The sequence below is a fragment of the Aquarana catesbeiana genome, linkage group LG08, assembly GCF_042186555.1.
Source record: "Aquarana catesbeiana isolate 2022-GZ linkage group LG08, ASM4218655v1, whole genome shotgun sequence".
In the NCBI taxonomy this organism is placed as follows: Eukaryota; Metazoa; Chordata; class Amphibia; order Anura; family Ranidae; genus Aquarana; species Aquarana catesbeiana.
In genome coordinates this window covers 254,964,016-255,209,346 of record NC_133331.1, presented here as the reverse complement: position 1 = coordinate 255,209,346, position 245,331 = coordinate 254,964,016, and the positions used below count along the sequence as shown (strand labels likewise).

At 44.5% G+C, this 245,331-nt stretch overlaps 1 protein-coding gene and 3 non-coding genes across 4 annotated transcripts; 3 read left to right on the top strand and 1 right to left on the bottom strand.

Annotated features, from left to right (window-relative positions):
- Positions 1-46,540: 46,540 nt before the first annotated feature.
- Positions 46,541-165,983, bottom strand: PATL1 (PAT1 homolog 1, processing body mRNA decay factor). The gene is made up of 19 exons (XM_073597032.1): positions 165,779-165,983; positions 150,852-150,942; positions 136,303-136,496; positions 128,413-128,484; positions 127,379-127,579; positions 120,603-120,662; positions 111,992-112,075; positions 106,448-106,638; positions 106,254-106,361; positions 103,310-103,490; positions 102,168-102,291; positions 92,835-92,932; positions 92,693-92,752; positions 91,488-91,636; positions 84,508-84,667; positions 84,275-84,415; positions 58,823-58,911; positions 57,399-57,548; positions 46,541-46,940 (listed from the first exon to the last, which is right to left on the bottom strand). Exons 1-19 carry the CDS (start codon positions 165,791-165,793, stop codon positions 46,922-46,924), a joined length of 2,187 nt encoding a protein of 728 aa, XP_073453133.1. The 5' UTR covers positions 165,794-165,983; the 3' UTR covers positions 46,541-46,921.
- Positions 165,984-185,148: 19,165 nt separating this feature from the next.
- TRNAT-UGU (transfer RNA threonine (anticodon UGU)) lies at positions 185,149-185,221 on the top strand. The gene has a single exon. It is a non-coding gene; the product is annotated as a tRNA-Thr (tRNA).
- Positions 185,222-185,643: 422 nt separating this feature from the next.
- Positions 185,644-185,714, top strand: TRNAG-CCC (transfer RNA glycine (anticodon CCC)). Its single transcript has one exon. It is a non-coding gene; the product is annotated as a tRNA-Gly (tRNA).
- Positions 185,715-187,173: 1,459 nt separating this feature from the next.
- Positions 187,174-187,244, top strand: TRNAG-CCC (transfer RNA glycine (anticodon CCC)). Its single transcript has one exon. It is a non-coding gene; the product is annotated as a tRNA-Gly (tRNA).
- The last annotated feature ends 58,087 nt before the right edge of the window (positions 187,245-245,331 follow it).

Sequence of the window (245,331 nt, the reverse complement as noted above, 5' to 3'; positions counted from 1 at the left end):
GGCTTAGAACTCCCAAACATAATTTTTTTTTTCGATTATTATAAAATGATGGGTGTTGCAGCTTTTATGTCACGTGGAATTTGTGCAGCGGTTTCTCAAATGCAATTTTTTTGAAAAAATACACTTTCATGAATTTTATTGCACATAAACACAATATAATACCCACTTTTTGGTAAGATATAAAAGCTGATGTTACTTCAAGTAAATAGATACCCAACATGTCACGTTTTTATATTGCATCCACCCAATGGAATGGCACCAAACTACAGTACTTAAAATTCTCCATAGATGGCGCTTTAAAAGCCTTTACAGGTCAGAGGGAAAGGGAAAAAAGCGCCAAGCAGGCATCATGTAGCACAATTTATTTAAAAATCAATATAAACCGCAATGGCACTCACAAGCGGGTGTGGTGGGGGATGAAAGTTCGCAGTGGATAGGAAGTCCAAGTATGAACCGGGAGCTATGGTCTCTATCCATAAAGGAAGAAGGCAAGACGTATAGAGAGAGTGAGATCAGCCTGAAATATGTCCAGAGGCTCGAGGCTGATGAAGGAACCGTGGCTTGGTACCGAAACGCATTCCCATTAGCTCTCACAGTGGGTGGACTGACAGCTCCTCTCTACACTCCTGCTGGAGATACATAATTTGGACGTACAGAGAAGGGAGGTATCACCACTCCAGGAGGATCGACCAAAAGTAAATCTCTTCACCAGTTGAGAAGCCACAGGTGCTGGCAATGCATATAGCAAATAGATAAGAAGTAGACCTGGACAGCCGCACTCCGAATATGCCTTTTATTCAAAAACTGCAAACAAAAATACATGCCACATCAGAACAAAAGAGCTAACACGTTTCACACTATATATAGTGCTTAATCATAGCTAACAATCACAAAAATAAGAATTGTATGAATACTCTTTGTTGTGGCCCATATGACCATGCCCAGATACCATATAATTAATTTGTTGATTAATTAATAAATTAACATGTGAATAGAATCCAATTTCATTGGCCATCAAGGCTTTCAACATGTGCTGTGAATATAAATAATCTTTACCTCTAAATGTGATTGAAATAAAAATAGGATATAAAATAAAATAAAATACCAAAATAAATTTGTGTGCAAAATATTTGTGAAATGGAAGTGGAAACCATGTGAAAAATGAATAATGTAAAAATGTGAAGAATTTGTGAAGAACACCTAAATAAGCGTGAAAATGATGAATAAATATGTGTATATATATATAAAATAAGTTAAATTAAATAATTATGTTGTTGTGTGGATACGTAAATCAGTAGTAGATCAATAATATATAAATGGCTAATGACTAACAAACCAGTGTAGATAAACATAATCATATGTGTATTCCTACATATTGAATAAAAATTAATATATAAACATTAATTTTTACCTGTAGACTTCACTAAATTATTCCGATAGAGTTTATTTATCATCCATTAGATTTACGTGTGTATACTAATGAAAGTATAAATACAAGTGTCAATAGATGTGTATATGTATGAAAGCAGGAAAATAATATATATATATATATATATATATAAAAAAAAAATATATATATATATATATATATATATATATATATATATATATATATATATATATATATATATATATATGCATATATATAGACCAATGTAAATCATTGTAAATGAAAACATGAACAAACACGTGTGTGTATATTATAGAGTGCCAATGAATGTCGGCATAAAGAAATAAATGTTTATTCATGCTCCCTTAGTGGGCTCATGTAATACCTCTTTCTGCTTATGCAGGAACATACCAAATTTTGTAGGCTTTATAATAATAATCTAAAATAGGTAAATAGAAAATATACATATAAAACAACCATTATATATTAAAATAAAAGCCACTTATACTAGGTATCTTAATTCAATAACATAAATCATATAGACAAATATGAACACTTAAAATCTGCACCAAAAACGATAATGTACACGAATGGATATCTAACCCCGCTTTGTTCTGTGTGCACCAAGCTTGTTTAAAGCGAGTCAATAAACTATTTTATATATGGTACACATATCAAGTATCATTAATGTAGCTCTCAGAATGCTTCAAAAAAGAGTGGAGAAGATGTACTTATAAAATTATACCTAAATCTAGATGCAAATCTAGATCTAGGTATAGACAAAACTCTTACTTTTTTTAAAGTTTTATTACTATATAAAACTAGAACCTAAACCTCAATGTATATATCTTTCTATAACCAACAATTGTGGAAAATAGGAGGTTAAGGTGATGGTGGGTGGCGATGTTGATGATAGACCGCTGTGCCAATGCTATACTGTAGGAAACAGATCAATAAACAAAACCACTCTTTTTTACTTTAAAACTGCAGACAATGGTCAAAGACCTAAAGGTTGAAATGTGTATGGACTAGAGGCCATCCTCATGTAGTAAAAACATGGCCGTATTTCTAGGCAAACATGCCTGATCTCCATTGGCCAATTGTGTCCAAAAGACCGCCTCAATCCCCACATACCATGCAATCATCTAACATGCGATAATGGCAAATAAATCTTCAGAGGTATTTAATAGTGAAAACCCCCTCATTAATTAAAGGGATGAAGCCGTATCTACTGAAAATGAAAAGTTAAATTAACAATGGAACGATGATGATGGACATAAACGTAAAAATAACCCAAAAGCAACCCAAAAATTGGCCAGAAAAGAGGGGGGCCTTACATAACTGGAAACATGAATAATGAAAAATGAAAAACTGTAAAATAAGATAAAATAAAATAAATTGAATTGAATTGAGTAGATCGCATGCAACCAAGATTACCCGATGGACCCACACATTGGACGTACATCCGAACACCGGAATGACCATCACGACCACACGGGACAGATCGACACCGGTTCCCTCTGGACGGATTCCAGGCTGATCTTGCTCCCTCTACACGGCTTGCCTTCTTCCTTTACAGATAGAGGCCATAGCTCCTGGTTCATACTTGGACTTCCTATCCACTGCGAACTTTCATCCCCCACCACACCCGCTTGTGAGTGCCATTGCTGTTTATATCGATTTTTATCATTTAATAAATTGTGCTACACAATGCCTGCTTGGCGTTTTTTTCCCCTTCCCTCTTGCATTTCAGATTGTGGATTCCCTGCCCACTTTTAAAGGCAGCCTTGCAAGCATTTATGGTGTCAGCCAATCTCTTTAGTATTGACATTTATTCCTGTACTGCCAGGAATAAGACTTTTTTGGCTATTTATTTTAATCAGTTTCTCAATTACATTCTTGACCACAGGATTGGCACAGAGATAGCACTGTCGTGTATTGTGTTTTTTTTTGCCTTTCCAGGTTACCAGTTTAAAGCTACACAGAAAGTCTGGGACTAGAATTATTGATCTTGCTCTGACGTTCATGTGGATACGTCAAGTGTGGGGTGATCACCGCTTACATATGCGTGCGGGACTTCCGTATGAGTTTACATTTGCACAGGGGGGTGGGGGCACTTAAAAAATTATTTTTTAGTATTATTTATTTTGTCCCCCAACATTTTTTTACACTGTCTCTAATTTTTTTTTTTTTTTATTAATTTGATTGCTATCAGAAGGGATGAACAACATCCCTTGTGAGAGCATGGGCCATGACACATCCTCTTTACGGAGAGAGTTCTCAGCATTCCCCCTTAAATCATGGTTCTCGAAGTCCCCCTTTCCTTAGTGTACTCACTCACACAGAGGCAGGAGAGAGAAGGGAGGAATGGGGGAGACTTCAATCACAGACAGTGGATGGTGAGCTCATTCACTTGAGGATGGAGGATCAGGCATTGGCACCTTTCATCCACAATGTATCTGCCAGCTGCTGGCCTTCAAATTTCCCACCCACACATCCCTTCTCTGAGATACAGCATGCCAAGGATTGGAGTGTGGGTGGACACAGGGGTGTAGAGGCGGGGAGTAGGAGCAGATCGAGCCCTCTCTCCTCTCACAGTGGGGGAGAGGGGATGACTGTGCTAGCACTAAGCAGTGTGAGGGAGAGTGTCGGAGACACTCTGCTTAGACAATTGCAGCCAGCCCTCCAGATGGTTGGCAACCCTGGTGATTAAGGTGTGCCCAGGCACTCTGCAGTTGTGGTACTCAGTTACTTGGGGAGCCACAGTCCAGCCTGCATAATGTTTCTGTGTTTCAGTAGGTCGGACACTCAGACACATGATTCAAAACATGGACTGTCTGGGTGAATTTTGAACGGGTGGCAGTTATTTTTAAATCTATTTTAAAGTGATACTAAAGGCTTACATTTAAAAAAAAAACCTGTTAGGCCTCATGCACACGGACGTTTTTACAGCCGCTTTTTTGAGCGTCTTTTGCAGCTTAAAAACGCTCTATGTTAGTCTATGGCTTCATGCCCACCTAGGCGTTTTTGAGCTGCAAATGGCATAGGCGTTTTTAAGCTGTAAAAAAAACCCAAAACTAGTGGGTTCTGAGAAACCTTTTTCAGCTGTAAAAACGCTCTAACGCTGATAAACGCTGATAAACGTCGATAAACGCTCAAAAACGTCGCTCACCAGCGTTTTTTAAAGTTTTTGATCCATTGAAAAAAAATAATAAATAATTTTGAAAAAAAAAAATGCTAAAAAACACTAAAGCAGAAAAACGCTAAAAACGCTAATAAACCCTAAAAAAACGCTATTGCAAAAACTTTGAAAAAAGCTGAAATAGTTGAAAACAGTTGAAAAAAGTTAAAAAAAACTCACTGCAAAGCTTACACTTACCTGCTCTGTGCAAGAGTTTTTCACAGAGCAGCACCGATTCTCCTCTTGTTGGGTCCCCTGCTGGTGTTCTGGGTTCCTTCCCCTGCCGAGTGCCCCTATAGCAAGCCGTTCGCTATGGGGGCACTTGTGCGTGTGCTCTCCTGAGCCCTGGTCAGTGTGTTCATAAGACACACAGAACTGGGCTCGGCCACACCCCTAAACCCTCCTCACTAGCTTTGATAGACAACAGCAGGGGCCAATGGCTCTCGCTGCTGTCTTGGAGCCAATGAGGAGGCAGAGAGCCGGGAAAGCAGCCGCTGGATCAGGATCAAGCTCGGGTATGCCTTAAATCAAGCATGCCTATAGACATAGAATTGCAAACTACTGTATTTTAGAAACTGCACTAAAGTGTCACTGCTCATCATCAGTAAAGAATTTTTTTATATGGTAAATCACACCAAACCAAGTATAATGAAATCACTGTGTTCTAACTTTCCAAGCCACCACCATCACTTCTTTGGGCAGAAACGGGTGCTGGTCTTACAAGCCTCTGAGCTCCAGGCAACCACATTAATAAGACATGCAAATTTAGACCTTGATGAAAGTCAGGTCTGAAAGTGCGGTGAACGATTTAGCACTCTTGCATAAGCTCCTGGGTGCAAATGCCACAAAGGTTAATCCCTTCAGGAAGATTGTATGTTCTTTCTCTGTTTGGGTGGGTTTCAAAATTTAGCTGGTTCAGCAGGGAGCATCCGAATTTTGATCAGTGCGAGGCAACTTCTGTCAAACAAGCTGGAAAATCTTTGTTGATCAGCAGCCTCAGCTAATCGGCTGCAGCTGCTGATCAGTGTGTTCTGACAAGACCGGGTTCAGCTGTCACAAAACAATGCCCTAGTGAAGGGGGGATTACTCCATCTACCTTGTTTGTGTTGTTAGAGGTTTTTTGTTTTTTTTGTTCAGCCCACTGGCTGAATGAAAAGAAAACTACTCATCTATGACCGGCTTTAGTCTGGAAGGTAAATTAGATTGGGATCTCCATAGGGAAACAGGGATTCAAATAATTGTCTAAACATGTGCGGTTTTTCTCATTCTTAATCAAAATTTGGATACATCTGAATTTCCAAATTACAATAGTAAAGAATTTAAACAAATCCAAAATACTGAAACAAACATTTTGGATGAAATTCAAATTTGAATAGTTTTCAAATCGAATTTGAATTTATGAAGAGAATAAAATAGAAGAGAAAATAAAGGGATGGAATAGAAAAGAAAAGAATAAAATAGAAAAGAATAGAAAATAAAGGAATAGAATAGAGAATAAAAGAAAAGAATAGAATAGAAAAGAATAAATGAAAACAGAACAAAATAAAATAGAGAATAGCTCAACCCTGCGAAATGTCGCTTCAGGGTCTCAGAGGTGCTATATGTTGGACACCTTCTCACAGATAAAGGTTTCAAGCCTGACCCAGAAAAAACCAAAGCCATCCATCAAATGCCTGCTCCAAAGGACAAACATGGATTGCAAAGGTTTCTTGGCATGACCAATTATCTCTCGAAGTTCATTCATCACTACAGTGAGATAACATCTCCACTCCGTCAGCTTCTGCACCAAGATGCTGACTAGTGTTGGACTGAACAACATGCTGTTGATGTGTATACATTGAAAGCACAATTAACTAGTCCATCTGTCCTACAGTATTTTGATGTGCATAAGCCAGAAGTATTGTCTGCTGGTGCTTCCCAGCATGGTCTTGGCACAGTCTTTCTTCAAGAGAGAGGGCCTGTGGCCCTTACTGAGACTGAAGCACGCTATGCACAAATTGAGAAGGAACTATTGGGACTAGTATTTGCCTGTGTAAAATTCCATATCTATGGCCGTCCTGTGACTGTGGAGCCGGATCATCAGCCACTCATAACCATACTGAAAAAAACCCTGCACACAGCATCTGTGCGCATCCAGCGAATGATGTTGAACAGTGGTGCTGCCCCCCCCTCCTGTAGTCAGGAAAAAAAAAATTTGAAAAAAAAAAAATGAAAAAAAAAAACATTTTTTTTTTTAAAACTGGCCCTTTAAAAAAAAAAAATCGAAAAAAAGGTCCTTAAGTGCACTGTGTCCAAGCGCCGGACGCAGTGCACTATGGGAAGCGCCACGTCAATGCAATCACCAGATTGCAGACGTGGCGCTTCATTTGCGGGCCTTTAACCCGCCTTGTGGCGCAAACCAAAGCGCCGATTAGCTTCCGCCCCTAGAATCACTACGGGCAGGAGCATTGTTGTCTAAATTGGAGGTTACTTCTGGGTTTTTGTGTGATAGACGAGAACCGGAAGTGATGTCAGCAGCTGCCTTCTTTGCAATGCATGGCCCGAGCGGAGCTGAAAGCAAGGTAAGAGAGAGCACGCCTTGCAGCCCTGAGGATTTTTTTCAGTAATGAAGAACATCTACCAGCTGCCTAACTGATATATTGAGAGAATCTGTAATTGCAGTTGTGTCTAAGGCTGGGTTCACACTGCTGCGGTGCGGGAACACAGCGAATTTACTGCGGGTTCCCGCATCGCACCAACTCGCACGGCAGTTCACACTGCCATATGCGAACTGCTGGGGAGTGTCATACAATGTTAATGACACCCCCAGTTCAGCCCGCATATCGCAATGCGAACTGACAATTCGGACATTTTCGGATTGCATAGGTGTGAACACCCATGCGATCCGATTTTGGTCCGAACAAAAAAAAGGGTCCTGTGCGAGTTTGGACCGAATGCGGTGCGATATCAGCCATACTATCTGTATGGCTGATATCGCACAGCACAGACATCGCATGTGATGTGAACAGCAGTGCACTGCGAATCACATGCGATGTCTGCCACCGCAGCAGTGTGAACCCAGCCTTAGGAGCAGTCCTGCTTTTGCACATAACCAGTCAGCATTCACAATTCTTAATCTCCCCGACCTGCTTCATAAAGCAGTGACAATGCTTTGTCCTGGCTATACATCCCTCAATTACTTTCCAGACTGTCTTATCTCTGTGTAGTTTTCTGGACATCTTACTGCAGTCATTCCTAATCCATCCAACAGATAAAATCTTCCTTTTGTTTGTTTTTGACTGAGTTACTGCCATTAATTTACTGCTTTTGCATTCTCGTCTGATCCTGCTAATTATGCCTTAAATTCCTATACCTCTATGCATTTTCATTTGAGTTTAATAATGAGGATTTTAATTATAATTTTAATTCTTTGGTTCTGCTGTTCTGTTTTATATTAACCACTTGCCACCCGCCCTATTACAAAAAGACGGTGGCAAAGTGGTTTGATATTCCTGACCGGACGTCATATGACGTGATCAGGATATCGAGCCGCTGCGCGCCCCCGTTGTTGCGGGGTGTCAGTCTGACACCCCGCAACACCGATCTAGGTAAAGAGTCTCTGACGGAGACTCTTTACCACGTGATCAGCCGTGTCCAATCATGGCTGATCACGATGTAAATAGGAAGAGACGGTGATCAGCTTTTCCTCACTCGCGTCTGACAGACGCAAGTAGAGGAGAGCCGATTGGCTGCTCTCCTGACATCCTGACAGGGGGGGGGTCTGTGCTGATTGTTTATCAGCACAGCCCCCCCTTAGATCCTACCCAGGATCACCAGGGAAGCCGCCCAGGACCACCAGGATGGCCACCACACTGGACCACCAGGTATGCCCCCTAGACCCCCAGGGAAATACCAATATGTGCCCAGGCAGCTGCCAATCTGTGCCCAGGCAGCTGCCAATCAGTGCCCACTCCACTGCCTACCACTGCCAGTGCCACCAGGGATGCCTATCAGTGCCGCGTATCAGTGCCCATCAGTACCACGTATCAGTGCCCAGCAGTGCCGCCTATCAGTGCCCATTAGTGGCGCCTATCAGTGCCACCCTATCAGTGCCCAGCAGTGTGCCTTTCAGTGCCCATCAGTGTCGCCTATCAGTGCCCATCAGTGCCAACCAGTGCCACCCATGAGTGCCCATCAGTGCCGCCTATCAATGCCCATCAGTGCTGCATATCAGTGCCACCCATCAGTGCCCATCAGTGCCGCATATCAGTGCCCATCATCAGTGCCCGCTCATTGGTGCCACCTCATCGGTGCCGCCGTATCAGTACCTGTCAGTGCCGCCTTATCAGTGCCCATCAGTGAAAGAGAATACTTACTTATTTACAATTTTTTTAAACAGAAACAAAAGCAAAAATTTAATTTTTTTCAAAATTTTCTGTCTTTTTTTATTTGTTTAGCAAAAAAATAAAAACCGCAGAGGTGATCAAATGCCACCAAAAGAAAGCTCTATATGTGGGAACAAAATGATAAAAATTTAGTTTGGGTACAGTGTTGCATGACCGCTGAATTGTCATTCAAACTGCAACAGCACTGAAAGCTGAAAATTGGTCTGGGCAGGAGGGTGTCTAAGTGCCCTGTATTGAAGTGGTTAAATTGCAGATTCTTTTATTACTCATTAACTCTTCCAATGCTTGACTTATTGCACAACTATTAGTCATAAGGTTAGATTTATTACTGTGCACTGAGCTGTTTGTGCTGCTGAGGGACTGAGGAACTATTGTCATAGGCATGGACAGGACATCCTGAAACTTGTAGTTCCACAGAGATCAGAACACCATAGGTCTGTTATTTGTGAACATGCACTTTAAGTGATAATACCTTGTGTAGACCTGCTCTGAGTTATGGATCCAAGATATATTGAACCCAAAGGCAAACATGTAAGATATTGCATTATTCCAGTCCCTAAATGTGATGACTATATTCATTTTATTTTTTTAGTCTTTCTTAGAGCCTGGTATATGATGTGCAGAGCCCTGTGTATAATGTATAGCCTGGTATATGATGTACTACAGGAGACGGAGTGGGTGGACTCTATAAGGGATGGGGCTTGTGAAAAGTGGGAGGGGTCAAAAAGGAAGGGCGGGGTCTGGCGCCCCCCCCCCATCTTAAAATTTCACCAGCCGCCACTGATGTTGAAGCTTCAACGCTACCACCTGAATGTAATCTATAAACGAGGCCATGAACTGTTTGTTGCGAATGCTCTTTCATGTGCACACCTCCTCATTTCTGATAACGGTGGAGCTATTGAGGATTATGATGTGTTGGATGGGGTGTTGTCATCCAGAAGGGTTCAGGAACTAAAGCAAGAAACACAGGCAGATGCCACCTGTCATGGACATCATTCTCAATGGGTGGCCTGGCTCCTTTAAGGAAACCCCACATGATATCTTACTCTATTGCCGCGTACACACGGAATTCTCGTCGGAAAAAGATATGATGGCTTTTCCGACGGGATTCACTCAAGCTTGCCTTGCATACACACGGTCACACAAAAGTTCGCTGAACTTCCGACCGTCAAGAACGCGGTGACGTACAACACTACGACTAGCTGAGAAAATGAAGTTCAATGCTTCCGAGCATGCGTCGAATTGTTTCCGAGCATGCGTAGGAATTTTGCGCGTCGGAATTGCTATAGATGATCGCATTTTCGGATACAAACTTTTCCGACCGAAAAATTGAGAGCATGCTCTCAATCTTTTGCTGGCTGGAATTTGGCCAAGAAAAGTCCGATGGAGCATACACACTGTCGCATTTTCCGATGAAAAGTTCTCATTGGTCTTTTGCTGGCCGAAATTCCGATCATGTGTACGCGGCATTTGAGGGATGAATTGACAGTGGATGATGGATTAATCCTGCATGGTCAGAGATATGTAATCCCTTACTCTCTTCAAAAATACTACTTGACACAGCACCATCGAGGTCATCCTGGCATTCATTCCACTAAGTGAGCCCTGTTTCACACTTGTGCGGTGCGAATTGAAGCTCAGGTTTCACTGGTGAGATAAAAATCTCCTGTTCAAAGGATTCATTGCGTTTTTGCTCAGGATTAGAGAGCAGGGAGAGGGGGAGGGGGAGGTGTAGTGAGGAGAAGTAGAAATTCCTTGTTCAGAACGCAATGCATCTGCGAATCAGATGCGTTCCCATAGGAGATAATAGGCTTGTAGTTCGCACCGCAATGCCCAAAAAACGCACACGTTTTTTGTGCAATGCGCAGTGCGAATGCAACGCACATATGTGAACCAGATGCATTCATATGAATGTATTTTAAAATGTCCTGCGAATTAGATGCGGTGTAATCCGCATCTAATTCGCATAGGTGTGAACCGGGCTGAAGGGCACGTGAAACTATGTTTTGGCCCACTATATACACTGACATTGAAAGAGAAGTTTCCAGATGTACCCCATACAATGCTCTACGACAGCACCAGATAAGAGAACCTTTAACTCGTCACCAAATACCTAACAGACCATGGTCTATCACAGCAGCTGACTTATTTGAGTGGGCAAACAAGGATTACCTGGTCTTGGAAGATTTGTACTCTTGCTGGTGGGAATTTGATGTCCTCCCAAACACTTCCAGTAACACAGTGATCAGGACATTAAAGCGGATATTCTCCACACACAGAATTCCCTGTCAATTGATCACTGACAATGCAATGTCATTTTCAAGTAGAGAGTTCAATAACTTTGCTCACCAATGGGATTTTCAGCACGTCACTAGAAGTCCCAATTACTCCAGATCCAATGGTCTTGCAGAGCATAGTGTAAGATTGGGGAGGAGCGGCGTGCTGACGTCACCACATACTGCGCTGGACCCGGAAGTTACGGGCAGCTTACGAGAGCCGGCCGGCTCGTGTTTTTGATTCTGATTTTATCCATCGCTGAAAACCATCTGCATAATTGTAAGTGCAATATATTCTTTTAATTTAATAAACCTTTTAAAACGTAATACACTATGGAAGTTTTATATCTTTTTACGGCTTATGAACGATTGCTTGCCACACGAGATGACATCTCATACTGAGACCGTGGGGAATCCTCTTAGCGCTGACAGCCACCGTAACACCCGAGGCTGGGTTAGAAGCCTAAGGCACGTTAGATCTCCGTAAAAAGAGATCTAGGGAGCTGGTAAGCGGCAGCATTTCTCGTGGTGGAGGCACTTTTTTGTACTGTACCCCTACACTTACCACCTCCAGTGTTGGAAATGCATGTCACTGTTCATAGAAGAACATTGAGTCACCCCCCGGAAGACTATCTATAATAGTGGACTTTTCATTTTGTCTATTTGAGTGGACTTTACCATTTATAATAATTTTCATTATATTTTATATATAATTTTTTCCTTCAATTTTTGGCATTTATTTTTTCACTGTTTGTTTTTTGTGCACTTATCACTGGTGATAGTGAATGTCTATGTGATACTATATATATGCACAATTGTATATCCACATAACTTACATAGGTTTTTGTACAGGATTTCAAATTAATTTATAGCGCAGCTTAGTATTTGGTATGTTATTTTGAATGCGTGTGTCTTGCATTTATTAGTTGCAGCTAGCTCACAGTATTTAAGTTGAATCTTATATATTATTACTTTTGGGATAGCGCAGTAAAAACATTTTTTGAGTAGTGTAAGATTGGCCAAGCATTTCCTAGAGAAATGTGCACTTGTTGGTTCTGACGTTTATGCAGCCCTACTCAACCTCTGCAGCACACCTAGGGATGACATGCCTTCTCCAGCACAACGTTTACTATCACAACGAACCAGGACTCTGATTCCCATGGTCCCATCCTAGCTACTGCCAAGAGTTGAGACTGATGTTCAGGCTGTTTTATTTACACTCAGGCAAAAAGGAAAGATAAGCTATGACAAATCGGCACCTGGGCAGGTGGTAAGGATGGAGACAACCCATGGGTTTGACAAAATGGCCATGGTTCATGGAAAGGCCTGCCAACCAAACAGCTATGCTGTCCATTCTGATGGTAGGACCTTTGTCAGGAACCACCGTTACCTCCTACAGGTACCTGAATCATACTGTACTACTGCTGCCCATGTGCCTATGATCACTTCAGGAGCCCAAGCACAACTATCTGCTGCTGTGCCAAATTACACTTCCACAAACGGATGTAACACACAACCACAACAAAAGATATGACGGCAACAGGCAAGAGGTTTCAGACTCGCAAGCCCCACAAGTTGTTACTCAATCTGGAAGAGTGTGTAAACCCAATCCAAAGTTCCAAGACTTTATCACACACTGACTTTTACTCACCATCTTTGATTTTATATTGTAGTTTGTTTTTGTTCCAAGAAGCTTTGCTGGGGAGTGCGGGGGGGGCGGTCTGCACCCGGGTGACACCCGCCAGAGGGGTGACACCCGTGGGTAGCGGCACCGCTAACACTGCCCGCTGCCCTACACTAATCTGCTCCTCTCAGAACTCTCGTGTCCCTCAGCCGCCCCCTCCTCCTCCTCCCACATCCACACAGGAGGAAGAGACCGAGGGACACCGTTGTGTGTATCCGTCCGAACTGAGGTTTGTACACTTGACTATGTGTAGTCTAGATGGACATGGGGGGGCGCTATGGGAGGGCAGAGGGGGTGTCTATACTGATGGGGGGTCTGCACTGAGAGGGAGGGGGTGTCTATACTGATGGGGGGGTCTGCATTGAGGGGGATGTTTATACTGAGGGGGTCTGTATTGAGGGGGGTGTTTATACTGAGGGGGGTCTGCATTGAGGGGGATGTTTATACTGGGGGGGCTGCATTGAGGGGGGATGTTTATATGAGGGGGGTCTGCATTGAGGGGGGTGTCTATACTGATGGGGGGGTCTGCATTAAGGGGGATGTTTATACTGAGGGGGGTCTGTATTGAGGGGGGTGTTTATACTGAGGGGGGTCTGCATTGAGGGGGGATGTTTATACTGAGGGGGTCTGCATTGAGGGGGGATGTTTATACTGAGGGGGGTCTGCATTGAGGGGGGATGTTTATACTGAGGGGGGACTGCATTGAGGGGGGTGTGTATACTGAGGGGGTCTGCATTGAGAGGGGATGTTTATACTGAGGGGGGTCTGCATTGAGGGGGGATGTTTATACTGAGGGGGTCTGCATTGAGGGGGGATGTTTATACTGAGGGGGGTCTGCATTGAGGGGGGTGTCTATACTGATGGGGGGGTCTGCATTAAGGGGGATGTTTATACAGAGGGGGGTCTGTATTGAGGGGGGTGTTTATACTGAGGGGGGTCTGCATTGAGGGGGGATGTTTATACTGAGGGGGGTCTACATTGAGGGGGGATGTTTATAGTGAGGGGAGTCTGCATTGAGGGGGGATGTTTATACTGAGGGGGGTCTGCATTGAGGGGGTGTTTATACCGAGGGGGGTCTGCATTGAGGGGATGTTTATACTGAGGGGGGTCTGCATTGAGGGGGATGTTTATACTGAGGGGGGTCTGCATTGAGGGGGGATGTTTATACTGAGGGGGTCTGCATTGAGGGAGGTGTTTATACTAATTGGGGGGTCTGCACTAAGGGGGTCTATACTGATGGGGGAGTCTGCACTGAGGGGGGGTGTCTATACTAATGGAGGGGGTCTGAACTGAAACGGAGGTGTATACTGATGGGGGGAGGTCTGCACTAAGATGGGGAGTGTATATACTGATGGGGGGAGGTCTGCACTGAGATGGGGAGTGTATATACTAATGGTGGGAGGTCTGCACTGAGATGGGGGTGTATATACTGATGGGGGGAGGTCTGCACTAAGGGGGGTGTCTATATGATGGGGGGTCTGTACTTAGTGATGGGTGGGTCTATACTTATGGAGGGGGGGTCTGTACTGAGGGGGAGGTCTATACTCATGGAGGGGGGTCTGTACTTAGTGGGGGTCTGTACTGAGGGAGGGGGATCTATACTGCGGGAGGAAGATCTGTGCTTAGTCGGGGGGGTCTATACTGAGAAAGGGGGGTCTGTACTGAGGGGGGACTATAGTTGGTGGAGGGGGGGTGACACCAATTTTTTCTGCACCGGGTGACACCAACCCTAGTGACGCCACTGATTGTTCCTTGCTATGCTGCACTCCTTGTTGGTTCTATATTACACTTTATTTATATATGCATATCCTTTCTTTAAAAGGGGAAAGAGGTAGAATATGTACATGTTGTATTTACATAGCTGTATTAGGACCTGGGGGTGAGAACAGGAAGTTATGAAGTGAAACTAGAAGAAATATTTTTTACATGTGGCTCTCTGCTGGCTGGAATAAACACAGTTACATAGTTACATAATAGGTGAGGTTGAAAAAAGACACAAGTCCATCAAGTCCAACCTATGTGTGTGATTATATGTCAGTATTACATTGCATATCCCTGTATGCTGCGGTCATTCAGGTGCTTATCTAATAGTTTCTTAAAACTATGAATGCCCCCCGCTGAGACCACCGCCTGTGGAAGGTAATTTCACATCCTCGCCGCTCTTACAATAAAGAACCCTCTACGTAGTTTAAGGTTAAGAAGAAAACCTCTTTTTGTAAGGAGATTCCATAATACATTGCATTATGATTGATTATTGATTTTACCCTGAGGATATATGTTCAGGTTTTGCTTATTTGCTTTATAATAATCAGAAAAATATCTTGGTATATTTTAGTGAATATGACAGACTGAATCTTATGACAAGTATTACTTAATGACTGAATTATCTCACCCTGTCTGTCTATCCCTGTCTGATGCTTTCATCTTAGGAAACATCTGTCTGTGGTTTTTATCTCTGTACATTGTTGTTGGGCATAACAGCTAGAATTAAATTTTTTAGGGAAGCTGTGGTTGAATACCTCATAGCCCCGCAGACAGTGACAGAGAATAAGGAATGTTTTGACCTATTAACTTGAACTAAAGGGGTCAACATTTTAATATTTAAGATCACAAGATGAAGACATTACCAAAATCACAAGATTAAGAAATTACCGAATAATATGCTAATGAACATTTATGTGTATCATTTTGATTGGCCCCCAAATTGGGGCAGAGTCTTGTAAAGACAGTATAAAACAGCGAATCCTAAAATAAAGAATTGTAATCATTTCAGCATACCTAGTGTGTGTATGTGTTATTGATTAACCGCCGGCGAGGACCTCCACTGAGCCATCTCCAAGAGCCTAGGCCACAAGGAGAAGACGAAGCACCTAACACTTTTCTTCTAATTTTAAAGAGTCCCTACGAGTCTTGTTAAACTCTCTTCTGCAAAAAAGTTTTATCCCTATTGTGGGGTCACCAGTATGGTATTTGTATATTGAAATCATATCCCCTCTCAAGCGTCTCTTCTCCAGAGAGAATAAGTTCAGTGCTTGCAACCTTTCCTCATAACTAATATCCTCCAGACCCTTTATTAGCTTTGTTGCCCTTCTTTGTACTCGCTCCATTTCCAGTATATCCTTCCTGAGGACTGGTGCCCAGAACTGGACAGCATACTCTAGGTGCGGCCAGGCCAAAGTCTTGTAGAGCGGGAGAATTATCGTTTTATCTCTGGAGTTGATCCCCTTTTTAATGCATGCCAATATTCTGTTTGCTTTTGTTAGCAGCAGTGTGGCATTGCATGCCATTTCTGAGCCTATCATCTACTAAGACCCCCAGGTCCTTTTCCATCCTAGATTCCCCCAGAGGTTCTCCCCCCAGTGTATAGATTGCATTCATATTTTTGTCACCCAAATGCATTATTTTACATTTTTCTACATTGAACCTCATTTGCCATGTAGTTGCCCACCCCATTAATATGTTCAGATCTTTTTGCAAGGTTTCCACATCCTGCAGAGAAGTTATTGCCCTGCTTAGCTTAGTATCGTCCGCAAATACAGGGATTGAACTGTTTACCCCATCCTCCAGGTCGTTTATGATCAAATTAAATAGGATTGGTCCCAGCACAGAACCCTGGGGGACCCCACTACCCACCCCTGACCATTCCGAGTACTCCCCATTTATCACCACCCTCTGAACTCGCCCTTGTAGCCAGTTTTCAATCCATGTACTCACCCTATGGTCCATGCCAATGGACCTTATTTTGTACAGTAAACGTTTATGGGGAGCTGTGTCAAATGCTTGGGGAACAAGCTCTTCACAAGATTCATCTGACTATTCATCATTGCTTCCACAAAATCTACACGTTAAAGGAGAAGTACAGCCAAAGCTCATTTGGCTGGGCTTCTCCTATGGATCACAGGAGTGCAATTCGTTTTGCACTCCTGTGTTCGCTTTCTGCTGACGTCAAAGAATTCAGTCCAGGCACCACGTCATCCCGTCAATGGAAGTCTGGATCCGCCAGGTGCCTGGACTGACACCCATGTCAGCCTCTCAGTGATCTGCTGAGAGCCTGAGATGGCCGCTCTGCTCCCTCCACAGCTCAGCGCTACAATGAGTGAGGAGGGACAACAGCAGAGAGCTGTGACTGAGAGTTAACAGCTCTCTGCTTACAGAGCTCTGAAAACCAAGTGATCGGTGGTGTTGGATCGCTCGGCTTTCAGTGCAGAGGCGCTGGGGGACAGATGCAGCACCAGACCCATGCTGCATCCACCTAGGTACAGTGGGGCAAAAAAGTATTTAGTCAGCCACCAATTGTGCAAGTTCTCCCATTTAAAAAGATGAGAGAGGCCTGTAATTGTCATCATAGGTATACCTCAACTATGAGAGACAAAATGTGGAAACAAATCCAGACAATCACATTGTCTGATTTTTTTAAAGAATTTATTTGCAAATTATGGTGGAAAATAAGTATTTGGTCAATATCAAAAGTTCATCTCAATACTTTGTTATGTATCCTTTGTTGGCAATGACAGAGGTTAAACGTTTTCTGTAAGTCTTCACAAGGTTGTCACACACTGTTGCTGGTATGTTGGCCCATTCCTCCATGCAGATCTCCTCTAGAGCAGTGATGTTTTGGGGCTGTCGCTGGGCAACACAGACTTTCAACTCCCTCCAAAGGTTTTCTATGGGGGTTGAGATCTGGAGACTGGCTAGGCCACTCCAGGACCTTGAAATGCTTCTTACGAAGCCACTCCTTCCTTGCCCAGGCGGTGTGTTTGGGATCATTGTCATGCTGAAAGACCCAGCCACGTTTCATCTTCAATGCCCTTGCTGATGGGAGGAAGTTTGCACTCAAAATCTCACGATACATGGCCCCATTCATTCTTTCATGTACACGGATCAGTCATCCTGTTCCCTTTGCAGAGAAACAGCCCCAAAGCATGATGTTGCCACCCCCATGCTTCACAGTAGGTATGGTGTTCTTTGGTTGCAACTCAGCATTCTCTCTCCTCCAAACATGACGAGTTGTGTTTCTACCAAACAGTTCTACTTTGTTTTCATCTGACCATATGAAATTCTCCCAATCCTTTTCTGGATCATCCAAATGCTCTCTAGCAAACCTCAAATGGGCCCGGACATGTACTGGCTTAAGCAGGGGGACACATCTGGCACTGCAGGATCTGTGTCCCTGGTGGCGTAGTGTGTTACTGATGGTAGCCTTTGTTACGTTGGTCCCAGCTCTCTGCGGGTCATTCACTAGGTCCCCTCGTGTGGTTCTGGGATTTTTGCTCACCGTTCTTGTGATCATTTTGACCCCACGGGGTGAGATCTTGCTTGGAGCCCCAGATCAAGGGAAATTATCAGTGGTCTTCTATGTCTTCCATTTTCTAATATTTTCTCCCACAGTTGATTTCTTCACACCAAGCTGCTTGCCTATTGCAGATTCAGTCTTCCCAGCCTGGTGCAGGTCTACAATTTTGTTTCTGGTGTCCTTCGACAGCTCTTTGGTCTTCACCACAGTGGAGTTTGGAGTGTGACTGTTTGAGGTTGTGGACAGGTGTCTTTTATACTGATAACAAGTTCAAACAGGTGCCATTAATACAGGTAATGAGTGGAGAACAGAGGAGCCTCTTAAAGAAGAAGATACAGGTCTGGGAGAGCCAGAAATCTTGCTTGTTTGTAGGTGACCAAATACTTATTTTCCACCATAATTTGCAAATAAATTCTTTCAAAAATCAGACAATGTGATTGTCTGGATTTGTTTCCACGTTTTGTCTCTCATAGTTGAGGTATACCTATGATGACAATTACAGGCCTCTCTCAGCTTTTTAAGTGGGAGAACTTGCACAATTTGTGGCTGCCTAAATACTTTTTTGCCCCACTGTAAGTATGAATAGGGGAAAAAAAAGAAACCCATACTTCTCTTTTAAAATCAATTTTTCATTTAACACGCACATATTAAAATCAGTATTTATAGCCATAAAATTACAGAAAATATTAGAAATGTATTAATATTAAATATTTTCTGAATGCAGAGGCCCTGTAGAAATAAAGGGATGCTAATTGCAATTTTTTATGCCACATAATAATTGTGCAAATGATTATCAAATCTATATTTTCAAAAAAAAACACACTAAATTAATTTCAGTACACACAAACTGAGTTTACTCCACAATGTTTTTTGTACAAAATAAAAGATGAGCTAGTGTCGAGTAAGTAAATACCAAATATGTCAAGCCAATGAAATTGGAAAAATTATCAAGAGGTGACTTTTTAAATGCTTTTACAGATCATCAGTTTAAAGTTAACCATTAATGAGGGACCTAGAATTATTGCTCTCACTCTGGCATGCACAGTGATATATAGCATGTGTGGCGCAATCCTTTACATTCACATGTCTTTGTGTTCATGTGAGATGGTGATGGGGTACTTTTAATCTTTTTATTTTTTTTTCTGTTTTATTATATTTAACCTTTTTTTTTAACCACCTAAGAACCAGGTCTATTTTTCAAACTTGTTGTTCATATGTTAAAATCATTTTTTTTTTTTGCTTGAAAATTACTTAGAACCCCAAACATTATATATATATATATATATATATATATATATATATATATATATATATATATATATAAATATAAATATATATATATATATATATATATATATATATATATATATATATATATTTTTTTTTTTCTAAAACCCTAGAGCAGGGATATGCAATTAGCGGACCTCCAGCTGCTGCAGAACTACAAGTCCCATGAGGCATAGCAAGACTCTAACAGCCACAAGCATGACACCCAGAGGCAGAGGCATGATGGGACTTGTAGTTTTGCAACAGCTGGAGGTCCGCTAATTGCATATCCCTGCCCTAGAGAATAAAATGGCAGTCATTGCAATACTTTCTGTCACACCGTATTTGCGCAGCGGTCCTACAAGCGCACTTTTTTTGGAAAGAATACACTTTTTTGAATTAAAAAATAAGACAACAGTAAAGTTAGCCCAATTTTTTTCATATTATGAAAGATGCTGTTACGCCGAGTAAATTGATACCCAACATGTCACGCTTCAAAATAGTGCCTGCTCGTGGAATGGCGACAAACTTTTATTATTAAAAATCTCCATAGGTGACGTTTAAAAAATTCTACAGGTTGCATGTTTTGAGTTACAGAGAAAGTTAGGGCTAGAATTATTGCTCTCGCTCTAACAATTGCGGTGATACCTCACATGTGTGGTTTGAACACTATTTTCATATGCGGGCGCTACTCACCTAGGCGTTCGCTTCTTCGCACGATCATGTTAAAAGGGCATGTTAAAACATTTTTTTTTCTTATTTATTTTACTTATTATTTTTTATTTTTAAACTGTTCTTTTAAAAAAAATTGTTTGACTTTTATTCCTATTACAAGGAATATAAACATCCCTTGTAATAGAAAAAAAGCATGACAGGACCTCTTAAATAGGGATGAACCCGATGTTCAACTCGAACATCAGGTGTTCGCCGAATAGCGAACAATTTGGGGTGTTCGCAGCAAATTCGAAAGCCGCGGAACACCCTTTAAAAGTCTATGGGAGGAATCAAAAGTGCTAATTTTAAAGGCTTATATGCATGGTATTGTCATAAAAAGTGTTTGGGGACCTGGGTCCTGCCTCAGGCGACAGGTATCAATGCAAAAAAAAGTTTTAAAAACGTCCGTTTTTTTTAGGAGCAGTGAATTTAATAATGCTTAAAGTGAAACAATAAAAGTGTAGTTTTCCTTTAAATTTCGTACCTGGGGGGTGTCTATAGTATGCCTGTAAAGTGGCGCATGTTTCCCGTGTTTAGAGCAGTCTGAGAGCAAAATGACATTTCTAAACGAAAAAAAGTCATTTAAAAATACTTGTATATATATATATATATATATATATGTATATATATATATATATATGTATATATATATATATATATATATATATATATATATATATATATATATATATATATATATGTATATATTTATATATGTACACACAGGTATATACAGTATAATATATGGTCATGGCCCTATGATCGAGACAGATATGTATCACATAAACATGCGACAAGACAACATAAATATACCTGAAGTGTGCCTTGGTCATCTGGTTGGTATGCCAAGAAAGGGGGGCATACCCAAGATAAATAAAGGGTGATTATGGAGAAGGATGTGCTGAGAAGTGCCCTGAAAAAGGGAAAGGGAGGGTATCGCTCACTGGAACCGACAAGGAGCATGGGCGAGTGGGCCGAGACAGACCATATGACCGAGACAGATATGGATCACATAAACACGCGACAAGACAAAATAAATAGACCTGAAGTGTGCCTTGGTTGTCTGGTCGGTATGCCAAGAAAATGGGGCAAAAATACTTAGATGGGGAGTGTGACAGACTCACCCAGGATAGAGGCTTTTGGAGGGGACTGAATGTGAGCCTCTTGCCTACAGATTATGGGCCCTGGCATTTGGGGTACCCTTGAGGTGTTGTTACTTTGGCTTCGGGTCCTTGTCCCCCAGGACACACAGACTCTGGGGACCCTGTATTTGCCATAGTAGCAACAGTGACTGAGTCATACTGTTGGAGCTCATACTGTGAGAAGATGCTAATGTCATCAACTCCACTCACCTGTCTGATGTCAGCTATAATGTGTTTAATGTAAATGAGTTTAGTCTGGCTTACCACAGGTTCTAAGGGTATTCAACTCATTGTTGTTTGTTCTAATTAACCCTATGTTGATGTTTATGGTAATGTGTGTTGAATAGTCAATGAGCTAGGAGACGTAGTCACTTAGGCTCGATTCACACCTATGCATGTTGCTTTTGGGCGTTTTTGGAGGTTTTTTTTTCATGCTTGCCACGTTTTTGAGCAGCGTTTTTGCGGCGTTTTTGCCGCGATTTTGCCGCGATTTGCGTTTTGCGGTTTTTTTTTTTGTTTGTTTTTTTACAGTTTTTTTTTACAGTCTTAAAAAAAATAAAAAAAAAAAAAACAAAAAAAAACCCGGCAAAAACGCATCAAAAACGCACCAAAAACGCATCAAAAACGCTGCAAAAACGGTGCACTTGCGTTTTTGATGCTTGTCCATTGAATTCTATTACATGCAAAACGCTGCATTTTGCATGAAAAAAAGTCCCTGACCCTTTCCAAAAATGCAGAGAAACAAAAAAGCATTGATGTGAACATGTTCCATAGGAACCCATGTTAAAAAATTCCCGTGCATTTCTGCAAAATGCAAAATGCATCAAAAAACGCGCTAGTGTGAATGGAGCCTTAGTCTGGGAAAAAGGATTAGTTAATTAGCTCATGTTAATTAGGTTAATTGGGTTACATTTGTATTGTTAGAGTAATATGAGCAGGAGGGGGGAACCTCATCTTCTCCTGTATATAAGTCTGTATTTTGATTCTAAATAAAGTCAGTCCATTTTAGCAACAAGCAAGTGTCGCCTTGTTTTGTGCTCAGAGAGGTTGGAATATCTGATATCTGTATACAGACTGGGAGGAAGTGGTATATGACGGAAGCACTCAAGTGGGGTGTGGGACGTTCCGTGACAGGGAGTAACTCTTTATTGGTTCTGTCAATATTTCCCAAGCATGGTGAAGGCCTGGGCCCCTTCCACCAGAGGATTTGGGATGTATGTGGCGAAGCAAGCGGGCTTCCATCTGTCTAATTTCTTGATTACATGGTCTGGTACTCCATGCTGGGATGCCGCTAAGGCTGCTCCAATCTGGAAGGAATGTCCAGAGAACTGACCAGGGTCAAAGCCCAAGTTGACTAGAAGGATCCTGACGTGCCTGATAAACTGGCTGCCACTCAGGGGGCAGGTCAGAAAAGGCAACAACGGACTACAGTCTAATTGGCTGGGTAGATGGGACAGTAGTAGGTCAAGTACCGTTACTGGGCACCAGTCGTTATTAGTCTAAAAGAGGCTGATGTCAACCCCGGGAGTGGTTTGTTGAGTTTTGGAAGAGCAAGATGAAGGGTATAAATGGTTTTAAAAGCCAGTCAGGTGACGTCTGAGATGACCACTTGGATGACTAGACTGGGTAAAAAAGAACAAACGGGGAATGTGTGAGGATTTTAGACATGTCCCTAAAGATGGCACTTGTGATAGGTAGGTGTTTGCCGCTGGCTAAGGGCTGGTGCTTCTGGATGCCACGTAGAAGGGATCTGACTGAATGGGCCGTGAACATGATGGCTTTCCAGGGTCCTGTAAGGAAAAAATTGTCGCAAAGCCCATGGAGGCTGTAGCATCCGTGACTACCTGAGTTGAGGGGATGAACATCGATATGCAATTCCAGTTTGTGAGGAACTCGTCCCATATAGCTAAGTCTGCTATAGAGGCTGGGTCGAGTTTGAGAACTTGATCTGGGTCTTGAAAAAATCAAGACTGCCCCTGAGAAATAATCCTCATGGAAAAAATGAGCATCCCTAACAAGGGCCGCAGTTGCCTTTTAGTACACCCCTGTGAAAGGGTAAAGTCATGGATGACTGTCCTGATACGGGCTAGCTTGTCGGGAGGTAGGCTGGTCTGCATGGCACGCGTTTCCAGAGTGATGCCTAGGAAGGTGATGGACTGTGACCGGGCCTTCCACTTTATGTTCAGCTATGGGCACGTTAGCTATGGGCCAGAGTGGAGGATTCCTATACAGCAGCTTTGAGAGCTAATATCACTACAGAAAATAGCTCCATTTTACGCAAAAAGAGAAAATGGTGGGGCACTACATCATATCCCTCACAAGTCTCTGTGAATACGTGAAGCTGGAATCGTGGAGACTCTGGGCATGCACAAGATAAAGAAATCAGAAGTCAATCAGCAGTGGGGGATATGGTGACACAAATGTATGTGTGTGTTGTTTTTTAGCATAGTAAAAACAGATGAGGATTGCTCAGAGCTGGATAAACTCTTCGTTGCAAGACTGGGCACAGATGACTTGACATCCTCTACTCTACCAGGTAGATGTGGAGGGAAGGCTCATTAATGGAGGTGGGGAGGAAAGGCTCATTGATGGAGGTGGGGAGGGAAGGCTCATTGATGGAGGTGGGGAGGAAAAGCTCATTGATGGAGGAGGGAAGGGAAGGCTCATTGATAGAAGTGATAGAAGTGGGAGAGGGAAGGCTCATTGATGGAGGTGGGAGAGGGAAGGCTCATTGATGGAGGTGGGAGAGGGAAGGCTCATTGATGGAGGTGGGAGAGGGAAGGCTCATTGATGGAGGTGGGGAGAGAAGGCTTATTGATGAAGGTGGGGGAGGGGAGGCTCATTGACAGAGGTGGAGAGGGAAGGCTGGCCCATGTAGTCCAATCCTATAGAAGAGCTACTGGAGCTCAAATTGCTGAAAAAGTGAATGCTGTTCTGGTGGAAAGATGTCAGAACACACAGAGCATCACAGTTTGCTGTGTAGCCACATACCGGTCAGGGTGCCAATGCTGACTTGTGTCCACAGCCAAAAGTGCCTACAATGGGCACGTGAGTGTCAGAACTGGACTCCGGAGCAATGGAAGGTGGCCTGGTCTGATGAATTCAAGAATGGTTTTAGGAAAACAAAAAGTTTGAGGTATTGACTTGGCCTTGACATTTCCCAGATCTCAATCCAATCAAGCATCTGTGGGATGTGCTGGAGAAACAAGTCTGATCTGTAGAGGCCCCACTCACAACTTACAGGACTTAAAGGGGTCTGCCACTGACGGTTTGGTTCCAGATACCACAGCATACCTTCAGAGGTCTAGTGGTGTCCATGCTTTGAGGGGTTATGGTGGGTGGTCATAATGTTATGGCTGATCGATTGGGTTATTATATGTGTATTAGTATGGTAAATGGTGTGAAGAGTATTCCCTACATACCTTCAGAGGTCTAGGGGAGCAGTGGTGTATTTAGGTTTTGTGCTGCCCTAGGCCTGACTAAACTCGTGCACCCCCTAATTTAAATATGCCCCGCCCCTTCCTGTCAAAGCCACACCCTTTCTGTTTAAGACCCACTCGGTCATCTGTAAACCACACCCCTTCCTATTTAGGGACCACCTCTTCCTCTCTGTACATTAAAAGTGGGTACCAAGTGCCTACTTGTAAGCTCCTTGAGGGCAGGGACCAATGTGAATGTACAATGCAGGCCTCAAAATTTCAAGTCATGAGCCATTAGCCAGGCCTTAAGACCCTATTCACAATGAAGCGTTTTTCAGGCACTTTTGGGCTAAAAATAGTGCCTGTAAAGCGCCTGAAAAACGGCTCCCCTGCAGTCTCAGTGTGAAATCCTGAGTGCTTTCACACTGAGGCGATGCGCTGGCAGGACATTTAAAAAACTCCTGCAAGCAGCATCTTTGGAGCGGTGAAGGAGCGGTGTATACACCGCTCCTAAAACGCCCCTGCCCATTGAAATGAATGGGCAGCGCCGCTGAACCGCTGGCAAAGCGCCGCTGCAGTGGCGCTTTGCGGGTCATTTTAACCCTTTTTCGGCCGCTAGCGGGGGTTAAAAGTGCCCCGCTAGCCGTCAAATACCTCTGCATAAATGACAACACTTTACCGCCGACGCCCCAGTGTGAAAGCAGCCTAAGAGTTACTCACCACCACTTTCCCCACCTAACCCCTCCCCTGCCCCTAAACACGCTCCCATGTATTATTTCATGAGGTGACACTGTAAGGCCCCTTTCACATGGGGTCGATCCATTTTGACGGACACCGCTAGCTCAGCAGGGATCGCTCCATTCATCGCCGCTGAGCAGGCGGATGAAAGGTCCGTCTCCACTCACTGTGCTGAGACAGACCTGTCAGACCCCCGCTCTCCTCTATGGGGAGATCGAATATCACCTGGTGCGGTAAAACATGGTGCCACCCCCCCTCAGTCCTCCCCCCCTCAGACAGGCCATCTTACCAGACCCAGCAAAACAGCAGCAGTGATCCCTCTGGCTGGATGTTCCCTCACCCTGTGTTGTGTAGTGCTCTCTCTGGTGGCGCTGGGCAGTGTGGTGCTCTCTCTGGTAGCGCTGGACAGCGTGGCGCTCTCTCTGGTGGCGCTGGGCAGTGTGGCGCTCTCTCTGGTGGTGCTGGGCAGTGTGGCGCTCTCTCTGGTGGCGCTGGACAGCGTGGCGCTCTCTCTGGTGGCGCTGGACAGCGTGGCGCTCTCGCTGGTGGCCCTGGGCAGCGCGGCGCTCCCTGGTGGCGCTGGGCAGCGTGGTGCTCTCTCTGGTGGCGCTGGGCAGCGTGGCGCTCTCTCTGGTGGCGCTGGGCAGCGTGGCGCTCTCTCTGGTGGCGCTGGGCAGCATGGCGCTCTCTCTGGTGGTGCTGGACAGCGTGGCGCTCTCTCTGGTGGCGCTGGGCAGCATGGTGCTCACGCTGGTGGTGCTTTTTCTGGTGGCGCTGGGCAGCATGGCGCTCTCCCTTGAATAGTTTATTCAATAGTAAGCATATACACCAACCCTGTTTTTAATGCAAGGAGATGGGGTGAAATGAAAGGGAAAGTAAATGGCTTAAGGGACTACATTTCCCATGATGCTCCCCTAGTGTTTTGATTGGTTTCTGCTGTGGACATGGGGAGGGGGAAAAAACGGGCAGGAAGCTGGGTGGCAAATCTGAAAAGAGCCCCCTCCTCTCTTATCCTGCATGGCTAACAGAAAAAGAGGAGGGGGTGAGCGGGGGGAAATGGTCCGACAGCCCGCCTCTTCCCTGTCACAGTGCCAGTACCTGCAGCCTCAGTCACCGCTTCACAGCTGGGGGGGGGCTCGACATCACCCGCTTCATGGAGGGTGTCACTGTATGCTTTCCGCCTCCTCCTGCCTGGGGGTTCAGAATCCCCACGTCCTCCTCGCTCTCCTCCCCTGGACACAAACCCGCCCCACAACATGTAAGGATGCCAGTGGAGCAGAGTGGGCGGAGCATTACTCCGCCAGTTGTATGGCCAGTCACCGGCCGCTCTATGGGGTACTAGTCCCTCCCCCCTCACCTGGCCAAGTACGCTCCATACACTTGTACTGCACATAACAAGTGCCGCAGTACATCAAGTCACCGGCTGCCGGGGATTGTATATGTGCGGAAGGCGGCCGTGCGAGACTCGGGAGGACGGGTAGGGGGGTTTTGTGTGGGGGGGGCGGCTATTTTGCTGCCCCCCCGCAAAGTGCCGCCCTAGGCCTGGGCCTTGTTGGCCTAGGCCAAGAGACAGCACTGTAGGGGAGTCCATGGCGGGTGGTCATTATGGCTGAGCAGTATATATATTTATAGGAAGATGATATTGATATATTATACAGATGATAAATGGTAGACATATGCAATTCGTTTTGTTCTGAATTTGAAAAATGTGTTAATTTGGAAATATTTGAATTAACGAAAACCCGTTTACACATTTTTCCGAAATTCGAAAAATCGGAAATTCAAAAAGCCGAAAATCTAAAATTCGGAAATTCAAAAATCCAAAAACTTTAAAGAACGAAAATCCGAAAAAATAATTAACTAATAATAATTATTACTAACTATTCAATTATAGGAATTGGAATTTCCTTTCAGATTTTCAAGTTTTCAGATCTTTGGATTTTCGTTCTTATTTTCGGATTTTCTTTCTTTAGAGTTTTCAGATTTTTTTTTTTCTTATTTTTGGGTCTTCTAATTTTCGGATTTGCAATTTTCGGATAGTGCCTGCTCGTGGAATGGCGACAAACCTTTTTTATTAAAAATCTCCATAGGCGACGTTTAAAAAATTCTACAGGTTGCATGTTTTGAGTTACAGAGAAGGTTAGGGCTAGAATTATTGCTCTCGCTCTAACAATCGCGGTGATACCTCACATGTGTGGTTTGAACACTGTTTTCATATGCGGGCGCTACTCACCTAGGCGTTCGCTTCTTCGCACGATCATGTTAAAAGGGCATGTTAAAACATTTTTTTTTCTTATTTATTTTACTTATTATTTTTTAACTGTTCTTTTAAAAAAAATTGTTTGACTTTTATTCCTATTACAAGGAATATAAACATCCCTTGTAATAGAAAAAAAGCATGACAGGACCTCTTAAATAGGGATGAACCCGATGTTCAACTCGAACATCAGGTGTTCGCCGAATAGCGAACAATTTGGGGTGTTCGCAGCAAATTCGAAAGCCGCGGAACACCCTTTAAAAGTCTATGGGAGGAATCAAAAGTGCTAATTTTAAAGGCTTATATGCATGGTATTGTCATAAAAAGTGTTTGGGGACCTGGGTCCTGCCTCAGGCGACAGGTATCAATGCAAAAAAAAGTTTTAAAAACGTCCGTTTTTTTAGGAGCAGTGATTTTAATAATGCTTAAAGTGAAACAATAAAAGTGTAATATTCCTTTAAATTTCGTACCTGGGGGGTGTCTATAGTATGCCTGTAAAGTGGCGCATGTTTCCCGTGTTGTATATATATATATATATATATATATATATATATATATATATATATATATATATATATATATATATATTTATATATATATATATATGTACACACAGGTATATACAGTATAATATATGGTCATGGCCCTATGATCGAGACAGATATGTATCACATAAACATGCGACAAGACAACATAAATATACCTGAAGTGTGCCTTGGTCATCTGGTTGGTATGCCAAGAAAGGGGGGCATACCCAAGATAAGTAATGGGTGATTATGGAGAAGGATGTGCTGAGAAGTGCCCTGAAAAAGGGAAAGGGAAGCACTGATGTGAACATGTTCCATAGGAACCCATGTTAAAAAATTCCCGTGCATTTCTGCAAAATGCAAAATGCATCAAAAAACGCGCTAGTGTGAATGGAGCCTTAGTCTGGGAAAAAGGATTAGTTAATTAGCTCATGTTAATTAGGTTAATTGGGTTACATTTGTATTGTTAGAGTAATATGAGCAGGAGGGGGGAACCTCATCTTCTCCTGTATATAAGACTGTATTTTGATTCTAAATAAAGTCAGTCCATTTTAGCAACAAGCAAGTGTCGCCTTGTTTTGTGCTCAGAGAGGTTGGAATATCTAATATCTGTATACAGACTGGGAGGAAGTGGTATATGACGGAAGCACTCAAGTGGGGTGTGGGACGTTCCGTGACAGGGAGTAACTCTTTATTGGTTCTGTCAATATTTCCCAAGCATGGTGAAGGCCTGGGCCCCTTCCACCAGAGGATTTGGGATGTATGTGGCGAAGCAAGCAGGCTTCCATCTGTCTAATTTCTTGATTACATGGTCTGGTACTCCATGCTGGGATGCCGCTAAGGCTGCTCCAATCTGGAAGGAATGTCCAGAGAACTGACCAGGGTCAAAGCCCAAGTTGACTAGAAGGATCCTGACGTGCCTGATAAACTGGCTGCCACTCAGGGGGCAGGTCAGAAAAGGCAACAACGGACTACAGTCTAATTGGCTGGGTAGATGGGACAGTAGTAGGTCAAGTACCGTTACTGGGCACCAGTCGTTATTAGTCCAAAAGAGGCTGATGTCAACCCCGGGAGTGGTTTGTTGAGTTTTGGAAGAGCAAGATGAAGGGTATAAATGGTTTTAAAAGCCAGTCAGGTGACGTCTGAGATGGCCACTTGGATGACTAGACTGGGTAAAAAAGAACAAACGGGGAATGTGTGAGGATTTTAGACATGTCCCTAAAGATGGCACTTGTGATAGGTAGGTGTTTGCCGCTGGCTAAGGGCTGGTGCTTCTGGATGCCACGTAGAAGGGATCTGACTGAATGGGCCGTGAACACGATGGCTTTCCAGGGTCCTGTAAGGAAAAAATTGTCGCAAAGCCCATGCAGGCTGTAGCATCCGTGACTACCTGAGTTGAGGGGATGAACATCGATATGCAATTCCAGTTTGTGAGGAACTCGTCCCATATAGCTAAGTCTGCTATAGAGGCTGGGTCGAGTTTGAGAACTTGATCTGGGTCTTGAAAAAATCAAGACTGCCCCTGAGAAATAATCCTCATGGAAAAAATGAGCATCCCTAACAAGGGCCGCAGTTGCCTTTTAGTACACCCCTGTGAAAGGGTAAAGTCATGGATGACTGTCCTGATACGGGCTAGCTTGTCGGGAGGTAGGCTGGTCTGCATGGCACGCGTTTCCAGAGTGATGCCTAGGAAGGTGATGGACTGTGACCGGGCCTTCCACTTTATGTTCAGCTATGGGCACGTTAGCTATGGGCCAGAGTGGAGGATTCCTATACAGCAGCTTTGAGAGCTAATATCACTACAGAAAATAGCTCCATTTTACGCAAAAAGAGAAAATGGTGGGGCACTACATCATATCCCTCACAAGTCTCTGTGAATACGTGAAGCTGGAATCGTGGAGACTCTGGGCATGCACAAGATAAAGAAATCAGAAGTCAATCAGCAGTGGGGGATATGGTGACACAAATGTATGTGTGTGTTGTTTTTTAGCATAGTAAAAACAGATGAGGATTGCTCAGAGCTGGATAAACTCTTCGTTGCAAGACTGGGCACAGATGACTTGACATCCTCTACTCTACCAGGTAGATGTGGAGGAAAGGCTCATTGATGGAGGTGGGGAGGGAAGGCTCATTGATGGAGGTGGGGAGGAAAAGCTCATTGATGGAGGAGGGGAGGGAAGGCTCATTGATAGAAGTGATAGAAGTGGGAGAGGGAAGGCTCATTGATGGAGGTGGGAGAGGGAAGGCTCATTGATGGAGGTGGGAGAGGGAAGGCTCATTGATGGAGGTGGGAGAGGGAAGGCTCATTGATGGAGGTGGGGAGAGAAGGCTTATTGATGAAGGTTGGGGAGGGGAGGCTCATTGACAGAGGTGGAGAGGGAAGGCTGGCCCATGTAGTCCAATCCTATAGAAGAGCTACTGGAGCTCAAATTGCTGAAAAAGTGAATGCTGTTCTGGTGGAAAGATGTCAGAACACACAGAGCATCACAGTTTGCTGTGTAGCCACATACCGGTCAGGGTGCCAATGCTGACTTGTGTCCACAGCCAAAAGTGCCTACAATGGGCACGTGAGTGTCAGAACTGGACTCCGGAGCAATGGAAGGTGGCCTGGTCTGATGAATTCAAGAATGGTTTTAGGAAAACAAAAAGTTTGAGGTATTGACTTGGCCTTGACATTTCCCAGATCTCAATCCAATCAAGCATCTGTGGGATGTGCTGGAGAAACAAGTCTGATCTGTAGAGGCCCCACTCACAACTTACAGGACTTAAAGGGGTCTGCCACTGACGGTTTGGTTCCAGATACCACAGCATACCTTCAGAGGTCTAGTGGTGTCCATGCTTTGAGGGGTTATGGTGGGTGGTCATAATGTTATGGCTGATCGATTGGGTTATTATATGTGTATTAGTATGGTAAATGGTGTGAAGAGTATTCCCTACATACCTTCAGAGGTCTAGGGGAGTCCATGGCGGGTGGTCATTATGGCTGAGCAGTATATATATTTATAGAAAGATGATATTGATATATTATACAGATGATAAATGGTAGACATATGCAATTCGTTTTGTTCTGAATTTGAAAAATTTGTTAATTTGGAAATATTTGAATTAACGAAAACCCGTTTACACATTTTTCCGAAATTCGAAAAATCGGAAATTCAAAAAGCCGAAAATCTAAAATTCGGAAATTCAAAAATCCAAAAACTTTAAAGAACGAAAATCCGAAAAAATAATTAACTAATAATAATTATTACTAACTATTCAATTATAGGAATTGGAATTTCCTTTCAGATTTTCAAGTTTTCAGATCTTTGGATTTTCGTTCTTATTTTCGGATTTTCTTTCTTTAGAGTTTTCAGATTTTTTTTTTTCTTATTTTTGGGTCTTCTAATTTTCGGATTTGCAAATTTCCGAATATTTGGATTTTTGAAATTCAAATTTTTCAGAAGTTACAAATTTATTTGAAGTAATGAATTTCGATCATAACGAATGGCCCGAAAAATGAACCAAAAAACCCCCAAATGAAACGAAAATGAAAGCAAATTTTTTCGGCAGTGCACATGTCTAGATAATGATACATTATAAAGATGATTTTAACCACTTCCAGACCGCCCACCGTCCTTATACTTCGGTACTTTGAAGAGGAATTTCGTTGTTATGGCAGCAGCTAGCTACCATAACCCCGGTATACTCTTCTTCAGTGGGCGGTCCACTTCAAGATAAAAGTGGTTTCTGTGGCGGATTCGCCGTGAGATCACTTTTATCGGCGGTGCTCCGGTGCCCTCCGCCACTTACCGGAGCCGTTAGTAGCGGCTTCTCCTTCCTGGGTATGGAATTGATTGAATGGAAGATGGCCTTCACCCGTCTCCATATCATTGCAGAGCGGAAGCGACATCAAAACATCACTTGCGCCCATAGCTCGTAATAGGGCCATTTTTTTTTTTTTATTCAAATACATTTTTTTTTTATTGCATTTTAGTGTAAATATGAGATTGAGATCGGAGGTCTCCATCGCCTTGGCCAAACAGAAAATTTCCTGGATAATGGTGCAAGAAAAAAACGGTAGCACCCCCAACACCAGGAAAAAAATTGACTCGATTTGGGCACCTTGGGCTTGCTATATAAAGGTCCCCCTCATTAACTAATGGTCTTTCTTAACCAGTTGCCGACCTCCAAACGCGGATATACTGCGGCAGAATGACACGGGCAGGCAAAATCACGTACCTGGTACGTGATCTGCCTCCCGCGGGCTGGGGGCGCATCGCCCCCCCCCGGTGCCCGAGGCGGTCAGCTTCGTTGGGGAAGCGATACAGGCTGAGGGGGAGGCCACACATTCGGGGCCACCCCCGCGCAATCCCTCCCCACGAATGAAAATCTTCCTCTGCTGCTGTAATGTAAACAGCGGCAGAGGAAGTGATGTCATCTCTCCTCGAGCCGGTCTTTTCTTTCCGGCGCCGAGGAGAGAAGACATCAATGTGAGTTGCACCAACACTACACTTTCAGTAGAACATACTAGGCATACTTTTCACCCCCCATCACCCCCCTGTAACCCCTGTCACAGTGACATCAATAGCAGTTTTTTTTTTTTTTTTTTGCATTGGTGTCAGTTTGTGACAGTTATAAGTGGTAGGGCAGTTAGGGTTAGCCCCCTTTAGGTCTAGGGTACCCCCCTAATAAAGTTTTAACCCCTTGATCCCCCCTCGTTGCCAGTGTCACTAAGCAATCGTTTTTCTGATCGCTGTATTAGTGACACAGGTGACGCTAGTTAGGGAGGTAAGTATATAGGTTCGCCGTCAGCGTTTTATAGCGACAGGGACCCCCATATACTACCTAATAAAGGTTTTAACCCCCTGATTGCCCCCTAGTTAACCCTTTCACCAGTGATCACTGTATAACTGTTATGGGTGATGCTGGTTAGTTAGTTTGTTTTTTATAGTTTATTATAGTTTCAGGGCACCCGCCGTTTATTACCTTATAAAGGTTTAACCCCCTAATCGCCCAGCGGTGATATAAGTTAAGTTTTTAGGGTCAGATAAGGTCTGCGTCGCCCCAGGCAGCATCAGGTTAGTGCCAGTACCGCTAACACCCACGCACGCAGCATACACCTCCCTTAGTGGTATAGTATCTGAACGGATCGATATCTGATCTGATCAGATCTATACTAGCGTCCCCAGCAGTTTAGGGTTCCCAAAAACGCAGTGTTAGCAGGATCAGCCCAGATACCTGCTAATACCTGCGTTTTGCCCCTTGGCCCAGCCCTGCCCAGCCCACCCAAGTGCAGTATCGATCGATCACTGACACTTACAAAACACTAAGCACACATAACTGCAGCGTTCGCAGAGTCAGGCCTGATCCCTGCGATCGCTAACAGTTTTTTGGTAGCATTTTGATACAGTCGCTGACAGTCAGGAGCTTTTTTGCCTGTGAGTCTCACTAGTGTACCACTAAATTTAGAGCCCAAAATGGCAAATCGAAGGTACACTAGTGAAGAGGCCTACACGTTTCTGAGCATGACAGTGAAGAGGAAGTCACTCATCTGTCAGATTCAGGCTCAGAATACGATCCTGTAGACGACAGCGGCTCCATGACAGATAGCTCTGACGACGGAGTTGTGGTCCCTGCCAAGGTCAGGCGTACCAGACCCCAATCTTCTTCTTCTGTCCTTGAAGTGCAAGAACCGCAGGTCCCTCGTATGGAGCAGAGAAGTACTAGCGTCGCTATTCCTTCTGGTGAACTGGCAAGCACCAGCGGCCTAGTACACCCTGGTGGTATATCCAGCACTGCAGTAACACTTGGTGACGTGGCGAGTCCCATAAGTGCAGTTCAAGCTGGCGAGGTGGCAAGCACAAGTAGTGTCCTGCTGCCACCAAGAAGACGAACACAGGCCTGTCGTGCCCATAGTGGCCTTACTGCTGCATTCGCCAATCCGAATTGGGAACCCACCACTTCTGCAGCACCCGTACTTCCCCCATTCACTGGCCAACCCGGCATTCAGGTGGAAACAGTTGATTTTACGTCACTGGATTTTTATTCGCTGTTTTTCCACCGATCTCTATAGATCTATTGTGGACCAAAGCAATTTGTACGCTGGTCAACACATCGCCACTATTCCCCAGTCCTCCCTTGCCAGAGATTGGAAACCAATTACGGTTTCCGAATTTAAGATCTTTCTGGGCCTTTCCCTCAACATGGGCATAAATAACAAGAGTGAGTTGCGGTCATATTGGTCCACTGACCCAATTTACCATATACCCGTGTTCTCTGCCTCCATGGCCAGGGCACGATACGAGCAGATTTTGCGGTTTATGCACTTCAACAACAATGAACTCTGTCGTCCTCGTGGAGACCCTGAATACGATCGGCTCTACAAAATTCAGCCCCTCGTAAACCACTTCAACCAAAGTTTTGCAGACTCGTTCACTCCCCAAACTAAATAAAGGGGACAGGGGAAGTGGAAACAAGTAACACCAGTATATGGTCAAATGATTAGATGACCAATAATTGTGTAGATATATACATTGTAGCTGTAACTGGGAACTACATAAAGGAAAAAGAAGGAAAGCACCCGGATTATAGATCCGGGTAAGGAGTTACTTAAGCTACTAGATTGAAAAGTGTATCAGGAATTCAGCTATCTGTATTTACCAAAAAATATAAATGTCTTTTTTGAATAATTTAAACAAATAACAATTGAGTATATCGTGCAACAACTTGATTAAAAATCGGAATGGTATGAATGCAATTGGGTCCGCCAGGGCCCAATTGCTTCATGTATGATTGTTAGCTGGCCAGACAGAAAGAAATGCCCATACAACACAGTGAACAAAAAACATATAACACTCAACGCTGATCAGCGTCCGGACGCAATAGGATCTTGCTAGTTGTCGCCTGGTTGTGGTACAATTAGTAAATTAATTTGGTGGTTAGTGGGATATTACATCCCGTATAAATCGAATAAACCAGTTAACAAGTAGAAAGATCCTTGAAGATTGGGGAAGTGAATGCGGGGAGAGGGGAACAGTTGTATAATTAGCTAAATAATTGGTGCTGGATGCTGCTGATTGTCCGGACTGTTGGGTAACAGTGTTTTACTTGGTGCCAAAAAAGCAGTTGAAGTCCAGATGATGAGCTGTCCCGTTGATTAATATCAGGTAAGAGAACATTTCATTAATACAGTGTAACTAATGGTAACAATCCATATAGATGATCCAAGCAACAGTCACTGGTAACATTACTGATTCAGTGTGTGTGAATGCGCTACCCCTATAGTAACCACCACTTGTTCTCTTCCTACTAATCCGAAAGAATCACTTACATAAAATAGAATACAAAATCATATGCATAATCTTATAACAAACAAAAAAATATAACCATATATTGTCCAGTACATAAAAAATCCTTCAAGCGTGCTGCCAAAAAAAGTCCTTTAGTAATTAATTGTGACTGGCGTGCTCCTATGTTCCTTCAGTGATCATATGTGACTGAGTGAAAAACCTCCACCATTCAGATTGGCCACTCACCAGATGTTTAATAAAGATGAGCCTTTGGTTCATTCAAGGGATAACCACTCCACCTATGTAACTCTCCTCACCGGCTAAACTCGGACTCCAATGTTCCTCATTGGAGAGCATAAGGGATAAAAAACGATCATAGCGCAATATGCTTGAACTATTTATTTAAAATTACAGGAAAAATATCAACTCACATTTAAAAGTGCCCTCGAGCTGGCACAAAGCTTATCCAGCAGTTATGGACGGGTACTGGGCTGTTTGCATGGTCCGCCTGGTGTTGTATTGCGGCCTCCACGCTCGGCTTGCGCTCCAAGCCTCGTTCCCGTTCACGTCCGGTCACCTGATGTGAAAAAACTCCCAGCAGCCTCTACGCGTTTCGCATCATAGAATGCGTCATCAGGAAGCTGCCGTATGATTGGTTCACGTTCTATTTATATTGCGTGCGGCCGGAAGTAGATGTTCCGCCATTTTAACTAAGGTAACATTCCCATCTGTGACTTCCTTCCTTATATCGCCATTTTAACTAAGGGTTTAGCCCATTCTATATATCCTAAATATACATAACAATTATCCCTTTACTATCTTTACTTAAATTAAATATTTGGATATCTTTGTGGTCTAAATTATGACCCATCTATACCTGCTGGAGAGGCTTTTTACAAATCCTTAAACACATCACACCTATATAAAACATTTTGTATATTTTACCCATTCCGCTCTAAATATTGATCCATCAGCAATATGGGACAGCAAAAAACTTTTTTTGTTGTTATTTAAAAATTAACTTAAAATATACATACAACCCCTATTTTCCTTTATTTCATCACGTTTATAGTGGTTCTAACCATACAGAAATCAAAAAATCAAAAAATACTATGAAAGTAAAATTAAAAATATATAAATAATAATAAAATAAAATAACAAAATAATACAAATAAAATCATAATGAAATAGAAATAGAAATAAAAAATAAATTATAAAAAATAAAAAATAAAAAATAAATAAAAATAAATAAAATAATAAATAAAAATTAAAAATAAAAATAAATATAAATAAAAATTAGAAAAAGGAGAACCCCAATACCAATTAAATGAAACAGAATACATACATAGTCAGTTGAGGAACAGATCCACGTTCAACCCCAGGACCAACACTAACCAACACATAGAAGTATTTAAAAGATTAGTAGAGAAGGAAATGAGAAACATTAAACCGGAGAAGTGCAATAAAGATAGAATATGGCAAGGCCTAAAAAAACTGGAAAAAAGAAAAAACATAGTAATTCGGCCAGCGGATAAGGGGGGAGGGGTAGTGGTCCTAACTAAACAGGATTACTATACAGAGTTGGAAAGACTAGTTAAAGATATTAGCACATATCAACCCCTGAAAAAGAATCCCAATAGAGAACTGAAAAAGAAATTGAAAGAATATCTGAACAAGGGCATAGCTGATAATATCATCAACAAAAAAGAAGGCAGGTATTTGTCAACGGAGGCACCAAGGATACCAGTAATATATCAGGTCCCTAAAATTCACAAAAACAAAACTAGACCACCAGGGAGGCCCATAATTCCCGGTGGCAGATCCCGGTGGCCTGTGTAGTGCGTACACTGCCGGTGAATGGTGAGGCGATCTGTCTTTCCAGGTGCCGGGTCAATCAGATGGAGCAGGCTGATAGGGCTTGACGAGCTTGACGAACGACTGCAACTGTCACCGCATCACTCCTCACACTCAGAGCGTCCGTGACGTGTCGGCGTTGATGACGTCAACGCGTTTCGCTATTGCTTTTAGCGTAGCTTCATCTCGGACGGTGCCAGGGCCTGTGAGAGCGCTCCTTTTGTATCTCAGTGGCTGCGTTCAATCACTGCCCTGATGTGTTAAAGTTTAACTATATGAGTGTCTTTGATGGACTGATCGTATGCTTGTACTTCTGTCTCAAGTTAAACTTTTTTTGTAACAGCTTTACGGATGCACATGGAAATGGATCATTTGAGATCCGTGATTTAATTAACTGCTCAACATCTCGGTTAATTTATATGATAACATGCCCATGTCCCAAAATTTACATTGGAAAAACGAAAAGACAGCTAAGAATCCGAATAGGCGAACACCTGCGTGAAATCAATGACAAGACTAAAATTCCTGAAAAACCCTTAGCAAAACACTTTGCCCAATTCCACGGGGGCAGTTCCCGGGGTATGAGGGCAAAAGGTATCTACGCTTTAAAGTTACCCTCCAGACGCGGCGACTTTGATCGCATACTGCTACAAAAAGAAAAATGGTGGGTGTATCGCCTAAAGTCGCTTATTCCCGTAGGGTTAAATACTGAATTAAATTTGCAGCCCCTTTTTGCCAACTTAGACTCCGTTTGGAGGTACTCATTGTCAGCTTGTTGTCTAGCTTTTTCTGTTTCGTGTCCTTGTTTTTAAAGTGCGACCATGTCTATGTTCGTGTTCCATTCCCCCCCCCTTTTTTTTTTTTTTTTCTCCCCCCTCCCTTTTTCGCCCCCTCTTGTTCTCCTCCTGTCTCTTAATTATACTATGTATCATTTCAGTTTTGGTAGTTGCCTTTTTGCATTATTGACTTTGGATGCACAATGGCAATACTGAGCAACTCTGGAACCAAAATTAAAAAAGTCCTCAGTTCTTCCCTTTCATGGTATTCCACCATCACTAAAATAATTTGTAAGAATGGCCAATCTTTAACTTGAGACAGAAGTACAAGCATACGATCAGTCCATCAAAGACACTCATATAGTTAAACTTTAACACATCAGGGCAGTGATTGAACGCAGCCACTGAGATACAAAAGGAGCGCTCTCACAGGCCCTGGCACCGTCCGAGATGAAGCTACGCTAAAAGCAATAGCGAAACGCGTTGACGTCATCAACGCCGACACGTCACGGACGCTCTGAGTGTGAGGAGTGATGCGGTGACAGTTGCAGTCGTTTGTCAAGCCCTATCAGCCTGCTCCATCTGATTGACCCGGCACCCGGAAAGACAGATCGCCTCACCATTCACCGGCAGTGTACGCACTACACAGGCCACCGGGAATCCCATGACAGTGAGCGGCGGATGGTTTCCACAACACCGGACCAAGAAGGAGGTAGATTATGCGGCTAATTATTAAGAAATTCCCGCTATCCCTCCCGTCCTAAACGCTGAACTACCAGCAGCACTTACCAACAAACCTTCAAAAGGACAACTTGACAAACGATCCACCCTTAACAGGTACCCAGAGGAGACAGTGTTAACCAAGCAGAATCATGAACGGTAAAGCTTTATTACCTTTATTTTCACTTATTTAAGTGCTCATCTTGCCTTTCAAGCTAATGTTACCAGTGACTGTTGCTTGGATCATCTATATGGATTGTTACCATTAGTTACACTGTATTAATGAAATGTTCTCTTACCTGATATTAATCAACGGGACAGCTCATCATCTGGACTTCAACTGCTTTTTTGGCACCAAGTAAAACACTGTTACCCAACAGTCCAGACAATCAGCAGCATCCAGCACCAATTATTTAGCTAATTATACAACTGTTCCCCTCTCCCCGCATTCACTTCCCCAATCTTCAAGGATCTTTCTACTTGTTAACTGGTTTATTCGATTTATACGGGATGTAATATCCCACTAACCACCAAATTAATTTACTAATTGTACCACAACCAGGCGACAACTAGCAAGATCCTATTGCGTCTGGACGCTGATCAGCGTTGAGTGTTATATGTTTTTTGTTCACTGTGTTGTATGGGCATTTCTTTCTGTCTGGCCAGCTAACAATCATACATGAAGCAATTGGGCCCTGGCGGACCCAATTGCATTCATACCATTCCGATTTTTAATCAAGTTGTTGCACGATATACTCAATTGTTATTTGTTTAAATTATTCAAAAAAGACATTTATATTTTTTGGTAAATACAGATAGCTGAATTCCTGATACACTTTTCAATCTAGTAGCTTAAGTAACTCCTTACCCGGATCTATAATCCGGGTGCTTTCCTTCTTTTTCCTTTATCGTTTACTCCCCATCAAGTTGTCTGCGTTGATGAGTCCCTGATTAAGTTTTCTGGCCGCTTGTCATTCAAACAGTACCTTCCCAGCAAGCGTGCCAGATACGGGGTCAAGATGTATAAGCTCTGTGACAGGGCCACAGGCTATACATGTAGTTTTATGGTTTACGAGGGCAAAGATAGTCACGTAGAGCCGACAAACTGCCCTGACTACATAGGAAGCGCTGGCAAAATTGTGTGGGACTTGGTGTCGCCCTTATTCGGAAAGGGGTACCACTTGTACGTGGACAATTATTACACGAGCGTGCCACTTTTTCATCAGATTGGAGCACGTGGCACCGTGCGACCTAATCGCCGGGGATTTCCCCAGCGGCTTGTAGATTCCAGTCTTAGGCTGGGGGAGAGAGCCTGTTTGCAGTGTAATAATTTGCTCGCTATGAAGTGGAGGGATAATAAGAATGTTTTCGTTCTTACCTCCCTTCATGCAGACACAATGGTCCAAATTACTACGGCGACTGGTGTTGTGGAGAGACCCCTCTGTGTCCACGAATATAACCAAAATATGGGAGGGGTGGACCTCAACGACCAGTTGTTGGCGCCGTACCTAGTTGCCCGTAAGGCCAGACGCTGTTACAAAAAAAGTGTCTGTTTATTTAAATTGGCTTTGCTGAACGCTTATGTGCTATACAGAGCTTCTGGATGGACTGGATCCTTCCTTAAATTCCAGGAAGAGATCGTCAGAGCCCATCTGTTTCCAGACGGTGCTCCACCTCACCTTTCCCAACCAAATGCAATAAGTTGGCTGCATGAGAGGCATTTTCTTTATGTCCTCCCGAGTACCCCTACCCAACGAGCCCCCCAAAAAAGATGTTGTGTTTGCAGCAAGCGCGGATTTAGGCGCGACACCCGGTATTATTGTCCCTCCTGTCCTGACAATCCTGGTCTATGCATTGGTGACTGTTTTGAACGCTACCATACACTAGTTGAGTATTAGCGTAGGATACAGCACTGCACAGACTAGAACACACTTTCACAGGGTCTCCCAAGATGCCATCGCATTTTGAGAGACCCAAACCTGGTACCAGTTACAAAAGTTAAAGTTACAAAAAAAAGTAAAAAAACACACAAAAAAAATAAAAAAAACAAAAATAGTTGTTTTATTGTTCTCTCTCTATTGTTCTGCTCTTTTTTACTGTATTCTATTCTGCAATGTTTTATTGTTGTTATGTTTTTATCATGTTTGGTAACCATTTTTTTGTTTTCAGGTACACCATTCAGCTGCAAAGCGGATTTATTTATCTTGACAACAGCTTTTGCTCCCACGATACATAAAGCCGTGACTCACCACCACAGTTACATACTTCAGCATATATGCCGAAGCATGGGGGCAGCAGTGGGTGGAGCAATTTGCTCCTGCCTTTTGCGGGAGGATGCCCCCTGGCTTCGGCATATATATATTTTAGGCACAGGTTGCGTTTAAATGTTTTATTTTTTACTATGTTTTTTTTGTATTTGCTTTGCAGGTATGGTAAGTCTTACTGTTATACTGTAATGTTACTTTGTTTTATTGTTAACCATCATTTGCTTAGCAGGTACGCCATTCAGTTGCAGCGTGGATTTATTTATCTTGACAGCAACAGAGTTTGCTCCCACGATACATAAAGCCGTGACTCCAGCGCTGTCGGAGGTGATTTCACCACCACAGTTACATACTTCAGCATATATGCCGAAGCGTGGGGGCATCAGTGGGTGGAGGAGCGATTTGCTCCTACCTTTTGCGGGAGGATGCCCCCATGCTTCGGCATATATAAACGGTGCATGTATGCCCATCATTAGAAGTGGGTGGATGAAGAGAGGTATTCTAATGGTGGGCATACCCACCGATCAATATCTTTTTTTCGTTCAGCCCACAGGCTGCATGAAAAAAAAGTTTACAATATATGCCCAACAAGGACAGCAACGTACTGGTATGTTGCTGGACTGAGTGGTTATACCAGAATGATGCCTGCAGGTTTGGGTATCATCTTGGTATCATTCTTTTCAGCCAGCGGTCAGCTTTCATGTAAAAGCAATCCTAGTGGCTAATTAGCCTCTAGACTGCTTTTACAAGCCCCCCCCCGTCTTCCATGTTTTTCTCTGGCTCTCCTGTCCCAACAGGGAACCCGAGAATGCAGCTGGTGATTCAGCCAGCTGACCATAGAGCTGATCAGAGACCAGAATGGCTCCAATCATCTCTATGGCCTAAGAAACCGGAAGCTACGAGCATTTCATGACTTAGATTTCGTCGGATGTAAACAGCGCCATTGGGAAATTGGGAAAGCATTTTATCACACCGCTCTTGGTGTGGTCAGATGCTTTAAGGGCAGAGGAGAGATCTAGGTTCTAATAGACCACAATTTTTTTCAAAAAAAAAAAAAAAAGTACCTGTCACTACCTATTGCTATCAGGGGATATTTACATTCCCTGAGATAACAATAAAAATGATTTAAAAAAAAAAAAAAAAAAAAATGAAAAGGAACAGTTTAAAAATAAGATAAAAAAAGCAAAAAAATAAGAAAAAAATAAGAAAAAAAAAAAAAAAGCACCCCTGTCCCCCCCTGCTCTCACGCAAAAGCGAACGCAAGCGTCGGTCTGGCGTCATATGTAAACAGCAATTGCACCATGCATGTGAGGTATCACCGTGAAGGTCAGATTGAGGGCAGTAATTTTAGCAGTAGACCTCCTCTGTAAATCTAAAGTGGTAACCTGTAAAGGCTTTTAAAAATGTATTTAGTTTGTCACCACTGCACGTTTGTGCGCACTTTTAAAGCATGTCAAAATGCATTTGAAAAATCGCTGCGCAAATACTGTGTGAAAAAAAAAATGAAACACCCACTATTTTAATCTGTAGGGCATTTGCTTTAAAAAAAATATATAATGTTTGTGGGTTCAAAGTAATTTTGTTGCAAAAAAAAAAAAATAATTTTTTCATATAAACAAAAAGTGTCAGAAAGGGCTTTGTCTTCAAGTGGTTAGAAGAGTGGGTGATGTGTGACACAAGCTTCTAAATGTTGTGCATAAAATGCCAGGACAGTTCAAACCCCCCCCCCCCCCCAAATGACCCCATTTTGGAAAGTAGACACCCCAAGCTATTTACTGAGAGGCATGTCGAGTCCATGGAATATTTTATATTGTGACACAAGTTGCGGGAAAAAGACACTTTTCTTTTTTTTTTGCACAAAGTTGTCACAAAATGATATATTGCTCAAACATGCCATGAGAATATGTGAAATTACACCCCAAAATACATTCTGTTGCTTCTCCTGAGTACGGGAATACCACATGGGATACTTTTTGGAAGCCTAGCCGCGTACGGGACCCCGAAAACCAAGCACCGCCTTCAGGCTTTCTAAGGGCGTAAATTTTTGATTTCACTCTTCACTGCCTATCACAGTTTCGGAGGCCATGGAATGCCCAGGTGGCACAACCCCCCCCCCCCCCCCCCAAATGACCCTATTTTGGAAAGTAGACACCCCAAGCTATTTGCTGAGAGGAATAGTGAGTATTTTGCAGACCTCACTTTTTTTCACAAAGTTTTGAAAATTGAAAAAAAAAAATTTTTTTTCTTGTCTTTCTACATTTTCAAAAACAAATGAGCTGCAAAATACTCACCATGCCTCTAAGCAAATAGCTTGGGGTGTCTACTTTCCAAAATGGGGTCATTTGGGGGGGGTTGTGCTATCTTGGCATTTTATGGCCTTCGAAACTGTGATAGGTAGTGAGGAGTGAATCAAAAATTTGCGCCCTTAGAAATCCTGAAAGCGGTGATTGGTTTTCAGGGCCCCGTATGAAGCTAGGCTCCCAAAAAGTCCCACACATGTGGTATCCCCGTACTCAGAAGCAGCAGAATGTATTTTGGGGTGTAATTCCACATATGCCCATGGCATGTTTGAGCAATATATCATTTAGTGACAACTGTGCAAAAAAAAAAAAAAAAGAAATTGGTCACTTTCCCACAACTTGTGTCAAAATATAAAATATTCCATGAACTCAACATGCCTCTCAGCAAATAGCTTGGGGTGTCTACTTTCCAAAATGGGGTAATTGGGGGGTGCCATCTTGGCATTTTATGGCCTTCAAAACTGTGATAGGTAGGAGTGAAATTAAAATTTACGCCCTTAGGAATCCTGAAGGCAGTGCTTGGTTTTCGGGGCCCCGTACGCGGCTAGGCTCCCAAAAAGTCCCACACATGTGGTATCCCCATACTCAGGAGAAGCAGCTAAATGTATTTTGGGGTGCAATTCCACATATGACCTGTGTGAGCAATATATCATTTAGTGACAACTTTTTGTAAAATTTTTTTTGTCATTATTCAATCACTTGGGGCAAAAAAAATGAATATTCAATGGACTCAACATGCCTCTCAGCAATTTCCTTGGGGTGTCTACTTTCCAAAATTGGGTCATTTGGGGGGGGGTTTGTACTGCCCTGCCATTTTAGCACCTCAAGAAATGACATAGGCAGTCATAAACTAAAAGCTGTGTAAATTCCAGAAAATGTACTCTAGTTTGTAGACGCTATAACTTTTGCACAAACCAATAAATATACGCTTATTGACATTTTTTTTACCAAAGACATGTGGCCGAATACATTTTGGCCTAAATGTATGACTAAATTTGAGTTTATTGGATTTTTTTTTATAACAAAAAGTAGAAAATATCATTTTGTTTTCAAAATTTTCGGTCTTTTTCCGTTTATAGCGCAAAAAATAAAAACAGCAGAGGTGATCAAATACCATCAAAAGAAAGCTCTATTTGTGGGAAGAAAAGGATGCAAATTTTGTTTGGGTACAGCATTGCATGACAGCGCAATTAGCAGTTAAAGCGCTCTGGTCAGGAAGGGGGTAAATCCTTCCGGGGCTGAAGTGGTTAAAGTATTTGCCAACATTTTTGCCTTCTGCACCGGTATTCTCTCTCTTCTCCCTACTCTCACTCTGGCCTCTTCTGTTCCTTCCCCAGTGATCTCTCTATATTCCTCCTTTCGCTCAGATGACTCCTAGGTTGAGCGATAGTTACACACGAGATACAATATTGATGCAGGGAATAGAAACGATAAAACAAGGAGGGGGAGAGATGGATATGCCCCCTCCTCCTGATCTCAGCTTGTTCTCAATAGGAGAGGTCAGGTATGCGGTAGCCATGTCCATCATCTCTCCGTCTGTTACAGAACCCCCCATACACATGGTTCTTCCTAGTGTTCAGCCTTATTTGTTCTTTAATTATCTCAAAATATCTGTTTAGCCACGCACCTTTGTTCTTTCTATTGCTGTAAAAGACAAAAGATTTTGACTCATCTGAATGTTTGCACATTTTTTTTACTCTGAAAAACCTTAATAAAAACCATTGAAACATAAATGTACAACTTAACTGGTGGCTTCCTTGGGTGGAATAGGAAAGAGGTAATTTACACTCCGTCCCTGCCAATTCAGGCAACGGAAGGTCTTTTGAATGATGTCCTGCATGCAGCACTGCAATGGATGGCTAGTGTGAATAGGCCGCAGCAATGATTGGGCTGCAGGGCCTATGTCTCTTGGGGACAGTCTGTGTTGTGAAGATCCTGACCTAAAATGACAGCCAGTAATAAGTGAGCTTGTAGCATCAAGCGGTGTGGAATGGGTTAAGAACCCTCTCAGTCCTTTATGGTAGCAACGGCCTTGCTGCTGGGGGCCCCCTCTCTCAATGTCATGCTGCCGATAACCAATCTGACTGGATGCAGGATCGACTACCTGGCCTTTCCGTGCAATCAGCGAACTGGCAATCCTCTCCTCTGATCTCTGGCTGAATCCATCCTGGCCTGTGGGCTTCTGGATCAGCCTCCACTCTCCCACATGTCCTTTATCCTTTCCAGACCTCCTCTCCAGCCCTTTTGCTCACATATGGGATTTGTAGTTCTACAGCTGATAAGAATAGAAGAGTCCTGCCTGAAGCATACAAGCTCTAGCATGGCTGTATTAGTTTGAGTCCACTAAATTGCAAAGCACTGCCATCTTGTGGCCATTTTGTTAATTGTGATTAGTAACAACGCAGTGTGTTAAATATACAGTATATACCTTATGCTGCGCCAAATGTTTTACTCATGTAATTTGTGTTTTCTTATTTAATCTTGGCACACAAAAAAAATATCAAATTGAAAAACTTAAAAGTGGAACTTCACTCTCTCAATCAACATTGACCATTTTAATCCTTATGCCGCTAGCATTAGTATATAGGTAAGTATATATTTGTTTAAAAAATTTTTTTTCCATTTCTTCAGTTAATTTCTAAGCAAATGTCATACATCCCAGGAGTCTTCAGTAGGGGAGGATGGTCTTTTTCTCGGCTAAGCACACACTCTCCTGCTTGCATGCCTGTGCTAAGTGCAGGTGGATTCCAGGAAGTAAATGCTGCATGAATCATCAGCCCTTACTCACGATAGCATGGTCAGAAATGATAACGATGATTTTTTCATAGTAAATTTACAAAATAAAGCATGGATGAATGGGTGAGTTTGCTTTGAATATCTAAAATAAATTAAATGGCATTTTTGGTGCTCAGATGAAGTGTTGTTCCACTTTAACAGAAATTACCCAACTCTTTTGCAAAACTAAACAAAAAAGTTTAAGCTGGGGATAGGCTGTAAACGGCTTGCTGGAGTTTCCCTTTGATACGAGATGTCCAATGTATTTTACAGCAAGTCAGCAGAACACCGCAGGTACAAACACACAGTAATTTAGAAGTCCGATTTAATAATACTTTATATTTATTTACACGGAGCTATATATAAAAAGAGAAAAAAAAATAAACACAATCCATCTGTGATCCTCGTTGGTTGATGTATGCAGTGAGAAATCCCCACAGAGTAATTGTTTTAAAATTTCTACACAAGAAAATGACACGGGTGTTCTGATTTACACAGAGCAGTTTTTGCAGCAGCTGTGATGCCCTGTAGGTGGCAATGCAGGGTAAGCTGACCCCTCTTGGGGTGTGCACTCCCCTTTAAGACTTCAGTGCTTCAAACTCTGCAGATACTTCATAAAATTCCACATAATATCTTTGAAGCAGGGGAAGGAACGCTCTGATTGTGGCCAAGTCCAGCGCTTCCATGCATCAGGGACTGGGAGCAGACCTAAATATAAAGAGAAATATATGATAGATACTTGACAAGTGGAGGCATTAAAGTGCAATTCCACTTTTGCATCCAAATTGGGATAGCACCTACCTTATAGTTGTTACATTTACATAGCATAACTAAAAAAAAAAAAAAAAAAAAAAAAAAGGAAAAATGTAAATATTTTTTACATTTCGCTCGTTCCTTTTTGAAAACTCCAATGATGAAACTTCCCCTGTAAAGAAAATGGGGCTAGGGAGTTCATATGTATTATAATTAACCCGGTTTGTACTGTGCTGACAGATCCAATCATCAAAAAAAAAAACAAAAACAAAAAAAACACCTTTATACAACTGCCATGCTAAGGTTTCGAATTTTATATTGGATTTCAGGACATGCACATGTTGTAATACAATAGGTATTTTTCCTAAACAAAAACCACATTCAGTTAGAATTCATTTCCACCTTCCTTTGATTTACGTTGTCATGGAAAATGATTAATTTGACATCATTAACTACTGGAAAAATGAACGCACATGCTAAAAAATGAATAGAAATTCTAGTGGTGTATGGCCAGCTTAAAGTTATACTAAATTGTCTTTTTTTGTCTCAGCCAATGAGGAGGGAGAGTCCGGACAGCAGAGTCTCTTGTGCAACATCGCTGGCCGGAGAGGGGGCTCAGTTAAGTATTAGGAGGGCGGTGGGGGGAGGGGCAGCTGCACACAGAAAGCTTTTAATCTTAATGCATTGAATGAAAGATAAAAAACCTTCTGCCTTTAAAGCCACTTTAGGTTTCCTCATTTGAAATCGTTCATAGAATAAAAAATTAATAGCTCATTTTAAAAGCATAATATAACAAAACCATGTTTTGCTACAATAATTTACCTTCAAGATCAGAGATTTTTTTCTGTAGCTAGATATTCTCAGTTTGATCCCTAGCATCATTCAACACGTTTCTTCTGAGCCCAGGTCAACGTGGACCTACCCGAGCCAGTGACTGGACAGTGAAAGTAGCAGCAGCACATTGATAAGCTCATCTCTAGGTCACCCCGTTTTCTCCTATCAGCATGCATCTTGTCAGCACATGAAGTGACTGACTGGCTGGCTTCTTGTGTTGTTTCTGCCTCGCGAACGCCAGCCCTGCAATACAGGGACTGCAGAAGGCTGATGCAAGTTAATTATAGTTAATGGTGCAGTATTGAATACAGAGCTGCAATGCTTTGTGCCTTTTACTTTTGCCTAGAGTGAAAGAAAAAGTCCATGCAGATGAAAAAAATTGTGTTTTTGGTTTACCTGAAAAATCTTTTGACTTTTCTGTGAATTTTTGATCTTTGAGTACAGTACAGGATAAAGTCTGGATATTCATTAACCTAGGGATATAGGCTGCTACCTTCAGGTGACTGGAATTTGAAAAAGCCTTTGGACAGGATGATTACCCAAGGGACATTTTATATTGGGCTTCTGCATGCCAGAGAGACCCAAATTAAGGTCCCAAAGAAGCACAGGGTGTTGCAATGGGGGACAGATAAGAGAGATGCCTTGAATGAAGGTTTTAAAGGGGTTGTAAAACCCTCATTTTTTTAAAATAACAAACATGTCATACTTGCCTCCACTGTGCAGTTCGTTTTGCACAGAGTTGCCCCAGATCTACCTCTTCTGGGGTCCCTCAGCAACACCGGTGGCTCCTCTCCGCATCGAGTGTCCACACTGGAGAAGCGCTCTCCTTGGTGAACACCCGTGCGGGCGCGCTCGCAAGTCCTGTATCTGTGGTCATTCACACAGAATAAAGGATTCAGCCCCCCCCCCCGACGCCACATAATTGGATTTGATTGACAGCAGCGCGAGTCAATGGCACAAGACACCAGCTACAGATGGTGTGCTCGTTCCCGGACGGAGGATGACCATGTCCAGGTAAGTAAAATGGGGAGGGCTGCAGCACCACACAAGGTTTTTCACCTTGGTCAAATCCTAACTGCAGAAAAGCCAGAATATACCCCTGCCCGTCAAGACCTGGGCTTCAACAGTCATGCCATTAAAGCCAGTGATTAAAGAAGCAGGATGGAACAGGTCCTTGATACAAAGTCTGGCCTGTTTGTAAAAGGTCAGGGGTCGACTCCTAGAAGTTTGAGTATGTCTGTATACCAGGTTTTTCTGTGCCAGATTAGCACAATGAGGATCACCGATTTCTTCTCTCTCAATTTGGTGGAGCAGTCAAGAATAGCTGTGGAAATCAACTTTCCAATTGTTCACTCCTAGGATGAGAACAGCAGACATGGCTGGACAGTGTTTTTCCACCCAATAAATCATAGACTTAATACAGTCAAGGGTCATCATGGTACTCCCCTGATTATAGGCCACTGCTTTTCTGATTACACCCCAACTGGATGTTCCAGAAGAAGGGGGGTCCAGAGCCAATTTTATTGCTTTAAGCTCATAGATCTTGACGGGGAGCATTGCTTTCCGGGGTGCCCAGTTCTCTGAACTGTGAGAAATTGAAACACCACTCAGCCTGCGAAGCTGGCATCATCTTAGTGTGGGAAAAATGTATTTCCCATTTTCAAGGATTGGCAATCAAGCTAGGGAGCCGCTTGACTGGAGAGAAGCGTAGGGAAGTTAAGAGATGGTGTGTGTTCATTCCAGGCCAAAAGAATGTTGTGTTGGGAAGGCCTTGATTGGAACAGAGTGAAGGAAACCGCCTCAAATGAGGCCACCATGAGGCCCAAAACTCAGCGAATTTTATTGTTTTTTTTTTTTTTTTTAATAAAACATATCATACTTACCTCCACTGTGCAGCTCATTTTGCAGCTCAACCTCCCAGGGGGGTTACCTTGCGGGCACGCTCCCGAGTTCAGCATTTGCGTCCATAGACACGAATGCCGGACTCGCCCCCCCCACCCGTGTCATTGGATTTGATTGACAGCAGCGGGAGCCAATGGCTGCGCTGCTATCAATCTATCCAATTAAGAGCTGGGACCCCCTGGAGAGAGGGAGGGCGCATCTCGGCCAACGGAAATAAGAGGCTAAGGCAAGTAAAACAGGGGGGCTAGTCACTGCCAGGTATTTTTTTACCTTAATGCATAGGATGCATTAAGGTGAAAAAACACGAGGGTTTATAACCCCTTTAAGGTCTGAGCATGATGCTCTTAAGGTACACTTATTTATGGGCTGTAGGGCACCCTACCAGTTGACTGCTTCAATGCCTAATACTATTCGAGCTTGGGAGGCTGGGCTCAGATGCGAGTACAATCCAAAGGGTACAATCTCTCCAAATGCCCCTTTATGGTTATGGTTTAAACCTACTCTACCTCAATTCTTTAAAGTACCAGAGCCTATTGCATGGACTAAATATAATATTAAAATACTCTCTCAAGTGGTCAATGATCAGAAATGATCTACTTTTTCTACACCTACCTCAAACTTAACTTACCTAGTTCTTACTTATTTAGATATTTCCAGCTCCATATTTTTCATGCAGAGGACAGTAAGGATTTTACAATCCTCTTTAGAATTGGTACTCAGGATCGAGTGCCTGGATACATCCACCTCAAGACTGTACTCTCACCTTACAATAATTTCTATTTTGCCATTAGAAGATCTTAGAACTAGGTGGATGCGAGATATACCAGAGTTGGATATGAAGGACTGGAGGAGTGTGTGGGATTTTCCTCTGCGATCTCTGGTATCATTGAGAGACCTCATGATTTAATTTAAAATTGGTACATAGAGCATATATTACGCCTCATAGACTTAAAAAAATAAATCCTGTTTGCTCTGCCAAGCGGAGCATCTTGGGGGGATTTCTCACATTTTTTGGACCTCCACAGATTAGTTTTTTTTTTTTTTTTGGGGGGGGGGGGGGGGGGGGGGGAGTGGTAAATATATTGAACACTATTACCTCTGCTCCTTTACCAGTCACAATGTCGGTTTGCCTACTGGGTTTGGGGGGGAGGAGTGGTAAATATATTGAACACTATTACCTCTGCTCCTTTACCAGTCACAATGTCGGTTTGCCTACTGGGTTTGGTAGAGGCTACTGTTCCTACAGTGTCTGAGCAAGAAAAGCCATTGTAATGCACTGGAAGAAACCTTGCACTTCTATACTGGAAACAAATGATAAATAACCACCTTGTATAGAGACGCCTATATTAATAGGGGTTGTCCTAGTAAATACGATAAAGTCTGGGCAAAGTGGCTGGACAAACCATACAAGACATCTATTGCCGATGGGGGTCATTAATTATAGTATGGGTGTTTCTGTATAAGGGATGCTTGGGGCCACTGGTGAGAGAAGGGATAATTATTCACCTTTTTTCTCCCCCCCCCCCTTTTTTTTTATTTAGGCGAGGCTTGACATTTGAGTGGACAAATGGGAAGGCCTAGACTTAGGCCCAGGGTCTAATCAAGTGACACTTTTTTTTTTTTAATATCCCTTCAAGATGTTGCTAAATTGCTCTGTTATTTTGAATTTTTATTTTTGAATCGATAGCTGCTATGCAGGGTGATTGGATTTTTGATTTTGTATTAACCCTTTCATGACTAAGCCTATTTTTGGTGTTTACAAGTTAAAATCCGTATTTTTTGCTAGAAAATTACTTAGAGCCCCCAAACATTATATATATATTTTTAGCAGAGAATCTAGAGAATAAAATGGAGATTGTTGCAATATTTTTTATCACACGGTATTTGTGCAGCGGTGTTTTAAACGCGAATTTTTGGGAAAAGGGACACTCATGAATTAAAAAAAAAAAAACAAACAGTAAAGTTAGCCTAATTTTTTTGTATAATGTGGAAGATGATGTTACGCCGAGTAAATAGATACCAAACATATCACGCTTTATAATTGCACGCACTAGTGGAATGGCGACAAACTACGGTACCTAAAAATCTCCATAGGCGACGCTTTAAATTTTTTTTTTACGGTTAGCAGGTTAGAGTTACAGAGGAGGTCTAGTGCTAGAATTATTGCTCTCCCTCTGACGATCGCGGCGATACCTCATATGTGTCATTTGAACACCGTTTACATATGCGGGCGCGACTTCCGTATGCGTTTTCTTTGCTGCGTGAGCTCGCGGGGACGCTTTAAAAAAAAAAAAAAAATTCTTATTTTTATTTTTAGAAATTGTTGGCTGTGTCTAGGATGAGGCCCAAGTATTCCAGACAAAGGGAAGACTGGAAGTGCAAACTTTTGGAAGTTTATTACCCATATTTAAAGCCTGAACAAATTAAATAGTCCTTTAGGAATATGGAAATAGGCGTTTTGAAGTATCCCCCTGGTCTCAGAGAGGTAATAACTGACCTTGCAGATTTCATAAGAAACTTGTGAAAGTAAAAAGGAACTTGTTTAGGGATTTTAGGTTCAGAACAGGATGAATACCCCTGCTGGGTTTCGGTGCCATGAACAGGTTTGAATAGAATGGTATGAACCTGTCCTCCAGAGGAACCAAACCACTTCCTGGGACAAGAGATCATCCAGAGCAGTCTTTAAATCTGACTGTCCTTGGGTAGATTTTGGTTGGTTTAAGGGAACATAGCAATAAGGGAGAAAGGTTTGAAATTATATTTTGTACTCATTTGAGACTACTGACTCAACCCACTGGGGGTTATGAGACATCTGAGGACCAGAGGAATGCAAACTGTAAAAGACATCTCTTACAAGGCAGTGTTTGTAACTGTTCCTCCAGAAAGACAGGATCCTGCTTATTGTTTATCACCCTAGTTCAGTTAGCTGCGGTTTGACAAAGAGAAATTGCAGCAATAGCTGGTTGCGGGGCTGGACCTTCAAGGGCAAGGAGAACCTTTAAAAGGAGTTGTAAAGGCAGAAGGTTTTTTTATCTTAATGCATTCTATGCATTAGGATAAAAAACCTTTTGTATGGAGCAGCCTCCCGGGCACCCCCCTAATTACTTACCTCAGCCCCATCTCTCTCCAGTGATGTCCACAAATGTCTAGGCCGTCCAGGACACTCCTCCTCCAATCAGCTGAGACACAACAGCGGCGCCATTGGCAATCAAAGTCAGTCAATCAGATGAGAGAGGGGGCATGGCCGGGTCAGGGCTACGTGTCTGAATAGACACACGGAGCTGTGACTTGGCTCCAGTGCCCCCATAAGATGCTTCTGACTGTGGGGGCATGTGATAGGAGGGAGGGGCCAGGAGCAGCAAAGATGGACCCGAGAAGAGGATCCAGGCTGGTCTGTGCAAAACCAACGGAACAGAGAAGGCAAGTATAACATTGTTTAGACTTTACAATTACTTTAAGAGTATCTCAAATTTTCTGTCTGCAGAATCCTTAAATGAAGCTACATCTATAGACACAGTAAGAAATTTAAGATTGGGACTGCAGGTTCAACTACCAGAACAGTCTACTTTTCAGTAAATTCCTCTATTGGATACAGCTCAGCAATGATTCTCGTAGGGGTGAAAAATATTTCAGGGAAAACTCAATTGTCATACATTTTCTAATCTATTTGTTAATGAATGGTAATGTCTTTGCCTAATGACTCTGCATTCTTAGTCTCTAGAGGGGCAAAGTGAGACAAAGGAGAATCAAATGTGACTATACTGAGGCGTTTGTGCACAGAAGGGAGTGTATCTACATTAGCAAGCATATTTCATGAAGCCATAGCATCAGGCACCCAGGAGTCTGGGGGTGAGAAAACTTCTGTGGCCTCCTCTAAAATCGCATTCCAGTCTTCAATGTTTTCCATGTCTATCTTTTCTAAAGGAGGAAGGTACACTTCCAACTATGACAGAAAAGGTGGATGTGGAAAAGGAGTTTCGATTGACTTTAAGGAGAAATTCTACCATAGCTGCACAGAAATTTGCTTTGGGCACATAGTCACCTGGTTACATGGCTGAGATAGAGCTAGAATCACATCCAGATACCAGTGTTAAAATAGGGCACTGCTCCAGAACAAGGGAAGCAACGCCACTCTCAGCAGTTTGAGTACTTTGCAGCCCGTCGGCAGAACAAATGTTTGCCTGAGCTTTTGCTGTGGTTCCCTTGCGCCTGGTTTTCACCACTGCATCAGCGTGGGTTTCTCCTTGTGGGGTATGCATGGCGTAAGATGCCAAAATGGGGTAGGTGTGTCTGGAGAAGGATACACAGCAACCCGAGTGTCGACAGTCATGTGGCAAAGTCCTCATGTCAAAAGGGCAGGAGCAGTGCCTGAGTACCTGATAAGGGCTCTGGGCAGAAGTGGTGGTAATAGTGCAACCTGTGGTGTGATGCAACACCTAATCATCTACCAAAGACTAAACTCCGCATGCAGGAAATTTTACTGCCAAGTTAGAAAGTTTAAACAATCTACAGTGAATAAAGGCAAACAATTCCCGGTTTCCTGTTAATTTGAATGTAAAATGGAATACTATTCAGGACACACTAAGAAGTGTACTGTAAGTAATGGAGATATTAAGTCTCACACTTGCTATGAAGATGAATCTGTCTCACCTTTCCATGTTGCTGGTCCCTGTACAGGTTCAGGCATTGCCTATCACATACACCTGGAGGGGTCGTCCGGGTCTGGGATAACCAGAACAGACCAGGCCCTGGATGTATAGCTCCCAGCAGCTAATTATGGGTTGCATAGTTGCCAATAAAGCCAATCTCTGTCTCATCATGGGTGTTCAGAACAAGCTAAGGGGTATGGTAACCACAAAATAGATCTTCACAGCGTTTTATTAGCTAGTATTCTTAGGTCATTGATGTGCCTCCCTATGTCTGAGGCTTAGATGAGCTGGGAGTGGTTATGTCTGCTTTTTTTGGCCAGTGTCCATTCACCTGAAGGTGGCAGCATAACCCTAGACATTATGAATGTTAACTCCTCTATGTACTGTGATGTATGATTAGGAAAGATTGTTTCCACTTAGAAATACCTATTTGAGGAAGTCAATCACATTCAATAATCATAATTATTAAGCTTCTTGTGACTTCATCGAGTTCACCTTCTATCCAATCCTCTGACTGGACATAAGCTATGTTACCAAAAGTATTGGGACGCCTGCCCTTACAGACACATGAACTGCGGCAAGGTGGCTCGACTGCGCAAACTGATGCACCTGTACGTCGCTCCATGCATGTGGTAGTGTGGGCGCGCGCGTGCCAGTCCGGCAACCCGTGATGTTGGTCCAGAGAGGCGGAACGGGGATCTGCCTATGTAAAACAAGGAGGATCCCCGTTCTGACAGGGGACAACATGAAGATCTGCTGTTCCTAGTGATCAGCGATCTCTGTGTTGTCCCAGTGAGCCCAGCCCCCACACAGTTAGAACACACCCAGGGAACACAGTTAATCCCTTGATTGCCCGTAGTGTTAAACCCCTTCCCTGCCATTTATACATTGATCAGTGCATTTTTTTTTTTTTTTTTTTTTTTTTTTAGCACTGATCACTGTATTGGTGTCACTGGTCCCCAAAAAATGTCACTTGGGGTCAGATTTGTCCGCCGCAATGTCACAGTCCCGCTAAATATCACAGATCACCATCACCAGTAAAAAAAAAAAAATTAAAAGTCCCTAAATCTGTCCCCTACTTTGTAGACACTATAAACTTTTGTGCAAAGCGACCAATATACGCTTATTGGAATTTTAACCAAAAATATGTAGCAGAATAAATATTGGCCTAAACTGATGAAGAAATTTGTTTTAATTTTTTTTTTTTGGATATGTATTATAGCAGAAAGTAAAAAATTTGGGATTTTTTTTCAAAATTGTCGCTCTTTTTTTTGTTTATAGTGCAAAAAATAAAAACTGCAGAGGTGATCAAATTTTGTTTGGGTACAACGTTGCATGACCGCACAATTGTCAGTTAAAGTGACGCAGTGCCGTATCGCAAAAAAATGACCTGGTCATTAAGGGGGTAAATCCGTTTCGGGGCTGAAGTGGTTAATGGCATCCCAGTCTTCGTCCGTAGGTTCAATATTGAGTTGGCCCACTCTTTGCAGCTATAACAGCTTCAACTCTTCTGGGAAGGCTGTCCACAAGGTTTAGGAGTGTGTCTATGGGAATGTTTGACCATTCTTCCAGAAGCACATTTGTGAGGTCAGGCACCAATGTGGACGAGAAGGCCTGGCTCACAGTCTCCGCTCTAATTCATTCCAAAGGTGTTCTCTATTGGGTTGAGGTCAGGACATGGATGAGCAAGTTTGGGGTGGAGGAATTTGACTGGCCTGCACAGAGTCCTGACCTCAACCCGATAGAACACCTTTGGGATAAATTATAGCGGATACTGCGAGCCAGGCTTTTTCGTCCACATTAGTGCCTGACCTCACAAATGCGCTTCTGGAAGAATGGTCAAACATTCCCATAGACACACTCCTAAACCTTGTGGACAGCCTTCCCAGAAGAGTTGAAGCAGTTATAGCTGCAAAGGGTGGGCCACCTCAATATTGAACCCTACGGAGTAAGGCTGGGATGCCATTAAAGTTCATGTGCATGTAAAGGCAGGCGTCCCAATAATTTTGGTAATCTAGTGTATTTCTTCATACTCCTTATGCTGGCCTTTAAATTACCTTTGTGTCAGTGATCTACTAATGCACTTCAGGGCCCTTACATGATATCTGCACCATACTACATTATTCCTCACTAGATTCTTCGATTAAACTGTTTCCCAAAACAGTCACATTCAAGGCATGCCTCAAATGATAACTGTCACAGTTGCTTGTGTTCTCAACTAAGCTGTCAAGTCATCATATAGCTGGTGTCATAACTGGTGTGCAGCACCATGGCAACTGCAGATTAAACAGAGGCTAGGATGGCTGCTTTTTTGCCTATTAAAGCACAGAAGGGTTGAGTTTTGATTTAGCTAGTAGTAAATCTGCAAAGCCCTTGTGCTTTTTTCCCTTCCTTGTTAAAGCTGGACCCCAGGCATATCACTAAACATGAAACTGACATATTTTTATTTTATTGTTTAGAGTGTTAGAGAAACACTGATGCTTCTGCTGCTGCATTAGCCAAATCATTCACTTAGAGATTCAGTCCATCAACCCCGCTATTCAAGTTAAACGTAGCTTAAAGTGGAATTTCAGTCTCTCTCAGGAAAGTATATCCTATTTGTTTTAAATTTATTTTTTTACATTTCTTCAGGTACTTCCTGGTTTAAATGCCTAGGCAAATTATGTCATAAATCCCAGGAGTCTTCAAGAGGGAAGGTGGGGTTTGCTGAGCTAAGCACACCCTGCTGTCTGTATGCTTGAGCTAAGGGCAGATGGAATCCAGGAAGTAAATACTACGTGAATCATCTGCCCCTACTCAAGATAGCCACAGCCAAAAAAGCTAGGGGGTGATTTTCAAAGTGATTTCTCAGCATGGAGACATGGATGGATGGGTGAGTTTGCTTTGAATACCAAAAATAATAGCATTTTTTGTTTGTGGTGCTCAGATGCAGTGTAGTTCCACTTTAAGGTTGAATCTTGCCTTGGTTTCCAATATCTCCAAGTGACTTCAGTAGTTATATTTTCCTGCTGGTTTATCTGGCTCTCACCTAAGCTTAGACTGAAGCTGCTCGAAAGTCTGATCGTCAAGGTACCGTGAGAAGTGAAGCAGAGCAGTTACTGGAGAGCAGAGAGGCTGGACCAGAGAGGCAGCTTGGATCTGCAGTAGGAAGTGAGCGACTTGTGCAACCAAAGGCGTCCTGAAAGACATGGAACAGCAGGTATGAAAACCGTGCTAAGATAACATTGCATAGGCTAGAAATCCGCTATTAACAGGTTTAGAGAACCTAAAACTAAAACTAATTAAAAGCATGTACGGCTATTGAGAAACTGCTGTAACTATACAAAAGACAAACACTAAGGCTCCGTTCACATATATGCAAATAGGATGCATTTTGAGCCGCATCTGACCCTGCATGACATGTGAATTAAACCGTATTTCTATGGAGCCGGTTCACATATGTCTGGTGCAGCGGCAGGAATGTATCCGAGCATGCAGGAGAGGGGGGGGGGGGGCTCCTGAATCTTACCTGGCCACATGCCCTCAACATCTTCGGGCAGGGAGCTAATCAGAATCTGGAAGCCCCGTTTACACCCCATGTGAATAAAAATGCACCGGTCAGTGGCATCACAGGTGCCACAAGGTGACGTTGCCAGGTGGCCACACCCCTTACCTATTTAAGAACGGTCATGTGGCGGAGCAGGCAGACGGCGATAGCCTTCATCGCGAATGGAGCTTTTTTTTTTTCTCTTTCTTTTTTCGGGTCTGGCGGTGGCCATGATTGATGATGGATCTACACCGGGGGGACAGTATCTTTTTATTTTTAATAAAGGAACTGTCAAAAACTGTGTGTGTGTTTTTATTTCTTTTTTGGTAAATGAGTGGGGTACAATGTACCTCATTACTCATTCACATGGGGGGGGGGGTTCTCGCACACACAGTTGGGCTTTAGACCTGGTTCACATATACGCAATCTGGATGCATATTGACCTGTACCTGCAGCCTTTTCAATGGAGCTGGTTCACATATGTCATGGGCCTGCTGCTGCACATTTTTAAAGAGTCCAGTATGATTTTGAGCATGGTTCAGGTGGGATTTCCATTGTCGTACACTTTGACAATTCACACCTGAATCGCTGCACAAAGTTGCACCAGAGGGGGCTGAAATCCCGCTGTCAAAACTGGACCACACATATGCGAACCCTGTCCTAAAAATTGCAGTGACATCTATGGGCACTATGATAAAATGTAATGGTGCTGTAAAGAAAAGACAGAATTTTTTTTTTGATAGCAGACTTCAGCCTGCCAAGCACTTTAGCAGTAGAATGAGGATCACATCTTTACCTAGAGGCTATGGGAAGATGGGGAAACCCCTGTTTTACACAAATAAAAACCCTCAAATGTAGGTTTTGTCTGGAAATTCCAGATAGTCCCAACCCAAATTCAGTGCTCACACCACTGCTTTAACACATACCAGAGTGACTGACTCAGTGTCGTGGAATTTTCAGAACTCATCAGCTCTTCAGCTCTTCCCAGAATCTGGCACACTAACGTCAGTCCAAACTACAGCAAGAATAAAGGAAGCAAATCAGTTATATGTAAAATTGAGATGGTCAATTTTCACTTGGATATTCAAATAAGCTGCACACTCAAAAGGTCATTTGAACAAATTACATTTTTTTTTAACCACTTAAAGGATAATGTTAAGTATATTGTTGTTTTTGTATGATGAATGACATTACTATAAAATAAAGAATTAAAAAAAAATAACCCCTCCCACACAGGAAGTACTTCAGTTTTGTAGCAAGCATTGAATCCTCAAAAAAGATGGGGAGGGACCTGTGTCCCATGATGTACTCAAAGAAAAGGATCTTATAGGCAAGTATGACAAAAAAATCCTATTTTCTTTTTCATACATCATGGGACACAGAGTTAGGCTGATATTCATTACCTGCTGGGATGTCCCTGAGCAATAGCCTTGAGGGGAGGGGGAAACCCTGCCAAACAATAGCCATCAGACCTTATGTGGAAGCCCGCAGTACACTGCGGCTGAAAGCCGAACCCTCGGCTGCTCGAACATCCACTTGATAACATTTTGTGAGCGTATGCACTGAAGACTAGGTAGCAGCCTTACAAATCGGAGCCACAGATACCCGATGGCGAAAATCCCAGGAGGTTCCTACACCCCTGGTAGAATGAGCTTACCCTAAAGAGAGGAGCTTTAAGTTTCAGACCGTAGGCCTGAATGACCAATTTACAGATCCGATTGGCAATGGAAGCTTTGGAAGCTGCCTGCCCTTTCTTGGGTCCTTTTGGTAAAACAAAATAGGAGTCTGATCCTCGGATCTCTGCAGATCTAGACAAATAAACCTTGACTGCACGGACAATGTCCAAGGAGTGCAGTCATCTCTCTTCCACTGAACGAGGCTGAGAGAAAAAAGGCAAAATAATGTCCTGTTTTAAATGAAAGGCCAACACCACTTTTGGCAAAAAAGGATGGAACGGGTCGTAACACGACCCTGTCTTTGTGAAGGATCAAGCATGGTTCAATGCATGAAAGGGCCGCCAGCTCTGACACCCTTCTAGCCGAGGTGATAGCCAACAGGAAGGCTAGCTTGTGTGACAGCAAGTCTAATGGAATTTCCTTGATAGGTTCAAATGGTTGTTTCTGAAACACAGATAGCACCAAGTTCAAGTCCCAAGGACACATAGGTGACCTAATGGGGGCAAGCAAGCGAGTTGCCCTCTGCATAAAGGTTCAGACCAGTGAATGGGAGACTAAAGGCCTTTGGAAGAATACTGATAGGGCCAAAACTTGACCTTTGATTGTACTCAAAGCCAATTTGATTTTCACAGCTGACTATAGAAAAGAGAGAAATTCTATCAATCATGTATTTCCGAGGATGCCATTTTTTGGCTTCACACCAAGCAATATAGTCTTCCAGACCTTATGATGGATCTTCCTAGTGAGAGCTTTTCTAGTATTCACTAGGGTAGACACCAATGGTCCCGAGATGCCACGGTCCTTTAACACCCTGGCTTCATTAGCCATGCCGTCAGATTTAGAGACTGTAAATTGGGGTGGAATATAGGAACTCGAAACAGTAGATTGGGGTGCCGTGGAAGCGTCCATGGCCCGTCTATTGTCAGTCTCACAATCCCTGGGAACCAGGGGCTTCTGGGCCAGGCTGGTGCCACCAGAATGACTGGAACTCCCGCTCTCCGAATCCTGAGCAACAAATGTGGAAGGAGAGGGATCAGAGGGAAAGCATAAACCAGGGAGTACTGGCTCCATGGAACTACCAGAGCATCTGCTCCAATTGCCAGAGGATCTCTTGTTCGAGACACAAACTGCTGTAGCTTGTTGTTGAACCTGGATGCCAGTAGGTCGACCTCTGGCCATTCCCAATGTTGCCAAATTTCCTGGAACACCCCCGGGTGAAGGGACCACTCCCCCGGGCAGATTTGCTGGTCGGCTGAGATAATCTGCCTTCCAGTTCTTCACTCCCAGGATATGGACTGCCGATAGAATCAGCACATGTCCCTCTGCCCAGGCAAGTATGTGGTTCACCTCCTTCAGAGCTGAACAACTCCTGGTACCGCCTTGGTGGTTTAAATAGACCACTGCAGTGGCATTGTCAGACTGAACCCCGATAGGGTAGTCCTGAAGCTGCACAGTCCAGGACCGTAGGGCCAGACTTACCGTCCGTAATACTAGGACGTTGATGGGCAGGATCTGTTCTGTCCTTGACCATTTCCCCTGAGCTGTGAGCCCTTCTAGGTTCGCTCCCCAGCTTGAGAGACTGGCATCAGTAATCAGTACGCTCAAGTTACCGGGAGGAAGGATCTTCCCTTTTGCTGGTTCCGATCCTGGAAGCACCAATTTAGGCTTAAGCTGCCTTACATTGGATAATCCAGGGCTTGTCCTCTCCTATTCCAAGCCAACAAGATGTCTTGATGTAGAGGCCTGGAATGGAACTGGGCATAGGGCACCGCCTTAAAGGAGGATACCATCCTCCCTAGAAGACTCATACAGAGCCGAATGGAGGGTTGTCTGGTGCTCCCTATCTGGCGCACCTTATCCTTCAGGGCACAGATCCTTGCGGGTGGCAAGAATACTCTTGCTTGGACTGTATCTAGGATCAGACCTAAATACTTAAGACCTTGAGCTGGTTTCAAGGCTGACTTTTCAGTATTTATGATCCAGCCTAAGCTTTTCAAATACCGCACTGTGCATGTTATCCTCTGTTCTAGAGCCTGTAATGAGTGATCTCTGAGCAGGAGGTCGTCCAGATACCCGAGCACCAGGATCCCTTGGTCCCTTAAAAGACCCAGTACTGGTGCTAGGACCTTTGTGAACACCCAGGGAACTGTAGCAAGCCCGAAGGGTAGGACCACAAACAGAAAATGATGTTCCTCTACTGCAAATCACAGGAACTTCTGATGAGGCTGAAAGATAGGTACGTGTAAATACACGTCCTTTATATCGATGGAGGCTAAAAAGTCTATCTGGAGCGCGGCTACAACTGAGCGGACAGACTCCATCTGAAAGGACTGGATTCGATACTGGTTCAGGGAACCTTAGTTCCAAAAATGGGCTGTGTGACCCATTTTGGTTTTTAAACTGTAAAACAGGTTCGCTCCTTCGGATGCAGGAACCTGTACAATTACTCCTTTATGCACTGCCTGAAGCAATAAGTCTCTTTGGAGGATCCAGGGAATGCTGGATCTTAAAAACCTCTGAGGCGGAACCCCCCACAACTCCAGCTTGTAACCGCGGGATATAATTGAGGTGACCCACTCGTCCTGAATTATTGTTCTCCAAATGTCTGCAAAGTGCAGCAGCCTTCCCCCCACCCGATAGAGTGGGGCGTCTCCTCAAAAGAAGGGCTTGGTGCTGGGTTTGGAAGAATTTTGGACCCAGGGCTTTTTCTGGCCCTGGCCTTGCGGCTTGCCCCTGGCCCTAGCGCCCTGGTGGTGGCGGAACTGCCTTGGCGCTGAGACTTTTGAGGAAGCAGTCCCTGACATTTTAAACGAGGGATGCCTGGTGCTTTTTTTCACAGGAAGTAGAGAACTCTTCCCTCCGGAAGTCTTTTGGGTAGATTTGTCCAAATGATCACCAAATAAACGTTCCGCATGAAAGGGGAAACCTGCCAATAACTTTTTACAAGAAAGCCCGGCTGACCAGTTCTTAAGCTACAAAAGTCTGCGCATATGTACAGACAAGAGAGCCAAATGAGAAACCTGTTGTATTGAATCCTTTTAAGGCCTCAACAGCAAAACAAAGCGCTCAAGAAATATTTGTCTTATTTTCAGGAAGGACATCCTTCTGGTTAGGCCTATCAGGCAGTTTGACCTGATCCTTTGCGGACTGACAGATACCAATTGCTGCAACAGCTGGAAAATCCTAGGATGTTGATGAGCAGGGTCTGCTTTGTCCCTGACCATTTCCCCTGAGCTGACTGTAGTCAGTGCTCTCCAAGTTACCGGGTTAAAGGATTTTCCCTTTTGCAGGTTCTGATCCTGCAACCACCAGTTTAGGCTTATGCATGCCTGAGGCGATAAGAACATTGGATAATCCAGGGCTTTTCTTATTCTGTTGCAAACCAACAAGAGGTCTTGTTGTAAAGGCCTGGAATTGAACTGGGCATACTGCACTGCCTCGAAGGAGGAGGATACCATCCTCCCTAAAAGACTCATACAGAGCCGAATGGAGAGTTGTCTGGTGCCCCTTAGCTGATGCACCTGATCCTTCAGGGCACAGATCCGTATGGGTGGTAAGAATACTCTTGCTTGGACCGTGTTTAGAATCAGACCTAAATATCTTAAGGCTTTGAGCTGGTCTCAAGGCTGACTTTTCGGTATTTATGATCCAGCCTAAGCTTTTCAAATACCTCACTGTGTATATTATTCTCTGTTCTAGAGCCTGTACTGAGTGATCTCTGAGCAGGAGGTCGTCCAGATACCCGAGCAACAGGATCCCTTGGGCCATAAAGTGACCCAGTACTGGTGCTAGGACCTTTGTGAACACCCAGGGAGCTGTAGCACGCCCGAAAGGTAGAGCCACAAACTGAAAAGGACTTTCCTCTACTACAAAATGTAGGAACCTCTGATGAGGCTGAAAGACAGGTACATGTCCTTTATATGGATGGAGGCTAAAAAGTCTCCCCTCTGGAGTGAGGTTACTACTGAGCGGACAGACTCCATCCGAAAAGACTATCAAAAGATACTTGTTCAGGGATCTTAAGTCCAAAATGGGCCTCGAGTCCCTGTTTGGTTTCTGAACCGTAAATAGGTTTGAGTAAAACCCTGTGCCCCTTTCGGATATCAGAACCTCTACAAATCACTCCTTGATGCACTAGATGATGTAGTGCCTGAAGCAATAAGTTTCTTTTTGAGGATCCGAGGGAACGCTGGATCGTAACTCCAGCTTGTAACCGCGAGATATAATTGAGGTGGCCCACTCGTCCTGAATTGTTGTTTTCCAAATGTCCACAGAGTGCAGCAGCCTTCCCCCACATCCGATGGAGTGGGGACGTCCTCTCAAAAGGAGGGCTTGGTGCTGGTTTTAGAAGAATTTTGGACCAAGGGCCTTTTCCGGCCCTGGCCTTGCAGCTTGCCCTAGTGCCCTGTTGGCGGCAGAACCACCATGACGTTGAGACATTTGAGGAAGCAGTCCCAGGGTTTTTAAACGAGGGACGTTTGGTGCTTTTCTTCACAGGAAATAGAGAAAACTCTTCCCCTCCGTAAATCCTTTGGATATCTTTGTCCAAGTGATCACCAAATAAACGTTCCCCATGAAACGGGAAACCAGCCAATAACTTAACAAGGAAGCTCAGCTGACCAGTTCTTAAGCCATAAAAGTCTGCGCATATGTACAGACAAGAGAGCCAGACGAGAAACCTGCTGTATTGAATCCTTTAACCACTTCAGCCCCAGAAGATTTTACCCCCGGAAGATTTTACCCCCTTCCTGACCAGAGCACATTTTGCGATTTGGCACTGCGTCGCTTTAACTGACAATTGCGCGGTCGTGCGACGTTGCACCCAAACAAAATTGACGTCCTTTATTTCTCACAAATAGAGCTTTGTTTTGGTGGTATTTGATCGCCTCTACAGTTTTTATTTTTATTTTTATAAAGTATAATAAATATCCCCCAAAAATATATAAAACACATTTTTTTCCCTCAGTTTAGGCCAATACGTATTCTACATATTTTTGGAAAAAAAAAAAAAAAAAAAAAAAAAAAATCGCAAGCAGCATATATTGATTGGTTTGAGCAAAAGTTATAGCATCTACAAAATAGGGGATAGTTTTATGGCTTTTTTATTAGTAATGGCGGCGATCTGCGATTTTTATCGGGACTGCGACATTATGGCGGACACGGACAATTTTGACACATTTTTGGGACTAATGCTGTAAAATTGCATTGAATACTGTAAAAAAGGTCACTGACAGTGAAGGGGTTAAGTGTGTCCTAGTACTGAAGGGGGGAGGGGACTGTGCAGGGGAGATGACAGATCGTCTGTTCATACTCTATGAACAGACAATCTATTCTCCCCTCAGAGAACCAGAAACTGTGTGTTTACACACACAGATCCAAGTTCTTGGTGTGCCCCGAGCGAATGTGGGAGCCTGGCGGTGATCGCGACTGCCGGGCACTCGCATTGGCTCCGTGGGCGAGTGGCAGGGGTGGCCGTGTATGTTACCGACATAACATGGCGGTGATTTGCACAGACGAGTCATGTTGCCGCAGTACAACGGATGGTCGGCATGCGGTTAAAGCATCAACAGCAAAACACAGTGCTCGAGGAATATCTGTCTTACTTTCATGCAGATCGTCCTCCTGGTTAGGCCTATCAGGCCATTTGACCTGATCCTTTACGGACTGGCAGATACCAATTGCTGCAACAGCTGGCTGAATAGCTGAACTGGCCAAAGAAAAGGAAGCCTTTAATAATGACTCCAATTTCTTGTCAACGGGATCTTTCAAGCCCTGTGCGTTATCTACCGGACAAGTGAAGTTCTAGCTTAAGGAAGAGACTGCTGAATCTACGGCTGGCATGCTCCCTTTGACTAACTTTTCATCCACGGGATCTAAAAACGGAAAACCTCTCAAGAGGAACAAAATCCTGTCAGGACGTTCCCAATCAGCATACACCGCCTGTTCCAGCAGTGGGTGTAAGGGGAAAGCCTGTGCAGCCTGAAGAGGCCTTAGGGATCCCAAGAGGACCAGGGGGTTCAGTCATCTCTGCAGAGACAACTTAAAGGTAGAACGATCCATTTCGGTCAGAGTCAGGATGAAAAGCCTCTGAGACTGAGAGGCAGACATCAATTGGATAGCTTCTTGTTAGATTGCTCGGAAGCAGACTCATCCGCCAGGCCCTTCACAGAATCCTGAGCTTTTAGCTCTTCCCCATCCTCAACCCATTCCTGCTCCAAACTAGGAGGCTCCAAGGAGGGGGATCTGTCACGCTTCTTGACACCCTGCAGGATGGAGGCAATCCTGCCAGCAATCCTGTGCTCTAACCCAGCTAGAGCCGAGGACAGTTCATCCTTTCGATAAAGGGTGAAGCAGCAGTGTTGACTGTAGGCACAATACCAGATAGGCGCAGCGGCTCAGATTGCCTGGAAGCATCTGGTCCTTCAGGGGATACAACACTAGGGATACAACTAGGTTCATCAGGAACTACTGACGACATAGGTGTGCCCTTCCCTGTAGTGTTAGTCTCACTCCTCTTTTTTGAAGACATTCACTAGCCCCAAAAAGAGTACTTGGGTGTAGTATTAAAACACCTCAGAAGGGACATGACTGGTTATGTGGTTATGACTAAGGCCTTATAAGCTGAAACGCGTCAACTGTTCTTATTTGCGTTTGGTCACTGTGGCTTGTCAATAAATATTATACTTCTTAAGAGCAATCACTGGAGTGCGGATCATCTTTTCCTCATTTACCTACTCAGCCAGCGACTGTGGATCGAGCACCTGGGATCTCTGCTTTCTATTTGATGTATGGGTAGTAGCACTGACTTTTTGGTTTATATACCTCAGAAGGGACACCCTTTAATAGGGCTCACCAAGCCCCTATGCAACAATCCTGCTAAGCACCTTTACCCTGCCAAGCAACACTTGGTGACTCATGTGACCCGGGTAAGGAGAAATTAATCGCTGCAAGTGCCTGTTCAAAGTCTGCTCTGTGTCCCACAGCTGTCTTCTGGAAGCACCGCATGCTTGGCCTATACAGCTTGAATAAGCTGGCTGTGCGCCGGAACTTTCTGTGCATGTGAACGCATGAGGTCCCGGTGAACAGGCGTGGCTGTATTTGCGCAAGACGCAAATCTTCGTACGCCCAAATAAAGGCTACTGCGCATGTGTGGCTAACCCGCATGCGCCATGGCTGCCAAACAAACTGCTAAGTCCAGCGGCACTCTTGCGAATACAGGTGTGCCATGGTCAAACAAACTGCTGAGCACAGCGGCACTCTTGCGAATGCACGTGCGCCATAGTGAGCAAAAGCGAAATGGCACACCGTCGTGCGCCATCATACAGGTAAAAAACAGACAGACACACAAGCAAAAAAGGAACACTTTGCAAACACCCACAGCTAGCCCAAAACGCACCCGTATGGTCATCGCACACAGGTGTCCAGCCTCTAGCTAGCTTGACTGATTGTTACAATCACTGGGACACTCCAAAATAATAAAAAAGGGTTTCACTTACCCGTCCAGGCACAGGGCTGCTTAGAAACTAAAAGCCCAATTTTCACCCTTCACGGCGAGTTCCTGTCACTTGAGGACCTTCAAGGACTGGGTACCCATTTTATGCTTAGGGTCCACTCCCTTGGACCTGTAGAGCACCCTGCAGGAATGCCTTAGCGCTGTAGTGTCCAGGATTCCACTTCGCAGGGTCCAGCACCCAGAAGCCGCATTACAGGCCAAACCTCGCAGTATCTTGAGTCTTCTTTGTGAGGTTTAGGTACCATTTATCCAAGCATATAAAGCCTGTGTCAAATGGATCCGATCGGTCAATCCCTTGATTCATTTAAGAATCGTTTGTTGGACTAGAGACCTGGAGATCAGAGTGCTCAAACAACCATGCCATCCACCTTGCAGACACTGGTAAAAAAACTGAAGTATTTCCTGCATGGGAGGGGTTATATAGGGGATCACTTCCTGTCTAAAGACCATTGGTCTACCAGTGTCCATTCACCTGGAGATGGAGAAAAACCCAGCAGGTAATGAATGAATATTAGCCCAACTCTGTGTCCCATGATGTATGAAAAAGAAAATACACTTTTTTGAATTTTAATGCATAAAAACAATACATAACCCAATTTTGGTTAAAATATAAAAGCTGTTACGCCGAGTAAACAGATACCAAACATGTCACGCTTTAAAAGTGTGCACGCTCATGCAAATGCGAAAAATGATGTACATTTTACTATCCATAGGCAACGTTTTTAAAGCCTTTACAGGTTACCCCTTTAGATTTATACAGCAGGGCTGGTGCTGGAATTACTGCCTATGATCTAACACTTGTGGTGATACCTCACGTGAGTGGGATGATCACCGTTTGCATGCGGCAAGCACAGGGGGAATTGGACACTTACATTTTTTTTTTTTCATTATTTTTACACAGCCGCTCTTTTTTTATTTTGTTCACTTTTATTGCTGTCACAAGGAATGTAAACACCCTTATGACATCAATAGTCATATGACCGGTACTCTTTATGGAGAGATCTGGGGTAGGAAAGTAGTTAAACAGAAGGCTGTATATGTTTAACAAAGCAGTCCCCAAAAAGCCAATATGTTGCTTTGAGGTAGATTCTGATGGCTCTGACTAAAACAGTGAAGAGCAATCTTCTTTGGAAAGACAAAGGGCTCAAAGAGGGAAGAATTGTCTATATTGAGGTGCCTGCCTCAATAAGAAAAAGAGGGTCTTAGGCACAAGAAGATTGAGGTGGGTGGGCGCTTTTGAGCTCTAGACAGTGATGGCTTTATTAAGGATGCTGATTGTCAGATAAATTGTGATATAGTTACAGAAAAGTTTGCCTGCTTAAGATAGAGCTAGAACCTGATGTAGAGACCAGTGACTAGCTTCTAACACTGAACCACTACCTTATGGGTGGGAGTGAAAAATCATTCAAATAGAGGTTTTTGAAGCACTAAGAGGACCAAATTCAGATCCCCAGAGTCAAACTGGTAAGAATAAGTGGAGCCACCCAGAACAAAAAAAGTTTTAAGGGGCGTGGCATGGTAATGGCGCTGTGAGGTTGTGTGACAGGGAGCTCTGTACAGTGTTCGAGGAGAGAGCCTTTTCCAGTGTACAGACCTCGAGACCTCGCAAATCTCTCATGTCCGTGGCAGACAGAGCTCCAGGGACACCTGCCGCACACAGAGGACCAGACATCTGTTTATTTCCTCAGGAATTCTGCAACTCCGGTCCTGGATTCCAAGATGGCGATGCCGCAAAATAACACCGCCAGCTCCAAAACAGTAGAAAGCAGGCAAGGTGATACCAGTCCCTGCTCTTGAGGCACAGCAGCCTTCAGATCGCCCAGGCTCCCCGATCTTATCCCCAGATTTTCCTAGGGCAGACTCTCCCTCAGCCCTGCAGGATGTTAGTTCACAGGGACAGATCTGCAGCTGCATGAAGATCATCATCTCCCTTCCTACCAGCATTTTAGAGATGGCAGCCTCAATAGTGAGCACACTCTTGAGAAATTCATGACCTTAAGCAACAGATTGACACTGTGGACTCGCGGGTTTCCGAGGTTGAAACATCCTCAAATGCAATTGAATCTAGAGTGGCGGCACTGGAGGAGTCGCATACAAAACTACCAACGTCGCTTAACCATGTTACAGCTGTCAATTGATGATGGCGAGAACCGCAATCGCAGAAACAATATTAGGCTGCGGGGTTTACCGGAGGTTACTTCTGGGGGAGACCTCAGAACCACAGTCCCTGCCATCTTTAATCGCCTGCTGGATAAGTCACCCACAGAGGAATTGGATCGGGTGCAAAGAGTACAGGGACCCCGTGGGGGGATGCCCCCTTTCCCAGGGATGTTCTTGCCAGGGTCCATTTTTATATCGTCAAAGAGGAAATAATGCGGCAAGCATGGGCCAATGGCCCTGTGGACTTTGGATGGTGTAACTGTAGGACTTTTTTCAGATCTCTCACGACTTGTGTTATTTCCATTGCTGGAGGTCATTAGGAACGCGGGGGGCCATGTACCGATGGGGACACTCATTTCATTTCACAGTCCTAAAGGGAAATAACTCCTTCATTTTGTGCTGGCCTGATCAGCTAATAGATCTCTTCGCCTTCTTGGGGCCCCCGGAGGTCCCCATCCCAGACTATTTGGATTTCCCTAGAATTGGCAGCACTCGTTCTGCAGCTCCAAGGCCCCAAAGATCCGGGAGATGAAGACAGCAATCCAGAACAAGGGAGGAATCCAGGGACACCCCAACTTCACCTGGGTCTTAACTGGAACCAGCTTTCCGGGTTGTGACAACTGCGGGCACTGAGATCCCAAGAACTGGACAGGTCCTATACAACATTTGTCCTCATAAGACTGAACAGTAGGTTGCTGCCCAAACGGGTGGCCTGCTCTGCTCTGAGCCTCTAGAACACATCTCACGGAGATATCAAACATGTTATGTCTTGACCAGTTTTGCCCCGCAGCTGGACGAGGGTTGATTTGCTGCAAACCCCCCCCCCCCCATCACTACATCCTGGGTGTGTTTTTTGCTTTTGTTGTGTTTTTGCTGGCGTGTGACTGGGATTTGATGCGAATTTCCCCAGAAGGTTATGGAACATTATATTTTGAGGTATTGTAGACCAGGTAGAGTTTACGGTGTTATGTTTTATTGGGTCCATACCCAGGTTTATGGTGCCTTTGCGAGATATACCCCAGTTGGATTCATAGCCACTCAGTTATCCTATAGGGCCAATACCCTTAGCTGTTAGGGGGTTCCCTGAGACACTTGCTCTCCACAATTGAGGTCCCAGTCTAGCATTTTTGTCATTGGTCCTCACCCTGACAGCACATCTTCCACTGCTTTACAGAGCCAGTCTTCCACTCCCCACACATAGGCCGTGCTTACTTGCGCTAGGCTTTGTACAGCCAACATCTTATACATCTTTTCTCTTTCTTTTTCAGCCTTTGGTGCTTATTTCTAATATTACCTGCTCCCCCCCTCCTCTCTATTCCCTTTCTTCACAGAGAGGTTGGTCTCCCTTTCCTCTCTTCTACCCCCCCCCCCTTTTATGGGTCATAGTCCCAGGTAAGTGCAGGCAGCATGGCGACTCCTGCGAATTCTAACCCCCGTCAGAGTGCAGGTTCAAATTTACCTCCCTAAATGTTCATGGCCTGGCCACTCCAGAGAAGAGGTCCAGACTTCTCTCTAAACTTAAAAAGCTCCGTACACAGGTGGCGTTCTTGCAGGAAACACACTTCAAACAGGTAGTCCCTAGGCTTTATAATCGTGACTTTCTTAGTGCATACCACGCACCCTCACCTTTGACGAAGTCCAAGGGTGACATTATTTTGGTAGCAAAGTCGGTCCCCTGGACCTTTTTGGAGGAGTGTGCGGATCCCCAGGGCCGATACTTGCTCCTAAAGGGGAAAATTGGATCTACCAAAGGCGAACGTCTATTTTCCAAACTCGGATCACCTTATCTTTTTGGAGATCCCTAGACCCAATTTTATTGGAGTTCCGTGAAGGCACCTTTCTGTTGGGTGGGGATTTTAATTTCTCCCAAGTGCCATTACTTGATGTCTCGAGAGGGGCATCTCACCTCTCCTACTCCTATCTTAAAAAACTAAAAGCAGAATTGTTTAACCTAAATCTGGTTGATCCATGGAGAATTATGCACCCGAAAGATGGGGACGATTTTTCTTCGGTACACCGCACATATTCGAGAATCGACTTCTTCCCGATTCAGCAAAAAGATTTACCTCTTGTAGCCTCCTCCCAAATCGACTTCATATCCTTTTCTGACTATGCATCGATTCACGTGACCTTGCAATGGGAAGCTATCCCCCTCAGTCCCCCGACTTGAAGCTCAATGAGTCTTTGGTACAAATCCCGGAGGTGCGTTGTGAAATAGACAAGGTAATGTCCGATAACTTTTCAGAAAACGTTGACCCGTCCTTGAAACCATTTGGGAAGCGCATAAATGCGTGGTGCGGTGTGCGTTGATTTGAATAGGGGCCCAAAAGAAGTGGGAATGGTCTTGTCAGATTGATTCATTAATTTCTCAGGTGCGCTCTCTCGAGCTACTACACAAGCGATCATTGGCAGAAGCCCATCTCATGGCCCTCTTGAAGGCCAGGGAAGGACTGAAAGATCTGCTTTACCAGAAGATCGCTCAAAAGCTTGGCCTGGGCTAGGGATTCCTTTTTTGAATTTTTGAACAAATCGGGGTCAATGCTGGCTAGAGCCCTTCGTTGCCCACAGAGCTCACCTTCATTCCATATATCACATACAGACAGGGAACCAAGTTATATACCTCTAAGGATATGGCACGGGAATTTTGTGATTTTTACCAGAAATTGTATAACTTACACCCCACTGAGATCACAGACAGTTGCGGCCAGGACAGAGTCAGCTAATGAATACATCAGAGCTTCTGGCATGCCCACATTACCAGATGGAATTAGAGACTCCACGGAATCAGAGATTACAGCTGAGGAATTCAACGTAGCCTTAGCTCAAACCAAACCTCGGAAGGCGCCGGGGCCTGATGGTTTCACATTGACTTATCGCACCTTCTCGACAGCCTATAATACTCTGAAGGGGGAAGGTTCCATACCAGCGGACACACAGAGCGTATACCGAAAGAATGGAAGGACCCATCCCAATGTGGAAATTGCCGTCCAAATGGGCTTCTCAACGTAGATTTAAAGCTCTTCTCAAAAATTGATACACTTCGATCAGGTGGGTTTTGTGCCATTGAGGGAAGCAAGGGACAACACTGCCAGGGTTTTCAACCTTATCCATACGGCCCGCTCCACCAGAAGCCCCTTTCTCTTGCTTTCAAAAAATGCGTAGAAGGCCTTCGACAGGGTGGCCTGGCATTTCATGCGGGTCACCCTGGATCACATTGGACTAGGTCCCAATATGCTTCGATGGATCCCATCTCTCTATTACACCCCCTCTGCGGCAGTACAGGTAAATGAATGGCGCTCTGACTTTTTCAATTTAAAGAACAGGACGAGACAAGGCTGCCCCCTCTCCTCGATTATTTTTGTTTTGACCCTAGAGCCTTTCCTGTGTTCCATAAGAGATGATAACAATATCATGGGCATACAGAAGCCCTCAGGGCATCATAAAAGACACGGCCGACAGACTTAATCCTATTTGTCTCCAACCCGCGTATTTAGTTTCCAAATATTCTAGCGGCCTTACGGGCGTATGGGGAACTGTCAAACTTTAAGGTTCATTTTGCCAAATCCGCGGTGCTGAACATAACAGTCCCCGATTCTGAAGTCCACAGTATGCGCTCGTCTTTTGTGTTTCATTGGGCTGACAAATCAATATGGTATTTACATCACCCCTGACTTGTTGCACCTGTATTCTTCCAATTTACTACCTTGCTGCACGGATTGAAAACTGAACTCCAACAATGGAATACCCTGACCTTGACGTGGTTTGGGCGGTGCAACGCCTTAAAAACGACCGTTCTCCCGAGGATATTGTACATATTCCAAGCTATGCCAATCTGCGTCCCTTTGGTATTTTTCAAACAGCTTTGCGTGATAATTAGGGACTTTATTTGGTCCCATAAGTCACCGAGGATAAGAATGCAATTATCTGCCAAAGGGGGCTTCAAGTATTACAGGGCGGTGCACCTTTCGAGGGCCACGGATTGGCATTGTAATGCAGACTCCAAGCAGTGGGTGGTGATGGAGATTGAGGATGACTCTATTGACGTCACCATGGCTCACTTCCCCACCTCCAGAGGATATGAGGGGTCACCCCCTGATCGACGCCGATCTTGCAGAGGTAAGGTCAACCTTCTGCAATACGCATCTTTCACCGTTGCCTTCCCCAATGATTCCCGTTATAGGAAATCCTGACTTCGTCCCCGGACTTACCAGTAGAAGGGTAAGGAGGCTGTCTCTTCTAGGGAAATATTGTTTAGTGGATATGTGGCCACAGGGTGGGCTCCCTTCTCTGACAGAAATCTCCAGGCTTTCAGATCCACCACTAAATAGTTTGAGCACTTACCATCTTAGACACTTCCTGCAAAAGGCGCACAATATCCCATGTGATCTCACTCCCTTTGAATCATTGTGCAGTTTGGGGGAACCTTCTAGGCAAATGTTGTCTCTGCTATATGGTTACCTGACAACCCAGACTGATGAACCGACGCTGACATTTGATCGCCATTGAGAAGTGGACTTCAATATCCAGTTTACACCACGACAAATGGAAAAAATTCTGCTTTTGGCACATAAATACTCCATGGCGAACCAGTACCAGGAAGTCGGGTACAAAATTTTATCCCGATGGTATAAAGTTCCTTATATACTTCACAAGATGGATAGGGCTTCCCCTGATAAGTGCTGGTGGTGCAATGAGGAAGGTGGTACGATTTTCCATATCTTTTGGTCCTGGCCCACCTTGAGACCTTTTTAGGAGGAGGTAACAACAACTAATAACCGCTTCAGCCCTGGACCATTTGGATGGCCAAAGACCAGAGCACTTTTTGCGATTTGGCACTGCGTCGCTTTGACTGACAATTGCGTGTGACTTGGCTCCCAAACAAAATCGACGTCCTTTTTTCCCCACAAATAGAGCTTTCTTTTGGTGGTATTTGATCACCTCTGCGGTTTTTATTTTTTGCGCTATAAACAAAAAAGAGCGACAATTTTGAAAAAAAAAAAAAAAAAAAAAAAAACATTATTTATTACTTTTTGCTATAATAAATATCCCCAAAAAACATTTTTTCCTCAGTTTAGGCCGATACGTAATCTACATATTTTTTGTAAAAAACAAAACAAAAACGCAATAAGCGTATATTGATTTGTTTGTGCAAAAGTTATAGCGTCTACAAAATAGGGGAGAGTTTTATGGCATTTTTATTCATTTTTTTTTTTTTTTTAATAGTAATGGTGGCGATCAGCGATTTTTATCATGACTGACATTATGGCGGACACGTCTGACAATTTTGACACATTTTTGGGACCATTGGCATTAATACAGCGATCAGTGCGATTAAAAATGCATTGGTTACTGTAAAAATGTCACTGGCAGCGAAGGGGTTAACACTAGGGGGCAGGGAAGGGGTTAATGTGTGTCTTAGGGAGTGTTCTAACTGAAGGGGGATGTGGGCTGTGTAGGGAAACTAACAGATCGCCTGTTCATACTCTGCTAACATACTGCATTGCACTGTGTTGTGGACACACATCTGTGACACTTTGGTTTTTGGGGTGTTTTTTTCAGTTTTCATGAACTTGATGCAGGACTTTCTAATACACTCATAATACCAAAAAAGTGTTGTAAATGCTTTAATGAAACAAGAAAAACAGCTCCAGGGACGGTCTCCCAGGAATGTGCCGTTTAGGTGCTCTTCACTTATGCTGACCGGCTATCTTGAAAGGAAGTTAAAGGGATCCCAACAGTGTTCCTGTGTCTCCTGATTGATCTACTAAGCCTGTATTGACCCCCCTGAATAAGGGCGGTCTCAGGCTTTCTGGTAAGCCTCCACTGTTTATTCTAAGGTGACTGGCAGCACTGGTGGTGAAAGTTCAGACCTAGGGTCTCCCATTGAATATTTCCCATCTGGATATCTTCATTCACAAACTATTTTTTCACAATTTTTTGTGGTTTTGTGTTTCAGCTATGTACTGTCTATTTGATTCATTTTTTATGGACTTTTAGATTATTAGTTTCATTTGCACTTGATTCTCATCTTTATTGATTTTCAATTGGCACAATTGCACTTGTTGCTATTATATACAATTGTACAATTCTATAATTGTTATTATACACAATTTTATTATTCGTTGTACTTATCTAGCGCTGCACTCATTTTTATATTTCTATTTTTGTGCCCTCATATCAGGCTTATAGTGTTCAGCTGCAGGATATTCTTCAAAGTTTTTTTAGTCTTATTAATACATTTTTATATATATATATTCATATTTACGCACCTAGCGCAATTCTCTTTTTTTTTTTCTTTTTACACGGTATGTGGTTAAACACTTGACCTCAGTAGACCTCAGTAGAGTTGAAAGGAAACCCGGCCACATGTCTTCTACACCTGACAGAAAGACCTCTCCAGAAATACAAGATGACGCTTAAGATGCAGCTCCTCAATGCAGCAAGGGCATGTGTCCCTGCGTTGTGGAGGCAGTCTCAACCACCAACCAGGGTCCTGTGGTACTCTAAAAATCACGTATATTCTCCGTATGGAGGAACTGACAGCTACTCTCCATATTACGGAAGAACAATTTCGAGATAAGTGGAGGCCCTGGAGACATTTCACTTGCACGAATGCTTACATGCAGGAAGTGGCCTGCTCCAAGTCCTAATTGGACTAAACTTGTTAGCAGCACAGAGCAGCTTGCCGGGGCTTCCGTTCAAAACATCTGCTGTGTTTTGCTTTTCCCCTCCAGCTTCCGCTTTTCTCTTCCTTTGTTTCTGCTAAATTCCTGCTACTTAGCCGTTACATAGTTAGAGTAGGTGAGGTCGAAAAAAGACACAGGTCCATCAAGTCCAACCTGTGTGTGATTATATGTCAGTATTACATTGTATATCCCTGTATGTTGAGGTCGTTCAGGTGCTTATCTAATAGTTTCTTGAGACTATCGATGCCCCCCGCTAAGACCACCGCCTGTGGAAGGGAATTCCACATCCTTGCAGTAAAGAATCCTCTAAGTAGTTTAGAGTTAAACCTCTTTTCTTCTCATTTTAATCAGTGGCCATGAGTCTTGTTAAACTCCCTTCCGCAAAAAAAGTTTTATCCCTATTGTGGGGTCACCAGTACGGTATTTGTATATTGAAATCATATCCCCTCTCAAGCATCTCTTCTCCAGAGAAAATAAGTTTAGAGCTCGCAACCTTTCCTCATAACTAATATCCTCCAGACCCTTTATTAGCTTTGTTGCCCATCTTTGTACTCGCTTCATTTTCAGTACATCCTTCCCGAGGACTAGTGCCCAGAACTGGACAGCATACTCTAGGTACGAACCAGAGTCATTTAGAGCTGGAGAATTATTGTTTTATCACTGGAATTAATCCCCTTTTTAATGCATGCCAATATTCTGTTTTCTTTGTTAGCAGCAGCTTGGCATTGCATGCCATTGCTGAGCCTATCTACTAGGACCCCCAGAGGTTCTCCCCCCCAGTGTATATAGGATTGCATTTATATTTTTGCCACCCAAATGCATTATTTTACATTTTTCTACATTTGCCATGTAGTTGCCCACCCCATTAATTTGTTCAGATATTTTTGCAAGGTTTCCACATCCTGCGGAGAAGTTATTGCCCTGCTTAGCTTAGTATCTTCCGCAAATACAGAGATTGAACCGTTTACCCCCATCCTCCAGGTCGTTTATGAACAAATTAAACAGGATTGGTCCCAGCACAGAACCCTGGGGGACCTCACTACCCACCCCTGACCATTCCGAGTACTCCCCATTTATCCTCTTCCTCTGAACTCGCCCTTGTAGTCAGTTTTCAATCCATGTACTCACCCTGTGGTCCATGCCAACGGACCTTATTTTGTACAGTAAATGTTTATGGAGAACTGTGTCAAATGCTTTTGCAAAATCCAGATACACCACGCCTATGGGCCTTCCTTTATCTAGATGGCAACTCACCTCCTCATAGAAGGGTAATAGATTGGTTTGGCAAGAATGCTTCTTCATGAATCCATGCTGATTACTGCTAATGATACTGTTCTCATTACTAAAATCTTGTATATAGTCCCTTATCCCCTCCAAGAGTTTACATACTATTGATGTCAGGCTAACTGGTCTAATTCCCAGGGATGTATTTTGGGCCCTTTTTAATTATTGGTGCTACATTGGCTTTTTTCCAATCAGCTGGTACCATTCCAGTCAGCAGACTGTCAATAAAAATCAGGAACAATGGTCTGGCAAATACTTGACTGAGTTCCCCAAGTACCCTTTGGGTGCAAGCCATCTGGCCCCTGTGATTAATGTTAAGTTTCCCAAGTCTAATTTTAATTCTGTCCTCTGTTAACCATGGAGATGCTTCTGATTTGTCATGAGGATAAACACAGGTTTGGTTACTGAAGCCCCTCGATTCCATCGTGAAGACTGAGGAGAAGAATAAATTCAATACCTTCGCCATCTCCCCATCCATTGTAACCAGATGTCCTCCCTTTTTACGGTTTACATACTTAAAGAATTTCTTGGGATTTTTTCTGCTCTCCTCCGCTATGTCTTTTATGTTCTATCTTAGCTGTCCTTATTGCACCCTTACATTTCTTGTTGCATTCTTTATAAAGTCTGAATGCTGATCATGATCCCTCAACCTTGTATTTTTTTAAGGCCTTCTCCTTTGCTTTTATATGCATTTTTACATTGGAGTTAAGCCATCCAGGACTTTTGTTTGCTCTTTTAAAAATTACCCAATGGGATGCATTGGCTAACGCCCTTATTTAATATGCTCTTAAAGCAAGCCCATTTCTCCTCCGTGTTCTTTGTTGCTAAGATTTTATCCCAATTTATGCCTTCTAGCAAGGTTTGTAGTTTAAGGAAGTTGGCTCTTTTGAAATTCAGTGTCTTTGTATTCCCCTTATGTTTCCTATTTGTGTGATTTATACTGAAGCCAATTGACCTGTGATCGATGTTACCTAAATTGCCCCGTATTTCCACATCCGTGATCAGATCTGTATTGTTGGTAATCAGTAGATCTAGTAACGCTTTATTTCTAGTTGGTGCGTCTACCATGTGACCCATAAAATTGTCCTGCAAGACATTTAGGAACTGGCAAGCCTTAGATGAATGCGTGGTTCCCTCCGCCCACTCTATGTCTGGATAATTAAAATCCCCCATTATGAGAACACTTCCCATCCTTGCTGCTAATCCCAATTGTGATAAGAGATTTGTCTTTCCTTCCTCCCTCAGGTTAGGGGGCCTATAGCATACTCCCAGTATTATTTTCCCCTTAGCTTCATCCCTTTGGAGCTCTACCCAAAAGGATTCCACCTCCTCCCTAACTCCCTTAGTGATGTCATCTCTCACATTCACTTGTACATTATTCTTGATATATAGGCATACCCCTCCCCCTTTTTTACCCTCTCTATTCTTGCGATAAATGGTATACCCTCGAATGGTTTCCAGCTAATCAAGAGTGCTGTTGAACCAGGTCTCTGAAATTCCCACAAAATCCAAATCCTCCTCGTACAACAGTATCTCTAGTTCATCCATCTTGTCCGCCAGGCTCCTGGCATTGGTGAACCTGGCACTTAGTTTAGACCGGTTGCAAATTATCCTCTTATTGGGTGTTCCGAGATTGCAACTAGGACTTGCTACTATACTTAACTTGGGTCTATGTGCTTTGGTCAACCTACCACTAATGCACCCAAATACTACCCTATGGAATATGTTCCGCGCTGACTATCTCTACCTCTGAACTCTACCCCCCCCCCCCCCCCCCATCGCCTAGTTTAAAAACTCCTTTAACTTTTTGGCCATCTTCAATCCCAGCTGATCTACATCCTCATTTAGGTGCAGTCCATCCCTTCTATAGTACTGGTTATCGACTGAGAAGTCGGCCCAGTCCTCCAGGAACCCAAACCCCTCCGATCTCTCTCTCTTTTGTGGCCTCCAACGAATCCCCGAGCGCCACTCAGGACTAAAGAGGAGCTCGGGTGTGTTCGCAAGTCAATGTGCCTGACCCCGCCAGGAAGCCAACAGCGTGGGCACTGAGACATTTCCCAGTCCGCAGCTGCAGAGATTAGTAAATGTCTCAGTGCCTGTGACTGGCGCTGCACGCCGTCAGCTTGCTGGTGGGCTCATGTATATCGACTTGCGAACACAAACGAGCTCATCCTTCATCCTGAGTGGCGCTTGGGGATTTGTTGGGGGCCACAAAAGATATATATGTCCAAATAAAGCACGCCCAAGCTCATCCTTAGTCCCGAGCGACACTCGGTGGATTCGTTGGTGGCCACAAAAGCTATACATATCCAAATAACGCACCCAAACTCATCATCTTCACCACACACAGCCACAAAGGCAAGAGAATTCTTGTTGGGCAGTATATTAGCGCTCGGACGAACACACTTAGACTAAATCCTCTGGCACTGCGCTCACATGATGCCTTCCCTTTCTGGTCAATTTTTAAAATGGCGACTGTAAATAAGAGAAAGAAAGTTGACAGTGAGGGCCACCGCTTCCAGGACAGGTGGAAAGTGGAATATTTCTTCACTGAAATACGGAATCACTGCGTTTGTCGGATATGCCAAGAGACTGTGGCTGCTTATAAGGAATTTAATGTCAAGAGCCACTACCAGTCGAGACATAGCACATACCACAAGCTAACAGGGCGCAACTGCAGTGAAAAGTTGAAGCAACTTGAAGCTGTTTTAATGACAACAGTGATTTTTCACAAGAGCCCGTGAGTCAAATGAAAATGCCACAAGGTGGCAACGTTAATTGCTTAAAATTGCAAATCTTTTGCTGGAGATGACTATCAAAGAATGCGCTATGAAAACGGTTGAGGATATCTGTCCCGAGAAGAAGCAAGAGTTTGCCAACATTCACCTGGCTCGTAACACTATCACGGAGAATTGAAGAGATTTCATCAGGTATTAAAAGACAGTTAATGTTCAAAGGAGTGGATTTTGACTTCTTTTCAGGAGCTTGTGATAAAAGCACAGACCTGACACAGCTCAGTTGCTGATTTTGGAGAGGGGTGGACAATGAAATAAATGTGATTGAAGAGCTACTTGACCTTCAGAGCCTTACGGACCAAACAAGAGGAAAAGATTTATTTGTTGGTTAGTTCCACCATAGAGGACATGAAACTGCCTTGGAACAAAGTTACTGGGATTATTACTGATGGGGCACCTGCCAGGGTCGGGGAACGAAGTGTATTATCAACCCTAATCTGTAACAAGGTGATCGAATAAGGAGGCAAAGCTATTAAACTCCACTGTATCATTCATCAACAAGTTCTCTGTACTAAACATCTCAAATATGATTATGTTATGAAACCGGTGGTAAAGACTTAATTGTATTTGCTGTAAAGCCCAGTGCCCCCGCCAGTTTAAACAGTTTCTACTGGACATCCAGGCTGAATACGAAGATGTTTTATATGTCAGTCACAACAATGTAAGATGGCTCAGTTGGGGGTCTGCACTGCAGCGTTTCTACTCAAAGGAAATCTGAGAATTCTTGGAAACAATGGGACAACCGATGCAAGAACTATCTGATCCTATTTGGCTGGCAGATTTTGGGTTTCTAGTTGACATAACAAAAGCATCTGAATGTACTGAACACGAGTCTTCAGGGGAAAGATGCAGCGGTAAACCAGCTTTATTCACACCTCAAAGCCTTTGGAACAAAGCTGCAACTTTTCATAAGGCAGTTGTCACAAACACAGCCCAATACCATACATTTTTCAGAGTTGCAGGAAATAATCAGGACACAGGACAAAATCAGTGCGCAAACGAGCAGGCATGCAGCAGACATCACATCTCTGGCTGGAGAGTTTAAACGGCGCGTTCAGGATTTTGTAGCTATTCAAAAGGAGATCAGCCTTTTCTCCTCTCCATTCTCTGTTGACCCAGATGATGCTCCAGATCAGCTGCAGCTCGAGCTCATTGAGCTGCATTGTGAAAGCAAGTTACGCAGTCGTCACCAACAGCTCTCTCTTGTGAACTTTTACTGCCAACTGGATAAGAGCCGGTTTCAAGAGATTCGAACATTGCCTAAGAAAATGCTCAGCTTGTTTGGCTCAACAAATATGTGTGAGAAGACATTCTCTGCTATGAACTTTAACAAGAACCGCATGAGGACAAGACTAAGTGACTCTCACCTGCGTGACATTTTGCGCATCAAAACCACTGCCTTTGAATCAGACCTAGCCTATGTGCTGCAGTCCAGATCTCAGTTTCACCCTTCACATTAGTGCAGACAAGTTTTTTTTTCCAATTAAGATGAATACATTGTAAAATCTCAGTTAATGTCAGTTGGTCTAAATCAGTTATAAATAATATATTTGGACGCAACATGTATGCTTGGTGTTATGTTCCTGTTCATTTTTTAACTTAAAAAGTTGACAGACAACCTTTATTACAAATACATAATGCACTTTACAATGTTCCTGACATATTTCAGCTTTCTGGATTTTTCTTTCATCTGGCCTTCAGATATAAAAGGCAGAGCGATTTAACACCTGTTTAGATTTGTCATCCATTTGACAAAATGAAAAGTATGCCGTTTGCAATAAACTTTGCATAAAATAGTTAATATGCATTTACTTTTAAGGGTTCAAAGAATGTCAGGCAAAATGGTCGGCCCTCACATGTTCACTTCATCAAATCTGACCTCTTTTGAAAAAAGTTTGGACACCCCTGCAGTAGATGAGCACTTTACCAGGAGTCAAACCTGTTCAGTGTGTAGTTGAGCCCGGAGGCCAGCAGGTCCACATCCAGAGTCCCCCATCTGTGACACAGATCTTGGTACACCTCTCGGTGTAGTTACCACTCCAAGTCCAGATGCTGCCAGCTGAAGAAGTCTGCCTGCCAATTTTCCATGCCTGAGATGTAAACAGAAGATCAGGCAGACCGCCGTGGTGTTGCCTGACTGAATCTGCATTGCATGACTCTTTAGCCAGACAGTCTAGTAGTGCAAGGACAGCCAAACCACCCTAAACTCCAGAACGTTAAGGAAACCAAGATTCCTCCGACGTCCCTGTAACAAGATGTCTAAAACTTCTCATAAGCCTGATAGGCTAACATCTGTCGTAAGGATCTTCCAAAAGATAGGGAAGAAGGACTTCCGACTCAAGAGCTGGACTCCTAAGTCAGGGGCAACCTGGTCCTCAGCACCAGACAAATCAGCCTGTCCAGAGACTAGAATGATTTGTGCAATAAACACATAATGCTGTGCAATTGGGGTCTGGAGTAAATCTGGGCACATGGGACTGTCTCGAAGGAGGCTACCACCAGACCCAGGACTCTCCTGCAGAAGAGGGAAGACTCCTGGAATGAAGAGCAAAAGTCTGGTATAGGAGAGTGTGAAGCTTTTCTTGGGAAAGAACGCTGGCCTGAGTTGTGTCCAGGACTAGACCCAGAAACTCCAAGTGACAAGTCAGTTCCAACATGGATTTATGTCATTTTAGTATCTATATGAATCCTTGTAATGTTTGGACAGTCAAGGCGGTGCTGCTCCCTCAACATTAGTTCATATATGTATCCCAACAATGGGGATGCCTTTATAGCACAGCAGTGTTGAGAACTGAAAGTGAAGGGGACCCACAACAAAGTGCAGGAAAACTCTGGAAATATGGGGACATGTATGCACAAGTCTTTTATGTCCACAGAGGCTAGGGAAGACTCCCTGGTGAAGGAAGATGATGACAGACCTAGTAGATTACATAACAACATTTTTGTGCTTCAACAAAGACATTCAGTGTTTTAGAGATGCAAGATGAGGCAACCCCCCCCCACCCCCTTTTGGGTGTGGAAACTGAACAGGTTGTAGTAAAACACCTGTCACAGGAACCAATGACACCTTGAGCCAGAAGATCGGTTAGGGCTGCCTTGAGATCCGCTAATCTGTGCTGTGACACAGGATTGTTGGACATGATGAACTGAGGAGGGGCTGGGAGCAAAGGACTCTCCTTCACTTCCATTGAAGGATGAGCTTTTCCAGTGCCAGATCTTGTGATTTTCCTCGCCTCCTCTCCCCTTGCCCATTTATGTAACACCTTGTATCCTGTGACCTGAAATAAAGGCATTTTGTGAACAAGGGGAGAAGGGTGGGTAAACAGCAGCTTTGCTTCACTGTCGCAGCTGGAAGTTTGGCGCTGATAGCAGTATCTGGAAAACGAATGGATTATAGTAACAGTGCATGATTAATCGTTTAAAAAATGGTGATTTTGCTTCAACCCGCCCTCACGATATTAATACAGCATTCCCTCGATTTAGTGCAGAGCCATTCTCTGCTGACAGGTGACAGCTGTCAAAGAAAAATAAAAAACCCAGGCAGCCTGCCAAGTTTATCATAACATTGTTAGAGCTGGGAGATAACTATAAAAGTATCATTTAGTTCTTTTAGATCAAAGGAATGAATGTGGTCTGTAAAGGAGGTCAGTTTAACCATTTAAAGACCAAACCTTTTTCTAACACTTGTTGCTTACTAGTTGAAATTGGTATTTTTTGCTAGAAAATGACTGAGAACCTCCAAAAATTATATATTATTTTTTTTAGCAGAGACCCTGGAGAATAAAATGGAGGTTCTTGCAATATTTTATGTCACACTATTTGCGAAGCGGTCTTTCAAACGCAATTTTTTTTTTGGAAAAAATACACTTTAATAAATTTTAAAAAATACTAAACAGTAAAGTTAGCCCATTTTTTTGTATAAGGTGAAAGATGTTACGCCGTGAGAATCGTAACCTTTATTGTAAGCAAAAAAATTATGTTCCTCATTTTAGCCAGAATCGTGCAGCTCTAAATTATAGAGTAGAGTAAACAGAGACCCTGTAAACTTTATCCTGTTACAAGAGGTAACTTTTTTGTCCTAAGAATTTAGATGAATCTCTGTGGCTAAAGTTCTGGCTTTAAGGCTTCTAAAGTCCCTCAATATATGAGAAAACAAAATTAGTAAACAGTTGGGAGGGGATGGGTGGTGGGAAATGTGGTTTTTTTTTGCCCTGAGATGGACTTTAAAATGACCTACCCTGTACCCACAAGCTCAGGCACTCACCTTGTTTTGTAAGACGGACGACAACTGTTGCTGGGGGGCAGAGATACCAGAACCACAGACACTCTGTAACAGGAAAGTGAGAGCAGCAGCAGACAGTTGGCTAATCACATGGGCACAGGGGTTGACCAGGTAGGGAAGTATCTGCAGGGATGAAAGAAAGTTTAGTGAGTATCCCCTGCAGGGAGAGAAAATAAGCAGATTCAGATTTTTCCTAAGTGTAGTGCATTTATTACCTGGTCTTGATAATCCTTCTTGATAAGGAAAGGCAAACTCTGAGCAGTGGTGGACAGTAAAGCTTCACTTAGCTGAAGTGGCAAAAAGCGGATGATCCGAGCAACCAGGCGCTTCCCCTTCCTAATGCACATGATCTGGACAAACTGCTCCTCGGCTGCTCTGTGGGCAAAAGGAAACCAACTGTCAGTCAGCTTGAAGGGCTTGACAGTTTCTAAAACCTCCATGACAAATACTAAAATGCTTTTTTTTCTTCTTTTTTTTTAGGGAAACTTTCTTGCCAATAAAACAAATCCCCTTTATGGCAACCATATACAGGTGCATCTCATAAAATTAGATCAAAAAGTTTATTTATTTCAGTAATTAAATTCAAAAAGTGAAACTCATGTTATATAGATTCATTACACACAGAGTGATATACCGGTATTTCAAGCCTTTCGTTCTTTTGATTTTGAGGATTATGGCTTACAGCTAGCGAAAACCCAACATTCAGTATCTCAGAGAATTTGAATATTACATAAGACCAATAAAAAAAAAAAAAGGACTTTTAATACAGATATGTTGGCTTACTGAAAAGTATGTCAATGTACAGTATAGTATGCACTCAGCACTTGGTCAGGGCTCCTTTTGCATGAATTACTGCATCAATGCGGCGTGGCATGGAGGCTATCAGCCTGTGGCACTGCTGAGGTGTTATGGAAGCCCAGGTTGCTTTGATAGCTGTTTGTCATTGTTGGGTCTGGTGTCTCATCTTCCTCTCGACAATACCCTGCAGATTTGGGTTTAGGTCAGGCGAGTTTGCTGGTTAATCAAGCACAGTGTTACCATGATCATTAAACCAAATATTGGTACTTTTGGCAGTGTGGGCAGGTGCCAAGTTCTGCTGGAAAATGAACTCAGCATTTACATTAAACTGAGCAACCGTGGGAAGCATGAAGTGCTCTAGAACTTCCTGTAAGAGGGCTGGGCTGACTTTGGACTTGATAAAACACAGTGGACCAACACCGCTCCCCAAATCATCACAGACTGTGGAAACTTCACACTGGACCTCATGCAACTTTGATTTTGTGCCTCTCCACTCTTGCTGCAGACTCTGGGACTTTGATTTACAAATGAGATGCAAAAGTTACCACTGTCAGTGATGATTTGGGGGGGGGGGGGGGGCTTCTCATCTGCTGGTGTTGGTCCACTGCGTTTTATCAAGCACAAAGTCAGCGCAGCCCTCTACCAGGAAATTCTAGAGCACTTCATGCTTCCCTCTGCTGACCAGGCTTTATAGTGATGCCAATTTCATTTTCCAGCAGGACTTGGCACCTGCCCACACTGCCAAAAGTACCAAAACTTGGTTTAATGATCATGCATTTGGCCCCGACCAAGTATTGAGCTCATACTATACTGTACATACTTTTCAGTAAGCCAACATTTCTGTATTAAAGACCTTTTTTATTGGTTTTATGTAATATTCTAATTTTCTGAGATACCGAATTTGGGGTTTTCAGTAGCTGTAAGCCATAATATCACAATTCAAAAAGAAAGAAATGCTTGAAATATATCATTCTGTGTGTAACGCATCTATATAAGATATATAAGTCAATTTTTGAATTGCATTACTGAAAAACTTTTTGATGATATTCTAACTTTATGAGATGCACTTGTACATTAGAAAGATTTTGGCAACATCATTAACTGCCTCTGCATTGTTAAGGGGCCCTAGCGATTGGCACTTGGGATGCAAAGTTTGTGAAAGGGAGGTAGCATATGTGATTCCATGTTCAGAAAATCAAAATCTTCACAGAAGGTCCCAGGCAGGCTGGAGGGCTTGCTGGAAAAGACAAAAAGGTTCTGACTCCTAATAGCTATGTGCTTGTAAGTCAAGGCTTTACATTAAATCCAGGGCAACAAAACAAATGTGCAAGGGAGACATTAAGGGTCTAATAGACCTCTGATCTCTTTATACATAATACCGGTCACCTGCCTAATGCTATTTCAAAGAGGGGCTACTAAGCCCCTTGTGATAGCAATAAAATGAAAATTGTGATAAAAAAAAATAAATGCACATTTTTGCAGGTTAAAAAATAAAAATGTGCAATTCATTTTTTTTTTTCTTGGGAGACTAAAACATTGCACCTGAGATCAGCAAATCATGTGCAATGTATGGCTACTGCAAACGGTCAGTGTAGCCGTCTACCCGCACCTCATATTGGCAGGCAGTTACTGAATGACAGGAAGCCCAATGAACTATAAGGGCCCTCGCAGTTCACTGAGAACTACAAGCCGTCAGCCGCAAAGGCCGATGAAACTTGTAGGCATTCATTCACAAAACTATGAATGAGTGAAGTGGCCGTGTGGATGTGGCTGTCTGTCCGCACAGCCATGCTCTATTCAAATTGTGACAACAGGTGCGGGGAGAGGATTCCTGGGAAGGGGGTGAACAGGAGGAGGCTGCAGGAGCGAGAACATGTTACATGCTCCACATAGTGAAACAAAGGGATTGTTTCGTTTCAGGCAAATAATAAGGTCTCAACTACTATAAAGCAAGCCAGCCTTGGTCCAGAGCCAAAAGATACCAAATGATTTAGAAAAGTGTGGTGGCACTTCCGGCATAAAATAGTTATATTAATGAAATTCCATTAAAAATCATGACATGACCTGCAGCCAGCTCAAAAAGTTCAAACATGTTTCACACACCTGTGCTTAGTCATTGCTCAATGACTAAGCACAGGTGTGTGAAACGCGTTTGCTGAACTTTTTGAGCTGGCTGCAGGTCATGATTTTTAATGGAATTTCATTAATATAACTATTGTATGCTGGAAGTGCCACTACCCTTTTCTTCATCATGTTACAAGCTCCACCCTAAAAACAGGTGGAACATGTAACATGTTCCCAAAGGTAAAGTATAGCTAAAAGTTGTTTTTTTCCCTCTCGTACAAACCAAGACCCAATATCAACGTACGGTGCCACATTCCCTATTTTCTAGACAACTCTTAAGGAATAAAATTATTCCATATACAATACCCATGACTCTAAAGGCTTCGTACTAGAGGTAACACACTTTATATAAACAAAATATTTTATTACTGTATTAATCAGTAAAAAAGTTTGTGTACATAATCATCACAAATCATCTACATAATTATCCCAAATTCTATCTACATGGAATATACAAGCATCCAGGTTTAGGATGTTAGGTTTTCACATAGTCCTATTGCTTTTACTTACATAAAATGTGTTGTTACCTCTAGTACAAAGCCTTTAAAGTTCCAAGTACTGTATATGAAATTATAAAGGGTTGTGGATACAATAGAGAGGAATTAGAAGAGCAGTTAGGTTTTTATGGCTGTCTGCTTCCCCATTTGAGAAGTTAACCCTATTTGTCATGTTTTCTGTTATCACTGAAAGTGAAACCGTAATAAATGGGAAATCTTCCAATGGAGACACTAGTTCTATTGCCCTGAGTGACAACCAGGGATTGCCTCAGTTTTCTGTTTTTTCCTCTCACTCCATGAGAGAATTCAATTGTTTGTGTGCACCAAGATTCATTTTAGTGCATTTTTCTAATGAAAACATATTTAATATACAGTTGAACAAATATCGTGCAACATGAAAAAAATTGCAACTACAATTTTTTTTCTACAGGATCCATGTGTTCAGAAAATATATAATGTTCAAGGGTTTTAAAGCAGATGTAAACCCATCCATAGAACACGCACCGGAAATGTAACACTCCCATTGGTTCTGGTCTCAACCAAACTGTCAAACCATCCAATGGCCGGTGTCATAACTGATCACATGTGCAGCATCATGGCAGTTGTAGATTAAACAGAGGCAAAGATGGCAGCTTCCTTGGCTGAAAATGATAGAGGGTTTACTTACACTTTAAGTCGTTTTATAGCCCAAAATGCAGATTTTATATGGGTAAATATTAAAAAAGTTACCCTTAACCACTTGCTTACTGGGCACTTAAACCCCCCTCCTGTCCAGACCAATTTTCAGCTTTTGGCGCTGTCGCACTTTGAATGACAATTGCGCGGTCATACAACACTGTACCCAAATGACATTTTTATCATTTTTTTCCCACAAATAGAGCTTTCTTTTGATGTTATTGATGTTGTTTGATCACCTCTGCGGTTTTTAGTTTTTGTTAAAAAAATTGAAAAAGACAGAATTTAAAAAAAATGTTTTATTTTTTGTTATAAAATTTTGCAAACAGGTAACTTTTCTCCTTCATTGATGTACGCTGATGAGGCAGCACTGATGGGCACCGATAGGTGGCAGTGATGGGCACTGATTGATGGCAGCACTGCTAGGTGGCACCGATTGGCACCACTGGTGGGCATTGATAAGTGGCACTTGTGGGCATTGATAGGTGGCACTTGTGGGCACTGGCAGGTGGCAATGACAGCAGGCACAGATGAGGCATATGTGCCTCCTTCCTCTTCAGGACCGATGACCCTTTGACATAAGCCGGTGATCGGCTTTTTTTTCCTCCTCACGCTGTTAGCGTGAGGAGAAAACTAAACCGATCACCGAGCTTTTGTTTACATCATGTGATCAGCTGTCATTGGCTGACAGCTGATCACATGGTAAGGGGCCGGGACCGGCCCCTTACACGGATCTGTGATCATCCAAGTCTCCGTGACTCGGTGATCACACCGCGCGCCCTGCAGGGTGCGCGTGCACAGGGGAGGACGTCCCATGAATTTCTCCCGGAAATTGAGGTCCGCGCTGTAGCCGTCATTCGGCTATGGCCCGGACCTCAAGTGGTTAAGGGAAGTGGTTAAGCTATAACTTGAGCAGTTGGTAGCTTACATAAAAGTCGACTGAGTGGAGGGGCAAGGAAAAAGTGAGTAAGTGGTGGGGTAGGGAGGATTTAAAAAAGTGACCCTGTTGCATTTTCTTGTGGAAAGAGTAGGTTTACTTTAAATTAAGGGGAAGATATAGGACTTAGACATCCTAACAAACCTTGCCTTTATTACCCATAAATCTTCTTGTGAATGAACTGGGGACATACATGGTGGTCGTATTCTACATTTACAGCAGCATTGAGGTGAGCTTGTAATGGAGGAAACAGAATGATAAAAATGGAAGATAAGTCCCAAGCAGAAAAAACACCATTACAGATTAAACCCAAGATATAACGCTGGTAATAAGTATTGAACACGTCACCATTTTTCTAGGTAAATATATTTCTAAAGGTGCTATTGACATGAAATTTTTACCATATGTCAGTAACAACCCATGCAATCTATACATACAAAGAAACCAAAACAAATAAGTTCAGAAATTAAGTTATTCATAATAAAATGGAATGACACAGGGAAAAAAGTATTGAACACATGAAGAAAAAGGGAGTTGCCTAAAGGCATGGAAACCAAGACACGAGCTGAAATCCATCAGTAATTAGAAAGCAATCCTGCCCCTTGTCAGTACAAATTAATGTCAGCTGGTTCAGTCTCAACTGATGGTCTTATTACCAAGGTGTCACACAAGAAACATCTCATGATGGGTAAAAGCAAAAAGCTCTCTCAAGGCCTTCACAACCTCATTGTTGCAAAACATACTGATGGCATTGGTTACAGAAGGATTACTGAATGTTCCAGTGAGCACTTTTGGGGCCATAATCCATAAGTGGAAAGATCATCATTTCACCATAAATCGGCCACGAGAAAAAAAAAAGGGGGGGCGGGGTAAAAGGAGGAATCTCAACTACCCCTCAATACCTATCCGGTATTACCATATGGGAAATATTGGCCCTAAATTGGCCTTACCCTTTGGAGATTTAACCAGTTTCACCGTCCAAATCGGATATCCAAGATAATAAATTAGATATCGGAGACACCTGAGTTTGGTTGTCCTCTGAGTTAAACATAAATCTAAAGAAACAAATTAGTAAATCGGCCACGACCATGGAGTGAAAATAATTATCAGAAGAGTTGTCCAAGAGCCAAGAACCACTTGTGGAGAGCTTCAGAAAGACCTAGAATTAGCAGGTACAATTGTTTCAAAGAAAGCAATAAGTAATGCACTCAGCCGCCATGGCCTGTATGCACGCTTACCACGCAAGACATTGCTGAAGAAAAAGCTTGATGAAGCTCGTTTAAAGTTTGCTGAACAACATTTAGACAAGCCTGTGAAATACTGGGAGAATATAGTCTGGTCAGATGAGAACAAAATTGAACTCCACTGATGCCATAATACACACCATGTTTGGAGGTCAAATGGCACTGCACGTCACCCCAAAAACACTACAATACCAACAGTGAAGTTTGGAGGTGGGAACATCATAGTGTGGGGCTGTTATTTAGCATACGGCACTGGCAAACTTCATATCATTGAAGGAAGGATGAATAAAAAAATGTACTAAGACATTCTTAATAAAAATCTGCTGCCATCTACCAAGATGATGAAGATGAAACGAGGGTGGACATTTCAGCAAGACAATGATCCCAAAGACAGAACCAAGGAAACTCTCAATTGGTTTCAAAGAAAGAAAGTAAAGCTGCTAGAATGGCCCAGCCAATTTCTGTACCTGGACTTGAATCCAATAGAAACTCTTTGGCAAGAACTAAAAGATCAAAGTTCATAGAAGAGACCCACAGAACCTTCAAGATTTAAAGGCTGTTTTTGTGTGGAAGAATGGGCCAAAATCATACCCGAGGCGTCATGAAGCTGTCATTACCAACAAAGGATTTTGTACAAAGTCGTAAATGAATTTCAGCAACTCCCTTTCATCATGTGTTCAATACTTTTCCCCTGTGTCGTTCCATTTTATTACACATAACTTAATTTCTGAACATGTTTTAGTGTCTTTGTATGTATGGATTACATGGGTTGTTACCGACATGTGGTGAAAATTTAATATCAATAGCACCTTTAGAAATACATTTACCTAGAAAAATGGTGATGTGTTCAATACTTATTTTACCTTCTGTATATACAATTATGGTTGTTTTGTTACTAATAAATTCCTAGCTGGTCTCACCGCTCAATTCCTTCCTTTCCCCTCAAGATGTCACAGAGCTGCTGCAGCTTGTGCCTGCGTTCCTCGGTCAGGGCCTCTCTCTCCTCGTCTTCACAGCACAGTGAAAACCGCCGCTCAAAGTCTTCCAACGCCAACAAGACAGAGAAAGCCTGCAACATACACACAAATTATCTAAACCATCACATTATGGATAGTCAGACATTTGCAGCACCCCTTGCTGATGAAATCTAATCCTGTAGCTTCACAAAAAAAAAAACTTTGGATTCTATATAACCTTTTTATGAGGAGGGACTCTAGTCTGCCAAATGAGTACAAATGCTTCTTCTGACTTACAAAAGGTATATGGTTTCAGTTTTGTTACTATAGAGAGAACACACAGCATTTTCAAAATGCCTAAAAGTCACATTAAGAAAAAATCAATTGGAATCATTTTTTTTAGATCTATACATATAAATCCTAGACATAACATGTTAGACTACAACATTGGAGGCTCCATCTAATACTGGCCACTGCTATTGATCAACTTAGGGAAAAAGAGTGATGTAAACTAATGTACAGCATTATTAGCAAAGAACCCAACCAGCCACTAGCACCTTAAATCTCCCCTTAAAGGATTTGCCCATGCATGACAAAGCTAGCCCCCCATAGGCTGCCACTACTAGCCATTATGAAGGGGGTACCTCTTAACCCCCTAAACATGCCAGATAATTATACAGCTTCCACTTTAACTTTTTATCAAAAAACTAGTTCTTCAGACCAACATATTGGTGTGGCACTCCATTGCTTATTTCCTTCTTAAGCTATGGATTGGCCAGTCCGTACACATTCAAACTGCTGCTGGTCACTTGGGAAATCAGTAAGTGCAAATACATACAGAGATAGCCATCTAACTACTAAATGTAGACTCTTTCAAGAGAACAACTTTTCTATTTCTGCATGAATCTGAACATTTAGTTTTAAGTTATTTTTACTTTGCAGGCTTACTTATGAAAAATATGCTCCATTACTTAGCTATATTTAAATGCATCTGATACCTTGGCTTGTGTCAAATGTCAGAGGTCACTAATTACTGACAGCTGCTCTAACAACTGCCTGGCCGCACACGGTCATACATGTTTTAAATGTACAGTGTGTGATCATAGAGCTGGACATATTAGAATTTATGGCAAATAGGTCAGTATCAACGATGAATTAAGAAGATTTACCTTCTCAATTACCACTAGGGTCTGCCGTCTCTTGTCTCTCACTTGTTTCTCCCGGGTTTCCTGTAAAGTGAGTGGAAGAGGTTTCAGAAGCCAAGATACAGACACATAAGCCACACAGTCTTAGCCAGGTTGGTGCAATTACCTCTTCATCGGAACGATGTGTAGCCACGGCATCAATCATCTTCCGAGGGTTGTTCACGCTAGAGACAGTCAGCTTTCCAAGAGATCCTTCAAACTGTACTGTTGGTGAAAAGGAAAGTTAAAAGCAGGCATACACCAACAACAGAAACCAGTGACAACTAAGGCCCCTTTCACATGAGGCGGACTCCGTTTCTACGGAGCCCGCCTCGGTCCGCCGGCTCAGCGGGAGATCTGTCCGTTGATCTCCGCTGAGCCGGCGGATGACAGGTCCCTCTCTGCTCACTGAGCGGGGAGGGGCTTGTCAGGTGCCGCTGCCGCCTATGGAGGGATCGGACGAAAACGGACAGCGTGTCCGTTTTCGTCAGATCTCCCCCGTTCCGATAGCGATGGACCTGGACGTAGGGCCATCCGTCTGCTCTTCAGCGGATTGGACCGGGTCGGATGTCAGCGGACATGTCTCCGCTGACATCCGACGCTCCATAGACTAACATGGAGCGCCCGTTCAGGTCCGCCGTCAAAACTGACAGGCGGACCTGAACGGTCCGATCATGTGAAAGGGGCCTAATGGTATCCAAAGATGGCTAGAAAAAAAAAAATTGTATTCTCCTCTAATATAAAGTGTGTTGCAGATTACAGAGGCAGTAAGAATCACACACCACTGATGCCAGACCTAGGAAATCATTTAACCACCTGGTAGACAATCAAAATTGAGGTATCTGTACCCCTTTTTTGTTTGCATGTATAGAGGGTGTATGGCTTTCCACTAGAAAGCTGTGAGTCAGCTTGACACATGTAAACAGACTTCTGGCCGCTATATTGCAGGAGTATTCTCAAAATTTCCTAATAAAAATTTCTGAATCAGAAGCATGAAGTACAAAGTACCTCATACTCTCTACAATCCAAAAATTGGTCCAACCTGGATGTTTCATTATGTGGAAGCAGGTACAATAGGATTTATATAACACCTTACCTGTAAAATCCTTTTCTTTTGAAGTACATCACGGGACACAGAGCCATAGTAATTACTATGTGGGTTATAGTAAAATTTCAGGTGCTGGACACTGGCACACCCTAAACATGAAGTTATAAAAATCCTATTCTCTTTAATCGTACATCACAGGACGCAGAGCCATAGTAATTACTATGTGGGATGTCCCAGAAAGATGCCAACTGAGGGGAGGGAGACACAACAGAATTAGGGCATCATGAGATCAGAGGACTTATACTGCTACTTGCAGTACACTGCGCCCAAAGGCGACATCTTTATGTCTTTTTACATCCACCTGATAGAATCTGGTGAATGTATGGATTTAAGACCAAGTTGCGGCCTTGCAGATTTGAGCCATGGAGGCTTGGTGATGCACTGCCCAAGAAGCACTAACAGCCCTAGAGGAGTGCGTTTTGATTTGCGAGGGTAGAAATGACCTCCTTAAACCATAAGCTAGAACGATTACTTGTCGAATCCATTTAGAATAGTAGATTTCCATGCTGCCTGTCCTCTTTTAGGACCTTCAGGCAATACGAACAAAACATCCGTTTTCCGAATATGAGCAGTCGTCCAAGTACACTGCTCTCACCACATCAAGATAATGTAGTGATTTTTCTTCCATGGAACAGGGTTCTGGAAAAAATGAAGATAGAATAATATCCTGGTTTAGATAAAAACCTGATACTACCTTCAGTAAAAAGTTAGGATGAGGACGCCATACTACCTTATCCTTGTGAACAATAATAATATGGCTCTTTACAAGAAAAAGCAGCCAATTCTGATACCCTTCTTGCAGCAGATATGGTTACCAGAAAAAAAATAGACCAAGGGAGTACGTCGTATCGGTCCAAAAAAAGGCTGTTTTATAATGGCGCCAAAAACTAAATTTAAGTCCCAAGTGTTCAGGGGTGACCTAACCGGGAATTAGGCCGTGTTACCCCCTGAATAAAGTTACAAACCAAAAGAAAGCGAAGCAAGTGGTCGTTGAAATAATACCAATAAGGCAGAGACCTGTCCTTAGAAGGCACTCAAGGCCAGCTTTATTTCTCACCCCATCTGCATAAAGTCAAGGATTCTACCCTTGTCCTATTTCCTGGGGTGCAACCCCTGGTTTCACACCAGGAGACATAAGCTTCCCAGACTCCATAATATATAAATTATGGAGGCCGGCTCCCTTGCATTAATCAAGATAGAAACCACTGAACCTGACAGCCCACGTTTCTTCAGAGTGTGGGTCTCAATAGCCAAACCGTTAAAGTTAGTGTTTGTAAAGTAGGATGGAATACCGGACCTTGCGAAAGAATGTCTGGTCGTGGCGGTAGGGTCTATGGGTCCCCTACTGTCAACTTTACGATCCCTGCATACCAAGATTTCCTGGGCCCCGCTGGAGGCCACAAGAATCACCGACTTCCCTTCCTGCTTGATCCTGCGAAGAAGTTGTGGACGCAGGCAGAATAGGAGGGAATGCATAAATCAGTCAGAACCGATTCCACGAGAATAGCAAGGCATCTGTTCCACATGCTAGCGGATCCTTTGTTTATGACACAAAGTTGTCGATTTCTTTGTTGAACCTGGACGTAAACAGATCTGTGTCTGGGATCCCCCATCTTTGACATATTGACAGGAAGATATCGGGGTGAAGGAACCATTTTTTGGGAACAACTGCTGGCGATCAAGTAGTCCGCTTGCCAATTTTTTATTCCTAGAATGAAGTTCGCTGACAGGCAATGTACATTGTTTTCTGCCCAAGATAGGATATGATTCACCTTTCTCTGGGCCGCACAACTTCTTGTGCCCCCTTGGCGATTAATATAGGTCATTGCTGTGGCATAGTCGGATTGAATCCTGGCAGGACAATACCGTAAACTGAACGTTCAGGCCCACAGAACCAAGTGCTCTGCCTGAATTTCTAGAATGATAATGGGCAAGGTAATTTCTGATCTGGGCCACTTCTGTGGTAACTGAGGAAGGATTTTCCCCATTGCAGATTTTTGGATATTAACCATAAACTGAGGCTCCGGCGTACCCAGCCTACAGTACCTGGTATTTCCAGGTGGTCCATCCGGGTGCCAACAGGGCCCGACACTGCTCAGCCTCCAAGATCAGACGAGATCGGGTGCTTTCAGGGTGATGTGGCCGTAGGCTTTGGAGTCAGACACATTGGGAATCTAGAGCTTGAACCCTTTGTTCCAAGCCGATAAGATAATGGTTTGCAGCAGTCTCGAATGAAACTGAGCATAAGGAATGGCCTCGAATGAAGCCACCATCTTTCCCAACTACCTCAAAGTTGAATAGAAGAAATCATCTTGCTTCGACCACCTAAATCAGTTCCTTTATGGCGCTGATCTTTGCCTGGGGCAAGAATACCCTTTTCTGGGTGTACCTATGATCAGACCCAAGTATCTTAGCCCTTTTCATGGTTTTAAAGAAGATTTCTCCTAGGCTGAGAAACTGACCTAGATATTCCAGGCAGTTGAATGTGGTGACCATACTTTGGTCTAAGCAGGCTACCGACTGGACTATCAAGAACAGATTGTCCAGGTAAACCATAATCGTTATACCTTGGGCCCTTAATCTGGCTAGAAGAGGGGCCAGAACCTTTGTAAACACTGAAGGTGCAGTAGCTAGATGGGAAAGCAGAGCTACACACTGAAAATTAATATTTTCCACCTTGAAAAGTAGATATTACTAGTGAGCGAGGAAATAGGCATATGGAGGTATGCATCTTTGACGTCGATTGACGGCAGAAGTTCTCCTCCTTGTAGGATGGGGATAACTGATTGGAATGACTCCATGCGAAAAAAGAGTGGTTATATTCAGGAATTGAATTAAGATTTTTGAGATCCAGAAAGTCCATTTGGATTCAACGAAACCCCAACCTCTGCTCTTACATGGGGGCCACCATGATCACTTTTTGACAAGAGATGGTCCAATGCTTGAGAAAGACTTCTTTTTCTCTGGATCCTTAGGAACGTTTGATCTGAGAAAACGAGGAGACGGTAACTCTTAGAACTCCAGTTTGTATCTTGGAGCTATTGAGGAAGCCCCCCATTCGTCCTGACACTCTTCCTGCCAGATCCTTGAGAACTGCAGAAGAATTCCCCTATTGAGCGAGCGGGGGCGCCTCCTCATAAGGAGGCTTTAGTATCTTGTAGGTTTCCTCCCCCAAGACCTCTTTTGACCCTGGTGTTAACCCTGAGGATTACCTTTGTAACCTGACGGCGGAAGCCGTCGTGACTGCCTGGAGGCTGATGCCCCTGGCACAGAAGAAGGAGCTTTAAAAACGAAAATACATTTACTCCTTTTCTTAAATGGCAAAAGGGGTACTTTTTCCACTAGAATTTCTTTGGATGTATTATCCAAAACATCCCCAAATAGCTGTTTCACCGCAAAAGGAAGACTAGCCAGGAGCATGGTGCTTAGCAAGGGCGCAAGGCCTGAAGGATAGAAGCTCTCAAAGCAACTATTGCAAACATAAAGCTGCCAGATGCTGGGCCCGCTGAGCAGGATAATCTTGAACACCTGTTTAACCACCTCAATACAGTGCATTTTCACCCCCTTCCTGCCCAAGCCATTTTTCAGCTTTCAGCGCTGTCACACTTTGAATGACAATTGCGCGGTCATACAACACTGTACCCAGATGAAATTATCATTTTTTCCCCACAAATAGAGCTTTATTTTGGTGGTATTTGATCCCCACTGCGGTTTTTATTTTTGCGCTATAAACAAAAGAGTGACAAGTCTGAAAAAAAAAAAAAAAACACTAAATTTTTTACTATAATAAATATCCAATTTTTTTTTCTTTACAACTATTTTTTTTTTCAGTTTAGGCCGATATGTATTCTACATATTTTTGGTAAAAAAAAAAAAATAAAATAAATCGCAATAAGCGTATATTGATTGGTTTGCGCAAAAGTTATAGCATCTATAAAATAGGGAATAGATTTATAGCATTTTTATTACTAGTAATGGCGGCGATCTGCGATTTTTATCGTGACTGCGATATTGCGGCGGACATATCGGACACTTTTGACACATTTTTGGGACCATTCACAATTATACAGCGATTTGTGCTATAAAAACACATTGATTACTGTACAAATGAGACTGGTAGGGAAGGGGTTAACACTAGGGGGCAAGGAAGGGGTTAAAGTTGTGTTCTGGCCGAAATTATACTTTTTAAATAAAAATACCCCTATAATACACAAGCTTAATGTATTCTAGTAAAGTTAGTCAGTAAACGAAGGTCTGTTTTGTTAGTTTATACCAGTAGTTTGTTATTTTATAAACTTCGAGCAGGCCGTGGCCATCTTAAGTATATGGGCATCTGAAGCCAGACTGTATTTCTTCCTGGATCTCATCCTTGCAAATCTCGCACATGCTCAGTGCAGCCCAACCAGTGTAATAGGTTTCAGGTCAGGTTCCCATAGCAACGGCAGTTTCAGAGGAAGTTGCCGTCCCTTCCCAGAAGGCACTGCAAACAGGAAATGATGCGATGGGCCGCGGCCAGGGAGGAGGAAGTGAAAAATTAATACAGCAGATATACAGTAGGTGCTGAGAAAAAAAATAAAAAAATATCCAATTTGTTTACAGTGCACAGTTTAGTGAGAGATGCTGAAGAGTTGTAAAAGTGGGTGGAACTCCACTTTAATTATGTTTCTAGGGAGTGTTTCTAACTGTAAGTGGCAGGGACTCACAATGGGAGGAGACCAATCGATGTTCCTCTGTAATGGGAACACACATCGTTCTCCTCTCACCTGAAAGGACGCGGATCTGTGTGTTTACACACACAGATCCACAGTCCTGCTGTGTTACCGGGCAATCCCGGGTGCCCGTCGGACATTGCATCCGCCGGGCACGCGCATCGGGTGCCTAGTGACACGGCGGGCACGCGGGATTGCCGTCGGCGGCGCGCGCCCCCTGGTAGGCCGGGAAAGCGAAGGCGTTATATGACGCCCTCCCGCAACGAGAGCTGCCCCGCCTGGCCGTCAATTGACAGCCGGCGGTCGGCAAGCAGTTAAACTGGTCTCTCAACGATTAAGCAATTACTGTCACAGACACCCAATCTGCCAGAGAAAAAAAAAGTTTTTTTTTTTTTTTGGAATTCCAACTTTTTATCCATTGGATCCCTAAGCATTTGAGCATTGTCTGCCGGACAAGTCAAACTCTTATTCACAGGGGATATAACAGAGTTAATTGCTGGTATACCCTACTTAGTGAATTTCCTTTACCATAGGACAAAGTGTGAAAACTTTTTAGGAGGAAAAGCATTGCTTATCTGGGTGATCCTCTCAGACACAAAAAAGCTTTTCCAACAATGAATGGACAGAAAAAGGCATGCACAGCTTGAGGAGGCTAGCGAACCCAAACACCCAGTTAAGGGTACATAAATGTGGAGCAGACCATTCAGCAAGAAATTGCACCATCAATCTTAAGATTGAAAGGGCTGATTCTCCCGCATTTGACACCTCAGAGGAGGAGTCATCAGCCTCACCATGGTCCCCTGAGGGAATTCGTCTTCTCCCGCCCCTAGTTCCTCAGTTTGAGGGTCCTGGTCAATGGAAGAGAACCTGTCGCATTTTGACCCATACTGGGATGCGATTAAACTCACTAAACTTTTTTAAAAATCATGGCTGAGGAAAAAAAGATCTTTTTAGTAAAATAAACTAAACGGGCTGCAGTATTGAAAACTGTTGCAAACATTTCATGGCCTCAATGCTCACTCTGACCAGCCACCCTCTCTCAGGGGAGGATGCCATTTGTAGAAACGAGTAGGCATTCCAGAGCTTGAGGTAGACCTCTTTTAGCTTTTTCTTGGGAGTGTTCCAACCCCCCCCCCCTTCTGACCTTAGCCCGATGCACAAAGCAGAGGTACTACCAGAAGAAATCGCATCCACTGCTTGAGCAACAGTCCAGCCACTGCCGCTGCTATTAATGCTCAGTCTGATGCAAATAGTAAATGTGTCAAATAGGAAATGCCTGTGTCGCCAAAACCTCTTTCATGCTCCTCTTTGCTCTTATGTCTCTCTGACAATTTTGCAGCCAGCACAAATGGAGTTTTTTTTAAACACACTCCCGCGTTGGAGGACGCCAACGCCACGCTAAGCCCCACCTCCACCTCGTATTGCGCCCCCCCCACCTTCTCTTTCAAAAAAGAGTTTTCCCGCGCAGGCGGCTTGTGAGTTTGGGAGGGATGGCGTGGAGGAGACCTGGAAGCCACCGCCGCCGCTGAGTAGGGGTGGTGAAAGAAAACGGCATTGCCGATCATTTTCAGTTCTCCCTTATATTCAGCCTCATGAAGAGGGGAAGCGTTCAGCCCAGGTAGGGGTGTCTGGAGGAAGCAAAACCCCCCCAAACTTACCAGAGGTCTGCCTGCTAGCCGGAGGAAAAAAGTCTGCTGCTTCTGTGACACAGCGTGATCTCTGAGCAAAGCATGAGAAGGTACGTGCTCCATACAGCCCCCAGTGGTGACACTTAGGCATGACAACATTTACTTTAACCACCTCAATACAGGGCACTTTCACCCCCTTCCTGCCCAAGCCATTTTTCAGTTTTCAGCGCTGTCGCACTTTGAATGACAATTGCGCGGTCATGTTACACTGTACCCTAATGAAATTTTTATCATTTTTTCCCCACAAATAGAGCTTTCTTTTGGTGGTATTTGATCACCTCTGCGGTTTTTATTTATTGCGCTATAAACAAAAGAAGAGGGACAATTTTGAAAAAAACACAATATTTTTTACTTTTTGCTATAATAAATATCCAATTTTTTTTTTTTTTTTAACAAATTTTTTCCTCAGTTTAGGCCGATACGTATTCTTCTACATATTTTTGGTAAAAAAAAATTTCGCTAAGCGTATATTGATTGGTTTGCGCAAAAGTTATAGCGTCTACAAAATAGGGGATAGATTTATAGCATTTTTATTATTTATTTATTTTTTACTAGTAATGGCGGCGATCTGCAATTTTTATTGTGACTGCGATATTGCGGCGGACATATCGGACACTTTTGACACATTTTTGGGACCATTCACATTTATACAGCGATCAATGCTATAAAATTGCATTGATTACTGTGTAAATGTGACTGGCAGGGAAGGGGTTAACACTAGGGGGCGCTCGAGGGGTTAATGTATTACCTAAGGAGGTGATTCTAACTGTGGGGGGAGGGGACTGACTGGGGGAGGTGACCGATCGCTGTCCCTATGTACAAGGGACACGCCATCGGTCTCCTCTCCTCTCTGACAGGACGTGGATCTGTGTTTACATGCACAGATCCACGCTCCTGCTCTGTTACCCGGCAATCGCGGGTGCCCGGCGGACATCGCGGCCGCCGGGCACGCGCACCGGGTCCCGAGCGACGCAGCGGGCACGCGCGCGCGCCACCGGCGGCGCGCGCGCGCCCCCTAGTGGCTCGGAAGGCGAGGACGTCATATGACGTCCTCCCAGAACAATAGAAGCCTCGTCCAGCCGTCATATGACGGTGGGCGGTGGCTTAGCGGTTAAAGGAGACATTTCATTAGAAAATTGAAAAGTTCCTTAGAAAACTCCACTTGCCTTTCCCGCCGCAGGGTTTTCTGTGGTAAAACCAACAGACCCAATCTTCACCCTTCACGGTGGGTTCCGTAAACAAACCTTCAGGAACTGGGGACCCTCTGGGAACTCACAATTCTGGACCTGTAATAGCCCCCCGCCAGTAAAACTTTATGGCCTTAATACCAAAAGTACTGGATCCCGGGTCCAGCTCTCTAAAAAGAGAAGCGTTTACAAGCAAAGACCTTGTTTCTTTGGACACAAGGCCAGGGTACTATTCAATTTGGCCTAAAAGACACTTTGAATGGATCCGGCTGCATAGCTAGCCCCAGCAAGGATTGCTCCTGTGGAGCTCAGCACAGCTTCACTCGTGACCAACACCTTAGACACTGGCGAAAAAACTGAGATGCTCCCAGTATGGGAGGGGTTATATAGGGAGGCAACTTCCTGTTTAGGATGTGCCAGTGTCCAGCACCTGAAGGTGGACTATAACCCACATAGTAATTACTATGGCTCTGTGTCCCGTGATGTACGATTAAAGAAATGTATAAACCTGGTTTAGGTGACTTTTCAGATGCTGACACTACTGCTCAGCTAAATTAACAGCCCTTGAAGAAGGAGAAGGAAACAGAAGACAAAAAGAAGACAAGAAAAGGGGAACAGCCCAATACAGAGAGTAAAAAATAAATGCCATGTCGCATTTCCATAAATGTAGATAAAACAAGCACCATATGTAGTGAAGGCCCAGGCTGCAAGTTTCAGCACTTTCACACAATGCAGTATATTAGTAGCAGTGGAATTAAGTCTTCTTACCTGGTTTGTAGGTGTGCTCCAGTTTGGCCACTTGTGGCGTGATCAGCTTCGTCCTCTCTTTTTTGGGGCCCTCACTCAGACTGTCTTGGCTGGCAGAGAGCTTATCCAACTTCTCAAAGTAATTCTGGAGTTTGTAACAAAATTAACACCTGGTTGATATTACAGAAAAAACCCCAGGCAGATCCTCCTCTGTCATACAGGTTACAGCCTAATCCAAATAGGTACATTTATTTATGTCACTTGTATACAAAGAGGACTAGTTATTAATATTGCCTATAAACTCCTTGCAGGAAATCCTTTTCCCCATTACTGACATGCTATCCATTCCTTCACAATGTGTAAAGACAGTCATCCTGGTAGAAGCAGAAATTATGTCACAACAGTTTCCCCATTGAATGGTTATCTGGTGGAGTAGTGATCAAGAAGAAGCAGGCTAGGTGCAAGATGTACAGATCCTCTGCATGGATAAAGCAGAAGCTGGGAGATCCTTGTACTGCAACTGCTCAGGTACAGCTTCCTCTTCAGCAAACAAAACATTGGGTAGCATAGTAGTGACATCGCCAAATTTCACGCCACATCTGGTGAGACTAGGGAGCCAAAGCATCGCACCTTAACATGATACCATCACACTCCAGATAGAATGTGCACTGCTTTTTCCAGGAAGAACACAAAAGGGTATATTTACAGGGTACTGCTTGAGTAAAATTACTATTTTAGATGTTTCCTAAAAGACTCATTTTGAATTTTTTGAGTTCAGGTCTACTTTAATACTTTGCAAAAGGGTTATAACCAAACATCCAAATCCTCATCTGTGTAATGTACCTAAAGTTTTGCCCACTGTCACAAGCTTGGGTATTCCCTACCCCCCTCCAGTCACCAGACCCTGCCATCTTGCCAGATTGTCTAGCTTCTAAATGGACTGGAGAGTGGCAGTGGCTAAGTATGAAGTGGCTAAGTATTGAAGTAGGAGAAAAAATACAAAAAAAAAAAAAAAAAAGGAGGAGGAGGAAGAAGGGTGAAAAGAAGAAGAATCTATGCCCTATCTTCAATAAAAGTACAAACTCAGTTTTAAACCATCTAAAACTTTTGCAGAGTACACCCTTAAACATTCTAAATGCTTTTTGACCCTTCCCCTCAGTCACCTGGTAGTAGAAGTCATCATGGTAGGGGTCTGTACTCTGCAGTTGAAGAAGCTGGATACGACACACCCACTCCTTTTCTCGCTGAAGCATCAAACCAGCATAGGGGTCCCGCCGATGAGGTTCTTTATGTTGGGGGCGAGAAGAATGGTCCCCTCCAGTACCATTCAATCCGCGATGCTGACTGAAGAAAAAACAATCAGTAATGTGAATTACACTCGTGATATATTAATAAAAGTTGCGTCACTTGAAGGATGAATTTAACTCAGATACTTTTGAAAAGCACTGGGTTGCCATGTTGTCATATTGGCTTTCTACTGACACATGTTTTGGGTGTGCAAATAATCAGTTTAAAACTGATCAACAGATGAATTCTTGCTACGAAAAAATAAAATTTAAACCTAAAATAATGAAATTGTATTCCCCTTCAATGCTTTTATTTTATATTTCACCCCAAGTGTAAATATCATACCTTAAAAGTGTATATAAAAACTTAAACCATGAACAAACATTTGGATAAGAAAAAGTATATATATATATATATATATATATATATATATATATATATATATATATATATATATATATATATATATATATATATATATATATATATATATATATATATATATATACACACACACACTCACCGTCCACTTTGTTAGGTACACCTGTTAAATTGCTTGGTAAAACAAATTGCTAATCAGCCAATCACATGGCAGCAATTCAATGCATTTAGGCATCTAGGAGGTGTTGAAGACTTGCTTAAGTTCAAACCGAGCATCAGAATGGGGAAGAAAGGGCATTTAATTGGCTTTGAACGTGACATGGTTATTGGTGCCAGATGGGCTGGTCTGAGTATTTCAAAGACTGCTGATCTACTGGGATTTTCACGCACATCCATCTCTCGGGTTACAGAGAATGTGAAAATCCGAAAGAGAGAAAATGCCTTGTTGATGTGAGAGGGAAATAGGTAGACTGGTTCAAGATGATAGAAAGGCAACAGTAACAAAAAAAAAAAACACTTGTTACAGGTATACCATCTCTGAACGCACAACATATCAAACCTTGAAGCAGATGGGCTATAGCAGCAGAAGACCACACCAGGTGCCACTCCTGGCAGCTAAGAACAGGAAACTGAGGCTACAATTCACACAGGCTCACCAAAATTAGACAGAAGACTGGAAAAATGTTGCCTGCTATGCCAGTTGCTTAGCTAAGAAAGGACAGTTCTGGATACACTGTGGGGGCAGACCAATTCTTTACATAGTCCACCTCAAATGGTACAAGGCTAATAAGCGCTTTGGGGAAGCACACATCTTATCAGGAAGTTTGCAATCTTTTTAGAGGAAAACTTGAATAGTGTGTGCAATGTAAACATCTTTGCTCACTTAGGGGCTCTAAAAGACGCAAGACTAAAAACTGCACCAGTAGAAGCCACATGCTAATCCTCTAGTTTCAGAGTGGTGAGCACCACAGTGATAAGAGCTGAAACGGTCTCTCACTTTTTTTATTAATAGAAGACCGACTCCTCCAAGAGAAGTTTGTTGGGCAAAAATGGGTGAGACTCAGAATCAGACAAAGCCTTTGCAGCCGATGACTCAGAAGCCACTACAAGCCGTTGGTAAATCAAATACAGAATCTGCACATCAATGCACTGAGGGCACAAGTTCTGTCCCTACAAGGGAATGCGATGACAGCATGTTTGATGCCTCTGCAGTCCAGAGTCAGTAAATAAATGGCTAATTTGAGTCATAAAATTTTACTTGACTATAATAAAAACCTCAGCTGAATGGGCAGAGGAAACAGCCAAACCTAATGGAGCAAAACAAGACCCTGAAGACAGAATAGAATCTAGGGGCAGAGGGCAACAGGATTCCAGGCTGCATCAGCAGGTGTGCTGCAAACAGTCCCAGCACCATTAAAGTGTTAGCTGGGGGTGCCTTTTACAGCAGGACTTACTAACATGGCAGATAATGAGGAAAGAGGAGGGTTTTTGTCATGAACAGAAGCCGAGCAGTAATTATATTACAAAAGTAACCTGGACTTTTGTAGTTACAGCGAACTCCATAGAGGAATACAACTGGTGCCACAGGTTTGCTTAGAACTTGATTTTGAGGTCCCTTGACACTTGTTGAACCCTTTGAAGGTATGTGCAGGGACTACTAGGTGCCTGTCCCTTTACTGGTTTGCTTACAAAGTTTTTTTCTCCAAATATGGGATTTCTTTCATAGAATACAAAGCTCGTTGCGAATGGCTGAGCAGCCCGACTATTTTGTTCTGGAAGCGGAACAGGAAGCTCCCTTCCTGCTGCTAAAACACACGCACTATATACAGCTAAGGCTGCATACAGTTTACACAGTGCAATCAGTTGGTTCATCTGTTAGAGAAACAAATAGTTCATTTTGACCACCTTGGACAAAATGAACTATTTAAATTAACTATTTAAAAAACCTAGGGATCTACTTAAAATTCCAGCCAGAAGTTTTCGGGTTGTTTGAGGGAGCATAACCTGAAACAAGGTTAGAATTGCTATCTAGTTTTTATTTCTGTGTCCTAAATGAGAAGCTTTCCCCTTACTTCCTGTCCTGGTGAAAGAGGGTTCGCAGGACAGAAAGCAATGACAAATTTCCTCAATTGCGGCAGAGAGTAACAAACATTTCCACTACAGTTGAAAAGGGTTAGATCTGGAAAGTTTATTTTTTTGGGTATTGGTTATTTTCCTGTCCAGTGACCCCTGGATCTCTTATTTCATGAATTCTTGGGGTCACAAGGTGTCACTGCAGCAAACAATGAAAGGAAATATTTCCAGTGTAATCACATTAAAAAGTTTTCAGAAGAAACCCTTCTCACTCTACCCAAAAAAGGTATTGGCTATACATACACTAAGTTTTCAAACAAAAGAAACCATTAATGTAACTACATGGCAGCCAGGACAAGGACTCACTTGCGGTTCTGCTGGCGTTGATAAAGCAGGCGCCTGTGTTGCGGATGAAGGTGAGTCGTGTCTGGGAGGAACGGAAGGGGCTGCCTTTGCGGTTGTTGCTGTGAAGACCTGTAAGGGAAGAATGCCAAAGTGACATTACAATTGTTCAGTGCGTCTACAAGCTGCTTCCTCCCATCTTCCCTGAAATTTCTCACCTCAAGTTTTTGAGATGAGCTCCCGGTGCAGCTGTGGGGGGAACACCAAAGAAAGGCCGAAACCCTCCAGCTCCTGGGGTCACCATAGGCCCCACATGACCCTGTAGAAGCTTAGGAGTAACACCAGCTATAGGTCCGTGGAGGCCAGTAGTACGGGCAAACTGGCTAGGTGACATCCGGCCTGCGGCTGCCTAAAGGATGACAAAACAAAATAATGGGAAATCTCAAAATGCCAAAATGTACAAACAAACAGAGAAAATCAGATCATGGATTAAAAAAAAAATAAAAATAAAATAAAGTTCAGTTATTTAGGGGGGCTGGGAAACTTTTTAATTTATATTTATTCGCTCGCATATCAGGGCATATCTTTTCTTTATATCCACTGTATCTATCTGTACACACATACACTTTAAATCTACAAGTCCATAGCTATCTACCCATGCATACACACAATATTTTTAGTTGCCATAAAAGGAAAGCTTTATTATCCCTTTGACACTTCATTGTGACATGGGTGGGATGGGGCAGTGGCATAGCTTAACATTAAGATAGGAGCAGTTTGAGTTGATGAGATAACAAATTAGAGCAACTGTGAAAACTCCAAATGAAATTGCATTTGTTTACATCAGTATTTGTCCAGATAATCTGCCATAATTATTGGAAGCCAAGGATAAATCTGAGAAGAAAATTGCCCAGCTCCGCTAAACCACAGCTCCGTAGCTAGCAACAAGGAACAGACAAGAGGGCAGGGATACTCTGTGTCCTGTAATGTACTCCAAGAAAAAGATTTTAAAACATAAACCAAAAATGTTAACATTTCTTAATTGTTCATCACAGCACTTTATATTCATGACTACTTGGAATGTCCCAAAGCACTGAACATGAGGGGTGGGCAGCATAGCAACAAGGCCACCATGCCCAAAACACAAAAACAGAAAAGGGGGCCCACCTTTCAAAGCCATCTGCAAGACCTTCTGCCAAAAACTGGTGTCTGCAGAGGTGAGAACATCCAACTAGTAGAACTTTGTAAACTTGCCAACAGAAGACCAGGTAGCAGCCAAACTTGGACAGAAGCCTGATGACACTCCTGGTGGAATGGGATGGGAAAGGAGGAACCATGCCGATGATACTATAGGCTTAAAGTGTTACTAGACCCACAACAGTAAAAATCAGTCTGTATATGCAGTAAAGCATGCTTGTTATACTCATTGTGGAACCTAAGGGGGTTAATCCTCTGCATTGTGTAAAAAGGCTGCTTGATCTTGCATGCACAGATCCCCTCCATGCACTGTCCCCCTGGACAAGTCCAGATAAGAATGAGCCTTTGGAGTCAGGCTGCACATGCTCAGTTTGGTATGTATTGCTAGAGAGGTTTTATTTTTTCTTGGGAGAGTGCATGTGAGATCAGCACAGGGCCGATCAGCACGTACAGACATGTCCAGGCAGCGGGCCAGGAGCCCTGCATCCTCATAGGACAGCTCAGTGCAGTATGAAAACGGCCCACAATTTTCACCAGGAACTGATAGAAATCACAAGACTGCTATATACTGCTGATGAGAAAAGGTATTTAGCGGTTTATATTTACTAAAATAATTGCATTTCCATGTTCTGTGTAATGTGGGAGACCAGATATGGTAAATGCAGGTTCTGGGTTTAGTAACACTTTAAGAAATTAGCACCTAAAAAAAGTAGCCTGAACCTTGCTAGAACCCTCTAGAACAAACAGTGAATTAAACTCCCAAAAAAAAAAAAAAAAAAAAAAAAACACAATGCCTGTCCTAATTCAGCAGGAACTAAGAAATCACCTTAGGAAGAAAAGGAGGACCAAGCCCTCAAACCAACTTTATCCTGATTAAAAAAAAAAAAAATAAAAAAAAAAAAAAAAAAAGCTCCTTACAGAAAAGCAGCCAACTTCAAGACCCTTCAAACTGAAGCAATGGCTACCAAAACTATGGGTTGCAACTTGGACACAAATTTGGCTTTGTCTAGCGATAATGGACAAGGTGTTGCATTGTATAACATTTAGGTACGACTGTCATGCAACTTTTGAGGGTTAACATTGAAGTCTATGGCCCTCAAATTGCATTAAAGTCAGACCAAAGTAGTGCATGAACTACCGGATTTATTGGTGTATAACACGCACCTTAACTTTCAGGAAAGTTTCAGGAAAAAAACTTAAATTTTAAATAAAGGACTTTTAAGCAAAATAAGGGTCAGTGCCCATCAATGCAGCCTCTAATATGCCCATCATAGCAGCCTGTTTAGTGCCCTTCTGCAGCCTCTATCATGCCCATCATTGCAGCCTGCTTAGTGTCCATCTACAGTAGGGCTGCAACTAATGATTATTTTCATAATCGATTAGTTGACCGATTAATCGAAACAATCTTAAAAAAGTGTGGTGTATACTTTAATATGTAAAGTTAAAAAAAGGCTTATTCTATTCTTAAAAATCTATATGCAATGGTAAATATAAATAACCAACTATATGGTTGGGGAGCAAAATCTCTAATCCACTCTGAGAATAACAGACAGAAGGGATATACTGTATATACTTATTGGAGGTCAAATCTGGTAAATATCATCAGACTCCGATCACATTTTTTATTTAGACCCCTTTCACACTGGGGCTCATGTAATGTGCCCTGCCCCCACATAATGTGGCTTGCCTCCATGTAAAAGTTTACTTTAAATGTAATTGTAATGCCTTCTATTACCTCCAGTCTATCAGCCTCCACCTTCTCTGGGTTCAGATGCTCATCTTCCATGCACAGAGTCTTTAAAGTCATTTTTTTTTAAACTTTCCTGTATATACTGCCACTGGTATACCCTTTGCACTTCCTTCCTGAACATACTGCTACTGTCATAAACATTACATTATTCTCCTACACATACTGCCAGTGTTGTACATCCACATTCCTTTTCTGTATATACTGTACACTGTTTGATTTGACAATGGCATGCACACGCAGGAGAGGATTGCTGGTCGGGTAGGACAGCCGACGGCATGTATAGAAGAGGAAAGCAGAGGGTATGACAGCAAGTAGAGTTTATATAAGAACAGTGACTGTGGAAGTAAGGGGAATGTGTGCAGGAGAAGAGTGTAGCGTGCAAAGGAGTGTGGCGGGTATGACAGCAGCCAATTTGTACAGGAAAGGAGTGCAGAGGTTTTGACATGAAGCAGAATGTGCAGGAGAGGAGTATATAGGGTATGACATGGAGCAGTATGTGGAGGAAAGAAGTGAACACGGTGAGCCAATATGTAGTATTTACAAGAAAGGAGTGGACAGTATGCAAGGAGGAGGAACAAGGGGGTAAAAAGCCAGACAGTATGTGCAGGAGAGAGGTTTAGAGTTTGGAGGGTCTGAAATAAGACAAATTTTGAAGAGAAAGAGTGCAAAGGGTTATAATGGTTGGTAGAATGTATAGGAGAGAAGTGCAGAGGGTTTGGCATGGGGTAGTATGTAGAGGAATGCGGAGGATATGAGAGCAGACATTATGTACAGGAAAGATGTGCAGAGGGTCTGACTTGGGGCAGTATTTGAAGGAGAGGAGTATGCAAAATATGAAGGCAGGCAGTATATACAGGAGAGGAGTGCATAAGGTCAATATGGGGCAGTATAAAGTAAAGTGAACAGAAGTGCAGAGGCAATGACAGTACACAGTATTTACAGAAGACTGTGGAGGGTGTCGTGGCGGGAAATATGTACTGGAAAGCAGTACGGAGAGCATGATAATGGGCATTAGGTGGAGAAGAGTAAAGAGAAGGGTCTGATGATGGGCAATATGTGCAGAAGAGGCGTCCAAAGGGTTTGATAGGATGCAGCATGTGCAAAAAAAAAAAAAACTGGGGAGGGCATAAACATTAGCTTTTTTGTTTCCTGCATATTTGTCACACTTAAATGATTCAGATCCTCAAACATATTGTAATACTACACAAAGATAAGCCGCGTAAATACAAAATGCAGTTTTTAAATTATGATTTTATTTATTAAGGAAAAAAAAGCTGTCCAAAGCTACCTAGCCCTATGTGAAAGTCATTTAATCAGACTTGGCTTTGGTTGTTGGGGTTAATGGGAGTGGCAAAGTGTGGGGTCTGTGCTACGAGTGGGAATGGCCTTCATACTGTAAATAGGAGTGGAAGAGGGTGAGGTGGGCAAGAGGCTGGATGGGGGCAGTGACTGCAAAGTTTCAGATAAGTGCGATGTGCAGTGCTGCACTGTGTCCTACTGGTGTTTTGCATCTGAGGAACCACAAACAGGCACAGTGTTACATGTTCGCTTGTTTCCATTCCCTCATAGCAAACAACGCAGGAGATTATACATATATGGGTTTTTTGGTGCCGAAACCGATACCGAAAATAAATCTTCCTTGATCCCGATACCGAAACAACACCGATACCGAAAGTGACTGTTTTTAGAAATATTTTTATACAGAAGATGGTCAGAGACTGGGGACATGGTACAGGAGATGGTCAGAGACCGGGGACATGGTACAGGAGATGGTCAGAGACCGGGGACATGGTACAGGAGATGGTCAGAGACCGGGGACATGGTACAGGAGATGGTCAGAGACCGGGGACATGGTACAAGAGATCAATGCAGCCTCGCCAGCGTCCCCAGTAGTGCAGCCAGCGTCCCCAGTAGTGCAGCCAGTGAAGGGAGAGGAGAGCCGCCGCCGACTGTTTGATTACAGCGCCGGGAACATCACAGCTTTCAATTCAATAGCTGTGTGTTCCCCGCTGTGCGCCGTCACATACAGCGCCCCCCTTGTCCGGGCACTTTGATAGACAGATCACCCGTCCCATTGGAGCCAGTGTCCCCATTGCAGCCAGAGTCCCCATTGGATGGGTGATCTGTCTATCAAAGTGCCCGGACAAGGGGGAGGGGCTGTATGTGACGGCGCGCAGCGGGGAACACACAGCTATTGAAATGAAAGCTGTGATGTTCCCGGCGCTGTAATCAAACAGGCGGTGGCGGCTCTCCTCTCTTCTACGATATAGGAAGCCCCCCTAATAGGCGGCACCAGGGGTGGGGGCAGAGCCCCGCCCCATTTTCGGCGCCAGTATCAGTAAGAATTCTCTTTCGGCTTTTTGCCGAAAGGGCCATTTTCGGCCGATATGTTTCGGCGACCGAAATTTCGGTGCATCCTTAATAAATAAATATCTATATATCCACACACACACACACACACACACACACACACACACACAGAGATGTATGGTGCAAACTTTTTTTTTTTTTTTTGAATTGCTTACACTTTAAAAAGCAACATGACAATAGAGAAGTATGTGGGTTCACATACTTCTTTCTGAATATTATAGATACCTGTCTTAACCATTTATTTTAAGGGTCACGGACTGAGAACAAGTCAATGGAGGCAGAACCCTTGCTAAACATTCTGGATTAATTCAATCAGAAAGTTAGACAAAAAGTGAGCAAGACTGCTAAGAACCAGGAGAAGCATTTTCAGGAGAGTTGTACATCAGCAGCCTTCGCACTTCTAATGGCAGGATCCATTTAAACAGTAAAGCAAGACGAAGTTTACCTGTGCTCCTCCCAGGAGCTGTGCACGCTGAAGTGGGGAGAGGGCGGAAGGGAACTGGTGTCTCAAAAGCGCTGCTGGGTTATTCTGTGGAGATAAAAACATAAAACTAGGGTCTAACAAGCATCTATATGCCAGGAGAGACAATTGACAAAAACAATGCAAAACAAGAGGCACGAGCAACTTTAAAGCATGTAAAGCAAAAACTGTGTTTCATTTTTGATAGTGTGATGAATGGTTAAAGCCCCTGCCAGGGTTATTTTGCTATATGTATGCCATTGGAGAGGTTTCCCTTCATTTTCTGCCCTGTAGACACAGCTGGAAGAAAGCTCTAGAAAGTGAGGAAAATCCCCTCTTTGGACCAAGTTCACACTGATGCAATGTCAGAGACTGGATGTGATTCGCACTACACTGCAGTGAAAATTACATGCGATCTCTATGCGATGCGATTTCAGCCATAAAGATCGTATGGCTGAATTTGCATCAAACTCGCAAGGACCCTTTTTTTTGTCAGCAGCACAATTGGATCACATGGGTGTTCACACCCATGTGATCCAATCCCTGTCCAAGTTTGCAGATCGCACTGCGATATGTGAATTGATTTGGGGGTGTCATTAACTTTTACCTGACTCTTCCAGCAGTTTGCATAGAGCAGTATGAACTGCCGCCAGGAAACATGCGATGCAGGAACCCACAGTGAATTCGCAGGGTTCCAGCAGTGTGAACCGGCCTTTAGTTGTCACCAGAACAAGTGTCCCAATTGAAAGATTTTCTCTCTAGTCCTGTTCTTAAGTAACGTAAATTTTTTTTGATCTTCGTACACTTTCAGTCCCACTTACAAAGGGTGAATTTCCCCAACAGGGACACAAACGGCATTAAAAACCCTTTCAGGGGTACTACCCTCAAGTTTTAAAAAAAAGTTTTGGCTTTAGGTGCCCTTTAATACATTAGAGACAAAAACTAATCCAGCCATTGCATCTACAAATTGGTAAGTTGCAATACAATAAATGTTTGCTTTTGGGTTTAATACTATAGATAGAGAGATCTGCACAGATCGCCACTGCCCTAAACCTGTAACACACCCCGCGGCTAACAACAACGTACTAAGGAGGACTGCTTAATGCAGGATCCAGTGCCTGAAACAACTTCACGGCTGGCCTTGCATCTTCCAGTATTTTGTCAGGGACTGGGTATGGTGCCCATCGATATGCTTAGGGTACCAGTGTGAAAGCTGCTTAAGTAGCAAGAAGGGCCAGTATGTAGCCAAGTTTAAGCTTTAAAAAAAAAAAAAAAAAAAAAATATATATAGAGAGAGTTAGGCCTCTTTCACATGAACGATCCGTTCAGGTCCACCTGTCAGTTTTTTAGGCGGACCTAACGGACCCTCCATAGACCTCTATGGAGCGTTGGATGTCAGCGGTGACATGTCCGCTGACATCCGACCCGCTCCGATCCGAAAAAGTGTAACGGAGGAAAAACCTACCTTTCCATGCGTTTTTGGATCGGATGACGACGGACAGTACGGTCCGTTGTCATCCGATCCCCCATAGGGGAGAGCGGTGCTCTGACAGGTCCGTCGCTGCACAGTGAGCAGCAATGGACCTGTCATCTGACTGCTCAGCAGGGACCGGCGGAGTGATCCCCGCTGAGCAAGCGGATTTTCACGGGGCGGATCATCACGGATCAGCCCCGTGTGAAAGGACCCTTAGGTACCAGGTAACTCTTTTTCTAAGATGTCTTCCAGGGCAGCATCTGAGAGATAGGCTTCTCCTCCCTGAAACAGGAAACACATTAGTCCACCATTATAAATTTCACAGTCTTAACTGCGTGCCTCAGTTGTATTAAAGCACTGAAGGAAATCTCAGTTAGTTGAAAAGCTCCCCCATTGTACCTGGTATTTGTCGTTTCAAGGGTGGGAACTAGTGCTGCCCTGGAAGACTTCTTAGAAAAAAAGAGTTACCAGGTACCCAACTATTTTCTCGAATCGTCTTCCAGGGCAGCATCTGAGAGGATGTATCAAGCAATACTTACTAGGGTGGGGATAGAGACTGGAGCACCTTGCGACCAAAATGCCTGGTCTTGGTCATACAGCTGGTCTATACGGTAGTGCTTTGCGAAGGTACTGAAGCTCGAGCATGTCGCTGCCCTGCAGATCTGCTCCGGAGTTGCCCCAGCTTTCTCTGCGACCGAGGTTGCCCAGGCTCTGTGTCCTCTGATCCCGTTTGGCGGAGTGAGGTTTTGTGCCTCCTAGGTCATCTGAATGGCCATTCTTATCCATCTGCTGATGGTATTCTTGGAAGCCTGTTTCCCTTTGTTGACTCCTGCGTAAAGGACAAAAAGGGAGGTCGTTCTTCGCCACTCCTTTGTTCTTTCGAAGTATGTTATGAGTGTGTTTCTTACATCAAGTTTGTTGTAAGTGTCTCTTTTTTTCGCTATTCATAGTTTTTGGAAGCGAAGGTATGATGATATTTTGGGTTCTATGGAATGTCGAGGAGACCTTGGGTAGAAAGGCCGGGTCTGGAGAGAGAATTATTTTGTCTAATTGTATTAGGCAGTATGGTTCCATTATAGACAGAGCTTGGATTTCACTCACTCTTCTGGCTGATACTAGGGCCACAAGAAGTGCAGTCTTTAGAGTGAGTTTTTGTCTGAGCTATCTTCCAATGGTTCAAATGGAGGGGAAAGAAATCCTCTAAGCACTGTGGCCATGTCACAAAGTAGGGGTTCTATTAATTTTGACTGGTCTAGCTCTTTAAGCGACATTAGGAATCGCTTTATCAGTGGGTAATCTGCTAGTCTGTTGTCCATGAACGAGGAGAGTGCTGCAACTTGTACCTTTAGCGTGCCTGGAGAGATATTTTTGTCTGCTCCATCTTGTAGGAAATCCAGGATTGTTGGGATTATTCCTCTGTTGGAAATTGGTTTGTTTCGGTTCCAAGAGACAAACCTTTTCCTCACTTTCTCGTAGATTGCCCTAGTCACGGGCTTCCTGCTGTTTAGGATGGTATTGATTACGTTGTCTAACAGTCCTTTGTTCTGAAGTCTTACCCTTTCAGTAACCAAGCCGAAAGCTTCAGGATTCTGTGATTCGGGTGGTTGATTGGGCCTTGTGACAGGAGATCTGGCCGGTCCGTCAGTGTCAGCTGAGGTTGGATGCTGAGGTTTTTCAAGTGGCTGAACCATGCCCTTTGGGGCCAGTACGGTGTTATTAGTATCACCGTTGCTCTCTCTGCCTTTATTTTTTGAATTACCCTTGGTATTATAGCAGTTGGAGGGAATGCATAGCATAGTCGCCATCCCCAGCTTTGGTTGAAGCCATCTACTCCGCTGTTGCCATCTGTGGGGTCAAGCGAGAAGAATGTTGGAGATTTTGTATTCGCTCTGGAGGCGAATAGATCTACCTTGGGTACTCCCCACTTTTGAGTGATTTCTGCAAAGATTGTTTGGTTCAGTGACCACTCTGTCCGTTTTATGATTTTCCGGCTCAGGAAGTCTGCCAGCGTATTGTCTGTTCCTTTCAGATGAATACCTGATATTGACTTTATGTTTTATTCTGCCCATAGTAGGATTGTCTCCGTCAGCTTCATCAAGCTTCGGGACTTTGTCCCACCTTGCCTGTTTAGGTATGCCACAGTTGTGGCGTTGCCGATTGCACCTTTACGTCTCTCCCCTGTATCACTGGTTTGAACGCTTTTAATGCTTCCCCCACAGCTTTCAGCTCTCTCATGTTTGAGGAGGCTTGGGACCATTTGGAGGTCAATTTTGCCTGTGAGCAGAGGCCCTCCATGTGTGCTCCCCAGCCTAGGGCGCTTGCATTGGTGGTGATCCTGATCGGATTGAGCCCATTTGCGCCCTTTGATGTATCGAAGCGGATTGAGCCACCATTGGAGTGCTTGACTGAGGTCTGAATCAGAATGTACCTGTCTAGGTATAAGTGGCTGCCATCCCACTGGGACAGAATGTAGTTCTGTAGAGGTCTCATGTGGATCTATGCCCAGGTGATAGCTGGAATAGAAGACGTCCTCAGCCCTAGTACGGCCATTCCTTGTCCGATTGTTATGGTGTTGGTCTCTCTTAGGGAGGTTACTGCCTGTGTGATTTTTTTCATTCTTTTCTTCCGTTAGGAAGGTGTTCGTTAATCTGGAGTCCAGTACATAGCCCAAATATACCACTCTCTGGCTTGGGGTCATCTGTGATTTTTCTGCATTCACTATCCATCCCAGGTCTTGCAGATAGGACATACTTGTGCGCAGGTTGTTCTCTAGGGCATCTGCTGTATCCGCAAAAAAACAGTAGATCGTCTAAATATGGTATTATGCCAATACCTTGTTGTCTTAGACCTTTCAGCGCTTCTGCCATTATCTTTGAGAAGATTCTTGGTGCTGAAGAGATGCCGAAAGGGAGAGCTGTGTATTGTAGGTGCAGAGTAGTTGCTGGCCCTTGTATTGCAAACCTCAGGAATTTTTGATGAACCTCCTTTATGGGGACATGTAGGTAAGCATCCTGTAGGTCTATTGTTGCCATGAATGTCTCTCGTGAAAGGATGTTCCTGATCGAGTAAATAGACTCCATTCTGAATTTTTTGTATTTTATTCCTCGGTTGAGAGGTTTGAGGTTCAGTATGAGTCTTAGCTTGCCTGACGGTTTTTTCCTTGCAAAGATATGGGAATAAAACCCCCTTTTTTCCTCTTCCTGAGGTACATGGCGAATCACCTTCTGATCCATTAGGTTCTGCAGTGATTCCAAAAATGCCTTTGCTCGATTGTCATCCCTTGGCAGCATTGTCACCAGGTACTTTGTTGGGGGCAGGTGGAGAATTCTATTGCGTAGCCATCCGTTATGGTGCGTGTGATGAACTTGTTTTTTGTTGCTTCCATCCATTGGTAGGAAAAAGCTGCGAGTCTGCCCCCCACCTGGTGGCAGTCATTGTTTTTTGTTCTTTGGGTTAGGAGGCTGGAGGATGAATTCACCCTTGCCTTTTTTGTTTTGATGTCCCCAGCATTTTTTCGTTCCCGGCTTGTTGAATTTTTTGAATTGCCGAAAGGGCGCCTTCCCTTGTTTCTTTTTGGTTTGGGGAAAAACCTTGTTCTTTGCTGCGGTCCTGTCTAGGACTGTTTCTAGTTCAGGCCCAAAAAAGTAGGTCTCCAGTGAAAGGAATCCCACACAGTCTGTTCTTGGGGGAGATATCACCTCCCCAAGACTTTAGCCACAGGACTCTTCGGGCTGAGTTGAGCAGAGCTGTGGCCCTTGAAGATATTCTGAAGGTTTCGGCTGAAGCATCTGCTAGAAATGCTGCTGCTCTGGTTAGTGTAGGAATGGTTTTTCTTCCCTCGGTGTGTCACTCTCCAGTAGTTCTTGTAGCTGGGTTAACCAGATTAATAAAGTCCGGGCTGGGGGGTGTGGCCGGCTGGCGAAGGAGATGGCCGCTTGAAAGCACTGCTCTGCATACAGCCAGCTCGCCGGAGCTTCTAACGCATATCCAGCGCCATAAAAAGAGGCACAAATACCACACAGCAGGTCGGGCACCCCTCCGCTACATGCCCCGTAAGCGGAAAGACCGGAATCCCTCTAGAAAAATGACAGACTACTACTCACAGCCCCGTCGCTCCTCCAGCCAAGATGGTGCAGGCGGCTCCCAGCCGCACAAACGTGGCTTCACTAAGGACACAGAGAGACGTCTGCAGCACTTCACCCCGGACTTCTCTAACTCACACCAGGCGACCGGCAGAGCCTCCCAGTCCTCCTCCTGTTCTTCCAGCCCAGTGAAGGCTAAGCTCAAATACCAAGACACACCGATCTCAACTCTGGAGGTGAGTGACATGGCAGGCTCCCTAGACAACACCAGGGAGCTGCAGGACTCCATTACTGAATTCCCCACAGTAAATCAACCAGTGCTAGATACTACATTAAAAGATATGCTGGTATCCTTACGTAGCACACTCCATGCAGATATTCTGTCACTTGCTCAGCAGTTTAAAGCAGAAGTGAGAGAGATTGGGGAAAGAGTCACACATGTGGAACATAAAATGGGAGACTTTGCCTCTACTTTTAATGAGCTGATAGATGCCCACAATACCCATGAAGATGAAATCACATGGATGAAAACTAAAATCGCAGATCTGGAGAATCGCTCCAGACGCAACAATATTAAAATTAGAGGAATCCCCGAAGAAATCAAAAATCCTGATTTAATGTCTTTCTTTACCGATGTGATGAAAGATGCCCCACCAGACCTCCCGCTGAAAGATTTATTAATCGACCGCATACATAGGTTGCCAAAACCTAAGCACATCCCTGCGCATCTACCCAGAGATACGATAGCTTGCATCCACTTCTTTACGACAAAGGAGAAATTAATGGCGGCCTTCAGATAAAGTCCGGGCTGTGCAGGTGGAAGCTATTGCCGGATTTAGGTTCGCAGCTGCTGCTTCCCAGGCCCTTTTTAAAAGGGCTTCTATCTTCTTGTCCATGGGGTCGCTTAAGGTACCTGCGTCGTCACTTCCCACTCTTTTTTAATGATATTTTTGAGAGTTTGGTGTACAGGGAACGTTCTAGGCTTCCTGGGTTGTAGCCCTTTGTACATCTTGTCATGTATTGTGAGCTCTGCGGCCTTTTGTTCTTTAATCCCTAGCGTGTCTGCTATGGCTTTTAGAAGGCTATCCGTATCCTCAAAGAAATTAAATTTGCCCTCAGAAAACGCATCTTCCTCATCAGAGTCTGAGCAAAGTCCATCCTCCGATTCGCATTGTTCGGGTTCATCCGAATCCTCCCCCTGTTCTGTCTGTTACCTGAAGGAACGCATGTTCCGCTGGTAGATGGGGTACTGGTCTGACTGGCACTTGATGGCGCTTCCAACTTTTCAATAGCTGAGCGTAGTTGTGCCATGGTGCTCTGTATTTCTTTCTTGAAAGAGCAGAGTAGATCTTTCAGATACCCCTGCGATTCTTTGGCCACCATTTTGTCTATACATTTTTGACATAGGGGTGGCTGCATGAAGCACAAGTTTTGTTGCTTTTCACTTTCCTTTCCTCAGGGTTCTTTGCCTAAAATCAAGCATAAAAAAAGGGGCCCCGTGAGGTAGGCGGTAAAAAGCTGCCCGTTAGTAGGCAGTTTTACAGTAAGGTTAAGACAGAGGTGACTCTGGAGTATTCTGACTTACCTTGGAGCTGTCCTGGCTTGCAGGATCTGCAGGGCAGGGTGGAGAAACGTCAGACATGGTCAGCCACCAGGATCCTCTGCTTAGAGGGGCCTTTTTAACTGCTACCTGCTTAAGCTCTGGCCCCGCCCCCAGCAGACCCCGTGCAGGTTGGTGGATATACCTGCACATGCCGCTGCAGTCGGTGTCCTCTTTTCTGGGTGCCCAACAAGGGGGAACCTGCTGCAGTATATATATTAAGATATACATACATACACACACACACACACACACACGTGTGATAGATGATTCAAAATTCCAGCCCCCGGAAGTGATGACGTCGCTGGAGTCCCGCTCTGCATCTCATGGCAGCGGGCTCCGGGAAAATGGGCGCTGCTCCGGAACCGGAATGCTGTCAGCGCCATCTTGGTGCACCCAGTAAGGCGCCTCCACGAGGGGAAGCTTGTTCTGCGGAGTGTGTAGGACACCGATCGCGGCGAAACTAACAGCAATCGGGCGTGGGCGGACATCCTGGATGAAACAGGGGACTAAAATTACAGTAGAGGGACACCTACCTGTCCAGCGTCAGGAGGTAAGCCATCCACCATACCTCTGTACCCCTTGATAAACTGCAGCAGGTCCCTTGGTCAGCGGCATGGGGGAAATAATAGTGCACCGTTTCAGCTTGGGGGGGATGATTGCAGACCCCTCTGCAGGGGTGAAATTTCAGGCAGAGCATTGCTGCTCAAGTTTGCTGCACCTGCTCGCCCTCCCAAGGCCCGCTGGGCTGAATGGGATGCTGGCAGGGGGTCTCCTGCAACTAGCACAGAGACAGAAGTAAAATAATAAACGTTTCTTTTGCAGCTCCTGTGGGTCCGGAGGAAACACAAACAACTGAGACACGCAGGTAAGACTGTAAAAATTTATAATGGTGGACTAATGTGTTTCCTGTTTCAGGGAGGAGGAGCCTCTCTCTCAGATGCTGCTCTGGAAGACTATTCGAGAAAAAGAAGAAGGGAGTATCCATCACCAGGGGGGGCTATTAAGAGCAGTAATTCCTAAACCCTTCCTCTGATTTGGACATACATAACCGCAAATTAAACCTGAGTGTGCACTTTCAGCCCATATCCATACCAAAACATGAATATGTTTAAAAAAAAAAAAAAAAAATCTACAATTGTGCCTGTGCCCAAATATATATGGACCTAACTGTATATAACCCAGTTGTCTAAGACTATGCCTATGTCCTGCATGACCAAAGACCTACAACTAGGTGATCTCTTTTACATATAACAAATTCTTTAAAAACAATGATACATTCCTTTTGATTTCACTGCGTGTAACAGTTCCATTGCTACTTTTCCTTCCTTTGCAGTCATTTTAGTTTAAAAAGCTTACTACTTGCACTACTCTACCTATTATACCTGCACAATTACACCTACTATAGCTACAAAACAGAGATACTTCACTGTAACATACCGGATGGCTGTTGAATGGGGATGAGGCAGCTCGGATGTGGATAGGATTTGGGCACAAAACCTGTTGAAAATTGAAGGAAAAAAAAAAAAAAAAAAAAAGCTATTACCCTTCAATAAAGAAAACTATTTTATATGTTATTTACCAATTTCTTAATAGTTTTTTATTGAATTTTTAAGGCAAATACAAAGAAGACCACCTGCAGCGGATACAAAGGTAGAATCAGAAATAACTACTATAAAGCAACTAACATGTTCAGTAGAGACAAGCCGCTACACAGGCACTAAGTTGAAGTCAGTAATGCAAACGTTAGATTGACATAAGAAAACAAAGCATTAAGGCACAGGTACAAGAACCATTATCTGTTAATCCACGTATACCAAGGTTCCCAAACTATCAAAAGCAGTCACATTTCCTTTCCACAATGCAAGTGTACGTTCGCATGAAAAATGCAGATTAGCTAATGCAATGGCTTCTGACGGATTGGGTGCCATTTGTGATTTCCAATGTCTTTTATCATGAATGTCAGCAAGCAGTAGGTGTGTAACAACTGTATGAAGTGGACTACGCACCGTCTCAATATCCCAATTCAGGATAGTCAGAGCAGGGTTAGGTGTCAGAAAAATGCCCGTTACCTCAGAAATCATCTAAAATATTTTTGCCAGAAGAATTTTTTGTGCCAACTCAGTGTTGTACACAATACATAACACTATAGATTGGTTTAAGGGTCTTTCTCCACCGTGAGGTAGTATATTTGGTGGAGAGATCCTCTTCCCAGGTAAGGAAGGGCTTAGATTTGACAAAGACCTTTTTTTTTTGTAGATTATAATTAAAAAAAAATGGAAATATCCTTCTGTTTAGGAGCGGGTGAGAAATAAAATTGCCATACTGAAGCTAGTATACCAAAATCAGGGCCGGGAGGTGGAAAGAAGGTGTCACATATTTTTTAAGTAGGTATAATAATTGGACACTCATAAGGTCTTCGACTATTGAGTGGCCCCTACTTGTTGGCAGTCCCTGGGCGGCTGGGATTCGGTCCTAAATTTATTGCTTAGGTGAAACTACTGTATGCTAGGCCACTGGCTCGCTTAAGGGTTAACATTATAACTGACACCTCTGAAATAGCTAGGGGCACTCGGCAGGTGTGCCCATTGTCGCCTCTGCCATTTGCCCTTTACTATAGAGCCATTGGCAGCCCTGTTGAGGGTGGATGGGGACATAAAAGGTTGTTGGATAAATACTTTGGAAGAAAAAACATCCCTGTATGTTGACAATATGCACCTATACTTGGCAGAGGGGTCTTTGATCACTGCCTTAAATAGAATCTCAAGTTTTGGTGCTTATTCTGGATTTAAAGTTAATTGGAAAAGGTCCAGAGTCTTTCCCTTCAACCCCGAGTATAATCCTAGGTTATCCCCGGATATTCCATGCAAATAGTTTCTCGATTTAGGTACTTATGAATTGAGATTCAGCTACCATTGAGCACATATATCTAATAATCTCTCTCCCCCGGTGACTCGACTGAGGGATAGCGTACAAACCTGGTCGAAGCTGCCTCTCAACCCCTTGGGCCAAATTAATGTATTCAAAATGATTTACCTCCCCAGATTTCTTTATTTCTTTTGGCACGCCCCAATTTATATCCCTAAGAAACTATTTTCTGAAATAAATATGTTACTCTTTGTTTCTTTGGGGATCCAAGCCGCCTAGGATCTCCTTGGACACATCGTTTCTACCTATACAAGCCAGAGGCTTGGCTTTGCCAAATTTACAGCCTGGCGTCCCAATTAACGCATATACATTGGTGGTTATTTCCAAAACTGGTTGTCGCTTCGATGGCCACCCACGCAGCCCAAGTTCACTCGTATGAGGCCCTTAACAACGTACTATATAGTAATGGACCATATCCCAAACAGGGGCGAATATTCTTAAACTTTCCTACACGATCTTTCATATGTGTAATGGTAGAACAGGAGGTACTTGTCTGAACAACTCTCCAAATGCTCCCTTGTGGCATAACCCTCAGCTCACTGAAATATACAAGATCCCAGGAGAGCGTTGGGCGCAATATGGCATCACATATGTTAATCAGTTATTTACGGACCAGGCCCTTAGTATAGGATTCCGCATACCTTTTTTTTTCCCACTATCTGCAATTGCGTCATACAGTGGCGGAACAATTTGGTTTAAAGGAGGTCAAGCTTTGCCTATCTAGTATGGAAAAAAATTAGGGGTGCACCGAATGGAAATTTTGGTGCCGAAACCGATAACGAAAATGAAGGATGCACTAGGCCGAAAACCGAAACCAAAAATGACAGTTTAAAAAAAAAAGTTTGATTTTTATATAGAATTGTATTATATTCAACTTTTTAATAATATCATCAATTTAAATTAAAATGGGGGGGGGGAGACGACGACTGGGGCGCGCCAGGGCGGACCCCGCCCCCTTTCGGGATCGGCTGTCTTTGCTAATCGGCTGAATGAAAAAACAGTTTTTGGACGATAATTTTCAGCGGCTGAAATGTCGGTGCACCTCTAAAAAAAATGATATTCGAAGATGATCACTCAAAAGCCAATTTCCAGATACTATTTCACCCTGCTGACCTCCTCCTCCCCTAGGATGGATAGGGTAGCTGCACAGTGGAAATCTGATATACCATCCCTTACAGAGGAGTCGTGGTCTGAGGTCATGGAATCGCCGTTGCCTTCGGTGATCTCAGCCAGAGACAAAGTGACACCATTTAATTATTTGCACCGCATCTATTATACCCCTGCACGTCTTCATAAAATGGGTAGGGCGGATGCACCGGATTGTCCACAGTGCAATGCTGCAGTAGGAGATTATTTCCATATGATTTGGCTCTGCCCCCTTGTGGGGAGATTCTGGGTGGCAATCCTGAAATTCTTAGAGGAAAAGCTAGCCCTCCCAAATCTCTACTTCCCCATCTAAATGTCTCTTGGGGGTTTTTGAGGAGGAGGACATAACTAGCTCTCAGAGAACCCTAATAAGGTTATTTTTTTTTTATGCCAAAAAAAGCATTGGCTCTCAGATGGAAGGACCTGGTCCCTCCATCTCTTCAAGGTTGGGTGGAACTCATTAACAGAGCATTGCTAAGGTACAAACTAACCTACACCGCTAGGGGTTGCCTTAAAAAGTTTGAGAAAATATGGGCTCGGAGGATAAAGTCTGTATCTGGGGACATAGAGGTGTAGTATTGGTGGGGTTGGCAGAGTAACCCAAGTATGAAATAGGACAGAATGGGGCTAAGTATATACAGAAGTAATAGTGAGTTTTCTTGAGTACAGTATTCAAAGTGTGGTAGAGTATAATAATATGGTCAAGAGGCTTCAGGTTTCGTTTATTTTGCTTTGTTTTTGTTAGGACTGGCTTTATTGATAAGATGCTGAAGGTGTATAATATGATGTACATATTTTGTTCATATGTAACATGGCTATGGATGTATGTTTATCAATGTTATCCTTCATACAAGGCGTGTTATGGATGATGGATGATAGATATATATATATTTTTTTTTTTTGAAACATGAATAAAATGTACCCTTTCCAAAAAAAAAAATATATATAATAAATAATAATAATAATATGGAGGGACAGCAGGCATCCCTGGTGAGTGCCATTTGTGATCACAAAGGTTCTAGACAGTAGATTGGACGTATAAACTTGGGCAGAGGGACAGGAGTAAAGGGCCAAGATGGTTGAGAGAATGGGCCCTTGGAATCTAAATTTTGCTAAATCCAGGGACAAATACACTCAATGAATTCTAATGAACTCCTCTGCATCTAGAGACAAGAGCAGAGAAGGCGACCAGTGAGTTGCAGCATAATGAAGATTATTTATTCTTTTAGTGGCATCAGAGACCTGTCTCCCTTTGGTGAATCCCATTTAATCTGATTTAGACAGGTCAGGCAAAATATCAAACAATCATCCTGCAATCAGCCTGGCATTACATCTGTGTTGACGCCTTTTTGCATGTAGGTGCACAGCCTCAGTTGTCTTCTATTCTTAGCACTATACTGAAAATTAAAGCAGTGAGGCAGTCACTAGAGGCCGATCTGCTTCAGCATAAGGATATGCTGCTGAGGGGGTGGAGAAAATCCCTCCGTGGGTGGGATTCCCCCATGCACCTCAAATGTGTGGGTGGCGGACTGATTAATTTGCTTTCATTCAACCCGCTGGTGGCGTATGGCCTTGACCTATCTCCCAGATTCTCTTTCCTTTCTGACTATATAATCTTCTGTAAAACCTGAGCACTGTGCAGATGTTTTTTTTTTCTTTTATTAGACAAAAGTAGAAGTACACTGCATTAGTCCTCCTTAAAAAACTAAGAAAGTAAGTTAACCGTTACATTTATTTATCCGTAGTAATTCTTTTTGATACAAACGTTTTTATTTGAATGTAGGAAAAGACTATACAGATTTAACATGGAAGTTATGGTATATGTCAGGATGCAACCCTGATTGGTAAATATATATGCAATACATGTTAGTCAGATATATTCACAATGGTATTGTTTTCCAATGGTAAGCTGTAGTGCATTAACTGGGTTTTGGCGCCATATTGTGGTGCATACCATTACCAATATTACACAGGAAAATAAAAAGGAAAGATAACTGTATAAACAATAAAAGAGGAGAACTATAGAAAATAACTGGGTTATGCTGAGTTAAGAGATAAAGCTGTAGACAATTACATGTGTCATATTTGCATCTATTTAACCAAGACCAATCATATGGGCATTTTTGGGTGCATGTTGGAGATATCACATGTCACTTGGCAGAAAAAAGGTTAAGATAAATGTAAAAGGCCATTGGTTCACAGTGTTCTACCATATGCAGTCCAGACCATTTGTTATTGAAAACATGCATGGTGTCTAGTATAGTATGGTGGATTCATTCCATTAGTTCAATGGTTTCCATTCTTTGGAGTACCTGAGCCCAGAGTACCGTAGGCGAGTGCCAATTTAAGGCTAAAGCCCATAAGATAGCACAGAAAAGGGTACTTACTAATTTTTTGTTTGGGGGAGGGATATTTGGTTATGGGGGTGAAGAGTAGGCACATTGGTGCTGTCAGTGTGATTAGTGACCCGTGACCCAGTCATCTGCGCCAGATTAGAGGCTGCCTGACTCCATATATGTTTCAGTTGGGGACAGCTCCAGGATGTATGGAGCAATGTTCCTGTGGCCTGGCAGCCCCTAAAGCAAGTGTCTGGGACTCCTGGGTAGAATCTATGTACTCTATCTGGGGGGGGGGGGGTACTACCTCATGTGTAGTTTCACTACAGTTTCCTTAAGAGACATAGAGCAAGAACATTTATGCATGTAGAAGAGAACAATAAGACCTGGACAGCCGCACACCGGAATGGATAAACCCGTCTTTTATACATTTTATTTATTTATTATAGCTTGAGTAAGCACTTGGTGTATGTGCGAAACGCATCAACTATTCTTGTACCACCCCACAATAGTGTTTTGTGTACCCCATGATCCTATATTTTGAATAAAAGACGGATTTATCCATTCCGGCTTGCGGCTGTCCAGGTCTTCTTGTTCTCTTCTACTTGCATCAGCATTTATCCAGCACCTGGGGCTCTTCTCTTCGTGGAGGTAATGAGACACAAGCACTCTGGTTTAAGCCCCTCTTTGAGTGGAGGATCCCACATCACAACATTTATGCATGTTTAGTATCATGTCTAACCATTCCTCTGAGGAAAATTCTTGGCCTATGTCTGATTCCCAATGGGTCATAGCAGTTGATATCTCTGGTAAGTGCATTTCATTAAGGTATCTATACACCATTGAGATGGTCCCCTTCTCCCTAGACAAATTGTGGCAGGCTGTTTCGTACTGAGAGTTTGGGATTAGCGTTCAGTGAGCATAGTGATTCAAAGAAGTGCTTTTACCAGTAGTAATTCTTTGAAGGCAGACTCCTAATTCAGACTGAGGGAAAAGAAAACGATACACTGCTCCAGGTGACCAATACTCAAAAGGACTTGGTGGTCTGGAAGCTAGCCCCAGCTCGCCTACGCGGTAGTAGAGACAATAAGAATTCGGCCGCACACCACCGCCGGTCAAACAAACCAAGGTTTTGAGGAAGCACAATGTCTATGTGAAACGCATCAACCTATATTTATTGTCTGTGTCCTGGTGGCAGCCACTTGTACAGTCTTCAATAAAAATTGTTGGACCAGTGGTGGTGTGCAGTTGAATTCTTATTGTCTCTCCTAATTCATACACAAGTAAAATATACAAAATAGCCTACTGACAGCCTAGATGCAAATACGAACTCCATCACTCCACACATCTGGGAGAGCCAATAGGCCCGAGTAACCAGATGTTACTTTTTCGGAATTCACAGTCCTCATTAGGTAATATGGCTTAGAGTTGCTGGAAGTATCACCAAGGACACCTGCTGATAATTCCACCTGTCACACCCCCTCCCCCCTTTAAAGCCACCACACTGGTTGGTCCAAAGAAAAGGCTTATGCAGAATGCCAGGGTGTGCGTCTACAAGTAAAAGGAGTGGTCTTCAGTCTCATGTCTCTATGCAAGCCAGTATAGAGCCTGAAATGGGGAGATGTGGAAATACCTCAAGTGCATCAAAGACCTGTGTTCTTGAGCACCACATTATCAGCAAATACACCTTGGTTTAAAACTAAAAGCCCCCAGCAGAAAAACTTCATCTGTGTGCACTTCAGTGCATATTTTATCATTACCACTGTGCATATCAAAGCAAAGACGAGCTTTAAGCAATGTTGTTACCTGCTGCTGAGTGAACATAGGGCCAACATGTTTTGGTGGAGTGCCAATGGGAACAGCTCGTACAGGAGGGCTTCCAATAACTGGAGAAGTGGAACGACGGGGCAGAGCTCTTTCTGATGCGTCTTGTTCTATGTCATCACGGCCAGGGGGAGGCATGGGACCTAGGCCATACTCATGCAGTATTGACAGCGGACCCATATCCTTTAATGCAAACAAAAACATTGTGATCATAATATACACACACACACACAGACACACACACACACACACACACACACAGAGGGGTTGATTTACTAAAACTGGAGTGCACAAAATCTGGTGCAGCTCTGCATAGAAACCAGCTTCTAGTTTTTTGTCAAAGCTTAATTGAACAAGCTGAAGTTAGAAGTTGATTGGCTACCATGCACAGCTGCACCAGATTTTATACTCTCCCGTTTTAGTAATTCAACCCCAGCGTATAGTTAAGAACCAAAACAAGCATGGGTATGTGTAATATTGTAAATCATCCCTTGTAAACCGTTATGAATGCAGTGTTTTCATTCAGCATGTCTTGTTAGTAAGTATTCTTTCCACCCCAAAGCAACAAAGTATAGGCTCAGTGTGCGATTGTATCCCCTCATTGAGGCTGCCCTCTCTCCTGCCTGAAGCCTAGAAAAAAAAACTTAGATGTGCAAGTTGGGTAAATTTATCAATTAAAACAGCCTTTGGGATTTCATGTAAACCTGATAGTACCCTTTTTATATGACAACATATTGTTTGCGTCTTTCATCAGCACTGAACCAAGACAAAAAGGCAGCCCCGTTAACATGACATGAAAAAACACTTCTACTAAAAGAGGGGGGGAATTAGTGGGAAAAGAAAAAAAAAAAAAAAAAAACAGGAATAGAGAGAGGGAGATTGGTTCTCTTTAAAGCACAACTTACGCTAAAAAGCTAAATACACAACTGAAACAAGTTTTTTTTACCTGTCACATAATTAGTAATTTTGTCCAGACAATTTTGAGATTTATGCATCCATATTTTTATTCTACTTACCTCTGTGAGCGAAGGCCCTCTGATCGGCCTCAAATCAGGATCCCATATACTGGAGTTTATCCCAGAAGAAAACTAAGCAAAAAAAAAAAAAAAAAAGATAAGAGTTAAAGTAACACAAACCTGCAGAATTAAAATGGCATTGCAGACACATTTGTTGCTTACAGTGGTAAAGGGGTGATAAAATCTTTGATTTTTTTTTTCTATGTACCCGTTGAGTTCCAGAGATGCAAGAGGTACATTAGCAAATCCCATGTTTGACAGGTATCCTGTTTTAAGATCACCCTCTGCTTCAGGTCTACTGACCACACCTGGATAGGAAATAAAGGGGGGCGGGTATTCTTCTACACTACTACTGGGGTTCTACTCTTTCCTCGTGTAATACAAAAGCAAAGAATACAATTTTGGGCTGGAGTTCTACTTTAAACATTTCACTACCACTGTACATTTTCAAATGGTAAGTAGTGAACATGCACAGGCACTATGCACAAAGCCGTTCAGCGTGGATCTGCACATTTTAATGACCAACCACAAAGCAAACAATTGATAAGTGAAGCACAGAGAGCAGCAGATTCACTGAGGGGTTTGATTGTGAATTTTATTTATTTTTTTAATAACCTTTTCAACTCCACTCTTCACCCATACACTTCATGCCCTGTATCTCCTTTTGCCCCTTATCCTTCACATCAACACTCCTCTCCATCCTACAACTGTAGGTGATCTGTGCTTTAAAGCCTGGTATACAGCTCCGGTCGGGAGCCGCGGGACTAACCATGCAAGGTTAGTCCAGCAATCTCCCCCGCTGAGCTGTGATGTTCTGACAGGGGAACAGTCACAGACACACCCCCCCGACAGAACACTCCGATCAGTACTCACTGCCAATGGCTAAGAGCGCTGATCGGGAGTCAGTCGGCTGCTGGTTTTCCACCATGCACGTCCGACGGAAGCCGTCCACACATTAATATTGAGCTGCATCTAGTACACCCTCCATGTTTTAACAAGTTCAACACCAGCATGGTTCTTCATTTACAAAAAAACTGTTGCACAAATCTAATCAGCTTGGGGTGTAAATTTTTCAAAAAGGGGTCATGTTGGGGGAGTTTCTATTGTCTTCACATTTTATTAATGGAAAGGGAAAGGGTGTGTTTTTTGCCAATTACTTCCTTCCCCCCCATTTAAAAAAGGGCCCCCATCCGTCTCCATGACATTGCAGGGCGGAAGCGATGTCAAAACGTCACTTCCGCCCATAGCTCTTAAAAGGGCCATTTTTTTTTTTCATTTTTTTAAATGACAAATTTTATTTTTATATATATTTTTTTATTGCATTTTAGTGTAAATATGAGATCTGAGGTCTTTTTGACCCCAGATCTCATGTTTAAGAGCTCCTGTCATGCTTTTTTTCAAGGGATGTTTACATTTCTTGTAATAAGAATAAAAGTGACACCATTTTTTTATTTTTTTAAGAGTGTGTAAAAATACAAAAGGTAAAATAAATAAGAAAAAAAATAATTTTAAAAACACGCCCCGTCCCGCCGAGCTCGCGTGCAGAAGCAAACGCATACGTGAGTAGCGCCCGCATATGAAAACGGTGTTCAAACCACACATGGGAGGTATCGCCACGACTGGTAGAGCCAGAGCAATAATTCTAGTCCTAGACCTCCTCTAACTCAAAACATGCAACCTGTAGAATTTGTTAAACGTCGCCTATGGAGATTTTTAAGGGTAAAAGTTTGTCCCCATTCCACGAGCAGGAGCAATTTTGAAGTGTGACATGTTGGGTATCAATTTACTCGGCATCACAATATAAAAAAAAATTGGGCTAAATTTCCTGTTGTCTTATTTTTTTAATTAAAAAAAAAGTGCATTTTTTCCAAAAAAAGTGCGCTGCACAGATACGGTGTGACAGAAAGTATTGCAACGACCGTCATTTTATTCTCCAGGGTGTTAGAAAAAAATGTATAATGTTTGGGGGTTCTAAGTAATTTTCTAGCAAAAAAAAGTTTTAACTTGAAAATAAATCTAAAAAAGAGCCTCGGTCCTTAAGTGGTTAAAACTTTACATTTAGGGGAATGCAACCCTGTAGTGAAAGGTCTGGATATTGATGCATCAGGACTTGAGTTTATCCTCAAAACACACAGGGCACCAGTAGTGTAGGGGTATCATGCAAGACTCCCATTTTTGCGACCCGGGTTTGAGTCCTGGCTGGCGCATAGATGCTGTTTTAAACATAGCTTGCTCGGGGGTGTGGCCTGGACCAGCATGTGAGTAGCAGATTTCTCAAAGGGCTCCCGCAGGTTACCTTGGATTGATCCTGTTCCCGGCTTCACAGTGCTGTCTAACGGCTATAGGACTACTCCGGAACCTAGTGAGACCCCGCTGAGCTACTCGAACTGAACAAATCATGATGGTATTGCGGGGAAAGAGCAAGGAAGAGGTGCAGCGTCCGTAAGCGTGTAGCGCTTGTAAGACCGTTGCAAAAATAGGGTGTGACAGAAAGTATTGCAACGACCGCCATTTTATTCTCTAGGGTGTTAGAAAATAATTGTATAATGTTTGGAGGTTCTAAGTAATTTTCTAGCAAGAAAAAAAAAAAAATGTTTTTAACTTGTAAACACCACATCTAAAAAAGAGGCTCTGTCCTTAAGTGGCTATTGTGGACCTGCTTTTTGAAAATGCCGAACTGCAATGCTGATCAGATGCCTTCAGCCTTACTGATCAGAGAATACACTTTAATTTTAGAACATTAGAATTGTAATACCAATAGAAATAATACTTATTTTTGACAATCCAATATAAGCTTACTTGAAAAATCTTTCATGTTGCTAATGCTGCCTGTCTGCTGGCCATCTCTTTCCATAATTTCCTGGATTCCCTGCTAGCAGTGCAGCTTTTCTTCTCCTGTTTAATTTCATTTTTTAATGACTACATATCCCATGGTACTTGCTGCCTGTAAGCAGTGATTCCTGTACTGACTCCGCCTCCTGAAACCCTTGCTCTCAGCTCGTCTGTAGTTCAGAAAGGCCATCTCAACAGATAAAACGACCCGTCAGATTTTGTGGCACGGCCATCTTGGTACATCCCGCACTCAGCTGCAGTAAGGATACAGTGAGAAGGTGGCAAGCGGACATCTTTTTACACCCACCGGAGTTTTGCAATCACACTTCTTTTTTCACAGTCAGAATTATTATTATTATTATACAATATTTATATAGCGCCAACAGTTTACGTAGCGCTTTACAACTTGAGGGTAGACAGTACAAATACAATACAATTTGATACAGTAGGAATCAGAGGGCCCTGCTCACTTAGAGCTTACAATCTAAGAGGGAAGGTTAAGAGATACAAGAGGTAATAGCTGTGGGTGATGTGCTGATTGAGAAGATAAATGTACAGTTGTTAGGTGGGGGCCAGATAGGCTTCTCTGAAGAGATGAGTTTTCAGGGATCGTCTGAAAGTGGATAAGGTAGGAGAAAATCGGACGGATTGGGGAAGAGCATTCCAGAGGATGGGGGAGGCTCTGGAGAAGTCCTGAAGGCGAGCATGGGATGAGGTGACAAGGGAGTTTGAGAGCAGGAGGTCTTGGGAGGAGCGAAGAGAACGATTAGGTTGGTATTTTGTGACTAGGTTAGAGATGTAGCTAGGGGCCAGGTTGTGGATGGCTTTGTAAGTTATAGTTAGTATCTTGAATTTAATTCGGTGACTGAGTGGCAGCCAATGGAGGGATTGGCAGAGGGGTGTAGCAGACGCTGAGCGGTTTGTGTGGTGGATGAGCCTGGCCGCAGCGTTCATGATGGACTGAAGTGGGGATAGCCTATTTAGAGGTAAACCAATGAGGAGGGAGTTGCAGTAGTCAAGGCGGGAGATGACCAGGGAGTGGATTAGAAGCTTTGTGGTGTCATTGGTTAGGAAGGGGCGTATCTTGGAGATGTTGCGAAGACAGAGGCGGCAAGCTTTGGATAGTGATAGAATGTGGGGTCGAAAGGTTAGTTCAGAGTCCAGGATTACACCTAGGACCTTGGCGTGGGGAGATGGGTTGATAGTTGAGCCGTTGATCTTGACAGGGAGATCAGGGGAAGTGGCACCTGAGGGAGGAAATATCATGAGCTCGGTTTTGGATAGGTTGAGTTTGAGAAAGTGATGTGACATCCAGGCTGATATGTCTGCTAATAAGTTGGTAATGCGTGAGGAGACAGATGGAGAGAGCTGGGGGGTGGAGAGATAGATTTGGGTGTCATCAGCGTAGAGATGATATTTAAAGCCGTGGGAGGCAATCAATTGACCCAGGGAGGTGGTGTAGATTGAGAAAAGGAGAGGTCCGAGAACAGAACCTTGGGGGACCCCGACGGAAAAAGGAAGAGGAGAAGAGGAAGTAGAGTTGTAAGTGACACTGAAGGAGCGGTGGGATAGGTAGGATGAGAACCAGCGAAGAGTACAGTCACGGAGACCAAAGGAGTGGAGTTTTTTGAGGAGGAGGGGGTGGTCCACTGTGTCAAAGGCAGCAGAGAGGTCCAGGAGAAGTAGTACAGAATAGTGTCCATTGGCTTTAGCCATTAGTAGGTCATTTGAGAGTTTAAGGAGAGCAGTTTCCGTGGAGTGTTGAGGGCGAAAACCGGACTGAAGGGGATCAAGAAGTTTATTCATGGTCAGATGGTCAGATGGTCAGAATATAACTTTATTATGAAAAAGGTAAGCATGGTACAGACACAACCGGGTGTGCGATGGGAGATATTAAAGACAAAAGTGTACATTCAAACTGAATACAGGAAAGTCAAAATTACAGCAATAATAAGTATACTGTCTCCTTGTTACTAAAGCCTTCAATTATCAAGCAGAAAATGTTGTTTGTTCTAAAATACCAGGCAAAATTTAAGAGGACTTCAATCTGATGATGTGAATAACCCACTCACGCCATCCATGCTTGCCAGACTCTGCCAAATTTTTTTGGGACAATTCCTATTGGTCAACTTCTACATTGGTAAGGCATCATTGACAGATTTTTCACACTTATTTTTAACAGTAAAGTGAGCTTATATAGTGAAATACAGTATTTAAAAATTTGTGACACGGTTTTGATGTTGAATTTTAAAAGTAGCGGCAAGCCTGCTGATCTCACAGATTTGCTAATCTGACAGAACACCGCTGCTTTTAAAATTCATCAAAACAGTGAAACACATTTCAATATATTGTATTTCATTATATAAGCTGAGTTTACTGGTAAAAATTAGTGTGAAATGCGAGACTCTGGTGGGTGTAAAAAGATGTTTGCTTACCACCTTCTCACTGTATCCTTACAGGGGGGGGGTATACCAAGATGGCCGTGCCGGAACATCACTTCTGTTACAAAATCTGACAGGTCGCCTAATCTGACGGAACACAGGCACTGTGAATTCTGACACAGCAATGCCCATCAACAGGGCATGCATAGAGAATACATGTCACAGATTTCCAGGAGATAAATGTTTGTGGATCTTCGCAAAGTAGGTTTACAAACATCAACATCGTTCAGTAAGGCCTCATGTACACTGCTGTTGGTAAACGGACATTTAGGAGCAGTTAGGCGTTATCTTCAGCTGCCCCTGAACTCTCCTCTTATCTTATCAGTACATGTACACAGGGTCGTTTCTAGGCAGTTGAGTTGGAACGCAAAAAAAATGGGTTCAGGACGGATGTTCAGAGGCATTTTACAGGCCAAATGTCTGTAAAACGCTGCTAAACGAGGTATCACATGTTTAGCAGCACTTCGTTTACAGACTTTTTATTTTGACAAAAAAAAAAAAAAAAAAGCTTCTTTGCAAACGCGGCATGTAAACGTGGCTAAACAATAGTTCTTAGACGCCGGTTTCTAGCTGTCAAGTTAAATCGTTCAGGAGAGGTAAACAACGTCCCGTGTACATGAAGCCTTAGGAGTATGCTAGAAACAAATAAAATACAATGCAGAAATAATCATTTTACTTTTTCACAATAGCTTTAAAGCCAACGAATTGAAAACAGCAACATCAAAAACTTTAGTTTAGGTGATGTTTAAGTTAACGTATAGAGCTACTGATACTCCCTGAAGTGACTATCTGTATTTACTGCAGTTAACTTCTACGTTCGTAAGGATCTTGCTGCCAAGCTCTCCCTACATTACCAATTTTCTATCACTATGATGGGCAGCCTGACTGGCCAAGAGAAAATAGGGACAGAAGTGCTGAATATTTGCTTCTCAGATTGGTTTGGAATTTAGCCATGGCTAAGCGTTTGGGAGGCAGCTGCATGCATGTGCAGCATCCCCACATATCTGCAGTATTTTTTTTTTCCTATACGATGTCTTAACTAGAAGCTAACTACATATTTATGATTGCAAAGTTTGACATTTTTTTTTCATGCTACAAGTAATATGTTTTTTTTTTTACCTTAATGCAGAGAATGCATTATGAAGAAAAAAGTTACACCTTTAAAAACAAACTTTAACCACTTGCTGAACAGCCGCCATCAATACTGCGGCAGGTCGGCTCCTTCCCATGAATCGCCATAGCTGGCACACGCCCGCTGCACGGCGGGGGGACCAGATGCACGTGGCTGCAATCGCGGGAAAAGAGCCAGAACGGAGATCTGTCAATGTAAACAGACCGATCCCCGTTCTGACAGGGGAGGAGAGGGAGGATCTGCTGTTCCTAGTGATTGGGAACAGCAATCTCTCCTCCTCCAGTCAGTCCCATCACCCCACAGTTAGAAACACCTCCCAGGGAACACATTTAACCCCTTGATCACCCCCTAGTGTTAACCCCTTCCCTGCCAGTGACATTTCCACAGTAATCGGTGCATTTTTATAGCACTGGTCGCTGTAAAAATGTCAATGGTTCCAAAAAAAAGGGTTAAAAGTGTCCAATCTGTCTGCCGCAATCCTGCTAAAAAATCGCAGATCTAGTATAAAGAAAAAAAAAACATAAATCTAACCCCTATTTTGTAGACGCTATAACTTTTGCGCATACCAATCAATATATGCTTATTGCAATTTTTTTTTACCAAAAATATGTAGAATATATATTGGCCTAAACCGATGAAGAAATTTGTTATTTTACTTTTTTTGGGATATTATAGCAATAAGTCAAAAATTGTCACTCTTTTTTGTTGATAGCGCAAAAAAATAAAAACCGCAGAGGTGATCAAATATCACTAAAAGAAAGCTCTATTTGTGGGGGAAAAAAAAAGGACATCAATTTTATTTGGGTACAACGTTGCACGACCACGCAATTGTCAGTTAAAGCGACGCAGTGCTGTATCGCAAAAAATGGCTTTGTCAATAACTACTTGCGGACCGCCTGCCGTCGTTGTACGTCGGCTGTTTGAAGTGGAATACCATTGTAATGACAGCAGATAGCTGCCATAACCTGGGTATCCTCTTCAAAGGCAGATGGTCCTCTTTCAGATAAATGTGGTCTCTGCGGCCAATTAGCCGTGAAATCACTTTTAATCGGGGGCAGGTTTATGTGAATAGCGATGCGCAGTGTCAGCTTAATGGCGGGCGCGGGCACGTGGAGTTGCGAACATGCCTGAGCTCATCCTTACTTATGACATCATGCACAGCTTTCTTGTGAGAGTTTGCCAGGAAGTGAGGGGGGATGAGTCGAGTCATGAGAGGGCTAGTGAAAGCTGCAGGGCTGGAAGAGTGTGTCTGTGTAAATCCAGGAAGTGAACAGGCAGCAGCTTCAGCTGCCCACAGAGATTTCTGCAGCATATTTGGCAAGTACAGAATCACAGTATATATTAAATAATATACAAAGTGGTTGGAAGGAAGCTTCAGAATGGCAAAGATGTTTTTATTACAAATTATGTAAGCAGACTGAAGTTTCTTTTTAAATATGTAATGATTAGGGGAATTTACATATAGGCGCTTTACTATACACTTACCTGGGTACGTGACCCTCTTGGCAATGCTGGCTCTTCAATCTCTCTCACCAGCTGGCTCAGGCTGTGCTCCAGTTCCTCTTGCTGCTCCCCCAGTAGATCAGTAAAGGGGGGGGAGCTTCTGGCCAAAAGGTCAGAGTCTGTGTGTTTCTCCTCCATCTCTGCCAGCCGGTCATGTACCTCACGCCAATCATCATCTGCAGAGAAAAGAGGACAGGAAAACTGAACCAGCTGCTACAAATGAAAAAACAAAACATTGACACAAATACAGAAATATTTAGCACTATGCAGTTACAAAACAGAGGCTGAAGTTGTGTGGAACCTTATAATATGGAAACTGCTTGTTTGCAACACAGTGACGACAGGCTATTATCTGGAATTGTCTCCAACAAATGAAAGCCAAAGTGTTTTTGCATAAAAACATCTTAAAACTGATATTTATCTGGAGCACTTTTTTAGTTGACCCTTACAATAATATTTAGCGGCATGACCAATATTTTTGCTTAACCACTTGCCGACCGCCTAACGTATATATACACGTCGGCAGAATGGCACGGGCAGGCAGAATCACGTACCTGTACGTGATCTGCCTCCCGCGGGCGGGGGGTCCGATCGGACCCCCCCCCGGTGCCATCGGCGGTCGGCATCTGACTGGGAGCGTCGGGAGGCGAGGGGGAGACCATCCGATCGTGGCCCCCCCCTCGCGATCGCTCCCAGCCAATGGGAATCCTCCTCTGCCTGTGTATAGTTTCACACAGGCAGAGGATGTGATGTCATCTCTCCTCGGTCTGGCAGTTTCCGTCCAGCGCCGAGGAGAGAAGACATGTAAGTCCACACAACACAAACACACACAGTAGAACATGCCAGGCATACTTTACACCCCCGATCCCCCCCCCGATCCCCCCCCAATCACCCCCCCCCCCCCGTCACAAACTGACATTAGCAGTATTTTTTTTTTTTTTTTTCTGATTACTGCATAGTGTCAGTTTGTGACAGTTACAGTGTTAGGGCAGTGAGTATTACCCCCCTTTAGGTCTAGGATACCCCCCTAACCCCCCCTAATAAAGTTTTAACCCCTTGATCACCCCCTGTCACCAGTGTCACTAAGCGATCATTTTTCTGATCGCTGTATTAGTGTCGCTGGTGACGCTAGTTAGAGACGTAAATATTTAGGTTCGCCGTCAGCGTTTTATAGCGACAGGGACCCCCATATACTATCTAATAAAGGTTTTAACCCCTTGATTGCCCCCTAGTTAACCCTTTCACCACTGATCACTGTATAACTGTTACGAGTGACGCTGGTTAGTTTGTTTATTTTTTATAGTGTCAGGGCACCCGTCGTTTATTATCTAATAAAGGTTTAGCCCCCTGATCGCCCGGCGGTGATATGCGTCGCCCCAGGCAGCGTCAGATTAGCGCCAGTACCGCTAACACCCACGCACGCAGCATACGCCTCCCTTAGTGGTATAGTATCTGTACGGATCAATATCTGATCCAATCAGATCTATACTAGCGTCCCCAGCAGTTTAGGGTTCCCGAAAACGCAGTGTTAGCGGGATCAGCCCAGATACCCGCTAGCACCTGCGTTTTGCCCCTCTGCCCGGCCCACCCAAGTGCAGTATCGATCGATCACTGTCACTTACAAAACACTAAACGCATAACTGCAGCGTTCGCATAGTCAGGCCTGATCCCTGCGATCGCTAACAGTTTTTTTGGTAGCGTTTTGGTGAACTGGCAAGCACCAGCCCCAGGCAGCGTCAGGTTAGCGCCAGTACCGCTAACACCCACGCACGCAGCATACGCCTCCCTTAGTGGTATAGTATCTGATCGGATCAATATCTGATCCGATCAGATCTATACTAGCGTCCCCAGCAGTTTAGGGTTCCCACAAACGCAGTGTTAGCGGGATCAGCCCAGATACCTGCTAGCACCTGCGTTTTGCCCCTCCGCCCGGCCCAGCCCAGCCCACCCAAGTGCAGTATCGATCGATCACTGACACTTACAAAACACTAAACGCATAACTGCAGCGTTCGCAGAGTCAGGCCTGATCCCTGCGATCGCTAACAGTTTTTTTTGTAGCGTTTTGGTGAACTGGCAAGCACCAGCGGCCTAGTACACCCCGGTCGTAGTCAAACCAGCACTGCAGTAACACTTGGTGACGTGGCGAGTCCCATAAGTGCAGTTCAAGCTGGTGAGGTGACAAGCACAAGTAGTGTCCCGCTGCCACCAAGAAGACGAACACAGGCCCGTCGTGCCCATAATGCCCTTCCTGCTGCATTCGCCAATCCTAATTGGGAACCCACCGCTTCTGCGGCGCCCGTACTTCCCCCATTCACATCCCCAACCAAATGCAGTCGGCTGCATGAGAGGCATTTTCTTTATGTCCTCCCGAGTACCCCTACCCAACGAACCCCCCCAAAAAAGATGTCGTGTCTGCAGCAAGCGCGGATATAGACGTGACACCCACTATTATTGTCCCTCCTGTCCTGACAATCCTGGTCTTTGCATTGGTGAATATTTTGAACGCTACCATTCACTAGTTGAGTATTAGCGTAGGGTACAGCATTGCACAGACTAGGACACACTTTCACAGGGTCTCCCAAGATGCCATCGCATTTTGAGAGACCCGAACCTGGAACCGGTTACAGTTATAAAAGTTAGTTACAAAAAAAAGTGTAAAAAAAAAAAAAAAACACATACAAAAATATAAAATAAAAAAAAAATAGTTGTCGTTTTATTGTTCTCTCTCTCTCTATTCTCTCTCTCTATTGTTCTGTTCTTTTTTACTGTATTCTATTCTGCAATGTTTTATTGTTATTATGTTTTATCATGTTTGCTTTTCAGGTATGCAATTTTTTATACCTTACCGTTTACTGTGCTTTATTGTTAACCATTTTTTTGTCTTCAGGTACGCCATTCACGACTTTGAGTGGTTATACCAGAATGATGCCTGCAGGTTTAGGTATCATCTTGGTATCATTCTTTTCAGCCAGCGGTCGGCTTTCATGTAAAAGCAATCCTAGCGGCTAATTAGCCTCTAGACTGCTTTTACAAGCCGTGGGAGGGAATGCCCCTCCCCCCCCCAACGTCTTCCGTGTTTTTCTCTGGCTCTCCTGTCTCAACAGGGAACCTGAAAATGCAGCCGGTGATTCAGCCAGCTGACCATAGAGCTGATCAGAGACCAGAGTGGCTCCAAACATCTCTATGGCCTAAGAAACCGGAAGCTACGAGCATTTTATGACTTAGATTTCGCCGGATGTAAACAGCGCCATTGGGAAATTGGGAAAGCATTTTATCACACCGATCTTGGTGTGGTCAGATGCTTTGAGGGCAGAGGAGAAATCTAGGGTCTAATAGACCCCAATTTTTGCAAAAAAGAGTACCTGTCACTACCTATTGCTATGATAGGGGATATTTACATTCCCTGAGATAACAATAAAAATGATTAAAAAAAAAAAAAAAAATGAAAGGAACAGTTTAAAAATAAGATAAAAAAATAATAATAATAAAGAAAAAAAAAAAAAAAAAAAAAGCACCCCTGTCCCCCCTGCTCTCGCGCTAAGGCGAACGCAAGCGTCGGTCTGGCGTCAAATGTAAACAGCAATTGCACCATGCATGTGAGGTATCGCCGCGAAGGTCAGATCGAGGGCAGTAAGTTTAGCAGTAGACCTCCTCTGTAAATCTAAAGTGGTAACCTGTAAAGGCTTTTAAAGGCTTTTAAAAATGTATTTAGTTTGTCGCCACTGCACGTTTGTGCGCAATTTTAAAGCATGTCATGTTTGGTATCCATGTACTCGGCCTAAGATCATCTTTTTTATTTCATCAAACATTTGGGCAATATAGTGTGTTTTAGTGCATTAAAATGTAAAAAAGTGTGTTTTTTCCCCAAAAAATGCGTTTGAAAAATCGCTGCGCAAATACTGTGTGAAAAAAAAAAATGAAACACCCACCATTTTAATCTGTAGGGCATTTGCTTTAAAAAAAATATATAATGTTTGGGGGTTCAAAGTAATTTTCTTGCAAAAAAAAATTATTTTTTTATGTAAACAATAAGTGTCAGAAAGGGCTTTGTCTTCAAGTGGTTAGAAGTGTGGGTGATGTGTGACATAAGCTTCTAGATGTTGTGCATAAAATGCCAGGACAGTTCAAAACCCCCCCAAATGACCCCATTTTGGAAAGTAGACACCCCAAGCTATTTGCTGAGAGTCATGTTGAGTCCATGGAATAATTTATATTGTGACACAAGTTGCGGGAAAGAGACAATTTTTTATTTTTTTTATTTTTTTTTGCGCAAAGTTGTCACTAAATGATATATTGCTCAAACATGCCATGGGAATATGTGAAATTACACCCCAAAATACATTCTGCTGCTTCTCCTGAGTACGGGGATACCACATGTGTGGGACTTTTTGGGAGCCTAGCCGCGTACGGGACCCCGAAAACCAAGCACCGCCTTCAGGCTTTCTAAGGCCGTAAATTTTTGATTTCACTCTTCACTGCCTATCACAGTTTCGGAGGCCATGGAATGCCCAGGTGGCAAAAAAAACCCCCAAATGACCCCATTTTGGAAAGTAGACACCCCAAGCTATTTGATGAGAGGTATAGTGAGTATTTTGCAGACCTCACTTTTTGTCACAAAGTTTTGAAAATTGAAAAAAGAAAAAAAAAAATTTTTTTTCTCGTCTTTCTTTATTTTCAAAAACAAATGAGAGCTGCAAAATACTCACCATGCCTCTCAGCAAATAGCTTGGGGTGTCTACTTTCCAAAATGGGGTCATTTGGGGGGGGTTTGTGCCACCTGGGCATTCCATGGCCTCCGAAACTGTGATAGGCAGTGAGGAGTAAAATCAAAAATGTACAGTGGCAGTGATTGGTTTTCGGGGTCCCGTACGCGGCTAGGCTCCCAAAAAGTCCCACACATGTGGTATCCCCATACTCAGGAGAAGCAGCTAAATGTATTTTGGGGTGCAATTCCACATATGCCCATGGCCTGTGTGAGCAATATATCATTTAGTGACAACTTTGTGCAAAAAAAAAAAAAAAAAAAAAAAAATTTGTCACTTTCCCGCAACTTGTGTCAAAATATAAAACATTCCATGGACTCAACATGCCTCAAAGCAAATAGCTTGGGGTGTCTACTTTCCAAAATGGGGTCATTTGGGGGGGTTTTATGTCATCTGGGCATTTTATGGCCTTCAAAACTGTGATAGGTAGTGAGGAGTAAAATCAAAAATGTACGCCCTTAGAAATCCTGAAGGCAGTGATTGGTTTTCGGGGCCCCGTACGCGGCTAGGCTCCCAAAAAGTCTCACACATGTGGTATCCCCATACTCAGGAGAAGCAGCTAAATGTATTTTGGGGTGCAATTCCACATATGCCCATGGCCTGTGTGAGCAATATATCATTTAGTGACAACTTTTTGTAATTTTTTTTTTTTTTTTTTTTTTTGTCATTGTTCAATCACTTGGGACAAAAAAAATGAATATTCAATGGGCTCAACATGCCTCTCAGCAAATTCCTTGGGGTGTCTACTTTCCAAAATGGGGTCATTTGGGGGGGGTTTGTACTGCCCTGCCATTTTAGCACCTCAAGAAACGACATAGGCAGTCATAAATTAAAGGCTGTGTAAATTCCAGAAAATGTACCCTAGTTTGTAGACGCTATAACTTTTGCGCAAACCAATAAATATACACTTATTGACATTTTTTTTACCAAAGACATGTGGCCGAATACATTTTGGCCTAAATGTATGACTAAAATTGAGTTTATTGGATTTTTTTTAGAACAAAAAGTAGAAAATATCATTTTTTTTCAAAATTTTCGGTCTTTTTCCGTGTATAGCGCAAAAAATAAAAACGGCAGAGGTGATCAAATACTATCAAAAGAAAGCTCTATTTGTGGGAAGAAAAGGACGCAAATTTCGTTTGGGTACAGCATTGCATGACCGCGCAATTAGCAGTTAAAGCGACGCAGTGCCGAATTGTAAAAAGTGCTCTGGTCAGGAAGGGGGTAAAACCTTCCGGGGCTGAAGTGGTTAAGGGGCATATTTATATTGTAGTGAATGTGACAATTCCCAAACATTGACTGCAGTTAAAGCAATTACTTTAATTTAAAACATGTGCACCAGGAAGATTCACCTGAAGCGAATGTTTCAAGTGGTTCTAAAGGCTGAAGGTTTTTTACCTTCACGCATCCTATGTATTAAGGTAAAAAAATCTTCAGTATGCTGTGACCCCCGCAGCCCCCCAAAAACATACCTGAGCCCATTCACAATCCAGCAATGTGCACGAGAGCAGATTTTCTCCCAGGTCTCTGCCTCCTCATTGGCTGGGAAAGAGCAGCAGGAGCCAGTACTGACACACAGAGCAGGGCTCAGAAGCAAGAATGCACAAGTGTCTCCATAGCAAGTGGCTTCTTATGGGGGCACCCCAGAGAAGAGGAAGATCGAAACTGCTCTGTACAAAATCATTGCACAGAGAATGTAAGTAGAATTTTTTTTTTTTTTTTTTTTTTAAATACGGTAACTAAAAAGATTTCCCTTTAAATAATTGAATGGCTGTCACGTTCAAAGTATATTAATACAAAGTGTTGGAATTATAGGGAAATATTACGTGGCTTGCTTACTGGAGCTTCATGTAGAAAAGTTCATTAGACAATTACTTGGTGCATAACTTTGGTAGGCTTGCTGTTCGTAAGCACATAGAATACTATAAAACATTGGGATAAAGGAGGAAGGTGTAGAATGACTATATAAAATAAAGCTGCCAAGCTGCAGCTAGCCAACAGTATGTGACGAGGTTAGAATTTTTGGATACCTGTACAATTTTTGGAGTACATCACAGGACCCAAGGCTTCTTCATATTCATGACTACTTTAGTTATACTGACACCTTCAGGTGAATGGACACTGTCCCAAAAAAAAAAAAAAAAAATCATCATCAATTTCTCAGTCCAGGCATACCCCCTTCCAGCCTACCAAGCCTCAGGTTTTTGGAGTAAGCAATGAGGAACACAAATAAAAGAGGTGAGGGATTCCAGTGTCCTGTGATGTAGTCCCAGAAAAGGATTTTCCAGGTAAACCAAAAATCGTAATTTCTCAATTGTACATCACAGAACTTCTTCGTATTCACAATTACTTGGGATGTCCTAAAGTACTGAACATGAGGAGTGGCCAAACACAGTAACAAGGCCAACAGGTTCAAAAATCAACACAAAATAAGGGTGAACCCCACTACAATGCTGCCTGCAAAACCTTTCACCCAAAACGAATGATTGCAGAGGCATGAACATCCACCTGATAAACGTATGAAAAGACAATCAGGTAGCAGCCTTGCAAACTTGAACAAACGCTTGATACTGAATAGCCCAGGAGGCCCTGAAACTCCTGGTGAAACGGGCCCTGACTAGAAAAGGAACCTCGCTCTTGATACCATAGGCCTGTGAAGAGAGATGATGAAATTACCTAAAAATAGTGGCTCAAGAAGCATCCCAACCTTTTTGAAGACCCTCAGGTAGAATTCAAGTTGTGATTCAAGTTGGACAAGAAAACCACTTTAGGTAAAAAGGAAGACTGAGGTCGACCAGGAAAGCTTCCCTGAAGGAAGTGCAGCCAACTCCAAAACCCTACGAGCTGAATTAATGGCTAATAAAAAGAAAAACCTTGAACCTAAAAATGACAAAGGGATCCTCTCGCAGTGGCTAAAATAGAAGAAGCCTGTAAAAGAGACATCACCTTGGCATCCCATGGAGACAGAGGTGGTCGTACAGCTGGAACAATGTGACAAACTAAACAAGGGCTTTGATCTGCCCCTTTATGCTACTTAAAGTATCACTAAGCCAACATACAAAACTATCAAACAATGGTGTATTACATGCTGTTCATACTCAGTCACTATGGGATTTGTTCTCTGTATTCTGTGAAAAACGTGGTTGATATTGCTCCTCTCCATCTCATGTCTTCATGTCCCCAATTCAGCTAGGGATTTTGCAGCTGTGGTGACAACTTTACACATGCTTAGTTTTCAGTGAGTTTCTATGCTGCGTATTTCCTAACACATCTGAGCAGCTCATGTGACCATAGAGTCACACATGTAGGTATACACACAGGGATAAAATGACAGCCCACTCCCTCCCTACCACTCATGGCCACTAACCAGCCAATCACAATGTAGATGGGATATTACTGGAGGCTACACCTCCTTCTTATTCTAAGACACAGCCTGTGACTGGCAGAAATCAACCCACACCACGTTATTGCCAAAAAAGAATCAAGATTTGAGATATATATCTATATATCTATATAGATATATATCTATATCTATATCTATATAGATATATATATATATTTGTATAACAATTTAATACAGTTTGTTGTAGGGTTGCATTCGATACAGTTTTTTTTTAAAGGCGAGTAAGAGTATCAATACTTTTGGTCAAGTACTCACATATATAGGAGTACTTTTGTGGTGCGATTTGAGATCATACAAAATGAATGGGCACAAATCGCACTGCAGAGTGCTAATGTTACTGCAACGCATACTGTTAGACAGGATCATTCGGTTGGACACAGACTGGTTGGCAAGTTGAGAATTTCTCTGGTTTTGTTTTGCATGCATTGCCTTTCCATGTGCTCCTTGCTGCAAAGGCCAGTTATATGTGAGGGCAGTGGCCATTTGTTTGTATTGTTGAAATATTGGTGAGGTAATGCACTGGACACCTTTACTACCATTATGCTATGTGCTGGGTGTCCAGTGTGCCCCTGTGCCTTTGAGGGGAGGGCTACCTCCAGGCTCACCTGCCATCTGCTTATCCATTATAATGCATGTACTTCCACTATGGAAGCTTACAAAATTTAGAGTTAGGACAACAGAAAACACCAGGATGCCTTGGGAAGGCTTTGTAGCTTATGCATTTATTTGCAAATGTGTGCAGACTAAACCCGTTTTTAATGAATACTGTAAAGCTTCATACACACGATACGAGTGTTGGCAAGAGATTGTTGACAGACTGTTGTCCTAAAATCTTACCGTCAGTACACTCCTTTTGACAATTGTTGTCCAACTTTCAGCCAACAAATGTTGGATGACAGGCTAGTAAATTTTCGGCGGACAACGGTTTGTTGTCAGATTTCTGTATGGTCAGTACACAAATCCGTCTCACAAAAGTTGAAAGTACAAACACGCATGCTCGGAATCAACGCTCAAACACGAAATTAGCAGAAGGGGCCCAAAGGGTGGCGCTCAAGAGCTGAAATTCCTTGCAGTACGTCACTACGTTCGTGTTTGTTGCATGACAATTGTGTACCGTTCGTATGCAAGAAAAGATCCTGGCACACGCCCTTTTGACAAAAATCAGACGCTCGGTTGGCCAACAATCGTACCGTGTGTACGAGGCTTTAAGCTCTATTCAGACCAATGCGTTTTTTCATGCTTTTTGTTCCTATGGAACATGTTCACATCAATCAGGGACTTTTTTTTTCCCCAGCATGCAGCGTTTTGCATGTAACCGACTTTAATGGACCCGCATCCAAAAACGCAAGTACTGTGTTTTTACAGTGATTTTGTCGCAATGTATTTTTATTTTTTGGTTTTGCATTTTATGTATATAGCTGGTTGCTAAGGGGCAGGCCGGAAAGCCAACTGCTGCATCCCTAACAACCGAGTGATCAGCTGTCAGCGGGGGAAGGAGGAGGAAAGATTTGCTGGCAAAAAAATAAATAAATAAATAATAATAATAATAATAATAATAATAATAATAATAATAATAATAATAATAATAATAATAATAATAATAATACACAAAATAAACGGCGTGGGGTCCCCCACCAAAATCATACCAGACCTCTATCCGGGCATGCAGTCTGGCAGGCCAGGAAAAGAAGGGGGTGGGGCTGCGGGGATCCCCCGGGACCCCCCCCCCCAACCATACCAGGCCACACGCCCTCAAAATGTGGGGCTGGTCCCCATGTTGATGGGAAAAAGGGCCCCCCCATAAAAAGTAGTGTAGTATGACAAAAGACAGTTTTGGACAAGTCCTTTATTAAAAATGCCTTCTTCCTCCGGTCTTCTTCGGGCACTCGCGCTCCCCCCCCCTTTCCTGCCAGGCTGCATGCCCGGTTAAGTGTCTGGTATGGATTGTTTGGGGGGGGGGGTGGAGGTTTGGGCATGGTGTTTCCGCTCAAAATCCATACCGAATGGTCCGATATGGTTTTTGGGACGTTATTTTTGTGAATTAGCCGGCAAATCTTTTTGTTTACAATCAGCTGTCAGCGGGGAATCCTGGTGACGACTCATTGGTTAATGGCTTCCCGGCTTACTTCTTAGCAACCAGCTATATGCAGTGAACGTAAAGCAAAAAAAAAAAAAAACACCCAAAACGCTCAAGTCTCCGCAAAATCGTGGTTAAAAATCAGTGGAAAGCACAGCAAAAAGCACTGCAGAAACGTATAAAAGCAACATACATAGATGTGAATCAAGCCTTAGACAGGATAATTCAGTTGGTCGCAGACTGGTCGGTAAGTTGACCTGGGAATTTCTCTGGTTTCGTTTCCACACTGCAAAGATACGCATGCCATTTGAACAGGAAAGCGATGCGATTCCTGTCCAAATCACATGCGTTTTTCCCCACCGCTCCTATGTGATTCCAGTATAGAAAGACAGGGAAGCGCCATCTAAGAAGTGCAGCAATGGGCGAATAGTTTATTAAAAAAAATGTTATGTTGTTACAACTTACACATTAAAAAGTACATAATATATCTTGAATATCAAATTCAAAGCCACGGCTGCTTGCAGTGCTCAGAGGGCTGGAGGATTTGTAAAAAGTTCAGGGACCCCTGTGGGTATAGGGCAGTAGTGCTGTCAGCTGGGGGAGGGTCATCTATGGATCTCCTCCAGCCCTGTGAGCACCGCAAGCAGCCTTGGTGCTCGTGCAAGTGGCCAGTATTGGTGCATCCCTAGTTTATTATTATTATTATTATTATTATTGATTTTTACTCTGTATTCCAGGACTAGAAGCTCCTCCTGCTTGTTTTCTTGCAGACATGCTGGAAAAGATCTGGGTCATGTGACAGCTGTATATCGATTAGGAAAAAGGTTCTTAGGTTTTTTTTTTTAACTAAAATAATTACAGTGCCATCATCCACATACAGAAATGGAAGAGACAGCCTAAATTAAACAGTGTGCATTTAGTACTACTTTAAAGCCAAAGACATCAGCTTGGAGAAAGGCCAAAATGCGCCCCATGACATACTGCTGGGGATAAAGCTTGTAAGCCTCACCAGTGTAAAAAGTCTCTCATGTATGATGGTACACCTTCCTGGGGGATGACTTCCTTGCCCTGAGAATGGTAAAAATTTAGATCAGAAACAGCCGTCACAGAAGACGTAGGCTTCAACAGCCATGCCATCAAAGCCAGCAACCATAAAGCAGGATGGAAGATCCAGCCCTGCAACAGCAAGTCTGGCGGATCTAAAAAAGCCCATGACCTGTCCGTCAATAGATTTAAAATGTCCACATACCATGTTCTCCTTAGCCAAGCTGGTGCGATTAAAATCAACAGAATGCCCTCCACCTTTATTGTGTGTAACAAGTGAGCAGAGAAAAAGCATAGGTCAGGAAGAATTGATCTATACTTCTCTGGAATGAAGCGTATACTTTGCCCCAGCAGAAACTAAGACTTTTTTTTTTTCCAATATTAAAAATCGGTCTTTTTGTTTTTTTAGCAAAAAAGTAAAAAACCCAGTGGTGATTAAATACCACCAAAAGAGAGCTTTTTCAAAAAAAAAAAAAAAAAAAGAATGATAAAAACTTAAATTTGGGTATAGCGTTGCATGACTACGCAATTGTCAAGGTGTGACAGCACTGAAAGCTGAAAATTGGCCTGGGCAAGAAGGGGGTGAAAGTGCCCAGTACTAAAGCAGTTCAAGACTCCTCATCCACCAGGACCATCAGCATCTCATTCAAATAAGTTACAGGGTCAACAGCCCCTATTTTTCTAAGTCCTCCTCCATGAGGTGGAGCTGAGTGAATCAACCGAGTGGTGAGAACACCTTCTCTGGGTGAGCCCAATCAGCATACATCATTTCCTGCAGACGAGGATGCACAAGAAAAGATTTTGGATTCATAGGTGGTTACCAGGATCTAAATCCAGTGACTCTGGGAGAAGAGCACCCTGATCCAACAACTTTAATTTATGCGTACCACGTCAGCCAGGAAGCCCACCATAGACTTTAGCAAATGAGACAGCCCTGAGATTCCTCCAAAAAGAGTCCCAGTCTTCACCAGCCTCCACCTCCTCCTCAGTTAAAACATGCCCCTGCAATACATAATCATTTCACAAAAAGGGGGCGGGAGTTGAGCATCCCTGGCCAAACCAGTAAGAAACCCTCAGGGCTATTCACACCAAGCAGAAATGGCAGCTAAAAATTCCTCTCAAGATACAAAGTTGGACAAATGTGCCTCTGATACATACAGTGGAAATATCATATAAGGGCAGAAATTCAGAACTAAAGTAACCCTTAGGGTAGCCATTGCAGGGGGTCCTCTACCTCAGAGGTAATTGGGAGCCCATTAAGCCATCCTTCCCCTACCTCTCTGACTGCAATGTGCCATGACTTGCTGAGGTAACAGACCTCTATATCCCAATATGGGAGCAGCGCTCTCAGCGGTGAGAAGTGGCTGATAAAAACCAAGACACCTAGTGGTGATAAAACCTCTGCAGAAGGGGACTAGCTGTACTTGCTGATCTGTTATCAGCCACTGCGACTGTGTATTTGGTGAATTTATCACCACTGAATGGGAAGAAGCTGTAATAAAACATGCTGTACACAAGATGGCATCGTCGATGACGTCAGAGAACTGTACACACGCAACATGGTTCCCTCCTTTCCTAAAACACCGCTACTGCTCTATAGTGCACCATTGGCAGTGCAGCACAGCCTAGCAACAAATCTGGATGATCTGAAGAGCTTGTCTGCCAAGAGATCCACAAGGTCTCTATACTTCTTGGCCAAGCAAAATTACCAGAATAACCTCCAACCTTATCTTGTGCAACAGACAAGAAAGAAGCTGAAGTGGAGGAAAGGCATAGATCAGGAAAACTGTGGTGGATGATCTAGTGATTCCTTGGGATAAAATGCCTGAGGATCCCTCATTCGACATTCAATTTGCTGTGGAGTTTGGATGCAAATGGATCCACCTCTGGCACCCCCTACCGAAGACCGATCTCTGTGAATACCTCTGGGTGAAGGGCCCATTCATCCAGATTTAGCTTCTAATGGCTGAGAAAGTCTGCCTGCCAATTTTGCTTACTGGCAATGTACACAGCGAAGAGGGCAAGAACATGAAGTTCTACAAAAAACAAGATCAACCCTTCTTCTTCCTGAGCAGTGCAACTTCTCATCTCTCCTTGATGGTTGATGCAGGCCATGACCTAACATCTTCCTCAGCATTAGCATGTAGGCATGAATCAAGTAATTTTTCAACAACCTCAGGGACTTCATCTGTGGAGAGGCATTTCTTCAATGGAAGCATTACCTTTGCCTGTGCCATGTCGAGGGTCAAACCAAAGTACACAAGCTGTTGAGTCAGAACCAAGGATGACATCTGACGATGTCCTCAACAACCCAAAATCAGGAGCCAATACCTTGGTAAACACCCTGGGTTTGTGGACAGACTGAAGGGTAATGACACACAAATTGATAGTGGTGATCGATCCTCCTTTGCGAATCCCAGAGACCGCTGGTGAAGCCAGAAAATCAGGATGTATAGGTAGGTGCCCTTGATATCCACTGATGCCAGGAAGTATCCCTGATGAAGGGAGCACTCGTTGATCAGGTGGATTTCATCCTGAATTTTAGGAAATTGTTAACACCCTGATTATGACATACCCATTTAGCTTGGAAACTGTGAACATGTTGGAATAGAAGCAGAGATACTTCTCCTCCAGAAAGAGCATGATGACCCCTTGGGAGTGTAGTCTTTCCAGGGCCGCAAAACTGCTCATTTGTGGATCCAAAAATATTTTTGAGCACATAAAGCATGGAGGGTGATAGTCTCTGAAAATGAAGCTGCTGATCCAGTCGTCTGACTTCAGGTGATCGCAAAGCCCAAGAGACATCTCCCACCACCTGTACAAGTGGGGGCACCCTTTCACCATATATTTCTGAAAGTGAACTTCTCCTTTAAAAGGGCCAGCTTACACAAGCTTTGTGCAAATACTCAGAAATACTGTGAAAATTACAGACTCTGTTCCATTCTTCACACTATAAAATAAATGTAAAAATGAAAAAAAAACAAAAAAAACAAAAAAAAAAAAAAAAAAAAACCACAGAACAGAGATTGGAACATCACAAGAGTGTAGGTCTGGGAACTCCACTCAGAAATGTCACCAAAAGACTCCTCGAGAGATTTAAGAAACCATCAGATGGTTTAACATTCCAGTAGCTGCCGGAAAATGAAATATCACTTTGGAATAGATTGCTCCTTCAATTAAAGGAGTGCTTATTAGTAATTTGAGTCAAATAACAGTGCTTCTACAGATATGCTTGGTCACTCACCAATCGCTCCTGCTCCAAACGTGTCATCATTGAACTGGTCGATATCCTCATCTTCCTCAAGGTCTGGGAAGCGATCACCGTCCTCAAGAGACTGAAAAACATCAATGTATAAAATCAGCAATTTAGCAAGAGCATGGGATCACTGTAGTGAGATCTAATATTGTATTATCTGATCAGCTTCAGCTACACAATACTATCAGCAAGTCTTGTGCGTAATGAAAAACCATCTGTTCTGCAAGACAGCAACCACTGAGATTTAAAGTGATAATTTGGATCATAAGATGGATGATACACCTTATATTCCAGAAAAGACAATAAGGGAAGTAAAAAAAAAAAAAAAAATCGGAGTTACTTACCGGTAACGTCCTTTTCCAGGAGTCTTTCAGGACAGCACCATAGAGAGAGACCTTGGCTCCTCCCCTTCTGAGGAAACACCGCCTTCAACTTAAAGCTTTAAACCTCACCGCTCTCCCCCGGCCCCTCAGTTCTTCAAGAGGACCTCCGGTTAGCTGGGGAGACACAAGAACACGTCATAATAACTTTGATCTTACCTGACGTTCTTCTGCGATGAACTCCATCACGAATATCCCTACAGTAGGGTGGGTAACTGTGCTGTCCTGAAAGACTCCTGGAAAAGGACGTTACCGGTAAGTAACTCCGATTTTCCCATTTCCGTCTTTCAGGACAGCACCATAGAGAGGATAAGCGAGCACCTTACCTTAGGGTGGGACTACTGCCTGCAGAACCTTACGCCCAAAAGCCTGGTCTTTTGCTGACAGAAGGTCCAATCTGTAGTGTTTCACGAACGTGTCGAATCTAGACCACGTTGCCGCTCTACAGATCTGCTCCGGAGACGCACCAGCCCACTCGGCCTGAGAGGTCGCCACTGCCCTTGTGGAGTGTGCCCTGATACCCTTAGGGGCTTCTAACCCGCTAAATATATAAGCCTGACTGATAGCTAACCTTAGCCACCTAGCTAAAGTGCGCCTCGAGGCTTTGCCTCCTTTCCTGGTTCCTGAAAATAACACAAAAAAGGAATCAGATTTTCTAAATGGTTTTGTATCCTCCAAGTATTGCAGGACACACCTTCTTACATCTAGTTTATGAAACCTATGTTCCTGTTCCCTCACAGGATTCAAACAAAAGGTGGGCAAAACAATTTCCTGGCCTCTATGAAAAACCGAGGCTACTTTCGGTAAGAAGGCCGGATCGGCCTTAAAAATTACCCTGTCCGGGAATACCTGAAAAAAGGGGGCCCTAATGGAGAGGGCCTCGAGTTCACTTACTCTTCTTGCCGTAGTGATTGCCACCAAAAACACCGTTTTGAGGCTAATCCATTTTAGCGTACACGTCTCCAATGGCTCAAAGGGTTCCCCTGTAAGTGCTTGTAGGACCAAGGACAGATCCCACATTGGGAAGGGGGGGACCTTCAGAGGTCTCTGCCTACTCAATGCTTTAAAAAATCTAATGACCCAAGGATCGGAGGCTAGTTGTTTCTCCAGAAACACACTCAAAGCAGAAACCTGTCCTTTCAGGGTGCCAAGGGCTAACCCCTTGTCCGCCCCTGCCTGCAGGAACTCTAAGACCGCTATAGAGCTGTGAGTATCAAAAGAAGTTTCTGTACACCAGCTATTAAAACGCCTCCATGTCTTTTGGTAGATGACCTGGGTTTCTTTTTTCCTGCAGTTAAGGAGGGTCTTTACCAAGCTATCTGAGAAACCTCTGTTCTTCAACAGTTCTTCCTCAGTAGCCAAGCCGCGAGGCTCCATCTCCCCACCTGGGGACAACAGATTGGCCCCTGGGAAAGGAGATTCTCCTGAACTGGCAAAAGCCAGGGGGGTTCCGCTGCCAGACTTCTCAGGATGGAGAACCAAGGCCTCCTGGGCCAATGTGGCGCAATAAGAATGAGAGTTGTGTTTTCCAGTTGGAATTTTCTTAGGACGGCTGGGATTAGTACAGGTGGGGGGAAGGCATAACACCTGTCGAAAGCCCAACTCTGAGCCAGTGCGTCTATCCCTAGAGCTCCATCCCACCTGTTTAGGGAGAAGAAGAGATGCACCTTCCTGTTTTCTCTCGAGGCAAAGAGGTCTATGCATGGCCTCCCCCATTTCTGGGATATTGCTTCGAAAACCCCCTGATTCAGAACCCAGTCGCCTTCCCTCAGCCGTTTCCTGCTGAGGTAATCCGCCACCAGATTCTGATCTCCTTTCAGATGCACTGCCGAGAGGGATAGGACGTTTAATTCGGCCCATCTGAGAATGCTTTCTACCAGGGTCCACAGAGGTCTGCTCCTGGTACCCCCCTGCCTGTTTATGTAGGCTACGGCTGAGGAGTTGTCCGACCGGACTCTCACATGCTGTCCCTGAAGTTCCCTTTGAAAAGTTTTGAGTGCCAAGGCTACTGCCTTCAGCTCCCTCCAGTTGGAGGATCTCCCTGCGTCCTCCTTCCGCCAGCCTCCCTGAGCCACCCGGTCCCCCATATGCGCCCCCCAACCCATGCCACTCGCATCGGTCGTGACGCATCTGGACACCGGCAGAACCCATTCCAGACCCTGAGAGAGATTGGCTTCTTTCCGCCACCACCATAGGGATCTCTTGACCTGGTCCGGTACAGTTATCAGGGAATCCAAAGATTCCTGACTGTGGTCCCAAATGCTCAGGATAAATAGTTGCAAGGGGCGAAAGTGTAATCCTGCCCACTGGACTGCTGGAAGTGCTGCCGTCAGTAACCCCAAGGCTGACATAGCCTTTCTTACTGATATTTGTTGGCTGCCCTGGAGTAACGACATTGCCCTGTCTACCTTCTGGATTTTCTCCATAGGCAGGAAGACCTTTTGTTTTGTTGAGTCCAACAGGTAACCTAAAAAGATTACTTTTTGCGAAGGAGTCAGATTGGACTTCTCCAGATTTAAGAGCCAACCTAGACCCACTAAGATGTTCCTTGTCAACTGCAGGTCCAGCGACAGTTGTTCCGCGGAAGGGGCAAAAAGAAGTAGATCGTCTAAATAAGCGATCACTGAAATGCCCCTGATCCGTAGGAAAGCCAAGACTTCTACCATGACTTTGGTGAAGATGCGGGGGGAAGAGGATAGTCCGAAGGGAAGGGCCCTGAACTGCCAGTGAAAGGTCTCTTCTCTGGTATTTATTGCCAGCCTGAGGAACCTTTGACACTGATCTGCAATGGGAATGTGCAGGTAGGCATCCCTCAAGTCTATCGATGCCATAAAGCAGTTTGGAGGAAGAAGTGTCTTTACCGAATAGATAGAGTCCATTCGGAACCTCCTGTAGGTGAGAGAGACGTTCAGAGGCTTCAGGTTCAGGATGAGCCTGAACTTCCCCGAGGGTTTGCGCACCACAAAAATGTGGGAGTAAAAGCCTCTGCCCGTCTCTCCTTCTGGCACTCGAACTACCACCTCCTGTTCCTCCAACTCCTGGAGGGAGGAAAGGAGAGCCGCTGACCTCTCTGCACATTTCGGAAGCGTGGTTACGAGGAGTCTGCATGGTGGAGGTTCTGCAAACTCCAACCTGTACCCTCTTCTTATGACTTCCAAAATAAAATTGTTGGAGGTGATCATCTCCCACTGTGGCAGGAAGGCCCCCAGTCTTCCTCCCACCGTTATTCTGTCACTTTGTCTTTTTGGGCTGTTCAGGAGGGCGAAAAATAGCCCCCCCACGCCCCTTCCCTTTTTGTCCCCACCCCTTTTTCTGTTGATCAGATTTTGGGGGGTCCAACTTCTTCCACGGCCGAGACTTTCTTTTAGTCTCTGCCGGTTTTCTTTTAAAAGGAAATGCCTTTTTTCTGTCAGCCGTTCTATCCAACACAGCTTCCAGACCTGGCCCGAAAAGCAAGTCCCCCGTGAGAGGAATGCCGCAGAGTTTAACCTTGGATGCGGTATCTCCCTGCCATGTTTTAAGCCATAGGGCTCTTCTTGCCGAATTGGACAATGCGGCTGATCTTGCAGACATACGCACCGATTCAGCTGACGCATCTGCCAGGTAAGCTATTCCTTTAAGGAGCATGGGAAAAGACGAAAGGATTGTTTCCTTAGGCGTGCCCGCCTCTATATGCGCCCTAATTTGCGTTAGCCAATACTCCATGTTTCGTGCCACCACCGTGGACGCCATGGCAGGTTTGAGGTTCCCTATGGAAGAGTCCCAGGATTTTTTCAGGAGGGAATCTATCCTTTTATCCATGGGATCTGGGAGTGCCCCCATGTCCTCAAAGGCCAAGTCAGTGTGCCTGGAGACCTGCGAAAAGGCTGCGTCTAGCTTAGGCGATTTGTTCCATACCAGCGCCTCTTCTTCTGCAAAGGGGAACCTACGCTTAAGTGCCTTTGAAAGGAAAGGCTTCCTTTCGGGGTCTTGCCACTCCTTTTTGATGGCGTCGACTAAGACCTCATGGACCGGGAACACCTTCCTTTTATGTTCCCCTAGTCCCTTGTACATCTGGTCATGGAGTGAAAGTTTTTTCCTTTCCTCCTGGATTCCTAGGGTGGTATGAATGGCTCCTAGGAGCTCCTCCACCTCCTCCAGGGAAAGCTTGTAGCGAGAGGATCTTGTGGATTCCCCTTCCGCCTCCTCTCCCTCTGATTCCCCCTGGGGATCTGAGGACCCGCTATCAGGCTCTTCCTCAACCTCGAATCTGGCACCTCCTGGATTCTCTCCACTTCCCGAGGGAGCATCCATTAAGGATTGAGGAACACTCTGCTGTGCTGGTGGAGAAACAACCTGCGGCTGTGGCAACTGAAGACTGGCAAATAATGTTTTAAAAGTCTGCACCGTATTGGAAAGTTCTTTCACGGATGCTGCTAAATCTGAAGACTGTTCTCCAGATTGCTCCCTTACTAGCCCCTCTATACAATCCCTGCAAAGGGGTTTAGACCAAGATTCCCCCATTGTGATTTTACATGAGGGGCATTTCTTCTTGGCACTGTGGGGCGACTTGCTTTTCTCTGTAGCTTTGCCCTGGAAAACAAGTTAAAGGTAGGGAGCAATCAGCAAACTTTCACCAGCACTACCACGGAGGGCCACCAGGGGTGCACTTCCCGGGACCAACCATCACCAGGGACCCAGACACAACCCTTTCCCCCCCTTCACCACCAGGGGGAGTTCTACACCTGTGGAGCTTTACAGGAAGCGGTAAGGGAACACCACCCCAGGGTTCCTCTTACCTTAGAGTGGCTGGTGCAGGATTCTCCTGGAGCGGTTCTTGAAGCCTCTGCTTCCGACATCTCCTTAGAGTGCAGTGGTGATCCAAGCCCCTGTGTACTGTCCCCACAGCAAGTCAGAGGCAGCACCAGCCGAACGCGCGGTCCGTTTTCAACACCGCGACCGGAACCGGAAGACACGGGTCAGACGGAAACACCGACCTCCGCCGGAAATGACGTCACCCGTCCTCCGACCCAGCGCTCAGAGCTCCCACGCTGGCTGCAAGTGCAGGGCGGTCTTCTGTGCCTCCGCCTATGCCACTGCTAGGCAAGAAAGAAAACGGACCCCCCCAGCTTACAACTTCACTAAGAGAAGCTGGGGGAGCGTGATGTGCAGTCTTCTAAAAGGTACTCAGCCACCCTAGCCCCTTAGACTGCAGCTTTCTTTAGAAAAAAAGAGCAGGAGAGAGCCAGAGAGAGCGCCCCCTTTGGTCAGCCTGCAATTAGCCTCAGCCTCCCTAGCTGTGCGGCCCTGGTTCCTTGCGATGTCTCCCCACCGGAGGAAACACCAGAACTGAGGGGCCGGGGGAGAGCGGTGAGGTTTAAAGCTTTAAGTTGAAGGCGGTGTTTCCTCAGAAGGGGAGGAGCCAAGGTCTCTCTCTATGGTGCTGTCCTGAAAGACGGAAATGGGAAAAATAGCCAGGCCAATGGCTTCCGTTGCTACTTCGATGTCCAGTAAGAAGAGAGACGCTGCTCTCACGCACAGTGCTGGATCGAGATTGGGCTCAGGTAAGTATAAAGGGAGCTGCACACAGGTCTTTTACCTTAATGCAGCGAATGCATTAAAGTGGAAGTTCCACTCATTGTACTTCCCCCCCCCCTCCGGTGCCACATTTGGCACCTTTCGGGGAAGAGGGGGGACAGCATACCCGTCTTTCACAGGTATACCTTCCCCACTTTCAGGAGCCTCAGCCGCGGGTATTGACGTCACATCTGGGGCTCCATCCTTCTCCCCCTGTCGCCGGGCCAGTAGGAGAGAGGAACGGAGCCTCGCGCGTGCGCAGTAGGGTTCCCGGCATGAAGCTGGGTTCCCTTACTAGCAATGGAGGCGACATGCACCCGACAGCTGATGGAAACATCAGCTGCGGTGCCAACATCGCTGGACTCCAGGACATGTAAGTGTCCGATTATTAAAAGGCAGCTACTGGCTTTTTAATTTTTGCAGCGGTGGGCGGACCTCCACTTTAAGGAAAAAAAAAAAAAACACTTTAAAAGAACTTTATTTTAAAAATCTTTCATTGCTAAGCATAAAGAATTAAAATTATTTAAATGTAAAGCTGAAATATGGGATAAGCAAATATTGCCCCTGGACGACGTGACCTATCACGAAATGCCGCGTAGGGCGAGCGACGCGCTGACGTCACCACGTGTCTTCCACTGATCATTCAGCAGGACGGGTTAGTCTGTGTGCTACGGCCAGCGCACCTGACGAACAAGGCTTGCTAAAATTTTAATTGGTGTTTATTTTACTTTACCTACTTAATAAACCAAGAGATTTTACACTATGGAGCGCCTGTGTTCTCTCTTACTATGTACACCTATGGTTGAGTCCATCTGTCTATGAGGAGAGCTGGGAACATCAGGAGCCGTGCAGAGGAGGTTTAGAAACAACCATCATCCCTAAATTAGCCCAGTAGTTGTCCCGTTGGTTATACTCTGCAGAAGTGTTTACATACCAGCTTCCCCTGATCCTCTGTAGTGGGGGATCATGGGGCTCCGGTAAGCAGTCACCCCCTTCTTTACCGGTGGCAGATTTCCTCTTCTCAAGACCTAATTTGCACAAATCACTTTATTTAAAAGGGACTTTTTTATTCACGGGAACCAAATTCCTTACTTCTTCTATTAGTGTTTATTGGATTTAAATCAGTTTCTCACATTTTAGCACTTTTATGGCACAGCACTGTGACATTACACATGAGCGAAAGAGTTGTTTTAGATTATATCACTGCATTTATTATATGTTATATTATTATATGCTCATATATTAACATCTTAGTTTGATTTTTTAATTCACATTCGATTATCTATTTAGCGCGATTCTATTGTTTTCCAAATATTGACTCTTGCATCTCTGTGTGCTTTATGTATTTTTCCCTGATCTGTGCAGTAATCCAGTGTGAAACCTTTTCTTTGTGCAAGGAGTTTCCTGTAATCAAGACTGCTCTCTCTCCTTGTGCAGGGTGAGCAGTCTTGTATCTATCCCACTCCTGTAGTTTTCTTCAAGCACTCTGTTGTAGTGGGTGGGCCTGCTGGGTCCCTCCCACAGCGCTCACGCAATGTGCAGCACAGTCAATGCCATCAATGCTACATTTAGGTAATATCTGATTTTTGCAAAGACGTTTGGTGATTGCAATGTGGATTAATATTGTTTGTGGCTATTGATCATTTTTTTGTTAATACACAGCTACAACTACAGATAAAACTATTTTTTTCCCCCCATTGTTCTGGGCTGTTTTGGATGATGGAGATGAGTCCCATCACAACCCAAGTTTATGAAGTCTCACTGCAGGTGCTAACAAGGATTTGTGTCCAAAAGATGCAGCTCTGGTACAGAGGCAAATAAGAAGCTGGGATGGAGAATGTTATTATAGACTCGTTCAAGAGGGCTAGGTGTGGATTAGAAGAGCTTAATTAACATATGTAAACCCTTACAGTGAACTTCTCTTATTTGTTCCATTTTGATCTATTAAATATACCACTGAAAGCATTTTGCTTTATCGGTTCAATAAGTGAAAATGTTTACCTGCTGATCCTGCCAAAAACTAAGTGAGCTTCTAACTTCCTGTAGGGAGCCGACAATGCTGCACTAAATTCTCATACATTATCAGCCCTGTCAGAATTCTCTGTGGACTTTAGAATGACCACCCCCTACTTGTTATGCAGAAGAGAAGGGGGAGAAATCTATACTCCTAACACACAAACTCTCCTAGGGTGAAAATGCTCATCCTTCTAGAAAAATCACAGTGAGTGTTGTCATACTAGGACAGGAAGTGTGTTAATTGCAGGATCTCCAGGTGAGAAAAGGAAAAACAAGCCTAAAAAGAAAAACTAATGTAGCCACCACATAATCTACAAGGCCCAAGGGAGTCTGATTTTCTTATGGAGTTGAGATTCTTCACTTAGAGAAGTACAGTCAAAGCTTGTTCGGCTGTACTCCTATGAATCACAGCAGTGCAGTTTATTTTGCACTCCTGTGACCCGTTTTCAGCAGACAGCGAGCTAACGGTCTTTGTCGGCTGACGTCAGAGCAGGTCCAGGCTCGGGCAAGATCACAACAATGGAGTCGGGATCTGCCCTCAACACTGGACCTGCACCACTCTCAGCGAGCGGCTGAGTGCCTGAGCTGGCCGCTCCAACCCCCTCTACAGCCCAGCGCTCCAGTGAGCGTGGGGGGGGGGGGGGTGGCAGAGCAGAAAGCTGTGAGAGCCGAGCGATCTGCTGTGTTTGATCGCTCAGTTCTAAGGGTTAGAGGGGACCAATGCTGCATCCACTTAAGTATGAATCAAAAAACGAAAATAAATCATACATCTCTTTTAAAGCAATAGTAAACTCAGGAGGTTTTTTTCCCCTAAAAAGGGCCTTCTGTCTGCAGGTTAATGCCATAAAGTGCTAGTATACTAGCATATGACGACTTTCTGTGAGAGGAATGTATAAGGAGAGGGGGGAACACTGTGTGAGAGGAATGTATGAGAAGGGGAGAGAATCGCACCGCACAGAGCCGCATATGAACATTATGATGTGGGCATGGTGTGAACTGACCCTAAAGTAGTATTAAATACTTTTTAACAAATACATTTTCATTAACTAGGGGAACTTTCCCTTACATACGATGGTATGTGCAACTAGAATCAGCAGGTGCATTGATAGCTGGGAAACGTAGTGCAGAACAGAGAACGTGACCACAATAGGCTGTCACAGTAGCAAGGAGTGAACATTTAGCACACACACAGCAAAACAATATGTGGAAGAAGTATGAACATTTTAATGAACTGCAGTGGTATAGCCAGGGCTGCTGATAGGGCAGTACAACCAGCCCTGTTGTACCGGGCCCGGCCCCAACAGCTCAACAAGGTGGGCCCGAGAAGCTTTAAAGTTAAATTTCTGGCTAAACAAAAGGGTTTTACTTAAGCACACCCCTGCTCCTACATCCTTTCCAGGGTGCAATTACATTTTCCTGGGCCCCATCAGGTCAACAGAGGGGCCCATGAAGTGAGAGCAGAATAAGGACTTTCTTTCCATTTTCGAGGCGCAGGCATATAAGCCGGCACTGCACTAGTTCTGACCGCAGCCGCCCATTGCTTGTACCTGGTGGAGTGATTAATTTGTAATCTACTCCCTCAGTAAGTGCCACGGACAGAGAGAGACTTATGTGAGGCAGACAAGCTGCTGAGAGGGCACAGGAGACCTAATCCAGGGGGTGGCGGACGGTGCACAGCTTCAGGCAAGCGGTGGCATACACTGCACACAGTCACACTGATTACTGTGGAATGAAGGTACAGACCCCAGACTACCCACAGTGTGCTCAGCATCATGATGATGATCACATCGGGTCCTCTATTGCTCACCCACATTGTCACATGGCTGCTGGGTGCTGACTTATAGCTGTATTGTGTGTACAGACTGTAAAACAGTACAGCCTTAACAAAGTCAGCACCCAGCAACCATGTGACACCATGGGAGAGCAATAGAGGAACTGCTATGCTGTGATCACCATAATAATAATGATGATGATGATCATAAGATGCTACCTTACACTTGTGTTTGGAGGGAAGTGGGGCACAGCAAAGCCAAGTGTCATTGTTATCACTCCCCCTTAAAAAACCTTTTGCCCAAGCTTTACAATTAGGTCTGACTGCCTGTAACTTTTTCAGACAGAATTGTTCAGACCTTACACTTTCCCCTATGGAGTGGAGGATGTCAGTGGTGACATGTTCGCTGACATCCGCCGCTATCCAATCCTGTCCACAAAATCCAGACGGGTGGAGACCCCTATTTTCCACGCATCTGGCAGATCGAATTGAAGATGACTGGATGAAAACAGACAGGCGGTCTGTTTTCACCCAATTTCCCCATAGAGGAGAGCTGAACTGTGTCCGTGTCCACACTGCACAGTGAGCGGAGACAGACCTGTGAGTGGAGCAATCCCTCACTGCGCAAGCAGAGTCCCTCAGGTAGAGGCGCCCATGTGAAAGGGGCCTACTAGTTTTTTCGTTCAACCCAGCAGGTTGAATGAAAAAATGACCACTCAGGTCAGAGCTGCTGTACTAAACATCCATTGTTAGTACAGCAATCTCCCCTGCTCTGCTATTGTGTTCTGACGGGGATGGCCCCCCTGCCAGAACGCTCACGTCAGCTGCTGGTTTTCCAGCATGCTCATCCAACAGACCAGCTGCCATACACAGGCCGAATGTCAGACAGTTTTTATTGAACCGGTCGATGGTCGCTCGACATTCGGCCAGTGTTTACTAGACAGCTGCAGCATTCTCATTTTCTAGCAGAAATGAGCTCAGATGTGTTCAGAATCTAGTCTAATCAAATTTATAACAGCCTGGAAAAAGATAAAAAAATCACTTGAAGGCAATGCATTTTTTTTTTTTTTTTAGGCGGGTGGGCAGGGTTGGGCCCCCCCAGGTAGGCTTTACGGGGCCCCATGATATCTAACAGCTGCCCTGGGTATAGCATTCTGTCCTAGATTTGGAAGTTAGCGTCTAGTGACACTAAGGCTTGGTTCACACTGGGACGACCTGCGCTCCATTCAGTGCAATGGAACCATTCTAAATCGGAGAGACTCAAGTTGCTCCGATTTAGAAAAAGGTTCCTGTACTACTTGGGGGCGACTTTGAAGCGGCTTGTACTGACTTCTATTAAAGAAGCCGCTTGCAAGTAACGCTGAAATCGCGCCGTGCGGGGCGGCTTCAGAGTTGGGTGACTTTGAAGCCGCCGCAGTGTGAACAGAGACCAACTCAGGAGAGTTCCAGGGATGCAGTTTTGCCACCCAACCAGCTGACCCTGACCCCCCTCCCCCCCCCACTCGACAGTAATGCTGCTTGTGTATGGGCTTGCAGTGAGAGACCTTGTGTGTGACAGGTGCAGCAGCTGGGCAGGGAACTCATTAAAGGGTAACTCCACTTTTGTGGGGGGAAAAAAATAATAATATAGCATATACAATTGTGACTCATGTCAAACTGTAATTGAACATTATTAAAAATAACCTCTCTTTTTCAATCTACAACTCTGTAATTTTCTGTAAAATGCAACGTGGTTACCTGGAGGTGTTCTTTACACAAAATGTGTACAGAGCGCCCCCCAGAAACATATCCTGCTTGTGCGATTGGCTCACTGGCTTTCCCAGAGTCTGCACTAAGATACAAGTCAGATTTCAGGCATCCCCCTGCAACAAAAATGTAATTATTGGTGAGATACTCCCAATAGGAAATCACGTATTAAGGCACCTTTCGCACAGGCTGTCCAATCAGGTCTGCCTTTCAGTTTTTTTAGGCCGACCGGATCAGACCCTTCAGTCTCTTCTATAGAGCAGCAAATGTCAGCAGACACCCGCTGCCATCTGATCTGGTCTGTCAAAAACAGACGGATAGTGGTCCTATTCCCCACCTGTCTGATGGATGGGATGGAAACTAACAAGCATTCTATTTCCAACCAATTTCCCCATAGAGAAGAGTATGACTGTGTCCTTTCTGCATAGCGGAGTGGACACGGACCTGTCATTGCCTGTTTAGCGGGATCAGCGGAGAGATCCCCCGCTGAGCAAGCAGATTCCACTTCACAGAGGCACCTGCGTGTAAGGAGTGAAAGGGATGCAGACCCTTCAATTTTCCTCATTAGTGCCCTGCAGGTGCAGCAGCTGGTTGATAATTAGGAAACCACTCCCATTAAATTACCTCACCACAATGACAGACAAACACACAGGGATTTCTTCGGAATAACAAGAAGGTAAGAATCTGCAACAAAGATTGTTAAAATGCTTGCAATGTGCACAGATAACGCAGAGAGGAATGCTTTTTTTTTCCTCAACAAAAAATAGAGTTACTCTTTAAGGCTAAGCCTGTGATTTTAGCAGGTTCAGCCTTACTGAAAGCAGACCTTGACTTAAACTTGACTTATACTTTTAGTATTCTCACTCCTCCCCCTCTCTGCAAAGAGCAATACATTTTTTTTTTTTTTTTTTTTTGTGGGTATGGCTATTTTAGAGACAGCACAGTCTGCTGCCACACCTTTCTCACCTAGATGAAAACGAGGTCCCTCAGCGTCCTGGGATATCAGCGTCACGCATCCCCGAAAACTTCAGAGCTATGTATAACAAACATGCTCAGTAGTGCAGCCTAAGGCAGCCATGTCCTGATGAAATCAGCAAAGATGACAATGCAGGAACGTGCAGTGGCTTTCGTGGCTAACGGCAAGACAACACTGGATTTTCTAGTTAGGCGAGTCTATATTTTGTAGATAAAGCCAGAAAAACAAGGAGAGTAAAGAACACAAACTTTTGGGAAGGGGAAGTCTGAACTTTCTCTTAGGAGCTGTTCACACTGCCTCCAGCCCAAAACGCTGCTGCCCACTCACTAAACTGGTGTGTGGGCATCAACACTTTAAGCTGCAGAGCTGTGTGGAAGGAGGCAGTGTGAAGTGTGTTTTATCACATCACACATCTCCCTGTTTTTGTGACTGAACCTTATGTGAAATGTACAAAAAGACACTTCATTCACGTCATTGCACAGCAGCAGCAGCTGCACATGTGTGGTGACATGCAGGGCCATCCAGAAGGGTGCAATATTATGCAAACATGCCGCATAATATTGCACAGCTCTGGAACACTGAGAAACACTGGGCTTTGCTGTGAACATGACTTTTCTGTGTCATTGCAGTTACCAGAAGAAAAATGTAGGCAACTGCACATACTGTGAATGAGCCCTTAAACAGCGTTGAGACTGGAGTGTCTCAATGCTGTTTAAAGTGGAGAGCCCCCCCCCCCCCCCCCCAAAAAAAAAAAAAAAAATTACATGAAAACGTTCCTAAAAATTTTGAGAAGAAAATTTTTACTTACCAGAAATGGCTGTTGCTAGGCCACTTCCTACATCGCGGTGATCTAAAGTCTTCTCCTCCTCGCGTTGTCTTCTGGGGAATAGGGCGCGGTGTGTTACGGGAACTGTGCGTGTCCCCCAACACAGCGCACCCCATTCACAAAGCGCAGTAGGAAAGCCGCAAGGCTCCACTGCCTGTTTCCCTTAGTTGGAATGGCATCGCTGGGCCCCGAGTCAGCCTCGGGCGGCCGACATCGCGAGCACCCTGGACAGGCAAGTGTGCTCATTAAAAGTCAGCAGCTACAGTGTTTGTGGACAAAATTGGAACATATTTATTTTTTGACAAAAAGTTCCAATTTAAAGTGGTTTTAAACCCCATTCATGAAATTTGATCCAGGCACATATCTGTATTGTTTACTTTTCTCTCTCCAAAGCTCTGTCTCGTTTCTTTCTGCTGCTCCCTTCCTCTGTTATCAGCATGAGTTACATAGTTAGGTTGAAAAAAAAAAAGAGACAAGTCCATCTGGTTCAACCAAAAAAAAAAAAAATACAATCCCATATAGACAATCCTTCACCCACCGCTGATCCAGAGTCACTTCTGACAAGTTCTCCGACACGTAAAATAACAGCTTAAAACTTGTATCGGGGAGGGAGCTCAGCAGAAAGCTCGTCTATTCAGAGTACAGCTCTGCATGTTCCTTCGCCTATGTGAAGGAGGGTGTGTGCGCGACTTTCGTCCAATCAGCTCTCACACAGTGCAAGCCCAGACTCCACACCCACTGCTGAATGAGGAAGCATGATTTCTAACACAATGTGCACTTTCTATAGGAGTATAGAAAGGGATATACAGCAGATACACATGTAAAACTTATGTAGGGAGATTTGTTTCATCTCTGTGTATCATCTGAGGCTGTTCACTGTGTTTAGGAGAGGGTTTACATTCACTTTAAAATAAAGAGGTTTATACTTACGTGCTCTGTGTAACGATATTGCACACAGCAGCCTCTTAGCTCTTCTTTTGGTGGTCTCCACTCCTTTCTGCAGTTGCCCCGATAGCAAGCTGTTTGTTATGGTGGGTACACACGAGGATGTGTCCCTGCACTGGGCTATGTGCATCCATAGACACACAGAGCACAGCTTCTTTCTGCAGATGCCCCCATAGCAAGCTGCTTTTTAATGGGGATGGATGTGCCCCCCCCCCCCCCCCCGCGCCGAGCTATGTGCATCCATAGACACCTACAGAACGGCTCAGCCCAGCCGCATAACATGATTTGACTGTCAGCCAATGGCTCCCCCCTGCTCCCAGTGTTCTCCTGTGACCAGGAAGAGCTGCAGCCGGGGACACCGCTGGATCGTGAGGGGATTCAGGGAAGTGTTTAGGGATAGGATAAGGAGAAATAAGTGGGGAGTTTTTTTTTTTTTTTTTACATTACAGGAAATGCATTGAGATAAACAAAATAAGTGATAGCCTTTAGAAGCACTGTAAGTGGCCAGTCTATCTAGTCACGTGTGTCCTGTGTTTAGCCTCCAACAAGGAGGAGAAGTGAGCAGCTCTGGGTGTATCCATGGTAAACAAAGTATTGGTGTCGCGTTCCCCTGGAGCCATGGCTAGTACCTCTCCACAACTAACCTGCTCACTGGGAGAGAACCCGGCCATAACAGCCCATACCTGAGCTCTGACTCACCTGAAACCGCAGCATAGCTCCCTCTCTTGGTCTCTCCGCACCCCCCTTACTCCGGTGCGCGCACACGCGCTCCCTCCTCTTGCCGTACCACCACCCCGATTGGTGAAATCTCAGGCGCGCTCCAGCGCCCAAACAACGCCATTGGCTGGCGGGTCTGGGCGTGTGCGTGCTCGCCGCCTGGATGCTTCGTCCAAAGCTCGTGACGAACGGGCGCGCTCCGGGTCGCCCAGCTGACCGTGCGCGGTGACGTAAAGGCAGAGGGACCGCGCCTTAGCTGTGGAGAGGAAAACAAAAATCAGTGTAAAACTTTATTGATAACAGAATAAATCGACATAACAGAGAAGGAATTAATAGTGTGAATGCATAGTTACAACATTTTTTAACACCGCCCTCCAGTAGCTATTCACTTGTAAAGTATGAAAAAAAAAGGCCACAAATATTAACCACTTGACCTCCGGAAGATTTACCCCCCTTCATGACCAGGCCATTTTTTACGATATGGCACGGCGTTACTTTGACAACTGCGCGGTCATGCAACATTGTACATAAATGAAGTGTATGTCCTTTTTTTTCCCCACAAATAGAGCTTTCTTTTTGTGATATATGATCACCTCTGTGTTTTTTATTTTTCGCGCTATAAACAGAAAAAAGACCTACAATATTGAAAGAAAAAAAAAAACAATGTTAAAGTAAAGTAAACAGGCACATAGTACAAGAATCCACGTTTATCTCTTCTGTCCATGCAGCTTTGCTGAGGTGATCACCTATGGTTGTGTTAGATGCAACTGTTAAATAAGTTGCTTTAAGTTTATATTGCTTTGTCAAATTATTGCTTCTATAGGAATTAAGACACAGAGTCAGAAATCCGTGTATCAGTTCTTGAGCATAATGGACTGCCGCTCTTTACTTCTTTCAAAGGCCTTTTTATAGGCAATTATACAAACAATAGCATCAGCACAGCCCCCCCACACAGGGCAAGGGTAAACAACAACAGGAGTCACCTGGGCTACGAACACAAGCTTCAACACCATGGCAATATAGTTACAAGAAAACAAAAGCAGCTTCAATTGAGTTCAACAGCCAAAAAGTTAAAAACAGATTTACATGTAGGCATCATATTAAGTGAGAACTCTAAATTAAATCCCTGACCTTATCAATTTCCCCCTTTGACATCATCCTCTCCTTCCCCCTGGGTCCTCATGAATAAGTTCTAGTCAGTTTTTCCCCAGAGTCCTTTCCCTGACCGCGAGTTGTCAGAGGGGTAGAACCCATCCCCCTAGGTATTACCAACATCTTAAAATTCAAGAAGAGGAGTTTTATAGGAGTAGGGTGATGTCAATACACATTTATCGGTATGCCCTGTCTATTCTCCTAATTTTCCTATTTATTTTCCTGTATACACATATATTCGTGATTGTAAGTGATATTAATATTAGAATAATAATTACCATTGGACTTAACAACCAGTGAAAGGTATTGGTTGCTGTAGAAGACATTCCACTAAATATATCCCACCAATGTGGTGCAGTATCCTGTTGTATCTGTGAGGAAAGATGTACTAGTCTACCTTTGTCAATAATTGCAGATACAAGGTTATTCTGTAGGGTATGTTCTAGTGTTTCTATGTGTTGTCTTAACAACTCTGATTGTTCCAAAACCTGTTTTAGTGGGTCTAAAGAAATTATAAAGGGTGTAGTGTCAGTGAGATTATGTACCTCATAGACTGAAGAGAATATCTTATCGGCGTCTGGTTCAAAAAGATAGGTGTCGTTACCCCATTGTAATATTTTAATCTTTTTAATACATCCCGTAAACGGCGCCGATTTATTTAATGCTGACATGGTGCGGTTATCATTAGTAATGATACAAATATGCTGGGGTCCTATTTCTATGAATCTATTGTTCACATTTATCGGTGTTCTTTGCATTTTGCATATGCTAGTTTGGTATTTTAACAAGCAAGGTTCATATACTGGGGATAACAGTCACGTGCTGTGACGCAACGCGTCAGGGTAGGAGGAGTCAGGTGCCGACGCTTCTCGGGGACGGCCGAACCCGGAAGCTTTGCTTACATCTACTGTTTGATGCATATTTTAATGTAAGTTACTACGTGTTTTCCAAATAAATGTGTTTTTAATACTGCACCATGAGACCTCTCCTTTGTTCTTGATTAACCGCTGGGACCGCTGAGAGCGCTGGGAGCTGTGGGATGAGAGACAGACTCATTTGATGTTTAAAGACACGCTGCAGGAAACACATCCTCTCCTAGTTATTATCCACCCGCTCTACTTGGCCCATTGGGGGCCGCTGCTGGAGGTGAGAGGCTGGGGGAAACACCTGGGAGATGCACTAGAACGTGCATAGAAGAAAAATTACCAGTCACTGCACATTCTTTTTGCACTGTGTTTAAAGACTTTGCTGTGGAAAACACCCATCACTACTGCACTTTTTGTATGGACTACATTGCACTAATTGTCACCGTTTGGGACAGCATCTCTGTGGTGGGATTAGCTGTCCTATTATAATCAATTTTCTACTCATCTTAATTACTTATTTATTATTTTATAGTATGATTGGAATTTTCATCTGGGTATCTATTATATATTGCACATTTTTTGCTGAACATATAAATTTTTTTTTTTTTTTTTTTTGCACTATTTGTCACTTAAATATTTTTATACGCAAGCTCACGTTTAAGAGCCACTTTACTTAATTTGTCATCATTAATATTTATTTTTATCTCCAGTGATTATTTGTGAGGTATTGATTTATCACTTATGTATGATTTTTGGTTGCGAGTATTCTATTTGAGAAGTCAGCTTTCTATATTCACAGATTCACACTGAAAAAAATTTTTTTCACTTGATGAGGGGAGACCGGTATATTTCATCAAGCACTGAAATTGTATATATATATTTTTTATTTGTCCCAAAGTTCAGAACTGTATCTCCCTATTTTTTATCCACTCGTGTATGGTGACATTTATTGTCAAGCTATTGGGTACTTTCTCCGGACATTTATTGTAGAAGGTGGGGTTTGTTCTGCCCATTACATCTTACATTTCGATTATTGCTACTGATTGATGGAATAGCGCCACATATCTTTATTTAAATAATTTTTGGGGAGCTGAGTGAACCTATCTATGTTGGCGGCTCTCCATCGGGTATTTTACCGTCAGTTTCAAAATTTCAAAATTCCCTTACTCACATTGTGGTTTTGCGCACTAGTTCTCACTTATTTAGTCATATACTGGGGAACTTCTGCCACATACCATTCCCTTATTAGTTCCTTCACATAGAGTTAAATCATGGGTTCTGTTTCTTTTATCTACATATTTCCTATATATTTCTGGATACCAAAACTCGTCTTTAATTACTAGTGGCATGACCACTATTTTACACATTTCCATTACATCTGCTACCCGGTATGCTTCAAACCTTCCTACACACCATTTCTCCTCACATTCTACCTTATCCCCTTTTACTTGGAACCATACACCATCGTCAGTTAGACCTTTAAAATATTTCATCCAGGTATGATAATTTCCCAACTGTAGTTCAGTCCTGGCCCTATTTATTTGTATATGATAGGATAAGAGGTTAAAAGAGCACTGTGTGAAATTTACAAACTGTTGACTTTGATTCCACAGCTGGAGCTCTGCTCCTATCGTGTGATTTATTAACCCTCCCAAAAATTGTAATAGGGGTATTTCTTGCAGTTGGGTTTCAAAAGCGGTGGGTAACCATTTGCTTGTGATAGTCAAGCTGTCAGCTATGTGTCCCCCTGCATGCTTCCATCTGTTGTTCATTTCTTCTATCTCGACCGAGTTTAAAATTCCCATCCCTGTACCTGTCAGTCCCAATAGTGTGTCGTACCATTCTCGTTTATACCTACACTCCGGTATAGGGGGAAAGGTGATATTGAATTATATTTTTGTTTTCTGTTGTGATGTTGATACATTTATGCAAGTGTTTGGTACGGGTGTTAATATGGAAGATTCAATTGTTGGCGTTACTTCTTCCTCCATTTGTATGTGAAACCCATAGGCCTCTGCACTCCAATACCACCCATCATTTCTCTCTTCCCTCCACCAAGATGCACAGAGGAAAGTACTGGATTGATTAACGGTAATATCTGTCAGATTAAACATCCCTTCGGTTATATTCCATCCTTCTGCCATGACTGTTAATATTTGGTACATTTGTCCCACTACCCGTTCCCGGGCTTGTTTCAATGTCTGTGAAAGGGATATTTTATGACACCTATGGTTCTTACTATTGTTAAAGGGGAAACCCATATTATCATTCCACTGGAAAGTTACGGTTACTTCTGAGAGGGGGTCTGCCTGTATCCATGCTATACCTACATCTACATGAAACGGTCGCCTATGTCCTTCAACAGTATAATTACCCACAGTGTAATCCTTATTTATCTCATATCCTGATACATTTGCTACTTTAGGATCATCTATACTCCATTCAAAAGTCATTGTTTCTTCTACCTCAAGTACATTAATACCAGGAGTCCATGCATATATTTGTAAAACAACAATCTTCAACAAAAAATATGTAAGTAGATATTTCATCATGTTGTTTTCTCGGGTTGTTTCTTGCAATGTGATGCGTGTATCCAGGTAGGTTTTCCTTCCAGCTTTACTGAGGTGGCTGTGGTCAAGAGTACTTGGTAAGGACCTTCAAACCTGGGTTCCAATGTCTTTCTGGTGTGTTTCTTTACATATACATAATCCCCTGGTAGCAGAGTATGTGTACCTGTTATTGAATTAGGGTCTGGAAGAGAAGAATACACACGTTTGTGGATCTTAGTTAGACGTTGTTGTAATTGTATTACATATGCAGTCAAACTATCACATTGCAATTGCATACTCTGTGGAAAGTATAAACCCAATCTAGGTGCATTCCCAAAAAGTATCTCATATGGGGATAATCCTGTCTTTAATGTTGGAGTGTACCTTATAGAGAACAAAGCCAAAGGCAGGCATTCTGGCCAAGGCTTGTTTAACTCTTGCATGGCTTTTTGTATTTTTAACTTTATTGTCCCATTTACTCTCTCCACTGATCCTGAACTCTGTGGGTGGTAAGGGGTGTGAAAACTTTGTTGAACCCCTAACATGGTCATCACATTCTGCATGATTTCTCCTGTAAAGTGTGTCCCCCTATCTGATTCTATGGTTTCAGGAACACCAAACCTAGGTATTAACTCAGTGATCAGTTTCTTAGCTGTGGCTTTAGCTGTAGCCGATTTTACTGGATAACTTTCGGGCCAACCTGAGAATAAATCAATACACACGAGGACAAACTCAAAGGGGCCGCTCTTGGGCATTTGTATGTAGTCAATTTGCAGTCTCTGGAAGGGGTATTGGGCCCGGACCTGGTGTTTTCGTGGGGTTTTTACTCTCTGTCCTGGGTTATTCAGGAGACAGATTTGGCAGGCTGCACAGTAGTTTCTTGCAGTGCTACTGAATCCGGGGGCGAGCCATCCTTGGTTCACAATCCTATACATGGAATTGGAACTGACATGTGTGGGTAGGTGAACTGCCGCTGCCATTGCTGGGTACAGAGAGGCAGGTAGGCATATTTTGCCCCCTTCCCTCCATACATTGTCAAGGTCTGGTGCTGCTCCCATTCTGACCCACTTATCTTTCTCGCTCTCCCCTGCTTGCTCCTGTAATTTACTCAGCTGCTGCCATGTTGGTTCTGGGATACTCACCTCTACCGCTGCTAAGGTCTCAGGGCTTCCTTCCCCTAGAGCTGCCTGTTTTGCAGTCAAATCTGCAAATGCATTTCCTTTTGCCTCAATTGTTTTTGCGCTCGTGTGTGCCGCTATCTTCATGATGGCCACTCGTTTAACCTTTTGAAGATTGTTCAGGACTCTCTTAATCCCTTCACCATGTTTTACAGGTGTTCCTGCTGCTGTCAGATAACCTCTAGCCTTCCATATATGGCCATAATCATGCGCTACACCATAAGCGTAGGCAGAGTCAGTGTAAATATTCCCTTCTCGTTCTTTTAAGTATTCTAGGGCTTGTTATAAAGCTTTTAATTCTGCTTCCTGTGCTGACATGTGGGCTGCTAAGGCCTGTGCTTCAATTACCTGAGTATCAGTCACTACAGCATACCCTGTGTGATATTTACCCTTGTCATCAGCAAACCTACTGCCATCTATGTACAAAGTGTGCTCAGCATTTAAAATTGGTGTATCTATAACGTGTGGGAATCCCATTGTCTCCTGTTCCATGAGCTGAAAACAATCGTGTTCATCTACTTGTTTAAACAAAAGAGTGTCAGGTACCTCATTTCCTTTCTCACTAGTACTATTAGCACTATCATTCCCCCTTGCCAAATCTGGTGACTGAAGAGGCAAAAAGGTAGCCAAATTTAAGGTTGTACAGCGTTGAAAAGTGACATTTGGAGGTAAAAGTAAAGTACACTGTAACCTTAATTGCCTAGCCATGGAAATGTGTTTAGGCTGTACCTGAGACAAGATTGCATGTATGTCATGTGTGGTATGCACCACAACTGGATTGTCTAGAACAATCTCTGATGACTTATCTATGATAATTGACACTGCAGGTACCGCCCGTACACAAGACGGTGAACCTCTAGATACTGGATCTAATGCTGCTGAAAAGTAAGCGACTGGTCTTTGTTTTACATGTGCCTGTGTCAGAACACCTGTGGCGTGTCCAGTGATCTCAGCAATGTACAGATTAAATATCTTAGTATAATCTAAAGTGATAAACGACTCATAAGCTATTTCTGTAACCATATACGGTACAATTTTCAAACAATCGTATAATGGCTGCATCAAAGCGCTAGCGTGTGGTATCCATTGTCTACAATATGACACAATACCTAAAAACATACGCAATTGTTTGAAATTCCGTGGGGGTAACATTCCCTTTATCACTTGAACCCTCTCCTCAGTGGGATGTCTTGTACCTTGTGATATACAATGTCCCAAAAAGATAACCTTTTCCTGACACACTTGCAACTTTTTCTTATTAACCTTGCAACCTTTTTCTGCCAAAAATCGCAACAAATTAAGGGTGGTGTGCAAGCTTTCAGTCTTTCACTTATCTGTGGAATTAATCCTTCCATAAACTGTCTATTGAAGGCTCGGATCGTGACTGGCAGCTCTAAATCCATTCCCTCATCTGCCATCATACTTTCCATAGACAAGTAAAATTCTGATACAGTCTGTCCTGGCATTTGTTTCATGGGTGATATTGACCCCCTCTCTTGTTGTTTTGCCTGACAGAAAGCTTCTAATCTAACAATAAAAGGAGCCCTTGAGTCTATGTGTCTGTCTGTCTCCAGTATTGCCATCCCCCTCAGCTCGGTCTGCAGGTCAGTCATAAACTGGTTAAACAGGGTCAGAGTCATTTTATGTCTGCATAAATCCTCCCCATCCTGCCAGGTTGCTTCATGTGTATTCATTAACTGTGTCACAAATAGGGATGAGCTTCGAGTTCGAGTCGAACTCATGTTCGACTCGAACATTGGCTGTTCGCAAGTTCACCGAACAGCGAACAATTTGGGGTGTTCGCGGCAAATTCGAATGCCGCGGAACACCCTTTAAAAGTCTATGGGAGAAATCAAAAGTGCTAATTTTAAAGGCTAATATGCAAGTTATTGTCATAAAAAGTGTTTGGGGACCTGGGTCCTGCCCCAGGGGACATGGATCAATGCAAAAAAAAGTTTTAAAAACGGCCGTTTTTTCAGGAGCAGTGATTTTAATAATGCTTAAAGTCAATCAATAAAAGTGTAATATCCCTTTAAATTTCGTACCTGGGGGGTGTCTATAGTGTGCCTGTAAAGGGGCGCATGTTTCCTGTGTTTAGAACAGTCTGACAGCAAAATGACATTTTGAAGGAAAAAACTCATTTAAAACTACCCGCGGCTATTGCATTGCCGACAATACACATAGAAGTTCATTGATAAAAACGGCATGGGAATTCCCCAAAGGGGAACCCCGAACCAAAATTTAAAAAAAAAAATGACGTGGGGGTCCCCCTAAATTGCATACCAGGCCCTTCAGGTCTGGTATGGATATTAAGGGGAACCCCGGCCAAAATTAAAAAAAAAAAATGACGTGGGGTTCCCCCTAAATTCCATACCAGACCCTTCAGGTCTGGTATGGATTTTAAGGGGAACCCCGCGCCAAAAAAAAAAAAAAAAACGGCGTGGGGTCCCCCCAAAAATCCATACCAGACCCTTATCCGAGCACGCAACCTGGCAGGCCGCAGGAAAAGAGGGGAGGACGAGAGTGCGGCCCCCCCTCCCTCCTGAACCGTACCAGGCCACATGCCCTCAACATTGGGAGGGTGCTTTGGGGTAGCCCCCCAAAACACCTTGTCCCCATGTTGATGAGGACAAGGGCCTCATCCCCACAACCCTGGCCGGTGGTTGTGGGGGTCTGCGGGCGGGGGGCTTATCAGAATCTGGAAGCCCCCTTTAACAAGGTGACCCCCAGATCCCGGCCCCCCCCCTGTGTGAAATGGTAAGGGGGTACATAAGTACCCCTACCATTTCACGAAAAAAGTGTCAAAAATGTTAAAAATGACAAGAGACAGTTTTTGACAATTCCTTTATTTAAATGCTTCTTCTATCTTCCTTCATCTTCTGGTTCTTCTGGCTCTTCTGGCTCTTCTGGCTCTTCTGGTTCTTCCTCCGGCGTTCTCGTCCAGCATCTCCTCCGCGGCGTCTTCTATCTTCTTCTCCTCGGGCCGCTCCGCACCCATGGCATGGGGGGGAGGCTCCCGCTCTTCTCTTCTTCTCTTCTTCTTTTCTTCTCTTCTTCTCTTCTTCATTTTCTTCTCTGGGCCGCTCCGCAATCCATGCTGGCATGGAGGGAGGCTCCCGCTGTGTGACGGCGCTCCTCGTCTGACAGTTCTTAAATAACGGGGGGGGGGGGCGGGGCCACCCGGTGACCCCGCCCCCCTCTGACGCACGGTGACTTGACGGGACTTCCCTGTGACATCACGGGAAATGCCACAGGGAAGTCCCGTCAAGTCACCGTGCGTCAGAGGGGGGCGGGGTCACCGGGTGCCCCCCCCCGTTATTTAAGAACTGTCAGACGAGGAGCGCCGTCACACAGCGGGAGCCTCCCTCCATGCCAGCATGGATTGCGGAGCGGCCCGGAGAAGAAAATGAAGAAGAGAAGAAGAGAAGAAGAGAAGAAGAGAAGAAGAGAAGAGTGGGAGCCTCCCCCCCATGCCATGGGTGCGGAGCGGCCCGAGGAGAAGAAGACAGAAGACGCCGCGGAGGAGATGCTGGACGAGAACGCCGGAGGAAGAACCAGAAGAACCAGAAGAGCCAGAAGAACCAGAAGATGAAGGAAGATAGAAGAAAGAAGAAGCATTTAAATAAAGGAATTGTCAAAAACTGTCTCTTGTCATTTTTAACATTTTTGACACTTTTTTCGTGAAATGGTAGGACCATTTCACACAGGGGGGGGGCCGGGATCTGGGGGTCACCTTGTTAAAGGGGGCTTCCAGATTCCGATAAGCCCCCCGCCCGCAGACCCCCACAACCACCGGCCAGGGTTGTGGGGATGAGGCCCTTGTCCTCATCAACATGGGGACAAGGTGTTTTGGGGGGCTACCCCAAAGCACCCTCCCAATGTTGAGGGCATGTGGCCTGGTACGGTTCAGGAGGGAGGGGGGGCCGCACTCTCGTCCCCCCCTCTTTTCCTGCGGCCTGCCAGGTTGCGTGCTCGGATAAGGGTCTGGTATGGATTTTTGGGGGGACCCCATGCCGTTTTTTTTTTTTTTTTTGGCGCGGGGTTCCCCTTAAAATCCATACCAGACCTGAAGGGCCTGGTATGGAATTTAGGAGGACTCCCACGTCATTTTTTTTTTTTAATTTTGGTTCGGGGTTCCCCTTTGGGGAATTCCCATGCCGTTTTTATCAATGAACTTCTATGTGTATTGTCGGCAATGCAATAGCCGCGGGTAGTTTTAAATGAGTTTTTTCCTTCAAAATGTCATTTTGCTGTCAGACTGTTCTAAACACAGGAAACATGCGCCCCTTTACAGGCATACTATAGACACCCCCCAGGTACGAAATTTAAAGGGATATTACACTTTTATTGTTTGACTTTAAGCATTATTAAAATCACTGCTCCTGAAAAAACGGCCGTTTTTAAAACTTTTTTTTGCATTGATCCATGTCCCCTGGGGCAGGACCCAGGTCCCCAAACACTTTTTATGACAATAACTTGCATATAAGCCTTTAAAATTAGCACTTTTGATTATTCATGTTCGTGTCCCATAGACTTTAACGGTGTTCGCATGTTCGAACGAACTTTTTTCCTGTTCGCATGTTCTGGTGCGAACCGAACAGGGGGGTGTTCGGCTCATCCCTAGTCACAAATCTACAGAAAACAGCTGGCTTTACTATAATGCATGTATCAGTGCGTACGGGAGCTACAGTTTCTGAATAAAATTCTTATACTCCACAAACCTGAAAAAAAAAAAAAAAAAAAACATTCTCTACCCTTAAGTACAGGATATATCTTGTGTGGTTTACGTTCTATGTCAGTATATGGGGGTGGGATGGTTGAACTAAGATTATTTAAAATTTCAACATTTTTTGTTCTTCTGTCTTTCATATCCCAACCATCACAGTCTGGATTATACTTCCACCCCTCTTCTTTTGCTCTATTTGAAACCTTAATTAAGCATTGAACCTGACTCATCCATTGCTTCTCTAACACCTCTCCTTGTCTGTCCCTTTTTATTTCACTCCATACATCCGGGTCTAAACCCACTGCTCCTTTCACCTTAAATTTACGAAGGACATCCTTTAAGTCCCGTGCTTCATCTTCTCCACAGATGTTTTTAATTATCTGTGGCACTGTGTAATGTGCTACAATTCCCTGACGGGGTTTTGTGTTCCTCTGGCCCATTCTAACAGTCCTGCCTAGGTAGCGTTTGGGACACTTAGTGTACAATATAATGCGGCTACAACATATACAAGAATGAATAATTACTTTATATGCTAGCCCAATAGCAAACCAGCTAAGTTACACTAGTTCCTCGTTGCCTTCCTCCTAGGGTTCTAGAATACTAGAAACCTCTTCCGGAATGAGATTTCTGAAACCAAATTACTTTATATGCTAGCCCAATAACAAATAATTACTTTATATGCTAGCCCAATAACAAACCAGAATGCGGCTACAACATATACAAAAATGCGGCTACAACATATACAAGCATTCCTTTAAGTGGCCAGGTATCCGACTAGATCTCCGGGCTTTATGGAGACCTCATTACCCTCCCCGTATCTGGGAATCCCTCTCATACACTCTTATCCCTGCTTTATGGAGCAGACAGGGCTTATACTCTCAACCCGTCTATGGTTTATGAGTTAGATGTGAGGTTAAGCATAAGCGTCAGACCCCCAAGCTCACAAGCCCTCAGGTTCCCACTCGTGTGAGGTAAGGCGCATTCCGTTGCTTAGTTCGGCAATCCCCTTCTAACTCATACCATCCTTGACAAGGCTCATTCACTTTCTCAACAAGACAGACAAGACAAACACAGATAACAAAACAAACAAATAATTCCAGCAATATAAACGAAAATATGCAGTAATTCTAGACTCACCACTACAGAGGCTGGTGTTTTAAAACCAGGAGAACCGTAACTGACAGAACGGATAGGCACAAATCAGGGGAGCACAGAATATAAGAAAAATAAAGCTTTTTCTTACCTGCGCAGGTTTTTTGATCTGTGGTTCCCGGAATGCCTGTCCTTTTGTTCCGTCAGCGTAGCTCATCCACCTCTTGTAGTATCATCGGTGAGTCCCTGTTCGGGCGCCAAAATGTTAGATGCAACTGTTAAATAAGTTGCTTTAAGTTTATATTGCTTTGTCAAATTATTGCTTCTATAGGAATTAAGACACAGAGTCAGAAATCCGTGTATCAGTTCTTGAGCATAATGGACTGCCGCTCTTTACTTCTTTCAAAGGCCTTTTTATAGGCAATTATACAAACAATAGCATCAGCACAGCCCCCCCACACAGGGCAAGGGTAAACAACAACAGGAGTCACCTGGGCTATGAACACAAGCTTCAACACCATGGCAATATAGTTACAAGAAAACAAAAGCAGCTTCAATTGAGTTCAACAGCCAAAAAGTTAAAAACAGATTTACATGTAGGCATCATATTAAGTGAGAACTCTAAATTAAATCCCTGACCTTATCAGTTGCCACCTCATCCCTTTAAACCCGAACACATATTAATTACACAGGTTCTGTGGTTGATTAAGGTGGTAATTAAACTCATTTGGTGCCTTCTCTACATTTAATTAGCCTCAGAACCTGTGTAATTTAAAGGTGTTCGGGTTTAAAGGGATGAGGTGGCAACTCTAATCCCAGCCGCTCGGACACTACTGGAGTGGACATCACCGGAGCGGACACCACCAGAGCGCACACCACCGGAGCGGCCGGGACTGGAGTGGACACCACCGGAGAGCACATCACCGGAGCGCACACCACCAGAGCGGCCGGGACTGGAGCGGACACCATTGGACAGCACATCACCGGAGCGCATATCACCAAAGTGTCCGGGACTGGAGCGGACACCACCGGAGCGGACACCACCGGAGAGCACACCACCGGAGCGCACACCAATGCAGCGGCCGGGACTGGAGCGGACACCACCGGAGAGCACACCACCGAAGCGGCCGGGACTGGAGCGGACACCACCGGACAGCACATCACTGGAGCACACACCACCGGAGCGCACACCACCGGAGCGCACATCACTGGAGCGGACACCACCGGAGAGCACACCACCGGAGCGCACACCACCGGAGCGGTCGGGACTGGAGCGGACACCACCGGAGCGCACATCACCGGAGCGCACATCACCGGAGCGCACATCACCGGAGCGCACACCACCGGAGCGCACATCACCGGAGCGCACACCACCGGAGCAGACACTTTTTGACACTTTTTTCGTGAAATGGTAGGACCATTTCACACAGGGGGGGGGGCCGGGATCTGGGGGTCACCTTGTTAAAGGGGGCTTCCAGATTCCGATAAGCCCCCCGCCCGCAGACCCCCACAACCACCGGCCAGGGTTGTGGGGATGAGGCCCTTGTCCTCATCAACATGGGGACAAGGTGTTTTGGGGGGCTACCCCAAAGCACCCTCCCAATGTTGAGGGCATGTGGCCTGGTACGGTTCAGGAGGGAGGGGGGGCCGCACTCTCGTCCCCCCCTCTTTTCCTGCGGCCTGCCAGGTTGCGTGCTCGGATAAGGGTCTGGTATGGATTTTTGGGGGGACCCCATGCCGTTTTTTTTTTTTTTTTTGGCGCGGGGTTCCCCTTAAAATCCATACCAGACCTGAAGGGCCTGGTATGGAATTTAGGAGGACTCCCACGTCATTGTTTTTTTTTAATTTTGGTTCGGGGTTCCCCTTTGGGGAATTCCCATGCCGTTTTTATCAATGAACTTCTATGTGTATTGTCGGCAATGCAATAGCCGCGGGTAGTTTTAAATGAGTTTTTTCCTTCAAAATGTCATTTTGCTGTCAGACTGTTCTAAACACAGGAAACATGCGCCCCTTTACAGGCATACTATAGACACCCCCCAGGTACGAAATTTAAAGGGATATTACACTTTTATTGTTTGACTTTAAGCATTATTAAAATCACTGCTCCTGAAAAAACGGCCGTTTTTAAAACTTTTTTTTGCATTGATCCATGTCCCCTGGGGCAGGACCCAGGTCCCCAAACACTTTTTATGACAATAACTTGCATATAAGCCTTTAAAATTAGCACTTTTGATTATTCATGTTCGTGTCCCATAGACTTTAACGGTGTTCGCATGTTCGAACGAACTTTTTTCCTGTTCGCATGTTCTGGTGCGAACCGAACAGGGGGGTGTTCGGCTCATCCCTAGTCACAAATCTACAGAAAACAGCTGGCTTTACTATAATGCATGTATCAGTGCGTACGGGAGCTACAGTTTCTGAATAAAATTCTTATACTCCACAAACCTGAAAAAAAAAAAAAAAAAAAACATTCTCTACCCTTAAGTACAGGATATATCTTGTGTGGTTTACGTTCTATGTCAGTATATGGGGGTGGGATGGTTGAACTAAGATTATTTAAAATTTCAACATTTTTTGTTCTTCTGTCTTTCATATCCCAACCATCACAGTCTGGATTATACTTCCACCCCTCTTCTTTTGCTCTATTTGAAACCTTAATTAAGCATTGAACCTGACTCATCCATTGCTTCTCTAACACCTCTCCTTGTCTGTCCCTTTTTATTTCACTCCATACATCCGGGTCTAAACCCACTGCTCCTTTCACCTTAAATTTACGAAGGACATCCTTTAAGTCCCGTGCTTCATCTTCTCCACAGATGTTTTTAATTATCTGTGGCACTGTGTAATGTGCTACAATTCCCTGACGGGGTTTTGTGTTCCTCTGGCCCATTCTAACAGTCCTGCCTAGGTAGCGTTTGGGACACTTAGTGTACAATATAATGCGGCTACAACATATACAAGAATGAATAATTACTTTATATGCTAGCCCAATAGCAAACCAGCTAAGTTACACTAGTTCCTCGTTGCCTTCCTCCTAGGGTGCTAGAATACTAGAAACCTCTTCCGGAATGAGATTTCTGAAACCAAATTACTTTATATGCTAGCCCAATAACAAATAATTACTTTATATGCTAGCCCAATAACAAACCAGAATGCGGCTACAACATATACAAAAATGCGGCTACAACATATACAAGCATTCCTTTAAGTGGCCAGGTATCCGACTAGATCTCCGGGCTTTATGGAGACCTCATTACCCTCCCCGTATCTGGGAATCCCTCTCATACACTCTTATCCCTGCTTTATGGAGCAGACAGGGCTTATACTCTCAACCCGTCTATGGTTTATGAGTTAGATGTGAGGTTAAGCATAAGCGTCAGACCCCCAAGCTCACAAGCCCTCAGGTTCCCACTCGTGTGAGGTAAGGCGCATTCCGTTGCTTAGTTCGGCAATCCCCTTCTAACTCATACCATCCTTGACAAGGCTCATTCACTTTCTCAACAAGACAGACAAGACAAACACAGATAACAAAACAAACAAATAATTCCAGCAATATAAACGAAAATATGCAGTAATTCTAGACTCACCACTACAGAGGCTGGTGTTTTAAAACCAGGAGAACCGTAACTGACAGAACGGATAGGCACAAATCAGGGGAGCACAGAATATAAGAAAAATAAAGCTTTTTCTTACCTGCGCAGGTTTTTTGATCTGTGGTTCCCGGAATGCCTGTCCTTTTGTTCCGTCAGCGTAGCTCATCCACCTCTTGTAGTATCATCGGTGAGTCCCTGTTCGGGCGCCAAAATGTTAGATGCAACTGTTAAATAAGTTGCTTTAAGTTTATATTGCTTTGTCAAATTATTGCTTCTATAGGAATTAAGACACAGAGTCAGAAATCCGTGTATCAGTTCTTGAGCATAATGGACTGCCGCTCTTTACTTCTTTCAAAGGCCTTTTTATAGGCAATTATACAAACAATAGCATCAGCACAGCCCCCCCACACAGGGCAAGGGTAAACAACAACAGGAGTCACCTGGGCTATGAACACAAGCTTCAACACCATGGCAATATAGTTACAAGAAAACAAAAGCAGCTTCAATTGAGTTCAACAGCCAAAAAGTTAAAAACAGATTTACATGTAGGCATCATATTAAGTGAGAACTCTAAATTAAATCCCTGACCTTATCAGTTGCCACCTCATCCCTTTAAACCCGAACACATATTAATTACACAGGTTCTGTGGTTGATTAAGGTGGTAATTAAACTCATTTGGTGCCTTCTCTACATTTAATTAGCCTCAGAACCTGTGTAATTTAAAGGTGTTCGGGTTTAAAGGGATGAGGTGGCAACTCTAATCCCAGCCGCTCGGACACTACTGGAGTGGACATCACCGGAGCGGACACCACCAGAGCGCACACCACCGGAGCGGCCGGGACTGGAGTGGACACCACCGGAGAGCACATCACCGGAGCGCACACCACCAGAGCGGCCGGGACTGGAGCGGACACCATTGGACAGCACATCACCGGAGCGCATATCACCAAAGCGTCCGGGACTGGAGCGGACACCACCGGAGCGGACACCACCGGAGAGCACACCACCGGAGCGCACACCAATGCAGCGGCCGGGACTGGAGCGGACACCACCGGAGAGCACACCACCGGAGCGGCCGGGACTGGAGCGGACACCACCGGACAGCACATCACTGGAGCACACACCACCGGAGCGCACACCACCGGAGCGCACATCACTGGAGCGGACACCACCGGAGAGCACACCACCGGAGCGCACACCACCGGAGCGGCCGGGACTGGAGCGGACACCACTGGAGTGAACACCACCGGAGCGCACATCACCGGAGCGCACATCACCGGAGCGCACACCACCGGAGCGCACATCACCGGAGCGCACACCACCGGAGCAGACACCACCGGAGCGGACACCACCGGAGCGGACACCACCAGAGCGGACACCACCGGAGCGCACACCACCGGAGCGCACACCACCGGAGCGGACACCACTGGAGCAGACACCAATGGAGTGGACATCACTGGAGCGGACACCACCGGAGCGCACACCATCGGAGCACACAACACACGGAGCGCACACCACCGGAGCGGCCGGGACTGGAGCGGACACCACCAGAGCGGACACCACTGGAGAGCACATCACTGGAGCGCACACCACCGGAGCGGCCGGGACTGGAGTGGACACCACCGGAGAGCACATCATCGGAGCATACACCACCGGAGAGCACACCACCGGAGCGGCCGGGACTGGAGAGGACACCACTGGAGCGCACACCACCGGAGCGCACATCACTGGAGCGCACACCACCGGAGCGCACATCACTGGAGCGCACACCACCGGAGCGGACACCACTGGAGCGCACACCACCGGAGCGCACATCACTGGAGCGCACACCACCGGAGCACCTGGGAATGGAGCGGACACCACTGGAGCGCACATCACCGGAGCGGACACCACTGGAGCGCACATCACAGGAGCGCACACCACCGGAGCGCACACCACCGGAGCGCACACCACTGGAGCGCACACCACCGGAGCGGACATCACCGGAGCGCACACCACCGGAGCGGACATCACCGGAGCGCACACCACCGGAGCGGACATCACCGGAGCGCACACCACCGGAGCGCACACCACCGGAGCGCACACCACCAGAGCGCACATCACCGGGACTGGAGCGGACACCACTGGAGTGGACACCACCGGAGCGGACACCACCGGAGAGCACATCATCGGATCGCACACCACCGGAGCGCACACCACCGGAGCGGACATCACTGGAGTGGACACCACCGGAGCGGACATCACTGGAGTGGACACCACCGGAGCGCACACCACCGGAGCGCCCGGGAATGGAGCGCACACCACCGGAGCGCCCGGGAATGGAGCGCACACCACCGGAGCGCACATCACCGGAGCGCACACCACCGGAGCGCACACCACCGGAGCGGACATCACCGGAGCGCACACCACCGGAGCGGACATCACCGGAGCGCACACCACCGGAGCGGACATCACCGGAGCGCACACCACCGGAGTGGACATCACCGGAGCGCACACCACCGGAGCGGCCAGGACTGGAGCGCACACCACCGGAGCGCACACCACCGGAGCGCACACCACCAGAGCACACATCACCGGAGCGCACACCACCGGAGTGGACATCACCGGAGCGGCCGGGACTGGAGCGGACACCACCGGAGCGCACACCACCGGAGCGCACACCACCGGAGCGCACACCACCAGAGTGCACACCACCAGAGCGCACATCACCGGAGCGCACACCACCGGAGTGGACATCACCGGAGCGGCCGGGACCGGAGCGGACACCACCGGAGTGGACACCACTGGAGCGGACACTACCGGAGCGGACACTACCGGAGCGGACACCACCGGAGCAGACACCACTGGAGCGGCTGGGACTAGCAACCTCTTTTTAGAAGGTTCCAGCTCCCACTTCCTCCCGGCGCACCGTGGCACCGGAAGAGAGATCACCTTTCCCCCCTCCCTCTCGGCAATCATCTGGGACACGTCACAGGTCCCAGATGATTTCCCGGCCAGTCACGGTGCACGGTGCGGCTCGCGCAGGCACAGTGGGTGCCCTGCTGTGAAGCCAATGCCGGCGCCGCAGGGACGAGGGGGAGACGCGCGGGGCTTCGTTACCCCGCATCGCTGGACCCTGGGACAGGTAAGTGTCCGATTATTAAAAGTCAGCAGCTGCATTATTTGTAGCTACTGACTATTATTTTATTTTTTTTTAAAGTAGAACTCAGCTTTAACTCCTTCCCTGCCAGTGTCATTAGTACAATAACAGTGCATATTTTTAGCACTGTTCACTGTAATAATTTCACTGGTCCCCAAAAAAGTGTCAAAGGTGTCAGTTAGGTGTCCAATTTGTCTGCCGCAATGTCCAAGTTCTGCTAAAAGTCACTGATCGCCACCATTACTAGTAAAAAAATTTTTAAAAATCCCATAAAAATATCCCAATGTTTGTAGACGTGATAACTTTTGCGCAAACCAATCAATATACGCTTATTGGGATTTTTTCACCAAAAATATGTAGCAGAATACATAGTGGCCTAAATTGATGAAGAAATTAGATTTTTTTATTGTATGTGTTGTACAGCAGAAACTAAAAAAAAATATTTTTTTTAAAAAATTGTAGTATTTTGTTTTTTTTAGGTTTATAGCGCAAAAAATAAAAACCGCAGCTGTGATCAAATACCACCAAAAGAAAGCGTGCGTTTGCAACCACCAAAACGCATGGTGCCGCTTTACCGAGCGGTTTGGAGCGTTACGATTTGTTGCCCCTGCCATCCTTTTTTGCACGTTCCCACGCATTTGGCAGCCAATTGAAATAAAAAGAGCGTCAAAAATCGCATGCGAATCGGCCCTGTAGAACAATCATGGCACAAAACAACTCATATAAGCCACTTATGAACGTAATATATACTCATAGATCCAAAGTGGGAGAGATAGTCTGCAAAGGTTTCAAGAGCTCCCATCCTTCCATCAGCTCAGAACACACAAGTATTATCAGTCCAATAAAAATAGCTGTATAGTTATTGCATTCTCACTCTCCACCATGAACTTTCCTGCAAGCCATTAAGCAATCTAATTAGTAATTCACAGTAGGAGGAGTCTCCCTGTGTCTCTCTGTAGGAAAATGAAACCAGAAACCTGCTGGTAACTATCCAAGCTTTGTAAACCGAAAGTACTGTTGTAATGTGCTGAGCTGAAACTCAGCATTGCAGTGTGCGGCTCCATAGCTCAGGGGTTAGAGCACTGGTCTTGTAAACCAGGGGTCGCGAGTTCAAATCTCGCTGGGGCCTGCTGCTCACTTTTGCTGACATTCTTTCGATTTATCAGTGCAATGCATGTATGCTGGTCTAAATACATATTTATCATTTTACAAGACTATCAGGTCGGTTTACAGAGTTTACTTCCTTTGATTTGGTTCAAAGACTTGCTGAGCAAAACAATTGCAATGAGACTGAAAATCTTGTAGAATAGAAAATCAACGAAAGATTGAAATGGTTTTATTATCCTTTGATTTGGTTCACAGACCTGCTGAGCAACAACTGCAATGAGTCTGAAAATCTTGTAGAATAGAAAATGAACAAAAGGTTGTAATAATTTTATTAGAAATAAAGGATCGTATAATATAAGCCAATAGGAGTACACTATGACAATAATGTGACACACTGTCTATATAAGACACAATACCATGTGGCTGAAATCTTTTTCCATATCAGCGCTAGTAGTGTAGGGGTATCATGCAAGATTCCCATTCTTGCGACCCGGGTTCGAGTCCCGGCTAGCGCAAGAGATTTTTTTTTCTTTTTTTCTATAGAAAGTATGTTTGCTCATTGGAGTTGCCTATATCTTCACAAAATGTATATAAAAAAATTGGAATCCTTTTGTTTGCTGAATTCCTTCTTTAGGGTAAAGCAATATTAAGTTTTAGGCCCGTTATTAACGCATTTTTTTTTGCGTTTGTAGTTTGACATCTGATCTGACCTACGCGCTAAACAAGCATGCCAAGGTAGCTCCTGCACCTATTTTTTATTTCTATTACAGTGAGCCTCGTGCATTTTTGCTATATGCCCTTTGGCATGTTTTTAACATTTTTTGTTGTGTGACAAAATGCACAACCTACACATGTGCGCTTAGGTTCGTTATGATTCGTGTTTTGGACGAAAATGTGATTTTCGGAGATTCAGATGTATGTGTATCTCCATAAAGACATAGTAATGAATGGCAACAGTTCAAAAAAAAGTAATAACAAAATTAGTGCATTCGTTTCATTCGGATAACTCCACATGATGCGATAGTAGTTCAGGCCCATGGTGAAAATAATTCAAATGCCAAATAAATTCGATAATTTGAATTTGGATATCGAATGGATCCAAATTTCACATATTGAATATTGAATTTGCTCCCTCACCAGCCCTACACTTACCCCATTTAGGTCGCGGGGCAGTTTCAGCTTCCCCCTGCGTCTCCTCCTCTTCGACAGCTTCCTCCTGGGCAGCCAATACGGTTGCTTCTCCTCATGGTCAATTGGGCCTTAAGACCCGCTTTCTGATTGGCCTGGAGGAGAAGATTGTCAGGAAGTCAATAGGTAATATTAAAGTTGAGGGCCACCCTAAAAAAAAAAAAAAAAAAAAAATTACATGAAAACGTTCCTAAAAATTTTGAGAAAAAAAAAAATTTTACTTTCCAGAAATGGCTGTTGCTAGGCAGATCGTCCTAATCTGCCAATTCCTACACCGCGGTGATCTTCAGTCTTCTCCTCCTCTTCTGGGGAATGGGGCGCGGTGTGTTATGGGAACTGTGTGTGTCCCACAACACAGCGCGCCTCATTCACAAAGCGCTGCGCGACTCGCGCATGTGCAGTAGGAAAAGGGCAGTGAAGCCGCAAGGCTCCACTGTCTGTTTCCCTTAGTTGGAATGGCGGCACCAGGACCCGAGAGCCGAGGGACTGGTCGGCCTCAGGTGGCCGACATGGCGGGCACCCTGGACAGGTAAATGTGCTTATTAAAAGTCAGCAGCTACAGTGTTTGTAGCTGCTGACTTTTAAAAATGTTTTTTTTTTTCAGCTTTAATTTGCTATTGTCACACAACTGTGTGGGCTCATGGCTTAGTGCTCTTCATCCCGAGCCCACCCTTTTGGGAAGCAAATTAGAGCTTCAGTCTCTAATCATTAGACATGTGCACTGCCGAAAAATGTGTTTGTTTTCGTTTTATTCATTTGGCTGACACAACTACCCCTGATTCAACAGCGCCAGTAGTGTAGGGGTATCATGCAAGATTCCCATTCTTGCGACCCGGGTTCGAGTCCCGGCTGGCGCATGTGCACTTTTTATTTTCTAGTTGGTACTCTTTTATTGTTTAGGTATTTATTTACTTATTTATTTTCCTTGTACTTTTTAAAGCTGATTTCCAGGAAAAAGAAAAATGGTACCTTGCAGTGGGGCTTCCCCCTCAATTCAAGGCTACGTCCACAGACTCCCACTTTAGGCAGAGGAAGGAAGAGTGCTGAAGATAGTTGGAGAGACAAATCAGGTAAATGAAACAGGCTCTTCTGCACTCCTCCAGACATATTTAACTAACCTCTGAAATGCAGATTTTTTAGATTCTTGAAGTCTGAATAAACACTCCGAAGACATGTTGGTAGGTTAATTGGCTCCCCTATGCGCTGCCCTATGCTGTTGCTCGAGAAGCATACAAAAAAAAAGTGTTGCGTCACATAGGTGTGAATGCAGCCTTAGGATCACAGGGTATACATGCATTTGTATTCAGCCCCCTTTACTCTGAAACCCCTAACTAAAATCTAGTGGAACCAATTGCCTTCAAACTTTACCTAATTAGTAAATAGAGTCCACCTGTGTGTAATTTAATCTACGTATAAATACAGCTGTACTGTGAAGCCCTCAGAGATTTGTTAGAGAACCTTAGTGAACAAACTGCATCATGAAGGCCAAGGAACACACCAGACAGGTCAGGGATAAAGTTGTGGAAAATTTTAAAGCAAGGTTAGGTTATAAAAAAAATATCCCAAGCTTTGAACATCTCACGGAGCACTGTTCAATCCACCATCAACAAACATGGAAAGCGTATGGTACAACTGACAGGCCGGGCAGGGAGAGCATTAATCAGAGAAGCAGCCAAGAGGCCCATGGTAACTCTGGAGGAGTTGCAGAGATCCACAGCTCAGGTGGGAGAATCTACTAGTAAGGTGGGAGAATCTACTAGAAACTACTAGTTGTGCACTCCACAAATCTGACCTTTAGGAAATAGTGGCAAGAAGAAAGCCATTGTTGAAAGAAAGCCATAAGAAGTCCTGTTTACAGTTTGCGAGAAGCTATGTGGGGGACACAGCAAACATGTGGACGAAGGTGCTCAGGTCAGATGTGACCAAAATGGAACTTTTTGGCCTAAAAGAAAAACACTACGTGTGGCGAAAAACTAATACTGCACATCACCCTGAACACACCATCCCCATTGTGAAACATGGTGGTGGCAGCATCATGTTGTGGGGATGCTTTTCTTCAGCAGGGACAGGGAAGCTGGTCAGAGTTGATGAGAAGATGGATGGAGCCAAATACAGGACAATCTTAGAAGAAAACCTGTTAGAGTCTGCAAAAGACTTGAGAAGTAAAAATAAATTGTAGCGCTAGAAACACACAAATGGTGAATAGGATTCAAAGTGCATATAGACGTAATGTCCCGAGAAAAGCAAATATGTGATCCAAAGGAGCAAAAAAAGTCCACAATGAAAATGGATAATCCGTGTGTCAATTCTGTCTGCTTCTCAACCTTCAACTGGGATATCATCAATTTAAGCGAATAGATAAAATACGCTTACCAGAGAGGTTGGATTCTACTGCCATAAGCATAGAATCAATGGAGCTTAGTGCCACCCAGGGCGAAGTGGTGAGGTGTTGGAGGCAAAGGTAGAGCCTCTCCCAGGCCGGGACGTCCCCTCTCTACCAACAGGAACCAAGCCGGAAATAGATTCCAGAAAACGTGGTGGTTTCTCGGTTCACCAGGGTATATGGAAAAAAGAGAAGAGATGCTTCCACATAGTATAACTTCTGGGTGTTTTTATTCGTAAAAAACCACGATACATATATATAAAAAATGTGATCACAAAGAAAGAATAAAAAGCAGTGTATAGGGTCTGTGAAAAGCCGCCCTACGCGTTTCGGTCCAATGACCTTCAACAGGGGCATGTTTTTTCTTCTTTTTGGGTAGCGCATTAATCATCCCCTTTTACAAAAGACTTGAGAAGACTTGTGAAAAAGTAATTGCCCCGTAAACCTAATAACTGTTTGTGCCATCCTTGGCGGCAACAACTGCAATCAAGCATTTGCGATAACTGGCAATGAGTCTTTCACATTGCCGTGGAACAATTTTGGCCCACTCTTCTTTGCAGAATTGTTTTAATTCAGCCACATTGGAGGGTTTTCCAGCATGAACGGCCTGTGCAAGGTCATGATACAGTATCTCAATTGGATTTTACTCCAGGCTTTGACAAGGACACTCCAAAACCTAAATTTTGCTTTGTTTGAACCATTTGGAGGTGGACTTGCTGTTGTGTTTCAGATTATTGTCCTGCTGCATAACTCAAGTGCACTTGAGCTTGAGGTCACTAACTGATGGCCTGACATTCTCCTTTAGGATTTTCCGGTAGAGCTCAGAATTCATGATTCCATCAATTATGGTAAGTCGTCCAGGTCCTGAAGCTGCAAAGCAGCCCCAGACCATCACGCTACCACCACCATGTCTGACTGTTGGTATGATGTTCTTGTTATGAAATGCTGTATTAGTTTTATGCCAGATGTAACGGGACGCACACCTTCCAAAAAATTAATTTTTTGTCTCATCAGTCCACAGAATATTTGCCTCAAAGTCTTGGGGATAATCAAGATTTTTTTTGGTAAATGTGAAAAAAGCTTTTGTGATATTTTTGGTCAGCAGTGGCTTTGGCCTTGGAACTCTCCAATGGATGCCATTTTTGCCCAGTCTCTTTCTTATTGTTTAATCATGAACACTGATCTTATCTGAAGCAAGTGAGGCCTGCAGTTCTTTAGATGTTGTTCTGGGTTCTTTTATGACCTCCTGGATGAGTCATCGTCATGTTCTTGGAGTAATTTTGTAGGCCAGCCACTTCTGGGAAGGTTCACCACTATTCCAAGTTATCTCAGATTGTGGATAATGGCCCTTTCCGTGGTTCACTGGAGTTCCAAAGCCTTAGAAATGGCTTTGAAACCCTTCCTAGACTGATACATGTACATTACTTTGTTTCTAATCTCTTCTTGAATTTTTTTAGATTGTGGCATGATTTGTGTCTTTGTGTGATCTGTAAGCGTGCTTTACTTTGTCAGACAGTTCTATTTATGTGATTTCTTGTTTCAACAGGTCTGGCAGTAATCATGCCTGGGTGTGGCAAGTGAAATTTAACTCAGCTTTCCAAAAAAATGTGGTTAATCACAGTTCATTCACGATTCAGCATGGGAGGGTGCAAATACTTTTTCACATAGGGCCAGACAGGTTTTAACAGCTTTTTTTCCTTAATAAATGAAAATAATAATTTAAAAACTGCATTTTGGATTTATTTGGGTTATCTTTGTGTAATATTACAATTTGTTTGATGACCTGAATCATTTAAGTGTGAGAAATATGCAAAAAAATGTAAAATCAGGAAGGGGCAAATACTTTTGCACACAACTGTAGAAACAATGTAGCACTTTCCACATTAACAGTGCTAAATAAACAAATTCCACACATTGTATTTAATACAGTGTACAAAATAGTCTCTTCTTCAAATTAAACAATAAAGTCTGTAAAGAAAGAACATTGGACGGCTGCACATCAATATAATGCAGATAAAAGCTTCTTTAATCAAAAAATCTATAAAAACAGGCACAAGGCATATTGGCAGGGGAAAAAAAAGGTTGACACATTTCACACCTTTAGTATGTGCTTTGACAAAGCATGTACTAAACATGTGAAATGCGTCAACCATTTTCCCCCTGCTAATATGCCTTGTGCCTGTTTTTATTGATAATTTTTTGAATAAAGAAGCTTTTATCTGCATTATATGGGTGTACAGCCGTCCAATCTTCTTTCTTCACATGTACTTTGCGGCAATAACAGGGCGTGCACCCCATGCATAGCTGGATTGCAGACACCATCATTGTGGGTTCACCTGGAGCAGCAGGATTGTTTTTACTTCAATAAAGTCCTGTAGGCTCCATTCACATCTTGGCACTCCAAATCGCGGGCGGAATTGCCGTAATTCTGCTCGTGATTCCAAATAGCGGCAAATCGTGGGACGCTCCTGCATTCCCTGTCACTTCCAATGGCACCCCATTCGCAGAGCGATTTTGCCGTGATTCGTCAGGGGCGACAGTCGTGGTAAAATCACGCAAACAGAATTGCGGGACGCCTGTCGCCCAAAAGAAGCTCTTGTACAGGGGGTCCCCTAGTTACAAACATCCGACTTACAAACGACTCCTACTTACAAACGGAGGGAGACAACAGGAAGTGAGAGGAAATCTACCCCTAGGAAGGGAAATTCACTCCTGTAAGAGCTATTATGGGGAAAAGGTACCTCCACTGATGCTTTATCACCAAGGCTTGTTTCCACAACAACCCAAAATTTTCAAAATCCAATTGTCATTGGGACAGAAAGTGAGGTGAAATCTTCTGAAGAGGAGCACAGACACCAAAACAAATGTCACAGGGGTGTTAACCCTTCCCTATGCTATCCAAAAGCTTAAAAATAGTTTTTTTGGCTGGAGCTACACTAAAAAAATGTACCTGTTCCGACTTACAAACAGATTCAACTTAAGAACAAACCTACAGTCCCTAATGCCGCGTACACACGAGCGGACTTTCTATCCTACTTGGTCCGGCACACTTTCCGACGGACTTTGTCCGCCAGGTGCGCCGGACTTTAAAACGAACGGACTTGCCCACACACGCCGGGATTTTCCGGCGGGCTAAGTCCGCCCGTCTTTCCGACGGACTTTCGCCGGAGTTCCGGCGGACTTTCAGAATGAACGGACTTGCCCACACACGGACAAGTCCGTTCATTTTGAACGTGACTCAGGTGCGACGGGACTAGAAAAGGATGTCAATCTTGCCGCTTTTATCGGCTAGATTGACACCTTGCGAGCCCCGTCGCGGGGCATACCAGGCCCTTAGGTCTGGTATGGATTATAAAGGGGAACCCCGCTACGCCGAAAAAACGGCGTGGGGTCCCCCCTAAAATCCATACCAGACCCCGATCCGAGCACGCAGCCTGGCCGGTCAGGAAAGGGGGTGGGGACGAGCGAGCGCCCCCCCCCCTCCTGAACCGTACCAGGCCGCATGCCCTCAACATGGGGGGTGGGTGCTTTGGGGGAGGGGGGCGCCCTGCGCCCCCCCCCCCAAAGCACCTTGTCCCCATGTTGATGAGGACAAGGGCCTCTTCCCGACAACCCTGGCCGTTGGTTGTCGGGGTCTGCGGGCGGGGGCTTATCGGAATCTGGGAGCCCCCTTTAATAAGGGGGCCCCCAGATCCCGGCCCCCCACCCTATGTAAATGAGTATGGGGTACATGGTACCCCTACCCATTTACCTAGGAAAAAAGTGTAAGTAATAAAACACACCACACAGGTTTTTAAAATATTTTATTAAACAGCTCCGGGGGGGGGTCTTCTTCCGGCTTCGGGGGTCCCTCCGCTTCATCTTCTCCTGGCGTCCGGTTGGTTCTTCTCCGCTCTCCGGCCTCTTCTCCCGGTGTCGCAGGTCTTCGGCCGGCCCCTCCGCTCTCTTCATGTAGCTCTATTGCGAGCGGAGGTCCGGACTTCTGGGCTTCTTGGCTTCTTGGCTTCTCTTCTCTTCTCTTCCCCCAGATGTTGACACGACGCTCTCTCCGGCTGGACTGGTCTCTGAGGGCTGCGTTGTGACTTATATAGGCGGAGACCCCGCCCCCATATGATGTCACAGTCCCTGGGCATGCTGGGACTGTGACGTTTTAGGGGGCGTGGTCGACCACGCCCCCCGACCACGCCCCCTAAAACGTCACAGTCCCAGCATGCCCAGGGACTGTGACATCATATGGGGGCGGGGTCTCCGCCTATATAAGTCACAACGCAGCCCTCAGAGACCAGTCCAGCCGGAGAGAGCGTCGTGTCAACATCTGGGGGAAGAGAAGAGAAGAGAAGCCAAGAAGCCAAGAAGCCCAGAAGTCCGGACCTCCGCTCGCAATAGAGCTACATGAAGAGAGCGGAGGGGCCGGCCGAAGACCTGCGACACCGGGAGAAGAGGCCGGAGAGCGGAGAAGAACCAACCGGACGCCAGGAGAAGATGAAGCGGAGGGACCCCCGAAGCCGGAAGAAGACCCCCCCCCCGGAGCTGTTTAATAAAATATTTTAAAAACCTGTGTGGTGTGTTTTATTACTTACACTTTTTTCCTAGGTAAATGGGTAGGGGTACCATGTACCCCATACTCATTTACATAGGGTGGGGGGCCGGGATCTGGGGGCCCCCTTATTAAAGGGGGCTCCCAGATTCCGATAAGCCCCCGCCCGCAGACCCCGACAACCAACGGCCAGGGTTGTCGGGAAGAGGCCCTTGTCCTCATCAACATGGGGACAAGGTGCTTTGGGGGGGGGGGCGCAGGGCGCCCCCCTCCCCCAAAGCACCCACCCCCCATGTTGAGGGCATGCGGCCTGGTACGGTTCAGGAGGGGGGGGGGCGCTCGCTCGTCCCCACCCCCTTTCCTGACCGGCCAGGCTGCGTGCTCGGATCGGGGTCTGGTATGGATTTTAGGGGGGACCCCACGCCGTTTTTTCGGCGTAGCGGGGTTCCCCTTTATAATCCATACCAGACCTAAGGGCCTGGTATGCCCCGCGCTCGCCGCAATAGGAAGATTTGTTTTTCCTATTGCAGCGAGCGCGAGATGCAATACCATCCCCTCGTGTCGTATTTGGTCTGTCGGACCAGCCTACACACGAGCGGGCTTTCCGTCGGACCAGCACACACACGAGCGGACTTTCCGCCCGAAACTGAGTCCGACGGAAAGATTTCAAACATGTTTGAAATCTAGGTCCGGCGGGCTTTTGGGAAGAAGTCCGCCGGAAAAGTCCGCCGCCGCCCACACACGGGCGGATTGTCCGGCACACTCTGGTCCGCCGGACCAAGTATGCCGGAAAGTCCGCTCGTGTGTACGCGGCATAACTTGTTTGTAACCTGGGGACCCCCTGTACTTCTTTTGGGCGACAGTTGCCACACGATTCTGTTTGCGCAATTTTACCGCGATTGCCACTTGATGAATCGCGGCAAAATCGTGAGGCAGAATTTCAGCGTTTCGAAACGCCGAGATGTGAACGGAGAATTACTGTATTATATCAAGAGATACTTTACAATCTTCAAAGAGGCTTTCAAAGTGTTCTTCTTAATTACTTTGCCGCTGATTGTGAGTCCCTCTACCCTGCAATCGAAAACATTTTCACTACTTCTCTTGTGTTTCTATATACCGCAAGACTCTTGTGTATAGCTTCTTCAGCGCGCCATCACTTCTAATACAAATCCCCCTGAAGTTATAATATTCAGGAGTTTCTTCTGCTACTGAAATCTCCACCATTCCTCCAAATCATGCTCTCTCAAACTTTTTAAACTGGAGGAACCCCTGCTAATCAATACCATATCTACAGCTCACAATACATTAGTGTGATGGTCATTGGGAAGAATGCTCCTTAAACTTTTGGGCCATTAGGGAGAATCCCAGCCTTACAGATAGCTAAAAAATATCATTGGTGTCAGCAGGGCCTTCTTTAATATTGACTGGACCCTGGGCAAACATTTTCTTGGGCCCCCTCTTCCATGCAATTTCACTCTATACCTGCTTTGAGTCATACAATAAATAGCAGCTAGACTCAAAATCAGTTTACTGAATCAGATCAGGCAGCAATTGCGATTGGTTGCCAGAGGTTAAAGTATATTATTGCCGCTCACTGACTGTCTGCTAGAGGTTACAGCACACATTATGGCTCACTGTTTATTTTCTAGAGGTTACAGCACATGCATGACTTCTGCTTGTTGACTGGTTGCTAGAGATTACTGTACATCAATACTGCTCACTGCCCCAGACGACGTCATTTTTTGACGAAGCGTACATCGGGAGGAGCTGACGTCATTGCGCACAGGTATCTAAGTGGATGGGCGTTTCTGCACAACCGGCCGGCTAATCTTGCTACTTTTTATCTTTCACATTGTAAGTTTAAACCTTTAATAAACAATGTCTCATTGAAGTTATGCTATGGTGAGTTCCTCTTTTTTGGATGATATCTGACCACTTTTCTGGAACCTTCCTGACTGGGGGATTCGTACTGTTTGGCTGGCTATACCCTTTTGATCATTTTGAGGTACCATATTCCACCCTGGAATAAAGACCCCGATCTGAGTTACCGGTTTCCAATCTGGGACAAAGGCCCTGACCGGGTTATTGGTCGCAAGCCTACCTAGCTTGCCATATGATAAGCGTGCATTTTATGTTCACACTCGGGCTGTGGTGGTGGAAATGTCACAGTTATTCATCTTGTATGTTCACTCGTTTAAGGATTTATACTGAATTCACAGTGGAAGAGTTCTACCTCACATAGACATTTTATATTTATTCCTTAATTGATTAATTTCATTTTGGATTATTCCTTAATTGATTAATTTTATTTTGGATCTACATCTTGGAATCTTACCTCCTATATTCACTCATGAATTTTTTGGATGGTATTATATTCACTGATATTGGGTATTGTTAGTTGTAAACAAGAAATGCATACGGGAAAGATAAAAACACTTAACTTCAAGAGAGCAAATTTTCCAAGGAGGAGGGCTGCTATCCAGGATTTAGACTGGGAGGGAATATTTGCATTGATAAACACAGAACAGAAATGGGAATTCTTCAAAAAGACTGTTTGGGACCTCACTGCAAAGTATATTCCCATGGGCAATAAGTTTAAAAGGCTAAAAACAAAACCTATGTGGCTCACGGCCAAAGTTAAAAAAGCTATAAAGAATAAGAAAAGAGCTTTTAAAAAATATAAAAATGAAGGAACACTTGTGTCGTTTAAATGTTACAAAGAATTTAACAGAATATGTAAAAAGGAAATCAAGAATGCAAAAATTCAAAACGAACGACAGATTGCAAAAGATAGTAGGACAAACCCCACAAAATTCTTCAAATATATTAATAGTAAAAAGGTCAGGTCTGAGCATGTAGGCCCTTTACAAAATAATCTAGAGTGGGTGACTGGGAACAAAGAGAAGGCAAATTTATTAAATACTTTCTTCAGCTCTGTGTATACAAAAGAGCATGGGGAAGCTTATGTCCATAATGGGGGTGGTAGTGACACAGCCCCGAATGATCCACAATGGCTCAAAAGTGATATGGTCCAGAAATATTTAGACAGAATAAAGGTGAATAAAGCACCTGGACCAGATGGCATCCACCCACGGATCCTAAAAGAATTGAGCTCTGTAATTTCAAAGCCATTGTATCTAATTTTTAGGGACTCATTAATGACGGGAATAGTACCACTGGATTGGCGCAGGGCGAACGTGGTGCCTAGATTTAAAAAGGGATCAAAGTAATTATAGACCTGTTAGTTTAACTTCTATGTGTAAGGTAAAGTCTACAGGCTTGGAAATATCAGTTTGTAAATGGATAGTAAACTGACTAAAAGACAGAATTCAGAAAGTAGTGGTTAATGATTCTTACTCTGAATGGTCTAAGGTTATCAGTGGTGGACCCCAAGGTTCAGTGCTGGGACCCTTACTTTTTAATATCTTTATAAATGATATTGGGTCTGGGATCAAAAGTAACATTTCTGTCTTTGCAGATGACACCAAGCTATGCATTGGAATAACGCCCTTACAGGATGTCTCCAATTTCCAAGCCGACTTCAATGCACTGTCTAATTGGGCGACTATGTGGCAGATGAGGTTGAGCCTGGGTTCACACATGTGAGATGCGAATTGAAGCTCAGGTTTCACTGGGAAGATAAAAATCTGTTGTTCAAAGGTTTCACTGCGTTGTAGCTGTGGATCAGTGAGCAGGGAGAGGGGGAGGGAGGGGGAGGTGTAGTGAGGAGGAGAAAATCCTTGTTCAGAATGCAATGCATCTGCGAATCAGATGCGTTCCCATAGGAGATAATAGGCTTGTAGTTCGCACCGCAATGCCCAAAAAACGCACATGTTGTTTGTGCAATGCGCAGTGCGAATGCAACACATATGTGAACCAGATACATTCAAATGAATGTATTTATAAATGTCCTGCGAATTGGATAAGCCGCATCTAATTTGCATAGGTGTGAACGGGGGGCTTAAGGTTGAGAAATGTAAAGTTATGCACTTGGGGGCTAAGAATATGCATGCATCATACATACTAGGGGGAGTACAACTGGGGGAATCCAAGGTGGGGAAGGCTCTGGGGGTTTTGGTAGATCATAAGCTCAATAATAGCATGCAATGCCAAGCTGCGGTTTCCAAAGCAAGCAAAGTCCTTTCTTGTATTAAGAGAGGTATGGACTCCAGAGAGAGAAAGATATAATTTTGCCCCTGTACAAATCATTAGTAAGACCTCATCTGGAATATGCAGGTCAGTTTTGGGCACCAGTTCTCAAAAAGGATATCGGGGAACTAGAGAAAGTGCAGAGAAGGGCAACCAAACTGATAAGAGGCATGGAGGAGCTCAGCTATGAGGAAAGATTAGAGAAACTGAATTTATTCTCTCTTGAGAAGAGGAGAATAAGGGGGGATATGATCAACATGTTCAAATATATAAGGGGTCCATATAGTGAACTTGGTGTTGAGTTATTCTCTTTACGGTCAACCCAGAGGACATGGGGGCACTCTTTACGTCTAGAGGAAAAGAGATTTCATCTCCAAATACACAAAGGTTTCTTCACAGTAAGAGCTGTGAAAATGTGGAATAGGCTCCCTCCAGAGGTGGTTCTGGCCAGCTCAGTATATTGCTTTAAGAAAGGCCTGGATACTTTCCTAAATGTACATAATATAACTGGGCACTAACATTTATTGGTAAAGTTGATCCAGGGAAAATCCGATTGCCTCTTGGGGGATCAGGAAGGAATTTTTTCTCCTGCTGTAGCAAATTGGAGCATGCTCTGCTGGGGTTTTTTGCCTTCCTCTGGATCAACTGAGGGTATAAAATTGGGTATATTGGATTGTACGATATTTTTTATTTTATTTATTTGTTTTTAAGGTTGAACTGGATGGACTTGTGTCTTTTTTCAACCTGACTAACTATGTAACTATGGTCGATATTGTATATCAATGTATAGTTTTTTTTGTTTTTATTTAGCGCTGCTACACTTTTTTTTATTTTATCCTATGTGTGTATCTCACTTCTAGTGGCTGCTTTTTCCTTTTATTTAGTTTATTTATGTGCCTACAGCGCGGTATTTTGTGTTGATTTATTGCTCACTGATTGATTGTTAGAGGTTACTGGACATCTATATCACTCACTAATTGGTTGTTAGAGGTTACTGCACATTATTACTGCTCGTTGATTGGTTCCTAGAGGTTACTGTTTATCATTACAGCTCAATGATTGGTTGCAAGAGGTTAGTGCACAGCATTACTGCTCACTGATTGGTTGCTAAAGGTTACAGCACATCATCTCCTCACTGCTTGCACACCATGGACTGGGGAGGTGAGGGGACCCATCAATAGACAGAAAACTCCTAGGAATCCTAGGACTCCTGGGATCAGTGGCAATGCTGGGGGGTTGATGGGTTCAGTGGCACCGGTGGGGGGATGGGATTAGTTAGGAGGCAGTACACTGTGGCAAATTCTGAATCATGTAGAGCAAAGCTGGAAATCTTTGGCAAGTATATAGTGGGGGATTCTACCAATGAAATGGGGAATTTACAAAAATCACCAATGTGAGGGGGGATTTACACTGACCATCAATGTGAGGGGGAATTTGCACTGACCACCATGTAACTGGGGATTTTATGCCACTCACCAATAAAAATGAGGGATTTCTACATTGACACCAATGTAATAAGAGCATTTAGACCAACCACCAGTGTAATGGGGAATATAAAATGACCTCTATGTAAAGGGGAATTTACACTGACAAACATTGTCAAGGAGATTTGTACTTACCACCAATGTAAGGTGACACTTCTACACCGACCACCAATGTTAGGGGGGATTTACACTGACCACCAGTGTAAGGGCAATTCTGCACTTAACACCAATGTAAAGGAAAATGTACACTGATCACCAATGTTATGAAGAATTTACACTGACAACCAATGTAATGGGGGATTTTACATTAACACCAATTTAAAGGGGGCTTCTACATGGACCACCAATGTAAGGGAGGATTCGAAACTGACCACAAATGCAAGTTTGGATTTTTTTAACGATTATCAATATAAAGAGGGGTTTCTACACTGGCCACCAATGTAATGGGGATTTACACTGACCACTAATGTAATAGGAGCATTCACAATAACCACCAATGTAAAGAGGGATTTACACTGACCACCAATGTAAGGGGGACCTTCAAACTGGCCACTAGTGTGAATGAAAGGATTGTACACTGAGCCCCAATGTAATGAGAAGATTTACACTGACCACCAATGTAACTGAGACATTTAGCCTGTGTTCACATTTGTGTGTGGCGGCAATACATGCAAAAATCACTTTCCTGACACCACAGAAACATCCTGCCCTTTAGAAGACACACAGCAGTGCCATTAATTGTTAATGACACCCTCATGCATCGTCTGAGATGTGCGTATTCACATACACCAAAATTTAAGGGTGCTGCGGCACCATTTTATTTTGAAGAAGGGTTCCACCCAGGGCCGATCCCAGGTGGGTGCACGGGGTGCAGTGCACCCAGGCGCCAGAGAGGTGGGGGCACTGAAGCGCCAGAGTGCTCCCCTCCCTCCTCCTCCTCCCCTCCGTGTCCAGAGGTGGCTCTGTCCGCAGGTCACTTCCGCAGAGTGGCCACTGTGTTTTATGCTGCTAGAGCCCATCCCACCTCCCTCCTCCTCCTGTCAGAGGAGAGCAGCCACCGGAGATCGGAGCGGCTGGTCTCTGTGTTGAGAGAGACCAGTCACGCAGTGACTTCACTGGGGGGGGGGGCGGTCCGTGCCTGCAGTCTGACACAGGTTCTCTCCTCCTCTGTCTCTCACTCCCGCCTAAGCCTGTCTAGATCTGCTCTTCACCCGGGCGGCGCGGCTGCACACTGTCCTCTCTAGCTGCCGCCTGGGTGTTAATGGGTCTGTACTAATAGAGGGAGGTTTGTCCCTGGGGCAGTCTGTACTAATGGGGGGGCTGTCCTGGGGGGGTCTGTACTAATGGGGGGGTTGTCCTGGGGGGTCTGTACTAATGAAGGGGGTTTGTCCTGGGGGGGTTAATGGAGGGGGGTTTGTCCTGGGGGGGTCTGTACTAATGGGGGGGTTGTCTTGGGGGGGTCTGTACTAATGGAGAGGGGTTGTCCTGGGGGGTCTGTACTAATGAAGGGAGGATTTGTCCTGGGGGGGTCTGTACTAATGGAGGGATTTGTCCTGGGGGGGGGTCTGTACTAATGGAGGGGGGGGTGGTTTGTCCTGGGGGTCTGTACTAATGGAGGGGGGTTGTCCTTTGGGGTCTGTACTAATGGAGGGAGGTTGTCCTGGGGAGTCTGTACTAATGAAGGGGGGGTTGTCCTGGGGGTCTGTACTAATGAATGGGGGATTTATCCTGGGGGGTCTGTACTAATGGAGGGGGGTTTCTCCTGGGGGGTCTGTACTAATGGAGGGGGGATTTGTTCTGGGGGGTCTGTACTAATGGAGGGGGTTTGTTCTGGGGGGGGTCTGTACTAATGGAGGGGGGTGTTTGTCCGGGGGGGTCTGTACGAATGGAGGGGGGGTTGTCCTGGGGGGTCTGTACTAATGGAGGGGGGTTCGTCCTGGTGGGGAGTTTGTACTAATGGAGGGGGGGGTTTGTCCTGGGGGTCTGTACTAATGGAGGGGGGATTTGTCCTGTGGGGGTCTGTACTAGTGGAGAGGGGTTCTCCTGGGGGGGTCTGTACTAACGGAGGGGGTTTGTCCTGGGGGGTTTGTACTAATTGAGGTGGGGTTTGTCCTGGGGGTCTGTACTAATGGAGGGGGGTTGTCCTGGGGGGTCTGTACTAATGAAGGGGGGGTTTGTCCTGTGGGGGGTCTGTACTAATGGAGGGGGTTTGTTCTGGGGGGATCTGTACTAATGGAGGGGGGGTTGTCCTGGTGGGGGTCTGTACTAATGGAGGGGAGTGGTTTGTCCTGGGGGGTCTATACTGATGAAGGGGGGTCTGTACTGAGAGAGGGGTTTATACTTAGTGGGGGGTCTGCAATGACGAAGGGGGGTCTATACTTAGTGGAGGGGGGTCTGTACTGAGGGGCGACTAAAGTTGGTGACACCATGTTATACCGCACCTGGTGACACCAACCCTAGTGATGTCACTGCAGCTGCGGGCTCTTCTTTCACCCCTTCCCCTCCCTCTCCCTCTCCTCCGCACGTGCACTGCTATACTAGTGAGCGGCGCTGGCCAGCACAGCCTCCCACTATGTTTCTTCCCCACCTTCATATCAGCCAGGGAAAAAATAGAATAGAAAAAGGAGCAGAGAAGAGGATTGTGGGACATGTAGTCCTGAGGACTGGCAGCCCCACTGTAACATGGAAACTGCAGCCCACACAGCATGCTCAGCTGAATGGGAGAGAGAGAGAGAGACAGGAGCCTGGGAAAGCTTTCAGGGAAGTACACCCAGGACTCCAGAGGGAGAGGACAGTGCTGAGGGAACACCATTAGAGAGAGAACCCCACTGCCCTGCGCCACCAGGGGGAAAGACACACAGCCTAGCGCCATCCCTGGCGGAGAAAGGAATGGAGTCACTGCCAGAATACAGATCTGGGTGCTACCTAGCGGAGTCGCCACGGGCAATTCAGAGTGAGCTGACTCCTGATCAGAGGAACCGTTGCCGTATTGCTGGGTCAGGTGAGAGGGCCAATCGGCCATTATCTACTAACATCCATAGGAACTGCAGTCTCTGACCATCTCCTGTATTATATCTGCAGTCTCTGACCATCTCTTGTATAATGTCTGCAGTCTATGACCATCTCTTGTATCATGTCTTCAGTCTCTGACCTTCTCTTGTATCATGTCTTCAGTCTCTGACCTTCTCTTGTATCATGTCTTCAGTCTCTGACCATCTCTTGTATCATGTCTGCAGTCTCTGACCATCTCTTGTATCATGTCTGCAGTCTCTGACCAGCTTCTGTACCATGTCTGCAGTGTCTGTCTCTTGTATCATGTCTACAGTCTCTGACCATCTATTCTATCTTGTCTGTAGTCTCTGACCATCTCCTGTATTATGTCTGCAGTCTCTGATCATCTCCTGTACCATGTCTGCAGTCTCTGATCATCTCCTGTACCATGTCTGCAGTCTCTGACCATCTCCTGTACTATGATTGCAGTCTCTGACCATCTCCTTTACTATGATTGCAGTCTCTGACTGTCTCTTGTATCATGTCTGCAGTCTTTGAACGTATCCTGTATTATGTCTGGGGACTCTTTCTAACAGGCAGCCCTCTCTGTGTGCATCAGAAAGACTCCCCTCCAGGTCTCATTAGCGTACTCTCTTCCTGTACTTTCTTTATTGTTAAGAGATCAGGGGAGGATCCCAGGGTAACAAAGACTTCTTAGGGGAGCAGCTCTGCATTTGAGTCGTTGCCATAGAATCATTTGTAAAGGGGAGGAGTTGGTAAGATGAACACGCCCACGTGGGAGCGCCAGAAATATTTCTGCACCCAGGCGTCTGTGACCCTAGGATCGGCCCTGGTTCCACCTCCAATTTGCTTACCTTTGCAGAACAGGCTGATGTTAGTCTTAATGAATATAGAAAGGGAGGTCCCCCACTGTACCAACATCCAATATCATAGAAAAGGATTGAGAGAGTTGGACAACTCAATAAAAAAAAAGCGGATTTTATGAGCACAGCATGAGACAGTGTTATTTAAAAATTATATAAATCTTTATTACAAAATATGATAGTTAAAAAAACATAAAACAGACATAAACAACTAACTGACTGGTAGGCTCAACAAGTACCCAATAAACAAGTCGTGGAAATATGAATATAGTAGACATCCATGTGGACATATATACTGTACAAATATTTCAATATTGAGTAGGGCTCATATATTTCCATGCACTCTTAATGAATATAGTTGTAGGCAGGACTTTCAAGCATGCTCCTTTACCTCCCCAGTTTGCAGCATTCAGCAGAAGTGATGGTAGATATGGCCTCAGGAGGACATGATATACATATGAATGCCGCCTCTCTTTTCATATCAATGCCGCGGTTCATGACTATTTACATATTAATGCCACCGCTATTTACATATCAATGCAGGTTATTTCCATGTAAACACAGGGTCTAACAGGTGAGTCATCTGTACATGGTAATAGGGCAGAGCTGGGCAGCAGCAACAGAACTTTACACTGAGATATAATCACACACATAGGTTGGACTTGATGGACTTGTGTCTTTTTTCAACCTGTAACTATAAGTAAGATATTGAGACACAGCACAGGGCTAAAACGTCAAGGGATAAGGTAATTTAAACTGGGATAGTTGGCAAGTATGAGGCAGCTGCTTTGGGCCTCACAACAATGATGGGGCACAGGGCAGCTGCCCCTTTTGCCCTGCCTTAAAAATGGTCCTGGGTGTCAGTGGTTACCTATCTGAGAGGAAAATTATATTTAACCAGTTCTAGACCACCTCCTGTAGCTTTACTGCTACAGGGCGGGCCCGCTACACTGCGTCACGTATATGTACGTGATCCAGCATTTTTGGGTAGGGGGCACACGCGTGCGAGCGCTGCCCCAGCTGTGCTGTCATTCTCTACAGCACAAATCGATCAGCAGGTCCCAGCCAATGATTTGTGGCCGGGAACTGTTGATCGGCTGAGCGAATGACAGAAGAGAGCCCTGTTTTAGTAAACAACACAGGGCTGTTTTTTTCCTCCCTGCAGGGAGTAAAAACAGTCACATCACTTAGTAAGAGCAGCATGTTTTACACTTGTTAGGCACACAGATAACCCTTTGATTGCCCCTAGATGTCAACCCTATCCCAGCCAGTGCAATTAGTACAGTAACAGTGTATAGTAAGTGGAGTCTTTCCTATCAACTCAGCAATGCCTGGCTCTGCAGGTTTGGCTTACTGCGTTTATTGCTTTAATGCTTGGTTTGTCGTTTTTAACCTTTGCAGTTGCCTAGTGTAGGTCATCCTGCCAGGGCTTTTGGACTGAGGTATATTAACCCCTTAAGGACCAGCCGCTGTCATTATCCTGTAGCAGGTTGGCTCTCCTGGGCGAATCGCCGTAGGTGTACGTCTGCCGCTTTAAGTCTGCGCAACGTCGCAGTCCCGCTAAAAATCGCAGATCGCCGCCATTACTAGTAAAAAAAATTTAAATAATAAAAATGCCATAAATCTATCCCGTATTTTGTAGAAATTATAACTTTTGCGCAAACCAATCAATATACGCTTATTGCGATTTTTTTCCAAAAACATGCAGAAGAATACATATTGGCCTATACATAGCGGCTGTGATGTCCACCGGCCATCCACGATCGCTCCAGAACGGGAATCTGTCTATGTAAACAGACAGATCCCCGTTCTGACAGGGGACTAGAGAGAGATCTGCTGTTCCTAGTGATCAGGAACAGCGATATGTCTCCTCCTCCAATCATTCCCACCCCCCCACAGTTTGAAACACCTCCCAGGGAACACATTTAAACCCTTGATCGACTCCTAGTGTTAACCTCTTTCCTGCCAGTGACATTTACACAGTAATCAGTGCATTTTTATAGCTGTATAAGTGTCACTGGTCCCAAAAATGTGTCAAAAGTGTCTGATCTGTCCACCGCAACATCGCAGTCCCGCTAAAAATCGCAGATCGCCGCTATTACTAGTAAAAAAAAATGTAAATGATAAAAATGCCATAAATCTATCCCTTATTTTGTAGACGCTATAACTTTTGCGCAAACCAATCAATATACGCTTATAGTTATTTCCAAAAATATGCAGAAGAATACATATTGGCCTAAGCTGATGAAGAGATTCGTTTTTTTTACATTTTTTGGGGATATTTTTTATAGCAAAAAGTAAAAAAAATATTGTTTTTTTTTCAAAATTGTCGCAATTTTTTTGTTTATAGCGTAAAAAATTAAAACCACAGAGGTGATCAAATACCACCAAAAAAAAGCTTTATTTGTGGGAAAAAAGGACATTTTTGTTTGGGTAAATCGTCGCACGACCGCGCAATTGTCAGTTAAAGCGACGCAGTGCTGTATTGCAAAAAATGGCCTGGTCATCAACTAGGCAAATCCTTCTGGTCCTTAAGTGGTTAACCCTTCATTGTTTTGCGTATGATATAATAATTCTTCAATACTAATGATTGCTATGCGTTTAATGGCTGCATGTAACTGTATGAGGAAAACGATCGGCGAAAAAATGAGAAGTTTTTAACCTGGACAGATATCTGGGGTCACAGAGAATGTTTTCTACAAAGAGCCTCAGTTCACCTTTATTTTTATTAAGGCCAAATGTAAATCAGTACATAGTCCATGAACTTCTCATAAACCAGCCAGTAGCTTCATTACACCAATCAATGCTCATCATTGTCTCTGGTTTAGATAATGACAGTTCGATGAAGTAGGTGACCACAGGCAGGGCCATCTTAAGAGCATTATAGGCCCCCGGGCAATACAGTGCACTGGGTCCCTGTCTACACAATCACGCACAAGAATAAAAATGCAAATTATCAATAAGGCTATATTTATTGGTACTTCCAACAAAATCAGTGTTTAAACATTAACACAACGTTTGGACAATATAACACGAGTTTGATGGGCACAGTGGCAACGTTTGATGGGCACAGTGGCTGCTTTTAATGGGCACAGTGGCTGCTTTTGATGGGCACAGTGGCAGCTTTTGATGGGCACAGTGGCAGCTTTTGATGGGCACAGTGGCAGCTTTTGATGGGCACAGTGGCAGCTTTGGGCACAGTGGCTGTGTTTGATGGGCACAGTGGCAGCTTTTGATGGGCACAGTGGCAGCTTTGGGCACAGTGGCTGTGTTTGATGGGCACAGTGGCAGCTTTTGAGGGGCACAGTGGCAGCTTTGAGGGGCACAGTGGCTGTGTTTGATGGGCACAGTGGCAGCTTTGATGGGCACAGTGGCAGCTTTGATGGGCACAGTGGCAGCTTTGATGAGCACAGTGGCAGCTTTGATGGGCACAGTGGCTGTGTTTGATGGGCACAGTGGCAGCTTTTGAGGGGCACATACAGTGGCTGTGTTTGATGCACAACTTGAACTTACTTAAGTGTTAGACTTGAGGCCGCCGGCTTGGTGCAGTACAGTGTGTCACTCACAGCAGAGCAAGGCAGCGCCAGCTATCAAGGGCCATCATTCCGCTCTGCTCCCTCTCCACGCTGTCTGAAGAACATGGCAGAGGTTGTTCACTAGCCGATGGGGCGGCCGCAGCTCGCTATGAATGCTGGGGCGGCCGAGGCCTCTGACTGACGTCACTGGTTGCTACCTAGACGCCGGGTGGCCAGCGATTCTAGCAAGTGAGCAACCAGTGCAGTCAGTCAACTTAAGCAGCAGATTGCAGCGCTGAGGATCGGCCCTGGATGGGGCCCTCCAGGCAAGTGGGGCCCCCGGGCAACTGCCCAGCGTGCCCAGTGGAAAAAACGGCCCTGACCACAGGATGTGTACAGGACTTTGCCTTCAGTGGTCACATTCCTTTACACATTGAACCAATATGTAGAATGGTGGCCTTTTTGTGGTACCATCATAATCATGCTGTATAAAAGGAAGGAAACAACCCCGAGTGCCGCACACCATCAGAACCCAACAGTCACTATAGTAGAAGCAACCTCAGCACGGCTCTGTCCAGGCCATGCCCCCAACGTATTTTGCCCTGCCCATAGGGCTTAGTGATAGAGGACCTGCCCCCTGGGCGGGGTGAAACGTGTTAGCGGAGCATGACCTGGACATAGACCGGATGTGGCTGCTTCTAGGGTTGCACTGATATCGGTGCCAATACTGAGTATTTGCACGAATACTCGTACAAATGCTCCCGATACCTTTGCGGTGCGATCTGAGCCCATACAAAATGAATTGGCTCAAATCGCACTGCAAACAATTGCATGCGGTTTCCCCCACCAGTCCTGTGTCTGTGAACCCAGTATAGAAAGGGAAGCGCCATCTAGTGCAGCAATAGGCAGTTTTTTTAAATGTTATAACTACTCCCATTAAAAAGTACATATCTCATCAAATCCAAATCTGCATAGTGTTACCGTCCCGTCGAAGATTGAAAACTGTGGCCGCTGGAGATTCTCAAAAGGCTCGAGAAGATGTATAGGCGGGTCCACCCTCAAGCTGACATCACTTCCGCAATATACCCACAAGGGTCCCGGAACTTCTAATCCAGCAGCCGTGGGTTTTCTATCATTGGCTGGATGGAGACACTATGCAGGATTTGGATTTGACGAGATATGTACTTTATAATGTTAGTTGTTTAACGTTTTTAATAAAATGCCCATTACTGCACTAGATGGAGCTTCCCTTTCTATACCAGGTTCACACACACACAGGGGTGGTAGGGGGAGAAAAAAAAAAAAGAAAAAAAAGTGGGAGATTCTGACAATTGCACTGCATTCTTGTTCAAATCGAATACGATTCTTTGCAGTGCAATTTAAACCCATTCATTTTGTATGGGCTCAAATCGCACTGCAAAGGTATCGGTTTCGCTATTGGCGAGTACTTAAAGCCGTGTCCTACCCAAAAATTTAACTTCTGCTTTTCCGGTTCCTCCCCCCTCCGGTGTCACATTTGGCATCTTTCAGGGGGGAGCAGATACCTGTCTAATACAGGTATTTGCTCCCACGTCCGGCGATCTACGCCATGTCCAGCCCCTCCTCCGCACACCCTCGCTGGCTTCTGGGGGACACACAGGTCCCAGAAGACAGCAGAGACCAGTAAAGATGCGCAGCGTGACCCGCGCATGCGTAATAGGGAACCAGGCTGTGAAGCTGCAAGGCTTCACTTCCTGAGGATGGTGGCGCCTCCACCCAGGAGCCGAGGGACGGGTTGGCTTCGAGTGAGGACATCGCGGGCTCTCTGGACAGGTAAGTGTCCATATTTTAAAAGTCAGCAGCTGCAGTATTTGTAGCTGCCGACTTAATAAAAAAATAATAATAATTTGGCGGAACTCCACTTTAATCAAAAGTATCGGCACTTGTACTCGCCGATTAAAAAAACAAAAAAAAAAACAAACAGTATAGGTGCAACCCTAGCTGCTTTTACTATAGGGATATTGTCAGGTCCTGATGGTGTGCAACACTTGGGGTTATGTCCTTCCTTTACACTGCATGCATTAAGCCAGGACGGGCTCTCCCCAGCCTACACCCTTATGCCGCGTACACACGAGTGGACTTTACGGCAGACTTTGCTCGGCGGACTTTTCGCCGGACTTTGTCCGCCAGGTGCCCCGGACTTTAAAACGGACGGACTTGCCCACACACAACCAGACTTTCCGGCGGGCTAAGTCCGCCTGTCTTTCCGACAGACTTTTGCCGGACTTTCAGAATGAACGGACTTGCCCACACATGGACAAATCCGTTCATTTTGAACGTGACTCAGGTGCGACGGGACTAGAAAAGGAAGTCAATCTTACCGCTTTTATCGGCGAGATTGACACCTTGCGAGCCCCGCCGCGGGTCATACCAGGCCCTTAGGTCTAGTATGGATTATAAAGGGAAGCCCCCCCTACACCGAAAAAACGGCGTGGGGTCCCCCCTAGGATCCATACCAGACCCCGATCCGAGCACGCAGCCCGGACGGTCAGGAAAGGGGGTGTGGACGGGCGAGCGCCCCCCCCCCCTCCTGAACCGTAGCAGGCCGCATGCCCTCAACATGGGGGGTGCCTTGGGGGAGGGGGGCCCTGCGGGGACGTTTTAGGGGGCGTGGTCAACATCATCCGGTGACCACGCCCCCTAAAGCGTCACAGTCCCAGCATGCCCAGGGACTGTGACATCATAAGGGGGCGGGGTCTCCGCCTATATAAGTCACAACGGAGCCCTCAGAGAGCAGTCCAGCCAGAGAGAGCGTCGTGTCAACATCTGGAGAAGAGAAGAGGGAAGAAGACAAGAAGCCAAGAAGCCCAGAAGCCCAGAAGTCCGGACCTCTGCTGGCAAGAGAGCGGCCTGAAGACAGCGGAGGAGCCAGCCGAGGAACTGGAACACCGGGAGAAGAGGAACCGTAGGGACCCCTGAAGCCGATAGAAGACCCCCCTCGGAGCTGTTTAATAAATTATTTTAAAAACCTGTGCAGTGTGTTTTATTGACACTTTTTCCCTAGGTGAATGGGTAGGGGTACCATGTACCCCATACTCATTCACATAGGGTGGGGGGCCGGGATCTGGGGGCCCTCTTATTATAGGGGGCTCCCGGATTCCGATAAGCCCCCCGCCCGCAGACCCCCGACAACCAACGGCCAGGGTTGTCGGGAAGAGGCCCTTGTCCTCATCAACATGGGGACAAGGTGCTTTGGGGTGGGGGCGCTCGCTAGTCCCCACCCCCTTTCCTGACCGGCCGGGCTGCGTGCCGTTTTTTCAGTGTAGGGGCTTCCCTTTATAATCCATACCAGATCTAAGGGCCTGGTATGCCCCGCGCTCGCCGCAATAGGAAAATTTGTTTTTCCTATTGCAGCGAGTGCGAAATGCAATACCCTGCCCTCGCGTCGTATCTGGTCCGTTGGACCAGCATACACACGAGCGGGCTTTCCGTCGGACCAGCACACAGCGGACTTTCCGCCAGAAACTGAGTCTGATGGAAAGATTTAAAACTTGTTTCAAATCTAGGTCCGGCAGGCTTTTGGGAAAAAGTCCGCCGGAAAAGTAAGCCGGAGCCTACACATGGTCGGATTGTTCGGTGGACTCTGGTCCGCCGGGCAAAGTCTGCCGTAAAGTCCACTTGTGTGTATGCGGCATTAGTATGAATCAATGGACTTGGACTTACAGGAACCTCGAGCGGCACCCCTTGTTTTTTCACAATGTGTCCATCTTAATCATGATGGCTTAAAGGAAAGTGACCTTTTCCTCTAACTGTACTTATAATATATCTTTAAGGTTGGATCTCTTCTCTTGTTTTATGTAAAGAGCAGGCCATATAAAGTCCACCAACAAGAGATTGTCCACCCACAACGGATAATCCAGGAGTCCCGATGCTTCACTTTCCAGATCGTCATACCCGATGTGACACTTGTGAAGGTTTCCCGCATTCACCTATTTTTATTTGGAGATGGGAAAACCAGAAGGTGGACGGGAACAACCAAAACTCCAAGCACTATGGCAGGGGTTCCAACCACAAAAATCCAAGACAGTAGTAAAAGGTGACTCTGCCCACCACCTATAAAACATAACAGTTGGGGTCAAGAGGCGATCCTGACTACCCCAACATTCTGCTAAATTCTGATAATGCCGAAGACTTCATCACCCAGTCCCAAATCCGAGCAGGGTAGTGAAACCTACAAAAAAGGAAAAGCAGGTGAAATGATCAAAAACACAGAAACAAAAAAATAGTATAAATTTGTAGAAACGAGCTCCATTGTACCATAGTGGTCACCTCTGATAGAATGCAAATCAGTACACAAACATATCTAAGCTCTCTCACTTCATTGCTGTGAATAGATCCCAGGGTTCACTTACCAGTTCTTTTTGGTGAGAATGGTATGCGAGAGCTGCGGGCATGACATACATGATCTGACTCCGGAGTTTGCTGATCATGGTGTGAAAGTTGGGGTGACCCTTATACTCAGGAAGAAGACAGAAGGGAAGATTTCCCCCTGAACCTAGTACAGAACAAATACAGACATGGAATGTAAATATCTTCAAATTACGCATTTGAATAGATCTTTAACACAAAACAGCAATCCCTGTGCTGAACCATTTACACTACTTACTCTGCGCTGGGCTGTGGAGGGACGGGGGTGACCGACTCGCTGAGAGGCTGAGCCGGGTGTCAGTCAAGGCACCTGGCGGATCCTGACCCTGTGGTCATGATGACGCAGCCCCTGGACTGACAGCAGTGACGTCGGCAGAGAGCGAACTTCAGCTCACTGCTGAAAACAGGTCACAGGAGTGCAAAATGGAACAAGCTTTGGCTATACTTCCAATTAAGGAGAAAAAAATAAAATAAAACTATGTTTTTTCATTTATTTTATTTATATGAATCCCACAACATGGATCAGGTAGAGACTTGGACAGGTGAGAGTCAGGAGGAGGGGTGATAAATTCAAATGGAATTAAACTCCACTTTTGAACTTTTACAGTGAATATCCCTTAAACTTGCTCTGTTTAGAAGATATTCACACAACATGCAGCTGGTGACGGACCTTCAGAGCTCCATGCTGGGGATTTGCTTGGGAGTGACGTCATTGCAGCCCTGGCCACTCATACAGCAGAGAGGAAGAATGGGTGAAGATGGCAGCACCAGGGAGCTGTGACAGCACTGAGCTGGAGGGCCCCGTGTACAGGTAAATCTGTCATAACGTGTTAGCATGCGTTGCATACTAGTATATTATGATTTTTTTTTTGTGTGCCATCTGTGTCCCAGCTAGGGAGAATCACTGCAGTGAAAGGTGGCAATTGCTCACACTTGGGGGGACAGGACAGGTAGTGAAGGGAAATCTCCCCAGCAGGATAAAGGCAGCAAACAAATAGGGATTGATTTACTATAACTGGAGAGTGCAAAATCTGGTGCAGCTCTGCATAGAAACCAATCAGCTTCCATTTTTTTTTTGGTTATCTTTTGTCAAAGCTTAATTGAAAAAGCTGAAGTTAGAAGCTGATTGGCTACCATGCACAGCTGCAGCAGATTTTGTTCTCCAGTTTTAGTAAATCTAAAAACAGACTAAAAGCTGGCAGTGAAAACTGGTTTAGGAGTGTGTCTATGGGAATGTTTGACCATTCGCATTTGTGAGGTCAGGCACTGATGTGGGACGAGAAGGCCTGGCTCGCAGTCTCCACTCTAAATCATCCCAAAGGTGTTCTATCGGGTTGAGGTTGGGACTGTGTAGGCCAGTTGAGTGAATTTGGGGTGGAGGAACTTAAATGGCCTACACAGTCCTAACCTCAACCCCATAGAACACCTTTGGGATGAATTAAAGCGGGGACTGAGAGCCAGACCTGCTTGTCCAGGGGAGACTGAAAGCCACACCTTGTCCACATCAGTGTCTGACCTCAGAAATGCACTTCTGGAAGAATGGTCAAACATTCCCATAGACACACTCCTAAACCTTGTGGACAGCCTTCCCAGAAGAGTTGAAGCTGTTATAGCTGCAAAAGGTGGGCCAACTCAATATTGAACCCTACGGACTAAGACTGGGATGCCACTAATGTGCATGTAAAGGCAGGTGTCCCAATATTTTTGGAAATATACTGTATTTCTAGTGTAAACAAATTGTATGGGTAAGAGTTGCCTGAATACACAGATACAGCCACACATTGGAGTGGATACATTTTAAAGCATATCCAGGCTCAAATACAAAAATAAAATATTTTGCAGCTTATTGGTCTTTAGACATGGTGGCTGTCTTGTTTTTCCTTTATGTTTATTTGGTAATCCTGTGAATATTACACTTCCTGTCCCTGGTGACAATACTCATTAGCTCTACAGTATATGTAGAGATATAAAATCCCAAACGTTCTCCACATTTTTTATATGTTTAGATAACCATGGTTGTCTTTCAAACATGTCCTTTCACCACTTGACCCCCAGAAGACTTTACCCACTTCATGACCAGAGCATTTTTTTGATATTCAGCACTGAGCTACTTTATTTGTCAGTTGCAATTTGTGTACAGTGTTACATGACCGCACATTTCTATCATACAAAAGAGAGCTTTCCTTTGGTGGTATTTTATTTGTGATTTAAACAAAAAAAGACTGAAAAAAAAAAAAAAAAAAAGGAGACAAAAATTTTCTTCTGTTATAAAACAGCCAAAAAAAAATTACTTCATAAATGTATGCCAAATGTATTCAACTACATGTCTTTGTTAAAAAGAAATCCTAATAAATGTATATTAATTGGTTTGTGCAAAAGTTATAGCGTCTACAAACTATGGTATATATACACTGGAAACTATGCAGCTATGACGTTATACTAGTAATGGTGGTGGTCAGCGACTTAGATTGCCCGCCACACTATTACAGTCACACTATAACGCTAACAGACACTAGCTGGGAAGGTCAATAACTGACACTGACATTGCTAGTGACACTTATGCCCCGTACACACGGTCGTATTTTCCGACGGAAAATGTGTGATAGGACCTTGTTGTCTGAAATTCCGACCATGTGTAGGCTCCATCACACATTTTCCATCGGATTTTCCGACACACAAAGTTTGAGAGCAGGATATAAAATTTTCCGACAACAAAATCCGTTGTCGGAAATTCCGATCGTGTGTACACAAATCCGACGGACAAAGTGCCACACATGCTCAGAATAAATACAGAGATGAAAGCTATTGGCCACTGCCCCGTCTATAGTCCCGACGTACGTGTTTTACGTCACCGCGTTTAGAACGATCGGATTTTCCGACAACTTTGTGTGACCGTGTGTATGCAAGACAAGTTTGAGCCAACATCCGTTGGAAAAAATCCTAGGATTTTGTTGTCGGAATGTCTGAACAAAGTCCGACCGTGTGTACGGGGAATTAGGCTCCATTCACACCTGGACGTTCTGGAATCGGGATGATTCTGCCCACGATTCCAGATTCTTAGGAGGTTGCTAGGGGTTTCTTAAGCAATTTCTGCCTCTTATATAAGTTACCATTGATCTTTTTAGTTATCTGTAAGGGGGCAATTCTTCCCAATGACCATAAGTCTAAGGAGCATTCGTCCCATTGACCATAACACTAATACATCATGAGCTGTAGATAATAGTCATTTTTAGCAGGGGTTCCCTGAGACTGGAAAGTTATTTAACCACTTGCCTACCTGGCACTGTTACCCCCTTCCTGCCCAGGCCAATTTTCAGCTTTCAACGCTGTTACACTTTGAATGACATTTGGGCAGTCATGCAACACTGTACCCAGATGAAATCTGTATATATATATTTTTTTTTTAAACAGACAGAGCTTTCTTTTGCTGGTATTTAATCACCATTCATTTTTTTACTTTTTGCTAAACGAAAAAAAGAATGAACATTTTGAAAAAAAAAAAAAAAAAACTGTTATAAAATTTTGCAAATACAGTGGAACCTTGGATTACGAACATAATCCGTTCCAGGAGAATGCTTGTAATTTAAAAGCACTCGCATATCAAAGCGAGTTTCCCCATAGAAGTCAATGGAAACAAAGATAATTCTTTGCACATTTACTTCTATTGTATGCAGAACCGTATGTGGCCAGAGGTGGGGGGCGCCGGAGAGACTCGGAAATATTCGGAGACCGCTCGAATGAACTCGGAAACACTAGGGAACGGAGCTTGAGTGTTTCCAAGTGCATCCGAGTGTCACCACTCAGCCCCCCACACCTCTGTCCAAATGCGGTACTGCACACCGCAGAGGCTTGAATCCTGCTCGTTTCACGAGGCAACACTCAAAAAACTATTTTTTAAAAATAGCTTGTATTGCGAAACGCTCGTTATCCGCGTTACTCCCAATCCGAGGTATTCCTGCAAGTTATTTTTCTTCTTCACTGATATGCTACACCAATTATCAGTGTAAATGTCAGCTGTCACAGGAAAGCCAGTAGTTGGCTTTCCTTTCCTCACACAGTGACAGCGCTGAGGAAAGGAAATGCCAAAAACCTGCATTTGTTTATCAGCTGTGATTGTACACAGGTGATCACATGGTAAAGAGCCAATGTCATTAGTGACATGCTCTGTCCGAGGCACACGGCTCACCACTGTTCGCCGCGCTGCGCACCCCTAGGGGCGTGCATGAGCTGTATGACCGGGAGGAAGTCATATGATGTCCACCTGGAAGGAGGAGAGTCCTGTCCGGCTGTTAATGTGCTATAAACTGGTTGTAAACCCTTGTTAAGTTCGATTTGGGTTTTTCTAGATAAATGGCATCGGGGACTACACTCATGGTTTGGCCGATGTAATATCATAAAGATGAGCATACTACCGAAATTTTTTTATTTGTTTCAGACACTTCTCATTCCGATCCCAGAAGCTTTCTTTCGGCAAATCAATGCGCTTTTCACTAAATTTATATGGGCTCAGAAACAACCGAGGCTCTGCAGATGCCTTTTGACAATGCCCAAAGACTCGGGCAGGGTAGCGGTACCGGATACACTTAAATATTACTAAGCGGCACATCTCAGTAGAATAGTGGACTGGTATAGACATTTTAAACTATGGACAGTTATGGAGCAACAGTTTAGTTCGATTCCCCTATCTAGGGCAATGTGGTGTTACGCAGGATTACCAATTCTTCTTAAAGCGGGGGTCCACCTATCTATCATTTTTTTTTTTTGGAGTTCATTCACAAACTTTTCTTCTCATGATTATCTACTCACATGTTCTGTGTAATAAGTCCGCCTGTGTCCAATTTTGTTGTAAAGAATAACTTATAAAATTCACTGAAGGCGGTTTCCATCTTCATTGTGGGCATTTGAAGCCCACAAGCATGTATTTCCTGGATGCGATGAATGCTATGCTCCCAGCATTCACTGAGATGTTGTGATGACGCTGTTGCACAATGCATGCTGGGAAGCCTGAGACTAGCTCCCAGGGGACTGTGGGAGGTCTGGGAGAGGCTAGAAACACGCCTACTCCCATGGGAGGAAAACCAGGAAGTGCTAAGAAGATTAGAAAAAAAAAGGTAATTACGGCGATTTAAATTTTTTTACACAGCATGTCAGCATCTAGGCAAGGAAGAGAATGCATAGAGATAATGTTCAAAATTTGGGTGGAACCCCGCTTTAAGAAACACCCTACGATAGGGCCTACACTTAGAATAGGACATATGGTTTGCAAAACCTCTAGAGACTCATCCATACGATCACCATTATATCCTATACTGGGAAACCCGGGTTTCCCACCATGAGCAGTGACGGGACCATTTAGCTGTATACTGGAGAGAGGATTCTTTCAAGCTTCTCATTTCTTAGAGACAGAAAGCTGGCCTACGACTGTTATGCTGATGCAACCAGAGGGTCGATATAGGCTAGGGTTATGGCAAGCGCTGCAGCTGGGTCATTTCTTTAGGTCATTAGGGAAATTATAGACGACAGCAAACACAATATGAAACATATTGCGAGAAAGGAGAACCATTGGGAAATGCTCTCTCCAAGATATACTCCCTGCTTGTAGCCCCTCCAGAAGATTTTCGGTTACCGAGTCTCAGTAAATGGGAAAAAGACTTGAATAGGACATTCACCTTAGATCAGCACCATAACATCATCTATCTCTCATTAAATACATCGATTTGCACACGTATTCAAGAGATGAATTATAAATTGCTGACACGGTGGTATCGTACACCGTCGGTACTATGTAAGATTTTCCCAGAAGTAGTGGACAGTTGTTGGCGATGTCAGGAAGAAGGAGGTACTCTATTTCATATCTTCTGGTCATGTCCTAAGATTAAAAAGTATTGGTCTGAGGTACAGAGGATAGCACAAAAAAATTATGGATTGTCCAATACAAGACCCCACATTCTTCCTGTTACACTGCTCACAATTGCCAACTCGGATATATAGGAAATCAGTTCTGTTTCATTTGGTCAATGCTGCTAAAGCATGTATTACCCTACAATGGAAAGATCCTAATGTGGCTTAACAAGGTGAGGAGTATTGAAGAAATGGAGGACCTAGTAGTGCACGCGGTTTGGGAAGAAAGAAAACAATATATTAAATCATGGTCATACTGGGTAAAATTTATATATTCAGAGGAGGGGAAGTCACTCTTGGAAAGCTAATTGAGAGAATAAGGCATTTGATCTCCTAGAGTCTGTCGGGTCCATCTATTGGTGGGGGAGGAAGAGGGGTGGGAAATATGGGTGGAGGGGAAAAGGGGTAGGAAGGGAAACTGGAGACAGGGGGGGGGGGGGGGGTTGGGAAAGGGAGAAAAAGGGGAAGTAAAGAACCAGTGGAGTGGGCCAGGATCTAGGGATTTATTATATAATACTAGGTAGCTATGAGATTGATGAATTAGATACCTACGTTATGGAACACTTAACTTGATGTTGTATTTAATGGATTGTTAACATTGCTGTATAAATAAAGAAAATTGAAATAAATTTAAAAAAAATAATAAACGAAAAAAAAGTGGTTGTAAACTCACATGGGAAAAAAAAAAAAAGGACCTGCAAGACAAAGGCATGATGAGCTAGTATGCATAGCACACTAGCTCATTATGTAATACTCACCTGAGATCAAAGCCCCTACTGCGGTGCCCGTACACAGTGTTACTTTTGGGTATCGCGGCTCCGGCGCTATGATTGCCTGGAGCCGCCATGACGTTACTCCTGCGCGTGCACACGGGAGCCGCCAGTAACGGCACGCGGCATTGCTTCAGTTTGCATGTGCCGATGATGTCGGCACATGCAGATACAGGGGATATCTCCTAAACTGTGTAGGTTTAGGAGTTATCCGGGGTATCTACAAGTATGCCTTATTATAGGCTTGCCTGTAGCAAAAAGTGGATTGTAAAGGTTTACAACCACTTTAAAAAATATTTCTTTAGAGCAGTGGTCTCCAAGCTGCGGCTCTGGGGCCAGATACGGCCCTTTGCTTGCTTTTATCCAGCCCTTGGGGCACTGTTTCATCCACTAATACCAACAATGGGGCGGCATATTTCCCCCCAGTGACACCATTGAAGGGACACAGTTCCTCCCAATGACACCAACGATGGGGCACTAGTCGTCCCATTGACGCCAATGATGGGGCACAATTACTCTCACTGAAACCAACGATGAGGCTTTTTTTTTATTTGCACTGACATCAGACCTTTTTTACTCCCAATAGTCACAGTACATGCCCCCCTAAAGTATGAAGGACAGTAAACTGGTGCTTTGTTTGGAGACCCCTTTGAAATTTGGAGACCCCTGCTTTATAGAATTAAAGACCTTAGTTGTTGGATCAGAGCTGATCAAAAAGGCATACACTTACCTCAATGGCACCGTCACACCGGTTCATGTATTCATCCACCAGCTTGATGCTGTGTTTCATCTTCTGAGGAGGCATCAGTTTTGCCTGGCCAACCACAGCTGTAAAGTAATTAAAAAAAAAAATCCTAAAGAATAACTCCACCATTACCCACCCAAATTCACTGGAGACCTCCAGGTCAATCTCATGCATTCCCATCTCTCTGTAGGTTATCGGAAGAGACAAGAATCAATTATAGTCTATGGAACCAAAAGGCACTTTGTGGTAGCACGATGAAGAGGAGGCTTCCAGAGCATGGGTTTCTAGCCAAAACTGCTTTTTTTATTATTTTAAAGAGACCCTTTCATATAAAGTAAAACTTTGTAATAAGCTACCAAGCGTAAAGATAAAACAGGATGCCTACCCTTCCTCCTGCCTGTTTCTCTAAACATGCGCCTCCTGCAGCACTCACTAGTTCCTCCTGTTGACCTCCATGTCATTACTTTGTACGCGGAGGTCAGGAGTAGGGGGGGGGGGCACAGGAGATCTACGTTCCTGGAAGTGTCGATTTCCTAGCAGACTCTGGAGGATAATTTGTATGCATCTGATTAGAGTCCAGTGGTGCAGGCAGCAGGAGAAATATCCTGTTGCTTCTTTATAGGCACATGCTTTGTTCAGAGATTTTAATAATGTGAATTTTTTTTTTTTTTTTTTTAAATGGGATTTACGGTCAACATTTCCACCCGCGCTCGCTGCAGCGCCCATGCCTCGGTTCTGAATCTGGTACACTGGCTGTGTGGGGCGCTATCCTCCCTTCTCCAGCTTTGCAGTAGGGGCAGATGGTAGCAGAGTGGTGCCTTCTGCTGTTGGGGCTGGTTTACCATCCTCTCTGGTCTTCATAAGGACAATTGGTTTTTCAGGTGCTGTTGAAGCTGGAGCAGGGGATGGCTTTTGCTGAAAAAAAAAAAATATATATATATCTTGGGTATAAATGAACGGTTAAACTAAACTATCGTTAAAATGGGACGAGAAATTTAAACATAGTAAGCATTACATAATACAACAGCTGAAATCATAGCTGAGGTCAGTCTTTGCAGACACTGGAGAGTTAAAGTGATAGTAAACAGCAGGTGATTAAAAATAAAAAGAATTCCCTGCAAGGCAATGTCATAATGTGCTAGTATGCATCACATACTAGCACATTATGCAAGACTTACCTTAGAACAAAGCCCTCCTGCACCACACTGTAACAGCTTAGAGGGCTGACATCTTCCCCCGGTCTTCCTTCCGGGTTTGTGGCCTCCGGCTACACGAGTGGCTGGGGGTGTGATGATGTTACTCCTGCGTATGGGAATATCTCCTAAACTGTGCATGTTTAGGAGATATTCTTAGTACCTACAGGTAAGCCTTATTATAGGCACACCTGTAGGTACTAGTGGTGTAACAGAGTTTACTACTACTTTAAAGTTTACGTATAGCCAAAACATTTTTTTTTTTAAAAGTTTAGGATAGAGAAAGAATAAAACCTATGCCTCAGCCCCCATCACTTACCTGAGCCCTCATTTGATCCAGTGCTGTGCCTATCTGCAGCTCTTCTTTCCCTTCACTTCCTGGTCTCTCAGGCTTTGCTGAGGCAGCGGGAGCCATCGACTCCTGCTGTTGTCAATCAAAGCCAGAGAGTAGGAAGTGGGGGGTGGGGCAGCGGGCCTTGGGAGCGAGCCTGCACAATAGAAAGCCTGTGGGGTTCTGCCCACACGGCCATGTCAATCATTCACAGTGTCCTGTAAAGGAATAGACTACAAGTGCCGTCAGCCACTGGAGCTGGTGGCTTATAGTTCTCAATGACCTACAAGGGTGCTGGTGAGCGTCCCGTAGTTCAAAGATCTTCCTGCTCTCCAGTACCTGCCTGCCCCTATCAGAGGAACAGGCAAGACAGCTATCCCGAGAGTCTGTAGAAGTCTGACATTGCACCCGTGATCTGCCAATTATTCATTTTTTTTTACAAAAAGGTATCCTTTAACCGCTTGCTGACCAGCGCACGGCTATGTACATCGACACAATGGCACATACCTATCTGTATGTCCCCTTTAAGATGGGGCATTGTGGGCGCACGCGCCCGCCGCAAACATAGGTGAACATGCCCGCAGGTCCCATGTCCACCGGGGGCCCGCGCAATCGTGACACGGAGCGGCAGAAAGGGAGATGCCTATGTAAACAAGGCATTTCCCTGTTCTGAACTTCTGCCTAGCAACATGACAGGGATCTACTGCTCCGTCATTGGGAGCAGTGATCTCTGTCATGTTATAGTGAGCCCACCCACCCCCCCCCCCACAGTTAGAATCACTTCCTAGGACACACTTAACCCCTTTAAAAGTCAGTAGCTACAAAAATTGTAGCTGCTGACTTTTAATAAATCGGACACTCACCTGTCCCATGGTCCAGCGATGTGGGCTCACAAAGCCCTGCTCCTCTCCCCCTCCTCTCTGAGGCACCGACATTCTAACTGTGGGCGCCCGGCTGTGGCTTCACATTTACATTTCAAGAGCACCTGTCATTTTTATTATATCTTTTCATGTGACAACACTGAAGAAATGACACTTTGCTAAAATGTAAAGTAGTGAGTGTACAGCTTGTATAACAGTGTAAATTTGCTGTCCCCTCAAAATAGAAAACACACAGACATTAATGTCTAAACCGCTGGCATCAAAAGTGAGTACACCCCTAAGTGAAAATGTCCAAATTAGGCCCAATTAGCCATTTTCCCTCCCCGGTGTCATGTGACTCAGTGTTACAAGGTCTCAGGTGTGAATGGGGAGCAGGTGTGTTAAATTGGGTGTCATCGCTCTCACTCTCTCATACTGGTCACTGCAAGTTCAACATGTCACCTCATGGCAAAGAACTCTGAGGATCTGAAAAAAAGAATTGTTGCCCTACATAAAGATGGCCTAGGCCAGGGATATGCAATTAGCGGACCTCCAGCTGTTGCAAAACTATCATGTCCCATCATGCCTCTCCGTGTTATGCTTTGGCTGTCAGAGTCTTGCTATGCCTCATGGGACTTGTAGTTCTGCAACAGCTGGAGGTCCGCTAATCACATATCTTTGGCCTAGTCGATAAGAAGTAGAGGTGCACTGAATGGAAATTTTGGTGTCGAAACCGATACCGAAAATGAAGGATGCACTGGGCTGAAAACCAAAACTGATACCGAAAATGACAGTTTTTAAAAAATATTTATATTATTTTTATATATAATTGTATTATATTCAACTTTTTAATTAATATCATCAATTTAAATTAATATGAATTTGCCATTATTGGCACCTGGTCTGATAGTTTGTAGACGCTAGAACCTTTGAACAAACCAATCAATATACGCTTATTGGGATTTTTGTTATTGGCTATGTTTTATAGCAGAAAGTAAAAAAAAATAGAGTTAGGTACCTGGTAACTCTTTTTCTAAGACGTTTTCCAGGGCAGTATCTGAGAGATAGGCCCCTCCTCCCTGAAACAGGAAACACATTAGTCCACCATTATAAATTTCACAGTCTTACCTGCGTGCCTCAGTTGTATTAAAGCACCGAAGAAAATCTCAGTAAATCTTAAAAGCTCCCCCGTTGTACCTGGTATTTGTCTTTTCAAGGGTGGGAAGTAGTGCTGCCCTGGAAGACTTCTTAGAAAAAGAGTTACCAGGTACCTAACTCTATTTTCTCGAATCATCTTCCAGGGCAGCATCTGAGAGGATGTATCAAGCAATACTTACTAGGGTGGGGATAGAGACTGGAGCGCCTTGCGACCAAGTGCCTTGTCTTGGTCAGACAGCTGGTCTATGTGGTAGTGCCTTGCGAAGGCACTGAGGCTCAACCATGTCGCTGCCCTGCAGATCTGCTCCGGAGTTGCCCCTGCTTTCTTTGCGACCGAGGTAGCTCAGGCTCTGGTTGTGTGTGCTCTGATCCCGCTTGGCGGAGTGAGGTTTTGTGCCTCATAGGTCGTCTGCATGGCCATGCTTATCCATCTGCTGATGGTATTCTTGGAAGCCTGTTTCCCTTTGTTGACTCCTGCATAAAGGACAAAAAGGGAGGTCGTTCTTCACCAATCCTTCGTTCTTTCGAAGTATGTTTTCCACATCGAGTTTGTTGTAAGTGTCTTTTTTCGCTATCCATAGTTTTTGGAAGCAAAGGTATGATGATATTTTGGGTTCTATGGAATGTTGAGGGGACCTTGGGTAGAAAGGCCGGATCTGGAGAGAGAATTATTTTGTCTCAATGTATTAGGCAGTATGGTTCCATTATAGACAGTGCTTGGATTTCGCTCACTCTTCTGGCTGATACTAGGGCCACAAGAAGGGCCACAAGAAGTGCAGTCTTTAGAGTGAGGTTTTTGTCTGAGCCATCTTCCATCGGTTCAAATGGAGGGGAAAGAAATCCTCAAAGTACTGTGGGCATGTCCCAAGTTGGAGCTCTATTCATTTTGGCTGGTCTAGCTCTTTTGAGTGACATCAGGAATTGCTTTATCAGCAGGTCCTCTGCTAGTCTTGTGTCCATGAACGAGGAGAGTGCTGCAACATGTACCTTCAGCGTACTTGGGGAAATATTTTTGTATGCTCCATCTTGTAGAAAATCCAGATTGTTGGGATTATTCCTCTTTTTCCTCACTTTCTCGTAGATCACCCTAGTTATGGGCTTCCTGCTGTTTAGGATGGTATTGATCCCATTGTCTAACAATCCTTTGTTCTGAAGTCTCACCCCTTCAGTACCCAGGCCGAAAGCTTTAGGATTCTGTGGTTCGGGTGGTTGACTGGACCCGGTGATAGGAGATCTGGCCGGTCCGTCAGTGTCAGCTGAGGCTGGATGCTGAGGTTTTTCTAGTGGCTGAACCATGCCCTTTGTGGCCATTGCGGTGCTATTAGTATCACCATTGCTCTCTCTGCCTTTATTTTTTGAATCACCCTTGGTATTGTGGCAGCTGGAGGGAATGCATAGCATAGTTGCCATCCCCAGCTCTGGTTGAAGGCGTCTACTCTGCTGTTGCCATCTGTGGGGTCCAGAGAGAAGAATGTTGGCGATTTTGCATTCGTTTTGGAGGCAAATAGATCTACCTCAGGTACTCCCCACTTTTGAGTGATTTGTGCGAAGGTCGCTTGGTTCAGAGACCACTTCGTCTGTTTTATGGTCTTCCGGGTCAGGAAGTTTGCCAGCGCATTCTCTGTTCCTTTCAGGTAGATACCTGATATTGACTTTGTTTGATTCTGCCCATAGTAGAATTTTCTCTGTCAGCTTCATCAAGCTTCGGCACTTTGTCCCACCTTGCCTGTTTAGGTATACCACAGTCGTGACGTTGTCGGATTGTAACTTTACGTTTCTCCCCTGTATTGCTGGTTTGAACGCTTTTAATGCTTCCACCACAGCTTTTAGCTCTCTAATGCTTGAGGAGGCTTGGGACCATTTGAAGGTCCATTTTCCCTGTGAGCAGAGGCCCTCCAAGTGTGCCCCCCAGCTTAGGGCGTTGGCATCGGTGTTGATCCCAATTGGCTCGGATTGGGCCCATTTGCGTTCTTCGATGTATCGAAGTGGATTGAGCCACTATTGTAGTGTTAGTTTGACTGTGGTTGGAACAGGAATGGACCTGTCTAGGGATGAGTGGCTGCCATCCCACTGGGACAGAATGTAGTTCCGTAGAGGTCTTATATGAATCTGTGCCCAGGTAATAGCTGGAATAGAAGACGTCATCAGTCCTAGTACGGCCATACCTTGTCTGATTGTTATGGCGTTGGTCTTTATTAGGAAGGTTACTGCCTGTGTGATTTTTTTTCGTTCTTTTCTTCGTTAGGAAGGTTCTCGTTATTCTGGAGTCTAGTATATAGCCCAGATATACCACTCACTGGCTTGGGGTCATCTGTGACTTTTCTGCATTTATTATCCATCCCCAGGTTTTGCAGATAGGACATACTTGTGCACAGGTTGTTCTCTAGGGCCTCTGCTGAGACCACAAACAGTAAATCGTCTAAATATGGTATTATGCCAATACCTTGTTGTCTTAGACCTTTTAACGCTTCTGCCATTATCTTTGAGAAGATTTTTGGTGCAGAGGAGATGCCGAAAAGGAGAGCTGTGTATTGTGGGTGCAGTGTAGTTGCTGGCCCTTGTACTGCGAACCTCAGGAATTTCTGATGACCCTCCTTTATGGGGACATGTAGGTAGGCATCCTGTAGGTCTATTGTCGCCATAAATGTCTCCCGTGGAAGGATGTTCCCTAGGTGGGTCACTCTCCAGAAGTTCTTGAAGCTGGGTTAGCCAGATTGATAAAGTCTGGGCTGTGCAGGTGGAAGCTATTGCCGGATTTCCATGGGGTCGCTTAAGGTACCCGCGTCATCAAAGGCCAAGTCAGATTTATTTGTGACTTTTGCCAGAGAAGCATCCACTTTGGGGCATTTAGCCCAGATTTTGGTGTCTGTCTCTGCAAACGGGTCTGCGTTTGACTGTGGCTGGCATGAAGAGTTTTTTCTCTGGGTCTTCCCACTTTTTTTTTTTAAGATATCTTTAAGAGTTTGGTGTACAGGGAATGTTCTAGGCTTCCTGGGTTGTAGCTCTTTTTACATCTTGTCATGTATTGTGAGTTCTGTGGATTTATGTTCTTTAATACCTAGCGTGTCCGCTATGGCTTTTAGAAGGCTATTCGTATCCTCTGATAGAAATAAAGTTGCCCTCTGAAACCGCATCTTCCTCGTCGGAGTCTGAGCAAAGTTCATTCTCCGATTCGGATTCATCCGAATCCTCTTCTTGTTCTGTCTGTTCCCTGTTACCTGAAGGAATGCATATCCAGGGGTAGACGGGGTATTGGTCTGACTGACGCTTGATGGCGCTTCTAACTTTTTAATCGCCATGGTGCTCTGTATTACTTCCTTGAAAGATTTGAGCAGATCTTTCAGATACCCTTGCGATTCTTTGGCCAACATTTTGTCCATACATTTTTGATCTAGGAGTTTTTTCCCCATTCTGGGGAAAACCGGTGGCTACACGAAGCACATGTTTCGTTGCTTTCCACTTCCCTTTCCTCAGGGGTCTTTGCCTGAAATCAAGCACAAAAAGGGTCCCCGTGAGGTAGGCGGGTAAAGGTTGCATGTAAGTAGGCAGTTTTACAGTAAGTTAAGACAGAGGTGACTCTGGAGTATTCTGGCTTACCTTGGAGCTGTGCTGGCTTGCAGGAACTGCAGGGCAGATTGGAGAAGCGTCAGACATGGTCAGCCACCAGGATCCTCTGCTTAGAGGGGCCTTTTTAACTGCTTCCAGCTTAAGCTCCGGCCCCGCCCCCAGCTGACCCCGTGCAGGTTGATGGATATACCTGCACATGCCGCTGCCATTGGTAGCCTCCCTTCTGGGCCCAATAGGGAGGGGGACTCTGCTGCAGTATGCATGTATATTGATAGATTTGCTATTATTAAAAATCCTTTTTTCTTTTTTTTTTTTAATTGTAAAATTCCCGCCCCCGGAAGTGATATAACTGTAGCCCATTCTGTATCCCTGGAAGCAGGCTCCAGGAAAATGGCCGCTAACCCGGAAGTGTATCCGGCGCCATCTTGGTACACCCCACCGAGCCTTCATGAGGAGAGGCTTGTTCTGCAGTGTGTAGAGGACGCCGATCGCGGTGAAAACACTGGCAATCAAGCGGGTGGCGGGTGCGGACATCACGGGGGTAGGAGAGGAACAAAAAATAAGCCGTGAGGCACCTACCCGTCCAGCGCGGCAGCAGCTGTAATCAGGGGGTAAGGCATCCATGCACCCACACCACTGTATGCTCTTCATGTCTGGGAGTATGTTGCCAGAGTTTGCACATGGAGTTCCCTGGTGAAAAAACTGCAGCAGGTCCCTTGAGAGAGTGGCATGGGGGAAATGTCAGTGCATTATTGCAGCTTGTGGGGATGATTGACTGTAGGGGTGAAATCTCAGGCAGAGCAATACTGCTCAAAAATGCTGCCCCTGCTCGCCCTCCCAAGGCCCGCAGGGCTGGATGGGATGCTGGCAGGGGGTCTCCTGCAACTAGCACAGAGACTGAGGTAAAATAACAAACGTTTCTTTTGCAGCTCCTGTGGGTCCGGGGGAAACACAAACAATTGAGGCACGCAGGTAAGACCGTGAAATTTATAATGGTGGACTAATGTGTTTCCTGTTTCAGGAAGGAGGAGCCTATCTCTCAGATGCTGCCCTGGAAGACGATTCGAGAAAAATAGATTTTTTTTTAAATTGTCACTTTTTTTGTTTTGTTTATAGCGCAAAACATTAAAACCGCAGAGGTGATCAAATACCACCAAAAGAAAGCTCTATTTGTGGAAAAAAAGGACATCAATTTTATTTGGGTACAGTGTCGCACAACAACGCAAGTGTCAGTTAAAGTAACGCAGTGCCATATTGCAAAAAATGGCCTGGTCAAACTCCACTTTAAAGTCTCAATGACTTCAAAGTAGTTCATCCACTACTTTGGTCCGACTTGCATGCATCATGAGGGCCATAGACTTCAAGGTTGACCCTCAAAAGTTGCATGAAAGTCGTACCTGAATGTTTTACAAGCAACAGTGGTGCAAATGTGGATTTGCATTGCAGACGGACAACAAGTCACATCCAAGTTGCACCCCAAAGTCGCGCGACTTTGGAGTTGTACAAGCATGAACGGAATCTTAAAGAATAACCTGCACTTTTGGGTATGGAGAATCATATGACCCATTTTCCTGCATGGGCAAGAGACAGCATCTCTTTCAGAATTGGTGTAAACAGTAAATGCCATTTTCGATTATAAGCAAAAGAAAGTCGTTTCTCTTCTCCCATAAGACACACTTACCTGTCAGGAATGGCAGAAGCTCACTGCGGGTCCTTTCTACACCCAAAGCCAAAGCAATTGTGGAGAGCTTCTTAATACTGTTCAGACGGAGCTGCAGACAAATAAGAAATAATGTCAGAACCTCCAATGTGACTGCTGAGGACCAGGGCTGTTTTTCTCAGAGAATAGGTGCAGGTCTTTCAAGTCACCACTTGTTTCCACCCCCTACCCACCTCCAAGGACCGTTCCGTGGTTCCACCTCCAAGGACCATTCCACCCCCTACCCACCTCCTAGTACTACCCCTTTTAAAGAAAACAGAACCATGTATCATTTTGTGGTGCTAGGTAGTTTGTATGGAATTTGTTAAGGATAACATTAAAAGCAGTAAAATAGATCCCCTACAACCAGCAACAATAGATCCCATGAAACAAAATACCCCTTAAAACAACAGACCCCCAGCAGGCAGCATCAATGGACCCTCCAACACACCCCAGCACCCCCTGACATTAGATGCATTCAGTGTTGGAGGTTCCGGAACTGCCTTCTCGCTGAACAGAAGCCCTGCAAGGGACACTTCGCTTCCTCTATGGGCAGCATAGTAACTTGACAAGTGTTGAACCATTGATGTTTGGATCCAGGCCAGGACACCACCTGCACGGAGTTTGCATATTCTCCCTGGGCTGTTATTCATACTTTAAGGGAACAGGATCCTCTTTTTTTGGGTAGGGGTTACAAACAATTTATACAGGTACAAGGCACCTCTGTATCATACATTTTAACCACTTCCAGACCGCCACACGACGATGTACGTCCTTACTTTGAAGGGGGATAGCTGCCATAACCCCGGTTTCCTCTTCTTCACCCTGCAGTCTGGTTTCCGATAAGAGTGGTCTCTGCGGCGCGGTGCCCTCCGCCGCTTACCGGAGCCATCGGCAGTGGTGGAGGCAATCGAATCCCTACCCTTGCTGGGTATGGAGACGAGTGAGGGGAAGATGGCCCCCATCCGTCTCCATAATAATGCAACAAAACAAAACGTTTGACGTCGCTTCCGCCCATAGCTCTTAAAGGGCCATTTTTTTAAATGACAATATTTTTTTTTTTTGCATTCAAGTGTAAATATGAGATCGGAGGACTTTTTGACCCCAGATCTCATATTTAAGAGGTCCTGTCATGTTTTTTTTTTCTATTACAAGGGATGTTTACATTCCTTGTAATAGGAATAAAAGTGACACAATTTTTTTTTTTTTTAAAACAGTGTTAAAATAAAAAGTAAAGTAAAAAGGAAAAAAATTTTAAGCACGCCTTGTCCCGCCGAGCTCGCGTGCAGAAGCGAACGCATACGTGAGTAGCACCCGCATATGAAAACAGTGTTCAAACCACACGTGAGGTATCGCTGCGATTGTTAGAGCGAGAGCAATAATTCTAGCACTAGACCTCCTCTGTAACTCAAAACATGCAACCTGTAGAATAATAATCGACAGAAGGCACTCACATGAGTACAGACCAATGGGCTGCGCACCCCATAAAGATGCATAAAAATGAAAGGAGAACCCCCTGACGGGGCTTTAAAGCAGCCAATAAAAAACAAAATGAATGGTCAAAAGGTAATTTTATTAGTATAAAAAAGGTAGTATAAAACGAGTAAATAGATTCTGACCTATAGAGTCAGGACACGAACTGGATTACAATATTAAATAAGCGAAAATAGAATAAAACACACAGCGGACAGTGCCCGTTGTTGGGAACAATGTGCAATACAATGTATTATTGACCACAAGATCATAGATATTGGAATTCTGACGCGTTTCAACCCTGTTTGGGTCTTCTTCAGAGGATAATTGTTAACTGTGGGAATATAAGCATGTATCAAACCAAATATAAAACTCAGCAATGACAGGCTTACATATGTAACACAGCATATCTATCAAAATTGTATGATTACCAATCACAAGGTTTTCGATAGTTCAGAGTGTTCATGACGAAAACGGGTATAGTCACTCCTGTGTCTTCTGTCTCCCCAATAACTGGTCAGCTCCTCAAGAAGCAGATGGTAGACCAACCATGCCTTGCGAGGGATCACGCATACATTACCCCCCACACACACGTGGGGGAGGAAGGGTAGGAAGGCGAACAGCGAGAGGCATACACTGCACCCAGGATGGAGTGACGGTGATGCTAAAATTAAATTAAAAGCAGGAAATAAATAATTTTCCTAAATAAGTGATGGTTCCCTTAGTTCAGAACAATTTGTTGATATTGGAGTGTGGATGCAAAGGCATGCAGGGGAGCACAGGTGTAGCTTCCGCCCATAGCTCTTAAAGGGCCATTTTTTTAAATGACAATTTTTTTTTTTTTTTTTTGCATTCAAGTGTAAATATGAGATCGGAGGACTTTTTGACCCCAGATCTCATATTTAAGAGGTCCTGTCATGTTTTTTTTTTCTATTACAAGGGATGTTTACATTCCTTGTAATAGGAATAAAAGTGACACATTTTTTTTTTTTTAAAAAAACTGTGTTAAAATAAAAAGTAAAGTAAAAAGGAAAAAAAATTTTAAGCACGCCTTGTCCCGCCAAGCTCGCGTGCAGAAGCGAACGCATACGTGAGTAGCACCCGCATGAAAACAGTGTTCAAATCACACGTGAGGTAACGCTGCGATTGTTAGAGCGAGAGCAATAATTCTAGCACTAGACCTCCTCTGTAACTCAAAACATGCAACCTGTAGAATTTTTTAATTGTCGCCTATGGAGATTTTTAAGGGTAAAAGTTTGTCGCCATTCCATGAGCGGGCGCAATTTTGAAGCGTGACATGTTGGGTATCAATTTACTCGGCGTGACATTATCTTTCACAATATAAAAAAAAAATTAGGCTAACTTTACTGTTATCATATTTTTTCATTAAAAAAAGTGTATTTTTAAAAAAAAAAGCGTGCTTGTAGGACCGCTGCGCAAATACGGTGTGGCAGAAAGTATTGCAACGGCCGCCATTTTATTCTCTAGGGTTTTAGAAAAAAAATGCACAATGTTTGGGGGTTCTAAGTAATTTTCTAGCAAAAAAAAAACAGTTTTTAACTTGTAAACAACAATACTCAGAAAGAGGCTCGGTCCTTAAGTGGTTAAGTTGCTGTGTTCCCAGACTGTATCTAGAGGGTGGAATGAAAAAAAAAAAAAGTCAAGGAACGCAACCCTAAGGCCCCTTTCAGACTGGGGAGGTGCGGGCACCGGCGGTAAAACGGTGCTATTTTTAGCGCCGCTTTACTGTCGTTTTAGAGGCGGTATTCTGCCACTAGCAGGGCGGTTTTACCCCCTGCTAGCGGCCGAGAAAGGGTTAAAACCACCGCAAAGCGCACTGCAGCCGCGCTTTGCCAGCGGTGTAGCTGCGCTGCCCCATTCATTTCAATGGGCAGGAGCAGTGGAGGAGCTGTATACACACCGCTCCTTCACCGCTCCTAAGATGCTGCTAGCAAGACTTTTTTTTTACCATCCTGCCAACGCACCTCTCCAGTGTGAAAGCCCTCGGGCTTTCGTGTGAGGAGCGGCTCTTTCAGGGCGCTTTGCAGGCGCTATTTTTTGCGCTGTAGCGCCCCAGTGTGAAAGGGGCCTTAGGCAACACCTTTTCGTTTTTTTATAGACTGGGGGTGGATTAGAACCTCTGTCAGGCTTTTATTGCTGTGGGAATTCATTGGGGAAATTCCTCCCTTTATTTGTACCGGTGATCACTGAAAGACATCGAGGGAAGAAATCCAAAATTGTAGCATTGTCACCACAGCAGGAGGCGAAGGGAAATCTTCCAACGGGGGGACACCCGTTCTGGTGACAACTAATGAGAGGAGAGATTCCTCTTACTTCCTGTTGTGTCTCTGGGACAGGAAGTGACATTTCTGAAACATTACCCAAATCTTAAAAAAGAAAAAAAAATGTCCCCCACGCTGCTTACTATCAAGGGCCCCTTTTTCTCAGGCTTAAAGGGTAACGTCCTCCCACATAGCACTCAGCATTGAGGCCTGTACGTTTTAAGCCTAATAAAAAGAGGCCCCTGATAGTTCTCAACATGTTTGGGGGGGGCTCAATGCATGTGTGCAGGGGCCCCTCGTTCTCAGGCTTAAGGGGGAACGTCCTCCCAGATAGCATGGGGGCCCGTACATTTCAAGCCTGATACAAAGGGGCCCCGGATAGTATTCTTCATTGGGGGGGGGGGTTGCTCAGAGCATGCTTTTAGGGGCCTCCCCTCAGGCAAGCATGTCTCCCTTTACTGTGCACTATCAGGGGCCCTTACTGCTTAAACCTCCAGAACAAGGCCTAAGAACTGTGAGGGGCCCCTCCACCTCCTCCTTTTCTGTCCTACAGGTCCCCTAAAAAAAACACTGTGAGGGGCCCCTCCACCCCCACGCTGACACTGTCAGGGACCCCTGACTTCAGTCTACCCCAATACTGTTAAGGGGAACATACTTTTTAATCCTACAAGGTAAGCCCCCCCCATACCAACACTGTGAGGGACCCCCCACCCTTTTATTGTCAAAGTCACCCTCTTTTGTCTAACAGGGTAAGGGCCCCTCAAATTAACCACTGTAGTGTCCCCTCCACTTCAAGCCTGCGGACTGAGGGCCCTGTTGATGGTCAGGGGAGAATACACTTTTCAGGGTACAGGAACCCTCCTCCTCCATACTGCCACTGAGGGGCCCTGACCTCAGACTCCGCCTATACAGATGCGGTCATCATACTTTTTATTCCTACAAGGTAAGGGCCCCCCATACTGACTCCATGAGGATCCCCTCTACCTCTAGACCCCTTTTATTAACCACTGTAGGGCCCCTCCACTTCATGCCTGCAGACTGAGGGCCCCTTTGATGGTCAGGGGCCAATACACTGTCATCATACAGGGTAAGGGCCCCTCCTCCTTCATACTGACACCGAGAGGGGCCCCTCCACCTCAGGCCTTCATGGTAAGGGCCCCCTCCAATGTTACACTATGAGGGGCCCCTCCTCTTCAGGAATAGAAGGTCTCCCCCTCAGGGTAAGGGCCCCTATACAGACACTGTGAGGGGCCCCTCCTGAGGCCTGCACTGCCCCCAGCCGGCGGTGGTAGTAGTAGCATCATCATGGCTCCTCACCTGCATGTCCTCATTCCGCAGCTCTTCGATGAAGATCGAAGATGGGATACAGAAAATCATCCCCGTCAGCTGCAGCCATGATGGCTTCTTCCTGCTAGGAGGAGAGTGTGGAGGGGGAGGAGCCAGGGAAGCAAAGCACGCCCACCAAGATAATGTTTATAGAGCAACGTGCCCTGTAACCACCGGGAGGGAGGAGACGGGGGAGGAGACGAGGGAGGAGACGGGGGGAGGCTACTAGAGGATTCCCAGAGAAAAGGCGGACACTTCTGAAGCCATGTTGATGTCGGCCATTTATTTTAAGGGGTGAAGGGAAATTAAAGCGTGTGACAAATAATACCACAATCAGATCATTGTGTTATACTATACCAGGCGGAGATTATATTATACATTATATTTAAATATTGTACACAAAAAAGTGGACAGGATTGGGGGCGGAGCCTGCTCCGACGAGGGGCGGGGCCTTGAGCTGGAATATGTTAAACAAGTGACGTCACAGAGCGGTAGAGCCGTTATAAGCGCGCTGAGCTCAGAGAGCGATTAGTATGCATAGAGCCGCCCACAGGAGCGGTTCACTGTGTCTGCGTTCCGTGAAATGTAACAGCGTGAGTCCAGATTAATGTGTACAACTACACAATAGGTGGCTGGAGGAGGAAGTGGACATCTTTAACCACTTAACAACCGGCCCATAGCCAAATGAAGGCTACAGGGCGGTTGCTTAGCCCCGGGAGGGCGTCCAGGTACGTCCTCCCAGAATTCCACTCTCGCGTGCCCCCTAGGGCGCGCACCCAAGAGCATCCGTGACCGCATCACGGATCTCGGTAAATGGCCGCTAACCGCGGCCGTTTACCATGTGATCACATGTAAACAAACCGGCGTCATGTCATGACGCCGGTTCCTCTCCTCCCCTCTCTGTACCGATCGGTACACTGTGAGAGGAGAGAGGGAGAGATCGGATGGCAGCAGTGCTGTGGGCTGCGTATGTAGTGGCCACAGCGCTGCACAGTGACATCCAGCCATCCATCCATGTTCAGCCATCCCTCAATGCTCTGCAATACCCTGCACTACTCTGAAATGTCCTGCAATACTGTGCAATACCCCACAATACTCTGCAATACTCTGCAATACCCCGCAATACTCTGCAATACCCCACAATACTCTGCAATGCCCCGCAATACTCTGCAATATTCTGCAATGCCCCGCAATACTCTGCAATACCCCGCAATACTCTGCAATACCCCACAACACTCTGCAATACCCCACAATACTCTGCAATACTCTGCCATACTCTGCGATACTCTGCCATACCCCACAATACTCTGCCATACCCCGCAATTCTCTGTCATACCCCGCAATACCCAGCCATACTCTGCAATACTCGGTGATACCCAGGCATACTCAGCAATACCCTGCCATACCCCGCCATACCCTGCCATACTCTGCAATACCCCGCAAAACTCTGCAATACTCTGCCATAACCCGCAATACTCTGCAATACCCCGCAATACTCTGCAAAACTCGGTGATACCCAGCCATACTCTGCCATACCCAGTCATACTTGGCAATACCCTGCAATACCCAGCCATACTCAGCCATACCCAGCCATGCTCAGCCATACTCTGCCATGCTCTGCCATGCTCAGCCATACTCGGCTGTACTCGGCCTCTGTATGTGGCCAGACTGTGGAAGTCTCACACATGTGGTATCACCGTACTCAGGAGGAGTAGGAGAATCTATTTTGGGGTGTCATTTTTGGTATGTACATGCTATGTGTTAGAAATATTGTATAAATGGACAACTTTGTGTTAAAAAAAAAAAGCGTTTTAACCACTTCCTGCCTGCCGTCATACAACGTCCTTGACATTGTGCAGGGATATCTGAATGATGCCTGCAGCTACAGACATCATTCAGATATCAGCTTTTTCATCCGGCGATTCCCTACACCATAGGAATGATCATAGCGGCTGTTACACTGCTTAATCATTCTTACGGGAGGTGAGAGTCGACATCCCCCCCTCCCGCCGCCCTCCGATGCTTCTACCGACTCACCGCTACGATCGAAGCCAGGATCTTTTTTTTTTTTTTTTCAGGCTTCCCAGCCTAGAGGTGAGATGTGGGGTCTTATTGACCCCATATCTCACTGTAAAGAGGACCTGTCATGCCATATTCCTATTACAAGGGATGTTTACGTGCCTAGTAATAGGAATAAAAGTGATCAAAAAAATTTTTTTTTGGAAAAAAGCATCAACTTAAATAAATAAAGTAAAATGAACAAAAAAAAAAAAAAAAAAACATTTTAAAGCGCCCCTGTCCCCGTGTGCTTGCATGTAGAAGCGAACGCATACGTAAGTCCCGCCCACATATGAAAACGGTGTTCAAACCACACATGTGAGGTATCGCTGCGCTCGTTAGAGTGAGAGCAATAATTTTGGCCCTAGACCTCCTCTGTAACTCAAAACATGTAACCAGTAAAAAATTTTAAAGCGTCGCCTATGGGGATTTTTAAGTAGTGACATTTGGCGCCATTCCACAAGCATGTGCAATTTTGAAAGGTGACATGTTAGGTATCTATTTACTCGGCGTAACTTCATCTTTCACATTATGCAAAAACATTGGGCTAACCTTACTGTTTTGTTTTTTTTTTAAGCACAAAACTGTTTTTTTTCGAAAAATTGCTGCGCAAATATCGTGCGAGATAAAAAGTTGCAATGACCGCTATTGTATTTTCTAGGGTCTTTGCTAAAAAAGATATATAATGTTTTGGGATTCTATGTAATTTTCTAGCAAATAAATGATGATTTTTACATGTAGGGGAGAAATGTCAGAATTGGCCTGGGTGCTCCAGAACGCCTGAAGGTGCTCCCTGCATGTTGGGTCTCTGTATATGGCCACGCTGTGTAAAAGTCTCACACATGTGGTATCGCCATACTCGGGAGTAATAGCAGAATGTGTTTTGGGGTGTAATTTGTGGTATGCATATGCTGTGTGTGAGAAATAACCTGCTAATATGACAATTTTGTGAAAAAAAAAAAACTTGATTTTGCAAAGAATTGTGGGAAAAAATGACAACTTCAAAAAACTCATCATGCATCTTTCTAAATACCTTGGAATGTCTTCTTTCCAAAAAGGGGTAATTTGGGGGGTATTTGTACTTTTCTGGCATGTTAGGGAGTCAAGAAATGAGATAGGCCGTCAGTAATTCAGGTGTGATCAATTTTCAGATATTGGCACCATAGCTTGTGGACTCTATAACTTTCACAAAGACCAAATAATATCCACTGATTTGGGTTATTTTTACCAAAAATATGTAGCGGTATAAATTTTGGCCAAAATATATGAAGAAAAATTACTAATTTGCAAAATTTTATAACAGAAACGAAGAAAAATGCATTTTTTTTCAGATTTTTCGGTCTTTTTTATAGCGCAAAAAATAGAGAACCCAGCGGTGATTAAATACCACCAAAAGAAAGCTCTATTTGTGTGAAAAAAGGACAAAAATTTCATATAGATACAGTGTTGCATGACTGAGTAATTGTCATTCAAAAACTAAAAATTGGTCTGGTTATTAAGGGGGTTTAAGTGCCCAATGGTCAAATGGTTAACACGGGATAGAAGGACAACCAACACCCCCATATGATCCTAATATCAGATGATAATTACTATGTATTTGAATTCTCTACAGCAAAAGGTAGGAGATATAGGGCTACAGGGGCGGGGCCGGCTTCAGCTAGAGGAGTGGCCTGCTCCGCCTACACGATAAATATTGAAACAAGATTGGTGTGTTTAGGAGAATGGGCGGGTCTGAGCGATCGCAGCCTGCTAAGCTAACAAACACATGGGATTAAAGGGGTGGGGCTTCAGCTGGAGAGAGGTGGGCAGAGCACATACAAATTAAGAGGCGAAGCCTACTCTGGCGACCGTTGGGCTCGCACCTGATTGGCTGACTGCAGAACTAATGAAGAGTGTTGTGCTGAGGAGACTTCAGTCTGCAGATGGGCAGTGGGAGGAGCGCCACAGAGGATAAGAGTGCCCCTAGTGGAGAGAAACCATAGCACACTGAAGGTGATCGGCAAAGTAAAGACACGAGACACTGATATTATATGTTTATTTGTATTTTGAAGAATTATGGAACATTTTTTAATACTTTGAGTAGGGCTCAAAATTTCAAGTCCTGAGCTACTAGACAGGCCTCAAATGTTACTCGCCACCAGTTGCTCCTCCAACCCCGCCTCACCCCTAAACACGCCCTCATAAATAATCTCATGAAATTACACTTAAATGTTTTCTGCAGAATTAACCACTTACATACCGGGCACTTTCACCCCCTTCCTGCCCAGACCAATTGTCAACTTTCAGCGCTCTCACACTTTGGATGACAAGATTTCTTTTGGTGGTATTTAGTCACTTCTGGGATTTTTCTTTTTACAAAAAAAAGCCTGAAAATTTAGAAAAAAAAGTTTTTCTTAGTTTCTGTCAGTATTTTTGTAAATAAGTAATTTTTCTCCTTCACTGAAGTGCGCTGATGAGGCGGCACTAATATTATGCAATTATGGGCACTGGTGGGCACTGATAGCTGGCTCTGGTGGGCACTGATGAGCGTGAACCGAAGGTCATTATTGATGGGCACTGAAAACCATCACTGGCATCATGAATGGGCACTGATGAGCGGAACCGTTGAGCATTACTGATGGGCAACAGTGATGGGCACTGAAAGCCATCACTTACTTGCATCGCTAATGGGCACTGATTGCTGGCACTGGTGGGTATTGATTGCTGGCACTGGTGGGCACTGGTTGCTAGCACCTCTGGTGCACTAATGTAATTAGGGCACTGATCATCAGTGCCCTGATTACATCTCTAGCTGTCCCCTGCGAGGGGATGCCGCTGATCAGCTCTCCTCGCCACACATTCTGTCAGTGTGTGGCCAGGAACACCGATTACCAGCACTTCCTTGTTTACATGTGATGGGATGTGATAGAACACAGCCAATCACATGGTTAAAGAGTGGCGTCAGCCACTCTTTACAGTGATCGGGGTCACGCCGTATCTTAGCAACACAGCGCATATGATGTCCACCCAGAAGGAGAGCCGCACAGTCCCGCCGTCATTTGACACTGGGGGGTGGCAGGTGGTTAAGTTAGAAAAATAAATATTAACAACTTTATCAATGCAGCCTCACCCGTGTCCATCAGTGCAGCCTCGCCTCTGTCCATCAATGCAGCCTCACCTGTGTTCATCAATGGAGCCTCCTTGTGTCCATCAATGCAGCCTACCAGTGCAGGGGAAGAGAGAGGAGAACAGGCAGCTGCATTATCAGAGCACGGGGACATCGCTGTAACAGCTTACATTTTAATTGCCATGTGTTCCCGCCTCTCGCCGTCATATACAGCCCCGCCTCCTGGCCCGGGGACTTTGATATACGTCACATGTCCCGGGATTGGACGGGTGATCTGTCTATCAAAGTATCGGGGACCAGGAGGCAGAGCTGTATGTGACGGCTAGTGCAGGGAACACACAGCAATTGAAATGCAAGCGGTTACAGCGATGTCCCTGCGCTCTAAAAATGTGGCCGCCTGCTCTCATCTCTCTTCCCCTCCGAGATCACAAGGAGAATGGCTCCCATTCAACCCCGCATGCCAGCGGTGCTCGCCCTCCCGCTTCCAGGCAGTCCATCCTCGCCAGCCCTCATTTTCCACAAAAAAAAATGCAAATAGGCGAGTGGAAAATTTGAGGGCTGACTTAGAGGATTATGAAAGTATGTATATGTATATTCCCTTACTGAAAGAATTGGGTTTCTTGTAATTGACATATATTGAATTGGTAAATTATTACTGAATTTAATTTTGCTTTCATCTGTATAAATAAACCTCACTATCTGTATATGTTTCTATCAGTATTAGCAGTGCAGCGTCACTTCACTTCCACATTTCCATATTAGAGTGACTAATTTACTTCTTTAAATTATTTATTCACTGATAGCGTGGGAATATCACCCATTTATTATCATATGATTATAAATGTGCACAGCATCAGCCAGCTAAACGTGTCGGCTGAGCCACCAAAGTCAGAGGCTTTAAGCTGAGAACTAGTGGTCCCGTTTGATGGTGCACGCTCGAGCATAAAAGAAGAAAAAGGGCCTATTAAAGTGCTGAGCACCCCCATTCTGCAGAGGATGGATAGCAGCACATCATTATAATTGTGCATAGCGTCAGCCAGCTGAACGTGTCTGATGAGTGACCAAAGTCAAAAGGTTTTAACTTGCGGCTATTGGTCCGTCTGACGGTGAAGATCCATAAAGACATAGATGAGCGAGTTTGGGGTGGAGGAACTTGACTGGCCTGCACAGAGAGTCCTGACCTCAATCCGATAAATCACCATTGGGATGAATTAGACCGGAGACTAACAGGCCTTCTCGTCCAACATCAGTGCCTGACCTCACAAATGCACTTCTGGAAGAATGATCAAACATTCCCATAGACACACTCCTAAACCTTGTGGACAGCCTTCCCAGAAGACTGGGATGCCATTAAAGTTCATGGGTGTGTAAAGGCAGGCGTCCCAATACTTTTGGTAATATAGTGTAGTTATACCTGCTAAAGGGGCCAGCCTGAGGCCTGTACTTCGGATGGGCGGCCGTGAAAGCAAAGACGTGTACCCGTACATCGCTGCCTACTCCTGAGTTTAGGGCGTGCGCATGCCGCCACATGTAAAATCACAGCGGAAGTCTGTCAGCAAGTCCTGCTGATTGGCTGTCTCCAATCACAACCCAGAGCTCTGTTTTGACAATCAACCCAGGGCTCAGAGGGAACGATCGCTATGTTTCTATTTCCTGCAAAGCATGAATAAGAAATAGCGATAGGTTAATAAAATTAGCAAACATTACACATTGTTAGGTGCACATTTAACCCCTTGATCACCCTAGATGTCAACCACTTTCCAGCCAGTCTCATTAGTACAGTGACAGTGTATAGTATTGACCCTGATCACTGTATTAGTGTCACTGGTGATTTCAGTGGCAGTTATATAAAAGAAGGTAAGGGGTAAGTGGCGATCCCTAGGAAAGAATTCCCTATATGAATATACAAACAAAAATAAACACCTAATGTGTTGTGCTGAAAACCACCTAAATGCTAGAATACCAGTAATAGGTGTGAACCAAAAATGCAAAAATATGCATATATATATCACAATACCCTATACAGGTAGATAATACATCAATTCGTGGTAGTGTGGCAATGTGAGCAATACCGTTACCGTGATATAGTCAAAATATTAAAAATATTATATATCCAGTATCCTATAGACAAAAAGGGAAGAAATGGGAACACCCAAATATTCCCCTGCTAACACCAAACATTTGCCTTGATTAACAAAAAATAATAAATCCACGTGATAAGTGTCCATTTCAATAAAAAATATATGAAAAACTGCACAGCGAGAAATATATATAGGTGGTTAGTAAAAATTTAAACGTAAAAAATGGAAATAAACATAAAAAATCTATAGTGAAGCTCCAAATTGGCAAAATGTTCATAAAAAATGTTACTCTTGTGCTTCATCAAATTCCGGTGACTTCTGTGATCCCCCTCAAGGGGCCCCACTCACTAGCTCCTGGTACCCCTGCAGGGGTAATGGGCATATACCAGCAAGGGTGGATGACTTCCTGGATCCGGTCAAGGCATCCCCATGGGTTCTCTATTCAGCCCAGCAACCAGCATCAACTTCGAGGGATGGTGCACCAGCTTCATGTGGTCATATCCTCATAGGAAAAAAGAGGGCTCCCATAGTGTAGTAGTTTAAAAGGCTTTATTTTAAAAACTTATATAAAAACAAATAGTTCCCACCAAAGGGACAGCCAAAAAACATCCACTACATCATATGGTAGATAGCAGTGTCTAGGGAAAAGTGAGTGCGATCAAGTGTTTGGCGCCAAGGTGCAAAATGTTGCACCGGGGATGGGACATAAAAGTGGAAGTTCCACTTTTGAGTCAAACTCTGCTTTAAAGTCTCAACGACTTTAAAGTAGTTCATCCACTACTTTGGTCCGACTTGCATGCATCATGAGGGCAATAGACTTCAAGGTTGACCCTCAAAAGTTGCATGAAAGTCATACCTGAATGTTTTACAAGCAACAGTGGTGCAAATGTGGGTCTGCATTTGCAGACGGACAACAAGTCACATCCAAGTTGCACCCCAAAGTCGCGCGACTTTGGAATTGTTCAAGCATGAATGGAATCTTAAAGAATAACCGGCACTTTTGGGAATGGAGAATCATATGACCCATTTTCCTGTATGGGCAAGAGACAGCATCTCTTTCAGAATTGGTGTAAACAGTAATAGCCATTTTTGATTATAAGCAAAAGAAAGTTGGTTCTCTTCTCCCATAAGACACACTTACCTGTCAGGAATGGCAGAAGCTCACTGCGGGTCCTTTCTACACCCAAAGCCAAAGCAATCATGGAGAGCTTCTTAATACTGTTCAGACGGAGCTGCAGACAAATAAGAAATAATGTCTGAACCTCCAATGTGACTGCTGACGACTAGGGCTGTTTTTGTCAGAGAATAGGTGCAGGTCTTTCAAGTCACCACTTGTTTCCACCCCCTACCCACCTCCAAGGACCGTTCCGTGGTTTCACCTCCAAGGACCGTTCCGTGGTTTCACCTCCAAGGACCGTTCCGTGGTTTCACCTCCAAGGACCGTTCTGTGGTTTCACCTCCAAGGACCGTTCCGTGGTTTCACCTCCAAGGACCATTCCGTGGTTCCACCTCCAAGGACCGTTCCACCCTATACCCACCTCCCAGTACTACCTCTTTTAAAGAAAGCAGAACCATGTATCATTTTGTGGTGCTAGGTAGTTTGTAAGGAATTTGTTAAGGATAACATTAAAAGCAGTAAAATAGATCCCCTACAACCAGCAACAATAGCCATCAAGTAACAATAGATCCCATGAAACAAAATACCCCTTAAAAACAACAGACCCCCAGCAGGAAGCATCAATGGACCCTCCAGCACACCACAGCACCCCCTGACATTAGAAGCATTCAGTGTTGGAGGTTCCGGGACTGCCTTCTCGCTGAAAAGAAGCCCTGCAAGGGACACTTCGCTTCCTCTAGATCTTTTTGGCGCAGCACCAAAAATGAAGTCAATGGGCAGCATAGTAACTCAAGTCTTCAACCATTGATGTTTGGATCCAGGCCAGGACACCACCTGCATGGAGTTTGCATGTTCTCCCTGTGCTGTTATTCATACTTTAAGGGAACAGGATCCTCTTTTTTTTGGGTAGTGGTTACAAGCAATTAAAATATTATATAAATGACATCAAGGGGATTTCTCCAAGTCCTTATTTCAAAGTGAAAACACCACCACCGTGCACTTCTAAGCAGTAGTGACAATCCACCCTAGTAGTAGAGCCTGCTTACCAGATGGCAAGCATAAAAGGGCAAGTGGCTTTAGCCTAGCCAAGGCCTTTTAGCTTGCTGACGCTCCCGGTGTTCCTATGGGGGGTAAATCTCCAGGCTCCCTTAGGTTATCCTCATGTCGCCATTCAACACGAAAAACCCGGATGACTGGTGAGATGTCTGTGTTCCAGATCTTCTGATGGGGCCTCTCTGCTCCTAGAGGTTTACCTGTCTGATTGGAGTCACCTGAGCTCAGTCAGGTTGTTGAACTGTCAGGTGGCCAATTGGACCACCTGACAGTTCAACAACCTGACTGAGCTCAGGTGACTCCAATCAGACAGGTAAACCTCTAGGAGCAGAGAGGCCCCATCAGAAGATCTGGAACACAGACATCCCACCAGTCATCCGGGTTTTTCGTGTTGAATGGCGACATGAGGATAACCTAAGGGAGCCTGGAGATTTACCCCCCATAGGAACACCGGGAGCGTCAGCAAGCTAAAAGGCCTTGGCTAGGCTAAAGCCACTTGCCCTTTTATGCTTGCCATCTGGTAAGCAGGCTCTACTACTAGGGTGGATTGTCACTACTGCTTAGAAGTGCACGGTAGTGGTGTTTTCACTTTGAAATAAGGACTTGGAGAAATCCCCTTGATGTCATTTATATGAACTTTTAATAATTTTAGCGCAGCTTTTTACAGGACTCTAGATTTTGGTGTGATCGCACTATATGCTGCTGCTTATATGTTTTTGTGTTAGCGCGGTTCTTCCTATTTTACAATTAAAATAATATACAGGTACAAGGCACCTCTGTGTCAAACATTTTAACCCCTTCCGGACCGCCGCACGACGATGTACGTCCTTACTTTGAAGGGGGATATCGTTATGGTAGCAGCTAACTGCCATAACCCCGGTATCCTCTTCTTCAGCTGGCAGTCCGGTTTCCGATAAGAGTGGTCTCTGCGGTGCAGCACCCTCCCACCACGATCTGTTGCCCTCCGCCGCCCTCCGCCGCATACCGGAGCCATTGGCAGTGAGGGAGGCAATCGGATCTTTACCCTTGCTGGGCATGGAGACGAGTGAGGGGAAGATGGCCCCCATCCATCTCCATAACAATGCAGGGCGGAAGAGATGTCAAAATGTCACTTCCACCCATAGCTCTTAAAGGGCCATTTTTGAAAGGACAATTTTTTTGCATTTAAGTGTAAATATGAGATCGGAGGACTTTTTGACCCCAGATCTCATATTTAAGAGGTCCTGTCATGCTTTTTTCTACTACAAGGGATGTTTACATTCCTTGTAATAGTAAAAAAAGTGACACTACCTTGTTGTTGGTAACTCCACCGTGGCCGGTCCCAAGTCCGTGCTGAGAAAGGAGGAGGGTAACTTTGGAGGGGAAAGGGAAGGGAGGGGAAACCTTTTTCACTGTACCACATTGTTGGTAACTCCACCGTGGCCGCTCCCAAGTCCGTGCTGAGAAAGGAGGAGGGGAACTTTGGAGGGGAAGGGCCAAGGGAAGGGGAGGGAACCGTTCTCACTCGACCACGTTGTTGGTAACTCCACCATGGCTGGTCCCAAGTCTGTGCTGAGAAAGGAGGAGGGGAACTTTGGAGGGGAAGGGCCAAGGGAAGGGGAGGGAACTGTTCTCTCTCGACCAAGTTGTTGATAACTCCACCGTGGCCGGTCCCAAGTGCTTGCTGAGAAAGGAGGAGGGGAAGGGCCAAGGGAAGGGGAGGGAACCGTTCTCACTAGACCAAGTTGTTGGCAAATCCACCGTGGCTGGTTCCAAGTCCGTGCTGAGAAAGGAGGAGGGTAACTTTGGAGGGGAAAGGGAAGGGAGGGGAAACCATTTTCATTGTACCACATTGTTGGTAACTCCACCGTGGCCGCTCCCAAGTCCGTGCTGAGAAAGGATGAGGGGAACTTTGGAGGGGAAGGGCCAAGGGAAGGGGAGGGAACCGTTCTCACTCGACCACGTTGTTGGTAACTCCACCATGGCTGGTCCCAAGTCTGTGCTGAGAAAGGAGGAGGGGAACTTTGGAGGGGAAGGGCCAAGGGAAGGGGAGGGAACTGTTCTCTCTCGACCAAGTTGTTGGTAACTCCACCGTGGCCGGTCCCAAGTGCTTGCTGAGAAAGGAGGAGGGGAAGGGCCAAGGGAAGGGGAGGGAACCGTTCTCACTAGACCAAGTTGTTGGCAAATCCACCGTGGCCGGTCCCAAGTCCGTGCTGAGAAAGGAGGAGGGGAACTTTGGAGGGGAAGGGCCAAGGGAAGGGGAGGGAACCGTTCTCACTCGACCAAGTTGTTGGCAACTCCACCATGGCTGGTCCCAAGTCTGTGCTTGGAAAGGAGGAGGAGAACTTTAGAGGGGAAGGGCCAAGGTAAGGGGAGGGAACCGTTCTCACTCGACCAAGTTGTTGGTAACTCCACCGTGGCCGGTCCCAAGTCCGTGCTGAGAAAGGAGGGGGGGAACTTTGGAGGGGAAGAGCCAAGGGAAGGGGAGTGAACTGTTCTCACTCGACCAAGTTGTTGGTAACTCCACCATGGCCGGTCCCAAGTCCGTGCTGAGAAAGGAGGAGGGGAACTTTGGAGGGGAAGGGCCAAGTGAAGGGGAGGGAACCGTTCTCACTCGACCAAGTTGTTGGTAACTCCACCGTGGCCGGTCCCAAGTCCGTGCTGAGAAAGGAGGAGGGGAACTTTGGAGGAGAAGGGCCAAAGGAAGGGGAGGGAACCGTTCTCACTCGACAAGGTTGTTGGCAACTCCACCGTGGCCGGTCCCAAGTCCGTGCGGAGAAAGGAGGAGGGGAACTTTGGAGGGGAAGGGCCAAGGGAAGGGGAGGGAACCATTCTCACTCCACCAAGTTGTTGTCAACTCCACCATGGCCGGTCCCAAGTCCGTGCTGAGAAAGGAGGGGAACTTTGGAGGGGAAGGGCCAAGGGAAGGGGAGGGAACCGTTCCCACTCGACCAAGTTGTTGGTAACTCTACTGTGGCCGGTCCCAAGTCTGTGCTGAGAAAGGGGGAGGGGAGCTTTGGAGGGGAAGGGCCAAGGGAAGGGCCAAGGGAAGGGGAGGGAACCGTTCTCGCTCGACCAAGTTGTTGGTAACTCCACCGTGCCCGGTCCCAAGTCCGTGCTGAGAAAGGAGGAGGGGAACTTTGGAGGGGAAGGGCCAAGGGAAGGGGAGGGAACCGTTCTCACTCGACCAAGTTGTTTGTAACTCCACCGTGGCCGGTCCCAAGTCCGTGCTGAGAAAGAAGGAGGGGAACTTTGGAGGAGAAGGGCCAAAGGAAGGGGAGGGAACCGTTCTCACTCGACAAGGTTGTTGGCAACTCCACCGTGGCCGGTCCCAAGTCCGTGCGGAGAAAGGAGGAGGGGAACTTTGGAGGGGAAGGGCCAAGGGAAGGGGAGGGAACCATTCTCACTCCACCAAGTTGTTGTCAACTCCACCATGGCTGGTCCCAAGTCCGTGCTGAGAAAGGAGGGGAACTTTGGAGGGGAAGGGCCAAGGGAAGGGGAGGGAACCGTTCCCACTCGACCAAGTTGTTGGTAACTCTACTGTGGCCGGTCCCAAGTCCGTGCTGAGAAAGGGGGAGGGGAGCTTTGGAGGGGAAGGGCCAAGGGAAGGGCCAAGGGAAGGGGAGGGAACCGTTCTCACTCGACCAAGTTGTTGGTAACTCCACCGTGCCCGGTCCCAAGTCCGTGCTGAGAAAGGAGGAGGGGAACTTTGGAGGGGAAGGACCAAGGGAAGGGGAGGGAACCGTTCTCACTCGACCAAGTTGTTGGTAACTCCACCGTGGCCGGTCCCAAGTCTATGCTGAGAAAGGAGGAGGGGAACTTTGGAGGGGAAGGGCCAAGGGAAGGGGAGGGAACCATTCTCACTCGACCAAGTTGTTGGTGACTCCACCGTGGC

Coding starts and splice junctions, on each gene's coding strand:
- PATL1 (XM_073597032.1), bottom strand. Junction 106,362..106,447: donor GCTCATCTCAAAAACTTGAG/GTGAGAAATTTC, acceptor CTTCCCTTACAG/GTCTTCACAGCAACAACCGC. Junction 58,912..84,274: donor CGTCCGTCTTACAAAACAAG/GTGAGTGCCTGA, acceptor TTCTTGCTGTAG/TTTGGACTGACGTTAGTGTG.